This window comes from Natator depressus, chromosome 27, assembly GCF_965152275.1.
Source record: "Natator depressus isolate rNatDep1 chromosome 27, rNatDep2.hap1, whole genome shotgun sequence".
Classification (NCBI taxonomy): Eukaryota; Metazoa; Chordata; order Testudines; family Cheloniidae; genus Natator; species Natator depressus.
The window spans coordinates 11,555,116-11,828,531 of NC_134260.1; the positions used below are offsets into that span (position 1 = coordinate 11,555,116).

The 273,416-nt window shown below is 53.6% G+C and overlaps 2 protein-coding genes across 17 annotated transcripts; both read right to left on the reverse strand.

Moving 5' to 3' along the window:
- Positions 1–4,133: 4,133 nt before the first annotated feature.
- Positions 4,134–184,636, reverse strand: SRCIN1 (SRC kinase signaling inhibitor 1). Of its 16 annotated transcripts, none has more exons than XM_074940899.1 (23): positions 184,356–184,636; positions 160,012–160,074; positions 97,908–98,191; positions 67,456–67,479; positions 41,218–41,410; positions 39,789–39,987; positions 39,289–39,382; positions 36,925–37,754; positions 35,218–35,310; positions 34,065–34,108; positions 32,993–33,171; positions 30,893–31,068; positions 30,335–30,456; positions 27,490–27,637; positions 26,218–26,518; positions 24,576–24,819; positions 22,805–22,959; positions 22,560–22,712; positions 21,268–21,396; positions 18,653–18,712; positions 16,371–17,732; positions 10,688–10,825; positions 4,134–5,902 (listed from the first exon to the last, which is right to left on the reverse strand). In XM_074940899.1, the coding sequence occupies exons 1-23, from the start codon at positions 184,375–184,377 to the stop codon at positions 5,744–5,746; spliced, it is 5,172 nt and encodes a 1,723-aa protein (XP_074797000.1). In that variant the 5' UTR covers positions 184,378–184,636; the 3' UTR covers positions 4,134–5,743. The 16 variants fall into 16 exon arrangements, with proteins under 16 accessions (XP_074797000.1, XP_074797006.1, XP_074797007.1 ...); XM_074940905.1 differs by having other exon boundaries at positions 184,315–184,636; XM_074940906.1 differs by lacking the exon at positions 160,012–160,074 and adding an exon at positions 183,598–183,656 and having other exon boundaries at positions 184,315–184,636.
- A 56,492-nt stretch (positions 184,637–241,128) lies between these two features.
- On the reverse strand, positions 241,129–243,607 carry EPOP (elongin BC and polycomb repressive complex 2 associated protein). Its single transcript, XM_074940739.1, has one exon. The coding sequence runs from the start codon at positions 243,244–243,246 to the stop codon at positions 241,129–241,131; it is 2,118 nt and encodes a 705-aa protein (XP_074796840.1). The 5' UTR covers positions 243,247–243,607.
- Positions 243,608–273,416: the final 29,809 nt, after the last annotated feature.

A 273,416-nucleotide genomic window follows, 5' to 3' on the forward strand; every position in this document is an offset into this window, starting at 1 on the left:
CGTCTGCACTGCCCCACTGGGCTCTCGTTTGTACCCGTGTTCTCACGTGACCAGAGTAAATCCCCCACAGGGCGAACAGCTGGAGGGACTGGCTGAGTGGTAACTCAGGCCCTGTCTACACGAGGGGCGCCGCACCACGGGCATGGAGATGCTTCTTAAAGCGATGGCTGGGTCCCTGCCCCTGTGCCCCCCACGTTGCTGTAGCAACGCCACCTCCCCAAGCGATGGTAGCTAGGGCAACAGGCATGTGTCTGAGCGGGGGTGAGGCCAGCACAGCTATGGGGCTCGGGTGGGGGGTGATTTGTCACACAGTGATCAAGTTTAGATGTAGATGAGCCCACAGGCTGCTGCATCCCCAGCACGGGCTTCGCCCCTGCCCAATACCAGCCGTGCCAGCCCGTTCGTGATCCGGGGCCGCACCCGCTGCTCACAGCACAGGGCCTACCTAAGCCTCTGCCCGTGAAACCTCCAAGGCAGGGACTGAAGCCTGAGCCCCAGATGGGGGTGGGGCAAAGCCGAAGCCCAAGGGCTTCAGTCCGAGGCAGGGGCCTGTCATCTGAGTCCCGACGTCCAGGGCTAAAGCCCTCGGGCTTCAGCTTCGGCCCCAGCCAGTCTAAGCCAGCCCTGACGCCCCCCCGCCCAGTTTGACAACCGCTGCACCAAGGCCCCTTATGGCGCCAGACCTGACGTCGCCACAGCTCCCGCCGCTCCTTGCGATGGTTTTGCTCCGTCGCCGGGCGTGTCGGCAGAGAGCGGCTCCGCGGCTGTCAGGAGACCTGGCCTACGGCGGGGACCCCGGCCTCGCCCTCCGCTCGCGGAAAACGACAGCCCGACCTGCTCGCCCGCGCGTCACAGTGATCAACCCATCGCGTCAAGCGTCCTGCTGGGCCAACTCGCTTCACTTTAAAGCCCAGGGTAACTGGGGCTAGCGGGCTGTGTGCATGTGACCGGGAATCGGGGCAACACGCCAGTGCGACCGAGCGCGAAGACTGCAGCCCCCTGAGGGAGGCTTTCCGCAGCCCGGTGAGGATTCGGTGGTGGTTGGTTAAGAGGCAGTAACAAAAGACAAAGCCTAAAGGGAAGAAGGGCTATAGAGAAAAAAAAAAGTGTTTTATTAAAGCCAGACACTCTGATAAAAAAGAAAATAAGAAAGGAAAGGCAAAAGAAAAAGCAACCCTTTGTCATTTGGAATTTTTCAAGTTACAATGATCACATTTCTCACAGAACGATCCATGGCATCCATATAGTTTATACATAGACCTACGCTACAGACAGAAGCCAGAAAAAGATTTTCAAAAACATACAGACTCCAGACCTGTCCTTTACAACCAGCTTTGTTTTGTTTTGTTTCTCAAAACAGTTCACAATAAAATTCATGCGAGAGAGAGAGAGAGAGAGACACACACGACGTTGTAGAAACCCTGAAAACAGCATCTAAAGTTTTCTTTTTTTGTCCTTTCAAAATCCCCCCCCCAACATACAGCCTCAGACGACAAAAGCAAGGGGTGGCATGCAGCAGCGACTCCAGCGAGGCATGCGTAACTCGGGTGGTGCCTTTTGAGTTTTTTTTTTAACTTTTTCTTTTTTTAATTTAAAAGTCAAACTAAAGTGGGTTTATTGTTAAATCAACACACTGTGATTGTTGGTCTCACACACAAGTGGAGTGATGCCATGAAGATGACACACACACACACACACACACACACACACACGCAGAAGACTAGTCTGCTTAACCGTGGCAGGGCTGGGGCAGGAAACGAAGCTAATCGACATTAAGTCAGGCCCTCCAAAGCCACAGCCTAGCGTGGGTAGTTAACGGGGGCAACCACGACAGTATTGGCCGTGGCCCCCGTGCGAGGGGAGCCTTTGCAGCACACAGGAGGCTGCAGCAGGTCACCTCACACAGCTGTAAACATTTAAACACGTACATCTTTGGGGCAGCTGTTCAAAGGCGCCCAAGTCCCCTTAAAAGCCAATGGGAGTTAGGCACCTGGGCCTACGTGCCCCTTGATTTTTTTTCTTTTCTTCCCTATCGCCCAAGACACTGAGGCCCAGAACTTGAAATGTGCTTCGCTGCTGAATGCCCACTGAAGCCAATGGGCGTTAGGTGCAAAAGTGCCATGGAGGCGCTGGGCCTTAGGTGCTTTTGACCATGTTCCCCCCGCCCCCCCCCACCTTGTGCCTTAGGGGGGAAAAAAATCTGCCACCAGATGCAACATTTGTTGCTCATGTAATGACAGCTGCCTGGGCCCGTGAGCCAGTTCTCGCTGGAGCGAGGCCAGGATGCACGTGAGTCACGCACGCCCAGGTGAGGCCGGAAGGGGGGGGGGGCTGTGGTTTACCTGACTGGGTTTTAAAAGCACCTCGTCCCCTCCAGTGGGGAAGGGGCTGTGCTGGGGGGGGGGGGGGCTAGCCCTTAGCTACGGGGTGGGGGCTATGCCAGCATTTTGATTTTAAGCCTCCCCACCCTTGCGACTCACACGTCGGCAGGAGCAGTCAAGTGCGGCACTGGCCCCCAGCAGCATCGAGCTGGTCCAGCCCCCTACCTTGAGGCACAATGGGAGGTGTGCCCCCCCCCCATGGGAGCTGGAAGGCCTTCACCAGGGTATCTGGCCCTCCTTAATACTGGGGGCTCTGCCCTCAGGGTTCCCCCCATCCTGGCAAGGCCTGGTTGGTGGGCACCCGTCCGTCATTAGCGACGGGCTCCGTGGCCACGAGACAAGCCATGACACTACCTCCTCTTGGCCTTTGCAGTGAGGGTTTTTTGGCCTGGCCCTAGGCAGGCTGTGGCAGGGGGTTCAGTGAGCCAGCGGGATGGTGACTGGGGGGAGGAAGTGGGGGGGGCTGGTGGAGGGGGGTGGCTGGGGGTGGGGGCGAGCCAGGAGCGCGCTCAGTTTTGCTACAATGTTTTGCTTTGGTAATGAAAAATAAAATTAATGCTTCAACTTCTGGCTACTGCTGCGAGGAAGGAGCCTGGATCCGGCTCATCCCGCGTCCCGAAAGGCCATGCCCGAGCATGTGAGGCCGAGCCGAGCCGTGCGGCGCTGAGCCAGCCCCCCTGGAGCAGTCGGGTGCCCGGTGCATGGCAGGGGCACAGGTGCAGAGAGGGGGGTAGGACTTCGTGGGGCTGACGCTGGCCCGGCCGTGGGAGGAGCTGGCCCTGGGGTGGGGAAGGGCTTGGACAATGCCGGGCAAGGGGGAAATACTCGCGATGTAAAACCAGCCCCTTCTTTAAGAGCTGGGACGGCTCCTTCCCCTCCCTGCCCAGTGGGTGGCGCTAAGTCCCCCCCTAAACTCCGCCTCTTGCTGTTCCTTTTATCTTCTCCTCCCAGGGGGAAAAAACGACCCACCAGCCCAGTGTGTGCCTGACTCTGCCTACAGCGTGTGGCCCCCACCTCTTAAAAATTGCTACAAGGGAGCTGGGGCAAGTGTAACCGGCTGGGTGCTCCATTCTAGCCCCCCCTTTCCCCACTGGTGGCCAGGCCACAGCGGGTAAGAAGCCCGCTTGAGCCCCAAGACTTGGGCTTTAAAGGTCATACTTTACAATCCAGAGGTCGCAGGTTCAATCCCTGCCACCGACACCCTGTCCCACTGCTTGGTGTCACACAGGCACCAGGGGCTTGCTCCAGATGCATACCAGCCTCTCCCACCGTGCACACAAAATGTAAGTGGGGGGAGGGGGGAAGTGACAGGCAACAGGGAGAGGTCTAGGAAAAACAGGATGGTAAGCTGAGCGTTAGGGTTAAAGCTGCGTTTCTAAAGCAACAATTTCACCAGGGAAGAAGATCCACCCCCCTCATATACCAGACGTGAAGAGAGTTCTTTTATTTCTTCTTCGTTTAAATATTTATATATATATATTTATATTACGTATATTTTATATATATATAATATGTAAATATATTTTTAAAACAATATAAAATGTTAAGACACTTCACTTAAATGTAAAGAGTTGCTTTTTGCAATCCAAAGAAATTGCATTACGGTTCTTTTTTTTTTTTTTTCTTTTCTCTTTGTTATTCAAAAAAAGGCCCGTTCTCTTTGTACAAAAATGATCGCCATACAAAAAAGAAAGAAAGAAAGAAAAGAGAGAAGGAACTGAAAACCGACGATGAACTAGCCAACGAAAGAAGTGATTCGATTCCGTACTCTGGTTGCACATGGTCCGCACTCTACACGACAGCATTTGGGATATTCACACGCACACACAGCTCGCATAGATTCCCCTAGGTATAATCTGTGCTTACATTTTGTTTGTCCAGTGACTGGCCATCCCCCCCACCCCCACCCCATACACGCACACATATGTATTGTACTTTAACAAACCTCTCCCATACCTATTTGAGTCCATGGCATGTGACCCTCTTTTGTGCCCGTTCTCCGTGGCTCCAGACTGAGCCCAGAGACCCAGCGTTGGCCGCTGGACCTGCGGCTCTTCTCATCTCGCTCCCCATCTCCCTCCCTCGGGTTCCTCTAACGAGCCCCAGCCCCTTCGCCGTGCTATACAGTGCATTTGTTACAGCCACGGTGCCAGGGCCACTCCTCGCCTATTGTACTTTGCATTCTTTCCCCTCGCTCGCCTCCTGGGCATTACAGCCCCCAGGAGCTGCTGCTGGTGAAAACCACCTACTAGCCCCTGGCATGTTCCATGCAGCCCTGCCTGACCAGAGCTGATTGCTCTAGATTTCAGAGGGCCCGGTGGGGGACTGTCACCCCCCCTCAGCCCAAGGCGAGGCCCCATCATGCCCAACCCCCACTTACCCATGAGTCCATGCAGAGGCCAGGAGGTGGACCAGGAGCATTAAACTCCAGCAGCATTCTCAGCCTCCACATTTACACCCCCATCTGGGCACACAGTATATTGCTTAGTACAGTGGCACTCGCCCTTTGCCATGCAGACTAATATGGAAGGGCAGGGCGGTTACAACCCATGATCCTTGCTGGGGTCACGCCCCTTCTCCCCCAGTTGAGATCTAGGGCTTCCAACCTCGCCCCTCCCACCTGGGCTACTCTGTCTTTCCCCATCCCACCCCACTCGCTGAATTCAGCTCTCCTCCAACGTCCCTCAGTCCAACATCATCAATGCCTGGCAGTATCAGCCCCTTCCATGCCACTCAGCCCCTGGCCTCGCCGTTCAGCATCACCCCTCTGCTCCACGCAGTCCTGGGCTGCCCCCGCCAGTTTCTCTCTCTCTCACTACAGGAAGGAACTGACCAAACCTTTAAAGTGCTACATTATGAAACTAAGATGACGGGAAACCTGACTCCTTCAGGAACCATCCCCGTCTCATTCCAATTTCTCTACCCGTTTCAGCCACGTCTCTTGGAGTAACATTCCGCCTCCCTGCCACCGACATGCCCCGACCTTTGGTCTTTCCAGTTGCGAAGCACCAGGCAATCTCACAGACTAAACCCTCTTAGGTGTTTCCCTTGGAAACCCTTGGAAGAAAGAGACAGCGAAGCTAACGCAAACACTGACCCACTGGCTTCTTGCAAGATGAGCCCTGGCGGCCTTCAGTACAGCGGTGACCTTTCAGCAAGTCAACAATCAAAAGCCCAACGGAAAAGCTGCACACACAGGCTCCAAAGTCAAAACACCACTGACCCATGAAGCCTTAGCTAGAGGACTGCAGCACAGTCTCCTACAGGATTAATCACAGTTACAGCTGTTTAAAAACTTTAAGGAAAGAAAAATGGAGTGGCAGCAGCATTAACAGTCAGATCGGCGGGTTTCTGAGACATCTTCAGAAGCCACTTCCCCCCCAACACCCCTCCCTTCCCCTGTCAACAGCCTTCTGCTTTTGTTCTGGTCCCCCTTGAACAAGGCGTGGCAGGTTCTGGCGCCGCGCACCGTCGTCGTTGCTTGAAGCTCGTGAAACGGGCGGAGTGAAGTTCTTAGCGCTCTTAAATAAACAAAAAACGCCAGGGTGGAAAAAGGAGGTGTCGAGAGGGGAGAAAAAATAAAAAAACCACCAACAAAAAGAACAACAACAACAATTAAAAAAAAAAGAGGAAGAAACAGAAAGTGGCAGGTCGGCCATATTGGAGCAGGAAGTGAGACAGAAGGTCGGCCACAGTGGAGCAGGATGCGAGACCAAAGGTCGGCCATAGTGGATCAGGACAATTAAAATAAAAAGCTAGAGGGACATCTGGTGACCTTTGAAGTTGCCTCAAGAAGACAGTCCAAGGGAGGAGTGTAAGGAAGAGAGAAGCCAGGCCCCAGTAAGGAGGAGAACAGTTGAATGAGAAGTTGGCAAGGAGCGTTAGAATGAAATGGATGAGTTCCTTGCCCCAAAGGAAGTCAATACAGGATGGATGTTCTGCCAGGAGTAGTTTTTTCTGAGACTGGACTGGAAGTCTCACTCAGCCCACTAGCCTCTTTAGATGATCTAGCGGCCTAGAAAGAAAAGCAAGATTCAAGGAGGAGGAGGAGGAGGAAGGGGGTGGGGGGAATCAAACAGTTTTTTGTTTTGTTTTTAAGGAATTTGTTCAGAAGCAGCATTGATTTAGGCTGAGGTCGAGCAGCTGGGAAAAGGTCCACACCACAAACAGAGCACGAGATGATCTGGTTCCACGGGTTACTGGATGAGGGAAGGAGCATCACCAAGAGGAGAAGGCGAGCGAGAGACAGAGAGAGACAGACAGACAGACGGACGGACACACACGCACACAGAGAGGCAGGCAGGCAGAGGGAGACAGGAGAGAAAGGTCGGGGTAGGGGGGGAACAAGAATTGAAATGTTAGACTGGGCATGCACGGCATGTTAGAACAACGACTATATTCAAGTTAGCTGCGTCACAGCTGCGTGGGGGAAGGCAGGATTTCCAGGGGGGTGAGGAGCAGGGAGGTGGCTGCAGAGGTGCTGTTTATCAGAGCTTTTCCACAGGGGCAAACGAAAGGGACGGTCGTGCACAGACGCTTGTGAACCCCGGGGAGCATCGCTTGGCTGGGGAGGGTGTTCAGTGACCTGTGTTGGGATCCAGCAGCTTCAGAAGCCACGGGTGGTGGGGGATAGGGGTAGGTCCTCCAAAAACGTGACTCTGCCCCCCCGACCCCCACCAAGCTGGGTTAGCCTAAGCGTGGGGAACGAGGACAGCACCCCAAAACTTTATGAAGCATTGACATAGAGTAGTCCATGTTGCCCAAGCGAAGCGCCCGGTGAGGGACACCGGTGACTGACAGAGCCGACGCAAAGGGTCTCGGCAGCTCTATGTAACCTGCTAGGAAGAGGCAAACCCACAGGTTCTCTTGCAAGACCTTCCTCCTCCCGCCCTGTCTGTAGATGGAAGGGGAGAGAGGTCTGCTGTGTCGCTGGCCCCTACATGCAGAGAGGAGCCGGTATGACCAAGGCATGAGGAATGCTTAAAGGTGTGATCCTGAAGGCAATGGAAAGCTTCCCTTTGACCACAGCAGGCTTTGGGGCAGGCTCTGGCCGAGCAGTAACTGCACAGCGGGGCCCACAGTGGGGCTTCACAAAGCTTGTGACTCTCGAGGCGGTGGGGGAAAGGACTTGGGGAGCCACTGAGCTTCTGGCTGAGAGAGATGGTGGGGGGAAATCAGAATAGGGCAAGGTCAGGCTGGGTCTCTGCAAAGACGCCCCCATGGTGCGATGCGTTGGGTGCGGCCTCTGGACGGCACCCTGGACATTTTCCAAGCCGCCTAAATGACCTGGGTGCCAAACTCCCATTAATTTGTGGTGCCCTATAATGGGATTTTTCCCAAAGTCAAAGGGACTTGTGCGCCTAGCTCATTTAGACGCCCTACTCCAAACCCCTTTGGGCGAGCGTTTCTTCAGCTTAACAGCCCCTTTATACTAAATCAACAATTTTTGCAACTAAAAGAGTTAAAAAAAAACAACCCTATATCAATGCTAATGGTGCGGCCGTTATTTGCGTGTGCGTAGCGAGAGGTTGCCAGAGAACACACGGCCCGCGAGCGTGGCGTGAGCGAGCGAGATTTTCTTTGCTCTAGACTGTAATAAAACGAGCAATGTCTTATGACACCCCCGCTCCCTCTCGTGCTTTTTTGTGATTCCCCAGGAGGCTCCTGACCCACCGGTGGAGAAACACTGCCTTAGACAGTTGCCTTAATCACAGCCTTGAAACCCTGGACTGGCCAAGGCATGAGGAAATGTACGTGAGGGCACAATCCTGCACCGGCAGGCAAATGGAAGAGAGGGTCTAGGAGGTCTTAGGTGTCTGTGGCCCTAGGTATATTCTAGCATCTAGAGAGGACAGAAGAAAGTAACAGTGGCCACACTCGATCAGACCGATAGCCCAGCACCCTGTCATCCGACGGTGGCCAGAGGCATGGTGCCAGGGCATGATGGTTTCCCTGCCAGCTACGCTGGTCTGCAGTGGGGTGATGGGGTGGGTCTAGGGTAACTGCCTCAGCGGTGTTACCTGTCTGTTCTCCATACCTAGGGAGGATATCTCCCCTCCCCTCCGTGCCCAACTGCAGCTCCCAACTGGTCCTTCTGAGTCCTGTGTGCCCAGCAAAATTCCCCAGGCCAGGCGCAAAGGAGTCAGGCGCCCATGGACCGGCAAAGGGACTCGGGCTCCTCACGTGGATCTGTGCCTTGGAAATCAGCCTCCAAATCGTCGTCATGAGAACAGAACATACTAAGGGATTTGGTATCTGTGTGGGGGACACCCCTGCTTGTCATGGGCCAGTGTAACGCTGCACGCTGGAATGGGGGGGTGGAGTGCAGGGAGTCTGGCCATGCACAGACATCCCCACCCTGCGGAAAGAGCTCAACAGCACCACGGCGGGCCGGGGGCTGCCTCTCGGCGGGGAGCCGGCTCTCCGGGAACTGACAAACAGCACCTGTGCTGGGCTCTAGGAGTGCGGACCCCGGTTAGCACTGCAGGAAGTGTGGGTGGGGAACGTGCAAAGGAAGCAGCTCAGATCCTTTTGGGGACGGGTCCATTTTGCTCACGAGACGTGGCTCAAAACCCAGCGCGGCCACGGCAGCCAGGCCAGGGGAGTGGGGGAACCTGCCCTTGTACCCACTGGGTTTTGTTACACCCGAACAAGCAAAATTTGGGATTTTTCAGGAGGATTGGGGGAGGGGTTGAAACACAGACTGCAGGGGTGGGGGGAGGGCGGGACATCAGACAAGCCATCCCCAGGGTGCTGTCGCTCAGCAGGGACAGGGACTGGGGGCCAGGAGGCTAGGGCTGGCCACTGGTGCTGGGGGCAATCGGGCAAAAAAGGGGTGAGGAGCGGGGTGTCAGTCAGGGAGGGGAAGGAGGGGAAGATCGGGGGCGGGGGAAGGTTGAAGGGCTAGAAACTGGCTTTTGTTACCTTGCCTTGTGGCTTCAGAAAGCTGGACAGCCACTGTGAGCGCTGTTAGCATCGGCAAGAACAACAGAAGCAAGTGAACCCAGCTGCACGCTCAGTGGCTACCGCAGACAAGCCCGCGTGGAACGGGGAGTGGGGAGGCGCCCAGAGGGTGGGGGGGGGGGGTCCTACTCCAAATCTTCATCCAACTGCCCTACAGTCTCCCGGTGCCCCAACCCCTTTGCCCACTGTCTCGCGTGTCCCCCTCGGAAAGAACGCGGTCCCAGAACTGCTGCGGAGGTTGGAGCCGCGAAACCCCCAAAGCCCACTGCAGAGCCGTGAATGGGCCCAGCTCTGGGGCTGTGTGTACTGGGGGAGCCTGCAGTGTGCTGGGCGAAGATGGGTGGGGAGCAGGATATGTGGAGGGGGCCGGAGAAGGGAGAGAGACAGTCTCCCCACACCTTTAGGAAGCATCCATTGGGGTCTTGCTAATGGAGAGCACTGGGCGTGGCTAATGTTTGTGGGCGGAGTCTGGAGTGGGCGTCAACCGGCTACCGATTCCTTGCCGAGCTCAACGGCAAAGTGCTCTGAGGTCGGACTCTGAAAACAGCCGAGCCACCAAACACCTCGTTCCACAGGAGGGTCTCCCAGCTTGACCGTCAGCTCCCCACCCCACTGCCCCCGGCCATAAATCCCCACTCCTCTCCCCAGGAGGCCTGTAAAGAACCGCACGCACCAGGAGACACCAGAGGAGAGCGCCTCCTGTGGACAAAGACTGGTCCCACCCGGCATGGCTTTGTGGATCCAACAGCAGATTCAGGGACCCACAAGATCACTTTGTGGGGAGCACTGGGGGTGGGGTGGGGGGTTACCCATTGCCATCATGAGCATGATGGGCTCTGAAGGGGCTTCAAGCCTGTCTAGGATCTAAGGTCAAAGTGATCCGTGTCTCTCCTTCTTAGAAAAGGGTGACTGATAGACATGGCCCTCCCGAACCGATGGGAGGAGGGTGGAAATGAAGCTGGGGCAAGGAGCTCGGGGGAAGATGCGAATCCTACTTCAACCCTCACACCACGCGAGACATGAGTTTGCTGGTCTCAGCTCAGTGCCCAGTTTAATGCTGCGGAAGCCGTCGTGGTGGGGGTCAGCAGAGCTGATTGCACATCTCACCTCCCCTGAGTCAGCTGCCTCCCCCAGGTACACAGATACCTCCCCCCTCACCTGTGGCAGGCTCCAGGAGAGCAAAAAGCAGCAACAGAAAATTTGTGCTGTCAGATCGCACAGGCTCTCGGGCAAGTTTCTCCCACCCTCCCCTGCAGAGGTACAGAGACAAGCAGGGCTCCTAACCAGTCTTTGTGTCCCCCTGCGGCTAACAGAGAGGAGCGGCTGCTCTAGAGATAAACTACCTGCTGTGGTCCCTGGATTCGCATGTATTCCATTCTCTGCTTTATGTGTTTGCTTTTGTCCGGGCTCGCCTGCTGGCTCTGCTTCAGCCGGGAGGCCGGATTCACCATCTTCATGGCTGGTATGGAAACGCCGCCACTCTGTTGAAACACACGGGGTTGGGGGGTTAAATCCGACGCACGGATGAGCCAACCTAACGCTCGCTCCGGTTCCGGGTGTGGGAGGCAGCTGGCTGGGGCCGGCCAGCAGCATTCCCGGCCTTGCTTCCCGGGGGAAGATCTTGCAGTGGTTTGTGAATGAGATCCAGAGGCCCCCTGCGATGCCCACAGGGGTGAGATTTTCATTAGCGCTCCGCACCGACCTACCCCGCATTGAAATCGATCCCTCAGTGGGAGCAGACTTAGGCCAACTTTACGGCCTAGATCCTCAAAGATATTTAGGGTCCTAACTGCTATTAATTAGGGGCCTAAACCCCTTTGAGGATCCGGCCCCAAGTGCTTTAGAAAAGCTCACCCCTAAGTGGACTGAGTGGTAAGCGCAGCCCCTCTGGGAAGGGGGCCAGCACCCACTTTAAGGCTCCTCGAGAACAGTGCAATGGGCCCGCCAGCATATCTGTGCCTGGGTTTGCTGCTTTTCACTAGTAGGATCCTCCCCCCACACCCCCAAGCCATGGGCTTCATTTTCGGCACAGCAAGACTCTCTCCAGGAGAACCTTGCTTTGATCCAGCCCGGCTGTGCCAACCCATGGCTCCTGGCCCGGAGCACTCTTGGCAGCTCCAGCCTCGCCAGCTCTTGCCATTTCAAAGTCACGTGAGCTTTGGTGTTTTGATCAGCGCCCTGGCTCCGAGCGTCACAGCATGAGGAGAGGATCTGGGCTTTCAGTCTGAAACAACGGGAGGCAGGCAGACTGACGTTTGAAATCATGACCCCCTCCCAGCGGGAGTCTAAAGGCTCAAAAGCCACAAGGCAAAGACAAAGAACCACAAATGTAACATTAAAAAAAAATCCAACAATTTTGCTGGGCCTGACTCATGATTTTTGAACCTTGGGGAGGCCCGTGCTGGCACTGAGGCCCATCACCACAGCCTCAGACCCAGGCAGCATGGAAAGTGTGGGAATTTCTGGTCGGGAGCCAAGCTTTGCTCATGGCCCCAGGTCTGTAACATGGAGCGAAACCAAAACCCTGGCTCTCCACACCCCCAAACTTTGGGGCAGAATGTGCCTTGGGGAGAGGGGTCACCCTAAACAGGAGGCGAAGGACAGAGATGTCCAAAAGGCAGCACACTTATGCAGTTACCACATCCTTACTCTCCATCAGAGAGACAGAAAACAAGTGAGTCTTAAGGGCCTTCTGGTGTTTTGGGGGTTAAATTTCTCTTGGGGGCGGGTGAGCCCCATGAGATTCTCTGGCATTGGAAAAGCATCCCCTCAGTACTGCCCCACGCTGGAAACAGGCCACCAGAGCCTCTGCCATGCAGCGCCCGGCCTTCCAAATGACTTCACTGCACTTCCCAGTGAGTGGGGGGGCTTGTTTCCCAGCAGGCTGCAGGGGCACCACCACCACCATGTATGGCGCCTTCTGCTCAGATCCACCCGTGATGTGTGACATCCACACCCTCGCAGCATCCCTAAGCACCTTGGGATACAAATTAACCAAGGACCTGACGCTCTTGTCTTCTGGGAGCGTGGACGGCAAATGTCCAAGTGCCGAGATTGGGGGAAGAACATGCCTGGGATTTCAGAGGAGGAGAGGACCTGACATCGGAGTGGAGATGCAGCCCCTTGTGCACCCAATTGGAGGGAGTGAGTCCAGATTTACTCCAGAATCTGGCCTGGAATCTTTCCTCTCAAGTGTGTGTGCACCACCAGCAGCCCCATGAAGAAAGCACAAGGATAAAAGCCAGTGTGCTCACACGGGATTGCCTGGAGAGGGCACATGAATGCTGAGCACCCACAGCTCCAGCTGAGGATATTGGAAACTGCAGGTGCTCAGCACCTCTGAAATCAGGCCCTCGATTTAGGTGCCTAACTGTGGAATTGGGTGCCTAATTTTAGGCATCCGGGTTAGAAATTGTTGGCCAAAAATCCGTGCTTGAGATGGGCCCAAACCTACTCACAGGAGCCAAATACCCTTTGTACTGCTGGGGAGGTTTGAAATCCAAGCCTGGATCCAGCCCCCACATTTTGCAAACAGCTCCAAGCCCAATTAGATGTCGGAGCCAAAAACCAGGTTCCAAAAGTCCCTCGACTTTAGGGTTTTTTTCCCAAACCTGGATGTTGACGCTGCAGCCAGATCCCATCTTCGATCGATAAACTTGACTCCCCCCTGTTCCTTTCCACACCAAGATCACCCTAATCCCCCTCCCCTGGAGGGGTCCCAATTATCACACGGTTTGATATGTTCCAAAATGAACGGGAAAACTTCTCAGCACAGAAGCGTTTGCATTGTTGGTCCCAGGATAGGAGAGAGATTTGATTGGAACAAGCTCTGTTGGTGAACGAGACAAGGTTTTGAGCATGCACAGCGCTCTTCTTCGGGACTGGGAAATGCAGGACAAGCTCTGTGAACGCTTGTCTCTTTCTCCAACAGAGGTTGGTCCAATAAAAGATATTACCTCGCCCACCTGGCCTGTCAGCACATTCTCATCAGGTAATTCCGCAATGCAAACAGCAGGGACTAGGGAAAAACCACTGAAGCAATGGAAAACCGAAAGCAGAGGGAATGCATCCCAGCTCGATGAGAGGATGCATGTGAAAGCGAAAGAAAGAGAGCTGCTTTGAGACAGAGGCAGAGTTCCAGGTGGGAATCATGACGGTGGGAATAAAGCAGTTTTTATTAGCTATCCACATACAGTTTGAGATACAGAAGCTGGTGAGAAGGACAGCACAAAGAAAAGATTAATCTGTAAGCAGACAGAGGTCCTGTAACTTGGGTGGATATCAAGGCTGCGCCCAAGGAATAGCTAGTAACCGATCACTGCAATCGTTTGCCCCATGTAGCTCATTATTGTTTCCTGGAGTGTGTGCTAGCATTCTAGCCATGTGCACACAGACTGACTTTCTGGTGCCTCTTCCAACTCTTCCATCCTGCAACCTGTGCTCCTCTCTCCAAGTTCCATGCAGGTTGCTACAGTTATTATGGAAAAAACGAGCAGATCTGGGACCAGCTACAATGGATGGCACAAACAGGGCTTTGTAAAGGAATGCTGAGCAGGATGTGCGCTGAGCTGAAATTTAGGCCAGTCCCGAGCATCCTTAACCCAGGAGCTGTAAATGGATGAACCATCATTTCAATGACACAAAAATCAGGCCCATGACACTAGATTCAGCAGAGTAGTAAAGGAGTGAGTCTAGATGGGCTGTACAAGAGAAGTGCAGTGAGCACCAATGGGTGTCAGCCAGCCAGCCTAGAGTAAGGTGAGGTGAGTTGAGCCGCGTTGTTCTAGGGAGCAGCCTGCTTTCTTTCTCTCTGGTTTTTGGGCTCTTGTGGGTTACCATTCTGAATTCTAAGATATAAAGTCGTGCTACACTGCAACCTTCCAGCAGGCGTATTTCTGTTTGTGGCTAAGTTCTCTGTGTGCATGCTGTGAGCATATAACATTTCCCAGCTATGTTCTGGTGTGGTACACTGCCCATTGCAGTGATTACAGACAGGGGTGAGCTGTTATGATTTGGATCTGGGTCTCAAACAGCCCAGAAATTTAGGGTGATCGGGGGGTGAATTTTCATCTGATTAGTGACCGATTCAGCCAAACCCTGGCTAAGTGGCCTCCTGTTTCAAGACCTTTGTTTTGTGATGCATCCAGAGGTCCTGCTACTGTAGCGATAAATAAAACTTGCTGGCTTACTTCTCATTTACACTCAGGATTTGTCTACACGGCCATCAGAGATGCGACCGTCGCTCGGGTACCAATACAGTGACGCCGTGGCAGCATTCAAGGGACCCTGGGTAGCTAGCTGGTGCTGCAGCAGTTTCACTGTTATTCGTACCTAAGCTAGCTGAATTAAAGCTAGCCCGCATACGTCTATACGAGCTGCAATCGCCCGACTGCAGTGTACACAGACCCTATGGTCCCTTTAACACCACTCCGTCTGTGTAACCGGAACGGAAGTGGCAGCAAACGACAGCGACATCCATTTTAAGTTCCCGTTTACGCAGGCGCAGCGACGTCAAGGGGCCTTAATGTAAACAGGAACCAGGCCCAGTATAATTGCTACAAAGGGAAAAGGGATTCATTCATAAAAGCGGAGGGTTAACAAAGGAATAAGCTGAGTTCTGACTGGCAGAGCTCTCCCGCCCCCTTCTCTCATCAGCTATTCAGCAAGAAGCCTGGTCCTTGCAGATTCCATTTGCAACCAATTTGGGACAGCTTCAGGAGCTCAGCTCTGTGATTTAATTAGGAGAACCATCTGCCACTTAGCAAGGCCACTTAAAGTGCAGTTAGTTAGAAAAGTGAGAGACACAAAACTCTCCATCCTTTTACTTACAATGGAGGGGATCTAATGTGGTGTCCCTGAGGGTACGTCTACATGGCAAAGAAAATCCGTGGCACTGAGTCTCAGGGCCCAGGTCAACTGACTTAGGATCGCTGAGCTAGAAGGAGCCATGTAAACGTTCGAGCTCGGAATGGGGCCAGGGCTCCGAGACCCTTCGCGCTTGCCGGATTTCAGAGCCCGGGCTCCAGTGTGAGCAGGAACATCTTCCCTGCTACTTTTTGCCCCGAAGGCTGAGCCAGGCTCTGAGATTCAGTGTTGCAGGTTTTTCTTTGCAGCGCTGACATACTCTGATTAACACAATGCAGAGCAGGGGCCCTTTAAACAGGACCTGATCCTGCCCTCGATCCCACGGGCATGAAACTGGAATAACTGCACAAAAATTAATATGGTTACTCCAGATGGACACAGGTTAAGGTGTAAATTTCAGCAGAACTTGGCCCTTAGCGCTCAACATTTGGGGCTGACTCCTATGCTAAAATGACCCCCCAAACCTGCTGCTAAGGCCCTGTGTGGAATGTCTCCCTTGTCATCTGCCTTCTCTTCCTGGATCTCTCGGGTCCCCCCATTCTTATCTGGATCTGATTTTATTGCCTTGGGGTTAATCAGCAAACTTGACATCCAGCCATCCAGCTACAGTTTGAATTTGCACTCAGCAGCCAGCACTCAATTTCCAAAGCAGAGGGGTGGCCAGGGTCTCGGTGGCTAACTGGGGCCCGACACACTCTGTTCGGTACTTGTTTCCAGGTCTGTGCCAGGCCATTAAGCCAGTCACCCCTCCCCTATTGGATGGCATCAGAATGCGGGTGCAATGGATGAAGACTGCTGACCTCGGTCTAATTCAGCGCTAACACCCAGCGGGGGAGAGGGGGAGGGAGGTGTAAAAAACCCGCCACAAGGCTCACGAGAGAAACACAGAGAGAGATGCCAGGCGGGCCAGTTCACTTGCAAAGGGCCTGCTGCCTTTCCAGTTCACGTGCCACCAGTCTCCGTTATTTCTCCGCCCCGTTTGCCGTTATTGCAGGGTCTGTCCGAATGCCGGGGGAAGAGGAGGGGAAGTTTTTTACACCTCGGCTCTAGGGGAAGCTGGATTCTCAGGAAGGGGGTGGGGCCGGGTGGAGGCAGAGGAAGAGAAGGCATCAGATGGAATCTGAGCGTAGAGCACAACAAGAGGAATAACAGAAAATAAACCTTAGGACTGTCGAGCGGAAGCTGCGGCTTGGGTAGCAGAGGTGGCTTGGTCCCGCTCAGAGATGACCTTCTGGGAGCATCAGCCTCACCCTGTTCTGAATCCGTGGTCCTGGCACGCCAGCAACTGTGTTCAAGATCCCCCAAGCCCTCCTTTAGCCCACTGTCATCCTGAGACCCCAACTGTCCTAGCAGCTCTCTCCGAAATATAAATTCAGCTGATGGGTGGATATTGATTTCATTAATGGTCATCTCCAGCTCACGGATCGTTTCTTCAAGGCTGTCCAGTCTTTGGTATGTGCATTCGCAAATCTCGTGGCTGCTTAGGCTTGCAAAGCCGAGAGGAGACATTTCCTCTTTGGTTTGGCCTTCTAGGTCCAGGTCGTGCTCTTTCTCTGCTGGGGACCCTCCGGTATTCGAGGCTGCCTTAGTCTCCTCTCCATCTGCAAATCGGTCTAAGGTTCTCTGTCCAGAGGTGGCGCTATGCTCACTGGATCTTGATGAAGCACTGAAGTGCTCCTCAGGAGGCTGTATCGTGAGTTGTTCAGACACCTGGTGGTTTGGATCTTTGCCTGGGAAAGATCTTGGTCTTGGCGTTGGACACTTTGAGGCTGGACAGCTAGTGAGGTCTTCCCTTTGCGCCTGCTTGCTAGTCCCACTGGGGTCTTCTGAAGTGGGGGGCATCCTCTCTGAGCTTGGATTGGTTCTCCTGGCTTTGGGTTCTGTAACATCGCCATGAAATCCCACGGCCGCTTTAGACCCTTCACCTTTGTCAGTGACGGAGACCTTCTCGGAACCCACTTCAGGGTCCGCGGCTTCTTTCAAGAGATCGATGAGGGGTTTGTCCTCCACACAGACATAGGCCATAGTCTTGCAGCTGCCTTCCTCTCCGGCGTCCAACGTCCCAAGCTCTTCTCCTCCCTCCTCAGCCAGGGGGTTCCCTCCATCCTTTGACAAAGCCTGAGTTGGGGTGTTTGTCACTAAGAATGCTATCATTTCTCCTTCTGGAGAGCCTCCAGGCTGGACAGGTGAGGCTTGGCTGCTTCCAGGCACTGACAGAGCCTGCTTTAAGAAACCAGATGGCACCGGGATGAGAGAGGTTTCCTCCCTTTCAGCCTGGTTCTCAGGGCTGCTTGGCAAGAGCCCCAGTCCCTCCAAGTTTTTCTCTGTTTCCGCCATGGCCTGTGTAGGCTCCACATGTGGAGATCCTTCCATTCCCACCTCTCTGTCGCTGGAAGTGCACTGACAGCTGCCTGTTTCTGCAGCCACCTCCAGGTCTGCTTCCGGCGAAGGCAGGTCAGGCACCCACTCGGTGAGCACAATCTGAGGGAGGGGGATAGCTGGGCTGGCTGGAGAGGCCGATTCCTGTGGAGAAAATTCAGACCAGTTAACAGCAGGTGGGAAGTGGGAGAAGTTTACCATGCAAATGAAGAAAGCTGAGTGCTTTTTAGAGGGTATTCCTGCCTAGCCAGGGCTGCCAACCTCACAATCCACCCACTGGGTCTATAATCCCAGACTATCCAGCCACTTCTGCAGTCACCTGAGCGCTGGGCCACGCCTGACGCAGAATAACTCAAGAGGGAGGGCTTGGTTTCAGTAACCCCTTTGGGCAATGGTGACTTAGGCACCTCTCGATGCCTGGACTGTACAGTGCACCTGGGCAGGTGAGAGGAGCCAGTGGGTGTTAGGCACCTAACCAGCATAGGTGCTGCCCTGGGGAACACGTAGCCAATGTGCTGTTTAAAGAGCCTGCCGACAGAGGTGAAATCAGGATTAAAGACGCACTACAAAGGAGATGCAGTGGGTCGCGGGTCCCCACAACGAAGAAATCCGCAGAGAAGGAGTTGAGTCGGCCTCTATCCTGCCTGATACTATTACATTAGAACATCAGAAGGGCCATGCGGGGTCAGACCAATGGTCCGGCTAGCCCATGGTCCTGTCTTCCGAAAGCGGCCACTGCCAGATGCTTCAGAGGGAATGAACAGAACAGGGCAATTATCCAGTGGTCCATCCCCTGTCGTCCAGTCCCAGCTTCTGGCAGTCAGAGGCTAGGGACACCCAAGGGGTGTGTCTCTGACCCTCTTGGCTAATACATTCTGGAGGCAGAGGGGCTTGGGGACCCCCTCGGCCCCCCCCCCCGAGCTGTGCACTGCAGAGAGGCAGGTGAGAGAGAAGGTGTTAGTGATTTAACAGCTAGGGGATTCTGTGCTAGCATGACTTCCTTTGTCTGGAGCTGGGAGCTATCAGGGGCTCCGCCCAGGCCCCCCACCCCCCGTAGCGCTTACCTGGACTGACGGCTGGCGGCTGGAGTCTGTTCCAGCATCGGGCTGGCTGGCCGCTGCAGCCTAGTGGCAGAACAGGGCAGCAAGACGGGTTATTCTGCTCCTCCCACCAGGCCTGGCTGGGGCTGCCCCATTTCCTGGGATTCGTGGCGTGGGAGCGGCCCCACGTGGGGTGCCCCAATGCAGCAGGTCTGATTCTATCACCACCCTCCGGGGTTCTAGGATCCAGCAGAGGCAAGTGGGGGAAGGAGGGGAAAACGACAAGGCCAGGCACTGACATCCAGGACCAGAGCTGGGTCTGAGCCAACCCCGCCCCAGGATCTAAACACCCCTCCCAGCACCGGGGCAGCAGACAGAGGCAGGGGCTGGCGGCAGAGACCCACTGGGGAGCAGCTTCCAGACCGCCCCCACCCAGCAGCTGGAGAGTCAGCTCCCCCCATTCCCCACTTGATTTGACGCAGCGCCCGCTGGGCAGAAAACGCAGCACAGAGCCGCCAATCTGGCGCAGAAGGGGAGCGCGGCTGCTGGGGTGAGGGAGAGGGACGCACCGAGAGACAGGATTGCAGAGAGGGAAAGAGAGCGACGCAGACAGAGAGGGGCAGCGGGAGAGCCGGGGATAGCAAAGTGTCTCCTTTTGGTGCAGCGGAGCTCCTCGGCCACCGTGCTCTGAGCCGTGGGCCTTGCCAACGTCTCCGGTCAATAAAGGGTGAGGTGGCAGATGGGCCCGGGGCGCGTTTTGGGATGCTGCACCTCCCAGCACGGAGCCAGGGGTGGAGGGGGAGTCACAGGGTTGGTTTGATCTGACCCTTGTTCGGAGGGGGTTAGTGGAGGAGTTGATCAGCCGTGGGGAGGAAGAGCAGATGCCCGAGGGCTCAGCTGACCCAGCTGTTTGGGTTGCAGGCAGGACTGGCTTCTCGGACTGGAATCCGCCGGGAACCGTCTCCTTCACAGCTCCAAAGGGAAGGCCCGGAGGAGAGTTACTCCCTACAGCAGCCTCCCTGCAGCCTGGAGGGGCCCAGCTCTCTTGCTGGCTGGCTGGATCCCCAGGGCGTGACGGCCCTTGGGCCTGGAAGGATCGTGGCCAGGGTTCTTGGCAGATTCCCACCCTGTAGATTTCTACCCCGGTCCCTTCCCTCCGTCTCTTCCCCACTCCCGGGCTCATTGGTCCAGCTCCCCCAGGCCCATCTTCTCCCCTCTCTGACTGGCAGCTGTACCCTCTGCCCCCCACTCTGTGTCACGCCCTCTTTGGCTTTATCTCCTTCCAGCCTCCTGCTTTCTGTGCTCTCGGCTGCCATCCAGCCCTCATAAGAACATAAGAATGGCCCTTCTGGGTCAGACCAAAGGTCCATCTAGCCCAGTGTCCTGTCTTCTGACAGTGGCCAATGCCTGGTGGCAAACAGAGGCTAGGGACACTATCCCTGCCCATCCTGGCTAATAGCCATTGATGGACCTATCCTCCATGAACTAATCTAGTTCTTTTTTGAATCCTGTTAAGGTCTTGGCCTTCACAACATTCTCTGGCAAGGAGTTCATAGACTCATAGAGTTTAAGGTCAGAAAGGACCATTATGATCATCTAGTCTGACCTCCTGCACAATGCAGGCCACAGAATCTCACCCACCCACTCCTGTAACAAATCCCTGACCTGTGTCTGAGCTATTGAAGTCCTCAAGTCTAAAGACTTCAAGGGGCAGAGAATCCTCCAGCAAATGACCTGTGCCCTAGGCTGCAGAGGAAGGCGAAAAACCCCCAGGGCCTCTGCCAATTTGCCCTGGAGGAAAATTCCTTCCCGACCCCAAATATGGTGATCAGCTAAACCCTGAGCATGTGGGCAAGACTCACCAGCCAGACACTCAGGAAAGAATTCCCTGTAGTAACTCAGATCCCACCCTATCCCTATCTTGTATCCCATCTAGAGTTCCACCGATTGACGGAGTTGTGTGAAGAAATACTTCCTTTTGTCTGTTTTAAACCTGCTGCCTGTTAATTTCATTCGGTGACCTTGGTTCTTGTGTTATAAGAAGTAGTAAACACTTCCTCATCTACTTTCTCTACACCCTCGGTCTTCTTCTCCCATCCACACCCTACCCAGCAGGGCCATCGCAGGTCCAAACCCCAGGCGAGGCGAGTGCAGGATGCCCCCAGACCCTGTCCAATGGAGAACCCCAGGTGTCTCCTGCCACTGGCCACCTGGCTAAGCCCCTGCACAGCTCGGACCAGATCATGCGCCGGGCGTGGCCATTGTCCCCAGTGCACGGCATGCATCGCCACCCAGAGCCCTTGTTCCAGTGAGGCATCCCGCGTGCAGTGATGAGCCCTTCCATCCCTCGCCAGTGACCCCCCGCACACACACCCGTCCCCCGCCCACGTGGGTGCAGAGCCTGGCCCCTAGGGGCAGCGCCAGGGTCCGTTGCTCTGGTGGTTAGTGCCCAGTACCGTGCTGTGTCAGTATAGTCCGCGCCAGCGTCGGGGAGTGATGCGGGGGCTGTGATGAGCCATTAGTTTGTTAATCCAGAGAGCGCGTGAAAGGGGGGAGCAGACAGGAGAGGCGGCTGGGCAGAGGGGCAGCGGCAGCCAGCCGGGTGGAAGAGGGAGTTGCGATCGGGCACAAGCTGTTACCTTCCATCCTTCGGCTGCAAGGGCGGCCCCATTGGGCCACAAGTCTGCGGGAGCGGGGGAGACGGCGGCCGCGAGCCGGTCGCAGCGGAACTTGGGGATAAATGGGGAGCCAGAGCTTCTCTGAAACACCTGGGGAGTCAGAACACGGTGGGTTGTGCAGTGGAACTAAAACGGGGGGTTCGGAGAGGGAGCCCTGGGCCTGCTGTTCCCTAGCCCGGCCTCAGCCTAGATGCGCTGACGCCAGCTCGCAGTGGGCGAGACAACGGCTCTTCTCAGCTGTGTGCTGGTGCCAGGGGGTGTTAAAGTGACAGCTGGAAACCCGGCCACAGAGACGGGAGTGCGGCTGCCTGCTCCTCCCCTGGAGCAACGCGTGCCCTGCGATATCCGGCCTGTCCCCTGGGGATGGAGAACCCTGGCCCGGCCTGGCCCGGGACGGGGCCCAAGGGGAAGGCAGCGTCCCTTGTTGCTCTGATTCTGGGACAGGGAGCTAGTTTCTCCTGCCTGCCGCTCACATCATGGCCTGGCTCACGCACTCCCCTGGCACTCGGTCCGATGGGGGTGTCTGCAAACGGGTTTCGGGCGGGGCTGGAAGCCAAGCTAGAGACTCGGTGGGGTTTGGACCAGGGAACCCCAGTGCTAGCCAGCCATAGGGGAACTCAGTAGGACCCAAGAAGCATCCTGGATATCTAGCCCTCAGCTCCACCCGACAAGTGGAAATGGCGCCAGCTTTTGGGGGAGATTTCCAGTCCCCTCCAGGACACAGTGTCTGAACAGATTGTTTCAGGGTACCTGAACTTCAGGGTTTCCGTCCCGGGAGCGGGGAACCCAACTTACCCCTCTCTTAACCTGGTAGAGCTTCAGACCACCCCGCCAGGTGGGCCTACACTCCAAAACAGGATGGAAGCCCGGAGCGAGAGGGACGAAGTCGCTCTGCCAAAGCCTGGCGCCCCTGCCCACCCTGACCCTGCCGGGCCCCCGCAGGTTCGAACCCACTGACTGCCGGTGAGCCCAGCTATCCCTCCGCGGAGCCATGAGCGGAGACGCTAGGACCTGACCACTACCCTCGTTACAGAGTGAACTGATTGACTGCCCTTCCCCAGTGCCTCCCCCAGGGGGCAGTGCTTCCTTGCATGTGTGCCAGGGGCCCGATCCTGCTTCTGGCAATGCTGCTACTCCTGAGCGAGTGCAGGATCGGGCCCAGGGCGACTGGAGGGGGGGGTGTTGTTCTGGGCAGGGCTCCCGTCATGTGTGTCCCTCCCCGCCCCCACCCTCCCGCCCCCTTCGGCACCTACCTCCAGCTCGGCGATGATCCGGTCCTCCTCGTCGTCGTCCTTGATGGCCGAGGCAATGATGGGTGGGGTGGACGCGGGCCTGGTGACCTCCGACACCGTCCGCCTCAGCTTCACCTGGGGCTTCTGGGGCTCCAGCTCCTCCGACTCCGCCTTCTGCAAGGGCGAGAGGGGGTGGGGGGATCATCCCTGGGTGCCTGGGGCCGGCCAAAGCCCCTGCTCCCCGCCCTGGGGAGCCCGCCCCATACCTTCATGAAGCTGGAGTCCTTCTTGCTGGTGACAATCACCTCACCGGTGCGGGTGGTGGTCAGCCCGTGGGAGGAGGGGAAGCTCCGTCGAGGAGGGGGGGGAGGCGGCGATTTCGAGGGCTTCTCAGTCCGATACCTGGGGACTGTCAGCTCATCTGGGGAAAGAACGGGGCTGTTAGGAGCAAGGCCCCACTCTTCCCCGATCCACCCCTCTGGCCCAAGCCAGGGACTCTTCTACGGTCAAGTGGGGCGCAGCAGAATCTCCAGGGATCCACAGTTCAGGCATGGGGCAGCCCAGCTTTGGTGTTTCCCCCACCTATGAATGTGCTGGTGCAATCAAGAAGGACGTGTGCTCTTCGGGGCGTAAGCGTGATGGGAAACTCCCAGTGGCTTTTGCAACAGGGCAGCAGCTTGTGTAGGACATGCCAATTGCCTCCGTCTCTGAGAGCTTGGATGCTGACCCATTTGGGTCGGGTTACACAGCCCCGGGGACCTCACCCGTAGGCCCCAGCGCACGGTTGGCCACACAACTGGCTCCACGGAGCCCGATAGGCAGGCATGCTGCTCGGGAGAGGCCTAGGGCTGGGCTAGCAGGGGGTCAGAGATCACGGGACCAATCCTGTGAGGTGCCAAGCGCTCTCAACAACCTTGGAGGGTGCTCAGGTCCTTGCACGAATGGGGCCCTGGGTGCATTAGTAGATCTGGGGGGACTGTGAGCTCTAAAATTCAATCCACATTACAGGCAGGGAACAGAAACATAACAATTCCCATACCCGGTGCAAAGCCCTTACAATAAGGACCCGTTGGTTAAGGCAGCAGGTAAACCCTCCGAAGCTGCATTCAACCCCCCTGCTGCCAACCCAGCTGAGTTTCTAGGTTCACACGTTTTTCCTGCACGGAGCACGGTTCTCCACCGGGGAGCAGCGCGGCGCTCAGAGCAGGGTCCTGCTTGCAGCTTGGAAGAGCTGCCAGGCGCTGGTCTGAACTGGGGATGGTCCTAGCAGGAGATGGGGTTCCCAACGCCCGCTGACAACGTTGGGAGGGAGAGTCTCTTGCACTGCCCAGGCTGGCCAAGAGGGGGCACTGCAGCCTCAGCCATCCCGAAGGTCACTCTTATAGCTCTGCTACTGCCGTGTGTGTGTGTGTGTGTGTGTGTGTGTGTGTGTGTGTGTGTGTGTGTGTGTGTGTGTGTGTGTGTGCGCGCGCGCGTGCGTGCGTGCGTGTGCGTGCGAGCGCGCTGCTCAAACTTTTCCATGCCAGGGGCCTCCTGGGCAACTTGCCGGGAGCCCGCAGACTGCAATTGATTTGCGCCAGTTTTTAACACCAGCCCTGCAGGGCTACAACCTGCCCATGCTCATGACCCCCTGGATCCCTTTGTGGCCGAATTCACCAGCTGGGAGTGAGCAGAATCACTTAGACCACACGGCCCTCCCAGGGCTGATGATAGAACCCAGGCGTCCTGACCCCCAGAGCCACACCCTCCTCTAACCAACTACACCCCACTCCCCTCCTAGAGCCAGGGACAGAACCCAGGAGTCCTGGCTCCCTGCCCCCCACCCCACGCTCTAACCCCACTTGACCCCACACCCCCGCCCAGAGCCTGACAGAGAACCCAGGAGTCCTGACTCAGTGGGGGTAGCAGAGAGGCTGAAGAGGGGTGCGGTCAGGGGGTGCGACTTGAGAGGGCACCTTCAGAGCTGACGCAGGGAAGCATTACAAAGGGCACCCTGGTTTCTGACCACCCCATCCCCTGCTCCTCCCTGCCCCCTACCTGAGCCCCTGCGGCCATTGGGGTCGATTTTGGCGGTGGCTTTCTGTGCGTGCTGCGGCTTGGAGGGCTTGTGCTCAGGCGTGGAGGCGGCGCTGCCGGCGGCCTGCTTGTGCTTGGCGGCAAACTCCAGGTCGGGGATGGCCTTCATGAGCTCGGCCTGGGTCTCCTCCAGGAGACGGTTAATGTCCTTGGCGCTGTACTGGGTCAGCGCCGCCCTCTTCTCCTCCCAGTCCCGCTCGGCGGCCTGCCGGCAGAAAGCACCACTCGCTGAGCTCACATGGGGGGACGGGCCGGGGGAGCCTTCCCCGTCCGTGGGAACATGTGGCACTGTGGGAGGATCTGGGGCGCTCGGCTCCATCCCCAGCTGCACAGAATCCCGGGGTACAGGCTGGGGGGCTCTGGGAGGAACCCCAGGAATGGTTGTTCCAAAGGGCCTGAGTCACTAGAGGGTTTCATACAGTCTGCGGCCAGAAGGGATCATCTAAGCCAGTGGTTCTCAAACTGTGGGTCGGGACCCCAAATTGGGTCGTGACCCCATTTTAATGGGGTCACCAGGGCTGGCTTAGATTTGCTGGAGCCTGGGGCCAAACCCAAACTCCAAGGCCGCGGGCTTCATCCCTGGGTGGCGGAGCTCAGGTTACAGGCCCCCTGCCTGGGGCTGAAGCCCTTGGGCTTTGCCCCCGCCCCACCCTGGGGCAGTGGGGCTCGGGCATGTTCATGCTTCGGTCCCCCTCCTGGGGTCCTGTAGTAATTTTTGTTGGGGGTCGCAGTGCAATGAAGTTTGAGAACCCCTGATCTAGGCTAACCCCCTGTATAGCATGGGCCAGAAAACTTCTCCCACACGTCCCTGTATTAAGCCCAAAGCCTAGTTAGACTGAAGCATTTCAGATCTCAGGAGTCTGTGAGCCGCAGGCAGGGAACGGAAGAGAGTGAGGGGCCACCCATGCCCCAGGCCTCGGCGCCAGCTGGGAATCAGGGAGATCCATCCCGATGATCCCAGCAGGTGACCCAGCCTGCAGAGGTAGGGTCCCTGCCACCTGGACCATCCTTACAGCCAGTGGCAGAGGTGGGGATGGAACCTCGGAGTCCTGACTCCTTGTCCACTTTGCTCTGATCACGCTCCCCTCCTCTAGCTGGGAATAGAACTCAGGAGTCCTGACTCTCTGGCCTCCTCCTGCTCTAACCTCTAGGCTATGCTTCCCCGCTTATAAATAGATTCCAGGACTAAAGGTTTAACCCAGCACATCAGGAGGCTCCAATCAATACTCCAGGGCAGATTCTCTCCCAGAGGATTCCCTTTCGACTCACACCGAGTCGCCACATGTCAGAGCAGCCCCCAGGCTGCTCTATCCTGAGCAGGCAGCCGGTGCGGGAGCTACTGAGCAGCAGAGAAGGAACAGCAGCTGCTCCAGTGGGGAGTGTTGGGAGGTAGGTGGGGAAGTGGCGCCCCCTACAGCACACACCCCAGAGTGACAGGGCTGATTCAAACCCTGCAGTGTAAAAATCGCCGAGCACTTAATTCTCAGCTCCTAACAGCCTTGGCCTGCAGGCCTGGGAACCCTGGCTTGAACCTCTCCTGGGTGTGCGACAGGCCAGACAACACAGCAGAAGTGCCAGGCTCCCCCCCAACCCCGGCTCTCACCTCTACAGACACGGCCTTGTCCACGCTCCTCCTGCCGGGAGTCTCGGGGCCTGTCTGGGTCTTGGCCGGCACCATCTCCGGAGCTCGGGAGGGGTTATTGCTCTTAGTGAGTTGCGGGGGACCATGCCCAAAGCCCGGTGTGCCCAGGGTATCTGTGGAGGCGGTCAGGTCATGGAGGTTCATCGGGGGGCTGGTGGGGACCTCGAAATCCAGACCCTTGCTGAAATCGGTCTCTGGCGCCACCTTCTTCGGGGACTGGCTCAGGTTGTTGGACTGAGCCCACATGCTCTCATCCACTTGCCTGCCAATGGAACAGAGAGTTCAGAGGTCCCTGTGGGGGGCTGGGGAGGTGGCGGGTTAGGGGGGGCAGCTGCGCAGCCAGGAAGTGGTGTAAGCTATTGCCAAACACATTTTCAACCACTTCGAACAGTTCAGTGTTGGTCGATAAGTTTATCAACCACCACCAAATAATGGAACATTTTCAGTTTTCAAAACAAAATTTTAACCCGAAAAAGGTTTTTCAACCCCCTCCCCCCACCTGTTGGGTTTGGGGTTTTTTTTGTTTTTGTTTTTGTCAAACGTACCCAAAAAATTTCACACTTGCAAACTCAATTGAAATTTCCCACCAGGACTAAATCATCCTTTCCCAGGCAGCACTAATGATAATTGTTTGTATTCCATTAATTACTGGCGCACCTAGAGGCTGTAATGAGCACCCATTGTGTTAGGTGCTGTACAAACCCAGAACAAAAAGGCAGCCCTTGCCCCAAGGAGCTTTCACTCGAAGACGAAAGACAACGGGCGGATAGAGACAGACGGGCAGCTCAAGGGACCTGTGAGATTATTCTGATTGGTGCATGGAGAGACTCCAGGTGTTGAGGTGCCCAAATCCCTTGGAGGGTCTGAGCCCAGCTGCCCAAGCACCGTCAGGTGCAGGCCTCAGGGCAGAGGACGACAAGCGGCTGTGGGCATGATTACAGGGAGCACCTCCCATGCCTGAGAGAGCAGGAAGCGGCTGGCTGGGAAATTTGACAAAGGGGTGACTAAGAATGGGATCATTGATGGAGCGGAGAAAGGAACCAGACCTCTCCCTCTGCCCCAGCAGGGATCAGGGCCCAGGGAGCCAGGACCCACCCTGGGGTGTGATGGAAGGGACTCCCCTGTGGATCCGGGCTGGGAGCGCACACCAGGATCTGGGCCCAGGGAGCTGGGACCTACCCTGGGGGTGGGATAGCAGGATACCCCTGGGGATCCGGGCTGGAAGGGGCTCACCTGCGGATCTGGGTGAGGGTGTCTGTCACCGTCTTGCAGCGCTTCAGCAGGCCGTCCAGCCGGTGCGGCTCCTCCTTGAGGAACTTCACGGCCTCCACCTCCACCCGGAGCACCACCCGCATCTTGCTCTGCAGGCTGGGGAAGTGAGCTGGGGCGGGGGAGGCGCAGGGTCAGAGCAGGCCCAGGGAGGGCTGGGCAAGACCCTCCTCTCCCGGCTGCACAGGAATGCAAAGCCCTGCACCCAGAGACACACCCGGCTCTGCCGTGCCCATGTCTGCCTGGCACAGCTGGGAGGAGGTGGCTGGGAGAACTTAGGGGAAAAACCTCCTCCACTTCCGTCCTAGGAGAAAAGCCCCCGTGATTGCAGAGGGGCAACTCATGGGCACTCCCCGTGCAGGCAGACCCAGCCACAGCCCCTAACACAGGCACACCCGGCCAAAGCACCACACCACGCACTCGCAGGGCCAGAGAACCGTGCCACGCACTCGCAGGGCCGGAGCACCCTCTGCCTACTCACACAGGGTTTCTGTAATTCCGGGTTTCCCTGAACACGACCTCTTTTTTGGCCCTCCAATCTCCGTCCGGGCAGATTTTTGACATAGGGACAAAGGTCCGTGATTTTTCCTCACTCGTTCTTTTCCCTCGCCATCAGAGCTGGGCAGCTGGAGAGCAGCAGCTACTGGCTGGGCGCCCAGCTCTGAAGGCCGCCCCGCCGCCTTGCAGCAACGCAGAAGTAAGGGGGGCCTGGTATGGTATTGCCATAGAAACTGTACCCCCCGCCTGCCCGTGGCAGTGTCCTCTCTTTGGGACCTTGAAATATGGTAACCTAGAGAGGTGAAAATACCAGTGCTTCTGGGTCTAGTGCTTCCTTGCTGCTTTCTCTCTCTGCTGCCCTGATCTTTCTCCTGCTTCCCACCCCCACACCCAGACCCAGCCAAACCCCCACCAGCCACACAGTTCAGATACTTGGGCAGCCTCCCACGGGCCTTTGTTATGGGTGGAGGCTCCTGTTTGTTACGTTCACCCTGAGCACAGGGCGGCTGTTACACCCCCTCTGCTCACTGCGCTGTTTGTACACTCTCTTTCTCGCTGTTCCGGCCGGGCTGTTCAGAGCTGTCACTGCTTTCAGGGTGATGGGTGGAGCTAGTGTTAGAGGCTGGGTCAAACCTGGTTGAAAGTGGGCAGCCGTAACTTGTTATCTGCACTTGAGGGAGGGGGGCACCCGCCACGGGCACGGGGAGCCTTGACCAAGGATGTGCAGCAAGTCGGTGGCAGGGCCAGGATTAGAACTCAGGGGGCTCCTGGCTCCCTGGCTTGTGCTCCCCGCATTCGCTCTGGCTGCTGGCCACGTTCAGCAACCGCGTGACAGGCGGGGGTGATGGGGAAGGGGCGCTCTCCCTGATTGATCTAAAGGCCAGGCCAAGCCCAGCCCCGTGTCTGCTGTCTGTCCACATGTACCTCCTCTGACTCCATCACCCCCATGCCCTCTGCAGCTCTTCACGCACCTATACGGAGCATCTGGCTTGGCTCCCAGAAGCACAAACTCTGCCATGTTCTATGCTAAATGGGGGGAGGGGGACTCCAGCCCAGAGATTGGACATGGCAGCGGGTGTGGAAGGCTGAGCGCAGCCCCCTGGAGGTGGGGGTGGCCAAGGCAGGGCCCCAAGCACCATGAGCTGTCAGATCCACTCAGGCAGCATCTCCGGCACTCACTCTCTGACAGCTAGCAGAGCAAACAGGGACTCCGCCACGCAGGCAGTCATGTGGGAGAGCCGCAAACACACCGGCAGGCATGCATCCACGCAAATGCACAGCAACACACAATCCAGACACGTGCAACCAGCCCACAGCCCAAATACATGCAAACATGCAACCCAGAGATGTGCAAACACGCAGGTAGCACATCACCCAAACATGCAGGCAACACGCCACCCAAACACAGGCTGGCAACATGCAACCTGAATACATACAAACACTTGCAAGAATGCAGGAAACTGCAACCTGCAAACTTGCAAGCATATGCAAACACACATGCATGCACACACACACACGCTCACGCAACCCAAATACATACAAACATATGATACAAGCACCTGAACACACCAACGCAGGGAGACACACACAAACCCAGACATGCAGATACACCTACAACCCAGACACATACAACTCCCAAATCCATGACTCACACAGCCAAAAACTTACACACCTGGTAAACATCTGGTTCACACATGGGACATATGCAAACTTCCACATGTGTGCAATTACAGGGTCACGTCTGCCAGCTCCAAACCACAAGCCAACCCCACAATAAAATCAAAGGTCCCAACGCCTCAAGGGTGAAGCTTTGAAAGCTGCCTTAGGGGGTTGGATGGACGGTTCTCATAGATTCCACTGGGGATGCAAATTTCACCCTAAAAGCACACCGAGTACATGTGGACACAGAAACACCTGTAACTGTCGGCACATATGCCCCTGGGCACACGCACGCGCTCACAGTAAAGCAGACCTAGCGTCCCATATAAACTCAAACAACAAGTGTGCATGCAAACATATACACAAACCATCCTGAATACTGATCCCGGGCACACACAGGTCTCCAGGGCTGCCCCGCACCCACCTCCACACAATCACAGAAATGGAGGGCGGGAAGCCACCCAGCCCCCCGACACTGAGGCAGGACCAAGCAAACCTAGGCCATCCCCTGACGGGTGCAATTGAGTGCGCTTGGATAGCATTCAGGGGTGCAAGGTAATCCCTCCCACGATCCTACCAGCCCCCCAGACCTACGCACTCCTGGAGCCTCCCCCCCCGCTACCGCCCTCTCCTCTCGCCAGCCCCCTCTCACCCTTCAGTTCTGTCAGCGTCTCCCCCAGCTGTTTCAGCACCACGGCCTTCTCCTCCAGCTCCTGCACAGGGACGAGCCGGTGATTGTCCTTCTGAATCTTCTCCACCGACTTCTCCAGGTCGCTGTAAGCACACCGTGCGAATGTCACTCCCCCGTCCTCCGGGAAGGGTCCCAATGCTGGAGGGCAGGGGAGCAGCTGGGCTGGATCGGTGAGTGCGGGCAGGGCCCCCAGGGCACGCACGCAAGCCTAGCAGCTCAGGCCCTGGGCAGTTTTCCCCTTGGGCCGTTAGCAGCTCTGGTACCTATTCAGGATCATGCACCGGCACGAAGGCCAACCAGGGGCCTCTCCAAACTGGCCCATTGGTGCTATGGCCAATTTATACCAGCTGTGGGGAGCTGGCCCAACAGACTTTAATTCCCAGAGCTATCCCCAGGCCCTCTTGGAGAAGGCAGAGAGCCACAGACAGAGCCAGGGACGGGCACTGGGCGCCCCGCCCCACCAGCGACGGGCACTGGGCGCCCTGCCCCACCAGCGACGGACTGCAATCCCGCCCTCACTTTAACTGCTGGGTGATTAGCTCTTCCTCATTCAGGTAGCGGAGCCGCTCCTCCTCCACCAGGCTGCGCTGGCGCTGCAGGGGGTCCTCCTGCTTGCGCATGGTGTCCGTCACCCGCACGCTGATCTCCGTCTCCGTCCGCCGCAGCATCGTCTTCACTGTCTCCTGGTTCTGCAGCTGTGAGGCCAGAGAGGCGGCGGGGAGGGGGGGACAGAGACGGGAGGGGAAGGCGTGAACTGGGGATACATCAGGGAGCAAGAGGAAACAGAAAAGCCGACCGATTCTGTCCCCCTCCCCTACACAGATCCAAACACCCAGAAAGGCAATGCAGGGCAGGGGGAGCCAGGACTCCTGGGTTCTATTCCCACTTCTAGCCGGGAGTGTGATCTAGTGGTTAGAGCAAGGGACTGGGAGCCAGGACCCCTAGGTTCTACTCCCAGTCTTTCCTAGTAGAACAGGAGACAGGGAGCGCCCATTTGCACATAGGAGGGTGAAGGGTCAGGGGGGATTCAAGGCTGCCTGGGAACCTGGGGGTCTGCCACCCAGCTGCCAAGTGCCCTGCCAGCACAAGCTGGGGATGAGGGGGGATTCCCCGGGGCCATGTGTGTGAGGTGCTGACCCCAGCTCTGGGGATAACATGAGGCTGTCGCTCCCTGGCTGAGAATGTGGTGGTGGCACTGAGGGGCACAAGTCGATTACACATTACCCCTCAGCATGACAGGTGGGTGCAGACATGGTGGGGGGCTCACCAGGGATCCCCTTTTCCTCTGTCCCACTGGAGAGCAACCAACCACCCTTCGTCACGACTACCAGGCTGGCTCCTGTGTCCACCCATGGGTCAGCTTAAAAATCAAAAAGCTGACAAAGATGGTTCCCCAACCCCACCACTCTGCGTGCTTTCCCCGGGCAAAGCTGCCAGGCTCAGCCCCTCTGGTTCGCCTGGCAATCCTGGCTGTGGCAGGGTCTGCCAAGGAGGGTCAGGGCGAGACAGACGCAGGGGCGGGTGTATGTGGCACAGGCTGGACTTGGAGCTCTGACATACATCCCCAGGAATCTGGCCGATTGATGGAAGGAGCCGGGCCTTGGGAGGGCGTCAGCCATTCCCAGTCCACCTGTCTGAACCGCTTCCCCCTCCCCCATCTCCGCAGCGCCAGCCGGAACCGCCCCTCCCCCCAAATCTGTCACTGGTAATTAGCTTTGGAGCTAGACAAGGCCAAGAAAAGCTGAACCTGGCCACCGAGATCCCTGGCTCCTGATGGGGAGTTGCCATCTGCCTGGCCGTGCAGTGCCAGGGCAAGCACCGCTCAGCAGGAAGGGTGGGATTCTGGTGCAAGCTGCGGGAGGGGGTACGAGCTAGCAGGGGCAGAGGAGGGGAACGGGGTGCAGGGGGGGCCCGGCTGTGGATGTCGGGGAACGCTGCTCTGCTACCCCAGATCTTAACTGTACATGTAACAGCCAATCCACCCTTTGCCAACCAACCAACGCGCCTTTGCTCTGCTCCAGGCCAAGAAGCGGGGCTGAGTCCAAACCCTGACTGGCGAACGGGCTGCAGAGCCTTCTGCCCCCGCAGCTCCAGTTCTCATCCCGCCCAGCCCCACCGGGGCTATTGCCACGGGACGGCTCTTTGGTGGCCTACGGGCGTGGGCGGGTCTCAGGCTGGTTCCCATATCACCAGCACCACGGGCGTAGAAGGTGGTTTCGGACAAGAGGCTGAGGATACAAGGGGACGTGGAGGCCAAGCTGCCCCCTTAGGGTCTGTCTGCACTGTGACAAAGGGGTGCTCTTACCTCGGGTTCAAAGAGCAGAGAAGACACCGCAGCGTGAATGAGGGGGAGCCTGGGGTTAAAGCCAAGTGGCCGGATCTTCACTGCTATTTGAACCCGAGTTAAGACCACACCTTGTTTTGCAGCGTAGGCCTGACTTGGGGGGTCCGTTAGCCGACTGGGCCTTTCCTGCCTGCGGGTGACCTTCCCCACACCCTGCCACCCAGCCAGTGGGGCCAGGAGCTCTGTGCTAGGAGGCAAGGCAGGACTCTGATGGCCCTGAGCCGCACATGCCCCGATGAGAGCCGGCGGGCTCGCTCCCGGATGGCTCCCCTCACCTGCAGCTTCTTCAGCTGCTGCAGCTGGTTGCGGAGGTCGCTGGCGTTCTGCTGCAGGTCGTGGAGGTGGAGCTGCATGTGCAGGCGGGTGATGGCCGTCGGCTGCCCGGCCGGGGTGCTGGTGGCGGAGGGGTGCGAGGGGGCAGGGATCGGCGTCCCCGAGCAGCTCCGACTGGCGGCTGAGAGCAAGAACAGAGCAGGACAGCCAATGAAGTGCTAAGTCCAGGGAAGGCTCCCATCCCTTCTCCCTCATTCTCTGCCCCCCTCTCCTCCCCAGCCTAGACATGCACGGTGCTTTTGATCCAGAGGGGAGGCCCTACAGAAATATAAGTCACCCCACCTTGATCTCCCTTCCAGAGCCCAGATCCCAGTGTGAGCTCATTCCCACCGGTCCCCTCCGGCAAGAGACACCCCAAGCCGTGGCTGGGTCTGCAAACCTGGTTCTCCCACCTTCCACAGAACCCGCTTCCCCCTCCTGGCCCTCCGGCTAAACCCAGCCCCGTTGCTGCCTAAAGGCGGGTGGGTTTGGTGCTCAGAATTGTACCCTGAGACCAGGCAGCAGGAAGCCAACTGCCAAGGAGCCCCTAGAAACAGAATCACCCAAACACTCACCTGGGCGCTCCCAGTGCGGGCAAGGGGGTGATTGTCGAGCACCGAGCGAGGAAAGCACTGCTGTGCGTGGGGCCGGGATGGTGGGGGAGGAGCTGCTGTGCGTGGGGCCAGGCCGGTGCGGGAGGAGCTGCTATGTGGGGGTGGGGCCAGGCTGGTGGGGCGGGGATGGGCCAAGCTTCCTGGGTCTTTCTGTGGAGCTGCTCAGTGGCTCCCTCAGAAACCACTTTCCTCACTGCAGTGAGGGGCAGAGGGCAGAGACCCATCCTCGAGGGCTGACGCCACCTGCCCAGGAGGGGGAGCCCTGGAGGCCCCTCCTGCATGCTCCTGGAGCCCAAAGTCCCACGCCAGCTACCCCAATGGCGGCTCCATGGCCCCGGGAGTGGGAGGACCCAGTGCACCAGCACCTCCTGCAGGCGGAGCTTGGGGCTGCGGCTCCCGTCGCTCCCACCCAATCACTTACGTGCTGACGGAGGTGTCCCTCCGTTGGTGGCGTCCGTCTTCTCACTGCATGGAGGGGAGGGCGGCGGGTGAGAGCGGGTTAAACAGTCCCAGCCCCAGCCCAGAAGAGCCGGCAAAGCGGGGAGGCCACCGAGCTAAGCCACGAGCAGGGGAGGAGGTGCCCGGAGAAGGACGTTAACTGAGACGCGTTGGGGTCATGCTGCCCCCTCCCAATCTCCCCCCTCGAACAGCCCCAAAGAGAGACCTCGCCTCTCCCTTCCCAAGCTGAGTATGCTGGGGTTCCCCTGGGCCGTGAGGCCTTGAGTGGGGGGAGCCAGTGAGATTTGCAGCTGCTCCGAGGCCCCTTTGCACTGTTAGAACTTCCTGCACCAGTCCAAATGTCCATGAGCACCGGGCCCGCTGGGCACCACGAGCCGGTGGAACTCACTGCCACAAGATAGCGGCCCAGAGCTTAGCAAGGACTGAGCGAGTCCAGGGAGAACAAGACTCTCCAGAGTTGGAGAAATACACAGTGAAAGGACAGGACCCCAAGAGCTTTGGAAGGGCTGTCGATGCTCCTGGCTCAGAGCGGGAGCCAGCCTCCACCAAACGGGGTGGTAGGAAGAGGCTGGCTGGGCCAAAGTTGCTCTGTAGGGGGAATCTGGAACCTTGCTCGGCAGTAGCTGGTGCTGGGCCACATAGACCACGGGCGTGGTCCTTACTGCCATTCCTAAGAGCCTATCACAGGCCTGGTCCCCGGGCCCTGCTCTGCTGTCAGCACTGGCGAGCCCAGTGGGTGCGATCGGCAGCGATGGGGCTGCCCAGGGGAGCAGGGATCAGGGCCTCGTTTGCAGACAGTCCATGTGTCTGGGGCGCTATCCCCACTGCCCTGGAGAATTTGTTGGGGCCCGCCGGGGATGAGAGCGATGCTCCGCGCCCTTGGGTTTCCTCTCTGCAGCCGCATCACGGGGCGGGGCTTAAAGCCTCCAATCCCCACGTGCTTCCATTGAATGACACTGCGTTCCCGTAAAATAGCCCCCGGCGCCCCCTACAGGACGTTGCGGGATGTAGCTCGGGGCCACTGGTGAGATCGCCAGGAAAGCCCGGGTCATGGCCAACCTGCCACCTGTCCCACGCTGGGGCAAGATCAGGGGCTTCCTGCCCCCCTTCCTTACCTGGGGGTCTCGCCCTCGGAGCCCCGGAGCAGCGCGCTCTGCACCAGCCCTGTCAGGCTGGCAATCTGCTTCTCCATGGCTTCCATCCGTTCCCTTTGGGGGGCAGGGAGGGAAAAGAGCTGTATTAGATCCAGGCTCCAGCAGACGGGACCCTCCAGGGCCTGGTATCTGCAGGGGAGGCCAAGGGCCTATGGACTCCAGGGTCCTGGCCTTGCCAGGAGGACGCCCCATCTGGATCCATACCCCCCTCAGCGTTTGAACCCTGTTGGGAGTCTCAGGGCCAGACCCTCGTCTGGTGTAGATCAGTGGAGCTCCCTTGAGGTCAATTCCCTCCTCGTGCCCATGCGCGCCGGCCAGGGATCCGATCCTCCATCTCTCTCTCTCTGCTCCAGCCTCCCACCACCGTCCCTGGCAGTAGAGACCGGGCAATATTTAAAGAGGGATCTCACCCCTCAGGCTGTCCCTGAGGGCCTTTTCTTTCTTTGAGCCTCTTTCTCCCCTGTCAGGGCCCTGGGTGGCCTGTGAATAATGAGTCCATTTGAGGCCCACAGCCGCTTGCCGGTACAGCAGCCCGTGACGGGACAGCACTGCTAATTCCATCGACCTTTGCTGTCTGCCTACATCCTCCCCCTCTCATTTCCTCCCACGTCTTTCTCCCCCTGGACAGCTCCCTAATGACTCCCCCCACCCTCCCCTGACAGCCCAGCTCACGGCCCTGGAAACAACAAATGAGACCATCATTGCTTGGGAGATGAAGAGACAGGCACAGAGATGAAAGGCAAGATAATGGGTTATTTCCATACCAGCTACCTGCCCTGTATGCAGCTTTCTCTGCTGCACCGGCAGGGTTACAATGGGGGCTCTGGCTTTTTGTACACGGGCTGGGGAAGACAGAATCTCTCCCTCTTTTACGGGGCCCCTAGCCTCACAGTGCTTGATGAGCTGGGATAGGGACACGTTGCCAGGGAAACCGAGGCACAGAGTGATAAGGGGCCAGGATTCCAAGGGGGTACATATACACAGCCGTGGGAGCAGCCTCCGTCCCATCCTGGTACACAGACGCATGCCAGCGTGCTGCAAAGAGCAGTGTGGACAACCCGGCGGAACTGCCTGGCTTGTTCCCACCTCAGGCCCTGACTACGCAGCTCCGTGGGTGCTGAGCTGTCTTGCAGACGTGGCCATCAGCATCACAATGGGAGCTGAGGGGTAGCAAAGCTCCAGCTCAGAGTGACACAGGGTGCCCGTGAAAAGCCAGGCACTGGACTCAGGTCTCCTGAATCCCAGCCCAGTGCCTTATCCACAAGACCATCCTCCCTCCTCGTCATCCCACTGAAGTTTTTCTCTACAAAGTGGCACCAAGAGGTGACCCAGATTCCCCCACCTCCATAACCTGCCTGATGCATTAGCCAAGGTCCAACAGCAGGAAAGACTCAAGAAAAAGAACCCAGGAGTCCTGAGGCCCAGTCCCCAGCTCAAACATCTCTATCACTGGATCATACTCTAGTGCTGAGAGCCAATTACTGCATCTCAGGACTCCTGGGTTCTAATTCCCGTCTCTGCCACTGCTGTGTGACTGTCACCTCTCTGTGACTCAGTTTCCCCACCTGGAAGAGGGGGATCCCAACCTGACCGACATGGCAAACCCAGGAGTCAGTCTACTCGTCCCATCGTTCCTGGGAAGCTGCCGATCCAAGCCCAGCTCCTTACCTTGTTTCCGTATCCTTGGCGGGCACAGGAGGGCTGAACCCTGACAGGGGTCGATCCCCAGGGCCTGGGAAGAGTTCGGGGGGGCCCGAGGAGCTGGGGTTCCGGGGCTTGCTGACGGGGCTCTCCATGAAGACTGAGGAGCAGGAGTCTTTGCGGAAGGACTGGCGGACGGGCGAGGACCTGCTGGATGGCCCCGAGTAGGGGCTGTGAGGGCTCTGCCCCTGCTGGACGTCCACCAGCCGGCCGTCGGCCATCTTCTGCGGCGAGGACGGGGGCATGCGGAAGCCGAGGCTGGGCCCGTAGGTGTCACTGTAGATCTGGGCGTTGGGCTTGTACAGGCTGTCCTCCAGCTCCGTCTGCAGGGCAGCCGCCGAGTAGGTGCTGAGGGAGCGGACCGAGCCCCGTTTGTAGAGCCCCCCGGCGTAGGCAAAGGGGTCACCCATGCCGGCCAGGGACTGCGTGGAGGTGATGCTGAGCCGGCCCTCGTGCACCATGCCGTAGGGGTCAGCGTACAGCCCCTCGTTCTTCACCAGCACCATGTTCTTGCTGGCCAGGTCTTCGTCCGGCTTGACGTCCCGGCGCTCCAGGATGGCGCTGGGGCTGGGCGACACGCCCGGGGCGGGCGGCAGGTTGGAGAGGCGCTCGCCGTGGTGCACGGGGCTGCCGGCGTAGGAGGGCGGGCGCCCGCCACTGTAGGACATGCGGGAGCGGGACGGGGAGGAAGACTGGAGCACTGGCGGAGGGGAGCCGGAGGTGAGGTGGGAAGCTGGGGACATGGTGTTCAGCCGGCGGGTGGGGGATGACTCCCTGGAGGTATAAACCATCTCCCGCTGCAGGGAAGAGAGAAGTGCCACCGAGGCTGTAAGCACTCACCCCTCTTGCGGGGCAAGCCCCAGGCCCACCATCTGGGGCAGCCTTGCCGGGGAGGAACCCTTCCAGAGCGGGGCCTGGAGACTCCCAAAAAGGGGTTGTTCGTCGGATTGCCGAGACCAGCTGCCTTTGGGTGTGTGTTGCACATGCATGTGACAATACCTCTCTCCTCCCTGCAGGGGGAGCACCTCTGCTGTACCCCCATTCTCCCTGGTGACCCCCCTAGATGTGCTGGTGGTTCATATTTCATACACTGAGCTGCGGCAGGTGATGGTCACTTGCACTTGGGGTGGTTTAGAAGGCAGATGGGACTGGGCAGACACAGGACAGGAGGGCGGGGATACCAACACTGCCTAGCTCCCTCCTCTCCACCGCAGCCCATAGCACGGGGCCAAGTGCCAGTAGCACAGAAAGGGCCCGATCCTCTGTTGCCAGCCGCAGGATGGCCATGTCTTGCCCCCCCTTTGCACTAGTGTAAAGGGCTGTGCAGGGGGCAGGGCAATGGAGAACCAGGCCTAGAGTCTGTAGTATGGGGGTGATCTTGCGTGTGCGCGTGCACACACACACACAGAGACTCTCACACACATTGCTGCTTCTTGCATAAGCAACTGGGATTGGAGGGTGGGGGTTAACGGAGGGGAGCCCTACGGGGCGTGAGCTGCTTTTTTGTAAACATCGATGCTTTCAAACACACACACACACACACACGGAGGCGCGTGCTGTCAGCAGAGCCAAATAATCACCCCCCACACACACACACACACCCCATTACACACACACACCCATACACACATGCACTGTGAAATCAGAAGACACTGCCACAGGGACTTAGAGCCCAGGGAAGATCACACAAAGTGGGGAGGGTCAGTAGAGGCAGCAGTGGCCAGAAGGCAGATCCTGGAGTAAACCCAGAACCCCTCACCCACTCCTGGCAAGACCAGAACGCCAGATCCCAGTGCAAGCCCAGCCTTCCCTCCCCACTCCTAGGATGAGACTGGAATGCCGGATCCCGGGGCAAACCCAACCCCTGAAGAACCAGCCCCCCTCTTGGCCCTCACCCTGATGCACCCCAGAAATGAAGATCAGCAGCATCCCACACGCCCGGGCAAATTGCAGCTCCCTCGCTCTCTCTCCAGGAGCACAACAATTTGCTGATTAATACCCTAATCAGCATCTTTATGACTCCACTGCCAGGGCTCAGACCATCCAATCTCCTAAAGCAACCCATAACAGCGCTGCAGCTGGGGCTGACAAATGGGAGCCCATAACTCCTTCCACAAATATACCCAGGCACCAGTGTCCCCCTAGCTCCCCCCCCTCCCCCCCCCGCCCCCGCTCTCACACAAGCAAGGTTTGTCTGTGTGTGCGCGTGTGCATTTGCTGACACCATTCTTCCCTGGCCCCATGGAAATGGGGTACTTCTTCCCCCTCCCAGATGGAAAAGTTGCGACAGCCTCTCCCTGGGACAGCCCCCTTCATCTGCCCTCTCCTTACCCTCAGGTCCCCATTGGTGATGTGCGAGGCTGGGAAGGAGGCGTAGAGGGGCTCTTTGCGGTAGATTTTGATGATGCTTCTGTCCTGGATGTCCCTGAAAGAGAAGGCAAAGCAGTGAGCTGGGCACCCCAATGGCAGTGCGGATTGCTAGCCCCTGGATAGCTCCAGCCCCTGGACCACCGGCAGCAGCCCTCTCGCTCCGTGCTAAAATGAGAGTAAACAAATCTCACACATCAGAACGTCCGTCTGCTGCGGGGTCAGGGAGGGATGGGCCACACTGGACGATCAGCCAGGGCATGTGCACAAAAAAGAGGAGTTCCCCTTGCATCTGGGAATTGGCCGAGGCTGATTCATCCTGCCAAACACACTGGCGCTGTCACCATGCAGGGAGCAAACCTGAGTCGGAATTCTGAGCCCACCTGGAAGAGAATCTCTGTCTACCCCCCCACCTCGGCCCCACTGAGGGCGCCTGCTGCCCCCACACCCCCGGGGGCCCTCACCTGACGTCCTCCAGCTCGTAGAAGACATTGCGCGACTCGTCCTTGATCAGGATGGCGGTGTTGGACGATTTCAGCATCCCCATGGTGAGCTTCTGGGGGAACATGTGGACGATGAGGGCGTGCAGTGTGTCCATGCTGCTGATCTCGTGGGTGATGTGGACACGCCTTGTCTCGTCCCCGAACTGCAGGAAAAGGACCCCTGGAAATGGAGACGGGAGAGAAGGGGAGAAAGGGGGGAAAACACAGCTCTGAGCAGGCACTGACTGACAGCACTGCAGCCCAATGTCAGGCATGGGGCTAGGAATCAGGAGACCTGGGTGCTATTCCTGGCTCTGTGCCTCAGTTTCCCCATCTCCTTGGGGGTCTATAGACCCCATATTATTGTTATTACTCTATATTCATGCCCAGCCCAGTGCCAGTAGAACCCTGCTCAAGCCAGGGAAGAGTGACATAAATTAAAGCCCAGTATCTCACCTAAAAACAAAGTGCTAGTGACCTGGGCTTAGCCGCAAACTTCCTACCCGGATCCACAGTTAAACCTTCACAAACCAGGGGGATCTTTGGCTCCAGGGCTGTGGCTGTACTTGACACCATTGGAAAGCTGATTTCTAGCCCCGGCCAGTCCACAGGGACCATTCTGATCATCATCTTCCTTCCCGCTCCCCCGCCCCACCCACTCTGCATCTCAACACTTCCCCAGCCACTCCCGAAAAGTAACAATGACCTCCAGCGCTTGTCATCTGGGATATTCCAGCTGCTGCCACCCCAGGGGAAGGAACACTCATCTCACCCGCTCCGATAACTCGCTCCTTACAGCCGCAGGAGTTCTCGGGAGGCTTAAAGGGGGAGCGGCTTGCATTTCTGGGCCCCAGCGGCCGGGGTTTGCCCCACTAGAGCCTTGTGCTGTTGGTGGGTATGCGGTGGAGCTGATGGGCCAGGGAACAATAAGTGACCAGCGTTTGCAGATCAGAAAAGTCAATGTCTGGCCTGACGAGCACCTGGCTAATGGGGGGCTTTAGGAAGAGGTTTCTGCTCCTACCGACAAAGTAACCCATACATGCCTTCAACAGGGTTTCTTGCACAATACTGACAACGGGCCCCTGGTCTGATCCAATCCAGTGTGGTCATTCCTAGGTACCCTACCATTGATCCCTGCCCCCCCGACACATACTAATGCCATGGGTCAAAGGCACAACCCCCTAGTGCTGGTGCGAAAGGGGTAACTCCCTCAGCTGTCAGTAAGTAGCAGGCTGTTGTAGTCCTTTAGAGGCAGCCACTAGAGGGAGACAGGAGCACACACAGTCAGCCCAGCCCCCACCCTCCCCCTCACTGATGGACTCTGCCAGCCCCAGCTCCCATGGCCCGTGTAGGTGGGGCGAAGGGTTAAAACGCCCCCAAGGGAGACCCAGTGGGGGCTGGCCTGCGGTACCTGGTGACCGGAGCTTGGTTTGGCTGGTGGAGCGGGACAAAGGCAAGCTTTGCCGGAACCGGTTCATCCTGTTGAATCCAATGGGCAGCTCGGCTTCAGACATGGTTTCCAGGGACTCCGCTGAGGCGAAGGAGAGTTTGGCTTGATCGGCCAGGGCGGGCTGGGAGCCCTGGGAGTGCCGCGAACTTCTTGTCTGGAACGGAAGAGATGAGCCGTCAGAGAGCGCACCCCGCCCCTGGACTACCTAGAGCTCACAGAGCGATGGGGTGCCTGGGGCAGCGTGTTCCATGCTACACCCCATGGGGCAAGAGCAGAGCGCCTCCCCCGACTCCCCAGGCAGCACTGGTGAGCCGCGGGCTCGGTCTGACCCAAGGAGGCAATGTCAGGGGCGTGTTTTGCTCTGCACCCCATGCTGAACCAGTCCAGGGCCGTGCTCCAGACTCTACACTTCAGTGCAAGGCCACCCTGATCTCTTGTTTGAAGCAGGTACGAGATTGACCATCTCGGCTCTCTCTCCGCTCTGTGCGAGTGGGCAGTCTGCATTCTCAAGCCTCCGTAGCAGCTCCTTTGTTTTGCATGTGTGTTTCAGGGTGACACTGTTACCAGGGGTCTTGAAAATCACCCAGTTACGTGTTATGTAATTTACAGACAGTCCCTTTGCACTCCAAGCTCCTCTGAGTCCTTCTATCTCCCCGGTTACAATCAAGACGGGAACGGAACTGGGAGGCTTTGGAATAACTTTAGCCATTAAAGGAGGGTCGCCAAAGGAACTAGCTCCCAGGAAGCTTCAATGCCCAGGTTATTCTGGAAGCAAAGCACCGGCAAGATTTATGGCTGCATGAGCGGGGCTGAAGTAATGGGACTGGGTTTACAGCAGTAAAAGTTTAATACGCCAGGAGTCCAATTTCACACAGCCAAACACATACCCCCAGTCGAAAGGCTCAGCCTGCGGGCGGGGGCTTTCTGCACAAACATCGGTAAACCCTGCATGCGGTGTGCATATATACTTAATAGGAACAGAGCGTACCAGGTACATGCATCGTATAAGTCAATGCGTTTTGCACCCCACACTATCCCCAGGGAAAGAAATATACCCATACTGGGAATAAGCTGATCCCATCGGCATGAGGATCTGTATCGGAGCTGCTCTGCAGATGCATTGAGCACCCACAGCTGTAGCTGAAGTCCTAGCGGGCTGCAGGTGCAGACCACCTCTGGTTAATCAGCCCTGGGGTGAATACAGTGGAAGCTTTTCCGCAAATGTCCATACAGATTTTGGAATGAATTCCCATTGCTAATGGGTTCCCTTTCTATGGGCATTATAGGCTTTGAATTACGGTAGTGCCGATAGACCCCAGCTGAGACCAGGGCCCCAGTGTGCCAGGTGCTGTATAGACCCTAACTGAGATCAGGGCCCTGTTACGCCAGGTGTTGTACATGCTCAGAGTCAGAGACAGTCCTCGCCCCAGAGAGTTTATAAGCAGGTGTCTCAAATTGGACATCAAAAATAAGTGAGCATGTGACATGCCCTGATGAGGAGTTGGTGTCAAAGCCGGGATTGGAACCCAGGAGTCCTGCTCCCATCGTCCCTGAAGACAGACACACGACATGCTGCCGAATCCTGCTGTGGCTTGCACCCACAGAAATGCCGGGATCTTGCCATGTGGCTATGACTCAGTATGGAAACTGGCTGGCTGTTGATCTCCAGGAATGCAAAGCTTGGTTTTAAACAGCAGACTCATCAAACACAGAGAACAAACACCCCCTGAGGTGCAGGAAAGGGGACATAGAAGGGGCAACATCTCTATTTTAAGACCAACCCCTCCCCCCAATATGAAATGATAACAGCCATAATCGTCATTTAAATTAGGCATTAATTGGAAACTTTAATTAATCCTGGGGCATGAGCATGTTTTATGGGTTGAAAACATTCTCTCTGTAAATAACTGCCAGAAAATTGGATGAAGAAAAGGAGGACTTGTGGCACCTTAGAGACTAACCAATTTATTTGAGCATGAGCTTTCGTGAGCTACAGCTCACTTCATCGGAAATTGGATGTAATTTACACTGAGACAAAGCAATCGGCAAAACGGGCCTTTAAACTGCAAACGGCAAGAAAACGGTTTCTCACTTTGAAGGGCCTGATCCTGCTGGCTGGGAGCAGGATCGGAGCCAATGGGCCGGATCCAAAGCCTGGGAGGCAAATGGGAGTCTCTCATCTGGGCTTTGGTCCTGGCCCCAAGAGAGGTACACCGGGGAGAGGGACAGGAGCTGGCTGCCGCGCAGGGCACGCTGGGATGGATTGTGTCTGTGCTGCCCTGTGGCGTTTAGCGTGAGAGAGACATTTGGTACCCAGTGGGCAGCCATATCCGGGCCAGGCTGGCTGCTGGGGCCACGCTGCACCTTTCAGCACAGCCGAGGGCTTACTGCGCCGTGTTTGTTATCTGCTCACGAGCACACGTACACAGGATGAGATTCAATCTGTGACCGGGGTGGGAGGCACGGGGCGACGGCCGGGACTGAGATTCCCATTGATCTTCACGAGCGAGAGGGTGAATAACGCTCAAGAGGCCAAGTCAGGAACAAGTTGTTGGCCTGTTCCTCCCGCCCCAAGACAAATATCACTCGGGCCACAGTCAGAACTGAGCCTGCACAGGCCCGTGCCCCATCTGCTCCCGCGGCAGGTGGGCCACCCTGGCTCAGCTGGAGGGCTTACAAGCGTCTCTCGTCATTTCTCTCCAAACCAGATGAATCCACAATCATAGAATATCAGGGTTGGCAGGGACCTCAGGAGGTCATCTAGTCCAACCCCCTGCTCAAAGCAGGACCGATCCCCAATTAAATCTTCCCAGCCAGGGCTTTTAGACCTTAAAAACTTCTAAGGAAGGAGATTCCACCACCTCCCTAGGTAATGCATTTCAGTGTTTCACCACCCTCCTAGTGAAAAAGTTTTTCCTAATATCCAACCGATATCTCCCCCACTGCAACTTGAGACCATTACTCCTTGTTCTGCCATCTGCTATCACTGAGAATAGTCTAGAGCCATCCTCTTTGGAACCCCCTTTCAGGTAGTTGAAAGCAGCTATCAAATCCCCCCTCATTCTTCTCTTCCGCAGACTAAACAAGACTTCCCCCCGCCCTTTTCTCCCGCCCCACCCCTGGTGACTGGGGAGTGCAACTGGCATGGTAAAAGGGGAGTGCAACCGGCATGGTAAATTGCCACCGCTCTCATTGAGTAGCATTTCACGCCCATGTCACGCCAGGGTACGTGATGCCACAAGACATAAGGCTGTGAAGAATCAGGCCTGGCTTTTTTCTGTTTGAAGGCCAATTCCATTTCAGAAGCAAGCCAACTAGCCCGCTTTTCTAGCTCAGCTGTAAATACCACCACTACTAAAGGGCTATGGAGGGTGTTCCAGTTATTAAGGCATGGACTGAGGAGATGGGTCTCAGTCCCTGGCTCTGCCACCAACTTCCTGTGTCTCCTTGGGCACTTCGAGCCAGGTCCTCAAAAGTAATTCAGCTCCTAACTCCCACTGGTTTCAACAGGAATTAGGCCCCTAAATACCTTTGGGGATCCAGACCTTAATCTTGGGATGTCTCTGTTTCCCATCTCTAAACTGGAGATAATTATGCTCCTTTTCTGCCTTCCCTATTGAAATTTTAAGCTCTCTAAGCTAGTGGCTCTCAGCCTTTCCAGAGTACTGGCCCCCTTTCAGGAGTCTGATTTGTCTTGCCTACCCCCAAGTTTCACCTCACTTAAAAACTACTTGCTTACAAAACAGATGTGTCACAGCCTACTTGTACTGAAAAGTTGCTGACTTTCCCATTTTTACCATATAATTACAAAATAAATCAATTGGAATATAAATATTGTACTTACAGTTTGATGTGTAGTATATAGAGCAGTGGAAACAAGTCACTGTCTGCATGAAATTTTAGTTTGCACTGACTTCGCTAGGGCTTTTTATGTAGCCTGCTGTAAAACTAGGCAAATATCTAGACGAGCTGACGTACCCCCGGAAGACCTCTGCGTACCCCCAGTGGGTACGTGGACCCTGGGGTTGAGAACCACTGCTCTAGCGCAGAGACTGTCTCTCTCGGTATTGTACAGCGCCTGGCACAATGGGGCCCTGATCTCAGCTGGGGTCTCCAGACACCATTATAAAATACCAAGCACTTGTTGATTCTCCTCCCTAGATCTCAAGATGGTTCACGAAGGTAGGTGAGTTAGACTAGGGAGGAGGAAGGCTCTGCCCAGCTTGGGGAAGCAGTTCTCCCACAGTGAAGGTACACACCCACACAATCTTAACTCTGCCCCCTGGAGTGGGCAACAGTAACGGGGAATGAAGTGCCTAAGCTCCAGCTACACTGACTGTGCTCAGTGTCGCTGTATTGATGGTCGTTTTCCAGCAGCACGTCCCTTTCTTTCTCTCTACCCCTTGGCCCCCCACTTGCCCAGCAGTTGCTTTCCACCCCGAGCCCCTCTCCGCTCCTTCCCTGCCCCTCGGTGCTCCCAGACTCCCCTAAAGCGAACCCAAGCCCGGGCCGAACTGTCAAACCGACAAGGCTCTGGAAGGCTTTGAAGGGAGGGATGACGGGTTTGCACGCGTCCAAGCGAACTTCCCTCCCCGCCCACTTATTTTGTCTGGAGAAGAAAATAAAAATAGATTGAACCAAGGGGGGAAAATATGTCTCTGGCGCTCTATCTGCATGACAATACAGGCCTCGTTAGCAGAGTGATTGCTGTTGCTATGCTAGCATCTTTGTTGCTAAGGGTTTTAGTGTGGGAGCCGCTCAGGGTGTCTGGTGAGCTCCAACATGCTTTGACAATTGGTCCAGATAGTTCTGTGGGGAGGCATTAGTTGATTTGGGGGGGGGGGGGGGGGTTCACAAGCAGGGCGTGGTACATCCAGCTGTTCCGGGGGAGTTGATTTCCCACAGTTGCCCATGTTTCAATTGACCCGGAGTAATTAACACCATCCAAAGAGGCTAATTACAGCATCCGTTTTAAAAAAAACACAGGAGCTTGGAAATTAATTGATTTCCAGGCCAGAAGGGGCAATTTTCATCATCGAGTCTGACCTCCTGCCTAGCACAGGCCAGGGGATTTCACTTAGCCCCACCTCGGACCCAGTGACATCATGCTGGGGCTATGACATCACAGCTAGATGATGGAACGCGAGGCTCCCAACCTCTCTCAGGTCAGGTCACCTCTACAGCTGCATTTACTCCACTTGTACCTTATCCGCACAGCTGGGCGACTGATGCGAGCCCAACGCCGCCACCAGGAACGGGCCCTTGTGGGGAAGGTACCGAGATGGGCCTGGGGCAGCCCGGCTGTGGCTCCTTGCTTTGACACCTAAGCACTTTGCCAATGTGAACGAACACAGCCGCGTGGAACCCCTGTGCAGGGTTATTACTGTCACTTGGGGCGGGGAGGGGACAACAAGGTGCAAAGACGAAGTGACTTGCCTTGGGTCACACAAGGAGCCAGGCTTGAGCCCCGATCTCCTGGATCCCAACCTGGTGCCTTAACCACAGCCCAGTGGCGGAGCCAGATTTTGCAGCCAGCCGGGTGATGGGTCACTGGTGGTGCCCCCCTATTCAATGAGTGCACCCTGCCTCCTCCTCGCCCCACCCAGGGGACACCAACCACCTGCAGTAGCACCCTCCACCCTGGCACCACAGCCCTAAACCCAGCCCGGTGTGAAGGGGAGGAGAGTGGGCCTGGCTGCGCAGGGCAGGAGCCGCCCCAGTGGGTGAGTGCGGCATGAGCTCACTATCCAACCCTGTATGAAAGGTGCCATGCACACACCTAACGATTGCCAGTGGGGGGGCAGTCACACCCCCCCGGACCCCTATTAGCCCTACCTCTCGCCCATCCTTCCTGTCTGGCAGCCGCTTTAGCTTTCCACCCCCAACAAGGTCCTTTGCTTAGCTCAGGCTGGACAGGGGACGGGGTGTCATCAATTCACGCCCTGCACTGCACCCACAGCACTTCCCCATGGGCAGGGCCAGCAGCCAGCTAGGCTGCACCGCCCAGGGCGGGTGCAGGAGGACCCTGCTGGGAGCTCCTCTTTCCAAGAGGGGGACACGCCGCGGCGACCCCCACGCGAGAGTGAGGGCAGGAGCCAAGCTGCCTGCAGGAACCAGGCGTGGATCCCACACCTGGGATATACAGAGAGGAGGCCGGCAGAGAGAAGCTGCGGCCGACTTTACAGAGTGATGCAGCTCCGTCCTTGACCTCCCATTCACTCAGAGGGAACGGCTGTTTATTATTCTGCCTTGCTAACGACCGACCCTGCCATGAGAATCTATTAAAGGACAGCCCCCCACCCACTCTGGCTTCCACCCCTGCCACCAGCTGATGCGAAGATTCCGAAGCAGCCCCGGAGACCCCGTGATCTCCCCCACCCCCTGGGGTACAACCCTGTCATATCTTCTTGGGTCACAGGCCCTAGCTGCCTTCCCGAGCCCTGGGCCCATCCAGGCTTTCAGGGTGATTCTGCCCCGGCTGGAGTCAATGGCTGTTATACAGACGGCTGGGTGCAGGATTTGGGGGCTTGCTGTGACTTGATCCCCTGAGGCAGCTACAGACATCGTGTGGATAGGGCCTAAAACACATGCTGCCAGGGTCTGCTGCTGCCTACCCGCCCCCTCCCCAATTTGTCAGAGACCTTGGCCCCTGTGGAAATGAGCTGTCTGCTCCCAGATGCCACCGCCCCTCGCTCCCGCTCCTCAGCGTGGTGGTTTGGCACTGCGGTTAAGCTGCCGTCTAAAGAGATGCAGCCACGTTATTATTGGGGGCCTGATCGTGCCCCTAGTGAAATGAACAGCAAAGCTCCTGTCTACGTGGCCGGAGGCCGGATCACGGGGGAGCAGCTCGCTCTGTAAACAGCCGACTTCCGCCGGCGTGCCAGCCCTCCGGAGCAGTGGGGGAGATGGGTCCCAGTCATTCGGGGCAGCATGCAAAGCTCCCTCGGGGACCTGTGCTGGTGCCCCTGCTCACAGCACCCAGCAGAACCCCTTGCCCTCAGCAGGACAGCGCTGACTCGCTTGCTCTGCTTCCAACTTGGCAGAGCCGGTGCTGGGGGCAGGAAGAGGGAACAAGTCACAACATCCCCAGAGAATGGGGCCATTCCGGGCACTATTCTGCAGGGCTGATCTACCTCGGGGGATCAGGCTTCAGCTATCGTGCAGGGGGGGCGATATATACTTGGGAGCAGAAGCTTTCACGTTGGAAACACACTGCAGTAGAGGCACTGTGGCCTAGTGGATCGAACACTGGACTGGAACTCCAGGGCTTTATTCCCAGCTCTGCCGGGCGACTTTAGGCAAATCACTGAACCATCCGGTGCCTCAGTTTCCCCACCTGCAAAGTGCTTTGAGATCTATCACCGGTGAGCCCAGAAGGGGCCATTATGCCCATTTGGTCTGACGCAGGCCAGAGGCCCTCCCTTGGCAAGTCCTGCTTCAAGCCCATGCCTGACGAAGAGCTCCACATAAAAGCTGGACATGATTATTACAGTGCTTCTATATCACGTGTGATCCCAGAGTGGTGAGACAGGAAAGGGTCGCCTGTCAAGTGCTGAACATGGCATAATCATCATCTTCCCCTTCTTTTTATTGAGCGCCTTTCATCCCAAAGGCGAGGGAAAAGCTTATCTACCTGCCTAGCACATTTCAAAGCTGCCTCTGGCCTTGCTACCAGAGCGGTGCGGTTATTTATCCTTACGTGCATGCTCTCACATAGGAGTGCACACAGCCAGTCACTTCGTTGGCTGCTGCAGAGTGAACTGCAGGGGGTAGGGTGGGGGGGAATGTCGGCTGAGAGAATTCAATTCCCTGAGCGGAAATCAGGGCACTAGGTACACCAAAAAGTGCCGTGGGAGTTTGGGATGAAATTCACCCCCACGCACAAGGCTGGGGCGTCACTTACCTCCCGCTTCAGATATAAAGAATTAAGTAGGATCATGCTAATTTACACCCGGGGGGCAGGTTTTCAGGGGCTCAGCACCCACAGCCAGGCCAGATTTTCCAAAGGACTCAGGGCCAGATTTGTAAAGCAACTGAAATCAATGGGAGTCAGGAACCGAAACACCTGTAAACACCCTGGCCTCCCTGCAGCTCCCCCCATGACATTTTCAGCATCCGATGGGCCGAGTCCTTCGGAGAGTCCAGCCTCACTTGTGGGTGCTGATCCCGTCTGCGAGCCAGCCCCTGTGACCACCAGCGCTTCAGTACCCCTTGGCTTTCTTGTGCCAGCGACCTGCTGGGAGATGACCTGTTTATTGCTGAGCATGCATTCCACCCCAGGGCTACTAGGTCCCACTGCGCCCCCCCGGGGAAGGGGTGGCGGGCGCGGCTCTGCTTTTGTGCTGAGGGTGCGTTCTGCCCCAGCGATGATGTACCGTGGAGCTACACACTGCGGGGATGGCGGGGGCTGCGGTAGAGATTTTAACTCCAGAGCACTATACGGAAAGTAAAGGAGGTAGCATCTTGCCTTTCATTTGCCGCACAGCCCAGAGACAGGGCTTTAGCTGGGCTTAGAGCTGCCTGCCAAACTGTTACCTCACGGGAATGGGAACAGCCATCTGATTAACCCTGTGCAAACCAGGGCTCTCCAGGGTGCTGGCATTGCCTTGCGCCCCACCACCACCACAGAGATGGCATGTTCTTGTGCATTTGAGAAGCATCGAGCTAGAGCGGACAAGGAAGGGCAGGGCACGGAATCGTCTCTAAGCAAAACCATGGCCTGCTTGGTCAAGGCCACCTGTCAGCTGCTGCTGGGGAGGGTCTGACGCCAGCGGGCTGCACTGAGCGGAAACCCAAGCAGCGCTTAGCCTTCCAGAGGGCAGCGCTGCCGGGCAGGGGATCTCTGGCGGAGGCACCAAGGTCAGGGAGATTATTGCCTGTGACGGCGGAGAAAACACACACACGCCAGCTCCTCAGTCCTCCCCCAGCAAGGAGTCAGGACTGACCCAGTGTCCGCCGGGCCCCTGGGGGTGCAGGGCGGGTGCGGAAAGGCAGGCGGGAACGAGAGAGAGAGGAAGGAAGTGCCAGGGAGGCTGGGAAGGGGAACAAGAGGAGCAGGGAGGAAAGACTTCCTGAAGCCAGGAAGGCAGCAAGGGCAGCAGGATGAATCCGCCCCTGTGAGCGGAGTGTGGGAACCCGGAGAAGAGAGGCCAAGGCAGGGCACGAAAAGGGGAGCTGTGGCCCACCAGGGCTGACCCCTGCTGTGCTGTCTGGGAGAGGCAATTGCGGAGCCAGCCCAGCGCCTTCCCCCCTGCAGTCTGACCCCCAAAAGGGAGGAATGGCCATTTAGCAGCCTGCTCCTCCTTGGCCAGCAGATCTCACAGCTGCTCCAGACAGGCCGGATTTCCCTGGAGTGTGACAGCCCCAGAGGGAGGCTGACAAACAGGCAGACGGATGAGCTGAGAAGTGCAGGGCCAAGGAGCGGCACGTTGTGCCAGGCCCTGGTGTCCCCCGCGTGTCCCTGGCTTGGATTTTCCCCTTGGGGTGGTAGGGAGTCGGTCACTGCACAAAGATCTGCCAGGCGCTGAGTGGACAGACGGACAGGAGTCCCGCCCCACAGCCTGCAGCTGCTGGGAGAGGCTGCCGGTGGGGACTGGTGACCTTGCTTTGCTGTTCATTGGAGGAGCAGGAGTGAGGCCCACACACACAACTGCCCTGGCACTTGGAGCCCAGCTTGCCCATTGCCACTCTGCCTCGTGCCGTCAGCTGCAGCACTGTCCCACTGTAACGTACCAGGCTGAAGGGCGACTCCCAGGCACCCTCGCTCCCATCTCTAACCCCACGCTGGACACCTGAAGCTGCAAGGCTGGGATAATGGATGGGAAGCAAAATACAACTCTTTCCTCTACCGTCACCCCTGGCCCAGACCCCTGGTCCCTCTCTTTCCAGCCTCCAGGCTGTCAGAGAGGGGAGAAGGGGATCTAAGAGCTGCCCTCTGCCCAAGGATCTCAAAGCACTCTGTAATTAAATAGGTGTGCTCCCCATTTTACAGAAAGGGAAACTGAGGCATACGGCAAGCTGAAGTAACCCTGTCTCCCAAAGCAGGCAGAACCAGCTACTTCAGAGGAACGGGTAAGAACCCCACAGTGGGCAGAGGTGGGATAATCTGCCCCTTACACAGGCCTCCTTCTGATCCCTAACAGAGATTGGCTTGAGCCACGAAGCAGGATGTTTAACATTTTCTTTCTGCATTAACTATCGTAACTCCGCATATGCTGGTTATCCATGCCCTCTTGGAACCTTGCTACATTCTTGGTCTCAACTGCATCCTGTGGCGGTGAGTTCCGCAGTCTAACCACACAGGACAATTCTCTCAGAAGTTAGCATTAGAGGGCGGACATCAGGAAACGGGGGGCCCCATGCTACTCCTTGTAGACAAGGGTGTGCGATCTGTACAGAGAATGCACAAGCTCTATCTGGGTTAGGTACACACTATCTGAGCACATTCACTACACCCCTGTGAGGAACAGAGATATCATCATCTTCATCTTCCAGGTGGGGAACTGAGGCTCAGAGAGACTAAATCACTCACCCAAGGCTGTACAGGAAGTCCGTGGCAGAGTATGGCCTTGCTCCTGGGTCTTCAAAGTTCCCAGGGGTCACTAACCACTGGACCCACCTTCTTCTCCAGGTTCAGCTCACTTACTGGGGGCCGGGGGTAGCAGAGCAGCAGGAGGGCTTGTCTACACTTGGAAATTTACCAGAATAAAATAATTATTCTAGAAATAGCTAGTTCGGGAAATTTCCAAGGGTAGAGAAGTCCTTGGCTGTTATTCTCCTAGGGAATTGAGTTAACAAAGGGCCTGTGTAATTCACCGGCAATGCTCCCCCCTACACACCTGGCCCGTGGGGGGTGGGGAGAGAGAGACAGAATTCTCCCACCCTGGTCTCCTGCAGCCCCACTGGCTTCACTGCTGTTTAAGCCTCTAATGCAAAGGGAGAGGGGGCCGCTTTTATCTTTTTTTTTCCTTCCCAGAGTTAAAAAAAAAAAAAAGAAAGAAAGAAAAAAAGATACAATTAAGCAATTCTCTTAGTTTCCAAAACCTCCAACAATTCCTTGGCTGTCTGCTAAGAAACAACTTCATTCTATCTGCCTGGCTAGATAAGGATGCCTCTCTCCTCCTGCGTCCCCCCAGCCCCTTCCCTCCTTTTCCTACCCCCAGCCCTGCTCCCCTCTGCGCCATGGCGGATACAGCCTTTGCCAGCTTTGTGGTGTTAAACAGGCCATGCTGGAGGAACGGAGACAGGCCCCCAAACGGGTGGAGGAGACTTGTGGGGGGAGGCTGTGAATTAGGTGCAACTGGGGGGGATAAATGGGGATAGGTGGGGCATGGGATTGTCCCACCAGCTCAAGCGATGGGGAGGGGGGGCATAGAGGGACACAGATCATCAGGCTTGTCAGCCACACCGCTTCGGTATTGTCTCCTCGCCCATTTTTGATACCCCGGAAGTAGCCCAGATCCAGGGCACTGGGAAGCACACGTGGCCCCAAACCCAGCCAAGCCAAAGTCCAGGCCCCGAAGAGCTTTACGCTCCCCGGTGAGTCAGAGAAACAGGGGACTTGGGGCGACAGATGAAGGGAGGAACGGGGGGCTTTGTCACCTAGACGGCTGCAGAAGGGTTTGGAGGGAAGCTGCTCTGTGCATAAGGGGCAGCATCGGGCTAGGGATTGGGGGAAGGTGCGGGCAGGGCTGGGGCGGGAAGCAGTGATGAGGTTTAGAGGTTGATGGGGAGGACAATGGAGCCAGAGGCTGATGCGGGCTGGAGTTGGGGATGGGGAGGGACAGGTGGAGCAGAGCTAGAAGGCTCTGAGCTCCCTCCAAGCCAGGCACAAGAGGCTGGTGTGTCCCAGCCCGACTGTCACGCCCGGGTCCCACCCTCACTGCCACGCCCACACCAAGACCCTTTCCCCAAGGCTTAGCCAGCCCAGTCCTCCCACCCCCAGCACTGCACATGCTGCAATCCCGGCTCCCAGGAACAGCACTGGGGGGGATCTGCAAGAACCCCACCGCAACCCCGCTGGCTGCCAGCTCCCATTCGCTCCGCCGGGTTTGCTTTCCCTTTCGGTTACAAGAGGCCTGCTCAGTTACTACACTCTAGCCAATCTCGCTCCAGCCTGGTCCTGCAGGGTGAATGGGAGGGGCACGCGCCCGGGGGGCAGATGCCCAGACTGCAAAGCAATGCGGGACTGCCCGTCGGCACACACCCTGGGTAGGGGCATTCCCCGCTCCTCCCCTCCGCCCCCCATCCAGGCTGTCCCAATTGGCAATTGCTGTGCCTGCCCAACCAGGACCAACCCAGGGCTCAGGAGCAGCGGGCACGTGCCCATACTGCATAGCGGCACCTCTCCGAGCTGCCACCTTGTCCTCCAGAACCTGAATTTTCATTTACCCCCGAACGTCAGTCTCTAGCTGGCACGGTTGCAAAGGAAACGCTCAGCAATGAGACCCGAGCGGGACTGCCACAGAGCCTGCCGAGAGCCTGGGCCAAGAGCTCGGAGTGGGGCTGGCACCCTGTTCATCCCAGCGAGGGGCTAACTGGGCTGCCCCGGGATCATACGATCAATACCAACAGTGAGAACGACTGCCTCCCCGAGGTAGGACAGGAGACAGCCGGTCACAGAGCAGCACAAGCTGCTGGTTGGGATGGTACCATTTCGGTGCCAGGAGGTCCCATTGCTTTGGTGTTTCCATGCACGTCCCAATGGCAGGCAGCAAGGCCAGTGCTCCGAACAGAGCCAGAGAGCAAAAGGATCGGCCCAGGTGATAGTGACACCTGCACTCCAGTCCTCGCTTCTGATGAGCCAGTCCTAATCCCCGGCTCTCCCGGTGCAGGTGCTAAGGACAGTTTTGGGGGCACCCGGTAGCTATGGAGCCCGACTCTACTGGAGAACCAGTTTTTGCTGGATCTTGGGGGGGGATCCCCCACAGATTCTGCCCCCCCACATGTATCTCAGAGCTGTTGAGAATTAAATTAGCAATAAAAGGAAAACTAAACAGTACGCAAAAACCTCCTTTTACACACACACACACACACACACACACACACACACACACACACGTTGGTTCCCAATCTCAGCCCGTCTTCCCCCAGCCCAGCCAGTCACAGCAGAGTCGCTGGGATCCCAGCCCCTAGCAGCAGCCCCCCCATGGCTAGCCCCAAGAGTTCCCCACACCTGAAGCAGTGAGGGGCGACTCAGACCTGACTCTGATCCGGAACAGACGAGCCCTTTTCATGCGGATGCTGCTGTACCAGGGCTGCTCGGGTCTCACCCCTGAAGACCCCAGGCGTCAGGCAAAGCCCCCAAGTCGGATCCAGTGGCTAGGCCTGGGCCAAGCCACAGTGAGATGAGAAAGCAGCTGCTGCGGAGGGCTGGGGATGGCAGTCCTGGAGCAGCCCGTCCCCAAACTCCCCTTTGCATGCTCCATTCGGTCACATTTTGCAGAGATAATGGCCTGGAATGCGTTCAAGACAGCTGGGCTGGCAATAAATCGCCCCTGCGTGGATGGATGGAGCCCTTTAAAGAGCCCAGCCAGCCACTCTGCTCCATCAGCCGCTGCCCAGCGAACGTATCTAGCTTTCAGAGTAACAGCCGTGTTAGTCTGTATTCGCAAAAAGAAAAGGAGGACTTGTGGCACCTTAGAGACTAACCAATTTATTTGAGCATAAGCTTTCGTGAGCTACAGCTCGATGAAGTGAGCTGTAGCTCACGAAAGCTTATGCTCAAATAAATTGGTTAGTCTCTAAGGTGCCACAAGTCCTCCTTTTCTTTTTGTATCTAGCTTTGGCACTCTTTGTGTCTCCACTGCCGGGGTCCGGACACAGGCAGCAGCCCACGAGAATGAGCTCTGCTTTGTCCATGCTTTGCAAGCAGACAGCACGGAGCTGCCAGGCCCAGCCAGGCCCCACGGCGCAACCAGTTATTTCCCGAGTAGATAAAAACACTTTCCGGCCCCAGCTCGGACGCTGAGTGGGATTAACTCCCCATAATCCCCTTCCCGTCAGCAAAGCCAGCATCTGACTATGTCTCCCACCCATCTGGTGGGACTCTGAGTGTCCTCAGCCCTGCAAGGAGACCCAGGAGCTCAGCCTCCCTGGAGCACTGGGCCCTTCTAGAGATGACAAGAACAGACCTGTCTCCGGCTCTGCTCCTCTCTTCATGGCCTCCGAGAAGAGATCTGTCTGGAAGCTCAGTACGTGGCTAAACCTCAAGGGATGGGTCTGTGGCCTCGCACCTAGCCTCCCAGAAGCCACCGATCCAGGCATATTACTCAGAGAGGGGTTTTGGGGGGCACTGTGGTCCAGTGACTAGGGCACAGGAATGGGACACAGGAGACCTGCCTTCTGCTCCGAGCTCTGCCTCTTACCTGGCCAAGTTTGTGCTGCTGTTGCCTCTCCGACGGCAAGCTCTTGGGAGAGGGTCTGTGTCTGTACAGCACCTTGCGCCACAGAGCCCTAGTCTTGGTTGGGATCAGGTGCCACTGGACCACTAATAACATTTACAGCCTGGTCTCGCGCTCAGCATGTCAGAGGTAGGAGTTAAAACGAAGGCGCAGATGCTGTCCCAAATCCATCTTTGCTCTCTTCCAGCCAGATCACCTGCCCCACTTCGATCGGGTAATCGAATGTCCCCTGGCTCTCCCTCCTTTGGTCCCCGTTTGCTTTTGAAATCCCTTGCTCCGCTCTTCCAGTGGCCTGGCCCATGGGAGTTTTCCTCTCTTGCGGCTGGAAGCAGGTCAGGCAGCATTCTGCTCACGCCATGAGGTGCCCAAGGAGCAAAATGATTCTGCTAACCACAGGAAAGGAGCCAGAGCGGGAGGGGAAGGATGGCCCGAGGGCCAGGGCACCCACCTGGCTCTCAGGAGATTCTGGGTTCAGTTCCCTGTTGTGCCCCAGACTTGGTGGGTAAATGTGGGCTAAGGCCTGGTCTACACTTAAAGTTTAGACTGACGTAGCTACATCCCCCAGAGGGGTGAATAATCCACATCTCTGACCGGCACAGCTAAGCCGACCTAACCCCCAGTGTAGACACGGCTTGGTCGATGGACAAACGCGTCTGTCAACCTAGCTACCGCTGCCCAGGGAAGTGGAGTTCCTACAGCAAAGAAAAACCCCCTTCTGCTGCTGCCCGCTGCATCTACGCTGCGGGGTTATTGCCACTGAGTCCCTGTAGTGTAGGCAAGCCCGTAGCCTCGCTGTACCTCAATTCCCCCCGTCCAATGGGGACACAGCCCAGCCCTGCCTCCCAGGGAGGTTGTGAGGGCAAATAATATATCAGCGATTGTGAGGGGCTCCATATAAGTACCTTAGCTAGACAGCCACGTTCCAGTCATCTGAGCACAGTTCCAAACCCTGGGTCTCCAATTCCCCATTGGTAACACAAGGATGGTAATGCTGCAACAACCCCGTGTGGCCGCCGGGAACTTCACGGAGAGCACTCGAACCCTCCTGCGCTCAAAGCGCAGACCCTCGACCTGCTTGAGCTGGAGGAGACTCTCCAGTAGCAGCTTGGAGACTATGACACAAAGCTGTGCAGTTCCGACACCATTCTGCTGAGGTGGCACTTACGCACCAGCGGGTTTAGGGCATGCACACGGGAACTGGCAGGATTAGTGGGTCAATATTTGCAAACCATTGTAAGGAGGGAAAAGAGCGGAATGTTAATATCCACGCATCCACGGCCAGGTTTTTTATTTCCTCCCAGCCTGTATATTTTCCCCTAGTTAAGTGGCATTTTGAGCAGGGTTTCAGAGCACAAAAGGGATGGAAAAAACAGCTGCTGGGCACCCCGCCCCTAGACACCTGGAAAAGCCATTACACTGACACCCCAGCTGTGAATCCCCTGCTGCTCCTGCCTGGATTGCCCCAGCCAACCCAGGCCAGAGGCTATTCGGTTTCATGCATTTGAAAAGAAGATATTGACATGGTGTGAAATCTCACTCCCAGAGACATCCTCTCCCTGGGTGTCGGGGATGGTTTGCTTTGAAGGCACGGCCACTCAGCATGCGGAGAATGCAAAGGGATGGGAGTGACGGGGAGCTGGAAGATCTCGGCACAGCTGGGACACAGCCTGAACAAGCCTGGTTTCAGAGTAGCAGCCGTCTTAGTCTGTATTCGCAAAAAGAAAAGGAGCACTAGTGGCACCTTAGAGACTAACCAATTTATTTGAGCATAAGCTTTCGTGAGCTACAGCTCACTTCATCGGATGCATTCCTCATCGAAAGGTCACTGGAAACCTCCCGCCCCGTCCAAGGTGCTGCTGTCTGTTTGGGTAACTGTGTGAAATGACTTGGGCGCCCAGGTCTTGGCAAAGTGGTATCCGTATCCCAGACACGGCCATGAAGGGCTAGGTTTTCACGGCCCACCCCCCGCTTGCATTTCGCATTTGCTATGGAGCTACCGATGCTGCTCACCTCCAATGGGCTCATGATCCCCGCCTCCATCCCCCACTTGACCCGTTTTCAAACAAGCACCTTTGTGCTCTCCCCCCTGCAGCCCCTCAGGCTTGGGGGTCACTCCCCCTAAACAGCTGCAAAGCCACCTCGTGGGCCTCCTTCAAATCCCTCCTCAAAACTCTCCTTTGCTGCTACACCGACCAAAACACTATAGCCCAAGGCTGGAGTCAAACGTCTCATTCTTTGTCTCTCTCCTGGTCTTTCTCCTTTCTCTCATTTGAAGGCAGCTCCTAAGGGAATACAGTTCCCCTGCTTTTGCCCAGCTTTCCAAACCAAACCTCCCTCCTAGACACCAGCGGATGCCTGTGACCAGGGTGGCAATGTCACCCCGTATGCACACCCCCTCCTTTGGGCTGGGATCAGCAGCTTGCGTTTTTTGTCCTGGAAATGCCACCTCCAGAAGGAAAGCCAAGGACCAGAGGCTTAAGCACCAGATGTGCCATCTTATTACTCAGCTCCCAGCCTCTGCTCAAACACTGACATCAGGACACATCTGGAGAGGGGACATCCGAGCTCTCTAGCCATTTACTGCAGGTGCGACCCTCCTCCCGCATGTCCCAGAGCTGGTGAGCCGGCCTCTCCCGGGGGACGACAATTGAGAAGTGAACCTGGTGGTCTAAACCTCTCTGCACCTTTATGCAGTGTGCTTTGTGCCAGCTACTCCCACACCAGAGGTGGCCGCATTTCAGTGGGGGTACACACAGTGTCATGAATGAACCAGTATTTAGGCTCTTAACTTTGGAAGTTGGGAGCGTAAATACCTTTGAGATCGGGGTTGGTATATACACACACCACTGCCCTGTAGTGGCTGGAATCTGAACCTCTCCATTGTGGGTCATGGACCCTATACTGCTAACAGAAATTCTCCTTTAGCTCAAGTGCTGGGGTGGGGGTTGGGCATTTGGAGCAGCAGGACCTGAGTTCTACCCCTAGTGCCTGCATGGAATATTGAGGGGCTAGATTCTGCAGTGCAGCAAATACCTCTATGGCCACAGCTCGGTAACTGGAGACCCCTTGGGGAGGAGATGCCGTAGAAAACATTCACGGAGGGGTCAGCAGCAATTTTGCCATCACACCCAACCTCAGTTGCCACCAAAATCAAATGTTCTCTTCGCTCCCGTGACAACGGCTGGGGCTTTTCCGTGCGGAGAGGCCTGGGTTTGATCTCAGTGGACCATGCGTGATGGCTTCACTGCCACACTGCGTAATAAGTGAGAACATCGTTACTTCCTGCCCTGGATGGGACCGGGACGCGCCCAAGAGGAATGGGAAAGAGAAATAGTCAGGAGGCAGAGTTTCCCCCACAACATCTCCAGATGGGCCCCAGGCTGCAGCCCAGGGGAGTCCAAAGAGCCCTGCAGTTCAGGGGTGTTCTGATCAGGGCCCATTCTAGTTTGGGGGCAGAGGCTGATCCCTAGGAGATGTCCCCCCTTGGGTGGTTTCTAAAGCTCTCAGTTTGGCTTCAACATTCCCCCTTCTCACACCTTCCAGATCACAGCCTCACCCACCTCCTATCCCCCAGCTGGGTCTCGCTGCCGAATTAATAATTCATCCAACGTCTAATGCTCAACATTTTGTCAGGATTATCCTGATTAACCCAGAATTAATCCTGATCTCAATGTTAACTGGATTAATGCTAAAATCGGCTTAGTGGTTAAACCGGACCCCTTGACTAACTCATTGGGCCTCGGCAAACAGATGTGTGTGGGCTGCCACTGGGAGCCAGATGTGAGAGGGAGCTAGGCAGGGACTTACCAGCCTTGGAGAGGCCCCACCAGGTATTTATTGAAGAGGTTACCCCTGAAACAAGGGTTCTGATAGCACTGAAGTCCACGCTAATCTCTGCCAACGCACAGGCAAAGTGCTCAGCTCTCCAACAGAGGAGAGGGAGGGAGGGAAGGACAGGAACAGGACAGAAAAGAGGGAGAAAAGAGAAGGAAAGAGGGAAATAGAAAATGAACAAGAGGGAAAGAGAAAATAATGAGATAAAAAGAGAAACAAGAAAAACAGTGAAAAAAGAACAAAAGCAAGAGAGAAAATGAAATAAAAACAAACCCGAGAAAGAAAGAGAAAGAGAGAGAGAGAGAGAGAGAGAGAGAGACACAGAGCGAGAGCAGGAGAGATATAAAGAATGAGAAGCTTCACTCCAGCCTTGGGATTCCCAGTCTCCCTGCTCCCACCGGAGCCCTTTAAGTCCTCTCGGTAGGTAGCACAGGGGGCTGCTAGCTCCTCTCTGTGTACCAAGCCCCTGCCTGGCGGGTACCTGCAGCCCTTCACTCCTCTGCCTACCTGCTGAATATTTAAAAGCCTTGATTCTCTGCAGCCTCATGAATATTGACAGCAGTTGGTTTCCTGCCACCTTAGTGTGTATCGGTGATGGGACCTTCACAGCCGCGGGCGGGTGGCCCAGGGCTGGCCAGCAGCTCCATCCCCACGGATCGCGACCCGCCTGCTCGGGGGGGGTTGTTCTGCAGGCCGCTGCCTGCTCTCCCCAGCAGTGGCTTGGCACTTTGGAGGGTGAGGGCACCGCGATCGAATCCTGCAGCACTGCGGTCCCCTGCCTCCCAGGCTGCCATCTTTGCACCTGCCCTGCCCAGGGGAGGATGCTTTGGGATTCCCCTTCAGAAGCCCATCAGTGCTGCTCTCAACATGCCCTGGAGGGGTTGCTGTTGAGCCGGTCCAGCCTCATCAGAAGGCAAAACATCAGGCCTGTGAATCAGCCAGGCCTCGGTCTTGACGGGTGCATGGCAGCCCAGAGCTCGCTGCCCTAGCATTCCCCAGCCCAGAGCCAGACTACAGGGGCCTCTCTAGTCAGGGAGCAGCAAGGGGGGCCCCCACACCAAGATCGACATGGGCCCCCAAGCAGGCCCGGCCTCAGACACTAGGCAACCGCTTGACAAACTAACTCAGGTCCGATGCCCATCTCCCGGTCCCGCAGCAGGACCAGAGAGGGCAGCAACATCCTCACGCAGCCTCTCCAGCTAAAGGACTCGAAGGGGGAGCCACTGGTGCTTGCCGCCCCCGATTGCAAGGCTGTCCCCAAAAAGGGTTCTCGGGGCAGAGCGGTCTCTCCTGACGCTACCGCAGTCCAGATCCGGCGGGTGGGAAGCAGTGCCAAGCACAGGGAGAAGGAGGGAGATGAGAGGAGTTGGCCTGGCCCTGCCATGGCCCCTCTGATCACAGTGATAATTGCCAAACCAACAGCTCCCCGCTCCTCCTGACTCACTCCCTCTCCTGGAGTCCAGGGGCACATGTCCCCGCTGGGAGCCCCACAGCCTCTGCCCCAGAAGAGCTTTTTATTGGGGTGCCCTCCCCTTCTCTCCTGACACATTTCTCAGCTCGCTCCCCATGAGCCCAGCAAGTGCCCTCAGCGGGGAACGAGCAGAGAGGGGAGATGCCCCGGCCTGGACTCATGACCCCTGGGGATGAGCCAGATCAGAGGGAATGGGGTCCCCAAGGGAGCAGAGCCTGGCTTGGTGACTCCTCCAGGGTGCTCAGGGAGACGGCCTCGTGGGGGACATGCAGCAGAAGGGAGACACCCTGGCCCCCCCAGGGTGGGGTGGGGGGGAAATCACAGACCCAGATTCCCATCCAGTGGGAGTAGATACAAACAGACCCCTAACCCGTCCTGGGGACAAAGTCCTGGCACTAGCGATGTGCATGTTGGTGCGTGTGGAGATACCCCAGACCTGGGCTCCTATCCCACGGCACAACATACCAGCCCCACACACCAATCCCTGGGGAAGGGAGGGAGGGGACGGAGCTTTCGGGCATCACTGATTCTTCTGTAAAGATGATAGCTGCGAGAGAATCCCCCATCCCCAGGCTGTTCATCCTGCAAGGCTGGGGCAGGCAGGGTGCCACCCCATGGCATTGCTTCCCGGCCCGGCGGGATTGCCCAGTGCACTTGGCCAGGCCGGTCACATCCGCAGCCAGCACCAGGCGTGCTAGAAGACCGCGGCTCACTCTAAGGCTTCTAATCCATTACAGCCTCGGCTGCCACTGTCTCCGCAGTCGACATTTACCCTGGCAGGTTCCTACATCAGCTGGGTTAAGCCGAGGCCTCATTAAAGCTCTCTGCTCTCCAGGGAGGCTGCCTCGCACAGCTTCAGCCCCCCAAAACAACAAATTGCTGCAGCCTACCGGGGGATGCCCAGAAATCAGACAAAAAGTCGGGAGGGGGGCGGGCAGCCCCTGACTTGGGCTGGCGAGCACACTCAGACCCACTCCTGGGGCATGGCTGGGGGTTTGGCCCCCACAGGACACTGAGGATCTAGCCCCCTCAATTATATATACTGTCCCCTCCTCTGGGCTTCCTCTGTTCTGGTGCTAGGTTGGGCCCTGGGCAGGAGACCCATAGCACCAACCTTGCTGCCCTATTTGGTGGGGATTCCTCCCCACCCACCCCAGGAAAGCCCCAAATTGCCATGAGCCCCTCCCCCTCAGAGAGGCTGGCAAGTGCTGGGGGAAAACTTCTCCCGCCCCCACCTCTGCTCCCCCAAGCATCCATGGGCAGTGCGCTGTGGCCCACTGCGGGGCGCCCCTCAGGTCAGCTGGGGTGTGAGTCACGTGGCTGCACCCAAACAGCCTCACCTTTTTAGAATAATCCCCCACATATCCTGCAATAAAAGCCTGTCTCCCCAACAGCCTGAGCAGCACAGCAGAGACAAAAGGCCAGCAGGAGGGCATGGGAATGAACATTTATTGCATTCAGGAGCAGGAGTGGCAGGATTACAGGAGTTAAACCTGCTTGGTATTTGCCTGTCTCCTATGAGTAAATAGCACTGCTGTGTATAGGATTGGTTAGGCAAACGCCTCGAGTCCCCAGTCCACCAGCGGAATGAGAAACGCTCCCAGGAGTCCCACACCCACGCCAGACATGAACAAATCTCTGCCCACACAGAACTTCCTAGCTGATGTTATGCTGCAGGTGGTGGGCATTTGGGACAGAACTCAGCTTGCTCCAGCAAGCACAGGGCCCTGCCATTTAAGCTATGGGAGAATCTCCATTTGCTGTTAGCAGTATGGTGCTCATGACACTGAGCAGAGACATTCCAGTTTCACTCGGCAGAGGGCAGCAATGCACACTTTCCTCCTCACTCCAGCTCATTACAATAGGATGTTTCAGTAACTTTTATTCTGCTTCATCTGAAGTTTCCAAGAGTTCTGGGGCTCAACAGGAGTTTTCCTGGAAGGACTAAAAATACCTGCGCTGAGCCCTTTCTTTTCTCTCTGTTCAGGCCACAAGTGACATGAGTTTTAGGAGGTCTCATCCCTCTCCTTAGTAGGTATTTGTCCACATCGCAAACACAATTTGGCTTTAAGAGCAGTCTCTGCACAGGATCGTTCCAGGAGAAAGCTAAAGGGGCAAGGGGTGGTATTGTCTGTGGAGAGCAACGAACACCGGGTGCTGTGGATCAGGATTGATGGGCATCGGCAGAGCTGTGCGTGAGATGCTCGGGACTGGAAGAGCATGGGGGTGGGATGGAGGTGCATTGGTAGATCTGCCCCAGCCAAGACTGTACAGAGGCTGCCTGCATCCTGCTTAGCTCTAAACTTGCATTAGCCAGCTCTGACTTTCACACGGGCCAAGTTCTCCCCTACATTCTACATGTAAGAGACACCCCATGCCTCCGGCAGCCCGGGACATGGATGGAGGAGGGTAGGGGCTTTCCCAGGCTCATGCCCTGTCCTCCAAGGGTGGGATCTCCTCCCAGTCTGGAGATCTACCCTCATTCACACTAGCCATGTTCTCAATCCTGGGATGAGCGCTCAACTCCCACTGACTGCCTTACTGCCAGTTATGCCCCGGCGGGGCAGAATGATGGAGCAGGCCCTTACCGAGTGACTTCGGCTGAGAGATGGGAAAGTTCATCAAGAGGATCAAACTCCCCAAACTATTTGACAATTACGGGAGCTAAGGGCCCTGGCAGATGTCTCTGCTCGCCCCATCCCCGTTGCCTGGGCTGCGGTTGCTAGGTAACCGAAAGGTCGCTGGTTGCCAGGCTGGCTGGATGAGGGACTCTGAAATATGCAGTGGGGCAAGGAGACCAGAAGCTCCGTGACAACAGCTGTGGAGAGAGGTTGGATTGATGGGCAGCCTGACTGATAGGATACGTCATGCGTGTGATGAGCTGGGGCTGGCTCAACCCTACAGGGCCTGGTGTTAGGATGGGGCAGGGAGCGGACAGGTGCTTGGCACAGACCCCATGCTGGGCAGGAGAGGGCATGGTCAGCAGAAGGGCCTCCTTGTCTGTCTAGGGACCTATATAGCCCCCATCATGATAGTCCCCCTCCCCACTGCATCCTCCTCCAACAGGCTAGGGACAGAGGGTCTATGGCACGCCAGATCTCGCCTGGCTTGGCCCCATGTAGCCTGATACAGAGGGCAATCTCTCCATTTATGCAAGCTCAGGGGTGCAAAGGGCTCTTGCAGGCCAGGGGAAAAGTAGGCAGCTTGAAAATCCCCAGGATATGCCCCTAACATCTGCTCTTGGAGAGCCTTTCCTAGGCAGGCCGAGTGGCTCCCCCCTGGCTGAGTCCCCGTGGCTTGTGCCCCTCTGAGTGGTGGGGTCAGATAGCTGAGGACCATGCCTTGCATGGCAGAGAGTGATTTAACCCTTCATGCTCTTCCCTATATGGGGTATGGGTCACAGCCTCCCTTAGGAGATCCAGCCAGGGACACTGCTAGGCTGTGCCACCAATCTCTCCTTCCCAGCCAGAACTGTGAGCAAATGTCACCCAGCCCCAAAGACCCAGGCTGTGTCCTCCAGAAAGAGGCACCTCCCACTGCACAGCCCCTGGCGGACCACCCCACACCCGTGCTGAGACAGCGCACCGAGACCTCCCGGCAACGCCGCTGACCTTGACAGGCTGCTGGGGCATTGCTCAGCCAACAGTTCAGTGGGGGAAGGTGGTGGGAGGAAAGACTCTGAAACAGGCCAACTTTGCACTGCACAACAACGGGGCAAAGGCTGGCCCGGGCGCTGCCAGTGAGGAGTGGGAAAGCCGGGGTCCTCGGCCCTGCCAGGAGGGGCCTGTTGGGATGTCGGGTTGCGGTTTAGGGGGTGACTATGCCCAGAGCAATACAATAAATAATAAAAAGACTTTACCCTCAGTCCAAGGATGCCAGAGTCCTTTACAGACAATCACGAGTTAACCCCCTGCGGTAGAGCATGTATCATTAGCCTCATTTTACAGATGAGGAAGCAGACACAGGGAGCTGGAGTGACTCACCCTAAGCCATCTGCTGAGTCTGGAACCAGACCCAGATCTCAGAACTCCCAGTCCCGTGCCCTAGCAGCAACCAGCCCCTTCCTCTCCTGGGGGGTAAGAAGCAGGAGTCATTCCTCAGAGGGGAATATCACAATTTCTGTTGCTCTGTGATTTGAGCAAACAACATTCCTGACCTTGAAATATTCCCGCTGTCTGCTCTAAACGGCCTTAACCAAACCGGCCTTGAGTGACCAGCTGAGAGCTGGAACTCCGGGCTGGTTGGAGACCCAGCAGCTGTGGGTGAAGCCTGGAGGCAGAGACGGTTGATGGGAGGTGGGATCACCTGTCACTGCCTGTTCCTCCGGCTTCCTGCTGCGCCCTTAACGCCGGCGTCAACCGTTACCTTGCCTGGGAGGTTTACAGAGAGGGTTGCAGCACCAGTGCACGCTAAGGCGACTCCATGGTTTTCCCGAGCTCCATTGGGAAGAAGGGTCTGAATGACCTTGAAGAGTTTCCAGCCCACATCACATCCCTGCTGCTGCTCATGTTCCACCTGCCCCCCTGTGCTGCACCAGCCCGTAAGATCCATGGGATGTGGGGGAGCAGCGATGTCGAGAGAGGGAGAAAAGCCTGATCCACCTCAGGCGAAGACCCAGAGCAACCGGCACGGCCCACCCCTAGCCTGGCTCAGAGTCACACTGGCAATACTCCCCCTGCGCCGGTGCTGGGGCCCAGCTACGTTGTAAGGCAATACTCGGACACCGAGCCCCTTCTTCTCCCCGGAGCTCTGGCGAAACGGTGCCAACAAGGACAGCGCGGCTCCCCTGCAGTTCCCTTAGAGGTCACTGTATGAATCACCGCGAGGGGAGGTTTCCGAGAGCTCTGTAGAGCCCCAGCAAGGGATAAGGGCAAGAGACGAGGCAAGAGACGAGGAGCCGGCGGGAAGATGAATAGAATATTATCCGCTCCCTCCTTGCATCTCAGGAACTAAACACCACCAGACCGAGCGTGTACACAGCACCATGGGCAGCTTTACATAGACAGCCCCACCGGGGAGCTCAAGGCACCATGCAGAAGGGAGGCAGGTGTTCTCCCTGCTTTACCGATGGGGAAACGGAGGCATGGAGCAGTGACACAAGCCACACCCAAGCAAGCTAGTTGGTGCCCAGAGTCTTGCTTCAACCACTAGGCCAAGCTGCCTCCCAATGTTCCTTGTTATCTCCGCTAAGGAGACTCAAATTTCATGCTTCAGGGTATTTGTTGTGCTGCCACAAGGGCCAGGAAGGAATCGGTCTCTCCCCTGCGCAGCACCACCCACCTGGTCAGGTGCATTATGATGATGATTATTGCCTTCCTCTGACATATCAGAGACAGGGCACTGCTGGATCCCAGGCTGGTCTGTTCCAATATGCTACATTCGCCATCCCACATTGCTTAGAACTGGTCACATCGGGGCTTTGACACCCACCAGACGAGATCCTAAACCCTAACCCGGATTGCCGGCTTCCCAGCGGACTGACCAGCCTTGCCTATGCTCTGGTGTGGCAGCTCACAACCAGACATCACACAGCTCCTGGCGTGCAAGGCCTCCATGGCACCACACTGCAGCAGAGGGTCCAAAGAGAGACTGTTTTATTGGCTTCAAACTTCAATGTACTTCCGGGCTAGTTTTGTTATTCTTTCCAAGTCTGTTACAAACCGGATGATAGTTGCATATCACCCTCAACAGCTCATTCACGGTATGTCTAAACTGCACTGTAAACCCAGGCTCAGATGTGGGTTTGAGCCCCCACACACAAATGGTTTGGAGGCGGGAGATGGGATTTAAAAACAACATCTGCCTTTCCCCACCCCGCTGGAACCCCAAACACAATAGGCTTGTGCACAAGAAGCAAAAAAGTGAAGCTGATTGGTGCAGCGTAATTGTGCAAGCCCAGTGCAGATTGACACTCTGCACATGGTGGTGGGGAGTGGTGAAAATGGTGACAAGCAGATCACAGGGGAGGGAGGCATTGTATTTGGAACCCTCTGGTCTGTGGATTGACCAGGAAAAGGCCAAGGATCTGAATTATTTCTCTCCCATCTAGGACTTTGACCTAGCACCTGGGTGAAGAATTTGAACTGGATTCCTGAGCCCACCTGGAAAGGCCCAAGCCTCCATCTCCACTCACGGCTCTTCCCCCAGAGTCAAGGAGCCAGGATTCTGCTCTCTGCTACATGGGTGTAAACCCAGAGCAGACACCGATTGCAGTGCTTTGACTGCGGATTTACAGGGATGTAACCGAGAGCCGAAGCGGACTCCGACACGCAAGAGCCCATCCTGCAGAACCTGGCAACAGCAGCTGCATCCTTCTCACGAGCGTCAACCGCTCCTGACTCACACCCCAGAACTAGCTGAACACTGCAAGCCTGATGAGAGACCCCGGACTCCCAACCCCCAGCTGCGCACACAGAGATGGAGAAAGGGTGAAAAAGCGCATGCATTTTCAACAGAAGCGTGGGGGGGGGGAACAATTTCAGAAATACTGACCTTAAAGCTCCAGTAGTTGGGTTGCTAACAAAACAAAACAAAAAACACAAAACAAAACAAAAAAAAATACCATTAAGATGCTGCTTGGAGAACAGTTGACTTTAAACTGGGAGATGAAGCTTGGTTTTGTTTCTGTTTAAAGTCCCCTCCCTCGGGTTTTGTTTAGCATCATGCTGCTATGGCCTCTTGGTGGGTGGGGGCACGGGGGTTGGGGGACCAGGGGAACATGCAGCCAGGCGATAGGGGACAAACACACATGAGGGTTCAATGCAGGTTCGGAGTCAAACGGAAGAATGGAGGGGGCATTATGATGCCAGGCCTGGATAGGAGGATGCCCCAAAAAGTTCATGCCATCATGTTGGATATTTCTAAAGACTGCTGGCGCTGCCCTCCTGGGCCGGCTTCCCTGCTGGGTGGGTCTCTCTCCAGGGAAGTTTTCTTTTAAAGGGATTCTCCCGGCCCATCCTTCTGTCCCCAGCAACTCTTATGGGGCTGATCCTGAGGGAAGGGACCAGAGCGGAAGTAGCTGGTGCTCCTTTAGAGTGTTTGCAAGGCTAGGAGCATTGCTGGCATCTAGCCGACATGCTTTGGAGAGCGACAGGAACTGGGCCTCAATTATAGCACACAAGTTCCTGGATAGACAAGCAAACCAGAGGCCATGGGATCCTTCCCTTAGGGTTATGGCTACACTGGAACTGGAGAGGTAATTTCCAGCGCCAGTGTAGACACATCCTTGTGGGTACGGCCCTACTTGAATCATGGAGTGATCTTCAAATACTTGTGGCTGAGTTGCGGACAAGACATGGAAAATCGTGGAAAAGTAATAATGGACCTTTATTAATAGCAGTAAGTTAGAGAAGGCCGATTTGTTTAAGAAAAATGTGCTGGAAGGATATAAACACACAGGTTTTGTTATGCCTGCAAATTTACTATTATTATTTTTTTAAACAACCAGATATTTTGCTGCAACTACATTAGTCATTAAAAAAAGTGTGACTGGTACACTAAAAAATTCAAAAGACTCAAAAGTCTTAACCCAACTGCTGTAGAAATCGAGTCGGGACATTTTAGCCATTTACCTTTCAAAGGCATGGAGTGTTAGTGCAGTACCAATTGCACGCACAAAAAGTGTGCAAAACTGTGGACCTTGCAAAATAAGCTAATTAAAAATCAAAACTGCAGGGGAAGCCTAATGTTGCGGGAACCACAATATTGCGAATGAAGTGGGGCCTTACTTATAGGAGCATCAGCTGATGACTACAGAGGGGAGAGTAGATGGTTTTAAACCTCCCTTGAATGCCCGTATTGGTTAGCCTGGATTTCTCCCCACAGAGGATCCCTTACCCTTTAAAAATACACACACGCACCCAGTGCCCCCTGAGCTAGCACGAGAAAGGGCAGGGGAGAGGGGCGAAGCAGAGCACCCAAGGCCCCCAGGCTCTGCATTACGGTTTGGCCAAGGCCGCCTTCGTCACGTGGGCCCAGTCTGGCGCAAAGCAGCAGGACAAATCCTCGTCCCCTGCTGTCAGTGCAGTGGGCTGGCAGCAGAAGCAGGACCGGTCGAGTTAAGGATTCCCTGACAGGCTCCAGCATGCCAGCCCCATATCCCACGACCCGAGGGCATGCTTTCCAGCTGCAGCGCCTGGCAGTGATAGGTGCCCAAGGGGAACCTGGTTCCTGATCTTTAACCAAGGAGATTAAGGGACAGGAAGTCCCTCTATGCCCCCAAGGCCCTTGCTAGCAGAGATGCGGTCATGAAAAAAGGCACTGCATGATGCCGATAGCATGGCTTTGCTCTCAGGAAGCAGAGGAGATGATCAGCTCAGCAAACGCATGGTTTGAGCTAGCCCTGTGAGCTAGGTGGGGGGGGTGGGATGAGCAAAGGGGTGGAATCCAGACAAGGGCAGCCCACTGGGACACAAGCAGCCCTGGGGTGCACTTGCTCGCCCAGCCCGCGGCGCAATGACGTACTGGCGTCTGGTGTGGCTCAGATTTGGCATGGCCTGTACAGGGGGTATCCGAGGCCCGTTTGCTCCTACAGGACAAATTGAATCCAGTAGGAAACTAACAAAACCCAGTAACTGAAAATACAGCTAGAGAAAAACATTAGAACACTGTGCTCACCCCCCCCCCCAACCCCTCCACGGAGTGAGTCGACATGCTTGACATAGGCATCAAAAAAGGCTTCCTACAGCCCAGGGCTGTGTCTAGGGGTGGTAACTGGCCAGTGCTATAAGTGTCAGTACAGTCCAGACTGGGGCCATATAAGCTGATTCAGGACTGATCCAGGACTGCCTCCGCGCTAACTCCAGGCAAACAAACCCCCTGCAGAACAAAGGAGTTTCTACATTCCTGGAGCCTGGAAAAGCCACCTCTCCCCTGTGGGAGGGAGGCAGCTCTTGAAGGCTTCTCCAGGTCCCTTCCAGCTCTACATTTCTACGTGCCTAAGATGCTTCCCCTTCTAAAAGGCAGGACCCTTGCTGATATTCCACTGGCCCTTAAGTCCTGGAAATGTTGACAGCTGATTAAACTCTCCCACCGGCAGGATCTAGGGATACAGAGAAAGTAGAACCATGATAACACTTTGTGCCTATTTCGAGAGTGTTTATCCAGAAGTCTCAAAGCCTTCTGCAAACAGAGAGCCTGGGGAGGTTAAGTACCAGGTGTATTGTCCCCATTTTACTGATGTGGAAACTGAGGCTTGGTCTACACACAAACTAGCAACAGCTGTACTAAAGGTGTCTTTGTAAATCAGTTTAGTCAAATTGACCGAAAACCCCGCACAGACTTATTTCAGCTTAAGAGTGGCTTGTAGTGTCAGTCAGCTCCTCCCTGACACAAGCCAGTCTTAACCTAAACAAGATTTTGCACCGGTTGAACTAAATCAGATTTAAGTGAAACAGGTACACCCTTCTCATGCAGATAAGATCTGAGTCAGAGGTCTTTTCCAAGGTAACACTCTGACTCAGAGGCAGAACCAGAAGTAGAACCCAGGAGTCCTGATTACCAGGCACTATTAGCACCGCCAGCAGCAGGAACCAAAGCTACCCTGTGAAGCTTTTCCAGAACACCAAGAGTCTGAAACTTACAAAATGGTTTCTTATCCTCCAAGCCTACTAATTAACACAAAAACATTTTTGTTGGGAATGCTCTGAGAGCAGGAGAGGGGAGAGAACTGGAAAGGTGGAGTGTGGCTGTCTGATTTGAAGGCACCTCCAAGATTCCACAGTGTATGGCCCTGTCTGTCCTGGGGTTCTCTGCAGGGCAGTGTAAGCACTGGTGTAATATGAGGCTTGCACCAGAGTGACTTACCCTGGAACACACTTGTGCATGTATCTATCTTTCCTAGGCTTTTGCACTGGAGGTAGTTATCCCACATCTGCACAGTTGCAACAGTGCTCTGATACTAGTGCAAATCTCCCTCATCTACACTAGCACGAAGAGTATGTCTCCTCCGGACAGGGGCTCAGGATGGTAGCAGGTACCTGATCACAGGAGGGGATCAACAAGCCATTCAAGAATTTTAAACACATTTCAAATTGGGCCACACACAGAAGCGATTTTTAGGACATGCTCGGTCACCCTCGGCAGCCCAGATCTGAATCCCAATGCCGGATACCGCGGTGCCTGTCTTACAGAGTGACGTGTGGCCCAGAGTCCTCCCTTAAAGCCAGTGTCTCCAAAACACCCGAGAGTAACCGCCAACGGACAAGAGCATGATGGCTCTACCTTTTTTGCAAGACCCAAGTCCATTGAGCACGTGATTCGGTTGGTCCCTCAACTGGTTGCTTGATTCAGCTCAGTTTCAAAGCCACAGGCTGGATTCAACACTTAGCCCCAGCAAGGTGGGTGCAGAGGGAGAACAGCCCTTGCCAGCTGGAAGAGGAGGAGATGGGAGCAGAACTCCATTCTGCCCAGTCCTGGTGATGTTGGATGGCCATCCAAGGGACCACACAAGCCCCGCCTCCCATTCCCGCCCATGCTTTGATCAGACACAGTGGGTCTCTACAACATGGTGTCACTGGGATCTCCCAGCCATCGTATCAGAACCCTCTGGAGGCTTAAGTAAGAGGTGGTGGCCTCTCAATTTGTCACCCCAGAGCCGACCATCAGTAAAAGCCCCTAAAATTTTGGGGATAATACCACCAAGCACTTTTCATCCACACATGTCAAAATTCATTGCAGAGGGAGATTGGGACCACTCACTAGCCTGGGTTTTACAGATGGGGAAACTGAGGCACAGACAGGGGCAGTGACTTGCCTAAGGTCACACAGTGAGTCAAGTGGCAAGAACCAAGGTTTCCTAAGCCCCAGTCTTGTGCCCTCTGCATTGCACCTCCATTAGCCCAGCAAACCTCCTATGTGCCTGCTTTCAGGGAGGAGACTGCGACACTGGGTAATGAAATGCCTCTGTGCTCCATGGGCGGCGGGTATCTTAGGCCAGGGGAGGCTAAGCCGCCCCTAACCCAGGCCGTGGCCCCGCCCTCGCTCTGTCCCAAGGCCCCACCCTCCCCTGAAGCCAGCAGGGGCTCCTTTAGCCACGGAGGGGAACAGATTTGGGGCTCTGGCAGGGGGCAGGCCTCCCCAAAGGGGGGTTCACCCACCACCCATACTGTGCTTGGTAATTGGGTGGGGGGTTAAGGGGAAGTCCCTGAGCTGGCTGGAATGTTCAGGCTCTGGGAGAGCCAGCCAGGATCCTGTCTGGAGGGGTCAGGCTGGCAGGAGAGAGGATGGGCGAAGTGCTGATGCAATGGCTTTTTGTCTCCAGCCTTATTATTTTGCGGTGGAAGAGCCTCAGTAATTTCCCTCAGCCCCTGATACTGCTGATCCTATCTCCCCGCCAGGCCTGGGTTTATATTTTATTTATTGTTTTAGCATGAGTGGATAAGCTTATCGCAGGCGAGCTCCATAAATCCCGTCCCCGCCATACACAGTCATTCCACATTAAACCAGCAGCGATCGCGTTGACATCCCAAACAGCAGGAAAGAGCCTGAGTGGAGAACACCTTTGAAATCATTCGATCTAGTTCACATGACAGAGTCCATGCCAATACAGCCTCAAGGTCTTGTCACCCGCTCCTTCTGGAACCCTTTGGGATCTTGGCCAGCTCTCTCTAGGAGGTCCAGGTAAGTGCTTCATTCCTGGAGGGGGAGTTTACCTTGGCACGGCAGGAGCCAAGTCCCAGAAATCTGAGAGCAGTGTGTTGGGATGAGCTGACCTTGGCTGCTGGAAGGAATACCTTGGAGACAACAGATGGAGGCTGGATGGGGAAAGGAGTGTGTACTGGGACACACGGGGGGGGGGGGGGGGGCAGGGGGGGAAGAGAAGAGAGAAATAAACGGAAAGAATGAAAGGATGGCAGGAAAGCAAGGAACCCTGGGCAAATGGAGAGAGTCAAAACCTGTTCAACAAGGGCCTATGGACTCCAAGTCATTGGTTCAAATGCAGCCAAGAGTCCTTGCCAACTGGTGTCCTGTGTGAAATGAGCTTGTTGGGTCTCACTCCAGCGACCCTGGCACAACTGGTCCCTTGGCTGGCAGCAGGATTGGGCTTGGAAACGGAGCTCGACCCTCCAGGTCAGGACCGGAGCAGGTCAATGGGGTGGTTGGGAGGGGCCCAGGCTGCAGCTAGCCTGGGGAGAAATAGAAACCTCCAGGATTGTCAGTCTGGTTCCTTTCACCAAGGCCAAGTGGCCTGAATGAACTGTCACTATTTAAAGGTATTCATTTCAGAGGGCTCCGTCGGTCTCCCTAGGCATTTCTAGGGCACCTGGCACTATGGTTCACACAGCATGATGATCAGAGACAAAAACACCCTATCTCCTTGGGCGAAGGCTTTCCCCAAAGACTGAACAGAGACACTGGATTTATGGCTTATTACAACCATCTGTAACCCACTAACCCCCCCTTTTTGTCCTACAACTGCAAAGCGGTTACTGGGCCACTCTACCTTGGATGGTCCCTTAGAATACGAGCTAACTGATTGAGCTAAACACCTTGCATTTTGCTGCCCCGCTGGGAGTACCTTTCCCAGCCCTGAAGAAGAGCCCTGGGTATGCTCGGCTCGCTCACCCACAGAAGTTGGGCCAATAAACGAGATCCCCTCACGCACCTCGTCTCACAGCACAAGTTAGTTTTTTGCCTGCTCCATTCTGCCATCAGATCGGTTTTCTGTCGCCCTTCTGAGGCACTGGCCAGGTGGCCCTATGGCAGGTATTTATTTGACTGGGCTCTGCTCTTCACTAACATGGGGGGGGGGGGTGGGAGGAGAAGAAGAGTCTTTAGAAAGACCATCAGGGCAAAAAGGTCAACAAAAACGCCCATTGTCCTAGTCCAGGAAAGCAGCCAACTCCGGGTCGAAGAGCTTCCCCTGCACAGCTCCACCGAAGCCATGACTCAGTAACTCTGGCCAGGGAACGCGATAGCACCCAGCCGAACTCTATGAACGCCCCAACCCCCGCCCAGCACTGCTGTTTGCACAGGAGCAAATAACGCTGCAGCTGGCTAGGATGATGGATTTTGCAGAGGGGAGGAGGCAAGGAGGGAGAGGAAAGGTAAAATTAACATCTCTGGCTCTTCAAAAGCATCAAAGGCAGATAATGGTCAGAGAGGATCTGAAAGGACAGCCTTCTTACGGATGAAACAGGCAGCTCACTGCAGACAGAGCGATGCAGAAGGTATGAAATATTACACAGGCAGAAATTATAATTACAATGAAATTCATGTCCACAAGGCCGTGAAATGACAGACTAACTAGGAACTCAGTCCCCCCACCCTGCAATAACCCACCCACCTGAGAAGAGGAGCGGGGTCAGGGGATGTGGATAAAACCATTTGTAGAAAAGGGACACACACACACACACAAATCCAGTCCTAGCAATTGTCCCAGGCTAAAAACGGGAGATAAATGAAATCTGGGTTAGTCAGTGGGCTGACAACAGCAGGCTCCCCGCAGTTTGCAATTTTAATATGATTCTGTTAATGATAAACAGGGCAGGAGAGTGTGTGTCTCGTTCCAGCTAAGACGCACCATGGCACATTTCCCTGAATAGAAGGGACACGGTCAGCTGGTTGGCTTTGATTTTTAAAGTGTAGGAGGCATCCTCCATGCTCATCTTAGAGTGGAATGTTTATGCTCCAGCCAGGACCCTGGAAGGACACTGAACTGAACCAAACCATGATGGGCTATTGAAAAAGATCAACAGGTCTATCATTCCCTACCCTAGACACCCCTCTCCAGCTCTCGCTATCAATCCTACAGCTATCCTTTCAGCAGCTGTCAATTCCTGAGAGAGTTATAGCCAGAAGTGTCCAATAGCACCTAAGTCACTTAGGAGCACAAGTGCCTTGACTCAATGTGGCTTGTGCTCCTGAAACGCAAGATGCTCCTGAAAATCCCATCTGTAGGCTTGAAGCAACTACCCTGGCTTTAGTCAAGCCCTGCTTCCTATGGGCATCATGATAGAAGCAAGTCAACAATTGGATTTGCTTACAAAAAACAGACTCGCCCCCCCGCGGGAAACCACTGCACTGCAAGCTGAGCACATCACAACCTTGGCCGAATAACTGGGGCACTGCACTGCCCCAACTCTGCCGCCCATCCTCAGTCATCTCCTCCGTCCTCGTCTGCTACTCCCACGGGGCTGCAGATGGTGCACTCGTAGGGCAAAGCCCTCTGGGGCAGGGCTTGCGTCCACCTGTTCTATAAATTCCTTGGTGCGCATTTGTGAGGAATAATCACCATAATACACACAGGGCCTGCACCAGAGTCAGTGTTCCAGTGAGTCTTTGGCAAGGAGCTTTGGAAATATTGGACCTGATAGACTGGTCGCCTGGTGCAATTGGGATAACCCTATGCTCCTCAGATGCTTGCGGTGAGGGCCATTAGGCCACGCCATATAAGCCAAGGGTCAGTTGTCCCTGTCACAGCTTATTTTCCCTCCCGACCCAAGAATGTCACCATCTCACCACTCACATGGCTTTAAAACAGACTCACTTCCTCAAGCAGGGGCTCCGTCCAGTTCCAAGGGTGAGGAGGCTCCAAGGGTCTGATTCCTCAATACCCTGCAGGCAGTGGGGGGCGATCAGATACGCCAGCGCGAAGCAGTGTAATCTGGGTAGCCTTCTACGTTCACTTCGCACCCGGACAAACGACTGCATGAGGATCAGTGAATATGATCCTGCAAGAGTAAGGCAGCCCCACCTCTACATCTACAGTGGGTAGGGCAGGTCAGCAGAGCCGCCTCCGGCTGGGCAGGAAAACCAGGAAGTAGCCGGGCTATGACAGTGGAGCTCTGACAACTGCGAAAAGCAGCTAGTTGCACAAAGGGAGACTGACAAGGACAAGGCAGAACTTGGCTGCTTGCAAGAGGCTGCAATGCCTCGTGTGCCTCACTCCACCTGCCCACAAGCCCACGCATGGCAAGGGCCACCCTTGATTTAATGCCCACTTGCTTAAGAGAGAGATTCAGCCTGTTTCTCCCAAGTGCCCTTGGAGGTAAATGACACCCAATGCCCTTTGCCAGGGACACTTACTAGAATGGGGAACGGGGGTAAGAAGCCCAAATCATTTGGGATTTCCTTGCATTGGTGGAAAGTTGGGCTGGCTGTTCTGTTCAGTCTCTCTCACCTCAGATTTATAAAAAGAAAAGGAGTACTTGTGGCACCTTAGAGACGAACCAATTTATTTGAGCATAAGCTTTCGTGAGCTACAGCTCACTTCATCGGATGCATGCTGTGGAAAATACAGAAGATGTTCTTATACATACAAACCATGAAAAAAATGGGTGTTTACCACTACAAAAGGTTTTCTCTCCCCCCACCCCACTCTCCTGCTGGTAATAGCCCATCCAAAGTGATCACTCGCCTTACAATGTGTATGATAATCAAGGTGGGCCATTTCCAGCACAAATCCAGGGTTTAACAAGAACGTTGGGGGGGGGGGCAGGTAGGAAAAAACAAGGGGAAATAGGTCATCTTGCATAATGACTTAGCCACTCCCAGTCTCTATTCAAGCCTAAGTTAATTGTATCCAATTTGCAAATGAATTCTAATTCAACAGTCTCTCGCTGGAGTCTGGTTTTGAAGTTTTTCTGTTGTAATATCGCAACTTTCATGTCTGTAATCGCGTGACCAGAGAGATTGAAGTGTTCTCGGACTGGTTTATGAATGTTATAATTCTTGACATCTGATTTGTGTCCATTTATTCTTTTATGTAGAGACTGTCCAGTTTGCCCAATGTACATGGCAGAGGGGCATTGCTGGCACATGATGGCATATATCACATTGGTGGATGTGCAGGTGAACGAGACTCTGATAGTGTGGCTGATGTTATTAGGCCCTGTGATGGTGTCCCCTGAATAGATATGTGGGCACAGTTGGCAATGGGCTTTGTTGCAAGGATAGGTTCCTGGGTTAGTGGTTCTGTTGTGTGGTATGTGGTTGCTGGTGAGTATTTGCTTCAGGTTGGGGGGCTGTCTGTAGGCAAGGACTGGCCTGTCTCCCAAGATTTGAGAGTGCGTTGGGTCATCCTTCAGGATAGGTTGTAGATCCTTAATAACGCGTTGGAGGGGTTTTAGTTGGGGGCTGAAGGTGACGGCTAGTGGCATTCTGTTATTTTCTTTGTTAGGCCTGTCCTGTAGTAGGTGACTTCTGACATTTATGATTCTAACTACAGCTGTGTTTAAAGACCCTTGCTTATCGCTAGCAGATTTCTCTGAAGGAGGGAAGGGATTATATTGTGCCTGTGACCCAGATATGCTAGAGTCCCACCCTCTTTTTCAGAGTCCCCATACTGTGCTATTAGGACAATAGTTCCTATAGGGGGGAGAAATACTATTCCCACTGATCCGACAAACCATCCTAGCCACAGTCCTGTTTAAACACGCTGGTTGCTAGCACCATTCCTAGAGACTGGCCCCATCTACACTAGGCTCCGTTCAAAGGGGTTTCCAGCTTTGCTAATGATGGAGCTGAACCTGCCAGTGGGAACCTGAGGGTAGATGGGTCACCGGTTGCTGCAGGGAATTTTAACGCTGTATCCCCTAGTCTAACTGCCATTAGAGCACCAGCCAGCAGCCCATTTTGCAAGGGCTCTCAACGGTGCAAATACCTAATGCTGGTAACCCCAGAAATGGAAACTGTGTTAGCAAGGGTTGGAAACTTTCCACATAGACAGAGTCAGAATGTGTGTGTGCACGTACACACACATCCTTGTGTGTGGTAGGTGTTCAGGGCAGGAGCACCAGTGCCACACATGCACACACAAATGCATACAACAACCTCCAGACTTAGAGCTCCGATGGAGTGTGGACATAATCCTTCCGTTAAATCTGTTAACAAATTTTCAAAAGCACCAAGCAAAAGCCGTCCTCACGAATGGCATGCTCTGGCTGTCACTACCAAGAATGCACCAGACGCGTCCTGCCTGTCACTGGAATGAAGTCGGATATCATTCCTAATTGGGATTTGTTCAGCATCTCCCCGCTGGATTAGTCCCACACCCGCTCGGTAATGCCCTCCCCTGGGCTGCAATCAGTTTCACTAATGGAACTGCATTTACTATCCACTTCAAAATCACTTAAAATCGCTCCTCCCATACCCCAACCCCGCACACACAAAATCCAGTGAGAAATGAGGTGACACAGGCTGTAACATGACCCTCAACTCCCAATGACCTCATTCCCATCTGAACTCTGGGTTGTGGCTTTTTTAATCAGCCTGGAATTGCACCCAGTGGGAATGATCAATATAGCCAGATAGGATTGCACTTCCAGGGATCCCAATGCACGCAAGCCCTCCTAAACACACACACACACACCTTCCAGACTACAGCAGTTTGTGATGGCCCATTGTTCCACCTCCAAGGAGCAATAGGATGGAGGCCCCTGGGAAGGGAAATAAAACACATCGATTCTTGTCCCTTTTGTGCTCCTGAAAGTCCCAACAAGCTGGATTTGCTCTGGATTGCTTCTATGGCAGGGCACCATTGCCACTAAACTTGTACAGCCGATAGGGATCATTTGTGACAAAGGGAAACACAGATTTCCAGGAGAAAAGGGGGTGAAGGTTTTCATGTAAAAAAATACAGACACTGTGCCAAGTCTCAGCTTCCCCAGGGTCTCACACTGAGATCCCTAACCGCTCCTCTGAATCAGGTCCGAACCGATCGTGGAAGATACAGTATCGTCAGGGGATGGCAACTATCCCCCAGTCTCCCTTGATTGTACAGAGCAGCTCACAGGCCAGGACATTGCCGGCTTGCGTTTGCAGGGTGCCACAAGATGGATGCCAGTCTCATGCCAATGCTACAGATGGCTTTTTGCATGCCCGGTTCATCCAGGCAGAGCTGCCTGCATTAACGAGGGTCAGAGTTTAGGTTGCCTGTTAACTCGGCAGCTTTTCCAGTCCAGTGAATTCAGAGCGAGAGGACAGAGAGGAGATTGGCTGGCGTCCCCGGGTGCCGTTAAACTGATGGTATCTTAAGAGAAGCTCGGCTCTCCATCTACCTGCTTCCTGCTGGCCAACCCAGAGCTCAGCGTGGGCACAGGCTGTGCACCTTGCAGGGGACCCTCCGCATCCTCATGGCAGGCAGGCCTCCCACCGAAAGTGCCAACAGGCCAGGCGAGTTTGAGGGAGCCCAATCCGCAGGACAGTGACTGCCTGCTCTGGCCTCCCCAAAACTCTGTTCCCCCTCTCCAGCCCCACCAGGAACCTGTTAAACTCTAGCAATCCCAGCTGCCAAAGAAGGAAAGAGCAGAAGGGGGCTGGGGGGCAGACACGCGGAAGAGATGGCCGAACGGAGGCTGGTGGCTTCTGAAGCCAGACCTAGCAGGAGCAGGGAGGCAGAGTTTGGGGGGGAACTCGACACCATGGGCCTTGCAGGGTCTCAGGACACCCCAAATCTCCTGGAGCCTGGTTCTCGCTCTGAAAAGGGATGGGGGGGGAAGGAGACGACAGGTGCCCATCACACGCCAGGGAGCTGCAGCGCAAATTACCACCACGCTCCAATGACACAGGAACGAATCCCCCGCTGCCAGCCCCAGCGCGGACCCCTCGGCCCACCTCGAAGCACCCCATGTGTGCGACAGCCCCTGCTGGGATCTGGACCCCCCCCCCGCCATGTTACCGAGTGGGGAGCTGGGAAGTAGCCCCCCAGGGGAGACTGGTCGTGAGGAGTCCGGGGGGCAAGAAACCCCCTTTCCTTGCCAGCTCCGCAAAGAAGGGCCCAGCCCCCACACAACAAGGCAGAAAGGGGGCGGCGGCCAGCCACCCCCACAGCTTCAGGGGGAAGCGCCGGAGCCACCCGCGCCCCAAGCCCAGCCCCGCCCGGCTCCTCACCTGGCCCCGCTCGGGCGCCGCCGGGCCCCTCCGCAGCCTCCTGCGGCTCCGCAGCCGGCTCCGCACAATGGGATCTGCAGTGTCTATAAATCCACCGTCAGCCGCGGCGGCTCGCTCGGCGGCGGGGCACCCGGGGGGGGAGAGGGGCGGCCCCGGGGCTGCGCTGTCCGCCCCCGCCCCGTGCACGGGCTGGCCCAGCAGCGCCCGGCTCCCTCCGCGCGCCGACCTTTACGCCGCGCGGGAGCCGGGCGGCTTCCCTTATAAGGGCACGGTCGCTATGGCAACCAGGACTCCACCTGTCCTTCCGCAGCCGCGCGGGGCCGGGACGCGCCTCCGCCCCCCGGCCGCAGCCCCCTGCCCGGCGCGCGGCCCCGCGGGCAAAGCTGGGGTGGGGGCAAGGGCAGCGTCTGGCCGGCCCAGCAGGGGGCGCTGCAGGGCATGGGGGGGAGCGCAGGCTTGGGGGGAGCACCTGGCTCTCCCAGCAGGGGGCGCTGCAGGGGATGGGGGGGAGTGCCTGGCTCTCCCAGAGGGGGGCGCTGCAGGGGATGGTGGGGGGAGTGCCTGGTTCTCCCAGAGGGGGGCGCTGCAGGGGATGGTGGGGGGAGTGCCTGGTTCTCCCAGCAGGGGGCGCTGCAGGGGATGGGGGGGAGTGCCTGGCTCTCCCAGCGGGGGGCCCTGCAGGGGATGGTGCAGGCTGGGGAGGGGAGTGCCTGGCTCTCCCAGCAGGGGGTGCTGCAGGGGATGGTGTGGGGAGGAGTGCCTGGCTCTCCCAGCGGGGGGCACTGCAGGGGATGGTGTGGGGAGGAGTGCCTGGCTCTCCCAGCGGGGGGCGCTGCAGGGGATGGTGGGGGGAGTGCCTGGCTCTCCCAGCGGGGGGCGCTGCAGGGGATGGGGGGGAGTGCCTGGCTCTCCCAGCGGGGGGCCCTGCAGGGGATGGTGCAGGCTGGGGAGGGGAGTGCCTGGCTCTCCCAGCAGGGGGTGCTGCAGGGGATGGTGTGGGGAGGAGTGCCTGGCTCTCCCAGCGGGGGGCACTGCAGAGGATGGTGTGGGGGGGAGTGCCTGGCTCTCCCAGCGGGGGGCGCTGCAGGGGATGGTGGGGGGAGTGCCTGGCTCTCCCAGCGGGGGGCGCTGCAGGGGATGGTGGGGGGAGTGCCTGGCTCTCCCAGCAGGGGGCACTGCAGGGGATGGTGCAGGAGCGTGAGGGTTGGGGGGAGCGCCTGGCTCTCCCAGCGGGGGGCGCTGCAGGGGATGGTGTGCGGGGGGAGTGCCTGGCTCTCCCAGCGGGGGGCACTGCAGGGAATGGTGGGGGGAGTGCCTGGCTCTCCCAGCAGGGGGCGCTGCAGGGGATGGTGGGGGGAGTGCCTGGCTCTCCCAGCAGGGGGCGCTGCAGGGGATGGTGCAGGAGCGTGAGGGTTGGGGGGAGCGCCTGGCTCTCCCAGCGGGGGGTGCTGCAGGGGATGGTGTGCGGGGGGAGCGCCTGGCTCTCCCAGCGGGGGGCGCTGCAGAGGATGGTGTGGGGGGGAGTGCCTGGCTCTCCCAGCGGGGGGCGCTGCAGGGGATGGTGCAGGCTGGGGAGGGGAGTGCCTGGCTCTCCCAGCAGGGGGTGCTGCAGGGGATGGTGTGGGGAGGAGTGCCTGGCTCTCCCAGCGGGGGGCACTGCAGAGGATGGTGTGGGGGGGAGTGCCTGGCTCTCCCAGCGGGGGGCGCTGCAGGGGATGGTGGGGGGAGTGCCTGGCTCTCCCAGCGGGGGGCGCTGCAGGGGATGGTGGGGGGAGTGCCTGGCTCTCCCAGCAGGGGGCACTGCAGGGGATGGTGCAGGAGCGTGAGGGTTGGGGGGAGCGCCTGGCTCTCCCAGCGGGGGGCGCTGCAGGGGATGGTGTGCGGGGGGAGTGCCTGGCTCTCCCAGCGGGGGGCACTGCAGGGAATGGTGGGGGGAGTGCCTGGCTCTCCCAGCAGGGGGCGCTGCAGGGGATGGTGGGGGGAGTGCCTGGCTCTCCCAGCAGGGGGCGCTGCAGGGGATGGTGCAGGAGCGTGAGGGTTGGGGGGAGCGCCTGGCTCTCCCAGCGGGGGGTGCTGCAGGGGATGGTGTGCGGGGGGAGCGCCTGGCTCTCCCAGCGGGGGGCGCTGCAGAGGATGGTGTGCGGGGGGAGTGCCTGGCTCTCCCAGCGGGGGGCGCTGCAGGGAATGGTGGGGGGAGTGCCTGGCTCTCCCAGCAGGGGGCGCTGCAGGGGATGGTGGGGGGAGTGCCTGGCTCTCCCAGCAGGGGGCGCTGCAGGGGATGGTGCAGGAGCGTGAGGGTTGGGGGGAGCGCCTGGCTCTCCCAGCGGGGGGTGCTGCAGGGGATGGTGTGCGGGGGGAGCGCCTGGCTCTCCCAGCGGGGGGCGCTGCAGGGGATGGTTGGGGGAGTGCCTGGCTCTCCCAGCAGGGGGCGCTGCAGGGGATGGTGCAGGAGCGCGAGGCTTGGGGGGAGCGCCTGGCTCTCCCAGCATAGGGTGCTGCAGGGCAGGGGTAGGCAATTATTTTTGGTCACGGTCCAGATTTCTTGGGCAAGGTTCAGTCAAGAGCCAGACGCCAGAGAAAATAATTTAAAAATAAACAACAACAATAAGGACAAGTAAATAAAAAGATTTCGGGGTTCGTCCAAAAGCATCTGGCGGGCCAGATTTGGCTCACGGCTCACCTATTGGCTATCCCTGCTGGGGATGGTGCAGGAGAGCTGGCTGGTGCCGGGGGGGTGAGTCCCTGGCTACTGCAGTCCCAGCCTCTCCCAGCAGGAGGCGCTGTAGGGAACGCTAGCTCGTTGCTCCTCCAGGCTCAGCCCCTCCCCCCCAGAAGCGTTGCTGCAGGGCATTAGGTGGGGAAATCGCGGCTACTGCGGCTCTCCCAGCAGGGGACACTGCACAGCTTGGGCTCACCTTGCCTGGGCTGCGACTGCGCTGGGAGGGGCGGTTTTAAAAGACCCCACCCAGAGTCCCAAGCAAGGGTCTGCGCGAAGAACGGGTCATGCCCACACGCACGCAGCAGAACACACACAGGGACGCTGGAGCAGATGGCGGCAGGCGCCGGCACCGTGGTAGCCATGCAAATGAAGGCAAAAATTATGCAGGAGAAACCCAAGTTGGTGCTTTCAAGATCTTAAAAGAGCCTTCAGAGCACAAGCCACAGAGACTAGAGTTAAACGCTTCGGCCCGGCCCCCTGGCACGCGCTGATAATGAAGTGGAGCAGCTTATTAGCCGTCGGGTATTCCATTGCGGGTGGCCGGCCCAGCCTGGCGGGGGCGGAAATCTGCTCTGCCCCTCCCAAAGTCTTCGCTCGTGGTTGGAACTGCCCACCCTGGAGCACAGACAGCTGTGAGCAAGGTGTCTGCCAGCCTCCTCGCTGGGGCTCTGCCTCTTCCCCCTTCCCTCTGCGTGCCGCGTCTCACCTCCCCTGGTAGCCCCTAAGCCCACGCGTCCCTAGGTCCAGCGTCCCGGTGGTACCTGTCCCACCCCCTGGGCATGTGTGTCCCGGGGAGCAAGACCCAGTGCATTGCCGGAGTCCAAGTGGCTGTCTCACACCAGTCCAGTCCCTTCGGAGGGGTACGGAGATGCACAAGTCCCAGGCCAACGGTACCACACTTGTTCCACATAGCAGTGCCCATCTCCACGGCTGTAGCCCACACGACCAGGCCCCCTACACCGAGCTGGATCTGACTCCCGGGGCTGATGCAGCAGGGCCCGTTTCTACGGCTGCCCCCCGCCCTGACAAGGTCTCCCAATGTTGACCGCTAACTTCACAACCAACTCCCTCCACAAACGCCCCCGTTCCCTTCCCGCTGCCACGCTCTTCCCCTCCCCCTGAGCAAGTCCGTCGCTGCTTGAGGTGCACACAGCCCAAGAGATGGCACAAAGGACGAGCCTCGGCCCAGCCCCATGCTGATCAGCCCTCCCACTGCGCGTGGCCATTTTCCTGGCCTCGTCCCATACGCCTAGTCTGAGATACGGCGGCTGCCAAGGTGGGACTGTCCTGGTCCCCTCAGCAGCGCCCTACGCCTCGCCACTGTATCTCCCAAGAGACACCAGCCCGCGCCTGCTGTGATTACACACGGACGGGGGACCCTCCATCTAAACCATGACGTGCGTTCTGAAGGGACGACACGGAGGGGAGACGATGGGCTGTGTGTGTGAGACCCTGGGGGATCCCGGTGTCCCTGTGCCGTGCAGCAGTGCCAGACAGAGACCCTATGTCAGTGCGGCAGGAAAAGAGATTGGGAACAGAGGGAGCTGAGAAGCAGCGAAGGGACCACCCAGGGAAGGGGGTGATGCGTTGGGGGGTGCCCCACAGTGCTGGGAAGTCGGGCGGCAACCCCCTAGTAAGAGCTCAGGAAGGCACACACATGCTGGACAGATGATATAAGGAGTGGGAAAGGGGACGCCCCAGGGGGCGAGAAACTGCAGGGTGGGGTAGGCAGCTGTACCACCCTACCAGGATCTCAGCAGCAATTCCTGCTTTCCAGGCCTCCTCAAAGGGCTGGGCCCTTCCTATGCAGCTAACATTCACTTCCACCATTTAACTGTCCCCGTGCAATGCTTCCCCTCTGAGCACAGGTACCCGGGGAGCAGGCCGTGAAGCCCCTGGGGGTCAAGAGTCGGTAACACCCCAGTGGTGATCAAGGTGAGACCAGCCAGATGGGAAATGGCCGCTCTCTGCACCCGTCCAGCTCTGTGCTCCAGAGGAATCTCCTGGGCTTTACAACCCAGTGGTGCATTTATCTCCACAGCCCACCGGGAGCTCAGTCAGAGCCCAACTCTCGGGATGTTTTCACAAGTCTCGTTCCCTTTCTTAAAGCCCCAGCTACTGGAGTCCCTGGGATTAGGTGAAAACCTCAGCTTGCTTTTCTGGGGTTTTAACAAGCTCGAGAAATGCGTGGAGGTTGAAAATCACTGGTCTAGGCAGATGTCCCTCACCTTTGTAGTACATGAACATCTCATAAACCTCAGGGAATCTGCCCTCACAACCGCCCTGTGAGGGAAGGGAGGAATCATTATCCCCATTCTACAGGTGGGGAAACTGAGGCACAATAACTTGTCCAGGTGAGCTAGCAATCAGACCCAGAGTGTCCGCATGCAAGCCCCCACCTTCGCCACAAGACCACCCTTCCTTTTCCCAGCCAGCAGCTGCCAAGCAAACCCTAAAGCTTTAGCGTGCGGCAGATAAACTCTTTCCCTCACTCCTTCCTCCTCCCCCCTACCAGCGATAACCCTAAAAACTTGGCAGCAAGCAAATCATGCGGAGGGCGAGCTCTGGGTTCCTTCTGCAAGACAGAAAGCCCGGGAGTCAGGAAAGAGCCCTGGATTTTTACATGTATATTTTAGCTTGGCCCTGGTTGCTGATATATATTTATTTATACTAAAATCGGATTTATTCTGGGCAGCTGCAAATCTGCTGTTGTCAGAAAGCCACCAGTACACAAACCCCCCTCCTCAGCCTTTTGTATTCTGCAGCAAAACTGGGCGAGCTTAAATCCCAGGCTTTCGTATACTTTCATTTAGTCTATAAAAAGGCACATTTCTGCTTGAGCCACCCTACTGTATTTATCCCCACGCTGCAGCCTGCAACCCGGAGGGCACCAGAAGAGGGGAAGCTTTAGGGCTGTACAGCTGGCGTGCCTGCACCGAGAGGGTTACGGTCAGGGGAATGTTTGTAACCCTCTGTTTTCTGGGGTTTGTCATTTGTCTGCACAATCGTGCGTTCCCGGCTGGCACGTGCCATGCCAGATCTCAGCTGACAAGCACATTCTAAAAGCAATTCAGATGGCTGGGAGTCACGGGCAGGGGAGAGGGGAAAGGGTCACCCATTGCAATTCATTATTAATTATTATTATTATACACATTTCTAACTTTCCAACCCAGCTCGGATGGAAGCAAGGCCATTTGGCTGATGGGCAGTTCACAGTACAAGGGCGCCACGTGGGAAGTGCCATGTTTCGGAGGGTATTAGCACCAACACATTTTCCAGCTAAGGTGACCAGATGTCCTGATATTCGTGGCTTTGTCTTATCTAGGTGCCTATTTCCCCCCACCCCCATCCCGATTTTTCACACTTGCTAGGTGGTCGCCCTATTTCCAGCTGTCTCGAAGGCACCCCCGTGCAATTCCATGCTGACCGTAGGGATGGACTCAGCTCCTCGCTGCTGCATGAGGCAAAAACAACCTCCTTTTGGAGTTTGAGGGTGGAGATACGCTTCTGCTCCTCTGAGCCCACATCCAGTTAAAGACAGTGCAGATGACATGAGCTAATGGATAGGGCCCACCCTGGCCTGGGAGTCAAGAGACCTGGATTCTAACCCTAGCTCTGTCACTGGGCCTTTTCCCCTTCCACCCTTTATCGGCTCTCCGTAGACGGTAACCTGTTCCGAGCAGGGACCATCCCGATGTGTACAGCAACTAGCGCAAGAGGGCCTTGTTCGCAGCTGGGGGCTTTAGCTGCTGTGGTACCACACACAATAAGTAATAATACTTCCACACTAACCCCTTCTCGGGCTGTATTAAAGGGACACCGCTTGGAAGGAGACTGGTAAATTTCTTTACTGTTTTATATTAATAAATTAAAACAGAATTTTTAAAAAAATCAAAACTTTGTGGTGTTTGCTTACTTCCTGCATTTTCTCCAGCTGGGGACAGCACTTGGTACTGCGGGGGTGGGATCTCAATCCAAAACTCAGACAGACAGGAAGACAGAGCTGCTAATCTGGTGTATTAGTCAGTTTCACTTTCCCTGTCTCCTTCCACTGTTTACTGTTAACCTGCCATTTAAAGCTCTCGCCCATCTGGGTTTTGAATTAGCTCGCTGTAGCCTTGGACTTGGCTGTAGACTTGCTGACGGCCTGTTGGGTGTGTGCACCTGCCTTTTCTGCTCTGTGATATGTATACGTATGATTAAAATTAATATCGCGTTCCCTTTCCAGGTTTCGTGATCAGCACCACAGTGTTCTGCTTTGGGGGCTGCCATGCTGAACGGAACATTGACATTTCCGAAACATTTCTATTCAGATCTGATTTGCTAAACGCTCTTGTATATCATATTTTAAACAACAAGCTAAAATCGGGCTCTAAATTACCTGGCAGCCTCCCCCTGCCAAATGGCTAATATATTAAAAATACAAGCGAGTCTGTAACGTTTCAGAAAGGCTTTGATCATGTTTGTATCTCAATGTCATTTAAAGGTTGGCACCCACTGGTTCCAATCCCTCTATTTTCATTTACTCTCCGTAATTGTTTAACACGTTCAGAGAAGATGAATAATGCTTGTTTTCTTTCCCCAAAAGCAGACGCGACCATTTCTTTGTTTGCTGGTTTCTGCCTCGGATAGGGGGTGGCAGGCAGGACTCTGGGGAGTAATGTTCAGTGGTTATCAGCTTATAGGTATCTACATAGGAAAAAATATTTAATACTGGGCTCTCCAGTCTAACAGAGGAAGCTCTAACATGATCAAATGGCTGGAAGTTGAAGCTAGACAAATTCAGACTGGAAACAAGGCGTAAATGTTTAACAGTGAGAGTAATTAACCATTTGGACAATTTACCAAGGGTTGCGGTGGATTCCTTAACACTTGCAATTTTAAAATCAAGATTGGACGTTGCTCTAGAAGATCGGCTCTAGGAATTGTTTGGGGGCAGTTCTCCGGCCTGTGTCAGACTAGATGATCCCAATGGTCCCTGCAGGTCTTGGAACCTATGAATCTGTGCGTCATCCCAAGGGGGAACACTCTGTCCCCTCTGGAGTGTCACCCCAAAACGGTGGGTTGTATTTATTTTAATATCTCTGGCTGCGCTTCACCCTTGGGCAGTGCACCAGCAGAAGATGTATTACCTAAATCCCACTTCAAACCTGGGCTTTATTGCTACGGAGCGCCTTTTGCGGGCTCTTCCCACAAGGATAAGTTTCACCCTCTGTGACAGAGACCATTAGAATCCAGAAGATCTTTCCACCCGATTATAACAAACCTCAAAAATCATTCAGCTCCTGAGTCCAAGCAGGTGGGGCTTTCTATAAATGCTGGCGGTTCCATTATTGTATTAATAACCGAAACATTTCAAGTTATTTATCAAGAAATCGCTCTCTTTGACTAGCAAGGGGATGCCTGTATCTCCAGCGCGGAACGGAATGGATTTAAAGACTATGCATGACACTCACTGTATAATGTCTAATGAGTGTGAACCCAGCGCAGCCAGAACTGGGGACAGATGATGATAAAACAACAATCAATAATTAACACTGTCTGCACCTCTGAGCAGGCTGGAGACAGTGAGGAAGAGGCTTTGCTTTGCTAGGCCTCTGTGGACAAAATAGCTGCTTTCATCAGGGGTCTGTTTGGCCCCAGAGAACACAGTGGGGAAACAAGGATTTTCTCCTCGTTCGCGTAGGCAGAGAAGGCAAGTTCTAAGAGTGGCTAAGAACACAGATCCAAATCCTCAGCTGGGGTAAATCAATAGAGCGCCCTTGGCTTCAGCAGAGCTACACGGCTATACACCACGCGGTGGATCTGGTCAATGGTTTCTGCCAGGGCTTAGTTTGTAATGAAAGAGGTGCCGGAGCTCCAGCAATTTTTTAACATTCATAACTGATGCAGCAAGCCCAGAGGTGCCGGGGCTCAGCACTGGTCCCTGCATACGGTGGTTTCTGTCCACACAGGTCGGAAGAAGCCGTGTGATAACACAGGTGAACAGCAGTCACAGTCTGTAAACATGCCACGTAGAAGAGGCTTAATCCTAACTTCTCCAGCTAGTAGGTTACTCTGATTTTGATGCACTGGCTTTTATGAGCATGCCCAGAAATCTTCTCCTGCCTGCACAAAACCCTTTCGTAACACCAGACCATTAACGGGGCAGCCAACTCAGAGGGAAGCTGCAACCCAGAACCACTGGCGCCCCCCAGGGGAGAAGATGGGAGAAGCACTGAGTCTTGCCGGTCCAAGCAAGCACCTGCGGGCCGAAGTACGGAAATCAGTTTTAGATTTAGAATTTAGAGTCAAGGGCCCTTCACAGATTATGCAATTTCAAGTCTGGGGAGCATAGACAAAAGCATATCGGCTACTCTCACTCTGCTTGGGGGACAAGAGACAGAAGTCCCACTGGCATTCATGCACCCAGCCTCGTGATTTTATCATAAGTTGGAGTTTAAAGCCCCAGCTCCTGGAGTCACGTGATCGCAGGAGACTCTCAGCTTGCTTTATTTATTTATTTATTTTTGAACAGGAAGTTTCTAGCCCTTATGGTTGCAGAGAAAAGCTTGAATTCATGATGCCCAAAGGCTCACACCCCAGAGGGCAAATAAGAAGAACCCAAAGTGTATCCTTGGGCGGGAGGGGGAAATCCCATGACTTTAAAGATAATCTCATGATTTCAAGAGGCCTGACTCATGAGTTTTGCATGCTCAGAGTTGGCCATGCCACACTCCTTCACTAAGCCATATCTCCACACCAGCCCATCCGCAGCATGGATTCCCCACCGTTCAGAAGCGGAGGAGGGCTGGGAAGGAGGACAGGCTCTGGGTCAGTGCCTTGAATCTGGCCTGGATCAACAGGGACTGTTTGGGTCCTATGTGAAATGAGGAGGGTAGCTCTTCGGTTCAGTCACCTGGGGAAGGCCATAAAGATAATCCCAATGGTTGTTAAATTATGAGGAGTCTCTGTGGAGAGACCATGGAGACTGCACTGCCCTCTCCCCACATGGGGTGTTGTTGCTCCAGGTGCAGGGTGGTGTTGGGGGAGCCCACGCTGCACCAGTTCTGTGGTGAGAGAGATTATTACAGTAGGGCCCAAACGGGCTCAGCGCCCCATTGTGCTGGGTGCTGTATAAACACATAGGAAGCTGCGGCCCCTCCCCCAGAGAGCTGACCATCCCATTCAGCATGATACGACAGGCAGTTGTAACAAACAAGAGGTGGGAATGGGGAGGGTGGAGAGGGAAACGTGGGCACAGGGAGATGGTGGTGGGGCATTCATTGTTTTAAAGGATCAAACATAAACTGAGAGTAATAATCTCTAGCTTTTATCTAGCGCTTGTCACCAGCAGACCTCAAAGCACTTTACAAACAAAGTCAGCCTCGTTATCCTCATGTGACCAATGGGGAAACTGAGGCACAGAGATGGGACGGGACTGACCCCAGGTCACCAAGCAGGCCCATGGCTGAGCCAGGAACAGAAGCCATGTCTCCTGAGTCCTTGTCCTGCGCCCTGTGCACTAGGCCCCCAAGACATCACACAGCCATCGCTTTTTAAGGCCCGGAAGAGCCCGCCTGATCATGTAGTTTGCCCTCCTGCAGAACCCAGGCCAGTGAGTCCTGCACGGCGCCCACTGAAATCAGTAACCCCGACCAGCCTCCTGGAAGTATCGTGGGAGAGTGCTGGCCAATGGCCAGGTCCAGGTTAAAACTGATCTGTTCTCACAACCTAACAGTTATATCCACCGATCCAAACTGATTTCTGGGACCTGGCCCAGCATGGGGGTGGCACACTGGGAAGGAAACCACTTCAACAGAGGGAAGGAAGTTGGTGTCCTACGCACACACCCACATGTGTAGATTAAACCTGGAGGGAGTTAAGACAAACAGAGACTTGGAGGACTTGATGCAGCCAAAAACTATGCCACATCAACCTTGTGACCCAAGCTGCGGCCCAGAAGATTTTGTCCTAAAATGCTCTATTTCTTTCTGCCCACGTTGCTTTCATCCCTCCAGGAGGCACCCGGCTGGAATTTCTCCAGCTCCCGCTGTGCTCACCGCCCTCGGTGCCTTTCCATACCATGCAGTTGTAGCTGTGAATTCAGGGCTGGATTGACAGGGCTGGGGACTGGAGTCCTGTGGCTGATTCCCAGAGCATGTTTAGCAGCAGGGCGAGCATTCCTCAGCCCATCCTTGGGGCAACCCGGAAGGGGGAAAGGACTGGTCGCGCCCAGGAAACTCTGCTGCAGCTTCCAACAAGGTTTCAGAGCAGCAGCCGGGTTAGTCTGTATCCGCAAAAAGAAAAGGAGGACTTGTGGCACCTTAGAGACTAACACATTTATTTGAGCATAAGCTTTCGTGAGCTACAGCTCACTGATGAAGTGAGCTGTAGCTCACGAAAGCTTATGCTCAAAAAAATGTGTTAGTCTCTTCCAACAAGGGTAACCCAATAGTGTCAACTGTGGGGGTGGTTTATGTGGTGGAGACACACTTGTACCCTGGGAACTGGACTGAGGCTACTCAATTCAGATCCCGCAGGCCCACCCAATGAGCCCTGGGCAATGCCAATGGGCTGCACTCAGCTTGAGCACTCTCAGAGATCTCTGCCTGCTCCCAAACCTGCCATCTGCGCACCTGCAGCGTCCCATCAGTGCCCAGGTCTCCCAGCTGTCTGGAGCATGAGAGACCCGGCGGTTTCCCCCTTGAAACTAGCTGGCTTGGGACAAAACAGATGATCCAATTTAAAAGGAACAATGCGTTTGCTTCGGGAAGGAAACTTGGCACAGGCCAAAGGAATCATTGCAGCCAGATCATAAACCACAAGAAAGGCTCTTTAAAGTCCAGGGTGCCATTAATTCCTCAGCATGTCAGTCCGGGGGAGGTAAGTGCAGGAAAGAAAGGGACTTATTGTCGGAAAACAGAGTGAAATATTAGCCAAGCAAAGGCTGCATTAGCACCTACAACAGCTGGCTGGCGGCAGGCTGCTTGTGTTGGCAAGATATGAGACCAGGACGCAAGTGATCTGAGTCCAATCCCCAGCTCTGTCTGCCACAGACCCCCTGGGTGAAACCTCTCACTTAATCGCTCTGTACCTTCACTCCCTCTCCATAACTAGGGATGGTGACGCTTCCTTCGTCTGCCTGGTTTACTTAGACTGTACGCTCTTTGTAGCAGGCTGCCACGGATGTACAGAACCTAGCACAACAGAGTCCAGATCTGATCTTCAGCTTCTGGGCACTACTAGAAATAAACATCATGAATAATAAAGCTGTCAGACAAAATGCCAAAGCACCTGGAATTTCAAAGCTCGTCCTCAGCTTTCCAGGTTCCTGGCAAGGCATCTGGGGTTTGATTTGTCCCCTAGCTGTCACACGTGTCATAGACAGATTTGTATGTTACATGGAAGATGCATAGGGCCGGCATGGCAGAGTAAAGGCTGAATGAGAGGGCAGAGTAAAGGCTGAATGAGATATGGGGGCAGACTAAAGGTGGAATGTTCTATCTTTAGGTGCGTGTGTTTGTTTGAATGATGGTGCCTATAAAATATTTTTTCCCTTTTTGAATTTCCTGATATAGAGTTACAACCTTAATTTCCCCTTCTCTGAGATGCTGCCTGGGAACAGAATGATTGTAATACCTAGCCCTTAGATAACACTTTTCATCAGTAGATCGCAAAGTGCTTCATAAAGGGGATCACTATCATTATCTCCCTTTTCCAGAAAGCCTCTGACATGGGCCCTCACCTCTTGAGCAAAGTAAGGAGCCACGGATCTGAGGGAAAATCCTCTCCTGGATCAGTAACTGGTTAAAAGATAGGAAACAAAGAGTAGGGATAAATGGTCAGGTTTCACAGTGGAGAGAGGTAAATAGTGGGGGTCCTGGGGATCTGTACTGGGAACAGCGCTGTTCAACATATTCCTAAATGATCTGGAAAAAGGGGTAAACAATGAGGTGTCAAAGTTTTCAGATGATACTAAATGACTCAAGATAGTTAAGTCGAAAGCTGACTGCAAAGAGTTACAAGGGGATCTCACAAAACGGGGTGACTGGGCAACAAAATGTCAGATGAAACTCGGTGTTGATAAATGCAAAGGAATGCACACTGGAAAACATCATCCCAACTATACACGCAAAATGATGGGGTCTAAATTAGCTGTTACCAGTCAAGAAAGAGATCTTGCAGTCACTGCGGATATTCACTGAAAACATCTGCTCAGTGCGCAGCGGCAGTCAAAAAAAGCAGGCAGAATGTTAGGAACCATTAGGAAAGGAATAGATACTAAGACAGAAAATATCATGATGTCACTATACAGATCTATGGTATGCCCACACCTTGAGTACTGCGTGCAGCTCTGGCCACCCCATCTCACAAAACATGTATTAGAATTGGAAAAAGTACAAAGGAGGGCAACAAAAACGATGAGAGGGATGGAACAGCTTCCATCTGTGGAGAGATATAAAAGATTGGGACTGTTCAGATTAGAAGAGAGATGACTGAGGGGGGAAATGACAGAGGTCAATAAAATCATGCCTGGTGTGGAGAAGGTGACTAAAGAAGTGTTATTTACCCCCTCACATAACACAAGAACCAGGGGGTCATGCAATGAAATTTAATAAGCAGCAGATTTAAAACAAACATAAGGAAGTACTTCTTCACCCAGTGCACAGTCAACCTGTGGAACTCATTGCCAGGGGATGTTGTGAAGGCCAGAAGTATAACTGGGTTCAAGAAAGAATTAGATAAATACCTAGAGGATAGGTCCATCAATGGCTATTACCCAAGGTGGTCAGGGATGCAACTGCATGCTCCTAAATCTCTGACTACTAGAAGCTGGAATTGGATGGTGGGATGGATCACTCGATAACTGCCCTGTTCAGTTCATTCTCTCTGAAGCATCTGGCACTGGCCACAGTTGGAAGACAGGATTCTGGGCTGGACGGACCATTGGCCTGACCCAGCATGGCCATCCTTATGTTTTTATGTAGATGGGGAACTGAATCACAGAGTGGGGAAGTGACTTTTCCTAAGGTCACCCAACAGGCCAGTGACAGAGCAGGGAATAGAAACCACATCTCCTGAGTCCCAATGCAGTGCTGTGCAAGATTTACAAAGACACATTTATTTTGCCACTCAGTAGATGAAAACTCATTGCAGGTGAAGAGAGGGCCAACAGGTACTATAGGGAGTTTGTATTGACTGGAATAAGCACCAGCTCCCCCCTGAGCCCCACCCTGCTGCCAGTCGCATGGCCAGTCCCACGGCCTCTGGAAGAGGTGAGGCGTGGGTGGGATTTTATGATGCTGAGATACAACAGGGCCTAACAAGACCATGCCACTTTCTAATGGATGCTGCAGTCCATGCGAGAGGCGTGTAGGGTCCAGGTGGAAACCTTAGGAACGAGCCCTGGGAGAGCCCTGGTTGTTTCTCAAGCAAGAATGGGAGGAGTAGGGTGAATAAGGCAGGTAAAAGGTCCGTGCTCTTGGGGAGTGGGCCGGGGACTGTCTTTCAGTCTTTTCATTTTGGAATGAATGATTGCATGGAGCAGGGCATCGCTGATGGTCTGGCTCTGGTAACTGAGTGCGGACAGGTGCTGTGTTCTAATCCCCTCCGCACACGCAGCTCTGCCAATGCACCTCAACCCTGGGCTCCAGCTGCCCCTGACCTTCTCGCCCTGGGCTCCCCACAGTTCTGCTGATGCCCCACACCCGCGGCTGTTCCGGTTCTGGAGCCCAGACAGCTCTGGCGATGCCCCTCACTCCTGGCACCACCTGCTGTTCCGCCCTGCATCTCGCCCTCCACCCCGCCCCCGCTCTGCGAATGCCCCTCCGTCCTGGCCTGCAGCCCCCCTGCTGTGCCAGGACTCCCCCTCGCCCAAGCAGACTTGCTGAGGTGCGGGGAGAGACCAGCAAATTCAGCTCATTGGTGCCCCCAGCGGGGTTCGGGTTCTCATTCATCCTGCCAAGCCCGCAGCCTCTTTCCCAGCCCCTGAGCCTGCTGGAGCAGTGCAGGGGCTGGACGCAATCCAGCCCTGTTACCAAAGGCCTGCTGGCCGAGCGCCAGTCCCAAGGCTGATGGGGGGCATGCCCCGATGTTCAGTCCTGCTGCATTCTGGGAGGACACGAGCTCTCAGCCAATCCGGAAGCAGCAGCTGCCCTCGCCCTCCACCCCCTTTTGGGATGCTGCCCTTTCCAGCTCTGCCCCATTCACCTCCTTCCCCTTCATCTGCTCCTCACCCCATTGCTAGGGCTTCAGCTGCCCTTCCCTCTTACCCACGAGGCCTGCAAAGCCCCCCTCACCTGACTGCAGCAGGGGCTGCTCCAGCTAGCGGCACAGGGCACAGCCTGTGCTCACTGCAGCAGAGAGCAGAGCATGAAACCACCGAGCCCAGCCCTCCCCGGCCTGGTCCAGGTTTAGGCCCCATGCAGGAGCCACCTCTTTTCCTGAGCTGTGATTCCAGAGGCTCCTGCTGACACACGCAGGGTCGCGCCAGATACCCCAAGTCACCAGGTGCGGCTGCCAAATCCCCTGGGGCCCTTTCGGAAGCAGGCTCCATTGTGATTCCTGCTAGCAAGCCGGTTGGCAGCAACCCCCAGGTGAGCCCCACCGAAGCAGGAGGAACCGGGACCGCCGGGGACATGACGGCAGCTCAGTGCCTGGAACGCCGGCGTCCCGAAGGTCCCTCTGCGCCTCTGCTACAGATCTAGGTGCTGTTTTCAAACGGCTTTGCTGAAGTCCCCTGAAGCAGGGAAGCACCTGCGCCGGAAAGGATGGTAACATGCTGGGGAGCTCGCAAAGGGCTCAGCGGGGCCGGGCCCTTGAGGAGTGATTCGTGCCTTGCCATCGCCCGGCACGGCCCAGACATGGACGGACGATTCCTTAGAGCGGGCGGCCGCCTTTGGCTGGAATTCTGTGCTGCGCTCCCCGGAGAAGAGCTCCCGCGGGGTCTGTCTGCGCTGCCATCGGAGGGGCGACTAGCTGGCTCGAGTAAGGAAAGCAGCGAAACCGCGGCCGCCCGGGACCTGGGTACGTGCTCGAGCGGCCGGCTGGCGCTGCTGAGGTGCCACGGCGGTTTTCAGGGGCTACATCCACACGCGCTGCAGCCACACCTCTGACTGCAGTGCAGCCAGACCCAGTCGCAGCTCTGAGTGTGGAGGGGAGGGGGGCTTTGTGCCCTGGGGTTTCTAGGCTGGTCAGGGGCCGAAATAGCTCTAACTTACGGCAGCACCCCCGGCGGGCAGCTCTGCAGCCTGGAACTGCTGCAGCATCCCCGGAGCTCAGCACTAGGGAGATTCCCTGGCCTGTGCCCTGCACCAGAGTTTGTGAGAGGGTCACAAACCAGCCAGCCTCTGTATGCCACCGTGGCAGCACTGAGCGGCTGCGGAAGGGGAGAGCCTCCCTCCTTTCATCGCTAGCCCCGAGCAGAAACGCAGCAAGCACCAGAAGTTCCCTCACTACCGTGCGTCCAGGAGAACATATAACCCCTGTGTGCCGAGCTGGGACTGGGGCAGGAGGGGCAGAGGGCTCAGGGAATGTGCGATGGGATAGACAGCTTGTTGCACCTAGCTCCGTTCCGGCCCAGATCAACTAACCAACATGGGTGGATTTGGGGTCGTGGCCCACTCCTTAGAGGACAGGCATCCATAACACCAGTAAGCTCAGCACAGAAGCCAAGCCCTGAATAGATCATGGCAGCTCATCTCCTGGAGATGGTCAGGGTTGTTATTCTTATTTAGCTCTTTTCATCAAATGATCTCCAAGGGCTTTACAAAGGAAGTCAATGTCAGGGGAAACTGAGGCACGGGGAGGCAAAGCGACTTGCCCAGGGTCATCCAGCAGGCCAGTGGCTGAGCTGGGAACTGAACCCATGACTTCTGAGTCTCAGGCCCGCGCTCTACCCATGGGGTCACACTGCCTCCCCACTGCAGTGCATGGCTCTGGGGGAGCTTGCCCCGTTGCTGCCCATGCTCTGGAGATAAGGGGGAGCTATAACGCATTCCGTACTACGGAGATACCGGCAGATGCGGCACTACTCTCCCCTCCTGCTGGCCTGCACCGGGGACCAGTTGCTAATTACACACGGGGAATTACAGAGCAGGCTGCATCGGCGGGGTGGCCCGGGTCCAGAGCAGCGACGCTCAGCGCCTGCACCGAACCGCTCAAGCTCAGTGAGGAATCCCCGCACCAGACACAGACAGGGTCTTTTCCCCCACTCAGTTCAGGGGCCTCCAAGCCCTCCGACGGCATGAGGCGCTTTGACACGAACGTGATCAATTCTAGACTGCGTGGAGCTAGTGTGCGGGTAGCCGTGCGCCCGCGTCTGGCTGCCACTCTGGGCTTCAAGCCCCAGTTCCTGGGAACAGCCGGTCCAAACAAGGACTCACCCTCAAAACCTGTCTTAGCTCTGTGATCACAAAGCAAGTTGTAGAAACACCTGGGGCTGTGTTCTCTCCCCCAGTCAGAGCCAGAGTTTCCAAAATGCTCAGCACATCGGGTGTCCCTGGGGTGCTGGGTTCTTGGGAGAATCGGGCCCTTATTTAGGTGTATAAACAGCAACTGAGCTTGGAGGGAAGATTTGGGTGCTAAGCCCTTGGCAATCTGGCCTATGATACATGCATATGTATCCACACCCGCAATCACCGCGGCTTGTGCCAGGCTCCCAGCCTCACACTGGGGCTACCCTTTGGCAGGAGGGCTATTGGGGCGGTTAACAAAAACAGGGGGCCAGAAGCGCCTTCCCAAGAGGCAGCCTGGGGCTCGTGGCTGGGGCAGGGGCTGCGGTGAAAGGTTTGGCCGGTGTGATCTATTTCGTGAGGTTCCCCCTGCACCCCAGGGAGGGGAGAAGTGCTCTGGAGGGAGGAAGCCCAGAGGCGAGGAAGCCCCGAGCAGGGTGTTTAGGGCCACCCTTCGCCCGCCCCTACTCACAGCTCCAACCCAAGTGAAGGTTGGAAAGAACTGGGTGGGGGGTCTCCCCTCCTCCCACATATGCCAGCTAGCCCCCTGGAGGACAGATCCATTGGAGTGGGGGGACTCCATGGCCCCCGTTCCTCATAGAGAGGATAAATACACCCCTGCTGCATGCCCATTAGCCCCCACCAGAGATCAAATCTCCCCATACCCCCAGCTCCCCACACAGAGGTAAATCTGCTCCCAATGATTGTCCCCAGCCCACCCCCAAGGTCAGATTCCCACCCCCACGCGCCCCCATAGAGAGAGGCTGTACGTTCACAACCCTGGGAGAGCATGAGGAAAGCCTTCTGCTGCTGGCAAGACCCCAACCGAGCCCGCCAGCCCTTTTATGCCTCTTGTGACTTCACTGCCCGACCCCACTGCCAGGCCTGGGCTAGAGTTCACAGAGCCCCTTGAAAGGCGGAGACGGGGGGAAACGCCTAACCAAAACGGTGCCCCTTACCTGGTCCCGGATCCTCTCCTGCTGGCCTCGGATGGCCAGGGCATGCTGCGGGTACTTGTTCTTCAGGTGGTCCATGAAGGCATCTCGCTTGCGGTCCATCTCGGCCTTCTGGAGCCCAGTCAGGGCCTCCAGGCTCTGGGCAGCGATCACCGTGTGCCGGCGTTCCGAGGTGTGCACCAGCCCGACGTTGGAGAAGCGCCGGGTCCCGTTCCCCAGGGTCCTGTATTCCCGTGGGTACTCCGCATCGTCCGCTGAGATCATGTGTGTGCTAGTCCTCTCGGGATCTACACGGGGTGGGGGAAGGGGAGAGAGCAGAGCTGGGGTCAGGGATCTTTCCGCCAGCGCTCGGCCTGATGCCTCGGTCATTGGGGCGACCGTCGAGAGGGGCCAGGGAATCCAGCAGTTACTGCTCCGTCGTGGAGCTGCTTGGTCAGGGCTGGCAGCCAGGGACTGAAGTGAGGGGCTGAGGGCACAGGCTGGCGGGGGCAGGGTCCACGCTTCAGATCCCCTGAGCAGAGCTTGGGCTGGATGGCTGGCGGCTGTACAATGCCCAGGGGATGGGGGCTAGGGGCCTGGCTCTCCATTACCCTGCACAGTTACGCTGTGACCACCCTGCTGTTTTTAGCATGCTAGCTCGAGAAGAGGGGCAGGGCATGGGCATGGGCAAGGCAGGCCCTGGCTGGCAACCACCAGACTTCATTCATGTGGCAGCCTCGTTCTCCAGAGGTGAAAGGCCGATGCCTGAAGCCCGAGTCCCACCTTGCTTAACACGCCCAGCTGGCCCTGGCTCACGGCAGAGCGACCCCACCGCAGCGCCTGACTAGAGGTGGAGGGGCACTGCGGGCAAATGCTCTGCACAGGCTGCTCCCCCCTGGGTGCTTGGCCATGCAATGCACCCCGGTTTATGGTACCACCTCGGTTTGGTGGCCAGGAGACAGAGCAATCCACTAGTTGGCTTCTCCGATGGGTCAGGTTTAAAGGGGCGCTGTCCAGTGGTCGAGACCAGGGGGAGGGTCACACCTGAGGAGGAAGCATTGGCCGCTTGGTAAATCTCTTGAGATGGGTTGGATCCATTCGCTGCTCTGCTGCCAGGCAGCAAATGACATCAACAAAATACAGAGAGGCCCCAGCGAGACGCCCAGCAGGCGGGGAATTCGACTCCCTCCTTCCATCTCTGCACAGGCCAGGGAATTAGGGCTCACCCCCTGCAACCGGGGTCTGATTTCCAAAGAGCCCAGCACCCACGGTGGGAGGAGGGGGCAAAGGTGTGTGTGTGGGGGAACAAGCGAATCAGGAAGGAGATGATCTAAGCTTCTAAGGGGGGGCTGTTGCAAGCCAGCAATGCAGGTGAGTTCTAAACCTGTGGCTAAAGCATCTGACAGCGTCTCTTTAAATCGCCTCTCAGATAGAAGCCACATGAAAAGTCCTGGGCTTGTCCGCGGTGACCAGATGCCAGCAACAGCCCCTGTGCCCCCAAGGCATTGCCACTTTCCTACCTACGCTCCCTCCCTCTCTGCTACTCAGTCGGCCCCCAAAGGAGGGCTTGGCGTCTGAGGTGCAAACAGAGGGTGAGTGGATTTCAGGCTCTGGAGAAGGGGGCAGGGTCGTGGGGGCGGATTCTGGCCTGGGGAGGAGGAAGGAGGGTCAGGGGCTGCAATCAGGGTTTTGTCCTGGGACAGATTGCAGCAGAGGGGAGGGGAGGGGGAGGCTGAAGGCTGCAGGGCCGCCGGCCCGGGACAGCGACAGACATGGACAGAGGGGGACAGGACAGGGGAACCACAGAGACCACAACGTTCAAAAGAAAAGGCTAACAATTGACTTGAAACCAAAAACAGTCAGAGACCCAGGACGGACGAGGGCCTGTACGCTGCTCCGGAGCAGAGACACACAGAAGGACACAGACAAACGGACATACCAAAAAGAAAATGAAATGCAGGGCAGTGCATGGGGGGAGGGGGACTCTTTCGGACTGCCGGCGCCGCTCTGAGGCTAAGGTCCAGTTGGCAAAAGCAATGCGCTCCCCACCCGGCGACAGGCATCTCTTCTCACTTCCCCAGGCAGGCGTGGGGACACGCTTCCTGCAGAGAGACGCAGCCAGCACACCTAGGCCCAGGGAGACCCCTTCCTCAGCCAGCTCCCTGCTCCGGCTTCACCCCCTTCCCGAGGTCCCTCATGCCCCAGATCTCTCTGTAGGCTCGTCCCCAGCGTTCACCTTGCCCCTTGCCTGCTGCTGGCTCTTTGTCTCTAGCAGATCCTGCATCTCCCCGGCTGGCCCTGTGCTGACAGAGCTCTACAGAGCTAGTGCCAGAACTGGTCACCACTGGGAGTCCCCCCCAACACACACACACGCCAGCGGCAGATTCTCAGCATTCAGATTAGGAAAGCCCCCTCAAACCAGAGCAAAATGCCCCTGTCTTGGAAGCATCTAGACCGCCTAGCGCCTCTCCATGCACAGCGGGGACCTGCCCGCATCACCTCTAAGACCGGCCTCGGCAGGGAGAGCTGGGAAAGCATCCCCCTCCGAGATCCCCTGGAGCGCTCAGCCCCCACAAACACGAGACCCTGAGAACGCAGCTCCAATGGGCAGCCTAGCTCTCACAGACGGAGCCCAGCCCCACGGTGCCATGAGTGACCAAGGCGGATAGCGATGGATTATTACAGGTGCCTTGGGATTAAAAAAAACACTTTAAAACAAGATGACTGTAGCCCGGGATAAAATAACAGACAAGGGAGAGGAAGGATAGTCCTGTGCTTAAGGCTCTTGGCTGAGACAGCTGGATAGAGGGCTGAAGGAGAATCTCCACCAGCTGTTAACAGAATAGAGCCTATGACACATAGGCAAGCAGTGATTCTCACCACGAGGGGGCAGTGTTTGCATTACAATAAGTGCATGGGTCTTGGGTATTTATATGGCCCCCATTACTGTAGTATGTGAGCCTCTCACAATCTATAGCGTATTTATCCTGTGAGGTAGGGCAGTGCTGTTAGCTCCATTTTAGGGATGGCAAACTGAGGCACACAGCTGTTAAGTGACTTGCCCAATGTCACACAGGGAATTGAACCCAGAGTCTCCAGCTAGTGCCTTAACCATCAGCCCAGCCTTCCTTCATCTTTGGCTCATATGTTGATATTTCTATAGCCATTTCTACCCAGAGAGCTCCAAACATCAAAGCGCTTCATGACACCCCAGTAAGGGAGGGAAGGATAAATTAACTCTGTTTTCATAAATGGGGAAACCGAGGCACAGGACGCAAAGTAACTGGCCCAAGGTCCCCCAGGCAGAGAGCAGGAAACCGAATTCAGCTTTCCTGGTCCTGTGTTTGGGACCCCTGGACCACACGTCATTTCTGTGTCAATCGCCCCGTCAGTCAATGGTCATTTGCAGAGTGCTGTTTGTCCCTCTTTTTGCAAAGGAGGAGGATATCACGGGGGTGGGGGCCAGCAATCACACAGAAAGTAAGGGGGTGGGGGGAAGCTTGCCGGTTTGCAGCCACGGGTAATTCATTGGCTGCACTTCGTGATTTTAATTTCCAGTGAAGTTGTGCCGAGCCTGCGAGTGGTAATTAATGACTGGGACTCCCTGCACGTGGAGATCGCCTGGAGCTTTCCTGGGGCTTGAAAGGGGAGGGCAGCTTAGGGTCTGTCTCCCCTCAGCAAATTCCAGAATGCCTGTTAAATCCCCCACCCCCACAACCCCGCGAAGGTGATTCCGACATCTCCTTCCTTGTCCTTCCCCCAGGACCCGTCCCCCCACCTGCTGAGCTGCCCACCCCCTCCACAGCAGCCCCTCCTGGCCCCTGACCCCTCTCTCCCCTACTGTCCCCAGGACACTGCTCACTGCAAGATGCCGTGCTCTCCGCCCCCTACTGCAACTCACCACGTCCCACACCCTGCCCTCCCCTGCTCAATCCCACCCACCCCAGCTTGCCCTGGCCTAACATGGGTTCGTGCACACGCTCCGAGGAAAGTAGCCCCAGAGGACACGTCCAGGCAGCAAGTCTGGGCTGCAGCCGGGACCCTCTGACAGGCTCTCACCCCGGCCTCCTTGCGGCTCGCTCAACTGGGCTGCTGGGAAATGGTGAGGGAAACGGCTTTCTCAGGAGTTCTCTGTGCCAGGCTGGGGCTGGGACCGACACGCGGCTGCTCAGGAGAGAGATTCAGAAAAGCCAGCCCAGCTTCCCGGAGAGCCTGGCCTTGAAAAGCCAAGGGTCACCTGGCAGGCTGGTGCCTGATCTAACAGGCGGTGACAGCACCTCCGAGCCAAGGCAGCTGGGGGAAGCTTTGGCCTACGACATGCTCCAGATGGAAAGTCCAGCGGGGACTCCAGCCCCTGGGAGAATCTGCCTTGATAGCCACGTCTCCTGCGTGGAACCAGGCGGGGAATGGAGTTACCGGGCTGGGATCCGGCCAGGTCAGGGCCCCGACTCCCAGCTGCGAGACCAAGTGCCCCAGGTTCTTCCTGCATGGCAGATTTTCAAGCATGGGCAGTCTTGCCCAAGAGAACCATGGGATCTTTCGTGAACCTCGTGTCAAAGCCTTGCTTAACCGCTTCCAGTGAAGGATACACCCCCCTCACACACTGTACAGCCATGCCGGGCATTGGCTCTGTACTGATGCAGAGGGAACCGGCTGGCAATGCCAATGCTCATGAGCTCCCCTGTGTTGTTCCACCACCCGCTCCTACAGGGACCATGTCACCTTGCCATTCCGTGATGTAACCCACGGGAGGCGCCAGCCAACCAGCATCCCCTGGATGGGGCCGCCGTACCCAGCTGGGCCAGAGACAGCCCTGGGAGGACGAGCCGGGATGTCAGGGCATCCCCAACGCTGTCCGCCCCACGGGCAGCCAGCCTTTGGGGCGTGTCTCACTGATGCAGGGGGCAATGCAGTGAGTGGGGGTCTCTGTCCTGGTACGAAGCTGGTTGCTGCTCCCCGTTCATTAGACACAAACGTCGCGTTCTGAGCAACAGGGTCCAGCCCGGAGCGCTCACCACACCGGCCCCTCTTCTGTGCCTGGGATCTCAAAGGGCTTTGCAGACAACAGCTCTAAGCTCACAACACCCCTGGGGCGCGGGTACCTATTCTCAGCCCATCCCGGGTGGGGAAACAGGCAAGGAAAAGCGAGATGGCTTCCCTAAGGCCACAGAGCAAATAGCAGCAGGGCCGGAAGCAGAACCCAGGAGTCCGGACTCCCCGTTATTAACCTGTATTGTAGAAGTGAGAGAGAGAGGAGGCCTATTAAGATGCCCGGTCCCGCACTGGACTAGGCCCTACAATAAACAATCAAAGCCCGTGTCAGAGAAATGCAGAGCCTGGATCCCGGAGTGTGGGGAGGTGCTCGTGCTGCAAAAGAGTGCACAGCGAGCAGGGAGCAGCTGACGACAGCCTCCTGGGGAGATGCCAGGGAAAGGTGGCCAACCTCACAGGATAATCACTTCTCAGTCACAGCAGGCATTTCCACTACAAACTCCGCTCTAAACCCGACCGAATTCATCCCCACACCATCCCATGGCCGGGGGAGGTTCTCCCTCTGTCTCACAGATAGGGAAACTGAGGCACATAGAGGGGCAGCGACTTGCCCAAGGCTGCACAGCAAGTCACTGGCATCATCGGAACGAGAACCCGGATGTCCTAGACTTCCTCTCCAGCCACTTCAGCACGCAGCCTCCTGGCCGAGACCCGCTTGCATGGCTGAAGCAGGAGTGTGCGAGAGCGCACGATCGTGCATGAACAGTCAAGCCACTGCAGAGACAACACTGCCATTTCTGCCAAGAAACTCTCTCCTCTTCCTTGGGCAGTTGGGGGGGCATGGGGGGGGAGACAGAATTGCAATGGAGGCGGGGTGGAACTGCAATGGACGGGAGGCAATGGGATTGCAATGGAGCTGCAGCCTGCCCTGCGCTTGCCTCCCTTGGCCAGCGACAGGGCAAGCTCGTGCTGCAGTCCCGGACGCCTCTCCCTGCTTGGGAGTTCAGCAGCAGCCGTAGGGAACGGCACCGTGCCAAGCTCCCGCCCACCGATCGCCAGCGCATCAGCATGCAGCTCCTGGCTCCCTAATTACACGCTCTGCTGGTGGAACGCGCCAGCTCCCTGGCTCTCTCTCCATTGCTAAAAAGAGTTATTTAAAAAGCCCTGCACGATCCGCAGGCAGGTCAGAGCCATGCTGCTTAGGGCTGGGGGGCCCACTGCTTGGCAGGCCTTCCGCCACCCTGGCTCCCTGCAGAACCCCCCATGCACAAAGGCTCTCGCTAGGGGGTCCAGCCGGAACCGAAAGGAAAGATCTGTCGGTGCAATTAACCCCAGGAGCCACACGCTGGAACCCACCAGTGCAGCAATTAGAGGAGCAGCCCCAGCGAACACTCCTGGCAGGTAATCCCAAGGAGGGCCCCTCTCCCCGCTCCGGATCCCAGCGCCCCTCATCTCCAAAGACAGAGGATGATGAGCAAGTGGAGGGGGCAGTACCCCTGCAGGCATTAGATCGTGGGCTCCATCTCCAGGCCAGGCTTTGCCAAGCCCCCCATATTATTCCTACTCCCCATCTTTTTCCCCATGGCCAAAGCTGCTTGTGGAGGCCTGTGGCCGATGGCTTTTTGCTGGGAGCCTTGCAGCTCTCCCAGACTAAACAAGGTCAGGCTGAGTTTGTATGTAGATGGGAGACCACCGGGCCTGGCTGTGAGAAAGGAGTGAAACCACATGTGGTCTTTCATGATCCCATAAGAACAAGGGTGTTATCCAAGTTTCCTGGCCAAAGTGAACCTGGGGTAATTACATTGCACTGACCTAAATCCTCCCGGCCCAATAGAATTTCTCTTTCTTTCCTTTCAAGCTGATGCCGCCTATGGTCGCGAGATGTTCCAAACAGCTGCCATGCTCCAGCCTAGAGGTGGCTGCAAGTCAGAGAGTGGGGAAAGCGATTTGTTTGTCAGGTGCTTCCTGAAGCTGACCCTAAGTTAGGTCCTGGGGGTGGCATAAGTGGGAGCATAGCAGCGAAGGGGGGTGCTGCAGCTAATGGGTGCGCCACAAGGTCGGCCCAGTTGATGGTTGTATAAGCCTGAATGGGGAGAATGGTACCTCCAGCTTCTGAAACCGCCCCTGCTGCTCAGCCATTGGACCCATCCTCTCCCACCCAGAAGCCAACACCTCTCAACTGCCTGCCGAGCCCTTTGGGTGATGGTGCCCTGCCTAGACCTGGATCGTGCTGGCTGTAGGGACAACTTGAGACAGCTCATCCTGCCACCCTGAGAATAATTAAGCAAAAAAGTTTCAGGAGAGAACGTTTCTCCTGGGCTCAGCCAGCCCCGGGTTCCAGCGCATGGGCATCCCCCTGCAGCGCCAGGAAGAAGCATGGGTTGCAGCGGGCAGGGAATCCAGGCGTCCCATACAGCCTCAGCCTGCTGCGGCAGCCACACCGACATCCCAGTGACTCCGGAAGGCTGAGCCACCGAATAAGAATCACACGTGCACATTGCAAGCTGAGCGAGGCGGGGGCTGCCTTTGCCACCTCTCTGTACAGCGCCTAGCGCAGCGGGGCCCTGCTCAGCGTTCCTCTGGGCTTCCCGACCAGCTGTGATAAATCGTGCATGATGACAAGGAGGGGGAGGAAAAATCGAGAGAAAAAGGTCAGGCTTCCCAGGGTAGGGAGGTTCTTGGGGGCCCGGGACTGGGGTGATATTTTCCTTCCTTCCAGCAAAGAAAACAGGAGAAAGAAGCTAGGCCAGGAAGGGGCCCTCGCAGCAGTGATTTCAGCCCTGCGAGGCGGGTGGCAGCCCAGGCGTGGAGCCTCAGGGCTGGGGACACCATCCACGCTGGCATCTGCTGGGACACAGCCATTGAGCTGGTCCCCGTCTCCAGCCCAGCCCTGGCTGCGGGTCACCCGTGCAGTAGCTCCACAGACTTGGTTAGTGAGTCCTGACCGGGCCCCCAAAGCCGGGAGCGACCGTCGTGCCTGGGGGAAGAGGCTCAGGGCTGGCCGTGAGCGTGAGAAACCCTCCGGAGCCACAGCGCCAGGTGCCCTGTGTGGTGGCCTCGCACCTCGCCTCTGGCTTGATCGGCCCTGTGACGATGTGATGCAGCAGGGAGGGGGGAGTGTTGACCTGGGAATGTGCCCTGGGGACGGGAGACCTGAGAGCCTGTAACCTGAGCCAGGAGGGGGAGGGGGAGGTGACACCTCTGCCCAGGAATGTGGACGGAGGCTGCAGCAGGGAACCTGCTCGGTGGGTTTAGTGTCAGTTTGGGGCTGGGTGGAGGAACACAGGGAACCCCAGGGCTGGGGTCTAAGCTCCCTGCTCCCCCAGAAGGACTTCACTGAGGGGTCCTGGGTGTACCCACAAGCTCTGTTTTGGACTGTGTTCCTGCTGTCCAATAAACCTTCTGTTTTACTGGCTGGCTGAGAGTCTCAGTGAATCCCAGGAAGAGGGGTGCAGGGCCTGGACTCCCCCACACTCCGTGACAACTGGTGGCAGCGGTGGGATCTACTGCACCCCGTGAACGGCGCTTCCTGCAGTAAGTGACTGGGGAACAGTAAAACGAAGGGGGATTGACGGGGACCAGGCGTGCTGAAGATTCAGAGAGAGACGGTTTCAGGGGGCGGTTAACCCCTGGGAGTGTGTGACCAGAGAGAAGGACTTTTGCAGTAACAGGGTCCCCCGGGGGATTGCAGCGAGCGGTCCCAGGGGCGGAGGAGTCTGCAGCTCGACCCTGGCAAAGAGGTGGTGACCTCAAGAAGGACTGGCACACTAGGGGCTTTTCCTGGAAACCGTGGACAGCTGCCCGGCCTGCGAGTGGCCAGCCGGGAGATGTACGCTAAACGCCTTAAGAGCGACCTGGTGGAGCTGTGCAGGCAGAGGGGGCTGCGCGTCGGGAGGTCCACCAAGGAACAGCTGATTGCCCAGCTGGAGGAGAGGGATCGCTTGGAGGACCCGATCCCTGTCCCTGAGGGAAGCCGCCCGGCGGACGCAGCGTGGGCCCTGGGGCCTGACCAGGCTGGGAGGGGTCAGACTGCTGCCCAGGACACCCCGAGACCCTTCCTACCTATGCCTGGGGGAGGGGTTGCGGGAAGCCCAGCGAATACCGAGGGCCCCCTGACCCCAGCAGCCAGCAGGGGATCCTCCCAGCGGAGCTCCCCATCCCTGGAGCGGATGCGGCTGGAATGGGAGAGGGAGAGGAAAATGAGGGAGCTGGAGGATCATGAAAAACAACGTCAACATGAGGAGAAACAACGTCAACATGAGCAGGAGGAGAAGGAGAAACAACGTCAACATGAGCAGGAGGAGAAGGAGAGGGAGCGTCAGGAGAAGGAGAGGGAGCGTCAGGAGAAGGAGAGGGAACGTCAGGAGAAGGAGAGGGAACGTCAACATGAGCAGCAGGAGAAGGAGAAACAAAGACAGCATGAACTGGAGCTGGCCAGGCTGAGGAGCAGTGGGGCCCCGGCTGCGGTGAGTGAGGGGGGACCCAAGACTGCAAGGAGCTTTGATAAGTGCTTCCTGGCCCAGCGGAAGGAGGGGGAGGACATAGATAGCTTCCTGACGGCCTTTGAGAATGCCTGCGAGCTGCACAGGGTGGACCCTGCAGACAGGCTCCAGTTCCTCACCCCCTTACTGGACCCCAAAGCCGTGGAGGTCTACAGCCGGATGACAGGGGCAGAGGCAGGGGACTATGAACTGTTCAAACAGGCCCTGCTCCGTGAGTTTGGGCTGACCCCCGAGATGTACCGGAGAAGGTTCCGGAGTCAGCGTAAAACGCCTGAGGTCACCTACCTACAACTGGTCAACAGGATGCAGGGATATGCCCGCAAGTGGACAGCGGGGGCCCAAACTAAAGAGGACCTGCTTGACCTGTTTGTACTGGAGCACCTGTATGAACAGTGCCCTTCCGACCTGAGGCTGTGGCTGGTGGACAAAAAGCTCGCGAACCCCCAGCATGCAGGGCAGCTGGCCGACGAGTTTGTGAACAGTCGGTCAGGGGGTAGCCGGGAGGAGTCCCAAAAGAACAGGCCCCCCCCGATGCAGAGAGAGAGTCACCATGGGGCCTCCCAGCGGGGAAATAGGGAGAACCCCCTCCAAAGGGGAACGCCTGGTGTCGGGCCCCTCCGACCCGTTCGAGGGGACCAACGTGACCTGAGCTGCTATCACTGTGGCCAGAGAGGCCACGTACGGGCCCAGTGCCCCGGGCTCCGGGACAAACTGAGCAGACCCAACCTACCCAGGGTTAACTGGGTAGGGACTCAGCTGGACGAGGGGCAGGCGACCCAGGAAAGGGGGGCTACCAGTTTGCCACCTGCTCAGGAGGGAAGAGTACCCCCAGCCAGCCCCGCCAGAGGGCTGGAGGCTCTGGACTCAGGGTGCTCGGTTTACAGGGTGGGTGCGGGGCTGTCCCTCCGGAGAGAGTGCCTTGTTCCCCTGGAGGTGGATGGGAGGAAGGTCAATGGATACTGGGATACGGGCGCGGAGGGGACGCTGGCCCGGCCCGAGGTGGTGGCCCCAGATCGGGTGGTGCCCAACACCTACCTGACCCTGACGGGGGTGGGCGGGACCCCATTTAAGGTGCCCGTGGCAAGGGTACACCTGAAATGGGGGACCAAGGAGGGCCCCAAGGATGTGGGGGTACACCACCATTTGCCCACTGAAGTTTTGATGGGGGGAGACCTAGAGGACTGGCCAAGCGACCCCCAGACCGCCCTGGTTGTGACCCGTAGCCAGAGCCGGCGAGGGGCACTGCGACCTGACCCTGGGGAGGGTACCACACTGGAGGCGCGAGACCCTACTCGGGTGGGGAGGGAGCGCCGAGGGGCACGGCTCAGAGAGGCTGCGGCCTCAGACCTGGCCACGGAGGGGGAACCGGGCCCCATCCCTTCCCCAGCCGCTGAGTTCCAGGCCGAGTTGAGGAAAGATCCCTCCTTGCAGAAGCTCAGGGACCTGGCCGACCTCAGTGAGGGACGGACCATGAGGAGAGGCTGCCAGGAGAGGTTCCTGTGGGAGAAGGGGTTCCTGTACCGAGAATGGGCTCCCCCAGGGGAAGGGGAGTCCTGTGGGGTCAGGAGGCAGCTGGTGGTCCCCCAGAAGTACCGCCGCAAGCTCCTGTCCCTGGCCCATGACATCCCCCTCGCAGGGCACCAGGGAATCCGGCGCACCCGGCAGAGGTTGCTACAGAACTTTTACTGGCCCGGGGTCTTTACCACCGTCCGGCAGTATTGCCGATCCTGTGACCCCTGTCAGAGGGTGGGGAAGGCCCGGGACAAGGGGAAAGCGGCGTTGAGACCTTTGCCCATCATAGAGGAGCCTTTCCAGAAGGTGGCCATGGACATCGTGGGGCCTCTCAGCAAGACGACCCGGTCGGGGAAGAAATACATTCTGGTGGTGGTAGATTTCGCCACCCGCTACCCCGAGGCAGTGCCCTTAGCTTCCATTGAAGCAGACACCGTGGCAGATGCGCTCCTGACCATTTTCAGCCGAGTGGGGTTCCCCAGGGAAGTCTTGACAGACCAAGGGTCCAACTTCATGTCGGCCCTGCTCCGGTGCTTGTGGGAGAAATGTGGGGTCCGGCATGACTGGGCCTCAGCGTATCACCCCCAGTCCAATGGGCTGGTGGAGAGGTTTAACGGGACGCTAAAGATGATGCTGAAAACCTTTATGAACCAGCACCCGCAGGATTGGGACAAGTACTTACCTCACCTGCTGTTCGCGTACAGGGAGGTGCCCCAGGAGTCTACCGGATTTTCGCCTTTCGAACTGTTATATGGAAGGAGGGTGAGGGGCCCCCTGGACCTGATGAGAGATGAGTGGGAGGGGAAGGCCACTCCCGATGGAGAGTCAGTGGTGGAGTATGTCCTGACCTTCCGAGAGAGACTGGCTGAACTCATGGGCCTGGCCAGGGAGAATCTGGCCAGAGCCCAGAGGAAGCAGAAGGTCTGGTATGACCGCACGGCGCGGGCCCGTGCCTACGCCACCGGGGATCAGGTGATGGTTCTCATCCCCGTGAGAAAGAACAAACTACAGGCCGCCTGGGAGGGCCCGTTCAAGGTCGTCAAGCAGCTCAATGAGGTAAACTGTGTGGTGGAGCTGTCGAACCGGGCCCACCACCGCCGGGTGTACCATGTGAATATGATGAAGCCATATTATGCCAGGGGGAATGTGGTGTTAGCTGTGTGTGGTCAGTGGGAGGAGCAGGGAGATGACCCTTTAGTAGATCTATTCCCTGGGACCAGAGCTGGTTCCCCCCTGGAAACAATCCCCCTCTCGGATCAGCTCACCCCTGCCCAGCAAGCTGAGGTCAGGGGGGTGCTGCATCCGTACTGACAGCTGTTTTCCAACCAGCCTGGACGCACTAATCTGACTGTCCACCGGGTGCAGACAGGGTCGCACCCGCCGATAAGATGCTCCCCCTTCCGAGTCACAGGGAAAACTGCTCAGGACCTGGAAAGAGAGGTCCGGGACATGCTGGCTTTGGGGGTGATCCAGCCATCGGCCAGCCCTTGGGCCTCGCCGGTGGTGCTGGTCCCCAAAAAGGATGGGTCAGTCCGGTTCTGTGTGGACTATCGGAAGCTCAATGCCATCACTGTATCGGATGCCTACCCCATGCCCAGGCCGGACGAGCTCCTAGACAAGCTGGGAGGAGCTCGGTACCTTACCACCATGGACCTTACAAAGGGCTACTGGCAAGTGCCGCTGGATGCAGATGCCCGGCTGAAATCGGCCTTTATCACCCCTCTGGGGCTCTATGAGTTTCTGACCCTGCCTTTCGGCCTCAAGGGAGCGCCGGCCACCTTCCAGCGCCTGGTGGACCAGCTCCTGAGGGGGATGGAGAGTTTTGCCGTGGCGTATATTGACGACATCTGTGTCTTTAGCCAGACCTGGGAGGACCACGTGTCCCAGGTTAGACAAGTGCTGGACCGACTCCAGGGGGCTGGGCTGACTGTCAAAGCGGAGAAGTGCAAGGTGGGGATGGCTGAAGTATCTTACCTGGGCCATCGGGTGGGGAGCGGCCGCCTAAAGCCGGAACCGGCCAAGGTGGAGGTGATCAGAGACTGGCCCGCTCCCCACACCAAAAAGCAGGTCCAAGCCTTTATTGGGATGGCAGGATACTACCGAAGATTTGTGCCCCACTTTAGCGCCATAGCCACCCCCATCACTGAGCTATGCAAGAAGGGAAAGCCAGACAAGGTGGTCTGGACCGAGCAGTGCCAGGAGGCTTTCCGGGCGCTGAAGGAGGCTCTGGTCAGTGGCCCAGTTCTAGCAAACCCAGACTTTGACAAGCCCTTTGTGGTGTTCACCGACGCCTCCGACACGGGACTGGGGGCGGTGTTAATGCAGGAGGATGAAAAGGGGGAGAGACACCCCATCGTGTACCTGAGCAAGAAGTTGCTACCCCGGGAGCAACACTACGCGGCCATCGAGAAGGAGTGCCTGGCCATGGTGTGGGCCCTCAAGAAACTAGAGCCCTATCTCTTTGGGCGACACTTCACCGTCTACACCGACCACTCTCCCCTGACCTGGCTGCACCAGATGAAAGGAGCCAACGCCAAGCTCCTGAGGTGGAGCCTGCTCCTGCAGGATTACGACATGGACGTGGTCCATGTGAAGGGAAGTGCCAACCTGATAGCGGATGCGCTGTCCCGGAGAGGGGGCCCCGAACTTCCCCAGGTCACTGGTCACAGTGACCCCGCTCAGTTCAGTCTCGAAGGGGGGAGAGATGTGACGATGTGATGCAGCAGGGAGGGGGGAGTGTTGACCTGGGAATGTGCCCTGGGGACGGGAGACCTGAGAGCCTGTAACCTGAGCCAGGAGGGGGAGGGGGAGGTGACACCTCTGCCCAGGAATGTGGACGGAGGCTGCAGCAGGGAACCTGCTCGGTGGGTTTAGTGTCAGTTTGGGGCTGGGTGGAGGAACACAGGGAACCCCAGGGCTGGGGTCTAAGCTCCCTGCTCCCCCAGAAGGACTTCACTGAGGGGTCCTGGGTGTACCCACAAGCTCTGTTTTGGACTGTGTTCCTGCTGTCCAATAAACCTTCTGTTTTACTGGCTGGCTGAGAGTCTCAGTGAATCCCAGGAAGAGGGGTGCAGGGCCTGGACTCCCCCACACTCCGTGACAGGCCCTCGCTGGGGGACGCACGGTCCCCCGCCCAGGTCCTAGCCCCCGTGGAGAGGGCTGGTCTCTGCTGGTGTGGTCGGCATCACCTGGCCCCAGGGGCCCGCCCCCAGGGCTCTGCCGACCCTTTCCCGGCGAGAAATGTAACAAACCCCACACGAGATGGCTCCAGCCACTGGCTCGGCTCTGTCACGCCTGGCCACGCAACTGGGGTAGGGCCTTTGCCTCCAACCCCCAGCTCCACCCATGGCTCCCTTCCCCGACACAGGCTCCCAATGGCCTTCCTGCTCCCCAGCACAGACTCCCCACAGCTGCGTGGCTGGTCCAGGCTCTCGCTGCTTGGCCCACACCCAGAGTGGGGGACGATCGCCGAGGAGGTGATGCTGCGGCCAGTCTGTGCAGTGGAGCTGCCTGGCTGACAGCACCAGAACGGCCCTGCTGCGTTACGGCCAAGGGGCTCCGAACCAGCCTCCCGGAGCGGGGCAGCGAAGGGAGACAGGACGGAGGTACCCGCCCCGCGATTCCGCTCAGGGGTTGGCGCCCCTTCTCTTAGAGACTTGCCCTCGGGGGTCCCACCAGCATTCAGCCCTCTCTGCTTCAAGCCTCCTCCAAAAGACTCCAGCTCCCCTAGTCAGGCGGGCCTGATGCCCCCGCCCTGACTCACAGCACTCCTGCTGCACGGCCAACCTCCCACCTTGCAGTGTTTGTGCTTAGGCTAGGGGGTGCCTCCCAGCCACGCCCTGACCCAGCTCAGCCGGGGCAGCCCAGCCAAGCTTCCCTGGCAATCCCTCGTCTCCTGCCCCGCCAGTGCTATCTCCAGCCACGGGGAAACCGGAGTGGCTCCCCCTCTGCTGCTGGAAACGCCTGCAGCTCTCCCCACTCGGGCCTGGAGTTCCCAGGAGAAATCAGCCAGGCACCCAGGGAAGGCGGGGTGCTGTTGTGTGCATTGGGGGGTGGTTAACTGGTGGGTAACAGCTCCCTACTCCAGCTCTCTCTCCCGGGACATGCCCAGGAATAAGCAGGTCCCACCACGTCCTGGCAGCGCTCGCTTACCTGTTGGCTAACACAGGATGAGCGCCGAGCTGGCTTCGGGGTGGTGCCGCTGTGAAGGACGGATGGCTTCCAGGTCACAACGCCCACCTTCCTGGGGGTGGTGGGCAGGGGAACCCCGGCCCCACACACACACCCCCTCCCTCGGCAGGATGGAAAGAGGCTCCTTTGCAAGCAGCAGAATCCCCACGACGACAATAGCAATCCCAGGGAGAGTCCTGGTGTCTGGGGCGAGGCCCTGCTCCCCGGCAGATGGTGGGTTAAGGAAGCTCTGGAATTCTCCTCTGATTCATCCATCCATGGCCTTACCTGCCGACCAAGGTGTCTCCCTGGCCGCTGCAGGGAAGCCACGCCCCAGGGTCCTATGGGACATGTGCTGGGGACACAGCCATGCCCCCCTTCCCCTGTGAGATCTTCCTGAATGCCAGGCAACAGCACCAGCCCTGCTCCTCGCAAGCCTCAGAGAGACACTGACTCCTGGGGAACTGTGAGCACAGCCCCAGCTATCGCTCTCCTTTTACATCTCCCACCCCCTCGAAAGGACACGGCTGAGGATCCCACCAAAAAGCCACCTAGCCCCAGAGCGCCAGCGCCCCACGAGATGTGCCAGGGAGGGACGGCACAGAGGGTCCCTGGCGGGATGTCATCAGGGGCCGCTCCGTGGGGATGACCAGCGAGAGGATCCTTCCAACACAGTTTATTACTGCAGCTTCATAAATCTTCATGAGGCAGCGAGGCTCACGCGGGCCATGAAAGCAGCGGCCGTTAGCAGAACATGAAAAATCGTCCGAGGGAGGGAAAAGATGGAAAAGGGGAAGGACGCGGCATTTGGAGAGATCAAAACCCCTTGGAGCTACAAGATTCCTCCCTGCCCAGCCATTAGGGAAGCAAGAGAGAGAAAGCAATGCACTCGTATCCCTCGGAACCACTGCAGCTGTGGAGACGCAGGGCCAGCGGGCTTTCACTGGCTGGCTGGAGTTCCCGGCTCTGGAGATAACCCCTTCCATGCCGCGCTGCCTGCAGACCCGCAGCTGGTTCCCACCCCCACCCCAGCTCCCTCTCCTCTCCTGCCACCTGCACCGCCGTCTCCTCCAAAGCCTGGGAAGCCCTTTCTCTTTCTCGGCGCAACTTGGCTGCTGCAGGGTCAGGCAGGCGCCTGTGCCGGCTGTCCTGTGCCGGGATCCTTCGCGCCGTCGAGGTCCGTATGGTTAAACGTGAGAGGAGGGAACCTGGTCGGAGTGAGGGAGCGATGGGAGAGGGCAGATCCCCGACTTGGAGCGTTTTGACAGGCCGCACTCAACCGCGTCTATGCCAGATGGCTCACCCGGTGCCTTTCCCTCGGCGCGGGGTCTGCCCGACGGAACCGAGCCGCTCCCGACGGAACGAGCACGGCAGAACCGGCTCAAGCAGCCCTGCGCTCGGAAAGCCGCCTAACCGGCGCAGCTAACCCAACGGTCTGGCGGTTCAAGCCGAAGGGCAGAGCCAGCTTTGGGGAGGGCTGGGATGGCCTGGCTTGTTTTTCCGGCTGGAGGGCCCCAGAGCAACCCAGCTCAGTGAGCCCACCCCAGCTCGGCTGAGACACGCTCTGCCTTGCTGAGGTTTCACCCTGTCTCCATGCTGGAGTGGTTCAGAGCCCGTCCCATGGCTCCCACGAGCAGTGCATTGTGGGAAGATGGCGAAAGGCCGTCTGTGCCCTACAGGAGGAACTGCTTGTACTATTACCCCGTCCGGGTTGGCATCAAGCAGGATGGCAGTGTAGAGCTGGGGAAAGCAATCAGACCCCATCAGGATTTGGCCCCCGCGTGCACTGCTTGCGATAAATGTGAGCGTGTGGGTGCCAGGGGCGTGCAAGGCTCTTGGAACGGTACGTGTCACAGTGTCGAGTGTGTCACAGCCTCCTGGGGAAAGATGCTTCCACCAGGGGCAGCCTCAGCCCGTGGGGAATGACACAGGGACTTGGCTTACCGTGCTGCCCTAGGGAAGTGAGTGAACCGCCCCCCCACCGGGCCTATGGGCACTAGGGGGATCTGTCCTCTCCTGCCCAGGCTCCTTCACACTCAGGGCTGGAGAGCTGGCCAACGGGGACCTGCTAGCCCCACTCACTGCTACCAGAGGAGGCAGCAGCCCTCAGGGCCAGAGCCAGCTGCTAGGGGCCCTGCCCTCCTACCAGCCAACCTCTGCCTGCGAGACTAGACAAGGGCAGGGTAGGGATGGGGCCCCTCCATGCAAGTGGCCCAGGTTTTCTCCGATCTACCATGGGCAGCATCAGTGGCAGGATCGTTCACGACCATTAAACGACGGTGGCACAGGCTGGATCTCACCCAGACGAGCTGGAAGGCTGATGATCCTGGGGAACGCCAGTCAAAGCTCTGCTGGCAAGATGGCACCCATTAGGAGCTGGCACTGAGACAAGGGGCAGAGATGCTGCCGGAAAGGGCAGTCGATTCACAGTCCAGCTGGCAGGAGATTTGCTGTGGGAGACGTGATAACATCTCCTTTAATTAGCAACCTGCGTGGGCACTGGGGCAAAATAATACCTTGGCCTTCCCTTTATGGTTAAAAAACTTGGATCTGTGAATCACTGGGCAGGGGGCAGAAGTTACTTCAGGCACCCCCCTTCTGAACCTGCCCTCCTCAAAATGCAGCCCCAGAAACACCCTGCAGCTGCCCCCTACACAGGGCGGCCCAGAGCAGCATCTTCCTGCAATGCCCTCTTCTAAACCCACCTTGCACTATTTCCCCTTGTATTTGAAGCCTTGCCCGGAGCGCTGTCTGCCCCTCCTGGTGCCCCCCCAGAGGAGTTGATTGTTTTGTTACCCAGCCCCTCGCTGCTCGCTGCGATTCCTGGAAAGGAGGAAGTATTTTTATTATCGCCATTAACAAGCGTTCTGGGACGGCAGCTCAGGCAACAAGCCCAGCAGGAGAGATATCCATAGTAACCCTCGTCCCGCTTCTGGGAGCCATCCACAGCCAGTTACCGAGCGTCTGCCTCAGCCTGCCCTGAACGCAGGACCCTGCAGATGGCTAGCCGGACTCACTCACACTGGGCAGGGCCACGGAAGTCAACAGGCCCTGCCCCTTGTGCCACCGCTTACACAAGCACTATCGGATCCTCCTCCCACTGTGCAAATGGCTACCCGAGGTGCCCGGCAATGGTGAACTGGGCCCGTTCCCAGAACAAGGCGCTACGCCGGGGAAGGGCGCCAGCATCTTAACGAACACGTTCCCTTCTTCACCTCAGCTAGCCACAGCCGCCTCTTCTAGAGGGCAACGTCCAGACTGGGCGCGTTGCCCCTGTACTATACCACCCCAGAGTGCTCGCCCTCAGCACTGCCCGGCACCCTGGGGTTAGCCCCAGTCAGGCCCTGGGCTCTGCCTCCCTTAGCCCCTTGGCTGTGTGCAGGAGGGAGCTGGGGTGGAAACCTGTTCACACCCAGCTCCTGCTGCACCGTCTTCTCCAGGGGCTTGGATGATGGCCAGAACAGTATCCAACAGGGGCTGAGACTAGACCTCAACCTTGCAGCTAGAATGGGTCTAACTGTCCGTGGAGTCCACCAGATGCCGCCCTACTCCAGGGTAGGAAGGCTGGGCTGGAGGGGCAGGGCACCCGACTGGGAGTCAGGCTACGTGGGTTGAACTCTTTGGGCAAGTCACTAATCTACCCTATTCCTCATTCCCTCATCTGTAAAAGGGGGACAACGCGTCCCTCCATCACAGGAACGTGATGAGCAGAGCTCCATGGACGGCTGCGCGATCCTGCAGCAATGGGGACACACCCACTCGTCTCTCCTTGCCTGGGCAGGAGTGGTCCCCGCTGGACATTGACAAGTGCTTTGTCCACTCTGCTGCTGAATGACCAGCTGATCAGAAAATGCTCCAGCTAGAGCAATGCTCGGACCCTGGCTTAGCCGGCGCGGCTGCGAGAGGCCACACTGAGCCTGCTCCACGCCGCGCTGCCCGATTATCAGCTGCCATATAGCTTCATCTGGGTCTCACCAACGAGCTTCCCCCCCCCAGTCAAAAAACATATTGAAGAGCAAATCAGAATGCAAATGAACCAGATGAGGAATGCAAGCTCCCATTATCCCATCGCCCTGCCACGCGCTGAACGGCGCTGATTAGTGCCAACGGTTTTCAACAGCCGGAGCTGTTTATTTAAAGTCAATCTGCAAAGAAACGTGGCCTGGCATTGGGTTCGGCTGCGGCAGTCTCCTTTCTGCTGGAAACCTGACATAAAAGCCTCCGATTTGTCCCTCGAGCTGGGAGGGGGTCTCAGCCTGGGGGCCGGGGGCCCCAGCAGGTCAGGGGCAGGTGTCGGGGATGGAAACCACCCTGCCCTGCCTTTAATACTAAACGTGAGGGGGTCCGGGCTAGATCCCAGCGAGCTGGGAGGGATTCCAGGAGGGAAAGTGAGGCCTGGGCATGGCGGAAGTGGAGAAGCACTGGCTTGTGATATATCTGGCCATTGAGAACCAGACAATTTTACCCTCTGTCCACACAGATCTTGGTATCCAGTGGGACAGAGGAACTGTCAGGTAACTATTACTAAGGCTCTGTTGCAAACATTCAGGTTGTTACCCTCCTAACATTAACCCATTGCTCTGGCGTAGGGAAACAGCAGCATCTTCACAGAGCGGGGATTGAGGCCCAGACTCACCCAAGGTCACACAGGGAATCTGTGGCGGAGCCCAGAGACCCCGAGTGCCTTCACCACAAGACGCCACCTATCTCCCGGCGCCTGGACAGTCTCAGGCTGAGCTGAGTGCTTGTGTAGCCTGACTCCAGTGTGCCTGCTGAATATCACACCCCATCACCAGCACACCACCACCCAGACGGTGCCTCACACAACGGGGCCCTGCTTGCTGGGCACTAGGGCAACACCGAAAACCCCGGAAGAATAATGCTTATTATGAAGTCAGGGAGGGAAGTGCACCCAAGCACCTGCGACGGCAGTAAAGTTTGTTGCCCAGCTGAAATCTGAAGCGCTTCGATCCCCCGGGACCGGCTTATCTGGATCCTTATCTCCGAGCCCCAGGAGTCAATCCCCCACGCAGCAGAGATCCAGCCAACCGGGCTGCACCCAGGTCTATCTCTGAAGCGCCAGCCCTGGGGACTGATCTAAAGGCCAGGGCTCCGGAGATGGGAGAGCCACAGCCACCTCCACTGGAGGAGAATTGTCAGCAAACGCATCCCTCTGCCTGGCAGAGATAAGCACAAGGAGGAAATTAAACAAACAAAACCACCAACCCGACCCGTCATACAAACCCAGCCATGCACAAACAATCGCCGCCAAGCCAGCAGCCTCCCAGCCTGCCATGTAAGGCAGCCTCCCAGCCTGCCACACCGCGCCCTTTGCTCGAGGACTGCAGGGGGTGCCCCAGGCCACAGCGGGCATCCTGGGGGAGGTGAACGGGTGTCTGCAGGGGGTTGGAATAGTGAGGGGCATTTGGTTGCACTTCCACAGTGAACTCACTGTGCTCTGAGTGTGAGCCTGAGCAGAGGCCGCACACGTAGGCCTGTGTAGGCATATTTTGCCTGCTCGAATGGGTCTGTCCCAGCACATGAGCATCAAGAGAGAGTTTGTGTCCTTAAAACAAACACAACCCTCCCCTCACCCTCTGAGCCCCAGGGCTGCCTTATTTGAGGAGGGAAGAGCAATATGAAGAATGAAAGCTCACAGTCGTCTTGCACGATCCATTTGCTCCTGGAGCAACGGAGATCTGGGGCAGCATCTCCTGGAACAACACAGGTATTGCCAGATCAAACCGGGGGCTGGATCCTGTCTCCAGCTAGGGCCAGTGCCAGACGCTGCAGGGGATGGTGCAAGAATCCCCCTAGAGGACAACTGTGGAATAACATGGCCACTGGGGAACTTCCTTCCTGATCCCCAGCAGTTAGTGGAGGCCTTAGACCCTGAAGCATGAGGGTTTACAGCCCTTGGACACACTTTTGTTAGCCTCTTTATGGTAACCGAGGATGCTCTCATTGTCTTTATAAATATCTCCTCCTTTTTTTAATCCTACTAAGCTTTTGGCCTCACTATCTTGTGGCAGTGAGTTCTACAGGCTAATTTTGCATTAGAAATTAATAGAGGAGGGACGGGTAACCACGGCTCAATGTGTGTTTCATCTCCTTCTCTCTCCCAGAGGATGTGAACCTACTACAGGTGCCGGCGGGGGGATTTACTGCTTCAGCTCAAGCTGCAGCGGCTCACGCTCTGAGCTCTGGAAGTCCTGAGTTCTATTGCTACGGGACGCTGGCGGCACAGCATCAGAATAAAGGACCAGAGAGGCCGATGGAAAGGAGGAAATGCTGAATAACATAAACACAAGCAGGGCCTGCTCCTCTCCCTCCCACGCTGCCGTGATAATGACAGGCAGTGCAGCCTGACAACTAGGAGGAAACCAACGCGGCTGCCCTCCCACCCCTCGGATGCACTTATTGCTCTGGAGTGGTGGCTGCAAACCTGGGACTCTCCTCTTCACCCAGTGGGCCAACTGTCTCTCTCCACGGGCGGGACTAGCAACGGGGATGAAGAACAGACTAGGAGGCTAGCTAAGCAGGGGAAACTGAGGCACAGAAATGGAGGAAGTGACTAGCCCAAGGCCAATGGCAGTGTCAGGAGCCAAACCGAGGAGTCCTGACTCCCAGGCTCCATCTTCCCCTGCACCCAACACCAGGTGATGGCCCTGAATCACTGCCTCTCTCCCACTGCACGTGTGTGCACAGACCCATGTCATAGAATCATAGAATAGAATCATAGAATATCAGGGTTGGAAGGGACCTCAGGAGGTCATCTAGTCCAACCCCCTGCTCAAAGCAGGACCAATCCCCAATTAAATCATCCCAGCCAGGGCTTTGTCAAGCCTGACCTTAAAAACTTCTAAGGAAGGAGATTCCACCACCTCCCTAGGTAACGCATTCCAGTGTTTCACCACCCTCCTAGTGAAAAAGTTTTTCCTAATATCCAACCTAAACCTCCCCCACTGGCAACCTAAACCTCCCCCACTGATGTCCTCTTCGGCCATCGCTGCTAGGGGGCTCCTTGCCTGGCTGCTGGCAAAGCCTTTCAAAAGTGTGCAGATCGGTGTAGGTGCTACAGCACTGGTGATGGGCCGGCGAGTGTCTGTTCACCACTGCCCTCCACTGGGCAGAATAGATCAGACTTGCTTCCGCGTCCCCTCTGCTGCTGTCAGGAGCCAGCCGGAGCTGGTGCTGGTGCTTCATGAGGAGAAGCGGGGGTGGGGGGTTGATAAGGGAGGCCGGATTAGCAGGAGATGCTGCAGGTGGGGATGGCACAGGCCTTGGCAGAGCGGGGAGGCTGGAACGTCAGGGGGGCTGCAGGTCGGGAGTGAGGGGCCTGGCAGAGTGTGCGCACGGTGCCTTCCTGGGCCGTGCCCTAACCAGAACAACGCTCAACGCCCACCAGGCTATCGGGCTTTTAATTTCCATGGTGCGTCACGGTGCGGCTCAGCCCCGTACCTGACTCACATGACCCCTGCGAGAGAGGCAAGGATTAGCTCCATTTTACCCTGGGGGAAAGTGGGGCACCTGAGATCGCCCAGAGGCAGAGCCAGGATTACCCAGAGCTCCCCGTCCTAGAACCACCAACCCAGAGAAGATTTTAAAAACCACCAAACCCTAGAGCTCCTTGCAGAGTGGCTTGGTCCAGGGCAGGGAGGGATTGTCTCCCCGCCATGCAATGCTGAGTGCCCAGGCAGCTCTCCGAACACCCAGGAAGCCAGTGTCCATAGGCCCCCGTGGCTCTGCCAGCCAACCCGGCTGCACTGGGAAGCCATTTTCCGCGGCAGATCAGAGGGGCCAGAGCCACTCTCCGGCTGCTGGAGAGATTTTTAGGACCACTAAGCACTGAAATGAAGGCTGCTTTGCATGGCCTGCTGCCTCCTCCCCTGCCATCCCCTGCAGAGCTGGGCTGCAGTTAGGATTAAAACCAGCCCTGACTCCTTCGAGGCGAGCGACTGAGGCAAATTACCCTGGAAATTGATTCCAAATGATCAGGCATGAGGAAAGCAATAACCGCCCCCCATGCAGCGCCGAATCAATGTGTCCTGTTACATGGTGGGAGCAGGACTGGGAGGACAACCCAGGGAGGCAGCGCGGAGAGCAACGGAGAGCAGGAGCGACAGGGCAGGTGGACTTGAACTTGGCTAGAAGCATCGTCCTTCCCACAGGAGCCCCCCCACACCCTCCACCTGCCTTTGGATTAGCCTGGTGGGGTGGCTGACGGGGGGGGGCGGCCTGCAGCAGCATGAGCACTGGGGAACAGCTCTAGCTACAGGTCATTAGGGTGACCAGATGTCCCGATTTTATAGGGAGAGTCCCGATTTTTGGGTCTTTTTCTTAGATAGGCTCCTATTACCCCCCACCCCATCCCGATTTTTCACACTTGCTGTCTGGTCACCCTACGGGTCGTGGAGAAGGGGCTGAGAAGAGGGAATACAGTGCCGTGAGCCACAGCACCAGGGCGGGGATGGGGACACTGGGCATAGGTGCGGGGAGGGCGTCATGGCGTCAAACCGAAGGCACCCGTCACAGTGGTAGCGAAGGCACTGAGCTCCTCTTGGCCCATTCCATTCCGTCACTCAGAGACACCACGCACACAGGGCATGGCCACACTGCAGCTTAGCCCGGGCTGTGACTTGGGTGTGAGCCCAAGCACGCCTTCTGTCCACACACAAATCGGTCTGACCCGGGGCAGCGAGCACTCGGGACACGGGTCTTAGGATGCTGCCAGAGGGGTGGGCCAGAGCCTGAGTCCGGCTGTGACTCAGGTCCAAGCCCTGTCATTTTGTCGTGTGGCCGCAGGTCAAGCCACAGACCTGAGTCACGAGGTCTGCGCACTGCAGTATGGACCTGTTAGCGCGGCGGTGAGACCCGGGCCCAGCGATGGCAAGCCCACGTTTACACTGCAGTGCGGACGCTCAAGCACGGCTTGGAAATTCTGAGTCCACAAGCCCGGGTCCCACAGGCTGGGGTCTACAATGCCAGCTGGTCTAGCAGAGAGCTGTGATTGAAATGCCCTGGGGAGGAGGTGATGGCCGAGCCGTCTAACCAGAGGACTGCGTTATAGACGCCGCAGCAGGACAGCAAGTGCCTCACCCGCTCCTCTCTAGCCGCGCCAGCCTTTGCCCCCCCCACCTGCGCTTCCACGTGGGCTTCCCCACCCAGGCAGAAGACGGGTTAAAGCAGCCTTGGGGAGGCGGTGCAGAACCCAGCCAACTAAAAGAGGGCTTATTGAGCCAGCCAATAGGGAGAAGGCTTAGTGGGACAGCCAATCAGGGCCAGGCTGGCCCATATAAGAAGGGCTGTTGAGCAGGACAGGGGCAGACTCTCCCTAGGGGTCAAGGGAGGAGGACTGGCTGCCCTGTAGGAGGGGGCCAGGGGTCACCTGATAGCTGCCAGTCTCAGGCCCCGATACAAGGGCGGAGAAGGTGCTGGGGCTGCGGGGAAGTGGCCTGGGGGAAACAGGTGGTGGAGTAGGAGGAGGGGCAGTACATGGCTGCTGGCTATCGGGTCCCTGGGCTGGGACCCGGAGGAGCAAGCGGGCCCAGGTCCTGTCCCTGTCTTTGCCCCCCCCCCCCCACTTGCCCCCGAGGGGAGTGGCCGGACTGAGGACTGTCGGGTCCCCCGGCAGGGGGGAGAGAACCGAGTGGGGCACAGTCAGAGGGCTGTGTCCAGAAGAGGATGCTGCGGTCCAGGGAGCGAGGTGGGGGCGAGACGCCACTAGACGAGGGTGCTCTGGCGAAACGAGAGCTAATTCCCAGGACGGCCAGCAGGAGGCGTTGCGGTGGTGAGGCCAGCCCTGTTACAGACCCTCTGACAAAGTCCTTTTGCAGCTAACTTTACACATCGGAGCATTTTAGGGCCGGACGCCTGGCCCCACCGAGGTCAGAGGAAGCTTTGCTATCCGTTGCGGATAGACAGGGTCCCTCCAGTGATACGCAAGTCCCATAAAGCGTTCCCTATGGAACTCCATCGCTCCCCCCATTCCCACGGTTTGGATCTGGTCCATGCCTTCTCTACCGACACCTGGGCTGGATCCAGCTAGGGTTCAAGCTTCCTTTCAGAAGCCAGGCAGGCAGAGACTGCTGGTGGCCCCTCTAACCCACCTGTAAAATGGTTGGACGCTAAACCACAGAGTTGAAAGGCCTGATTCACCCCTAATCAGTCCCCTGGGGAAGTTCTATCTGTCTGGTTATTATCCGTTTTTGATCAGATCATCTATAAAACACAGGCTTTTCGGGGGAGGGGCAATGCAGGGGCACTGCCAACATTAGGGGGTTGGTGACCTGGAGTAATCGGTGCTTCTACAGTGCCCTTCATCTCATGATCTCTAAGAGACTTACTAGAGTCTATAAATGAGGTCAGTATTATCCCCTTCCTAGCAGTGGGGAAACTGAGGCACGGAGCGGTTAAGTGACTTGGCTGAAGTCGCAGAGCAAGTCAGTGGCAGAGGTGAGAACAGAATACCAGTTTCCTGGTTCCCATTCTCTGCTCTAGCTGCTAGCAGCCCTGCCTCTCCCATGGCCGATCTGGAATTGAGTGGAGCTGCTTTTTTTAAAATTTTTTTTAATGAAGGGAAATTTACTGAGTTCCTGTCGTGGGAACAAGGAGTCCAGAACGGCCACACTAACCTCCACCAGGGCTACTGATGGCAAGCAAATCCAGACTGGCTATGGCTGAGTGGGGACTGAGGCATCCAGATTGCTGCTCAGCCGGCTCAGCCCCCTCGAACAGCTGACAGGATGCGCGGTATCTCGCCACGGCAGGGCAGGGCTTTGCACTGCTGTGCATCCAGGGCCCTGGCTAGCAGAGGCTGCCGGGTGGGCGAGAAAAAGACACAAGGGATAAAAAGAGCAGAGATGACAGAGCAGGAGAGGGAGGAGGCAGGAGGGCTGGAGAGACCGCACACAGAGATCGAAAATCAATTTCCATCGGGGCCATTCCTTCCCCTAAGGACACTCTGACTGAGCAGAGTCACTAACCGGAGCCAGGCCCCTGTCCCTGTTCCAGTGCAAAGAAAAAGGGGAACAAACGGGCTGGCTGCCTCTGCCCCAGATGCCAGCGGTGCCGGGACACGCCACAGGCTCACAAGCACCTCTCGCCAACCTCCAGCTGGCCACAGGGGAGTGGGGACTGCTTGTTATTTCTGCTGTGGTGGCAACCAGGAGCCAGGCCCCATTGTGTCTGCGTGCACAAAGGCACCCCTGCCCCAGAGAGCTCAGAGTCGAAGATGGGGACACAATGCAACAGGGGAATAAACAGGCAAAGCGGGGAGGGGTCAGCGGTCACCAGCCTCCTCAGGAGCGAAGGGAAGGTGTCACAGCGGAGCTTTAGGGAAGCCTTTACACTAGCTAAGACCTTTGAAATCCCTCTTTCCTAGGAGGACCTCACGAGCATTCCTGAAGTTTAGCCTCATAGGGTTGCTGGCAGGTATTATGCCCATTTCACAGTGGGAGAACAGAGGCCCAGTTGAAGTGATTTGCCCAAGGTCACAGGGAGAGGCAGTGAATTGATCCCAAGTTCCTGGCCAGGGCCCTACCCCTATGACCATCCTCTGCCCCTGCTGGCATGATCTTCCCAAGCACGAATGGGAGGCGTGGGAGAAGCAGACAAGCGAGTGATGGAGGCCAGCAGACAAGCGAGGGCGTGGGGCGGCCATCGCATGGCAAGAAATTAAATGCGAAGGGCAGGGTGAGGTGGAGAAGGAGCTTAACGTAAAGACAGGCAGCCAGCGCTCGCAGGGAACAGGTGCCTGGAGACGTCTCCTCCACGGCATGGCGTGCTTCCCCCCACCTCCAATGGGGAAGGTGGCTTTCCACACCAGGTTAGGAGCGCTTCTTTTTCGTCCAAATGCACTTGGTGCAAATATTTCCGGCAAGCTAATCACTTCCCCTAATCCGCAGCCGTCAGCGCAGTCACGCTAACTGCTCGCTCGCTGACAGCCGCCTGGCAGCAGCTTGACGAGGGGATTCTGACTGCACTGCTGCAGTTCATCAAAAGCAAATGCATCTGCAAGCAAGCCGCACAAGGCCCAACAAATATACATACCCAGAGAGAGCTTAGGGCCAACAGAGCCAGCTTCTGTATTCCACTAGCCAGCCCTCCGGGTCTCAAGCCAGGCAAGAGGAGAAAGGGGGGACATGTGGTAAGGCCCCGAAGGGGGACATAGGAGATTTGGGTTCAGTTTCGTGGCTCTTCCAGACACTTCCCTTATGACCTTGGGCAAGTGACATTGGGGGAGGTTTGCAAGAGATCTCAGCTCCCAGGGAAGCGCCAAAATAAGGAGGCAGGTTTCCAAGAGCTCCGCACGTCAGGAGCGGAGGAGCCCCTCTGACAATCTGTCCAGCAGCGTCACGGCGGGAGGCGCTGGGTGCGGAGCTCTTACGAAAAACCTGGCCCTGATTTAGGTGCCTAGATGGGAGTCAAGCTCTTCTGAATATCTGGGCTCAATTGTGGGTCCTGCTGTCTGAGCACTTGGAAATGCAGAGCCGGCAGGTTGGGGTGGCTCTGCTACCTGCTTGCTGTCATACAGCCTGCCTCTGGCAACTGATAATGAAATACTTGGTGGGTGGGTTCGACGGGAAAGACGTGGTCTGATCTATCTTATACCCCATCTCAGATACGGGGGCATTGCATCGTGTGTTTCAGAATTGTCTTGGGGAAGGGCCCACTCCTGTCCCCCCCCCATCTGTAAGGGGCACTTTTACATCAGGACACGTTCTCCACCCCACGACATCCCTCTGCCCCTGCTGGCATGATCATCCCAAGCGCGAATGGGAGGTGTGGGAGAAGCAGACAAGCGGGTGATGGAGGCCAGCGATCGCACAGCAAGAAATTTAAATGTGAAAGGCAGGGCACGGCGAGGTGGAGAAGGGGCTTAACAGCAAGACAGGAAGCCAGCGCTTGCAGGGAGGCAAGTCTAAATGGTGGTGGCGATAGTGCTGGGAAACCATGGAGATGATGGTCTCCCCCTACCCTCCCGATATACCCCCGCTTCAGGAACGCCCGGCAGACATGCTTCTCCCCCTCATGTCCCTGTGGTGCAACCCCGGTGCCAGATGCCCCAACGCCGCCTTGCCATGCAACTCCATGACCCATTGCAACGCCCACCAAAATTGGTGACTCCCTGGTCCAGTCTGACCCCCTTCACCAGGAGCGATCCATGATGGAATCAGTGGGAATTGTCCGACGGGTGCGGACATGGCTTGCTATCCATTACGCACACCAGCCGGCTGTCTAGAGCAGCCAGCAAGTCTGAAGAACTGCTCTGAGGTCAAGGCACTCTCTCTCAGATGCTAGCGAAAAGCCTGTCCCCGTGGCATGTAGCCCTTGAGATCGCAAAGGGCTCCTATGAATAACACTTCTACCAAAAGCAGATCTTGTCCCTCCTTATTTCTGCCATCCTTGATGAGCAGCTCTTAACGAGAGGGGACAGTGGCTCCTTCCGGCCTTTAATAACCGTTGCTGCAGGGGACAGCAGAGGGGAAGGTGCATGATTAAAAGCTAAAGCCAAACCGAATCCTCCTGGCTGGATCCATGTCCTTCCCCCCAGCTGCAATGAGAAGCTGTCCAGCCAGCTAGGTTTATCCAAGCAAAAGAAGGACAAAGGCAACTGTACCTGCCTCCCCCTTACTCTCCTAGCAGCGTGACCTTCAGCCGTAGACGCCCCAGGACAGAGCCAACCCTGTTTGGAAACACACGTGGTACAATCTTTGTCTGCTGCTATCTGCGGGCTCTGAGCTCACCTTGAGCTGTCAGTTTCACCTGGGTGCTTCCAGAAGCCCCCCTCCCCCAGAGCTGACCCTTCCCTAGAACTTCCTCTGTGCGCCCCCCCGCCCCCCGAAATGCAACTTTGCTGCAGTCCAGGTTAAAAACCGGGCTGCGTTTAGTCTTGAGACAAGACGACGGCAGGGGGCCGTGATACCATCCTGCTGCCGTGTCAAGGGCTGGGACAAAGAGGACTGCGCTCAGTTGTTCTCCATGTCCACTACACAAACCTCAGCGATGCTTCGGAGGAAGCGCCGTGGGGATGCGAACCACGGTTGCGTGGGGCTGAAGAGGAACCAGGAGACGGCTCCCAGGCAAGACTCCAAACTCTGTGTGACACACACGCGTTTTGTCGCATATGTTTAAACCAAATTAAAGATGGTTTTACTGATCGCCTGGCATTTAAATCAACACGCCATCTCTGTCAAGTTAAATCTAAGGAGACATCTCGAGGTCCATTAGCTGTTTATGTTAATTAACGACAGAGGCAGTTCATTATTAAGCATGTATTCATGGGAAGCGACCAGCTAGGTGGGTTGTTACAAACCTGATTACATGGGCACTGACCTCGATCCAGTGCGTGCCCGGGAATCGGTCGGCGTTTAACTGCCCGGCGATTGTCACGTTCAATTGACATCCGGATCCTCAGCCTTGGAGAAAGTCGGGTGGGAGGGTGCAAGCTGGCCTTCCTCGCCGGTCAATGCAGGAGGTAGCCAGTCCAGAACCCACCTTTCCAGGCTCCAGCCAGACTCCAGTCCCCTTTCCCGTCGCTGGGCTAGAGAGGGGGGATCTGCCAGGCTGGCACGGGTGTCTGCGAGGTTGTCTCCATGGCTGCCGGTTGCTGCCCCACTTTCCCTGCCAGAGTCCATGGCATCCTTCCGGCTCCCGGCCAGCCCTTCTGCTCACATCCTCTCCCTGCCCAGGAACTTTTCCCCTCTGCCCCGTTCGATTCCCCTGCTGTGTGTCTTTCTCCCGGTCGTTTCAAAGCTCCCTCTGTTTCTCTGGGTATTTTTTTTTCCTTTTCAAATGTCAGTGTGTTCCGTCCAACGAGTCACGCAGGCCGAGTGCCAGGCATCGGTGCACACCCATGCCCTTGCCGCCCGCTGCCTGCGTGCCCACAGCCTCGCCACCCCCTTGCCACGAGCGGGGAGCTGTGTGTGCTAGGGACGGGAGCTTGGCTACCCATGCGGAGCTGATTGCATTCAAGGCAGGCTCTGTGCTCTTAAAGACACAGTCCCCGCAGGCCTGTAGGACCCTGCTCTCCGGCTGAGCTCCAGCTTGGCCCCTCGGAGGCACCCGTGTGAGGAGGGGCAGGACAGCGCCCTAGCGTGACAGCTGGGTGAGGTGGCACAGAGCAGAGAAAGGCCTGGGGAGGGGCATGTAGGGCTGGGGGGATAAGTGCCCTGTTCTCCCGCTCTGTCCCAGCCGTGCAAAGCTCCTCTCTCTCCCTCACAAGCTTGGCACGGGCAGGCCCAGCCTGAAACCCCTGCTCCAAACACCCCTGGCCTTTGGGCCAGGGCAGATCCAGGCCTGACCTTCGTGGCATGACCCTCTCCCAGGCTGAGCGTGGCCAAGGAAACAATTCACTGCAGAGATCAGGGCCAAGATGCTGCATGTGAGCCTTGGGGGGCTTAGTCTCAAGAGGCTGCCGTGCAGGAGGGAGCTCCCAGTGCTGTCCATGATGCTGCAGTTGCACGCGCTGTCACGGGCTGAGTCTTGCCACTGCGTGTGCTGGAGGTAGCAGAAAGGATAATCCTACCCCCAGGCTCACGGCAACACAATGGGCTTCCTCTACAGCCTGCCCCCGGCCCCCACCAACCCCCCGAGGGAAGCAAAGGACAATCCTTTGCATGCAACAGATCCCAGCTGAAATCTCAAAGCGCTTCCCAAATATTAATCCTCGGGTCACTCCTGGGAGGGGAGGATTATCCCCATTGTCCAGAGGGGAAAACTGAGGCATAGAGAAAGTGATTTGGCCAAGGTCACACAGTAGGTCAGTGGCAGAGCAGGAACTAGAGACCCTAGAGTCCTGCCTTTTAGTCAGTGCTGTACTCACTCGAACTCGCTGCCTCCCCTGTACAAACTAACTAACCTGTCCCACTGAGTCAATTCACATCCTACCACACCAGGATTTTTATCTCTATTGACATTACAGGGATATCGAGAGGCGTGAGCTGTGCTCAGTGTCCCATTGTGCTGGGTGCTGTACAAACACACAAGAAACAGTCCCTGTCCCACAGACCTTACAGTCTAAACAGACACAACCACAGGGTGAGAGAAAGGCAGTATCATTATGCCCATTTTACAGTTGGAGAAACCGAGGCACAGAGAATCAGTGACTCACCCTGGGGGCAAAGGCAGGCATTGAACCTCCATTTCCAAAGGACCAGTCCAGCCCCATAACCACAGGACCATTTTCCCCCTCGAGAGCCCTTTTCCCCCAAAGCGAGCCAGGTCCAATTCTCTTACACCACGGCTCTGTCCTGTGCAGGAGAACCAGACTTGCCCTTCACAACAAGGCTCCAGCCCCACACCATGCCACTTCCCCGCTACACCCCTCCACAAACCAGTTTCCCTCTTCTCCCCATCCCCAAACAAACAGGGCTACTTTTCCCAGGGCCACCATCTCTCCCCAGGGCCCAGGGGCCTTTCCAGACAGGCCTGTTAAGTGACAAGTGGCCCCTTTCCGCAGGTGCCTCTGTGTTTGCTCATGCATTTCCTGCTGTATCTGTTGGGTGGCAGCTGGAGAATGCTGAGCCCCCCCAGGGGCGTTGCAGGTGCCCAGCCCCTGTCATCACAGACTATTAAGTCCCCAAACTGCGGTTGCAACCCTTTGTGGCCACCGCAGGTCCCCGACGCTTTTTGGGACAGCCAGCCTGGCCGAACCCCAGCTCAGATCCTTGCGTTCTGCCTCGCTAATCCTCTCCCTCCCCATAGTTTCAGCTCAGTGCCGTATCTTCCTTCATTTCCTGCCCTGAAGTGCGTCCCCCTGGGGCGTTAAACAGCTGCTGTGCTCCACACCCGAGGCGGCTGCGTGTCAGCGGCAGGCGAACGAGGCCAGGCACTACAAGATGGAAGACTTAGGAGCTGGGACTCCCGGGTTCTGTTCCCAGCTCTGCTCCTCACTTGCCTTCAGCACGTGACTTGAAGGCCTCTCGGGGCATTTCCCCGGTCTGCGCACCGGGGGTAACGCTCGGAGGCCCGTTGCGGGACTCGGTGAATTCATCTTTGTGATGTGCTCCTTGGAGGACCGAGCCCCTGTGGTCTACACTCAGTCCTCCCCCCAAGCAGGCCTGTGACGAAGTGGGACTGTTCTTAGTGTTTCCTCCGAATATTGTGGGGGTGCCTCAGTTTCCCCTATGCAGTTCTTAAGTATCTAGGTGGTGGGGTAAGGGTGTATGATCACTGCAGAGCCCTAGAGGGCAGGTGTGTGCAGGGGTCTGGACACAGAGAATGGCCGACACCCTGTCTCCTGGCAACTGATGGCCTGGCCCTTCCCCCCTGCAAGGTGGGAGCTAAAGGGTTGGAGAACAAAGGAATCAGGTGACCTCCTGGCCCGGGAAAGGAACAAAGCCCAGAGGAGGAGGGGCTGGAGGGAGTTTCAGTTTGGGGCTGGCTAGGACATGGAGTGAAGTGCAGACGTGGTTGTCTGGCTCACTGCCCTCCAGAATGGACCCAGCTGAGGGGTCCTGTTCTCTGCACCTGCAAGCTCTGTTTTAGACCATGTTCCTGTCGTCTAATAAACCTCTGTTTTACTGGCTGGCTGAGAGTCCCGTCTGACTGCGAAGTTGGGGTGCAGGACCCTCTGGCTTCCCCAGGAGCCCCGCCTGAGCGGTCTCGCTGTGGGAAGCACACGGAGGGGCAGAGGATGCTGAATGCTCCGAGGTCAGACCCAGGAAGGTGGAAGCCGTGTGAGCTGTTTGCCCTGCGGACAGGCTGCTCACCGGAAGGCGACTGCCCCAGAGTCCTGACTGGCTTCATGGGGAGCAGTTCCAGAGCATCGCCCGGGCACTCCGTGACAAGGCCCAACTCCCAGGGCTGAAACTGGTCCGATATGTTATCAGAGTCCCAAGGCCCTTATTAGGTACGTCTACACGGCAAGCAGCAGCGGCGTGGCGCTAACAGTCGCTACGCAGAGGGGCGGGCTGGGGCTCTGTAGCTGCGGGAGCAGGGTGGGCTTCACAGCCCAAGCTCCAGCCCCAGACGCAACATCTACACGGCTTTTCTTTGCATCGTAGTGCAGGCCCCTGAGCCCAGGGCCGTGCACCCGACTCCGAGACCAGCTGCTGCAGGCTGTAGACCAATCCCCAGGGAGGAGCAAAGGCAGCAGGATCTGCTCTCTGACCGCTAGAGCACCCTGGGATCCTTCGGGGAGCGAAAGGGGGGGGCGCATTATCAAGCTGTTCTCACGTGTCATTCTGTGGGCTCTGCAGAAGCAACAGGGGGACACCAAGCACGCGGGTGGGGACGGAGTGACAGGCAGGCAATGCCACCTGCTTGCTGGCTCTGCCGTCCGTCCAGCAGATGCCTCGGTGCCAAGGACAGATGGTGGAGGGCACAGCCCTTCATCCGCGTGCCAACAGGCCCAGGGCTCTGCTGGGTGCTTCTTGTTCTGGAGTGGGCCCAGCTCACAAATGAGTGGAGCGCGGCCACCAGGGTTATATCCAGGGCCAGCGACCCCCGGGCTGCTGTGTCCATCCTTTTCTGAGCCACTGCCCCTGTGCAAACACCCCCCCCGCCCCCGCTGCCCTTCCCCTGGGGGCACCAGCGTGTGACGCGCCCTCACCTGTGTGTGCCCGACACCGAGGGGGAGAGAAGCCAAGTCAGGAGCCGTCCAGGGCATGGCTCAGACTGAACCTTTTAAAGGCTGATGCCCCAGCCTCCACCTCCCCACACCCAGAGTCGGTGTCTCCATCTGAGCTCTCTCTCTAGGGCAGGAAGGAAGGAACTGGTGCTCCTGGGGCCAATAGGACCCTTTCTGAGCTAGGGTCTCTCCCAGGCTCCTGGACTGGGAGGGGTCCCAGGAACCAGGGTAGTCAGCTGGACAGGTCTTGTCCTGAGTCCGGTGACCCATCCTGGCTCACCCAGGAGAAGCACATTCAATCTCTCCAGACCAGGTCGGCCGGACATGGGGGGCTTCTGAGGTTAGTGCGGGGGAGAGAACCAAGGGAATGAGGATCCTGGAGGAGCCAAAACAATCTGCTGGTTCCCCAGGCCCCTGTTGCCCAACCCAGGCTAATCACCCCTTTTCCTGCCACCCCACAAATGCCCTCCAGCCGCAGACACATTGAAGCAGAGCGCACAGGTCCGGGTGGCGCTGTACTGAGGATTGGGGCTGGCCAGGGCAGGGCAGACTGCTGCCCAGAGCCAGTGACAATTCCCTTTGCCAAGCCGGGCAATGGGGCCGGAGAGAAGGGGGCTGAGCCGCCAGATCATGCCCGACACATCTGGAAACAGAGGCGGTGCAGCAGGCCTGGGAGAGCTGTGAGTACCAGGCAGCAATGCCAGGGTAGCCTCCCATTGGCACTGCCAAGCTCCTCCACATATTGAGGGCATCCCCTGCCCCTAGGGAAGGGGGAAGGGAATGACTCCCATGCGCCCTTGTGAATCCTGTGAACTCCACGACTTGCCTGCTCCTCCTCCCTGACCTTGCCATGCTCTGCCCCTACCATGTGCCCCTTCCTCCCCCAACTGAGGGTGTCCCACCCCCGCCCCCAGTCAGGCCTCCCCGCCTCCCCCCACATACTCACAACCCTGCCACTGAGGGTCTCTCGCAATTCAATCGGGATAAAACAGACTCCAAACAAAGCCCCGGATCTGAACATCCACAAGCTTTGGGAGTACATTGGAATCGGATCAGAACTTAGCAGCCTGGCCCCATCTCTGCCTGGATTGGGGAGGGCATCCAGGCCATCCAACTCCACCCTCCACTGCCCGTCTCAAGCCCCTGTGCTTCCGGCCATCCTACTTATTGGCACAGGACCCCTTGCCTGGGAGAGGGAACCATGCCCGGGGAGCAGAGCTGGCTGGGGAGCTTCTGGGAGAAGTAGATCTCTAGGGCTGGGGGGCTGGGGGGAGCACGGGCAGGACCGTAGCTGCTCCCAGGGGGCAAGACGTTCGTTTGACTAACCCCCATCTCTCATTCAGGCCTGTCAGCGCCCAGGGTCCCAGAGCGCTTTGCAAACCGGGCACAGAAGCATCTCGTCACCTGCCACAGCAGCGCAGTCAAGGGGCAGCACGCGGCTGGTGTCTAACAGGGCCCGGCAATGCCAGACAACGCTCTAGGCCAGCGAGTGCAGGACGCAGCATAAGCTCCAGATGGCAAGTGAATCCCAAGCAGGCAGAGCACGAGGGACCTGCTGGAATTCACCCAGGAGGCCAGGGCTGAAGCTGTTCCTGCAGGATGTCTGAATGGCTAGCGGCGGTCCGGACCTTGGTATTGCAGTGCAGCTGCCCTCCCCAGTGCTGAGCGCCCAACAAGGGGGGAAAGTGTCACTAAATCACCAGCCCCACTCCTGGCAGCAGCCCAGGGTTGTGGCAGGCCTGACCTTGTGTAGTCCGTGGGGTCTAACGAGATCACAGCAGGAGGATCTTTCTACACCAGTTTCTCCTCCCCCGCCCGCCCCTTCTCCCTGGGAAATCTCCACACCCCCTCTAGCAGCGGGGGGAGCTGCGCAGCAATGTTAATTGAATTAAAATAACAATAAGAATTAATAAAATCCAGCCCAAGACCCGAGCAGCAGCAGCGACTCCAGCAGAGTGCAGAAGCCACATGCCCGCGCTCACACACACGCTCATGCGGGTGAAGGACCAGGCGAGAGTTGAATTACTACCTGCTGAAAGGATCAAATCGCCGGATGAAAACAAAGCGGCCTCAGCAGCTCGCTAAAAACCAGTTTGCGCAGATTTAAAACCCACCCAAAGGCCCTTCGCTGAGCAGTTCTAGACGGAAGCTGATTAAGCAGCCTTTGTTCAGACAGTGCTCACCTCGTTGGAGGTGGCTTTTTCCCTGGACTGCTGCCTGAAGAACATGGTTTGGTTCTGCTTCCCTTTACCATGTTCGCCTCCCATTTCCCTGCACGGGCCTTTCCCGGGGAGGAAAAGGGGAGGCTGCCAGTTCAGTGGCGAGCGTGGCATGGTTTGCACACTCCCTGGGTGCACCCGACCGCATGGCGTGCACCGAAAGACATCCACGGCAGAGAAATCCACAGATAACGGGCTTACAATTCAGCGGCCACTCCTCCTGCCTCTCTCTGTAGCCTTCCACCTCCGGCTCACTCTCCCTGGTGGGCTCTTAGCCTTCTCGCCCGCCCCCCCAACCCAATCCGATAACCTCTGTCTCCTCTTTTCCACCCCTTCCCCTCTTCCCTCTGTGTCTGCACATAGCAGGCGATGGAAGCAGAGAGGCATGGGGCTGAGGCTGGAAATCTATCCCTGTGTTTCTAGGACTGGGCAGAGGTCTGGCAAACCAACCACTTTCCCCTACCTCCCCCCGCCCCCCCCCAGCTTTCTGACTAAAGCCAAAGCCTGGGACAATCGGCAGCGTTAAAACAATCTCCAAAAGAAGCCTGGCTCTCTTTGCACGCGGGGTGCGTGCTGCCAAGCAGTGTCTGCTGAGTGAGATACGTGTGCTGTTTACAGAACCTGCTCTGTCAGGATCAGGCACGCCAATCGCCGTGGAAAAGCAAGGCCACGTTGGTAGAACTTAGACTCTGGCCCCGTATCCTGAATCCCATCCTACAGCTCTGCTCTTAGCCTAGATTGTCACCGAGATAACCCAGTGCTGAAATGAGTGAGTTGCACTTTATAGCAGCATGCCTTTCCGCCAGAGATCTCAAGGTGATCTGCAGCTTAGGTGGGGAAAACGAGGCTCAAAGAGGAGAAGCCATTTGCCCGAGACCAGCCTGCGTCTCAGTGGGAGTAGAACCCAGGAGTCCTGACTCCAAGCCCCCACCTTCTCTCATTGCTAGAACATGCTGAACTCAGCGGCATTTGAAATCAGTGACCCTCATGCATGTGGAAGGTGTACCGTGGCCAGCTGCAGTGCTAGCTGAACACTTAGACTGGAAGCTCTCTGGGGCAGGAATGTCTCATTCTCTGTACAGCGCCTAGCACAAGCGGGCCCTGTTCTCCGCTGGTCCCTAGGCAATACGCAATGACCAGGATTAATAGCAATAAGAGAGCGTCTGCATCATGCCTGCCATACAATTACTCCACATACGGTCCTCACACAACCACTCCTGCTTCCATCCAGACAATGCCCTGAGCCATGCTGCCGGGCAGGAGAATATTAAACTCTGTAAGCAGTGGGGACTCGTGCTGAGTGAGGGGGGAAGGAAAAGGGAAGGGGGAATCCCCGCCATCTAGAGGTGAACGGTGCCAGGTGTAGAACTGACCAGCTCTAAACCTTTGAACTTGAATTATGGTTTCACTGCCAGGGGACTCAAATCACCCCAGGGATGAGTCATTGTTGGCACAGACAATGGCAGCTTTTCTTATATCCGCTGACCCCAATTTCAGTGCAGGTTCTTGCTTAGCCGAGGATTCCACGGGACACGGGCGGTTTCCCCTTCTCCTTGGTGAGGCAGTATGATCATATGGCTAGGGTGCTGGGCTGGGAATCAAGACTGTTGGGTTCTCTTCCCAGCTTGCCCTATTATGTGTATTGAGCAAGTCGTTTTCCCTCCCACCCTTTGTCTCTCTCGTCTCTTAAAGGGCCAGGGCTGTCTCCTGCAACGCATTTGTACAGTGACTATTATGGGCTGTATTTCGGAAGTGCCCAGAGGCCCCCCTAGAGATCAGGGCCTCAGTACGAACGCATAGGAAGAGGCAGTCCCAGCCCTGATGAGCTTACAGATGAGACAGTCAAAGGGTGGGAGGGGAAAGAGAAGCACAGAGGGGGGACGGGAACTTGCCCAAGGTCACCCAGCTGTGCCCATGTCTGGGGCCTAGAACCCCAGAGTCCCACCTTCCAGCCCACTAGACTAATGGGGGGGGATCCGTCAGGGCATCACACTGCAGAGCTGAGGCTCCGTCACTGAGACTCCACACCGCAGCTGGCGTTCCTAGGTGCTACGGTAAAGGATCTGTAGAAGCAGATGTTGGCCGTTACCAGCCCTGCTGGGCCGGTGTCTATTGCAGGACAGCAAATCTCAGGCTCTTCTCCACCTCCAACATGGGCTGGCACATGGCCTAGAGCTTAGAGCCTGGGGGATGGGAGCTGGGGGCATCCACTTGCGTCTTCGAAACCCACCTGGCTCATAATACAACCTCCAGCGACTCGCTCAACCTCCATGTGCCCTAGTCTCACCCTAGCTAGAAACCTGGGGCAGACCCGCAGCGTAGGCACCTCACTGGAAACCAAATGCAGCCTCCGAGCTAGGGAAGGGAGTGCGGGAGGCTGCCTGTGGGGTGGGGCTCACCCTAGTGCAGCTCCTCCTCTCACCATTGCTTTTTGGCTGAGTTTCAAATTCCTCCTGTCCGGTTGCTTCCTCCGCCTCATTGGCTTCATCATCCTTCCCACTCCATCGACTGCCAGCAGGCACGGGGATTACCTGGAAGCTTCTCTGGGCCCACGGCTTCCCCTGGAGTCTTGCTCCCTTCCCCCGGAACACGCTTCTGGAGCCGGACCCCTCCCAGAGACTAGCATCTTCTGGGTCACTTACAAGGTGCCACGCCGCTAAATCCTCTGCTTATTGATTTCTCTGAGCAGTGACCTGCTTTCCTCTCCGCAGATACGGGGGTGGGGTGGATAAAGACACTGGAAGTGAAGCTGATGGTTGCTAGGGGGGCGGGGGAGGATGATGAAGGGAAGGGAATTTCATGGCGGAGGGAGGATACAGGGGTAGAGACAAGGGGTCGTGTGAGGACGTGAGGGATACAGGGGTAGAGACAAGGCCCTTTGCAATTGGTCTCTCCTCTGTTCCGTGGCCCCGGGAGCCAGTGTAGCTCCTGGAGCAGTTTACACCTGTCCTGCAGCCCCTTTGCACTGGCCTAGCTGGTGTATAGGCGCGGCCAGGCAACAGCAGGCTTAACTTTAACTATAACATCCGTAAAGAGAACAATCAATGCGCTGTGCTCCTTACGCATATGTGGCTGTCTCCACCCTGCGACCTGCCCGGCTGGACACTCTTGGGGGCCAGGGTCTGCAACTTCCTGCGTTTGGAGAGCACTTGCCACTCCTGGAGGATTATCTCTCATGGCTGCCGGAGGTCTCTACTGAACTCAGCTGTCTCTCAGCAGTCCTGGCTGCCACTCTGTGGTACATGAAGAGGGATTCTACAGCTAGCTGGCTGGCTGGGTGTCCATCAAAGGGAGCTACTCCCCCCACCCCCCTTCATGTATCACACACTCCATTCAGGATAGAGGCCAGGTTACTCATCCCACTAACAATTGTATTTCGAGAGCATCATCCAAGTTGCTGTCATGTATCACGTTAGTATCTGAGCACCTCTGATGGGAGGCAAGGAGGTGCTGTTATCCCCATTCTATACATGGGAAACTGAGGCATGGAGAGACTAAGTGACTTGCTCAAGGCCACATGTGAAGTCTGCAGCAGAGCCAGGAACTGAATGCAGGTCTCCCAAGATCCCACCCTGGCCCCCTAACCACTGGACTAACCTTTTGGCCTGACTGGCAGCTCTGAAAATCAGTTATCCACAGAGCAGGTACAAACCAGGCAGCAGCAGGGCTGGCTTCCCCTGCCAACATGCCTCCATGCTTAGGTGGTGAGAAGTCATTTCAGCCTCAGTCAGTCCATGCCCTCTCCAGGGACGCTGCCAGCCAGAGTGGGTGACAAACTGCCCTGAGAACTTCCAACTTGCGGGGTGGAAAGAGGCGAGAAACAACCCATCTTCCGTGCACACGACAAGCCTGTTCTTAAGGCGACATTTTGCCCTAGCCGGGGACTTGGTCAGTCTGGGAGATAAGCCATGTGCAAACAAGGTGGTCTCCTGGGAGAGGCCGATAAAAAGCAACAAAGCCATCAGGGTTTCCTCTCTGCATTTGCTCTTGCATTACCAGACACGGCTTTGCTCTCAGCCTCAATCCAAAGGGCTTGTTCCAGATGGCGGTGAAATCTAAACACCCTGCATATCTGGGGCGCAAGGGAGAACAGTGTACAATACCTTTCGCTTTGCTTGTCGGAGAAGGGGAACCATTACTGGTAACTGGATGGTGTTAGCGGGTAGGGATCAGCTGGTCCGGGGCTTCCTTTGGGAGAAGAGACGGTGCTGCAGAAACAAGTCCACCCCCACTCAGCTGAACTCTACGGCTTGGGCCCCCTCTCGCAGTGTTGGCAGGTAGGAGTAACACTACCTTTCCTGGCAGTGTAGGCTAGAGGATGGGGCTCCCGCCTGGGGGACTCAGGACCCCTGGCTTGCTGCCTGACCTTGGGAAAGTCACTTTGTCTCTCTCTGTTTCCTTTCCCTGGGAGCCCTTCAGCACAAGGGCTGGTTCTCACCATATGTGGGCACAGGCCCGAGGCTGCAATCTGACTTGGGCCTCTGAGTACCACTGCAATATAAAGGCCATCTCCTTATATTTCCTCAGCATCTCTTGTCCCGACATCGTACGCTCTTCAAGGCAGAAGACGTGCCTTCGTTTGTGATCACACAGTGCCCAGAGGTGCAGGTGCCCCGCACCACTCAGGATACACAGCAGATAGGCTGATGTATGTTGGTGTGTATGAGGCACCAAGACACCCTGGTGAGGCGTGCCCTGCATGTTACCGAAACCAGAGTCAGGGACCCTCTTCCCCCACAATGAAGTGCAGCTACCTCTGGGGTAGAACACAGCTGCCATTCAGCAGTGCACAGCAACGATGGGCTAATAGCTCCAGAAGCGGAGAATAACCACCAGATCCCATTGAAACTGCCAAGGAAGTTTAGGGAGGCAGAAAAGAATTAGCCAAGAGTGCTGGAGTCAACCCCCTCACTCTTGGGAAACGAACCCAAGGAGGTTCAATGTCTGCCCTGTCACAGGTCATCTGAAAGCCGTGCTAAGGACTGGGCTCTTGTATCGAATGCAGAACGCTCAGGAGAGCTGATTCTCCACATCCCTGGAAGGGAAAGGGGTGGGCTGGAATCCAATTCCCTGGTGCTCAAAACATCAGTGCCCTGGCAACCACAAGACACCAACAGGTGGCCTTTCGTGTCTCACACCTGTGCAGCTGAGCCACCAAATGGCCTGAGAAAGGCTTTTCCTTCATCAGCGTCCCCTGGGGAGCGGCAAGATGAGACAGCCACTAACCAGGACAGCCAGGAGCAGATGGGAAATGAGACAGGTGATATCTCATCAGGAAAGGCGCTTTCTCTTTGCTGTGGTTTAAATCCCCCTCCTGGTGCTCAGGCTTGAGTGAAGCTCAAAAACCCCTTAATATCAATTACTGGCCCATGCAAGGCAATGTCTTCATATGAGTTCTGCCTCCAGACTGAGCAGGACATTCCCCTGCGGACCCAAAGGGGCTGTGATTGCTCCGGTTTGTCTTGAACAAGCACAAAGAAATTCAAGGTAGAGCCTGGCTGGCCAAATGAGGGGACTCCAGGAGAGGTAACAGGTCTGCCTGTGCGAAGAGCACCTATTCCCCGAGGAAATGGGTGTGCCTAGAGCACAGATTTCAGCCCCAATTCTGGGCTGGGGTGCAGCCCCTGTATACCTATTGCCAAGACCCAGCTCAGCCCCCGCATCTAGGAATTTTCCCACTGCTGGCACAATGGCCGTACACCATCTCTTCCCCAGCAGCCGGTGGGGTGGGGTTGTGCCAGGGGAGGCGTGTCTGGACTACACTCTGCTTTGGCTGCTCTGGTGCTAGCTTTGTAAGGAGATGATGTAGGAAACCTAAGTTGGAGCAGTTCCCAAGGCACCTGTGCCTCTTCCCCCCGGGCTGTGCTGCTCAAGAGGTAGAACTCAGCATCAGGGCTTTCAATTCTGGGCATCCCCAAGGCAGGTTGACTGGAGTGACTTCACTAAAGCAAAACAGGTATTTATGGGGCTGAGGGGACTGAATTATGGAGGAAAGACTCAAACAGGTGAAATTCTGGCCCCATTGATTTCAGTGGGGCTCGGATTTCCCACTGAGGACCCAGTGGTTACCAGTATGTCTTGATTCAATGGCAACGAGGAAGGCAGACATGATGCCTCAAGGGTGTAAAACAGCAAGAAGGGACAGCAGATTTTGGTGGGACAGGGGGGTAAATATTTAGAACCTGGGGAACCCAGGCTGATCAACTTGCTAATGGTGAGATCAGTCCGACTAGGGAACAGCGTAGGGTCAGTGGAAGATGACCCATCGCTTGGGATACATGGAAGTAGACTGGCCTGAACAGGAATACTCCTGCATCGGTTGCAAGACGGACTAACTGATCTATGGATAATAAGGCCTTTTCCATCTCAGAGGGCGACAATACTCTGGAACCAGGAGGATTAGCTCCTCTTGGAAACAGTGAGGAAGTGAGACTGAGCCCAATAAAGCCAAGAAGCCCCTTTCAATGTTGTATGGCCAAATGACTCTCCATCTATAGATAGGGGTCTATGTAATTTCATATTATACCGAGATGGCTGAAGGCTGATCGTGCACTTTTGAATAATGAAGACTCCTTAAGGCTCAGCAGTGCCGTGGAGACGCAATGCCCGCCCTAGAGGTGGCTCGGTTTCTTTGGCAGAGGAAAGGGATCTGTGGGAGAGAGAAATCAAGGCTACGTTGCCGCTCCAAATGAGTAGGATGAAGGCAACATCTGCCAAGGCTAGCATTGGCAGGGAGAGCTGGCAGGGCCTGCTGTTGTATCTGAATTGACAGTCATCAATTGGAGCTGGGACCTGCCAACTGGATGCTGGTGGTGGGTGGGGCTGAGCTCATGGAACGATCCAGAGCATATGCTCCAGCTCCCCTCCCAGACAGACTGAGAGCAAATACGCTCGCCATCCCCTGCTGCCCCAAAAACCTCCTGTAGAAAGAAAGGATCCAGCATCTAAAGATGCCCGGTTACCGGTAAGGCTTGTATCTGCACTCAGAAGTCAGCGAGTGGCCAGGCAGCTCCCAGAGCCTTGGTCACGCACCCTCTCGGGTTCAAACAGACAGCAGGGAATCCTAAACCAGCCTGGGGATGTAACCTGGGGGAGTTCTCTCCTCAGCAACACAATTCAGGCTGCGCTTGGAGCTGCATCCCGGCCCTGAGCTGCAGAAACCTGCCCTGAGGGCCTGATCTGCCTCTCACTGAAGTCCATGCAACATTCCCATGACTTCAGTGGTACAAGATTAAGCCTTCTATGACCACTGTCTATTATGCTGACCAACATTGTCCCATTGTTACTCCCCCATTAGACGGTCTTGTCTCTTGACTTAGACTTAGATTGTAGAGAGACAAGGCGGGTGAGGTGAGATCTTTTATTGGACCAACTTCTGTTGGTGAGAGAGACACGCTTTTGAGTGCCACAGAGCTCTTCTTCAGGTCTGGGAAAGGTTCTCTCTTGCAGCACATGTTAACTCCTTATGCTTAACAATCATTTCCATCCTATGTTTAGCTGTGACACTCTGGTACCCTTCCCAGACCAGAAGAAGAGCTCTGTGTGGCTCGAAAGCTCGTCTCTCTCACCAACAGAAGTTGGTCCAATAAAAGGTATGACCTCCCCCACCTTGTCTCTCTCATGCCCTGGGACCAACACAGCTACAGCACCACTTAGATTGTAAACACTTTGGGGTGGGGAGGGGACTGTCTTTCTGTTCTGTAGTTGTACAGCACCTAGCGCAATGGGGTTCTGGTTCATCACTGCAGCTCCCAAGAGTGACAATACAAATAATCATTAATAATAGGTGGCTCACAGTCTGTAGAAGTTATGCCACTGATATCAGTGGGTTTAGACTCTGATCCCTCCCTCCCCCCCAGACACACACACCTGTTCACACACTCCCAAGCTGTACCACTCGGAAAGGAAGGAAGGAAACATCATGAAGGAAACACCATCTTTTGTGTGTGGGTGTGGGGGGAGAATCTGGTCTCAGTCTTCATTCAGTCCTGGGTTTCTTCCCCTGCATGCACCCCCAGGGATTCTCAACTGCATCCAGGAGGAACTGCTGACTGGGGCAATAAATCATGAGCATTCTGGGTTAATTCAATACGGGGACTCCCCCTTCTTGCTCCATCACCAGGAAAGGAAAGGTCTCTGCTGGAGTCTTGTAGTTAAGGCACTGGACTGGAACCCAGGAGATCTGGGCTCGATTCCCATGTCTGCCAGTGACTCCCAGCGTGACCTTGGCCAAGTTACTTAATCTCTCTGTGCACATCTGTGAAATGGGGATATTAATCCTTCCTTTCTCCCCACCCTTTGGCTGCCCGGCCTATTGAGCCTGTAAGAGACGCTCCCTGCTGGATAAACCACCATGGGGTTCGGATCTCGACTGGAACCTGTAAGGCACTAGCCATATCCCCTTTGTGTTTCTCAGGCTACGTTGTCCACACTAGGAGCTAGATGGGGGGACTCACAGCCCTCGCTTGTAGTGCAGACAGTGCCTTAGGCAAAGACAATGTGAAAATGGCAGCGCCAGGATCAAATCAAGAGGGTCCCCAGCACATCTGTACCCCACTCCAGGGCTCTGTCTTTGTGCAGTGCCCCCTCTGCAGCCTCATCTCCGCTCCTGCTCAGGTACTAGACAATGGGAATCAAAACACACCTGCCCGGCGTCGATTTTTGTCACAACACAAGACAGACGGCGAGGCTAACTGCACCGAAAACCAGATTCCGTTACACATCAGGAGCGGCTAGATAAATAACAACAACGCATTGTTTAAACCCGGGAGCTGATAACCTGCAAACTCACTGGCTTGAAGGCTGCCATTGTGTGTAGTGACAGCAGGACGAGGGGAATATGATAATGAACATGACATGGCGGGTTTCAAACGCACCCGGCATAGTAAGGCAGAGCCTTATCGGCGCGGCGGGGAGAGAGGGTGCGTTTGTCCACAAGAGAAAGGGGGCATGGTGTGGCCAGCTGATCAACAGAGAGAAAGAGACCTGCCAGAGCTCAGACTGAGAGAAGGAAGCACTTTATCATGAGAAGGTGAGGGCCAGCAGGTATCGATCTCGGCTGGAGGGGAACCCTCCTGTTCGTCTAACATTCTGACAGGAAACTGGGAGTAGCCTTGTTCACCTTCTGCCTTCAAAAATCATGAATCACCCCCCTAAAAAATAATCATGAGGTTGGCTTGAAAATCTTGAGACTTAAAAGAAATTCTTGTTTCTTTTTATTTCCAGCGATGCTTAAGGGGCAGTGTTGCCCAGTGAACTGAGCAATGGACTGGGAGCCAGGAGACCAGGATCCTAATCCTATCTCTACCACTGGCCCTGGTGTGGACAAGTCATTTCTTTTCTCTGGGCCTCAGTTGCCCCGTCCATAAGACCGAAATCATAATACTGACCTGCTTGGAGATCTGGGCAGGGAAAGTGCTGGATAAGAGAGAGGTGTTACATGTAAGAGCTAGTGTGAACTGTCTCCAGAAGCAGTAGATGGAAGGGACTTTGGGCCACATCTTAGGGAAGGTTTCAGAGTAGAAGCCGGGTTAGTCTGTATCCGCAAAAAGAACAGGAGTACTTGTGGCACCTTAGAGACTAACAAATTTATTTGAGCATAAGCTTTCATGAGCTCAGGCGGGCATCCGCTAAAGTGAGCTGTAGCTCACGAAAGCTTATGCTCAAATAAATTTGTTAGTCTCTAAGGTGCCACAAGTCCTCCTTTTCTTTTATCTTAGGGAAGTTATACCAGAGCACAGAGGTGCCTTCCCTATCCCACGCTGACACATGCCGCCATGCGTGAGTATGCTAGCCCCAGCAATAATCCCCCCTCTGCCCAGAAGACAGCAGGCTGTGCTCTAGGACTATTCTGAAGGATGAAGTTAATGGGAGAGGCTAGTGCTCAGCCCATCTCAGGATCTGGCCCTGTGTTTGCAACATGGGGGAAATGGGATTTATGCACACTGCCTGCCTGCTGCACTGTTTGATCTTATAGATCATCTTCACCTGGCAAGGTGTGGACTGAAATGCCAGGAGGCAGTAACCAAGCCCTGCCTCTAGAAACTGCTCCCCATATCGCTCCCACAGAAGAGGCCATGAATAGACAGGAGGCCCCAGAGAGAAGGCATCAGCACTTCACCATTCATGCTACTGCTCCAGAAAGGCAGGTGTGTACCCTGTATCACATTGCTGAACAGAAACCAGGATCTGCACCGAGCATCACCTCGAACCCACCTTGTGCAGGTCCCATGGTGAAGATGCAAGGCTGAAAATCTGGCTTCAGTTCCCAGAGCTCTGCTACAGACATACTGCATGACCTTGGGCAAGTCACTGCATATCTGCCTCTGCTCCCTTATCTGTAAAATGAGGAAGATCCTTATCCGCGTGTGAGGCTTAATTCATTATTCTTTCTGACGTACTTTGAGCTGTTCAGATTGGAGGGAATGATTCATCGTTTTATGGCAGGCTCCAGTAGAGGTTTGGGATAGGATCTGGTGGCGTATTGTGTAACCCACAATAGATTCCCATACATAAGAACATAAGAGCGGCCACACTGAGTCAGACCAAAGGTCCATCTAGCCCAGTGTCCTGTCTTCCAATAGTGGCCAATGCCAGGTGCCCCAGAGGGAATGAATAGAACGGTAATCATCCAGTGATCAGGAAACAGGAAGTATGTACCGACTTAGAACACACAACCATTCTAGACAATACTGGAAGAAAGTGCATGATCAAGACCATGCATGCTGAGAAGTGCACCTCTGCCCAATCATCCTGGAACTGGTGTAGGATTAATTATGGGCTGCAGATCCTACAGCAGCATAGGGTTTAAATGCTAATCTGTGAAGGATATAATTAGCCTATATAGAATCTCTTAACACTGCTTTGAGACTGGATTTTCGCCAATCATCTGGTGTGTTAATGTGTTTCAAGTGGATCATCTATTTAATTCAAACTGTAATGTCCTAGGGACAAAGACCATGCCTTCCTCGGTGTTCGCACAGCACCAAGGAACCTGATGATGCTAAAATAAACAGACCCAACCTAGAGAAGGAAGTGTTGAAAGCGTTTTGTCGTAAATCAACTGATCACCTCTGTGCCTGCAGAAATCAAACAAGGGATGCTGGCTCTATCGAAGGAATGACAGGCATGTGTCTGGAGCCGTGATCGCTGCAGCAATGGAGGGGGATGCAAACGATACCAGGAAGACAGCAAGGCTGTATCTGGGCAGGCTGATGGCAGGCTGGGCCCGCCTTTCAGGATGAGCTGTGTGTAAAGCGGGGAGAGCGGCCAGATGGATCGGGCCTTGGAAACGAGACCGGTGTCTAACAAGCTGACCTGCCCACCCCTGGACTGAAATACTGGTAGTCCTAGTCCTCTGCAAGCTGGTGGCAAGAAGCCTGGCGGAGAGACTCAGCCCTCTGCATTCAAACTTTGTTCTTGAAGGACATGGAAGGGAAAAATCTATCCTTCCCAGGCACCCAGGCTTGGCTTGGCTTCATGGAGAGGGCGGGGATAAGAAATCTCCCCACCCTTCACCCCACCAGCCTGACTGCAACCAGACTGGGAAGCTTGAAAAGCACAGCTAGGACTGAAAGCATCTTCCCGCTACCAGCAGACATGCAGCAAGTGCGTGCAGGGCTGGCGCTCAGGGGGCCAAATCAGGCAGAATGGGTTATGCACACTCTACTCTCCTCTTCAGCCAAGACAGCCGACGGGGTAGATTTTCAAAGAGCCGTGGAGGAGTTTTTAGACAGAAGATCCCCGACAGCTTTAACAGGGAGCCCTGCTGCATGTCGCACTTTGAACATGCAAGGACAGATCCTTAACGGGAATAAATTAGCGCCACCCCATCGCTGTCGGCAGGGCTGCGCTGATCCACGCCAGCTGAGGATCTGGCTCGCAATCATTAAGAGTCAACCTGACCAGCCAGACCATTATAGAACAGATGGGAGGGAGGAGGGGGGTGACGCGAAACAGGTGCACTTGTTGGAACACAATAGCTCTGGAGGTAAAAGAGAGACAGTTTATTATAGTCACTTCCTGGGACACAGACAAAAGAGGCACTTAACCACCGTGCGAGGTGACCTCCCAACGCTCTGGGAAGCAAGCATACACCGTGGAGTTATTTCCCCAGTGGTAAATGACCATGATTTCCACGAGGCAGCTAGTCAAGACTTCAGTGTTTTGGCCTCTGTTAAATAAACTGACACAAATCACCAGCTCTTGGAAATGAAACGTGGGCTGGGTCACTGGTTCCCATGGCAGGGACCATCCTGATCAGGGGCGTCTCTGGTAAGGGGGAAAACCTGTGTCAGTACAACATAGAAGCATCGATACACTCTGTGCCTGGCTCTGGAGCGTGGCCTGGAGGCAGGCATCTGTCTTCTCTGTCTCTCTGTTTTCTCCTGCCAGCCTTTGGGGCAAGGACTGTCTCTCACTACCTCTGTACAGCGCCTAGCACAACGGGGGACCTGTTCTCAGCTCAGCTAATCTTTACCCTGGATTTACTGACAAAGAATGCCTAGGCCCGGGAGCTCTTTCAATGTGGGGACCGTTTAGCTCCTTAACCGGCAGGGAACTCTCCACCCTTGTGGGTTTCATGCTCTCGGAGTCACTTAGGGCCTGATTTGTCCCAAGTGCTGAGTACCTCAGAGCTCCATCAGCTTCAGCTGGAGCTGGGAGCGCTCGGCGCCTCTGAGTCTTCTGAGGGATGCGGAGCTGTCCCCATCTTCCCCTGACGGCCCCCTCCAGGCGTTTCACCTCTCGCCAGGCTCTGCTCCTGTGCTGATCTTTCTTCAAAAAAAGCCCTGGCTTACTCTGCTTTAAATCAAAGCTCTGTTAGCTACAGTATTATTACCACTGCCGAAAACGGTAACTAAATGCCATTTCCCCACTGCTCCATTGATATTTCTGCACTCTTTGCCCATTTGTAAGCCACGGGAGGGAGTAATTTAAGGCATCTGGGCGAGATGCTTAAATTAACAATTTACAAATAGCTTAATTGAGGTCCCGGATGCTCTCTTCCTGCTAAATGATTGCAAATTGTTCCCATGTATTGGTTTTTGTGATGTGAATTACAGGACCTGGACCACGATAAGGGCTTCAGTTCCTAATCACAGGGTGGCGCAGCCCTCACTTAAGTCAAGACTGGCTGGCAACAGAAGGCTTGTGTGTGCAGAGGAGAATGGCGGAGGACACAAGACAGCAGGGTTACAGCCGGGGGTGGCTGATAAATCCCCCCTGTGCAGATTGACTGGTGACCACGCACAGATCTGAAGCCACTGGCCAAAGGGAGCTTTTTTTATACGACTCCTCAGTAAGGGGAGTGTGGCAGCCAAGGGCCAAATTTTCAGCTGGTGGAAATCATTTGTGCCTGGAGCTACACTGATTTACATCCTTTGAGAACCCAGCTGTGCGCACGTGGAGGGTAGTGCAGGGTGCAGGGACTCAGGACTCCTGGGTTCTATTCCCAGCTGCCTTGTTACGAGACCTTGGGCACTTCCCCACTCCGGCAGGATTTCCAGCCCTGGGCTCGCACTGCTCCGTCCCGGGCCATTGGCATCAGTGGGAGCAGAGTTTGCCTCTGCTGAGTGCTTCTTAAATCCTCTCCCTTGTGTCTGTTTTTCCCCCACGTGCAAAATCAGGATGACCGGGCTTAATTCCTGAGATGTTGGTAAAACAGCTTCAGACCTGTCATCAGCATTATTATTAACTGTAGCTTCCCCACCTCCTCACGGGGTGCTGGGATCCACAGCTCCAAGGACGGGGGAAAAGACAAGCAACACCTACGGGGAATTTCAACGATTTACCCAGGAGAGGCTGGTCACCTAGACCCACCAGCTGTCAACTAAGAACAGGGATGAGCCACCCAGAAGCCTGAGAGTGAGGGAGATGCAGAGACTGGTCTGCCATTTCAGACAAAGCCTAGCGACAGTTCAGTGCATCTATTGCACATCCCCGGGCAAGGGGACTAGTTAAATATAGCATCCCATTTGCCACCTGTGAGCCCCCCGACATAGGGTTTATCTCTATTGCAGTGGTGGAGCCGCTCCCCATGGGGGTGACTTTCATGTGCCCTTCCCTTAATGGGTGGGTGGGTGGGGGGATGTCAGCCACCTGGGGGTTCCATTCCATGCACAGTGTCACTGCGGCTAAACCTGACCCTGGCACTCAAGGGCACCAGTGTCTGCATCAAGCTACTCAGCTCTCCGTCTAATTCCGGCGCATCAGACAGTAATTATAGATACATCAACGGCACTGACAGATTTGAAGCTCATCAGCCCTGCACCTGTCAATGTACAATTGCAGACACTTCTGAATATGGAACGGAGGGGGAGGGGGCTCCTCTCTGATCCTCCCCACCCTCCCTTTCCGCAGTCCTATGTTTTGCAACTGCTCTCTCTGCTGCTCTGATCCCAGGCTCTGGTGTAACCCAGGGTGCTGGTCTCTGCTCCCTGCCAAAGACAAAAGGAATCATAGAATCATAGAATATCAGGGTTGGAAGGGACCTCAGGAGGTCATCTAGTCCAACCCCCTGCTCAAAGCAGGACCGATCCCCGACTAAATCATCCCAGCCAGGGCTTTGTCAAGCCTGACCTTAAATGCAGCCCCCCCTGCTGCGGGTTACCCCAGCACTCAGAGCAGCCCACATTTAGGGATGCATTTCCCAACCCTAATGTCTGGTTTTAATTTTTTTACCCCGGTCTTGTCCACGCATGCTGGACTGCACCAGCCCATGCAAGCGCACCGGATCAGGCAGCTGGGCACCCGCATGTGCAAAATGGGTGCGTTCCCCAGGTCTGTGGGCTTGATTGGGACCTGCAGACAGCTGATGCTGAGGCTGAAAGTTTGAACCTCTGATCTCTGCCAGATTTTAGACGCTGCCTCTCTTCGCGGGCTGTGCGCAACGCTCCACGGCAGGGAAATACCTGCTGGATGTGGTGAGAGTTTTAGCGACAATGAGAAGAAGCATGGCCTTGTGGTCAAAGCACTGTCCTGGGGCTCAGGAAAATGGAGTTCCATTTCCCAGCTGTGCCACGGACTTCCCCTGTGACCTGGTGCAAGTCCCTCTTTGTGCCTTACTTCCCCATCTGTAAGGTGAGAGTAAGGATACTTCCCTACCTCACGAGGGGTGTGAGCAGCTCAGATAATCCAGGGCTGGGGGACCATGTGCACTAGCAAATTCCTAGATAGGTCCATGTGGCAAGGAGTCCCAGATGCCAGCACATCCAGGGTGAAACCCCTAAAACCAGCACATAGAACTGAAGGAAGCAGGGCTGCTTTCTACGCCCAAATGAAAACTCAAATTTCTCCAAAGACAGCATCCTTTCCTTCTCCCTGAGAGTCTGGTCTCTCTTTTAATAAACAACATCCCAGGACCCTGGACTCTCCTTGCATCACCTCTCAGTGCCTGCGATGCCCACGGTCTGACCGGCATGTCAGAGGCCCTGTGTGATGTCAGCAACCAGGAGAGCAGAACGACCTCGAGTGGGCGAGTGCTGTCTCAACCTCGGGATGCATTTGGATGCAAGAACGCTCCGCTGCCTTGTCACGTAGAAGACACAGGTGGGACACGTGCAGTGCTCCCGGCCCGTGCTCCTTCCTTGGCAGAGAGGGGGGAAAGGAAAAGCACTGTCCATTTCGATCTCTGCCCAGGGTGTGCAAACGCCGGGCCTGCTGCCCCAGCCAAGACGCTGCTCAGCCTTCCTGGAATGCAACCCCCATCCGGCTGGTTCGCTTTCACTCCCCTTCACCTTAGTGGGAAGTGCCCTACATAGCTGTCATTAGAGGAAACAGACACTGGACGTGGTCTGAAGCTGCCTGGACAAGGTGCCAGCAGGATGAGTAGCACACAGAGCACAGGTCGCCAGGCATCAGCCGATGAACAGCTGAGCTGTCCAGCTGAAAGAGCAAACAGCAGTCTATGGAAGTGGGGCCACTAAGCAGGCTTGGGGAGTTGGAGAGGGGGAAGAGATCCTTTCAATCCAGCCTACCGTCAGCTCTACTGCTACAGACCGGGGGTCTGGGAGTAGGCAGTGTGCCCCAAGTCCATAGGTGTCACTTGACTTCTGAATTGGGGGGGCAGCTCCAGTCAAGCCAATGGGGTTGCGCATCGGGGGGCAAATTCCACACCCGCCCGAGGCTTGCAGTTGGGGGTAATGCCCCCCCCATCCCCCTTCTGGCCGTGGTGAAAGATACACTGTACGTGAAGTGGGAAAAGCCCCTGGGAATCTGAACACCACCACGGCGGGCCTGATTCCCCATTGTCCTGCACCTCGTGTAACCACGGACACCAGTGCAAAGCAGGTGTGAAGCACGAGCAGGTCAGAAGGGGAGCATCTTACAGCCACTCGCAGTTCTTTGTTCTAATCCCTCATCGAGCCCCCACCTGCACCGTTCCTGTCACCACTCCATGCGCAGCTGGCTTTGAGTAAGGGTTCTGGTCACACCGAGCTTCGTAACCGGCTGCCTTGGCTTTTCCCCTCATGTTAATAAACTGTCCGGCCATAGGAATCTGGAACCCTCCCCAGCCCCAGATTCTGGGTGTGATTCAGCAACACCGTCTCTCCCTCCTCTCTGGCTTGGAGAGGCGCTGATAAGGAAAGAGACCCTCCCCAAGGTTGCCAGAAAGGTGACAGTCACAGTGAGCTCACCACTCTTCTGATCTGCCAGTGGTCCAGTGTCAACGCAAGTCCTCTGGCTGCTGGTTGCGTGGCCACACCTCCGCTGACCCCAGTTCAGCCACTTCATTCAACTGCTAGCTTCTACTCGGCGGGTCCCAGGGCTAACCTCACCCATTCCCGGCCTCCACAAGCTCTCATCCTCTTCCTCCACCTAAAAGAGGCACATGGCCCCAGGTACCCCCAGGCCTGGGACACACTCCCTGAACTCCCCAGGGGACAATCCGGGATGGCGGGAGCTCGTGTTATGCTTAGAGTCACAGCCAAGGCTCTAGAGAAGCCAATTAAAAATAACAACTGAGTTTACTGACGGAGATGAATTCAAGGGGGCGTCAGCGGGAGAGAGGGAGCTAGAATTCACCCTCTGAAATTGGGAAGCAGAAAAGAGGATGTTACTAAGAAGAACCCACTCTACAATGTGGGGGAGGCGGGGAGGCTTGAGTCAAGATTTCGACAGTACTTTGGACTGGCTGCCCTGTATCCCATGGTGCCCCTCCTCTGACCAGCTTGGCTTTCTATTGCAATTTACCACCGGAAATCCATTCTTCCCCAGTCAGACAGTTCTGCCCTCAGATAAGCACACACACGCCTCGGGTGGAGTCCGAGGGACACCTCACTCACACAAACAGCAGAGCAGAATTTACCTCCAATTCTTCCTTTAAAAAGACGTGGCTTTATTTGACTGCATTACACACAGACAAATGAACATACGGGTCACAGAGGGCTGCGAAAAACAGGATCCTGAAACCCCTATTATCCCAAACAATTTCTGGCCCATCCCCCTGCCTAAGGCTGAACGTTATTATCTCCATTACGCAGATAGGGAAGTAATGCACAGCGAGGCTAAGTGACTTGCCCAAGGTCACCCAAGACATCTGGGGCAAACCAGGAACTTGAAGCCAGGTCCACTCGAGCTCTAGGCTAGTGCTCCAACCACTGGGCCGTCCTAGTTTAAATTGATGCTGGCCATCACAGTCCAACCACTGCTGTACGTAACACGCTGGAGCTGGGTGTGAATAACCATCTCACCACTAATTTACACCAGCTGGGGATCTGGCCCAATGCACCTACAGTCACTGCAGTTCTTTTAATAACACAGACTGGAGCCGAGAGGCGAGGCCTGCCTGGCTGCCCGCATGCAATGCTGCCCCTCTGCAATGAGGGAAGGGGCAACAGACGACAGGAGTGGGTCCCAGCGGGACGCTGCAGTTAGAAGGCTTAGACCACATCAGACAGGAGAGGAGGAGGGAGGCTAGGCTGGCTTGTTGTTGGTTTGTTGATTTTTTTTTTCTTTGTTGGGAAAATGGTAATTTTAATTAAAAGGCAAACGAGCGCTCTGGAAATTGACTTGAAGCACAGAGTTATTAAGAAGCTGTTGATGCTGTGAATTATTCCTCCCTGGGTCGCCCGCCAGGGGAGGGCGATTAGATGGGATCAGCTGCATTAATGTCCCATTTCTGTGAGCGCAGGGAAAGGAAAGGGCTGGGGCAGAATCCCTGAGCAGTTCAGGCCGGAGGACGGGCCCCACACATGTTCACAGCGCCTTGGGGAAGAGGGGATCTCCTTTCCCATGGCCTCAGTGTCATTACTTGGCCCAGCCCCAGCCATGCCAGGGGCCTCCAAACACTTTGCCAGCGGGACTCAGCAAAGCTTTCCACTGCCTGCTGGGAAGCTGAGACCCATCCGGCAGCTGGCTACTTTGGGTCAAACAGCAAGTTAGGGACCAGAACCTAGCTCCTAAGACCAGCCGGCCTGAAGGCGCCACTGTGATCACAGAGCCTGACCTCCTGTGCAACACAGACCAGAGGACTGCCCTGAATTCATTCCGGTTCGAACCAGAGCATCTCCCTTCAAATGGTTCTTCATTTACAAATGGCCAGTGATGGAGAACCCACCCCACTGGAAGAAGTCTTTCCAATGTCCAGTGCCTCTTGTTTCCAGTCTGAATTTGTCTAGCTTCAACTTCCAGCCATTGGCTCGCGTCAGACCTTTGCCTGCGAGATTGAAGAGCCCACAGTACGTATTTGTTTCCCATGTAGGCGCTTCACCCTGTAACCTTCCTTTGTTAGGCTAAACAGATTGGGGTCCTGGAGTCTATCACTATAAGGCCTGCTCTCCGAGCCTTTAATCACTGGCTTCCAGCATGCGGCTATAACCCTTCCAGTGCCGATCCTCAGCAGTCTCCGAAGGCTGTCCAAATGATCTCATCACTCTCCCCTGCTCTTTCATGTTCTGCAGACCAGATGAAGGTGCCCAGCGATGGAGCTGCCCAAGGGGCTGGCTGGGTCAACCTCAGCCTGACCCTCTCAGGTCAGCATCCCAATGAGGCAGCGGTTTAAGGGTACACAGCCATGCTGCACAATGGCAGAGGGCAGGGAAATAAAGAAACTGCACTGGGAATCTGAAGTCCTTAATGGGAACATTCCCAGAGTTAAAACTTGGTTAATGCCCCGGCCCTTAGGAAAGCAATAGGAGGGGTAAACGTTTCAGAAACCTCTCAGTCAAGCACCCCTGGGAAAATGAGAAAGTCGGCGCCTGTGACTTCTGGCCTTAAAGTCTGTGACTCTATTCATCAATCATTTGTCCTGCAGTGGCGCCTAGAAGCTCCAATCCTGGACCAGGGCTCCCCCGCGCTTGGTGCTGTATAAACACAGAATAAAAAGACAGCCCCTTCCTATGGCGCTTACAGTCAGTATACAACAAGAGATGGATACACACAGACAGGGGAGTGGAAGGAAACAAGGAGACAATACTAGTCAGCAGGATAGGCCATGATCTCCATACACCAGCGGCCTAACCACTGTCCAGGGTTAGTAGCCATCACAGGAAAGGAGGGACTGATGCTGATGCTATTTGTGAAATGTGAGCGCCCACACGTTCAGAGGGAGATTGAAGCTCCATTATGTTGGGCACTGTACTGAGAGAGGCCAAACAGATGAAGGAAGGATTATTATCATCTGTGCTGTACAGATGGGAAAACTGAGGCGCAGAGCAATTAAGTGATTCACCCAACGTCACACAGAGTGTCAGTGGCAGAGCTGGGAAGTGACCCAAGGTCTCTTAAGATGCTTTCACCACACGGTCACCCTAGCCATTCACACAGATCTCACTGTTCTCCACAAGCACAACCAGCCAAGTGGGGTCAGAGTAAGACCTCGTCTCATACACCATTGCTCACGTTAGCCCCCACTGAAGGACTGGACTACCTAGCAAGCACCACAGGCTGCCAGAGGCATCAGCTATCCTGCTGCGAAGCTGCCAGAGGCCTTCGCCCGGTGCCCGGATTGGGATTTGAGCTTGCTGGTAATAAGGTGCAATTGGCTCTTGATGGCCTTCCCTCATTTCTAGACAATTACTCATCCCGGCCAAAAGGAGGATCTGCGGTGGACGAGAACAACATGAGCGCCGTAAAAAAAAACCAGCGAATTTAGCCAAGAGGGCTGCCTCCTAAATGGGAGACAAAGCCACACAAATCAGGTGGCGGTTAATTATTGAAATCATTAACGAGCTGCTGGGATGAAGAGGAGCAAGCAGTGGAATTGTTCCCACCCAGCTTCCCTTTCCACTGCACTTCCTACCCATGACCAGCCCAGGGCAGTCTCAGCTTGCCAGCCCCTCCTGCCTGCCAGATCTAGGCATCTGCTCCGCCAGCGGGCCAGGGCCAGGTAGGCAGCTGATGAGCTGATGGGAAGAGGCAGATGCATGCCCTGCGGCAGGGCTGTTAGAAAAACGTAGCAGGTCTTTCCCCCCGTCTCTTTGAAGTTCAGGCCGACGGGGCTTATTAGAAAGGGTGCTGTGAGCACATGGCTTGGTTGGAAAGCGACTTGTTTTCCACTGCGCATTTGGCGGGTGGGTTTTTCATTTGGCTTCTCAGGTGGTTGGAGAAAGTGGGGTGGGTTTGTTTAGCCTCCTCGCATCCACAACGCAGGCGGGGGGCACACAGGGTTGGCCCAGCCTCTGGGCAGGATGCTGCATTACAGCACGGGGACGTGTCACGCCCAAGGTCGCCGTTGCCAGGCCCGGGCCTGGCTGGCACATCAGCATCAAAGAATTTGGTGCAAGGTGTAAGGACTATTCATCTCCCGCTGTGGAGTAGGGTGTGGGCGTTCAGATAGAATACTCTGGGAAGAGTCTCCTTTCGACACTGGGCCAATGCATCAATTGGATTATTAGTATTAGGTGTATTACGGTAACATGCAAGGTGTGTCCACACTGCATTATAAACCCAGGTCTAGGGGACCTGGGCTTGTGGACTCGGTGTTTCTAAAGCCTGTAAACCCAGTTTACAATTGCTGGACCTGGGTCTCACAGCCATACTGATGTGTTCATGCTGCACTGCGTGGAACGTCTGACTCAGGTCTGCGGCTAGAGCTGCGTCCACACTGCAAAATGACAGGGTTCGGACCCGAGTCTCAGCAGGGCTTGGGTTTGACCCTCCCCCTAGCAGGGTCCGAGGACCCGTGTCCTAAGTGCTCGCTGATCTGAGTCAGCCTGATTTGTGTGTGGATGGAAACGGGACTTGGGCTCAAACCTGAATTGCAGCCCAGGCTTCGTGTGCAGGTAGCTAGCCCCCTAGGATATGTCTACACTGGAGAAAAAAAATAACTCAGCAGGGAGTCTCAGAGCCTGGGTCAACTGACTCCAGCTTGCGTTATGGGGCTACAAATAGCTACACAGACGTTCCTGCTTGGGCTGCAGCCTGGACTTTGAGACCCGCTCCCCTTGCTGAGTTTCACAGCCCGGGCTCCAGCCTGCATGGGAACCTCTACACGGCTACTTTTAGCCCCATAGCATGAGCTCCATGAGCCTGAGCCAGTTGACCCGGCTCTGAGACTCGCTGCCGCGGGGAGGGGTTGGCAGTGCAGCCACACCCCTGGAGACCCCAACTGAGCTCAGGGCCTCGTTGCGCTGGGCGCTGCACAGACACAGAGAGCGTGATCCATGCCCCAGAGAGCTCAGAGTATAAATAGACAAGAGAGGCACAAACAGGGCTGGTGACTGGTTTCAGGGAAGGGAAATCAACTCTACACCTAAATCCTCTTAAGGGCCTTTCTTTGGGGCATTGCTTATTGTCCCGCTGCTCACAATCCTCAGAGGCCTCCCTGCCTCAACCTGGGCCAAAGGACACATTCTTCCCCCGTATGCCTGATACCCCCGCTCCTTATATATCCATGTGATAGGCAGTGGTTGCTTCTTAACCCTTTCCAGGCTGCTGCTTTGACCTCGTCACCGGTGGGAGAAAGGAAGGATGATTATCCTCATTTAGTGGTGGGAACTGAAGCCCAGAGACATGTGGGAGGGCATGTTTCAAAAGACCCATAATCAGCTCCAGCTATTTGAATACTGGCCCAAAGTGTCACAGTAGGAACCTGCTACGGGCTGCTGAAAATCCAGCCCTCATGGCCTTGCCCAAGGTGTGTGTGACCCAAGGACCCCGGACACCAACTGGCGGAGGGTGCAGGGGTACAGGGATCCCATGGGTTCACCAAAAGGGATCATGAATGGTGTGTACCGAAAGCCTGCGCCACACGAGACGTATGGACGGAAAATATGGGAGGAGTTACAGACACGTACTAAAAAGCACGTTCTCTAGGTCTGTAGCTAACATCAGGTCACTCAAAGGTAGCTCATCTTGAGACAAACTGCTCCAGGCAGGGGCTGGGAGATGCTTCTCTCCCTGGAGGACCATTGTGTATTGTGCATCAGACAATAGGTGTCTGGGAGCATTCTGAGCCACGAGCTGGTGCAGCCTTCCGAAGGGAGTGAACAGGCCGAGGGAAACATCCATGGAGGTGAACATCAGAGGTCTGTTATGGTATGTTTGGGGGTGCAGCACCCTTCCACACATGCAGACAAGTTGCCAGCGGGCTTGGTCTTAGGGAAGGGAGATCTCAGCCAACCTGGCTGAGAATGCTGGGAAAGGGACTTGGGATAAGTGGTCTTGCAGGAGGAGGGGGGATGCCTTGTGAGGTAGAAAGCACGTTATGATTTTTGTCTCTGGAGCTATTTGTTTCCAATATTCTTAGCGTCTATCGCCTGAACGACAGGATAAACATATTCCTGGCATCACTGGGTAGATACCTCCGAGTGCTGGGTGCTAAGCGGGGTGGAGATTCCGAGCTCCACCTTGCAAGCTGGGGTGAACGATGCCTTTGGGAGCAGGGAGTCTGAGAGCTCTGGGCGGGCACAGTGGAACAGGGGCTGGGAGCTCCAGAGGGGTGGTTGGAGGACTCGGAGGTGGGCGTGTGCCTATCACTGACCGGTACAGGGTGAGGAAGGCCTGTGGAGGCCTGGCAGGCAGTGCTTGGGGTGGCAAAGGCTGGTGGAGTCGGGAAGCTGGTACACAGCCAGCACAGACAAGACTTCCCCACGACAAGGGCAGGTGCCTCCTGACTCTAGGTACTCCCGGGAAGAGTGACAGCTGGGAACTGAAGCTGGACCTCCTGGGTCCCAGTCCAATGTCCTAACCTCTAGATCACCCTTCCTTTTGGCTCTCACTGGACTGTTTTTTACATACCCTAAGTACTGACCAGCACATCTTAAAACTCAAAACCCCACACCCCATCACCACAACTGCTATGTTTTCAGGGCACATGGAGCATTTTGACAACACGATGACATTTGGTGGCTGTGGGTGGCAATTCTGGGACCTGGAACCAACGCAGAAGCACTGGGATGAGTGGCAGACCTACACTGGACCTGCTTTAATGCCTGGACATGCACGGGACAAGCCCCTCCAAATTGGGATTGACTCTTGCAAGAAAACCACAGGCTCCCACCGCCAGGTGCACTGGTTCCAAGATTCACTTCATGTGCAGCCCCAAGGAAACAAGCTTGCAACCTGCTTGCCAGCTGAGCATCAAGGACGCAAACCTTTCTGAGACAGGAGTTTAACTTCATGTACAATTCTGGGACCACAAGCAAGACAAAGCAAAGTTCACAGCCCCCAGTCAGATTCCTACTTGGACACAGGGGATTAGCCATTCGCTGCTCTCCTAGCTGGCTAGCCCCACTCAGGTGTCAGGATAACGGGTTATGGTACAGGTCAACAAGCCGTCTGCACGGACGACACTAAAAAGTATCCCGCTGTCCCGTTGTCTTGGATGTTCCATCCAGAGGGCAGAGCTGTGGACTAGGGGCCAGTATTGCTTCTGCAGCCACACACTTGGTCCTTCCCTTCTTTCTTCAGTGGCACAGCGAAGCAAAAGCTGACCCCTGTTCTCAGTGCCCACACAGACCCAGGGCAAGCCTAGGTAGAGCAACATTTCAAACAGGCCCCCAAACAACGAGCCCCAGCACAGTGGCTAGGTCACATTCACCCCATCTTACCGATGGGGGAATTGAGACGAGAAATTGCCTGAAAAGGTCACATGCTAAGTATGACGCAAAGCCAATGCCTGCCCTAGACACTGGGCCTAGATTCAGTGGCTCACAGGCCATGCCCCCTGTCACGGAGTGTGGGGGAGTCCAGGCCCTGCACCCCTCTTCCTGGGATTCACTGAGACTCTCAGCCAGCCAGTAAAACAGAAGGTTTATCGGACAACAGGAACACAGTCCAAAACAGAGCTTGTGGGTACAACCAGGACCCCTCAGTCAAGTCCTTCTGGGGGAGCAGGGAGCTTAGACCCCAGCCCTGGGGTTCCCTGCGTTCCTCCACCCAGCACCAAACTGACACTAAACTCCCCCAGCAGGTTCCTTTCTGCAGCCTCTGTTCACATTCCTGGGCAGAGGTGTTACCTCCCCCTCCCCCTCCTGGCTCAGGTGACAGGCTCTCAGGTCTCCCATCCCCAGGGCACATTCCCAGGTCAACACTCCCCACTCCCTGCTGCGTCACATCCTCACACCCCTGACCAAGGACTCAGAACAGGGTAAGATCCCAACCCACAGCCTCCTCTCCAACCTCTCTCCAAGGGTTGGACTCTCCTCCCACTATCTTCATGCACGGAGGCCTGGCTCCCCCAGCATTTTGCTGGCTTTGATTGTTGCATCTCCAGTCCTTCCCCACCAGCCACAATCGGGTTTAAAGCCTTGCTTACACTGGGAATGCAGCCGCCAGTGCAAACCCGGCGGACAGACAGACATACCAGCGCACGCACCCACGCAACTTACCCTCCTTCACACTAGCATGTGCACCACGAGCGTAGAAACTACGAGTCTGTCCTCACCGCAGCCAGCGGTGCGACTGCAGCACGTGTAGACGGACCTGAAATAGCTTTGAGCTGTCCAAGCCCGCCCGGGACCCTGGGTATGAACTCGAGTGGCTAGCGTCTGCTGCCGCCGCTTCACTGTTATTCGAGCTAGCTACATCCAAGCGAGCTCAGGTCTGTCGACGCTTGCTGCATCTCTGACTGCGGTGTAGACAGACCCAGTATTGACACTAGTACAGCTAGAGAAGCGGCTCAAACCCCTGAGGGAGCAAGGTGTGAAGTCCCTGGCCCCACCGAAGTCGACAGCAAAACTCCCAGGGGGACTTCAATAGGGCCAGGATTTTAGCCAAGGCTTTAGTTAAGATAAATACAACAAACGATGACTGCGTGACGATAGCTGGTGTGTGTCATTTCTGGATCTACCCTTGAAGAGAAATGAGGCAAAGGACAAGAAGCCGCGTGAGGAGGGCTGTAGATCCTACCTCCCCCCCTTGCAGATATTCAGAGGGTGAGATCACAGAGATCCTCCCGGTAGAGAGCGTTATCAGGAAGGGGGTGCAGAAAGCGCAGGAGCACCGCGGCATCGAGGCCTGTCTTTTGCCGGCAGACACAGCAGCACGACGTGATGGATTTGGAGACATTATTATTATTTAAAATCCTAGCCCCTGCTCCTGATTGACAAGAGTCTAATGCAGTTTTCACTTAAAAAAAACCCAAAACCCCGTTTAAACTTTTGCTGTAGCTGTCTCTCCGCAAAGGAAAACACCCAGAACATTGGAGGCCAACAGATGCCATAGAAATATAATCTATTATTTTGACAGACCCAGCAGGGGTTGCTGCTGAACAGACTCGGGTGAATTTCACTTGCTTCTGAGTTTTGTTTTAAACGCTCCCTGCACTGCACCTTGCCACAACTGCTTGGCTAAGGGTTCTGCCTCTTCACATGACGCCAACTGGATCGAGAGGTTTCTCTCTCTGTATCCGCCCCTGCCATCGACTTGCCCCCTCCACCCGGGAGGGAGAACGTGGTGGCTTTAGTGGTACAGAAATCAAGGCCCATCCCTATAGGATCCCACATTCCAGGCTCTTCCCCCCCACATCAACAAGGAACAGGTGCTGGCTTCACATGGCCTTAATATCTGACAATACTGTTCTGGGGCACTGGCCCTCAGGCTTCCCACGGAGTGTAGCCAAGAGCAGCGGGGAAGGGTTTAGTGCTGAGTGATTCTGCAATAGTCAGCTGAGAGTTTGGGGGTGGGGAGAGGGAGGTGGAGGTGAAACATTAAACATTCAACAAGAGGGGCGGGGGGGACACACACTGCCAGCCCTCCTCCCCCCGACATTTACTAACCTGGTGACTTTAAACAAAGGGAACAGAGTCCTGGCTTCTTTCCACCTGCAACTCGATGGAGCCCTGGTTAAGGACAGGAAAGGAGGAAATTCATGAATGAACACGACCCAGAAGGCAAAGTTTGCCAGGGATGGAGGGGTGGAGAGAATAAATGAATAAATCAGGCTAAATGGAGAGAAAACACAAGCGCAGCAGGAGAAAGGATCCGATACGTAAATAAAATCAGTGAATGACGGGAAGGAGAGAACGGCTGGAATTTTACAGCCTTGTGGTCTCAGCTCACCACCGGCTCCATGTAACGAGCAGGCAAGGAGCATGGCAAGCATATGCACATAGACACAGTACCTACGTGGTACCATTCGCATGCCCAAGCATGGATGGAGAGATCCATTTACCACTAGTCACGCAGACATGACTCGCACGCCTGCCAGCTCCCTCCTGTCCACACACAGAGAGCACTGCTCCCTCACATACTAAAACACACACACACACACACAGACACACACACACACACGTACAAACAGAAGACGAGGGTTCAGAAGGTCTGCTGGTACATTTACAACCAGAGAGTCAGTGGCCTGCTTTGATCTCTTTACACAGCCAGGCCCTTGGAGGAAAGCCAGGACACTATAAATGCGGCTGTCTGGTAGTCAGAAGGGAGAGGTGCCTGACTGGAGACAGAGCTCCCTATACAGTTACCAGAGGGTTGGATCCAGATGACTTCTCTTGGAGTTCCTGCGTTTCAATAACCCCCAGTCACACTGTGCCTTTTCTTCAAAACCTGGAGGATTCGAAGAGAAAATAAACCCAGAACACCGGCTTACAGAAAACCTTTGTTGCTGGACCAGATGGCCCACTCCACCTGTGTGTGTGTGTGTGTGTGTGTGTGCGCTTGCACACAAGCGTTTTTGGGTGTGGGTGTGCATACACACATATATATTGGGGGAGCAGGGTTAGGAAAACACAGAACTCTCCATAGATAAAGAATAAACACCTTTAAAAACTAGGGGCCAGACCCTCACCTGGCACAGCTGGTATGGCTCCACACTGAAATCAACAAGGCTACGCTGATTTACACCAGCGGAGGATCTGGCCTCAGGCCTTTTTTTTTTTTTTTTTTTTGGCATCATTTGGGAATCATTGAACCCCCAACTCTGTGGTTATGGCCACCCGCCCTGCCTTACAGAGAGGCACCAGGGGCCAAGTGGATTCAGATCCGTTATTTACCCCAGAGCACAGTGGTGAGCAAAAGGAGAACCGGACTGAGAGAAAAACTCCCGGCTATGAGCACGGTCCTACGCCCTGACTGCCACATCCCCGGAGGGGAGTCTACAAATAAGCCACTGTCATAACACATACCAGACAATCCCCCTCTCCCTCAAGGCCTGGACAAGCTCTGTAATAAATCCTCCAGCTTCCTCTCCCTTGGCTTCCTGATCAGCCCAAGGCTGGACAGGTCTCTTTCGAAGGTCCTTCTCCAGCGGAGAACTCGCAGTACAGTGATGCTCTGAGAATCCCCTCAGCGGTGACCCAGAACGCACGGACCATGATGATGCCCGAGTTGGAGCTGGGACACGGCTGAGCCTGAATTAGCCGCCATAAACTGTTGCTCACAGAAGGCTGAGTCTGCCTTCCCCACCATGGAGTTAGCTGTCTGCCATGGTGCGCGTAGGGGGGATGATGCGCATTTCAGGGCAGGTGGCGATAAACCCGCCGAGTTCGTACGCCTCCATCCTGCCACATGCAGACGCCCGGGTCCTGCCACATGCCGAGCCAGGCATCGTTATCGTTACGGCAGATCCCACGGCATCGCCACCATCGGGAGCCGTCATGCCACAGGCCCCACCCTGCCGGACAAACTCTGCCTGTGGCTCCCGGCAACCACTCAGCAATCGCGGCCTTCGGGTTGGTTTTCTGATCCTCGTATTGTTCCGAGCTGGGCTATCCCTGACGTGATTGTTACGAGCAAATGAAACCCCAGCACCAAGCAGGCTCTTCTTTAAACTCTGGGTGGCTGTATTTAGCGGTGGGCGCACACACCCCCTCTCCACCTGAGCTGGAAACATTGCACGGGAGGGTTAAAGGTCTCGCCCCCCAGCTTCCTGATGGGCCTACGGACTAAAAAGCCTTTTGAACGGGATGCTTCTGAGTACAAGCTGTGCCAGGCGCATGGGACACATGGCCCCAGACCTCCCTTTGATCCTTTGTGTTTAGGGACTGGGGCTGTTGTTTTCTTCTCCCTTCTGCGTGCTTCAAGGCTGTGTGGCTTGGGGGCAGGGGCGGGGGGAGGCCTCGGCTCTCACAAGAGCCTCATTCTTTAAGGGCTGGCAGCGGCATTGGGGGGGGAGGGAGCTGCACCCAGCTCCAGCTCTGCTCTCCTCATGCATCTCTGCTGTTGCTGCTTGACATTCTCTTCTCTCCGCCCCTCCACGGCCCCCCCTTTGATCCCCGCTGTCCTCGCAGGGGCATCAGTCTTTCCATCACTGCCTTTCTGGGTCATGGCCCTGTGGGTTCACACAAGTGGCAAAGCAGGCCAGGGCCTTCTCCAGGAGTCCCCTCCCTCCCACCAGGGATGGTGTAACTAGGCCAATGAATACAGCCTGGGGAATGTGATAAACCCCCTTTACCGGGACAACATAAATCAATTGATCCGTGGCACCGAGTGAGACCCGATCTACACCGCAACCAGAACCAAGCTGGTGACCATAATGGCATATGTTACAGTGGCAGCATGGCCCAGTCGGCAGGAGTTGGAGTGGGACTAGCTAGGCGCTAATCCCCCCTCTGCCACTGACCTGCTGCATGACCTTGGGCAAGTCACTTCCACTCTCCATGCCCCCATTTCTCCTCCCATCCTTCATGGCGCTTGTCCATTGGGGCATTGCACAGCACCTAGCAAAATGCCCTGGTCTCAGCTGGGACCTCGAGGTGTTAATGTAACACACATAACCAGAAAGGTGCTAGTGTAGAGTTCAGATTGCTCTAGTGCGACCGGGCTAATGCCTCGGCAGACCGGGAGTGCCAAGGCTCGGACCAGGTTCTAAGGCCAAAACATTCCAACTTGGGTCCCTGCTGGTCGGTACCTAAATAAAAGCAGCCGGATTTTTCTGAAAGGTGCCAAGTGCCTGGGGATTTCAGCTGAAGTTGTGGGCACTCATTACCCCTGCAAAAATTGAAGCCGTTTTGGTCAATAACAGCCAGAGTTTCCTCACTCTTCCTCCCTGGGCCAGAGGCGAGTGGCAAGGAGGGCAGGATGGGACTCTGGCTCCAAATCAGCAACTAATAAGTCCATCCTGATTCAGCAAGGTACTTCAGCCCATGCTTCACTTTAAGCATGCACAAGTCCCATTATGGGGTGTCCATGCTAGGAAAAGGGGTATGTTCTTAGCATGTGCTAGTTAACACATGGGAACCAACATGAGGTAAAATCTTAGTGAAAACAAGGCAGCTTGTAGTTTTAACCCGTAGGTTAAAACTGGTCCAGGTACACTCTAGGCTCTCCCGTAGCCTTTACTTTGACCTGTGTGAAAGCTACAAACTGCCTTGTCCTCACTAAGGTTTGACTTCAGGTTAGTTACCAGCTGTTAGATAAAACAAAGTAAGAAGACAAGGCCATGGATTTCAATAGGACTTAAGCAGGTGGATGAGGAAAGATTGAAAAATCCACATCACTTTCTTTAATTTCCCTTCTCCCATGCAGATCCAGTGGAAAGGAAACAGAGAGAACATGCGAGTGAGAGAAAGGAGGAGGCATGGGGGGGAGACATTGCTAGCTTTCTTCACCCCGTGGAGACCTTGGGAACCATTAAAAACCTCTCTGAGACAAGCATGTGCTTAAGTGCTTTGCTGAAGCAGGCAAGGCAGTGTTGAAGCTAAATTGTGTTAGCTGCGGGTTGTTGCTGGAATTTTCATTCTTGGGGTGAGGGCGATGGGGTTAATTCGTTCTTGTAATTTTTCGAGCACAATGTCAAGGACGGTCAGACCTTGGCCGATCACTGGTAAGTAGAGGGTAGTAACTGGAACAGATAAGCATGGAGATGCCTAATTTTCACGCAGCCAAGTTTCAAACCGCAGGTCTTTTCTACCCTACAGCTTTTTCACCATTTGTTTAACTGGGTCCTGCCCAGATGAGGCTGTGGCCCCAGCATAGGTGAGACCTCGCTGAGTCACACTAGGAATTGGGAGAATCCGGGCTCACGAATGGATTTTGCAAAGTAGCGTGTAAACAAACAAAACACAATGGGGGGAAAACCCCAGCCAGACGACGGGATGCCTCCCGGAGCGTGCCCTGCTCACGTCTGTAGTTTGGGTTTAATTATTTACGGGATAATGTGCTAGGAGAACAGTTGTCGTTGTCATAGTTACTACGATAGCACTTGGGCCCAGATCCTCAAAGGTCTTTACTTTAATGCCCACCACTGAGATCAGGGCCCTGTTGCACTGCGGGATGCACGTGCACAAAGAGACACACCCTGCCCCAAAGAGCTTGCAGTCCAAACACACTCGACCGACAAAGGGTGGGAGGAAAGAACAATCATTACCCCCATTTCACAGATGGGAAACTGAGGCACCAAGAGATGAAGGGACTTGCTCGAGGTCACACATGGAGTGGGTGGCAGAGTGGGAAATTGGACTCAGCGCTCCTAAGCCCGTCCTGTGCCCTAACCACAAAACCGTCCTTTCTCTCCCTGACCTTGCCGCAGGAATGGAGTAATCCAGCCCTGCCTCTGCTAATAAACTGTTACGGATCTGTGCTGGCATGGGGACTCACCATTGTGTGCAGGTTCTACGAGTGTGTGTGTTGTGGGGGGATGGGGGATGAGTTCTTTCTGGTTCAGAAGGGGAGTGAAGAATGTCAAAGAGACTCCTTCCCATGACCTGCGGTCTCCTACTCACTTCTTAGGCTTTGCTTGGCTGGGGAGGGGAAAGGAGAGACGGGTCCAGGAATTTCCAGTTTGCAGTAATGCCATCGTTCCCTGCTATTGTATCTTTCAGCCAAGGGTCTCAAAGAGCAGTGCGGTCAAAAAGGTACCAAACTGGAGTCAGAACTCCTGGGTTCCAGGCTCAGCTCTGCCACTGAGCGACTAGGTGCAAGTCACTTCCCTGCCCTGTGCCTTGGTTTCCCCACCGGTGACATGGAAATAATGTTGATTCCCCTTCTCAAAGGGCTTGGACCCAAAAGGAAGAGGGCTAATTATTGTGAATGAAGTGTCACATCCCTCCCTGAGTTATCCCTGCTTGAGAAACGGACGCACGAAGAGGCCGAGTGACTCGCCCACGGTCATTCAGCGATACAATGGCAGCAACGAACTCAGGAGTCCTGGCTCCCAGCCCTCCTCCTACGGGCCCTGATTCAGCAAAGCACTTAAGCACACGTTTGCCTTTAAGCAGGGGTGCAATCCCATGGAAGGGCTCTGCTGGATCACGGCCCCAGTTGCTGGGCTGGGTTTCTGCCGGAAGGAATCACCATTCTGCAAAACTCCCCTCCACCATGACTGCCACGGGGTTGCGGCCCCGAGCCAAGGCAGCTGGGCTATGCTTTGCCTTCAGGCCTCACCATCAACCCCACCCCAAGGTGCAGGAGAAGGGGAATTTGCCCACAGACAATCACAAAGCAAATGTCAGGAATTTCTATTTACCCAAATACACACCAGAAGGCTTAGCTGAGCTCTAGACTGCACCCAGCCCCACTGAGCCACAAAGCAAGGTCTGGGTCTGACCGGGGTGTGGCAGGAGGGAAATGGAAACAACACAAGGAGCCACGGGGCCTAGGCAAGCTCCCCATTTTCATGGCCCCTGCAATCCAGTGCTCACCTTAGGGAGAGGTGAGCCCCCAGTAGCAAACAGCACACAGTCCTGGACCTGCAAGGGCTAATGCCAGGGAGAAGGGGCACGTGAGACATGGGGGCTGGGGGGAGTACGTCTAGTGGGGCAGCATCTGGGAGTTGCTCTTCTTCATTCCTCCAGAGAAAGGAGAGATGTGAGAGGAGTGGGGGGTACTCTCCTTCGCAGTGTCCTTGAGTGTCCTTTAGAGGCTTTGCTTTTCACGCAGTGCAGCGGATGAAGAAAGATTGAAAAATCCCAAATTGTTCTCTTCTTTGATTTCCCCACCCCCAACCCCAAACAGATCCAGTGGAAAGGGAATGGAGAGAAAGCGCAAGCGAGCAGAAGGAGGGGGGCGTGCGGGGGGAGCAATCGCTAGCTGTCTTCACCCTGTGGAGACCTCGGGAACCATTAAAAGCCTCTTGGAAGGAAATCAGCACCGCGGCAGCAAGGCACCAGGAGAGAAACACTCTGACTCTGAACGCGCCACCAGCGCTCCTGAGACGGCTGCTGCAGGGGCTTCGTGGCTGCACCGGGAAGGGGGCATGGAGAGCCAACTGCCCCCCACCCCCCAGAAGGGCTCCGGTCAGGGAACATCGCATGGGCCCCCTCACGCCCTTGTGCAACAAGAGCAGGGATTGCAGGCCCAGGGCTAGAGCCCTGCCAAATCCATGTTGGTCAATTTCATGGTCATAGGATTTTTAAAATAATAAGTTTCATGATTTCAGCTATTTAAATGTGAAATTTCACAGTGTTGTAATTGATGGGGTCCTGACCCAAAGAGGAATTGTGGGGAGGGAGGGGGGCGTAAGGTTATTGTAGGGGGGGTTGCGATACTGCTACCCTTACTTCTGCGCCGCGGCTGACAGGACGCTGCCTTCCCCGTGAAATCTGTATCGTATAGGGTAAAAGCACACAAAAGACCAGATTTCATGGTCCGTGATGCTTTTTTCATGGCCGCGAATTTGGTAGGGCCCTACCCATGGCGTTATCCCTGCCTGTGTCACAGGGACCTAGGGCTGCCCCCACAGCCCTTCCCCTACCCCAATGCACGCATGGAAATTGAATGACTCACCACAGAAGAGACAGCATCACGATTCAAGGGGCGGTGAAAGGGGGTTCTAGGTACAAATGCGGGGGGACAACCAGGGGTGCAGTGGCTGTGCCTCTCTGGCTACCACCCCTGCCAGGTGGGCAGGGCACTGGCCTTTGATCTCAAGTGGCTTCTCTTCCCCTAAAGGGCATGTTCTTTGTGATGTCGTCATGCAGAATGACGCTGGGGGACGCAACAGCCCCCCCTTCCCCCTTTCCAGCTTTAACCCCCAGTTCAGCCCCATTCCCATCCCCACTCCCTGCAGCCATTCTGGCAGCAAGCCAGGAACCATAGCCGGCTAGGGAGGGAAACCAGCCCCCTGCCGGAGCCCTTTACATTCCCCAAGTGGTGAAAACCAGGGGGCACGGGCTGCCCTTGTGGGGATGCTGCCAGGATCATCTGTGGGCAGAGAGCACCCAAACCCCACCATCCCGCCCCTGTTTAGCGGGTAGTGGTGGATGCCCCTGCCTGGCACAAGGAGGCAGGGCTGGGAAGCAGGCTGACAGGCCCAGGAGCCGGCAGACGCTCTGTTTGGTCTGGGCAATGTGGTTTTAATGAGCCATATAATGCTTTTCAAATTATGCTGGAATCATTAATTTCCCCGAAATGAGACAGATTCCCTCAGTCCTGAGGCACTGCCGGTGTCGCCTCCTGCGCGCACGAGCTCTCCGAGCATGGGTCTCTCTCTCGGCTCCTCGGCTCCAAGACCGTGGCAGGGCTATTTCGCACGGCTCAGCGCTCCGAGTGGCCTTTGCACAAGCGGGCGCGCATCCCCTACCCCCCGTTCTTTAAATCAAAGGGCAGCTGGGAAGCAGCACCAGAGCCATAAAGCAAAGCGTGCTTCACATTAGAGGGTCAGCAGCAGCGACAGCAGGATTCACGTGGCTACGCTGGGCTAGGGGATGGAGCTGAATATAAACGACCGGGAGCGCCCAAGGCCGAGAGCAAGGGAGAGAGATTGCAGCGGGAGAACTGGGCACCGGCGGGACTGGGAACTTGCACTGCCCCAGTTTGGTAACTAGCTCTAGGATTGCGGGGGTGGGGGAGCTTTCTAAAGTCTCTGTGACCCCTCCCCTAAGGTCCATCAATGGCTATTAGCCAGGATGGGCAGGGATAGTATGTCCCTAGCCTCTGTTTGCCAGAGGCTGGGAATGGGCGACAGGGGATGGATCACTGGATGATTCCCTGGTCTGTTCATTCCCTCTAGGGCACCTGGCACTGGCCACTGTCGGCAGACAGGATACTGGGCTGGATGGACCTTTGGCCTGACCCAGTGGGGCCGTTCTTATGTTCACACCGCCCTATAGAATCTTTCCTAGGTATGATACTAAGCGGGGCTATGTCACAGCAGCATGAGCTATGTATATCCCCTCTCATGCCCAGTGTACCCCCACGTCGGGATGGCAAGGGGAGGGCAGCGTAAGGCTATTTAGGGCAGGCGCTCTAGGAGAACTCTCCCCCAGCTCCCACCTGGCCTCTATTCTGTCTGCCTGGATGCTGGGAGCCAGGCTTGTGCATGCGAAGCTCGAACCGGGGCGCTAAAAATCAGCGTGTGGACGTTGCGGCTGGGACGGGGGCGGGCTAATCACCCGAGCTCAACCCTAGGGGCTCAGTGGCTTCCTTGGCGAGAGAAGTAAGCTCCTGGGGCCATCGAAAACCCAGACTGTGGCTGTGCCCTGCACCACCCTGGTGTGTCAGCCCCACTCCCAGCGTTCTCCATGGGACTAGAGAATGGGGGTGTTGGGGAGGGGGGGAATCTGCATGTGAACAATCAGCCTCTACAAACTCCAGGTATTATTTAAAGCATTTACAGCCCTTGGTTTGAACAGGGACAACCCCAGCAGCGTCTGGTGGGCAGCGCGGCCCTGCAGGTCTCATGGGGATGGCTCAGCCCAAATTCCAGGTGAAGCTTCACTGATCCCCCCGCTCGCACGCGCGCACACACACACACCGCCCCGCTCTCACTGCACAGTAGCCGTTAATTCCTCCCCCTCTCTCCAAAAAAAGGCCGGCTGCAGATCGGGCTCCTAGCAGAGCCCCGACCTCCGCCTTTACTCGGGAACCTGAACAGCCCTTGCTGATCCCAGCCCTTGGGGGACAGGAGTCAAGCTGCAGATGCAGACCTGAGTCAGGAGGTGTGTGGAGTGCAGTAGGGATGCGTCAGCACGGCTGAGACACCCAGGTCCAGCCGCTGTACCCTCCGGTTCATCCTGCAGTGGGGACGCTCCACCATGGGCTTGGAAACACCGAGTCTGCGAGCCCGGGTCCCGCAGACCTGGGTTTACAATGCAACATCGACGCACCCACGAGCACTCACTGCGACGCGTAACTCCCCTCGCACCTGCCTCCCCTCGTGGTTGCAGTGTAACGCAGCCACTTCGCACCATGGGGCAGGACCAAGGTCTCAGTGCAGCCGTCACTCAGCTGCGTCTGCTAGCCGTGGGAGGGGGGTTGACCAATAAGTGCAGGGAGACGGACACCACAACCCACTAGCTCTCTCTTCCTGCTCTGACTGCAGTCCTGCTCCATTTCCTGCTCCTTGCTGACCCCCTCTCTGCATTGCTGACTCATCCAAGCTGCTTCTGCCTCACCGGAGGCTCTTCCCCCCTGGCCTGCCCTCCCCTCCCCTGAACACACCACCGGCCTTGTGGCCTGAGGTTGCCTGCACTGCACACACTCTCCATCCCTGCTGCGATGCCACAAACAGGAGGTCGCCAGGTGCTGGGGATGCTCAGCAGGGGAGATGTCTGAACTGAAGGCGAAGATGAAAACAGACAGGGAATGCCAGAAAGCAAAACGGTCCTAATCGCCCCAGCGGTGCCTTGGAAAGGGTCCTGCCGTCTGAAACCCTCTTGCGGACACTGCTGCAGGCGACTGGCACATGCAGGGGACAAGAGGAGACGAGCCTGCCGGGTGGATGGCCAAGAACCAGCGTTTGCTGTTCAGTGACACAGTAGTGGGGTGGGGGTGGGGGGTAGAATCTGATCTTCCAATACGCTTCTTCCCAGTACTGCGTGGGGGGATGAAGAGGAGCAAAATCAGACCCGTCTCTGTCCCACCGCAGAGCAGAATCAGCAGGAGAATCAAGGTTCTTTAGACATGACGCCAAAGCAAGACAGGCAACTTATTCATTTATATATAATACAATAGCACCCACTAAGACCCATCTACACTAGGATTTTACATCGGTATAGCTACACCTCTCAGGGGTGTGAAGAACCCACACTCCTGACAGACCTAAGACCCAATGTACACAGCGCCAGGTCAAAGGGGAGGTCAATTACCTATGCCGACAGGAGAACTCCTCCCGTTGGAGTAGGTAGCGTCCACACTGAAGTGCTGCAGCATTTTAAGTGTAGAGAAACCCTAAGATCAGGACCTCATTGTGTGGGGGACTGCACGTACAGAGTGAGAGACAGTCCCCACCCTGAAGAGTTTCAAGTCTAAGAGGACCAAGCAGGGGGCGGGGCTCGTGGACTCGGTGTTTCATGCCTGTGTTTGAGCATCCACACTGGACTATAAACCTGGGTTTACAAGTGCTGGACCCGGGTCTCCAGCTGTGCTAACACGTCCACACTACTCTACTCATGCATGGTAGGGAGGAGGCCTTTAGAAAGGAGGAAGCTGCCGCCAACGGCAGGGGAGGACATCCAGAGCCAGAAGCGGCTGGACCGGCTCCTGAAACAGCAGGAGGAGCTCCCATGCCTGAAACCCCCCACCCCCAGCCCTACAAGGAGTGCAGCAAACTCCCAGGGAGAGCCGGATTTGGCGACCCGGCCAGAAGGACTCCTGTAAATCTGCTGCGTAGGCCCCTCCTGAATTCAGGGGGTATCGCTGGCCCTTTTTCCCTTTGGAGCCGGCCCCGGGAAGAGTTTATTCTCAGTCGCATTGGAACGTTGGTTTCCTTTTTGGTTCTCCCCTTGTAAAGAAATAGAAGAAGGCCTAGAAAGGACAGCGTTCACCTGCAAGGATGAGAGATGGGGCCCTGAGGGGGTTCCACCCAGTGTTTATAACTGGGCATGTCCAGGGGCTCCCACCAGGTCGGCAAAACACCCAAGGGAGACCCGTTTACATCCCCACTACACAAATGAGAAAAATCAAGGCACAGAAGGATTAAGTGACTGGCCCAAGGTCACAGAGAGAGATCTTCCAGGCTCTAGTATGGTGCCTTCATGACAAGACCAGCCTGGCTCTCTCCCTCGATCCGCCCCACTCCCACAGCACTTCCTAGGACATAGTTTCACAGTGTCAGAGTTTAAGGCTAGAAGGGAGCAGTAGCTCTCGTCTGACCTGTACATCACAGGCCATTACATTTCACCCAGATCCCCCCCATCTGAAACCCAATGACTTTGACTAAAACATTCCAGCTCTCCGGAGACTAAACTGTTCTGTGCCGCAGGCAGAGAACAGGGAAGACCAAGGCTACGTCTACACTGCAGCCGGATTCCCAGTGTGGCCAGACAGACTCGCACTAGCTCTGCGCAGACATGGTGGTCCCGGCAGCAGCTCAGGTTAGCTGCCAGAGTCCAAGCCTGCCCGAGCCCCTGGGTCCGAGCTCGGGTCGCTAGCCCGAACCATGGCCAGCGCTGCACTGTCCACGCTGCTAGTTCTACTCTCGGCCTCCCTGTGCTGAAAATCACGCCTCCCCGCTGCATTCTCGATGTGCCACCAACATGTGAGGCCACTGCAGTGGCAGGGAGTTGATTAGGCAAGAGATGCCCAAATGATCCCAGCTTGTCCTTTTCTCCTAACAGGCCGGGCAGCCTGAAGAACCATCTCCGTGCTGTGGAAACCAGACTCAGACCAAAGGAAAACACTGGCGCAATCGCCGTGTCCGGCACTTACAATGCTGGGCCATCCTCGCAGCATTAACCAGCACCGCCCCGTGGGAGCTCTTGGCTAAATTCCTAATCCCAGCGCCTCATTCTCTGGGCCAGCAGGCTGTGGTCGTGCCCTGGAGAGCTCTGCTTCCTGAGCAAAGGAAATGCTGAACGCAGAACAGGAGCAGCGATCCCTAAGGGTGACGGGTGGGGTGGAGAACCCCTCTTGGTTCTCCTGGACCAGGATATCGGCTGCACGGTGTGGGGTTGGGGATGGCAAAGGTCTCCCAGAAGGTCAATGGGGAGTTTTGCCTGCATAAGGGCAGAATCGAAACTAGCCATCCCCTCTTCTGCCAGCCAGTGAACTTCCCCACAGCAACCAGCATGGACGGTTTTCCTTGGAGAAGTCGGCATTCCCCAGCCACCTGCCTCTCTTGCCGAGAAGAGACACTGATCGCAAGGGAAGCAAAGCTTCGCACGCAGTCAGCTGGTTTCTCTCCTTCCCGGAAAACAACCATTAAAGACTTAACAGGAAACATTCAAAGGCCGAGCACGGTGCTTAGCAATGGCCACTGGGGCCTGTTGGGTTGCCACTGAGAGGGGATTTCCTCCGAGCTTCACCTCGCTGGTCGTGCATCCACCCTCCCATTTCATGAGAACACCGTGCTTTAAGCTTCCACAGGGGCCTTTTATTTTAGGATCTCCAAGTGCTTTATAAACTCACGCACATACCCCGCTGGGAGTTAGACGCCATCCTCCCTGTTTTACAGATGGGTAAACTGAGGCACAGAAAGATTAAGCGACTTGCCTAAAAGTCAGTGTCAGGAAGAGAATCTAGGTCTAACCTAGCCCAGCCCTCTAGGTCTAACCTAGCCCAGCCCTCTATGGTCGCCTCCAACACACTCAGCCCGCCATGTGGCTGTACTGAAGGGCCAGACTTCAATGGTCACTTCCAAACCTTGGCTTTCCATGTGGGTGGCTTTCAGCGCCTGGTGCTGCAGAGATCCCGGCATCACACCGTGGGCCCAGACAAACACACAGTGCCTGCCGGCCTTCTCCATTGGGGTCGGATGCTTCATCCGAGCCCTCGTGTCTCACCCTCCCACCCCTCCCCGGAGATTGGACTCTAATAATAGCAGGAGGAAAGTGCTGGATTTTCCATGCATGAAAATCTAAAATGACTTTTATTTTGAGCGCGAGTCTGGTTCCTTAACATAAAGCCACCCGGGCAAATGAAAAGCCCCGAGTGCCATGACAGCGCTGCTCCAAATAACAGGGGACGGGACGGTTGATTCATCTCCCATTCTGCCCTTGCCAAACATAATGGCAGCCATGGAAAGAAAGTCAACTGACAGGTGGTTGTTTCGCCCCCTATTACTGTGTCACTCAGCCCAGGCCTTGCTGCTGCCTTTTCTCTGACAAATGGATGGTATTTCCGCCCTGCTTAGAGCCTGCGGAGACAGCGGGGAATGGGGGGACTGCTCCTGCCTTTTTGCAAGGTTCGGAAATGGCTGCTGGGCCCAGCTCTCCACCAGGCGAGAGCAGGGGACCCGAACTTGTTTCTCTCAAAGCCGTGCCTAGAGGTCCTGACTAAGGCTATGTCTACGCTTCGGGCAGCGTGTGGAGAACAGGCACTGGACATGTACCAACACGCTGCAGTGAAAGGCCTTTGTCTGCTGCCGGAGCCTCCCCCCCCCACACACTTCCTCCCTCCCTGCCGGAGCCTTTCCCCCACCGACTTCCTCCCTCCCTGCCGGAGCCTTTCCCCCGCCGACTCCCTCCCGCCCTGCCGGAGCCTTTCCCTGTGGTGGGGAGAGGTTCCGGCACCGGGGACGCTACATGGCTAAAAACAGCAGCACAAACATAGGAGGTGCTGCTTGGGTGTGTCGAGAGCCAGGTAGGAGATATACCCTGGGGGTTCAGTAGCGTAGAGCACTCTATTCTGCCCGTACATGCCGCCATAAGTGTAGATGTACTTTAAGATCAAGACCTGACCGTGCTAGGCGCTGTACGTACACAGCGAGAGATAGACCCTGCCCTGAAGAGCACACAATCTGAGGACAGAAGACATACCAAAGAGGTATTATTAGCCCCATTTTATGGAGAGATCACAAGTAACATTTTCAAAAGTGCCTAAATCCCACTGGAAGCCCAGGGGACTGATGCTCCTAAATCACTTTGGCGCTATTGAAAATATGGCCCCGAGTGACTCATGCAGGGTCACACAGGAGATCTGTGGCAGGGCTGGGAATTGAGCCTCTCCCACATCCCACTCTGGTTCCCAGCTCTGCCTCTGAATTACCCTGTGACCGTGGACTGGGGCTTTAATGTCCCCCCCCACCTTCTCCCCCAGTGAATAGGTCATTAAATCAGAACAATAGCAAGAGCACCTGGGATGAGATTTTGATGCCTGTAATCACAGGGCAGTCGTGAGGAAAGCACCCCATATTCTGGGGTACGGAGAGGATGCAAAGTTGGAAGCTAAAAGCCATTGGCCCGTCTCACCAGCATCGCTTTCCCTGGCAGGGACAGTGGACAATGCCACAGTAGAGGAGCAGCGAGTTGTCAGTGTGCCCAGTTCAATGGCTCAGACAAAGGCGGAGACTCATACGTAGCAGATTACCCCTCCACCGCCTGCCTTAGCTAGTGCTTAGGCACCTGACGCATGGGCAGATGGGAATCGCAGAAGCTAGAGCAGCCCCAAGGTAGGGTCAGTGACTAATGGCTGAGCAGCATCCCTTTGAACGTTGCACAGGACGGTCACAGACTGAGATTGTAACGAGTGGCCTGGAGGGAAATATCCTTATGAGATTTCACGGGCATCCAGGCCAGGATTCTACCCTAGGGCACTTTGTCCGCTCTGGTTTAAAATAAGTTAGGTGATGGAGAGGCCATGTTTGATACGACAGTAGCGAGAGGGGACAGTGGCTTTAGAGGGTACAAGTCCCAGGTCAGATCTGGAGTAGGATACAGATGCCACACCCCATGGAAGGGATGTGAAAACTCAAAGGAAAAGAAAGGTGGATCCTGGACCTGAGCAAATAGACAAGTGGTAAGGCGGAAGCCTATAAATCTAGGGAGCCAATTAAAACAGGGAGGCTTTCAATGGGATGTAATTGAAATATATAAACTTGGGGACGGTGGAGATCTGATGATGTCAGCCAAAGTGACTGTCTGCAGGCTCAGCCAGATAAGAGGTCGAAGAGGGCGTCCGTAGCAAGGTAAAAAAAACTATTCCACAGGTTACACACGAGGTAGCTTCTGCCACCCAGCTGTGCTGAGCCATCCTCATTCACGCTGGCAAACTCGCTTCCGCCCTGCTCCTTCTCCTGACCCCCACCAAAGCCATTCTGGCTACCTAGAAACCCCCCCACCCCACTCCTCTGCCCTCTCCAGGAGAGGCAACTCACGAACAAATGTAGCAGCTGCGTTTGTGGGGTTATGAAGACCGGAGACATCACACCACACCTGCGGCTGGGCTGGGCTGACTGCTGACACTCTGAGCTAGTGCACCAGGCTAAGGGGAGCTGGATTATTTTCACAGCGGCCTCTTGCCAGGGCTCTCCTCCCGGCTCAGGGTTCCCCTGTCACTATGCCAATCCACCTCCCACCCACGGGAAAGTAGGAGAAAGAGCTCCAGACCGCAGACCCCGTTAGACTGGCTCAGGCCTAGGGGTGACCAGATGTCCCGATTTTATAGGAACAGTCCCGATTTTGGGGTCTTTTTCTTACATAGGCTCCTATTACCCCCTACTCCCTGTCCCGATTTTTCACACTTGCTGCCTGGTCACCCTACTCAGGCCTGGTTTTACAACTGAAACTTAGCTCCACCCAGCTATGTCGCTCGGGGTGCAGAACATTCATGTCGTTAAGCCCCAATGTAGACACCACCAGGTGGATGGAAGAATGTCAGCCACGCACTGCCCCTCGCCGGGGGGGGGGGGGGGGGCAGCACGGGGCCGGCGGACAGAAAACCCCTCTGTGGCTACATTTCAGTGGCGTAGATGCCCTGGTCAGTTCAGCCCCTCACATAAGCTTCAGCAGCGCTGAGGGCTGCCCTAACTTGTGTCCAAGCTGCCAAGGCCCCCGGGGCTCTTCCGGCAGCTGGGAACAGCTAGGGTGTAGGAATGTCCTTGCCATGACCCCTTCCTGCCCCAGATATACCTCGAGGGCTGGCGGCTCCTGCTGGGGCATAGAGCCAGCTCTGCAAGGTGGGGAGGACCCTAACTCCAGGAATAGGCCCCGCAACATAGGGGTCAATTCCCTCCAGAGAAGACAGGAATTCACGTTACATGGCTGGATCATATCCTAGGCCTGGGAGGATGGCCCACTGGTTAGCCTTGGACTTGGGCTCAGTTCCCTGCCCTAGCACAGAATCCCTGTGGGCCCTTGTACAAGTCACTTAGTATCTCAGTGCCTCAGCTCCTGAGCTGTACAATGAGGATAACCCCACAGGGGCATTATAGGAATAAATATATTCGAGGCGCTGAGCTCCTGAGGCAACAGGGGGCAGAAGCACCATGATAGCTAGGCTAGGGGATTTTCTAGGGGGTCAGGGGGGCTTTGCTCTTCTCACTGGGTGCTCTAAGGACCCCTAGAATAAAACCACAAGGAGGAAACTTTAAGTGAGCAAGACTCAGGCCCAGCCCTCTGCGGCTCCATCCCTCCAGCTTAGATGGTGCAGATCTACCAGCCATCACTACAGTGATGTTTGAGAACAGGAAAGGAACCATCGTTGAGCCTACGAATTCCCCTTGGAATCAGGGTGGAATCGGGGTGTTAAGGGCCATGGGGTATTCATCAGAGCCTGTTTTACCGTTTCTCTGCGAGCCCAGTGACCTCCCCTAGCTCCCTGCTGGGGCGTTCGGCTCAGGACTGACTGCAGAGCGAATGGATGGCCCAGTGGGAGGGATAGGAGCCTGGCACTTGGCACCGCATTCAGCTCCCCGTTCTGCCGCAGACTTCCTGCATAGCCTTGGGCATGTCCCTGAGCGTACATCTCTGCTGCAAGCCGTGGTGTGGGTGTGGCTAAGCCAGACCTAGCCACACTCGCTTTAACCCAGCTAATGTGACTAAAAATAGCAGAGAAGACCTGGCAGTGGGGGCTGGGAACGCACGTATGGGCCCAGGGTTCCAGACAGGCCACGCCACTGCTTCTTCACCGCTACTTTTACCTGTGCTAACTAAATTGAAGCCAGCGCAGGTAGGTCTAGCCTGAGTAGCTGTGCCTCAGTTCCCCATCTGTAAAATGGGGGAGTAGCACAGAAATACACTACAGACCATGACGGGCTCTGACACGACAGTGATGGGGGGGCCAGAGAAGTACTTTAGCTAGATAGGGGGCCATGACTCTCATGGGTTTTCCAAGAAGGTCTCCTAGAGAAGACCTGACCGTGAGATTACGCTCCTTGACAGCGGGAGCATAAGGGTCACGGGATCAGAGCGGAGCCATGACAGAAATGAAGGAAGGATTTTTTTTTCCCCCTTTCATGCCCAGTTGCTCTGCGACACTCACCCTTGGTTGGGTGGCAGCTACTGGATTGTCAGGGCTGGAGCGATGAGATGCCGTGGAAGTCATTTGCATCATCTCCTTTGCCACCCTCCCCCATGTCATCAGACCATTACTGCATGGAAAAACACAAAAAAACAAAAGCCACCAAAAACACACAAGTTGGTTTTTTCCACTCCCTCCTCTTCCACCCTACCCCCTCCCCAGCCTCTCCAGCAGCCCGTCTGTTTGAAACGAAATTAAGAAACCCTTCATCTTGCATGTGTTTGCAGAGTGGAACTTGTGCAGCAGGAGGGGGAAAAAAATAAAATAAAAACAGCTGACAGCAAAATTTCATTATCCTCCCCCCCCCCCCCCATGGAAGCAAATGAGTAATTTTTTTTTAACGAGCATTTAAGCTCCTTTGCTGAGCGTCTCATTGAGCATCATTGCACCTGCAGCCCCAGCCCTGCCAGTAGGCGAGTGGCTGGGGGAGGGTTTTAATGAGGACCTTGGCTGGGTAGCAAGCACAGTTGATAGGGAAAAGCAAGCCACACACACACACACACGAACCGCCTTCCAGCCCCCTGTGTCTTTACCACTGGTGGGAGAAGGTGTCCTCTTGGGATATGCAGGGTGTAGGGTGACCATACGTCCCGTTTGGGCCAGGACAGTCCCTTTTTTTAAGTCCTGTCCTGACTTTTTGGGGGGGGAGGGGGGGAGCATGCAAAAGTGGGCATTTGTCCCGGTTTTGATCAGTTGGCTTGAGCAAATGGGACAAATGCTCACTTTTATCAAAAAGCGGTGGAACATGTTGGGGGGGAGCAGAGATGCCAGCCCCACACGGGGTGGGGCAGGGCTGGGCGGGGAGGACAGCAGTCCAGCATGCAGGGACCAGCAGGGTGGCAGCGACCAGTGACTGTCTCATGCGGGGGCACGCAGAGATCTAACGGCCAGCAACAGCCTCGGGGAGGGGGGGCCTTGGGCAAGCAGCTGGGGATGTCCTGTTTTCCCTTTGGGAAATATGGTCCTCTTAGCAGGGTGGCATGAGGAATCAGAGTTAGCAGGCTACATAGATGGGGACAGCGGCTACTCCAGATCTGGGTACAATATGAACTATATGGGGGAGCATATCCCAGCTCAGCATTGGGCTCAGGCTGAACAAGGGGAGCTCTAAGGCGACTGGCTTTTCCTCACCGAGATTCCTCCCCCAGCCGGCAGCATGGAAAGGCAGGAGGACCATAGCCCCTAGCCCAGTGGCCTGGGCTTTTGGAGGGGGTGGGTAGGAGGCGAAAAAGCCCACATGTTCCCCTCTCCCTAGCAGAGGTGGGCAGTTCTGTGAGAGGAGACCTGAGCTTCCCCCTTGGGAGAGCCCATGCTTTAGATCACTGGAGTAAACCCCAGCAGCCTTGGAAGCTGGTACAGTGCCACACCCACATCCCCACTCCAAACCAGACAGAGCGCTGGAAAAAACCTCACCCTGTTCCCATGCGTGGTCTCTCCCCATCGTGCTAGCACCTTCAGGACAGGACAGGAAGCTGTAAGATGTCCTCCTACCCCTGCCAACACATCACCTGCCCTGAGGAAGCTTTCAAAAGTGCAGTCCAGCTGCACAAGCAAAGCTCCCCTGCAGTACCAGGTCACAGCACAGGGTTGGCTGTGGGTGGGTGTCTCTCTCCTTGTAGAACCGGAGTCAAACCAGGTTCAGGAACCATGCTCTGCCTCGTTTCTTCGGCCCCACACACAACATGGCTTGACCCAGGCTATCAACATGCCCAGAGCTCTCAACGGGGTGAGGCCAGGCCCACACTCTGCCACTTCCCCAAAAGGGCTGTTGTAAGCAGGGAAGAAAGGAGAAAGAACCAACCCCATCTGTGACGTGCTAGTCACGTTGCTTAACATGGTCAGAGACCAAGGTGATGGGAGCAATACAAGAACCTGAATGTAATGAAGTAGACTGTCATGGGGAGAGGCAAACCTTACAGACCGCAGGGAGTTACGGCCCTCTCCAATGGGCTTGCAAAGTTCGTTTATATCAGCCTTTACCCTCCAGCTCCCTGCACTTGGAAATGGCGTTTTCCACCTCCCCCAGCCCCAGGGTGATTTGATGGCTTTGATGGTCAAACAGGTTTCCAGCTGAAGTGCAAACCTTGCCACACAGCAGGGATAAAGGGACTCGGCTGGCACAAACAGAAGCAGTCTACAGCCCACCTGGGGGGCATTTCCCTCCCAACACATTTCGGCTCCTTCCCTCTGCTGCGCCCCTCCCCAGCCTCTCCTAAACGGAGTAAGGGCCCAAGGAGGATCAAGCTGAACTTCCCAACCCACAATGAGACTAGGAAACTCAGTTCCAGTTCCAGCCACAGTTCCAACACCCGAGGCTCCAGAGAGCCCCCCTTCGCCTCCCCGATCCAAACCCCCAGGGGGATGAGCCTCGGCTCTCCTCAGACTGCTTTGATTACAGTCCAACATCTCAGCTACATCCCATTTAAGAGCATTGGGGACCGGTGGGGTGAGAGTCCTTCAAAAATCAGGGAAGAGATCGGCTTTGTGAAGTAGCAGGGAACAGGCCCGGCCTATCGAAGGGAGACATCAAGCCAACAAGGCTGTCCTCCCATCCCTGAGAGATTAGAGAGACAGCCAGGCAGAAGGGCCTGTAGTGAGGGCCTGCCCACTCACCCGAGCCCTGTGATCCTGCCAGAGAAGAGCCCTGCAGGACAGGCCCATCTCACGGTCACAGCGAGTGCCTGGGGGCGACTGGCAGGGTGTGCAGGCAGCGGCTGCAAAGGGGTCAGCGGTGGGGACATCAGGATGTGCGAGAGAGGCAATTTCTGCTTTTGAGAGTCAGAGGAGACTGTCAAAAACTAGCGAGGGGAGGACACGTTATCTTGGATGGATGCTGCTTGGTGGGGCCCGGGTGAGGGACGCTGTTCACGGGTCTGTCAGTGCAACACGGAACGGGAACAGGACAGAGGGGAGGGTTATGCAGCGCACAGCCCTATCTGCTACAGTGCACATACCTATGCAGCCTGGCCACTCTGCAGCACTCCCCGCCCCAAACATCCTCCCCTTCCTTGTTCCCCATCATCCCAGACACACCACACTTTCTACTCTCCAGTACGGCCACCTTTCACACACACGCACTGAAGCTTATCTATGCATTCAGCACTCTGGGGACGCCTATTTCCATCTCCCACCTGCCACCTCCTCTGAGCCTAAAAGGAAATCCTGTTCCCCCCACCCCACCCTACCCTCCCAACTCCCCCAGCTGCTCAGGAGGTCGGCCCTCTTCCCTCCCCATCCTTGACGGCAATTGGCAGCACAAAGGCGAGCGTGTGTGCACGGGGAGGTCGTTTCACTGGGGGGAGGGTGGGAAGCAGCTGTGCACTCTCTGACAGCGACTGCACAGGACAGATCAATGTACAGCAAAGAAGAATCGGTTTCTATAATTAAATCCTGGGTTGCTGGGGTTTTATACCCCCCACCCCCACAGAAGGCAGAGGGAGCTGTCCGCATTCCCCACACTAGCTGGGTTACAATGGGGCTCTTTGATACAGGTGGATTCACTCAGCTGCCTGGTACCAAGGCTAGCTCCAAAGGGTCTTCTAAACGTCTGATGCTAATAAGCTACCTCGGCGGCTGTGGCTCCAGCGCGTGGCATCCCTCGAGGTTCTGTGCCTCAGGACAAGATGGACCGTTACGGGAGAGGAGTGACCACGGGAAAGGGAATGGACCTTTCACTCCAGGAGCGGGTGGACCCTCCCACGGCTGGGGCTTTGCTAGTGGAACGCAGTCAGGTAAACCCAGGACTGAAGGGACAAAAAGCCAAACTACACCTCTCACTGCACCGAAGGCTATTGACTCCAGGACCCCTTGCAACACTAGGAAACCGACAGGAGCCGTCAGCAATGAGTCCATGAACCGGCACGGAGAAAATGCAAGCACTAGTGCAGATGGTGCAAATTACTACCCCTGTTCTTTGTATCAGAGTCACTCCAGAGGCCTCCAACCACGATCGATGCCCCACATGCGCCTCACAAGAGACAGCCCCTGCTCCAAAGAGCTGGTACTCTAACTAGACAGACCGGGTGAGAAAGGAAGGATTATTATCCCCCATTTTACAGATGGGGAAAGTGAGGCAGAGAGAGATTAAGTGACTTTCCCAGGTCACACAGGGAGTCAGTGACAGAGCTGGGGATTAAACCCTGATCTTGTCGCCCAGTCCAGTGCCTTAACCGCATGACCATCCTGCCTCTCAAAACCACAGCCGCAGAGTTACACAACTGGCCTCAGCCACACCAGCTCAGGGGCGCCTATTGCTGACAGTGGCTCTGTGAACTAGGGTAAAAGCAGACTTTTAAAGGCCCCAGGATGGAGCTGCAGTAGGGGGCACCCAGGACTGAATAAACAGACATGATCCCCTCCCAATCCTAGAGCAGGGGGGAGGAGTCTAACTCCTGGCTGGACAGTGAATAAGACCCCCCCCCTGCACAAAGCCGTTAGCCAGCACTTATAGCCACCAGCCCCCTTCTCCTCCCCATAGGTGGGTACCATAGGCTGGGGGCACTAGCCTGGGGCGGGGGCCGGCAGCTGCGGTGGTGGGGGCTCTGGGCTGGGGAGGCACGGAAGGGGCAGGGCCTCAGGCAGAAGGGGCGGGACTGGGGGCTCGCCTCCCCCACCAGGCAGTTCATGTGCCACCCATGCAGGTTGCAGTCCACAAGCTAGTCGCCCGGGGAATCCAGGGCTTGTCAGGAAGCAAGTCTGGATACATTTCCAAAGGTCTTTGAAGGCTGGGTGCTCCAGGGACAGTTTTGAGGCAATAACTAGGACAGCAATCATTGAGGAGGACGAAAGAACACAGGCTGGGGCTGCAATAACCACCCGGGGCCGGCCAGCCATGGCACTGGGGTAACCCACACACCTCCCGGGTGTGGTGTTGTGGCACCGAGACCACTTAAAGGTTAACGAGTCTGCTACAGCCTTGGCTAAGAGCCCCGTGGCTTTTAGCTCAAGCAGTAGAGACTCGGGCAGTGAGCTCCAGAAGTCCCAGGTTCGATCCCGCCCACCGCCGACTGGGGTCGGTCGGTGTTACACTGGCACTTCCACGTCCTCCAGGCAAGGTGGGCCTGCTGTGGGATGACATGACGGGCTTCAGCCTCCCAGGGTACTGTGCTCTCGGTCCTATGTGAACCCAGCAGGGTTGGGAGAGCAGGGCACACGAGAGCACCTACAATCTGCATGCCTGGTTTAAACACACCTCGGCAATGTGCTGCTTTCCTGAAAGGGCAGCACCAGCCGGGTTAGACGGCACAGATGTCAGGAGCCAGTGCCAGCGTCTCGAGGGAGCAGCCGGGAATGGGGAGCCTTGGGCTGAGCCAGCACCAGGTATGGGGCAGAGGGACAATCACAAGTGGAGGGGGAATATTCTCCCAGCTCTGACACCAAACAATGCCCCTGTAAGTGGTCTTACTCGGGGGCGGGGGGTCCTGCAGTTGCTGCTTCCAGTGACCCTCATTCCCCCCGCCCCTTTTTTTTTTTTTTTTTTTTTTTAAATAGGGAATCTCATGTACCCTGCCCCTCCTCAGACTATGGCAGCCTGTTTTCTGAGGGGAGGAGGGCAGTGCCTCCCTTCCTGCACCCCACCACTGAGGGGTTGCTTGCTGGCGGAGCGAGCCGTGGGGCCAGAGAGGCAGACGTCCGGTCTGACAGAACTTCCATCAGAGATCGAGCCCGTCCCCAGGGCCCTGCAGGCAGCACCACGAAAGCACTGGTGCACAGCCAGGGGGGAAAGAGCAGGGAACAAAAGAGAAAACGCTGCCTGTCTGGGAACCTGCCCAGAGAGAGAGCGATAGAGACACGCCAGAGCTAAAGCCCAAGCAGAGAAAAAAAAAAAAAGAAAGAAAGGGGGCCCTAGCAACCAGCATGTCCCTCACCTCTTCCCACCTTGAAATCCATCTCTTCTCCTCCTCCTGGCTCCTGCTTCCCCTGCCAGCACCGGGGAGGAGAGCCGGGGGTGCCAACCAAACCCACACACATCCGGCAGGCCCAACTGCATGAATTTGGGGCTGGTGTGGCAACACCCTGGGAACCTGCTGGTGAAGTTTGCGCGCGCGCACACACACACACACCCCCCTTTGTGAAGAATACCCCTGCCTCGGCACCACACCAACTCGCACACAACCCAATACCGGGAACAATGTGCCTTTTCCTATTCTGCACACGCGCCAGGAGCAAAGCGACCGCAAGTCACGGCGGCGAAGGGGGCGAGTGGTTTGAGTTATTTTAAGTTTCCCTCCTCCCCCCCAAAGCCTGTGATGTGCCATATTTTTCCACCTCCTTTAAGGACACTTAAAATAACTCACCCGGGCGACCTGCAGCCGGATTGCCTGCTCCGCACACTGCCTTTGATCACCACCACCCCCTTGGAAAAAGCCAAAAAACAGGCATTAACCAGCCAACCAGCCCCCACCCTCCCGCACCCCATCTGTCTCGGTTATTTAATGAAGCAGACGGCATCACCACCAGCCCAGGGAAAGAAAGGGAAATTCAGAACCCAGCTCAACCAGCAAACAGCGCAGCACTTAAACCACGTTGCTGTAAGGCAAGAGAGAAAAGCACACCCCTTGGTCGATCTTCCTCCCCCCCACCAAAAAAAATACAACTCGTTCTGGCAACGTTTCTAGGACAGCAGGCTCTATAGATACTTTATCCCCTTGGAGCCAGGCAGCCCTGACAACAGCACAACACTGAAAACCAGCGGTGGCCACAAGCACCAGATTAGCACCCCCTGCTGCCTTCATCTGACAGCCAGCATCCCCTGGTAGCCCAGTCCCCCCCACATCTGCAGCCATTCCCCCCAGGTGAGGGGGTAGCCGGAGAGTCCTGTCTTGTCACTACATGGAGGGGGCTTAATTCCCCCCACCCTTTTAAAAGCAAGATCCCCCAGCTGATCTTCCTCTGTTCAGCTTCAAAGCAAACCACTCTGGCATCAGCAGCACCAATTCCCCACAGCATCACCACACCGTACGGGCAGTTGGAGGGGGGGGAGAAAACAAAAACACACAAATAAAAAAAAATACCTGCTACTTAAGAATGGGTGCACATAGTGAGAGTGACATGCCTTGAGAGGGTGTATTTCCCATTATCGCCCGGGCTTTCCTCGCTCGCTTTCTTGGCTTTTTCTTTTTCTTTCTTTCTTTCTCCGAGGGGCTCAGGCCCAGCTAACCATGGGAGACCGCAGGCTGGAGTGCAAGAGAGGGAGCGTGTGAGAGTGGGAGCGCGTGCGTGTGTGCGCGCTCGGCTCGGCGATGTACAAAGGATCAAATGGGAGACACATTAGCTCATGACAGATTAATGTGCAGGGAGATCTGTCCCTCTCGCTTAAAGGCCCCTACATTTTATTCCGAGATAGGTGTCTAGTCTAAATGCCAGGAGGATATTATGATAATAAGGGCAGCGTGTAATTACCGCTGGTTCCGGCAGAGGCAGCAGGACCCAGGAGGCAAGGCCATGTCGGATACGTTGATAAATATCCCACCGCCCGGCTCTCCCACACTGCAGGAGTTGCAAACTGTTAAGAATGGGCCACTTTCTTCTTAGCCAGCATAGGATCTCCTCTACACACATGGGTTCCTGACACAGCCTTCACATTTCCACTGCACACCTGTGGGGTACAACGAAATCTAATTTGTTCTCCATGGGGGGGCATTTGGTCAGAGTCCCCCACCAGCCAGTCATAGGAACAGCTACTGATTTAGCTCTAAAGGTCAATCAGGAACAATCTCAGCAAAAGATGGGGGGGAAACCACATCAGCAGAGCTCCTTTTGTTGATCGCTTCCCCGGATAGTATTGACAGCTGTCAGTTATGTCTCGGAGATGGCCTGTCCATCATCTGGCCATTGCACACTGCCTGCATGAGCCACCATGAATGCCCCCCTGCCCCGGGGGGCAGATGGGAACTGATATACATAATAATTATTCAGAACATTACAGTCACACCTAGAACCCCCAAATGAGATTGGGGCAGCGTGGTGGCAGGTGTTGGGCCTAGCCAGGCACACCCCGGCCCTAAAAAGCCTACGATCGAAAGAGAGGAGATAGGCAGTGTTTAATTTGGGCCAGGGTGGAGCTCTGGCACCGCTAGACTTGCTGCATCAGTTATGAAGGTAAAAACACACAAAAATGCTTGAGCCCTAGCACCACTTTCCTTACAAATTAAGCACCGGAGACAGATAAAGAGGCGGGCAGGGGAACCAATGAAATGACTTGCCCCAGAGCCCGGAAAGAACCCAGCTCTGCCGATTCCACTCCAGCGCCCTACCCACTAGGTCGCATTGCCTCTCCAAAAGAAATCAATGAAAGACCACCTCTGAGAGCACAAGAGCATTCAATAATCACTCCTGTGACCCTGCTAGACAGCCCTCCACGCCAGGGCGGGCTGGGGTAGCCGAGATTGTCTCCCCATGCCACCATCCTCCAGAGGTGACCCCTGCTGAGCTGGGAGCTCCCCAACAGCCGGTGCTGCTGGACGGATGCCGCTGGGATTGCTGGAGCCAGAGGCTCCCCCCAGCCCACACTTGTCACAAGGGAGAGCAAGGAGGGGGGAAGCTGTCTGAGTACCAACACCCTTACCTGTGTAAACCAGAGCAGCTTTCCTCGTGCCAGCTAGCGCTGCGGATGGGCTCCCAGCTGCGGACCAGCTCCCGTGCATGCCTGGGAGGAGCCCCTGCGCTCCCCCGGTTGGAGGAATCTTCCCGCGATGGGGATGTATTAGCCGCTCAGTCAGGAGAGCGAGTGCCCAGCGGGCACAGAGAGAGTGAAATCTCTGGCTCCATTAGGAGAACCTCTGAGGGGCTGAAGCCTTTTCCAGCTCCACTGAAGTGCATCTTGATTGAGCTGATGTGCGAGTCCTGACAGAGAAATGCCCCACTGCAGAGTGCTGTGGGGCTTGGCTGTCGGGAAGGGTGAGCGGGGGGGGGTGGGGGGGGTTTAGCATAGACAGCTCAGGCTTGGGCACCTGTTATCTTAATGGGACAATGGCCCTATAGCTACGGGCGCTCGTTTCCTACCCAGCCATGGCTGGGAGGCTCTCTCCTTTGCTCCCATGCCAGCTTCATTAACCTGCAATTGCTCCCTGCCCCCATGAGACCGGCTCTTACAAGGCAGCAGGGGACGCAGAGTTTCAGCACCACAGGGCAGAGGGGTGTTTGCGGCTGAGGGGGGTGGGGGAGAGAATGAAAAAAGGAAGAGGTGGAAAAACAGGTGGGGAGAGAGAATGAGAAAGGGGAAGGAAAGACAGACCCGAGTTGCTGCTGAAATTGAAGAACAACCCCCAGATTTGGAATATACGTGAACGGGCTCAATCCTGGCATCAGCGGGTAAGATTCTCTGGCCTGTGCTGTACAGTAGGTCAGACTAGATGAATTAATGGTCCCTTCCTGCCTTAAAAATCTATCATTTAATTGCAAGTTCTGACCCCTCCAACCCACCCCCCAAAAAAGAAAACTTCGCAAGGTCTGCGATTCCCCAAATCCCACAGAGGCTGCCTGGGATGAGAGGGGCCAGGGTGGCATATACTGAACCCTAAGCAAAGCCTCCAACTGCAGACGCCTCTCTCGCCAATGTTGCATGATCCTGGCCAAGAAGCTCACGCCGTCGGCCACTGAATCCCCACGCCAGGATTCTCTGAGAGGCTTGAAATGCCATTTGGCCGCCCCCGTGCCGAATGTGCAGGAGGCGGCCATGGTCTGGTGTTAGCTGGCTGCGCTAGGGGCTGAGTCTGAGTGGGTGTCTCTGAATGTCTGTGGGGCAGGGAGCGTCCTTTGGGGCAGACTCCCACCCTCTGGGGGCATGGGGAGAGGGGTCCCATGGGATGCATCATACCCGGATGGAACACAAAGCAAACATGCAGCAAGCCCGGCCTGTGGCCAACTTTCCCAGGGAGGTTTGCATTTCACAGACAATCAGGGAGAAATTTACAAGCCTGGCCAAAAACTACTCCCTCATCAGCAACTCAAAACCCAGCTCCGTTTACGAGGGTTTAGAGGCATTTTGGCATGGTCGGGGCATCCATAAAATCAAGCAGCTGGAAATGCTGCTGAGAGTTGGGGGGTAAGTCTGGCGGGTGTTGTAATAATTCCCATACATAGCTGAGCTGATGCTTCTTAGTCCCAACACAGCCCCTCCCAGCTCCCAGTCCCAAACACAGACTTCCAACCGTGTCAAAACTTTGTTAAGATATATAGTGGGTCAGCTTACAGACAAATCTCTTGATGAATAAACTGACTCTGCTCCACTCATGTCATCGGTGATATTAATCAGGGTCGCATGGGAGAGTAATGTAGGTACCTTAAGACTAAATGCTCATACAGAAACACTCAGAACTGTTACAGTCACATTGTGTCACCAAGAAACTAAAGAATATTATTCACTGAACCTTCTGTAATACCCCTGTGCCCAGACAACAAACACCACCACCACCCCTAGCTCTTCTACAGCATTGTTTTCCATCAGTAGATCGCAAATTACTTCACAAAAGGACGTCAGTACCATTATCCCCATTTTACAGATGGGAAGACTGAGGGACAGAGAGGGGATGCGAGTTGCCCACAGTCACACAACAGGCAGTGGCAGGGCCAGAAATAGAAACCAGGTCTCCTGAGTCATAGTCCATTGAATCATAGGACTGGAAGGGACCTCGAGAGGTCATCCAGTCCAGTCCCCTGCACTCATGGCAGGACTAAGTATTATCTAGACCATCCCTGACAGGTGTTTGTCTAACCTGCTCTTAAAAATCTCCAATGATGGAGATGCCACAACCTCCCTGGGCAATTTATTCCAGTGCTGAACCACCCTGACAGGTAGGAAGTTTTTCCTAATGTCCAACCTAAACCTTCCTTGCTGCAATTTAAGCCCATTGCTTCTTGTCCTGTCCTCAGAGGTTAAGAAGAACAATTCTTCTCGCTCCCCCTTGTAACAACCTTTCATTGCTCCGTTCACACTGCCTCATGACAGCCGGCACCATCCAGGGTTCTTGGAGGTGGCGGACATGGCTTCTCTTAGAGTCTGCATACGAGAACCCAGCATAGTTACTGGTGGCTTCCACCAAAAAAACCCTCAGCCCTGAGCCCTTGGAGATGTGATGGGGCCACCCTCCACGGTGGAGAGGAGAAAGACCAGCTGAAAGTTCCAAGACTCTTCAGCATCAAAAAAGACAGGCGATTTAATTGTAGCAATCCAAGAGAAGCGGCGAAGGTATCTAAATGAACTCCACATTGGGACTGAAATGCAGTCCAATCTGCATGCTTATTTTATAACAAGTTCCATATTCCTTTCTGAGCTCAAGTCATTTCAAACACGCATTAAGGAGAAATATTTGAAAGCTAAAGTGTATTAAACAAGCACTTTATCCTCATCAGCAGAGAGGTTATGGACCTACGCTGGTCTCCTTCTAATAACCCTATGCACAGATACCACGAGGCACTCTTTTCTTTTCAAAAAGCCATTAAAAGCATGTTTGAGTGAAGTGACTGCTGATGAAAACACTGGACTGACTTGATGCACCGATTGGTACGGAACGGACCAGCCACAGCACAAGGGCCTTGATATCATGACTTTTCTGGCAGGCACAGCTAGGAATTACAAGGGGAGTTCCCATTTTCCAAGCCAGTCTTGGGCCTCTGTGCAGATACTGCCAACCTAGCTGCGATGGCTGAGGTGCAGTATTGCCACCCCTAAAGGCTCAAAAAATAGGAGTCAGGCCCCAATTGCAAGATTTAAAAAAAAAAAAAAAAAAAAAAACACTCATGGTTTTTAAAGGCAATTAAATAACACATTTTTATCTGCCTCATTTCTGAGCCTTCAGGTGTCACATTGCCAAGCTTTTCCTGCTGCTATGATGGGTAGAAACATTCTTTTAAAAAAAAAAATAATAAAAATTAAAGCTGAGATTCTCACATAGCCACATGACTCCTGGAGCTGGGGCTTTAAGAAAGCAAATACGGTGCTAAAATTCTATGGCATGGCAACACTCCAGAGGATGGAAAAGCCTCTGCTGCCGGCAGAAAGGGAAGTACCCAGAAAAGTACCCTTTGCGCGTCGGGTTTGGAAGCCTGTCTCACAGGAGAGGAGAGGAAGGAGAGATGAACCGAGGGAGGAGAAAATGGAGAAACCTTTCCCAGTTCAGGCAACTAAATGGGCTTTCCCCCTTCCCCGCAAGAGCCCCACCCAGACAGCTTTTTCATTTTAAATCAAACGGTGGGACCAAAAGGTGGGCCGCCATCACCCCTGTTGGGGAGAGCTGGGACCAGCTTCCCTTCAAACAAACAGAGGAGAAAAACGGACTCCAAACTTTTCCCATTTTTCTTAGGGAGTCCCCCAGACACCTATCCTCATGCTCCCCCCACCCACAGCCTGCCCATAACACAGGTACCCCTGGCTTCACCTTCCAGCCAACACAGGTACGGCTGGTTTCACCTTTCCATCTCCCACAACCCACCAGGTACCACCAACTTCACCTTCCAGCCAACATAGGGACCCCCCAGCCATTCTTGGCTGCCTGCATTCATCTCAACACCTCCCCTTCCCACCCCCCTTTGTTCTGAACCAGGCCCTAATAAGCAAGCGATTTACTCACCAGCTGAAAGGTCGAGGACTGACCCAGTTCTAGGCTGCTCCCAGGATTGGTGGCAGGGCCGAAGGAGGAACTGTGGTCTCAGCATCTAGCACCTGTAATTTTAGGAGCCAGGGTAAGCTGGGTGCAGACGGTGTTTGCTATTCTGAACAGGGTGGAGCTACTACACGTATCAGGTAACAGCCCTGGGAAAACGGGAGAGCACGCAAATGAAAGAGGAGCTGCCCGACTCGGGAGGGTGGGGAGCGGGGTGGGTGGCTCATGTGCGAGAACGCAAAGGAGGGGGCAGGGTGCTGCAAAAGCACATTTTAGGACAAGTCAAACCACAGAGGAAACAAGGGATCAATAATTGGAGAGAGGGTGAGGGCTCAGCTTTCACGGCACGGTTGTCTGGAGCTCTAGGTTGCCAGGGCCAGAGAGGGATTGCTGCCAGGGCACGTGCCCACTTTTACAGCCACCAACCCTCTCGAATACAGAATTTTGTAGTCACCATGGGGACAGACTCCAGATCCTCCTGCTTGAAAAGCACAAGCCCCAGACACCTAAGCTAAAGGCGACTCGCCCTCGGCTGTATAGGGCATGTGGCACACAGCTGAGCAATTCCAATTGCATCCAACAGAGGATGGCGGTGAGACATGTACCCACCAGTTCATTGTAAAACTTGGCTCTTTTTATGGTGCCTTTAATCTGAGGTTCTCAAAGTACTTTTCGGTCATTAATTACGCCTCACAACAAACCCCGCAAAAGAGATTACTCCCACTGAAATGCAGCCACCTCTGGGGCAGAGCATAACTGAGAGAGCAACAAGAGATCTATGGATGAGTTACTAATTATTTCTACTGTGGCAGCACTTGAGGCCCCCCATTGCACTAGGCACTCACAGGCCCTGCCCCGACTATCTCACAACCTAGAACAATTTCACACCAGAGGCCCCCCCACCCTCCCACCCAGAAAGGGCCCTCCTGCCATGGGCAACGTGGGAAGGGCAGGTTGGTTTCAACCTGCAGGTAGCTGGGTGGGGGCACCTAGGGAGAAGGCTAGGGGGAGGGGGAGCTGGGGGGAGCGGTGGTCCTAGAGTGTGCCAGAGGCCGAGTGTCCCCGGAAGGTAAAGCAGCACACATCTGGGAGGCCCATCTGTTCTAGCTAATCCAGAGCCAGCCGTGCAAGCCTCCCTCCCAGCACCCTCCGCCCTGTCCCAGAGCGGCCTCCTCCATGGCCAAGAAGTGAGCTGAGCCAGGGTGCATTCAGTCCAGAACCTCTCCCCGCTCAGACTGCTGACCCAGGGCACCAGCAGCAAGGGTGGCACCGTGTAATGGGCTGCTGCCCAGGAACATCTGGTTAGAAACCCATCAGCTCTTCTCAGCTGCCGGGTGCACGGACTCTTCCCATCTGGGCTGGAGTCAAACCAGAAGTAAAAAGCTTCATTATTCCACCACTCATTCCTTGAGCCAGCCAGTTCCCACCTGCTGATAGGAACACAGGAATTGCCTAACTGGATCAGAGCCAAGGTCCCCTCCTGCTAGCTCAGTATCCTGTCCCTGACAGCGGTCAGCACCAGCTGCTTCAGAAGAAGATGTAAGAACCCTGCAGTAGCAGCTGTGGGATAATCTGTCTCCTATATTAGGTCTCATCCTGATCTCCTGTAGTTAGAGATTTGCTTAACCCCTGAACCATGAGGTTTAATGTCCCTTCCAAAATGTATGTAGCAACAATTCTGGGTAGCCTTGTTATCCTTCTAAATGCCCGATCCCGTCTTATATCTTGGCACATTATCGGCCACCAGGACTTCCCGGGGCAGTGAGTTCTGCCGTTTATGCACATATGAAAAAAAAGGATTTCCTCTGACCAGCTTTGATTGTGCCACCTAGGGACACGTTCTTGTTTCACTGAGGGATGCTCGTGTTCCCTTAACATAGCGGGGCTGGGGTGTGTAAAAGCCATACCAGGGAATCAGCATGCAATCCCTTCCCTACCACCAACATCCTGTTCTCTGGGTTAAAGGGCACGGAGGCTCAAACTCTCAAAAAGGTATTGAGGTGTTTAAATCAATGGGAGTTCAGCACCTAAACATCGTCAAGGATCTGGCTTACGTTCCTACTTGTCTGTGCCCCTTGCTGAAATGCTGCCACCTTTTAAAGGTAAAAAAAATATATATATAAGAAAATATTTCAAAAGGCATAAATACGTGTGAGAAGTCACAGAGTATTAGCTAGCAGCAAGGGGGCGGGGTGGCAGAGTGGGCCAGTTGCTTACGTCCTCGCCCATAGTATTACCCTCCCTTATGCTTTGTATTACAGTAGATCTGGCAGCCCACCTGTAACTGCGACCCAGGCCCTACATGTACACACAGGGAGAACCCCACGCACAGGAGAGCTGAGAACCTAATTAGACCAGGCAGACAGTGGGAGGAGAACTAGGCACAGAGAAGAAGGGAGTCATCCAAGGACACCACACAGGTCTGTGGCCGCTGAGGGAACAGAACCAGGTGTCCTGATGCCCTGCCCACTAGACCTTGCCCTTATATGATAAGCTGTTTGGGGGAGAAGGACTCTTTTTGTTAGGAGCACAGTACCTAGAGCAATGGGGCCCTGATCCCCCACTGGGGCCTGAAGGCGCTACTGAAATACACATTATTTACATGTGTATGGCCTCTCACCTTGGCAGGAGTACGTCACAAGTGAAATGGCCTCCCTTGACCTACTAGTCTTTCTCCACAAGCCAGAACCGCTCAATTCCCCCCACCCCCTCCCCATTTTGGCTTCGCAGTCACCTCCTCTCAAACTTTCTTGCTGAAAGATCTCTGAGTTTCTGAAGCACCCGAGTCTGCTTTGCTCATGTTTTTATATATAGTTTCACATACACACACACACACACATCCCACACACATCTGCCCCCCTGTGAACAAGCGCTTACCCACGAGCACAGCCCCATCCCCCCCAATCTCCCTGTACGCACATACACACTTCCAGTTACACAATGCACCCAATTCCCCCCCCCCCCAACATTCACACATACACCCAGCCACATATACACCCCATACACTCCCCAAGGAGATTTGCACATTTGTCCACTCAGCATGCACACACTCCTGAAATCCACCTGGTTCTTTACTTCAGGAAGTTCATCATCTTACCCTCCCCCATCCTCCAAGAAGGGAGAATTCGCAGTCTGAAAGACCTAAGGCAGTGGTTCTCAACCAGGGATACGCATCCCCCTAGGGGTACACAGAGGTCTTCCGGGGGTACATCAACTCATCTAGATATTTGCCTAGTTTTACAACAGACTACATAAAAAGCCCTAGAGAAGTCTGTACAAACTAAAATTTCACACACAGTGACTTGTTTATACTGCTCTGTATACCCTACACTGAATGCAAGTACAATATTTATAGTCCAATTGGTTTATTTTATAATTATATGGTAAAAATGAGAAAGTCAGCAATTTTTCAGTATTAGTGTGGCTGTGACACAAAATCAGACCTAAAAATACAGACTTAAGCCAGTAGTTTTTAAGTGAGGTGGTACGCAAGACAAATCAGACTCCTGAAAGGGGTACAGTACTCTGGAAAGGTTGAGAGCCACTGACCTAAGAGAGGTCCTTTCATTGCCAACATCCAGGGCAAAGCACCATACGCTGACTGCAGTTCTAATCACACAGGGCCAGATTCTTCCCCACTTACTCAGGCTGAGTGGATCCATACCGTGCAAGCAGTCCCCCTGACAAAAGAGGCAGGATCTGGCCTAGAAGCGTTGGCTTTTCAATAGCTCCTCCTATCAGACAGGATCTCAACAGGTTTCAGCTAGTTTAGCCTCAACTCCTGAGGGGTGACGTTCTGATTCGCCCCCCCAGGCTACTTGGGGAAACTGAAGCACAGAGCAGGGGACGGAGGACAAGATCACAGACTCAGTGGCAAAGACAGGAATGGCACCCAGGACTCCAAATCATCGGCTTTAACCTCAAGAAAGCCCTTCCTCCTGCACAAAGTGCTGGGGGGAGGTAAACGGACATCACTGCTATAGAAACTGAGCTGGATGTACAGACTAGAAAATGGAAAACGTTGCAAACCCTGAACAGATTATGCCGCCAGCTCCATACAGGGTTGAGCATGGGAGGACACCACAGTGTATTTTCCTCAGCAACTGGGGAAGGCGTAATAACGGTTAAATAATACATGTATTGGCAGATGTTGATAGCCAGGGCTATCGCATTCAGATAGATTGTATTGTCTCACAAAGGGACCGACTGCCTTCTTGCTGTCCCTCCCCATCTGGAATGCTCAGGGAAGCCGACAGTCCACCTCCAAGCCTGTCCACATGTCTGATTTCCACTGGGAGCAGCAGAGCTGGAGCGGCTCACATGTACACAGCAAGCTTGGAAAGAACATTACTCGCCCCCACCCCACATCCCAGCTCTCTGCGAGGCCTGTAGGCAAAATGAATTGAATTGTACAGAGGAGAGAGAATGAGAGAGGCAGAGAGAGCTCCCTCAGCAATCGGAGCTGGTGGAAGTACTGCAAACCCAGACCCTTAGCTCGGAGAGAGGCAGCAGCAGGAGACACAACACGAGTACAACGATCGAGGCCATTACAGCCCTGTCCTCTTCAAAAAAAAAAAAATCACTGACCTGTGCCGTACATCAAACTCCAGATTAGCACGCAGACTTCCATCCCTACTGAGGTTTTACCCTGGTGCACGGAGCGAGCAAAGGTATCCAGGGCACCAGGCAGCACAAGTGGGTCACGGCAGGACAAGGAACCTGAGAGCGGCTAGGAAGCGCTCAGTGTTGGGTTGGGGCTGGGGGAGGGACATAGGGGCATTAGGAACCAGGACTGGCTCAGAGGAGGGGCAGGACTGGTTTTGCATCTCAAAGCGTCTAAGTCTGCAGCCTTCACTTGGCACGTTCATATCATTTCTCTCCGGTATTAACACGCAGCAAGAGAAGGGCTGAAACGGCAAAAATGCCGACCCTAATATGGAAAAGCCCTACATTTATGGGACTTTAGATCGCCAGTTCATTATCTAGATATGGAGAAAATTCATATCCTACCCCAGATTTCCAAACACACCCAAAGTTCTGGACTTTCAAGCCAGGGGTTTTGTCAGGCCCCTTATCTAACAACAATCATACTTAGGGCTTCTCTAGACAGGGAAATTAACCAGCATTACTCACACCACTATAGTTATACTGCTATAATTTCCCATGTGGACACTTATTTCAGAACATGAGGGACTTTTTCTGGTTTAGTTTGTCACTCTGGAAGTAGCATACGCTAAACGAGAAGAGGAGTAATATTGGTATAATTATACCTATATAGTCATGCCAGTACATTTCTCTGACCTTAGACCATGCTGCATGGTTTACCAGTTAGAGCAAGGAAGCTGGGAGCCAGGACTCCTGGGTTCTCTTCCCATCTTTGTCGGTGAATCAGTGTCTGGCCTTGGATTAATCGCCGCACCTCTATGCTTCAGCTTTACCATCCATAGGAGAATAACACAGATCTTAAGGGAAAGGTTGAGAGGCTCACGTACAGCCTGTAAAGTGCTTTCAAATCCTTGGATGCTTTATATATGCATCTTTTTGTTTTGTGTTTGTACAGCTCCTGGCACCATGGGGTCCTGGTCCATGGCTTGGTGCCATGGTAATGCAAATAAACTATTATGGGAGCATCTTCCCAGCATAGATCAGCCCTGCCTCCCTTGTACTAGACACATTTCCTATTCCAAAGGGTTTACACTCTCTCTTCCCATCTGAATACACCAAGGGGATGTATTTTTATCCCCATTTTACAGATAAGGCAAAGTGACTTGACCAAGGTCACCCAGCAGAGCTGGGATTTGAACCTGTGTCTCCCAAGTCCTCATCCTGCCTATCCCCAGCATCTGGGGCACTAATGCTCTGCACTTGCCCTAGCTCACTGACATTGGCATGCTGTTACTCTCTTAGCTATGCACTGCCTTTCGTTTCTTTGGGGGCAGGGGGCAACAGACAGGCTCAGGGGAGAAGGGGTGGGATGTGTTGTAAATATCTCGGCTTCACGTGGGCCGTGGGTTAGAAAGGCAGCATTATCTTTCATCACCCAGTAGCCAGGTTTCACTCTGTGGGGGCTACGAATCATTAATGCAGAACGTATGGACATTGGAACAGAAGGGAGAGTGAGACGGATGGATGGAGAGAGAGAGACAGACAGACAGAAGCAGAGGGAGAAAAGAAAGAAGGAGGAGGTTGGAAGGGGATTGTTTAGGGTTCCTGAGCATAATTATTTTTCCCCCTCCCTTTTTAAGCCACTAAAAATCAGAAAGACAAAGGGGTTGCTTGGAAAAGTCCCCTTCAAAAGAGCATGGAAACACGGGCATGCAGAATTTGGGAGGCAGTTACAAATGTTAGTCATGTGGCTTAATGTGTTTGCTCACGATGGTGATGAGCACAGTCCAAGAGCCCAGGGAGAACAGAACAGACATGGCTGGAGAGCCGCTTCAAGTTCTTCCCAGAAATCTCCCTGCCGTGTGTATCGAGAGGCACCTCTCAGCCCCAACAGCACCCCCCAAGTGCCAGCTCGGAGGCAGTGGATTGGAAGGTCATAGTGAAGGCTAGGGGTGCCAGCTCCTAGCCCTCCTCTTAAGGAACATGCCCTGTGTTCTCGAACAGCCATGCCAAAGGGACAGGACTTTGGTTGTGAAGGTCTCACACAGCACAGACAGCTGCATGGTGCCTAACCTCCCTCCTTCTCTCCCCTTGGAAGGGCTGAGCCAGCCCTGCCAGGATTGGAAGCAGGGGCACTAGGGATCCGGGTACATCAAAATTCAGAGCCACTAGGCCCTCCCAAGCACACTGAGGGGGTTTAATGGGGTTCACCTTCAGACTAGCACCGATACCACGGTTTCCTTGGCCACCATGGGGAAACTGTGCAACAAGACCCACAGTGCTACCAGACACCATCTTGTGGGTCTGATTAGAGGAGCTGCTGAGGGCTCACAGCTACCCCTGAAGCCAGTGGGAGTTTGCATGCTCTGTGTCTTGGAGATGGGGGGAGGGGGACCACCATGTACCCGCTGCTCTGATTCATAGGTGTAGCCTTCCGTGCTAACATGGAGGAGGATGGGCCAGTGCTAAGGGCACTAGGTTAAGACCCGAGTTCATTTCCTTGCTCTGCCACGAACTTCCCTCTGCAACCCTGGGCAAATCCCTTAGTCTCTCAGTGCCTCAGTTCCCCAATCAGTACAATGGAGCTGGTAGCACTGCCTGGCCTCGCTGCGGTGAGATGAGGCATTCAGATGCTATCGTGATGGGGTAATGCAAGTACCACCGACCAATGGGGCACTGGCCTAGGGCTCAGATCTCGATTCTGCCATGCCTCTGCAGGAGGGTGGCCTTTATGCAAGTCACTGCCTCTGTTTCCCCATCAGTAAAATGGGAATAAGATGCTTTGAGGACTTGGTGGATTCCTGGATTCTGGTCCCAGCTCAGGAGTGTCCCTCTCCCAAAGCATGGGGGCTGGAAAAGCAAGTGCCCTGAGGAGAACTCAGGGGGTCCACCCCAGGATCCCTGCTCCCCACCCACTCTGTAAGCGGTCGAGGAGAGGAATCCCAGCCTATGCAGCTCACACTGGTGGCTCGATTTACTATTCATGCCAATGCTTCCAGATCATACTCAGTCCACACCGCACTGCTCCTTCCACGGTGCCGGGAGGATGGGTCATCCCAATAATGCAGACGCCAAGGCCTCATCCGTCTCTGCAAATCCTTCCTTATGTAAGGGGGCGGTGGGGTGTCAAACTCTCACCCACTCTCCAGAAACTGGGGCTCTCCCAGCTGTCCCCTGGCTGGGACCATTGGGCACAGCTAGAATTGCTCACAAGGCAGATGCGGTCTGGAGGAGTAGTGCGAGCTGGGTGATTGCAAGCTGGACTCCTAGGCTCTCCCCATTTCTCCTGCTGGCTCCTTGCATGTGATCCTGGGCAAGGGAATGAACTCCCTTTCCACATCAGCGCAGCGTGGGGATCATTTCCTGCAGCCCAGGGCACGCTGTGGAACATCCTGCATCGAGCACGCTGCCCTCCTTACATGAAAGCTGCTCCAATTCAGCTAGCGACAGCCGTTGTTCTTCCAGCCACTCGGCCAGCCAGGTCGCCATGCCAAGTCCACCCCTCCCAGAGTCACAGTCAGCCAAACTAAGAGTCCCGAACAAAATCAAAATCTTTCCACGCTCTCTGGGGCCCTTCCCCAGCCTGTCTTAGGAGCTCAGACTACAGCCCCCTTGCTGAGCTCAATAACCCTTGCCATGGGCTTGTACACCCCCATCCCTGGGGCTGGTAGGGGAACCCAGTCCCACTCTCTAGCCTGGGTTCCAGCCCAGAGCCCTGTACTGCACAGCTAGGCCTGCTCCTTCACCTGGGCTGTGGTTTTCCCTGGGCTGTTTCCTACCTCAAGCCTTCTTATGTCCCCCCCCCGGTTCTCCTAGTCCCTTCCCTGCTTAGGCAAGGTCTTTTCCCAGCTGGCTGGCCAAGCTTTCCTTCCTACGCCCTACCTAACTCCCCCTCCAGCTCTTCCCCAGGTGGGCTTTATCGCCACGTCAGCCTGGCCCCTCCCTCTTCCCCATGGACACTTTCTGCTCCTTAGGGAGGGTGCCTGATTGCCCCAGGTAGGGCTCATTCTGTACTCCGGTTGGCTTAGCCCCAAGCTCTCCTGCCCAGCCACAGGGCAAACCCACATTCCCTAGGAGCACATCACCCACGTTCGCTGGGGGCCAGCCTCCAGGCCTCCACAGGCCCTCCCTAGTCATATACTCCAGCCCCAGCCCCCTCTGTTGAACGCGGGCTCCCTGTGATCCTTTGCTCAGCCCGGCGAGAGCCAAACTCCCACTGAAGTCAAAGGGGCAGGCTCAGGCCTCCTGGCCTTTGCTTGGCTTGCTTCAGCTCCACAGATGGTGCTGAGCAGGTACAAAATGAAGCCAACTGCCAGCCCTGGTCTGCACTCTCCTGGCATGGGCAAGACGGAGGCAGCTTGAATCATCTGGAAAATACAAGCCATCCTAGTAGGGTAGGGTCTGCCCAATTAGTTTCCCCCCTGCCCCCAGTCCCTGGCTGGACTCAGCCTAGTCCCTGCTCCATGATAAAAGCTCCCCTCCCTGCCACAGGACATCAGCATCAGGGCCATACCCCAGTGGCTGAGTTCCCTCTGCTCAAGACCTTCATGGCCACCTGACACCAGCTTCCCCCTGCCAGGGATCAGACTGGCCCGGCCCCAAGGCATTGAGAGTCCAGGCATGATTCCTGAAGCCCTTGATGGTTTTGCCTGTCTCCAGCCCTTCTCCAGTCCCCGCCGGCCCTTTTGGCTCTCTCTCGCCCCGCCCGCTCCCTGAACGGGGCCTTCTCCACTCCCTCTCCAGTTCCCTCCATGCCATTAGCAGAATCAGGGCATTTCAGTTCTGCTTCCACCTTGTTCCCAGGCTCCCCCTTTCCAACTGAGCTGTCCCAGCGGCTGTCCTACGCACAGCAAAGAAACCCAGCTGCTTAACAAGGTTGTCTTTCTTCCTGCAGTTTTAAGAGGATTTTCTTGTTAGAACGAGTGCCTTTGCTGATTGCAGAGATGGGTGAAATCTCCCCTCGCCTGGCAGCAAATCCTTCCCTGACCGCCCAGCCAGGGCTGGCCACTGGTGAGCAGGGCATCTTAGGAATGCACAAAGCACTGTTAAGTCAGCTGATCTGCCCTATATTTTACCACTACCCATAACCTCAGCTCTGTCAAAACTCGCCCTCCCTCTAAAGCATCCCCTTGCAAACTCAGAGCTCACCCAACTCCGGCAGCTGCTCCCCCTTTCAGAAACAAAGAGATGGAAAGCACGGGGAGCAGCTCCCTTTTGTCCAGCCAGGATTATTTGAAGCCTCCTGTAACAGGCTAGTCAGATACCTTAAGGGTATGTCCACACTGCAATGAAAAACCCACAGCTGGCCCGTGCCAGCCAACTCGGGCTGCAGCGGGGCTGTTTAACTGCAGTGTAGATGTTTGGCCTTGGGCTGGAGCCTGGGCTCTAGGACCCTGCGAGGTGGAAGGGTCCCAGAGGTCCAGCCGCACTGCAACCCTAACAGCCCCTGAGCCCTGCAAGCCTGAGTCACTTGGCACAGGCCAGCCGTGGGCACCTCATACCAGTGCAGACATCCCGTACACTGGGCTTTTGATGGGTTGTTTTCTTCTCCCTCTTCCCTCAGAGTTTATTTTATGGGTTTGGGGGATTATAGCTCAAGTATGTACACACACACACACACACACGCACACACACACACGAGCCAGGTATTGTTAGCAAGGGCCACTAATGACAGCAGCAGATTAGCCCATTGTGGCAACATGAGATTATATGAATGGGATAGAGGAAGGAACAGAGCGTTAGTAAGGGGACAGCCAGTGGGTGCTGCTTGGGACTTGGCTAGTCCAATCGCTAATGCTGACACCCCTGCGACGTGCTGTGGTCGGGGAAAGACAGAATCAATAAACGATATTTAGTCTTCCCCAGCCTGAGTGGCGCATTTGCGTGCTAAAGTAATCTCTTCCTTTATTATTATTCGTATTCCCGTAGCCCCAGTCCTGGACCTGCCCTGCATTGTGCCAGGCGCTGCACAAACAAAGAACGAAGAGAGGATCCCTGCCCCTCGGAGCTTTCAATCAAAGTATCAGGCAAGAGACCGATGGGCAATGGTCTCAGCTCACCAGTGGCCTAGCCGGTTTTTGCTGGCATCACGGCAAAAGGGATATTTGAGGAGGGATTTGAAGGAGGAGAAAGAGGAGGCTTTGCAGATGAATATGGGGAACACCTCCCAAGCGTGAGGGGCAGATGGGGAGAAAGCACAAAGGGGCTTGTAGGGTGGTTTACCAAGTGGAGGTCAGCAGCGGCAGCAGGGGCCAGTCGGAGGCAGGAGCCGACAGCTCCATAGTGAATGAGAGATGGTCGGTCGGGTGGGAAGAGGCAGCGAAGGGCCTTGACAGTGAAGACAAGCGGTTTATATTTGATGAGCTAGAGACGGGGGAGCCAGCGGAGGGATGCAAAGAAGGGGGCCGGGGACATGGTCAAAGCAAGGGGCTAGGAGAATGAGCTCCGCAGAGAGGAGCGCTGCAAGGTTTTGTTTGTCAAGGCCAGAGAACGGGATGTTGCACTAATTGAGATGCAAGATGGCGAGTGGCTAGACAGGAGCTTTAGCGGTGTGCAGGGGTGGGGAAGGCCGCATCTTACAGATGTTATGCAGAAAGAATCAGCAATCGTTTAGACGTTGCCTGGATGGGAGGACCGAGAGAGAAGTCCGAGCACAGGTGCCAGCTTTCCAATATGCCAGGAGGTGCTCGACCCCCCAGCTCTGCCCCATACCCTGCCCCCACTCCACCCCTTCCCCCAAGGCCCCACCCCCACCCCGCCTCTTCCTGTTCTTTGCCCCAAGCGCGCCCCATCCTTGCTCCTCCCCCCTCCCTCCCAGCCTCCTGCGCGCTGCAAAACAGCTGATTGCGGTGGGTGGGAGGAGGGAAGTGCTGATCCGTGGGGCTTGCTGGTGGGGGGAGGGGAGAGCTGATGGAGGGCTACAGCACCCACCCTTTTTCCCCCCCATGCTCCAGCCCTGGAGCACCCATGAAGTCCACACCTATGAGTCTGAGTCAAAGATGATGTCCAGTTTACAGGCAGGATGGCTGTACTGTCCACAGGGATTAAGAAAGGAGGTAGAGGGAGGGGGGAAGGTTAGCTTTGTTTTAGCCACATTGAGCTTGAGTGATGGCTAGACACCCGCCAGGAGATACCAGAGAGGCAGGCTGAGATTTTAGTCTGGGCGGAAGGAGGCAGGTCTGGAGCAGAGAAATAGATCTGTGAGTCATCAGCATAGACATGGGGGTTGAATTTGTGTTTGCCAATGAGATTACCCAGAGAAAAGGTGCAGAGGGGGAAGAGAAGGAAGGAGAGGAAGGGACGGAGCTCTGCAGAGGCCCCATGGAAAGCTGGCGGGGGGGATGGGGAGGGTCCTCCGAAGGACATGCTGAGGGAGCGATTCGAGAGCTAGGAGGAGAACCAGGAGAGGGCAGAATCACAAACATGTCAAGAAATGGGTGATGGGATGGGGTCAGAGGTGGCGGATGGCTTCTGAGACTTCGGTGAGAAGAGGTCACTGGAGACCTTGGCAAGGGCAGCTTCAGTGGAGCGCAAGGAGCAGAAAGGGGATGGATGGGGGGGGGGGACTAGGATGGAACTGGAGGAGAGGAACTCCAGCCAGCAATTGTGGAGAGTGCGTTCAAATTCTGGCTACAGCCAGTGAGGGCTGCACTAGCCCAGAGCTCTTTCCCCCAGGGCTTAGCAAGCGCTCTCCATCCTGTGAGCCAGTTTGGGGCGCCGGGCCGGTCTTGTGGTTAAGGCACTAGGCTGGGGCTTGGAAGATCCCAGTTCTGCCAGATCCCCCTTGGGCAAACCACCTAACCGCTCTGTGCCAGCGTTCCCCCACTACCACTGGGATAATGGTTCTCCCACCTTTCCTCTGTCTCGTCTGCTTAGACTGTAAACTCTTTGGGGCAGGGCCTGTCTCTCACAAGGGGTCTGTGCAGCGCCCAGCACGATGGTGCCTCTCGGTGCTACCATAACAGTTACTTAGATTGCAAGCTCTTTTGTTCTGTGTTTGTACAGCCCCTAGCACGTTGGAGCCCTGGTCCATGACAGGGGTGCCTAGGCACTAAGCCACACAAATAGAGAGATTCAAGACTTCCCTGCCTTATCCCTATACACTGAAGTAAGGGCACGTTTTGGGTAGGCAGAGGAAGTCACATCAGGCACTAGCAGAAAGCATCAGCCCCTGTGTTTTCCCAGGTACGAACACACCCTTCGGACACGTCTCTGGCTCAGGCCGCAGGGGTGCCTGCTCAGCTGCTCATCATGACATCCTGCACGGCCTCTAGTTCCTATGGGGGAGTTTGGCCGGCTGGGGAGCAGGGGAGTGGGGAGAATCACATGTACCAAATAGCGGCTCCATTGGGAAATATTTTGAAGCTGGAAAGTTCTCAAAGGGGAAGGTTCTGAGGCTACTTCCACAGCTGAAGGAACTGGAAATCTGGGTCAGAGAGGATGCAGAATATGCCACCTTCACAGGCATCTTATACCAGCGGGGCACAGCTCCCCATATTCAGGGGGATGTCCCTGGATCAAAGAGGTATTCCTGGGCCCACCGGAGAATTTGGATCAGAGTTCAGATTTCCAGTCACCGCTGGGTTCTGGGAACGTTTGGAAACAGAGGGCTGGCCCTGCCTCTAACAACACTTCAAACTAGGATGACCAGATGTCCCATTTTATAGGGACAATCCTGTTTTTTGGGACTTTTTCTTATATATTCACCTAATACCCCCCCCACCCCCTGTCCTGTTTTTTCACAGTTGCTATCTGGTCGCCCTACTTCAAACTTCCAAAGCGCTTTCACAGACCTGAATTAAGGACACTGCTTCCTGTAGGAGACTGGTATTATTCGCCTTTTGCATATGGGGAAACCGAGACATAGAGAGGTGCAGCGACTTTGCCCAAGGTCACGACGAGTCAATAGCGAAGCAGGACTAGAACCCAGAAGCCCTTGATTCCTCGTTAACGTTAGGCAGCACTGCCTTCCCACCAGAGAAACAACATGGAGATATTGTAGTGGAGTTAAATGATCCCCTTTCACTCTCTGCTAGGGGGCAGCTCCCTCCTATGCTCCTGGTACTTCCCCTGCGTCCTTCAGTGAACAAAGCTTTCCAGCTTCCTTGCACTGGCCTCGCTCCCCTGGGACGGGAGAGGCACACTGGTGGGATTTTAAGAGGACAGATGGGCGGGGGAGGCCAGTTGGACGTAAATGAGTCCTTTTGTGGGGGAATTTGCAAGGCCCCTGTGAGCATGGAGGGGGCTGGTTGAGCAGCACTCTCTCCCACTGCACTTTCTCGAGCTGCTGCAGCCTCTCAGGAAATGGCTAGAAAATTACACCTTGAAAGCAGAAGCAGGTTGCGCTCCAGCCCATTAGCCGGATTTCTGAGCCTCTGCAGTGCCGTATTAGGGGGCCAGAGCTGCTGCAGCCGGTGGGAATTAGCTGACAAGGGTTTACAGACCCCAGGCCATAGAAGCTGGGCTGGTCAGCGCAGAGGCTGTGAACACAACCTTCAATGCAATGTATGTCACTAACAAGACCAGCCCCCACTCTGATCGAATGCTGGTCATCAGGAGATCGCAAAGCATTTTACAGCGGAGGTCTGGCTCGTTATCCTTATTTTACAGTGGGGAAAGGGACTTGCCCAAGGTCATTGTTCGAGCTGGGAATAGAACCTACGTCTGCTGAGGCAGAGTCCAATGCTCAGTCAAGGGGGAACTAAAGCAGAGCACTTGGGGCATGCCAACCCCCAGAGCCAGAAGGGGCATTACATGGCACCAGTGCCAGGAGATGAAATGCTTGGGTGACCAAGAGCAGCCCAAATAGATGGGGCCAGTGGATCATGCTTGGGATTTGGAAAGTGTGTGGTGAAAAGCTTGCACCCTAAAGGGAGGGAGGGGGGGAAGGCAGAAGTTTAGGGTGCAAGGCTGGGGTTGTGGGGAGCAAGCAGGCTTAAGGGAAGTGCAGGATTTGATGGTCCCAATCTAGAGTGGACTCGAGAGCTATTGTATCTGTGAAAGTCACTTCACAGTCAGAGTGATTCACAGGCTCTGCTCAAGGAAGGCCTGAAGATGGACTAGCAGGAAGTGCTGCAGGTCAGGATTGAGGTGCATTGTTAACAGACTGGCCAAGTGGGTCATACCACCCTCTAGTGACTGGTCCATATAGAGGATAAGAGCCTACGGCTGCTACCAACTAAGGGAGTTGCTCCTTTCCCACAACTGAATGAGGCCTGGGCTTTTGGTACTGAAGATACCAGGTTCAGTCCCTGCCTGGGCAGACACAGAGGCCTGGACGAGGTTGGGAGCTGCAGGCTAATTGTGCATCGCACGGACACTGCTCCAGGACTGGCACAACAGGGGGTGCTGTGGGTCAAAACTGGAGGTGCACTGGCTGCAAGGGGAAAGCAGGTACACTATGTGCCTCCATCCGGCACTCACTGCGTCACTTCCTAGAGCATCGGTCACATACAAATACAGCTCTTCAGAAACAAAGGACGAGTGAAGAAACCCTGCAGCAGGGCTCCGCGCTGGCATAAGGACACCGCTGACCCTGAACTGCATTCCCTGCACATCTCCCAGATGCACAGGCCTCCCTGATAAGACGCCATTAGGATAGAAATGCCAATCACCTTCCTCTTGAATGTGATCGTATCAGGATCTGGCTTGCCAGCCACAACTAATTAAATGCTGGCTGCGGTCGCTGCTTAAAATGAAAGTTTGTTTCCTCTAATAACTGAAGCAAGGAAGGAGGCGGCCCGGGCGTTCTTATATCTAGCAACAACATCTGCCATTGCAACCTATGCTAGAACATGGAGACAGCGATAGACCCTACTTATACAAAAGAAAAGCCAACGTAACTCAAGCAGGGTTTGCAAAAGGGGAGGCAGGTCTTATGCAGGAGGCAGGCAGGTTGGAGCCTTCTTCATTACTTCGTTTGGAAGCTCTCTGGGCAGGGACCCTCTGTTCGGTGTGCGTACAGCACCTAGCGCAATCGAGTCCATGGGTAGGGCTCACGGGTACTGTTGCAACACAATCAGTCAAATAGCATCAGAGCCAGTAGAGGGAGCTCTTGGAAGGACAACTGCTTTGCATTAAAGCCCTGCAACCCGACCCGACCCCAACAGGGCATGACTACAAGCATCGGGTTCAGGGTGGGTCAGAAAACAATCCAGCTGTCTCAGAGTCGCCCCTCCTCCTCCCGGCAATGGGGTCGCTGCGGTGGGGGCTGTGTGACCCGTTCCTGCCGGCTGCCACCACCTCGCTGGTGCGGCGCTGTGTGTGCAGCGATGGAGAGGGCCAGCGTCCCTTCCTGCGTGGCACACACGCGGCGTGGCGCGGGGGGCCTGTCAAAAGCAGGACATACAACCCCGTGGCCAGGAGGCAGCGGCGGCCCTGACTCAGGTTCAGGGGCAGGTCTGGGATCAGTTTGGAAAATGACTCGACCCACTCAGGTTGGGTTGGGTGGGCTTGGGTCTGGTTCGAGTCTGGGTTGGGCTTAAAGATTAGACCAGAGCATCATGGATTTCAAGTTTTTTATTATTTATGTTGCAGTAGCACCAACGAGCCCAGGCATGGATCAGGTCCCCAGTGCACTAGGCGCTGTACAAGCCCAGAACAAAGGGACAGTTCTCACCCCAGAGAGCTGACAGCCTAGAGACGCACAATGCCTGCGAGTCCGCACACAGGTCCCCACGCTACCTTGAGGACTGAGCAGATTGCATTTGCGTTCCGATTAGGGACACAGGGCAGACCCCCAGCACTGAAACCTTCCCCACCATAGAAACCTTTTGAGTGACAGCTTCCAGCGAACGACTGTAAAGGGGAGGGGGGGGAATAGACTAATCGACTTCACAGGGTTAATAATGAGCTATCAGGCTTTTCAGGTGCAAATCAAGGGGCCCAACCCAGCCCAGCTCAGGCTAGAAGGCAGAGCTATCCAAAGGCTGTGGGGCAGCCTGTGTGAAGTGAGTTTGTTGGGTCTCAGTGCACTCCCTAGCAGAGAAGCGCCAATTGGCTGAGAGGCCCATGACCGAATGGGACAAAGAACCTGAGCTCCATGCGGTGCATCCCCCCAGGGGAGCTCTCACTGCTGTTGCCAGCTGCAGGGCTAAACCAGGGACTCAATCCCCAGTACCACCAGGCTGTCACCTTTCAGCAGCAGGAGATTAACGAAGAAAAAAAAATTAAGTTACAAGGAATAAAAAGAACCTGCTGAAATCTACACCGTCACCAGCCCAAACGAGACAACTCTCTGTTCCACTGGGCTCTGGCACATGGTTCTCGAGACCTGCCGTCGATGGCTCACTCTGCACCGAGGACCAGGGCTATACAGTATTGTTGCTCCCCAGGCTCCAGGCAACGCTCTGACCCGGTTTCCATGACCTGCGAGTCATCTGACAAAATCGTCGGGACTGCCGTAACGAGCACTTTCTTTGGAGATCTTTGCCACAGGAGAGGAATTGAATAAAACACCGTTTGCTATTTTAAATCCACCCAGGTGCCTGGGCCACATTAAGGTTCCCTGCTTCGGATTCTTCCAGCCAGTCTCCTCCATTCCTGGCATGGTGCCACGCCACGAGTGTAAGGACACTTCGGAAGGGATGATGGTTTTTAAATGTAGGGGAAAGATCACTAATCTACCCTCCACGTTGCTCAGTCCTCAGGTCCCTAAGGGCCTGCACTCAGAGGTATAAGCCCAACATTCAAGTAGATGCCCTTGGTCCTGGGAATCGCCCAGTGCTTTAACAGGCAGAGCTGCGAGCCTTGTCTCCAAAGTCCTAGTACAGCGCCTGAATGACATAGGGGGCATTCTCGGCTCTGCTACACATTCCCTGCGTGACTTTGGAAAGGTCACTTCAGCTTCTCTCCGCTTCATCTGTAAGGGAATGAAATGTGTGAGCTGGGTGAGGTGGTCTGTCCCACACAGGTGGGGGCTGGGTCGCATGGAGGTGGATGAGCCTGCTTCAGGAGTAACTAGGAGAGCTGGATCTTTCAGTTCAAGCAGCAGAGGCTCACAGCTTCAGATCAAGAAATCTTGGGCTCGATCCCCTCTTCTGACAGCCTGCCCAAGGGCCTGGTGTTTCGAGCAGCAGCCCGTACCAACTGGCCTTGGCCAAATGGCTTGTAGTCTGTGCACTTGTTCCTAGGAATGTGTGGGTCCTACTGGAGATTGGGGAATAACTACTCCCCCGTGGTAAAGCCTCTTAATTAGATCATGCAGGGTTACTCCTCTCCCCACCCCCCCACCCCCGCAAAAGACAGGAAGCCTCTTAGGAAGTCCCCTGACACAGTGTGTTACCACATGTTGGAACCCTTTGGTGATCAGCGGGGATGGACACTGGACAAGCCACTGAAGATTCATGCAGAGCGGTTTGCTTCTCCGGCCAGCACCAAGCCTCACCTCCTGCACACGGCTGTCAGTCTCGATAGGCTGGAGCTGTGACCTGCCCGGAACACTGCAGAAGGATTTCGAGCTGTAGCCTTCCCCAGCAGAGGGCTGCCAGACTCGGAGGTAGGATGTCCTGCACATAGGTTGGGGTTCCTTGCACTCAAGAGGGGGCTGCCAGCTAGCTAAGTTTCAGGACTAGCTCTGTGGGGCGAGATTCCAAGTCAGAACAGATGAGTACCCACTACCTTATGTATTTACCACTGCAAATCTGGATGCAACAGGCCCAAAGTGGCCGTCTGCTTTAGTAGGCTTGTCTTTAGCCTGAAGTCCTGTCATGGGTGTGCAAACACCGGAGCAGACGCACCATCAAGCAGACAACCTCCTGAACTGGACTGAGGTCTCCGCCCCTGAAGTCAGGGCCATGCTCCGGGTTGTGGAGCTGGAGGGGCGGCCCGCAGCGACCAGCATCAGGCACGTGGCTGAAGGCACTCCCAGAAGCGGCACTTCATGGGTACGTTGGCGTCGCTAGTTCGCACATAACTTCTCTACCCCGGCTGACGGGGTCTGACATTCAGGCTGCTCAGAGACGGGCAGCATAGCAGCAGGGGGAAGCACCTGCTTCAGCAGTGGAATCCATGCATGCTGATGGGTCTTTTCTGATCCGAGCGTGGGGAGAGTTCATAACAAGGAACGAACTATCCTACTGGCCCACCGCTTGCAAACCTGGGACCTCAGGATTTCACTGCATGAGCTAAAAGACACACCTCTACTACCCAACTCTGTAACTGCTCATCCGCCTCGAGGTAGCGTAACCAGCAACAGAGGGGGGGCAGAGCACCACATCAAGCAGGTTACAGATGCTTGGCTGCCTCGCTGGCTTGTAGGTGGCTGGGACGCTCGCGTTCCTGAGCTGTTGTGCTTTGCCAGTCTTTGTATCTAACCTCCCTGGGGTAGTCAAGAGTCAAACCAGTCAGGTGTGCGTGTTGGGCGGAAGGAAGAACCCAGCCCTCCTGGATATGAAAAACACTGCTGAAAAAAATACCGAGGCCCCGCCACAGAACTGCGGTGCGTGCAGAAGACTGCATTTCCTCCCTAAAATTATCAGCAAACAGCCTCCTGCGAAGCCGACATTCACAAACAAAACAATCATTAGGTTACAAACTGCTGAAGAGAGAAACCTGTCGGGTTGATCTGCAATTAAATATTAACTGTGCAAATCAGAGGCGCAGTCTAACGAGCTGCAAACTGAGTGATCAGAGCCTGGGAACTGAAGGCAGGCAGGAGACAGACAGACAGACAGCTACAGGAAACAGACTGTACCTGCTTCTCCAAGGCAGCTGTAATGGGACGAGACAGGGGAACACATCTGTACGTAGTGCAGCCCTGAGGGGAAGGGGTCACCCAAATCCAGATGATGTGATAGGCAAAGAGAAAAGAATGGACTAAGAAAAGTGGGGATGGCCTCGTGGATAGAGCAGTTGCCTGTGACTCATGAGATCTGGGTTCCTGGCTCTGAAGTCTCTGTCACTCTCGGTGCCTCGGTTTCCCCCTCTGTAAAATGGGGATAATGGTACTAACCTCCTTTGGAAACACTTTCAGATGTACGGCTAAAAAGTGCTAGCTGAGGGTTACTGTTAAAGAGAGAGGGGGGTTGATGGGAAAGGATTAACGACAAATAAAGGAGGCAGAGAACAAGGGCAGCGTTTTCTCTCCATCTCTCTATGCTAACATCAAGTCAGCCTGGCTCGGGTACTTAGCCAAGAGGTCACTTCAATGCACACCGCACTCAGCGGTGACCTTTTATCCAGGACGTGGCAGCTTTGAGTGGCTGCTTTTGTAGTGGAGGTGAAAGGCTCCCAGCTGCAGACGCTCAAGACTGCAGTGTTTGGAGGCAGTGGAAGATGCTATGACCTTCAGCAGAGTTCAGAGAAGAGGCAGCTTTGCAGGGGGACCAGGGACAAGGCTCTTATCCTTTTCCTTCAGTGGCGGATTTCTTTTCCTGGCAATCCGTAGGCTGCCCTGTGAAAGCTGCCAGGGCTCTGATCCTGGCTGGGAGGAAAGACCTCGCAGCTGCTGAGACGAGGGAGTGGGAGACAGGTGGGAAATAAAGACCTGGCAAACTGCACTTCTTGTTTAGACGCTCTCTAATGCGCTACTAGCAGACACAAGGCTCACGGCTGCTGGGCTTCGGGTACCCTGTGGGGTCCAGCTAACTGATCCCTCTAGCCATCACCCCAAAGGGGCTCCATGGCAGACTTGCACCATTGGATCAAGTGACACCAGCTTCTACTGTTGGAGAGACAAGCAGGAATATTTCCCATAAGCCTAGAGAGACAAGGCGGGTGAGGGAATACTTGTTTGCCAGAAGTCGGGAATGGCTCACTTGATGATTACCGGTTCTCTTCATTCCCTCTGGGGCGCCGGGCATTGGCCACTGTCAGAAGACAGGATACTGGGCTAGATGGACCTTTGGTTTGACCCAGTCTGGCCGTTCTTATTAGACCAAATTTTCTGGTGTGAACCAGGTCTCAGCGTTACATGCCAGTTGTGTCCACATAGAGGGATTCACAGCTACATGGAGCAACTGTCCCCCTAAGGAATGGGCTCTTCCATCAGCCGAAGGGGGCTGCCATGGGGAGAGTTTAGCAAAGCTTCTAGGTATGTTACAGTAGCATCTAGAGGCCACAACTGTGGGTATGCGTCCACTGCGCCGCAAAGCACGTTCTTAGCTCAGGTTATCTAGCGGCAGACACATGGCAACTCAGCTTTTAACTCACGTGAGCGGCTCAAGTCAAGCTGCTAAACTGAGTGGTCACATCTCGCTGCTATTTTAACACAAGTTAGTGAACACTGGGGGAGGCTAACCCTAGTTACGAACATACTTCCCCCCTCCCCGTGTAGGCATCCTGAGACCAGCATCCCGTTGGGCTAGGGACCATGAGTACACATCGAGAGAGAGTCTGTAAGACCCTGGGGCTGGCTCACCACTCAATGTGTTAAATAACACATCCACCAGCAGCAGGATTTCAGTCTCTTTTCTGCCAGGGTGAGCTTTGTTTCTCCAGCTCAAAGCAGTTCAGCAGCAAATCACAGGAATAAACTGGACACTACTTCCTCCAGGAACCCACCTGCTCTCTGCCAGTCTCACTCCCAGTTGAGCTGCTTGTCTGTCCTTGAACTAACAGTCTGCAGGCTGTCACTGCTCCCCAGCCTCAGACCTAGCACCTGGAAGGCAGCTAATTAGACTCTGGTGGGGACTAAGCCCAATTAGTCCCTTAAAGGGCCAGCCCGAGCTGGGCCAGCTGTGGAGGGGCACTGGCAGTAGCTGGGCAGGGTCTGTGCGATCTGCCGTGGTCCTCTCTGCCTTCCAGAATAGTTTCTGTGTGTTTTGCGCCTGGTCTGTAAACACCTAGGGCGGCTGGGCCTTTCCCTCCTGACCAAATGTATTGAACCTTGCGCAGGCTGCCATTGCCTTGCTTGCAATGTAATGGTTGTGAGCACCAAGAAAAGAAATCAGACCGATCCCCACACAGAGATAACTCCACAAAAGAGCCAGTCTATCCTGTGAGTGACACAGCCCCTGCGCTAAACATTCAAGAGACAGAAAGGGTGGGAGGGGAAACTGAGGCAGAGAGAGGGGAAGTGGCTTGCCCAAGGTCACCCAGCCAAGCCCAGGGGGAGCCCAGGGCTCCTGACCTGCAGGCCCACTGGCTCTGACTTTGCGGCTGCCTGTAAAGCAGCCAGGGGCCTGTCTGCTACTGGAGAACTGGGATGCAGAATCAGTGCAGGGTGAAGTGTCTCTGGAAAGAAAGCCTTGTCCCAGGGTGTGGCCTCCTCCGTTCACCCCTGCCTAGGACTGCCATAGTCCAAGGCCATCCCAGCCCAAAGATGGTAGCGGCCACTAAGCTAGCCAGGCACTAAGCCAGCTGTGAAAGATCCCCAGGGGGCACAGCCTGTGCACACATTTGCACGTGCCGGCCCATTAAGTATGCAAGAGAGACACACGGGTGTGTTGTGTGAACGTGGGGGAGCACTGCTACAGCTCAGCGTGCAGTCCCTGCCCCCTCCCCAGATGCATGTGCATCCCCGGCCCTCCACCCTGCCCTTCCACCTGACCTGCTTGGAGTGCATGTGGAGAGCTATTTATAGCCCCACCGCCTCTGGAGAACAACGTGGTGAATTAGAATCAGGTGCAAGGCAGGGCCGTGGGGGAAGGCAGGTACCAGGTTGCTATAGAAACCAGCTGCTGGAGGATGGAGATGAGATGGGAGGGGGATGGATGCCCCCTGTCAAGTGCCAGGTTGCTGCTTGCCTGCTACCCTGGGACGGCAATGGAGGTGGAGGGTGGCAGCAAACGGAACCCGCTCTCCTTGGCCGGTGGAGCCAGGGCAGATGGCACACCCCAGCTGTGCCTTCCTGGAAGGATGGCATGGACTCCCCCAGCTCCCCCAGTGTTTGCACATGCTCTCTCTGGCTGGCTAAAGATGCTGGCTGGACACGTCATCCGTGCCCATGGCACCAGAAGGGGAGGTGGGGCAGGCTCTGCTAGCTCCCTGGGTGAACTGAATTCCTGGCACTGGCATGTGGCTTGTGCGGCACTCCCAGGTGGGGGCGGGGTTGGCATCCTGTTTCGAGCCCACTAGCGGGCAGGACCCCAGAGGCTGGGACCCCGCCTGGCTGACCCAGCGCTGGCGTGTGGATCCCAAGGCACTCAGGTAACCGGTACAGACACAGCCCAGTTCCACTTTTCTCCCGGAGAAGAGGACCCCACCGTGGCACCAGCAAGAACCCCAACTTACTCCTCACGGGACCAGCAGGGCAGGGGGAAGGGGCACAGGGGGATGACAGGCTGCCAGTAGATGATAAGGCAAGACTCTGCAATCGCCATCTCCTGGGGAAATGTCTTTGGGGCCGGAGTTTGGCCATTAGCCAGAGAGCCAGGTTCAATTCCCCACCTTGCATGACTTTGGGCAAGTTGCTTCGTCTGTCTGTGCCCCAGTTCCCCATCTGGGGAGAATAGCCCTGCCCCCCAGGGATGCTTAAGGATAACCCCAGTAACGATTGTGCGATGCTCAGAGCCGATGGTGTCGGCAGCCAGGTAAGTATCTTAGGCCACGTCCACACTGCCTCTGGAGGTAGAATATCCAGGTCAGGCAGGTGGGTGTGCACTTGTTTTGCTCGGGGGGCAGTCAGCCTGGTGCTGCCGTGGTATTTTTAGTGCGCTATCCCAATCCAAACGAGCTTGCACACGTCTCCAACACTGGAACGTACAGCTCCAGCTGCCGTGCAGACGTACCCTGGGCTAGTTAAATGCCTGAGGCCATATAACTGGTGCATGATGCACCAGCCCTGGCTTCTACTCCTGGATTTTTCAAGCCAGAATTGAGTCCCCAGAGGGTACGGCCTGGCTTGGAATGCTGCCAGGTTGGAGGAGAGTGTTTTGGGGACACAATGAATACAGCCCCCTTTCATCCCAGGGTCACAGGGCACATTCATTAGCAAAGCCAGGGCCAACTTAGTATCATTAACTCCATTTTATGTACATGTACCATGAGGCACCAGAAAAGGCAGGTGGGGGATGGGAACCCAGATCTCCTGACTCACCGGGCAAGCCCATCCTCCTTCCCCCCAGGTACCATCCAGTCCCTTGCATTACAGCCCCTAGCTATGCAATGGTCACGTGACCAACAAATTAGCTTTGCGCCCCATTTCACAGAGAGCACAGTCTGAACACTGTAGCCTCCAGCAACACTTGGAATTAAGGCTGCCAATTAACATTCCACTTGGGACTAATTAAGTTTTATTTGACGTAGCACTTTTCCCCTCCCATAAATGTTTTGGCAGCTCTAGGCAGGTTCACTGCAATGCAGCCATCTCTGGGGTGGAGGGGAAAGGCTGCGTAAGTGCAGGTAATCTGCTCTAGTAATCAGGAAGACCCACACAAGGCCACATCAAATCTCTCTGCTCAACAACCTGCAGACCCCACCCTAGATTGTACCTTGGAAAGATAAAGGGCCAACTTGATCTTGGCAGGATTTGAACCCATAGCTCCCAGAAGTTGAGGGTGTTTGATGCAGCCGTGCACACCAGCCGCAGCAGCACTAGCATGGAGGGCTTGGAACTCACTCCAGGGCAGAAATGGCAGGCCAGGCCTAGGATAACCTGAATGGCATGTGGAGACTCTTAGGGCTGGTGGATGCCAACTTCTCACCTGTCCAGATCGGAGGCGACCAGGCCTAGGTCCTTGCCAAGGTGGGAGGCCATATGCTAGGCCAGCCACCCCTATTGATTGATTTGCCCTTCCCACAAAATCTCTCCCTTGGCTGACCTGGGTTCAGCCTCTCTGGAAGGCAGAGGACATGCATGGGGCGCAGGGAAGCGAGGAGCCTTCGGGGGAATCACCCTGTATCAGCTACACTGGGTTAGCCATTCTCTCATACCAGCCTCCAAGGCGGGAGGCCCAGACTTGGAAAGTTAGCAAGAGAAACAGAGACCCGCAGACTGGTGACAGTGCAGCTCGGGAGCTGGGCTTTATGTGACGATCCCCCCCGCCCCCCAGCCCCAAAACTCACCTGGTTAACACACCCAACAATCCTGCCAGCTCCTGTAGGGAATAGGCTATGTTACCCGAGTCCAGCGTATTGCAGGAAGCCAGGACCGACTCCCCAGCCCAACCACCTTCACATGTACAGCAGGGTAATGGGTCCCTCTGACCGCAGGACTCAGTGGGGACGTTGCCTAACACCCCTTGCGGAGGTCTCCTGTTGAGAGTCACTGGAGAGGCTGCTTCAGGCTCTGGACCTCCTGGTTCGTTAGGGCAGCAAGCCAAAAACAGACAGGGCTGGGGTGAGGCGTTGCCACAACAGGCCTGTGTCTAGGGCCCCAGCTCCTCGAGTCACGTGATTATACCAGAGTCCCAGCTTCCATTGAATTAAAAAGAAAATTGAGCTTTGTTTGTTCCCAGCCCCTGGGGACGCAAAGAAAAAACTTGGAAACATGAACCAAGTGTAACGGATGCCTGCCTGAGTCTGCAGACAGCCTGAAATGGCAGCTCCCAGAGGTGTGAGCTGCCCTAGGTAGCATAACTCTGAAACCTGCTGCCACCCCAAAAAGAGGCGGAGCCATGGTGCAGGGGTGGAGCTCCCGGGGGCACGCCTACAGCTGCAGATTCCTTTCATTCAGCCCTCCTGGGCACTAATGAGACATATTGGCTGAGGGTAGAATGTGTGTGTGTGTGTGTGTGTGTGCGTGGGCATTTATGTGTGTGAGGGTAGAATGTGTGTGTGTGTATGCATGTGCGTGGGCATTTATGTGTGTGAGGGTAGAATGTGTGTGTGTGTATGCATGTGCGTGTGTAGAATGTGTGTGTGTGTGTGTAGAATGTGTGTGTGTGTGTGTGTGTGTGTGTGTGTGAAAGAGAGAGAGGGTAGAATGTGTGCGTGTCTCTCTTTGCAGATGAACAAAGGGCCCAGTCCCCAGAGCTGTGCTAAAATCACTGAACAAAATTTCAAAAGAGGAGAAAAACAAATGGACCTGAAAAAGAGAGAAGAGGCAAAAGAAAGACAGATGAGAAGGTGCCTCGCCCCGTACCACCGGCCTCTAGGCCCCAGGAGAGCGCCAGCTTCTCCTCTCGTTTCCATAGTGATGGAATTTGGCGCTCTCGAGAAGAGCTGACTTTCCCTCTTCCCCCTAGTTAATTTTATTCTGGGTTTCAACTTGGCTTTTATTTCAGAAGCCTCATGGTGGGGGTGGGGGTGGGATAATCAGGGAATTTGCCCAGGTCCAATAAGAGGGGATGAACAGAACCCCTCCCACGCCATCAGTAAACCTGGGGACACGGCATTTGCCAGGCTGCCTGCGGCCTCGTGATTAGAACCCAGTGGGGTAATGTCATCCTCACTGAAGCTCTGTGGAGAGGAAGGGCGGCTTTGCCGGTTACGGCTGGGATGCAGGAAGCCTGCATTCAATTCCACTGCCGCTGACTCCCAGCGTGGCCTTGGGCAAGTCTCTCTGTGCCTCAGTTGCCCACCTGTAAAATGGAGATAATCATCCTTCCTTTGCCTGCCTTCTTTCACTCCCCAGGCTCTGTCTCGCACCATGGGTATGCAGCAGCACCCAGCACAATGAGGCTCTGATCTTGGCTGAGACCTCTACGTGCTACACATGATCATGGAATCCCACAAATTCAACCTGTTGGTTTGTGGCTGCGGGACCTTCTCCTCCTGAAGAGGGCAGAGCATGGTGGGTAAGTCACAAGTGACACTGGATGCAATTGCACCAGCAATGTCTCACGGACACACATGGAGACTCAAACCTGGCTCCTACAAACCCCTGAGCTCCCCCTGGAGAGCTCCTCTAGCAGAACCCAGAGAGAGGATAAAGGACCTGCCACCAGCAGGCATTCACTCGCTCATCCAAAGCCACAGCATTGCAGGTGGGCGGTCAACATGCAGCGTGAATGTGGGGAGCAGGGCAAAGGGCAGCTTGCACGGGGCCCCCTATTTGAGTGGGCCCTGAAACCAAGTGTCATTGTGATGGGGATGCCGGATTGTAGCGTCACTCAGATTTGGCCCAGCCTCCCCTCCGTCACAGCCGGGCCAAACCTGAATGGCCCTGCCACCCCATGCACCCGGTTGCAATTTTTGGAGCAGTGGCAGTGAGAGTCTAATAAACCTGGACTGATTGTCAAACATGTGGGTGAGCAGCTGACAACAGAGCTGGTTGGGAAGTTGTCTAGGAAACATTTTTTGGTCTGAAAATGCCAATTCGTCAAAACCCAAACTGCCCCTGGGACTGGGTCGATTTGATCGATTTCCCATTTGGAACATTTTTGGGGTGGAAAAAAAGGGCAACATTTGTCCAAACACCCTGTTTTGACCTATTCTAACTGCAAAATTCCAGGTGGTGGTTTGAAATCATTTTTTTGTTTTGCAATCCAAGTTCCTGTATAGTAGACAGATTTTAAAGAGTCAAAACCAAAATGTTTAAAAGTGATCGGAACAAAAACGTGGCCACTGACCCAATCCGGATTTAGGGGGGAGGATTCTTGGTTCACAACAATCGTCGAGATTAAGACTTGTCATCCTGACTCAGGAAGGGGGAAAAGTTTGTTTTCTCAAAAATTCTCACGCGGCTGGGAAAACCATTTCCCTCCCAGCTCTCGCTAACAGCTGTAAAGACAAGACTCAGTTGGACCAGCTTTCTGGGGAGTTCCTCAGCCTGGGTAGATGGCTCTAAATAATTCATCTCTTCTAAACTTTGCAATAACTGGCACATTAGGCCCTAATTCAGTGAGTAGTTGAGACGTTTAATTTGCACCATTAGATTCCTGAGGATTTTGCTTGGTCAGGCGCCCACTTCCTCCAAGCCCAGAGGCTGAATTAAGAACAGGGTATGGACTTTGGTATGTCGCGGTGTAGCTGCTGTGGTGGCGACTGGCATCCTATGAAATGCCGAAGGCACTGGGGACTTGCCCTGGTTGCTACCTTCGCCGCCTGGCCACCTACACAGCAGCACTCGTGCAAAGTCCTAGTGCAGACAGGCACAGCGACTCTGTGCACTAGTGCAGCCTACCCGCAGGGTGAAAACAGAGCCGTGCGAAAAGTGACTCCGCTGTTGACACTTGTGCAGCTATAGCCACAGCTGGGCACCGATGGCTGAAAGCTCCAGTGCCAGTGAGCCCTGAGAGGTAGATTTCTCTGATGCAATGGAGCTAGACAGTAGCAAGAAAGATGGCGGGGGTGGGGGGGGGATAAATGAGGTGGCAGAAAGGAAGAGGGGTCACCCAATGAAATTAAGAGGCAGCAGGTTTAAAACAAGTGAAAGGAAGTACTTCTTCATCCAATGCACTGTCGATCTGTGGAACTCGTTGCCAGGGGACATTTTTGTGAAGGCCAGAAGACTAATTGGGTTCAAAAAAGAATTAAATGAGTTCCTGGGGGATAGATCCATCGATGGCTCTTAACCAAGATGGTCAGGGACGCAACCCCATGCTCTGGGTGTCCCTAAACCTCCAACTGCCAGAAGCTGGGATTGGATGACAGTAGTTGCCCTGTTCTGTTCATTCCCTCTGAAGCATCTGGCCTTGGCTACAGTCAGAAGACAGGATCCTGGACCATTAGTCTGACGCATTACGACCATTATGTTCTAGAAATGGAGAAGGAAAGAGACAGGGCCAGCCTGAGGCTCTGCCAGGCCCACAGGTGGGCTGTGTGTGGACTCGGGCCAGTGGTTGCCTCCCTGCCCAGGACGGGAGGTCATATGGCTGACATCGACCAGCAGAGGCTACCCTGAAGTTTGGACGGTGGGTCCCTGAGATTTGCCCGTGCGTGAAACCTGCCCTGGAGGATTCCCCGCCTTGTCGCTCAGCTCGGCGATACTAGGAAACACGCTCAGTCCAGCCTCCCCTATTGCAGCAGGTTGGAAAATGGGCAGCGACTGGAGCTGCTCCTGGCGGGAGACGCCACCATCCCAGGCTTCGCGGAGGAACAGGCCCTGAGCGCCCGCTTCGGAGGCCCCCCCGCCACCAGCACCACGGCTTCGCTCATTACCAGGAAAGGGCTCTTCCCCTCTGGGCCCCAAGCTTTCCCTGTAGCACCAGCAGCCACTTTGTGCCCCTGCGGGAGGGAAGCTGAGACAGAGGGTGGGGCTGCTCTGGTCTCCCAGCTCCAGCTGGGAGAGGAAGCCAATTAAGACACATCTCACCCGCCACCCCGCGGCTGTTTGCAGCGTCTAGATGCTCAACCTGCTTCAGCCCTTGTCACCACCCACGGAGCGGGAACCACTCACTCTGTGGCATTGGCTCTTTGCAGCACACTGCGCGATGCAGCTTAGAAGCAAGAGGAAGGGGGTAGATCTGGGGGGAAGAGGGGAGCAGTCGGGTATCTCCACCTCTCACCACCTATTCTCCTCCCCTCCATCAGCTCTTGCTGCCAGACCCCATTTCAATTATACGTTTTAACTAGAGGTAAAGTAAATGGTTGGAGAAGAAAGTTCCTGATTCCTCCAGTTTCAGTCTCTCCCAGCCGGGGCGCTGGTTGTGGGGGGGGGGGGGAGGCGGGGAGTGAGCAGCTACTCCAGTTCTAGTCTGTCCCAGCAGGTAGTGCTGTGGGGTTCTGGTGTGGGAACACTGGCTGTTGGGGAGCAGGAGTCGCTCCCAGGTAGATCTCAGCCTGTCCAGCCATTCCCAGCCTGTCCACCAGCAGGAGTCACTGCCAGGAGTGATGGAGGAGTGGCACAAATGAAGGGTCACGCTGGAACAGACCAAAGGTCCTGCTCGTCTAGGCTCCTGCCTCCAGATGTGGCCTGATGGAGAAGTTTCCCAGAGAGACACCCATGCACCTAATGCACCTGGCCAATCGTGCAGTACTGAACCATGGGAATAGCCAGAGGGGGCTGGAATTTCCTCCCAAGAGCAGCTGGGGATTGGCTTATGCCTGGGACCTTTGCAGGGGAAGCACCCACCTCCCAGCTACCATCTAATCGGTATCTCCCACACCGGCCGTCCTTTGTGTTACACACAGCCCTTACGGCTGTAACATGACCACTTTGCTGAGTGAACGGGACGAGGCAGAGACATTTCCACTGCTGAGCGAATAAAAACTGAATGTACGAGCGATGCCACCCTGAGCAAAAGAGCCGGCCCTCAAGTCCATGGCCAACCCGCACCCAGCTCCATCCTTTCCCCAGGAGTCTCTCCCACAAGCCATGCAGAGGGTGCCACCTTGTGGCCATGGCTGCTGCCACCAGCTGCTGCATTTAATTGAAAAAGATCTCCCTTCTTATCAATGATTTTTTGTATTACTGTCGAGCTGCAGAAATGGACCAGGACTATATTGTGCCGGGCGCTGTACAGACCCCAGCTGAGATCAGGGCCCCGGTGTGCCGGGCGCTGTACAGACCCCAGCTGAGATCAGGGCCCCGGTGTGCCGGGCGCTGTACAGACCCCAGCTGAGATCAGGGCCCTGGTGTGCCAGCTGCTGTACAGACCCCAGCTGAGATCAGGGCCCCGGTATGCCGGGCGCTGTACAGACCCCAGCTGAGATCAGGGCCCCGGTGTGCCGGGCGCTGTACAGACCCCAGCTGAGATCCGGGCCCTGGTGTGCTGGGCACTGTACATACAGAGACAGTCCCTGCCCACAAGCATTCACATTCTAAACAGTAAAGCTGGACAAGTCCTGGGATGGGAAATGGAGGGAGAGGGGGTGAAGCAGTCACACAGCAGAGCTGGAAATAGAACCCAGGTCCTCTTACCCACCGTCCAGTACTCCCATCTAATAGACCAGTTTCAGAGTCGCAGCCGTGTTAGTCTGTATCTGCAAAAAGAGGAGTTCTTGTGGCACCTTAGAGACTAACAAATTTATTTGAGCATAAGCTTTCCTGAGCTACAGCTCACTTCATCGGCTGCATGCAGTGGAAAATACAGTGGGGAGTTTTCATATACAGGTGGTTCTCAACCTTTTTGATACCAGGGACCAGCTTGCTGCCTAACTAAACCGTGTCAGGGAAAGCTCAGGGACCGGCGCCGGTCCACAGACTGTTCCTTGAGAAACACTGTAATAGACCACACTGCCTCCCCCAAACTCCACTCTCACATACCCCTAGCTTAAGTGCTCACCCTATTATTTAATAGATCTATTGGCCTAGCGCCGAGAGGTCTCCTTGTGCTTGGAGCTGTACATGCCTAGAACAGAAAGCCAGTCTCTGCCCCAAAGAGCTTGCACGCCTCTAATGACAAAGAGTAAATTGCTAAAGGTAAGTGTGTGGCTTTTCAATATGATACGAGAGTGGTTGTCCTTCGGAAAGGTAGGCTATAGGTGCTGGGCTCGGTGCAGGGTGAAATTCTGCGCCCTGAACTATACATGCAGGCCGTCTAGTGGGGAAGGAAGCCTGAACCAGTGGTCAGACTTCTGGGAGTCCCATGGTTAGTTCCCTGTTCTGCCATGGGCCCACGTGCCCCTCTGTACAGTGGGGATGACAGCACTGTCCTACCTCCACAGGGCTGTTGTGAGGATAATACATCAAAGGCTGTATGGTGCCCAGATCCCCCGTAATGGGGGCCCTACAAATAGTGTCATCGATAAATTATCCTAATTGTCCCTTCAAACCTAGGGGAAAGAATAATTCACAATCAAAGAAGAAGCTGCCACTGGACAGCTGGATTATGCAGAGTAGAATTCAGCTCATGTGAGCTAAAATATATATCGATCTTACGAAGGCCCCAGGTTTGTGACAGGAACTGCATGGAATGGGAGGACTTTCTCCCTGGATGGTGTCCTGCTGCAAGGGCGTGCCCATGTCAATCTGATTGCAGGATTGGGGTCTTAAGGTTTATAAATAATAATATCAACTGACCCTGGGCCTGAACTCCCTTTACAGGGGTTGGGTGGAAAGGCCAGCCTGGAGCCATGGAGGAGTTACGAGTCCCTTCCACTCACCTGGCCACGGCTAAGCAGCGTGGAAGCGAAAAGGGTGCAGGAGCCAGGACAACATTCTGGGATGAGACTCCTGGCTGCAGAAAAGGAGAAAGCCAGGAAATGATATTGGGGGAACCGGGGAATATCACTTCCATCCTCACAAAACCTCACAAAACTTTATAATAACATCAAGTGAGCACGGCACACTTTGCATTCTGTGTTGTAATTGAAATCAGTATATTTGAAAATGTAGAAAACCATCCAAAAATGTTTACAATCCATTGAAACGGGTGCTCTGTTATTGTGTAACGGTGCGATGAAACCTGCCATGTATTGCGACTTTTTTTTAAAATCTATTTATTTTGCTTTGTGTTAATCACTTGCATTAACGGCGCTTAATTGACAGCCCTAATTTTTATATATTATTGTGATGTGGGAGTGCCTAGCAGCCCCACTCATGGACCAGGGCGCAGGGTGCTAGGCGCTGCACAAACATGCAACAAACAGATGGCTCCTGCCTCAAAGAACTTACAGTCCAAGTATCCATTCTTTCTCCCATCACCCGTCCCTTCCATACAACAGCTCCCTATCATGCCCTCCAGCCTGGGTTGGCTCTGCTCTCAGTCTTCCCCCCCCCCCCCCCCGCCCAACACACATACACCTTCTCCAGCCTGGAGGGCCCCCTGAGCTAAGGGGAATTGGAATCCACTATTTCTTCTGCCAGACCCATGCTGGGCTTATGGTGCTGGCTGCTGGGCACCCAATGCTTGGGGGAGGGGGTGGTCTAAAGGAGATGGGGAGGAGCCAAGAAAGATGGGGAGCTGTGGGGTGAGGGAGGGTTATGGAGGGAGTGGAGGAGGGGAGCCAGAATGCAAAGTATACCCAGGGATATGTTTGCACCCCAATGTGATAGGCGTTATCGCTTGGGTAACCTGCCCCGGCAGCAATCACAGCCTCACAGAGGTAGGCGATCTCAATGAGGCATGGAGATGGTTTTGCAAAACAACCAAGGGAGAGGCACCCAGAGCCAGAGGTACTGGAACTAGGGGTGCTGGGGGCTGCCACACCCCCTGGCTTGAAATGGGTTCCATCACAGGGGGGGTTGCAGTTTGGTTCAATGGCACTCAGCACCCCACTACACACATTGTTCCAGCCCCCCTGCACAGAGCTGGGGGTCAGGGGGTTGCCATTTTCCAAAGCCTGTAGATTTTTTTTTACACGGGGCTTGCACTCTTCTGGGAGGTGGAGAAGGGACAGTCCGAGCTCTCTACTTACCGAGCGGGGATGGGGTGCCAAAAATAACCAAAGCTCTTATTTAAATGACACACCGTCCCCCAGTGGAATTGAATGGAGCCTGAAATTAAACCTGCAGTGTCCACCCGCGGTCACTAGAGGGGGCTAAAACACATACTAAACCAGGCCTCTCCAGATGCGTTGGAAACTTTTCTCATTCCACCTCTTAATTCCCAGGAAAAGTCTGTCCAAGTTCTGAGTGGGATGGAGCTGTTTAATTAGGACGCTTTAGCCCGGCAGGAGGGGCAGTCACCTGGCTGGACTCTCCTTGCCTGTAGGTAGGAAATCCAGGCTGCCAGGTGATCTTGGACCTGTTTTCCCTCCCCCAGACATTAAATGAAATGCAGGGAGGAAAAAAACTTTTCAGACATCCGGAACAAGAAGACCCTCTCCAATACATGGCAAAGGCGCTCCCAGGCAAAGGCACCCAACCCCAGCCCTGAGCAGGATCACATGGAAGAATAGTAAAACTCATGCAGTAGATATTTCAGTTCCCCGCCCTTTCATTCCAGAGCAATTAAATTCACTTTCTTCCCCTGCACCATCAGAATATTCCTTGGGCAAGGGAGCTGCGGCATCAAAACCTTAGACGTTACATGGGAGTGTTTAATACTTAAATTAATGTGTTTAATACTTAAGTTAATACTTACCTGGGCTTGGCAGTGGGGTGCTATGTCTTGGCTTCTTCTCCTAGAAGGTTAAAACTTGTAAGTATGAATTGCCTGAAGAATGGGTGGTTTTTTTCCTGGTGGGCTGGAGACATATGGGGGGAAATCCTTTTGTCCTGCAAATGGGAACATTAGAAATGACAAGGGCATTCGATCGGATTCATGGGGCACAACATTCAGAATATTTCCCCACCCCCAACAAAACGTTTTGTGAGTATTTTTTTTACAAGTCAAGTAGAAAGCTGCTTTTAAACGTTCTCCCGCAGCCCAGACTGTTGCATTCCCTATTCTTGCAGGAGACCCTTCCAAAACTGACCAGAAGCAGAAATGTGAAACTGACTAACCAGTCTGAGAGGGAGAAATGACAAAGACAGCAAGAAACAAATATGACTTAAAAAAAAATCTCTTTCGCTTTAATAATTTCGGATGTCTATAGTAAGAGGGGAATTGTGTTTTAGCCTTACAGTGTCTCTTTAAAAAAACAACAACCCAAACAAATACTAGGGCCCCCAACTTCTCATTGTGGAGGATAATTCCCAGCATTTGGTTAAATTCTGTAGCTCCAGAGGTGTCTGATTGGGGTGAAATCTTGGCAAAACTCCAACTGATTTCCTGGGGCCATGATTTCATCGCTGGAGGGGAGGAGGCAGTGGTTGGGAGGTTGAAAAGAACAGAGCAGGGGAGTAGGTAGGCTGGAGACGGTTCTCTGTTGACCTGGGATCAGAGCCTCAAAGGAATTTTAGGACCCAACCTTCCAATGAAACCTTTGAGGGTCTGTCTCTAGAGTTAATATCCTACCAGGGGGGGTTCTCAGGTCCTGAGGTACCATGTGAGTCTTTTTCCTTCCCTCACAATGAAACGGCTTAAAGGTGTGTTGGGTTGTTTCTGTCAGGTTATTTGCACGACTAGACGCAGATAGGGTAGGATTATTTTTGGAGGCCATTCAGCATCAGAGAAATCGCTAGGAGCGAGATCCTCACCTGGGTTAAGGGAGGGGCAGATTTAGGGTGGAATCAAGCCCTATAGCCCATCCATGCTCTCCCAAATCGCATCCCTCTCCAGGAGCTACCCTCGGTCCGGGGAGAGGGGCTGGTGTTTTTGCCAACAAAGCAGAACCCTGCTAGTACCCACAGACACACCCCTCTATGGGCACTCATCACTCCCCCCACGCCCGCCCCGCCAGGCATCTCCGGTTGTTTTTTCAAGCAGACCCCCCCCCCAAAAAAATTGGAGAAAGCAGCTTGTCACATCCCGTGTCCGGCACCTTGGTGCGTTCCTATGAACTATTTCATCCCTGGGCCTCAGTTTCAAACCCTTCCTCACTGGACCGTGTGAGCTGCAGGGTTTTTTGACTCCCTGATCAGCCGTTGCGATTTGAAGGGGTCATTAAACACAACCGCCCAAAGGCTCAAGTGTGTGAACGGGCGTCAAGCTCAGTCCACTGGGGCAACAACCCCGCGTCTGCCCTGTTGGAGAAAATCCGGGATCTGGAATGAGAGGCGCGTTTTGATTCCGTTTCCCTCTGTTCTCTGGGCTAGCAGGGGTCATTTCACCTTCCAAAAAAAAAAAAAAAGAAAGTCTCACGTTTTAGAGACTGATCACCAGGAAAATAACCCCAAAGCAGGCCACATGGGGAATTATTTTTTTGAGCAGCCCCCCTCTCCGCCTCCCCTTTGTTATTAACACTGACCCCAGCTGAACATCTGCAGCTGAAAGGAGGGGGGATGTATAAAAACGTGTAGGGGGGTGGATGATTAAATGCTTCATAAATTCAGGTGTTTGGGAACCTTGTAAAAGGGGGGTTGAGACATTCCCTGACACCATCTGTGTTTTGTTAACTCCTACTGGCTGAAATCAGTGGATGAGTTAGGCCAATCCTGGGGTATTAAACAGGAACCTTTGTGTTGCAGAGTCCAGAGAGGGTCTTTTTTCCCCCTCCCCTCTCCTTGTAAAGGAGTCTTCGGAGAGAGACATGAGTTTGAAATGGGGAGAGGGGCTAGGGAAAGAGCGAGAGGAGCAGGGGAAAGATTTGGGATTTGAACAATAGAGGGTGGGAAGAAGCAGGGAGGGGGAAAATGGCGACTGGCAGTTGGGGACAGACTGAGGTGTTTTGCAGCCAGTGACAGAGCTGTAACTCGGTCGTGGGGGAGGGAGGCTGATTTGCAGGACAGACCCCACCTGAGGGAGGTGGATTCTGGGGTGCCAGGAATCCCAGTAGCATTGCAGTCTCCTAGTTCCCAGCCCACCTCCCCACATGAGCCTCTGACTGTTGTACGGTCACTATAAAGTGTGTGTGTGTGTTAGCCAAATTGTCAAGGGAAACAACAATCAGAGAAGCAGGAAGAGGCCTGTCTGAAGATAAGGGCTTCTTTCAGGATAGTACAGGAGGCATCTGCAGTGGCTCTTTCAAAAAAAAAACAAACTATTAAGTGATCAAACTTTGTCTCCACACAAAAAGTGCCCCTAACTAGCCCAGAACAGTTAAAGTGGCACAATACCCCAGATGTGGAGGTAGTTACATCAGTGTAGATTACTGCGGTAAGGGGAATAAGGCATTCCTGTGCAAGGTAGAACTACTGATTCAACTGGTTTAATAGAAACCACACTCCTAACCAAAGTAGCTAAATCAGTACAAAACCTGCGTACAGACCAGGCCTCAAAACAGCAGTAACTTCCCTGGTGTGGGTATACTGGAAAGGCAAAGTATCCACTCTGCCGCTAAATCAATTTGAATCCTAAGGACAGGCACAAACCTCTCCTCCTTCTGCTGCAAGTGCTGGTTGCACTTCTGTGACTTCCCCTTCTCTAACAGAGCAACGTGTATTTTTAAAAAAACAACAACTAACCCCCTCAAACCCAACCAAAACACGGCACTCCACTGCACACGCTTCTCCCCCTGGAGAGAGGATGACAGAACAAACAACATGTGACAGATGTTAGTCCCATCGCTTAATGCACTGCTGGAAGGGACTCAGAAGCTACAGAGAGCCATCGATAGTTTCCAAATGAAACAGGCCTTGTCTGGACAAAGATTTAAAGGTGCACCACTTTAACTATACCACAGCTGCCATTTTCCTGTGTAGACAAGGCCTTACTAGTCAAGAAGTTTAGTTATTTTGATTTAGGTGGAGAGATATATCAATATAAAACAATTTGTGTGTAGACCCAAAGGCCCAGATCCTCCAAGGTAGTAAGTAGCTCCTATGGGAGTTAGCTCTTAATTGCCTTTGAACATCTGGGCCAGAGTAGCTTCTGAGGGAGTAAAGGAAGGAATAGTGATGCAAGCTCTCATGTAAAAACAAGCCTTATGCAGTAATTTTGCAATAAATATAGATGGTAGCTTCTTCCTGAAACCATGATCTAAACCAGTGTAAGGGCTGGTTTACACACAGTTCTTGCACCAGTTGGACTAAATTGGGATATAAACTGGGTCAGTTAAATTGATGAAATCCCTTAGTGTGGAAGCAGGTATATCAGTCTAAAAGTGTTGACATTGTCATAGCAAATTCAAACACTTACATAAACACCTAATATAAACACTTTCATATCGATATACTTGCATCCACGCTAGAGAGTTATTAAATCATTGTAACTCAATGTAGTTAAATTGGTGCAAGAACTGGGTGTAGAAGGATTCGTTGGCACACAACCTTGCACAGAAATAATTAAATCAGTTTTAGTTTACACCTTTCGTTCCATGAATTAAAGCCAATTTAGTTCTTTGGTGCAAGTTTGTGGCCTGATGCACTAAACACATCTCTCAGATGAGCCTCATTTTGAAGCACAACTCATTTTAGCCCCAGGGTCTCATTCTCCCTTACCCCTACACCTGGTGCAGTCATTTATGCCATGCTACCATTCAGGCTTCAGCCTTCCATCCAGATTCTGTACCCCATACAGTTTTATTATTGAAAATTATTTGCATCAGAAATAAAGAATCACAAAACTGAGGTCATAGATCTGGGGATTTTTAGGTACTTATATGGTTCCCATCACCATTACACCTCCCAGTATTTACTCTGAAACCACCTGTGACGCATGACAGTGCTATTTACCACTTTGTAGAAATGGGAAACTGAGGCACAGCGAGGCTAAGTGATTTCCCCAAGGTTACACAGACAGTCTAGAGATTTGACCTCAAGTCCTAGGTTAACACCCTAGCCACCGAACCATTCTTCCCCTAGAAAAAGTTACACCAAAGGAAGGGATCTGATAGCATTTAAGTTTCCCACTTGCACAATTTGTGTGTGTGTCCCTCATTTGGACTTTGGCAGGCTAAAATATGTTTTAAAGCTAATGGCAAAATTCCCCTGTTCATCTCATGGGAGCAGGTCAGGGCCCTATTGTATTGCACAGAGCTCCTGTAAGATGCATACTCTCTCTGTTCATGTTTATTAAGTAAAAACTTCAAACCCCAAACCAAAAATTACACTTGCAATTGGGACAAATCACAGATAGGAAAAGAAAACAGCCCAACCCTCCCTACCCAGAACTCTTTGTCCTGAAAACTGAAAAGTCAGTTTGATAATCTGGACTCCCATACCCACTGCCATTTTGCCAAACTCATCTGTTCTCTCTCAGCCATTGCTCACAACTGAACAACTGCACAAACAGTGTGAACCAGAGTTTCAGGTGAGTCTTTCTGCTCTCTCTGTATGGTGCTTCTGGGTGGAAATCTACACACTCCAGTGCTCTTCACCAGCATGCTGGGCCAGATCCTGCCATGGTTGTTCCTGCCCTGCATTTTTCTCCAGGGAAGGCAAGGTTTGCTATGCAGGGTAGGGGCCCGGAATCGGAAATCATTGATAAAAAAACCCCATTCAGAATTAGAATGCACTGATTTTTGTCCACAGTAAGCCTGTGCATTTGTTGACAGATACAGCCTCATAGCACACAACACACATCTGCTCCTCTCAAACATCCGCACACATACAATCCCCCCAGACCCTTTTACATTGTTAATTTAGAAAGAAAAAGCAACATCTTTCCCTTCCTATTTGGGATTCCCCCCCCCCCCCCCAAGCATTTATAAAGATCTCTTTGTTTGAAGGAAAAATGGGATCTCCTTTCCTTTTACCTTCCAGGGCAACCCTAACCCCTCTCCCCTCCTGCGAAAACACACAGGAAAGGGTTTTCTTTCTCAGCTTGATTAGATTCAAAGGGATCTTTGTCTGGGGATAGGTCCAGCAAAGCCCTCCCCCACCTCCCTTTTGACCCCCCAAGACTCTGCCTGGTTTTGTTTTAAACTAGGAGAGACAGATCTGTCCCCTTGGGATGTTTTATTTTTTGGAGGAGAGGCTCCCCTTTGATTTTCCTAGATGGCAGTTATATTTTTTTGCATTGACACATGTTTCTCTTTCCTTAGCTCACCTATAAATGCAGAGGGATTTCCTCCCATCCCAGTTTCCTTGAGAGATTGTATTTAAAAGTGCAAAAAGGGTCTTGAAGGGCACAAACCATCAATAGAGTCAGTCAGGTTGGATCATCCTCTAGGCAGGGCTGTTATTTAATTGGGGAACTCACCGCTTATTTCCAAATAGCATCAGACACCAGCTTGTTTCTGGGACCTAACAGAATACCTTGCCACCCTCTTCTCCTAGCCCTGGAGTAACAGGGGATGAGTTTCTCACAAGAGCTCTGTAAATACAAATATATACAAAGTGGAGAAAGAAGCCAGGAGTCCACTTAGCTCTGCAATAGAGGTTGTGCTTATAACACCATAGGACATTTAGTGGAGAGATTTACCATGTGCTACACATGTACTTAAAATATATTGAAGATCTACACCTCTAGATTGCTGTATATATATACATACATACATATATACACATATACATATATGTGTGTGTACGTATATATGTCTATGTATGTATGTGTGTATAAATCTATATGTGTGTATGCATCGTGTATATGTGTCTATGTATATCTGTTAGCCAATACATATATCTTAGGTGTAGTATACACCACATTAATGAATATTTTGAGCTGAGCATGATATTAATATAATATATATTAGATAGAGAGATAGATGCAAAGGAGAGGGAGAAGAGTAAAGGATAGATAGATAGATAGATAGATAGATAGATGGATGGATGTTAGGAAGTTATGTTAACTGAATGTATTAGGCTCTTCCCACAATTCTGTTCACCCATGTCAAGTATGCCCCAGCACTTTGCAGAGCTGAAATCAGCTCTGGCATTAGAAAATAGGAACTCTGTCACAGCCAGGACACATGAATGGTGTGTCCTAGCACAGGTTGGGGGGTATCTCTACCACCAGCTGCAGTATCCAAAACCGAGATAAGTGAAGGCCAGAACAAAGCAACAAGTTAAGGGACTGTTTCCAGTTGCTGGGTTGGATTTTCGAGATGAGTAAAGAGTTCTGTAACTTGTAAAATCATACCGTACCATAAATCATACTATAAACACTACTAGCTGAAATGCATATCTTTGAGGCACACCCTGTGTCTAAGACGAACATGCAGGGAAAGAAGAATGGCTTCCTGGAAGAAGGGTCTGCATGTCTCCTTTTCATACTGTGCTGCTTTGGACCATACATTTGGCTGAGTTGGCTTCTTGACCGTTTTTAAGAACCAAAGGGCTATACCTTTTAGCCAATAATATCTGTATCTATTTCTATGCGTGTGTACAAATATGGGCGTATAAACATCCCTAGATAAACATCTAAAAGGCATGAGTGCATGTATACACGTGTTTCTTTGTTTTATATATACCCACGTTATTGTGTCTTAAAACCTGTTTAAAACATTGTCCCTCTTATTTATACTCTGGGCTAAGGGAGGGGGGTCAACTCTGACAGAGTTCGAATTGAATTTTCATCTTTCTCAATATTCAAAGAGGGAGAAGGTTGAGCTGAATTGTTTCAGCTCCCAAAGAAATGAGGAGCTGGGACGATTTACACCAGAGGGTGATCTGTCACCAAGGGCTATTAGCTGAACTGACCTTTTTCTCCCCCAAAAAGAGGTTTCACCCGCACGTGCGGAGGCTTCTCTTGAAATAATCCAGGTGGCAGAGTTGGTTTCATGGACTGGCAGTTAAAAACCAGCAATCAAGGAAAAAACCAAAGTCCAAACCAAAACCCCAGCAGCCAAAACTCTCTGCTGCAAGGGAGGATGTATTCAAAAGACAAATAAAAAGGAAAATATATTTCAAAGGGAGGCAGGCGGCACAAGGAACCCTACTCTGCTCGGAAGTCTCTCTGGCCCTCCTTAGCATCCCTTGACACACAGAGCAGGGCAGAGTCTCAGCAACCCTGGAGTGGGGGGGGAGAGCTCAGTGGTTTCAGCATTGGCCTGCTAAACCCGGGGTTGTGAGTTCAATCCTTGGGGGGGCATTTAGGGATCTGGAGCAAAAATTGGGGATTTGTCCCGCTTTGAGATGACCTCCTGAGGTCCCTTCCAACCCTGATATTCTATGGACCCAGCTCATCTTGCGAGCGGTTGCACCAAAAATAAATGAATGCAAGAAAATCACAACGAAAAGAAAGGGCCCCACCCTGACTTATTGAGCCGGGAGCCTTGAACCGGCGAGCCTCGGTTTGTTTATTTATTAATCCCGAGCTTGTAAACGAGCCCAGAAGCTTTGCAGGCCGTATTGCTGCAGAGTAACTGGCTTCTGAGCGTGGGCTAGGCAGAGAGACAGATGACTATTTGGCTTCTGCGATTATAGGGTGATAAATTTGATGGGAAGCCCCCAGAGAGCATTGTTAATCGGTCTATTACCAAATGAAAAGGGTTTATTCCTCCTCCCTTCCCTCCCGCTCCCTACATTCCCTCCCCCTCCCTTCCCCCCGCACCGCCCCCATCCACCCAAAAAGCACAGCTGGATATTTAAACGTTGGGGGGGGGGGGAGGGTGCCATTCTCCCCGAGCCCAGCTGTTCTCATGCCGAGAGTTCACAAAGTTCAAACTGCAAAGATTGGAGGGGAAGATAGAGAGAAAACTGACACCCCCGGTTTGCCCTATCGCTAGAATAAACAACTGGACTTTCCAATCCTGCCACCTCCTTATAAAACGCAGGCAACCCCCATGGAAGAAAATGCAAGACCCTGTGTAAAAGGCAGCTGTAATCTCGCCCAGACCCAGCTCGCTCTACAGGACCAGATTCTCAGCTCCCAGCCAGGCACCTAAACAAGGGGGCAGATTTCCCCCAGGGCGCCCTGTGCCCCTTACAAGCAGGGATGAAATCCTGGCTCCATGGAGGTCAATAGCAAAATTCCCACCGACTTCCCTAGAGCCCGGATTTTACCCCAGGTTTCAAAAGAGCTCATTTTGGAGGGCTGGGAGGGGTGAGGAGAGATTATTGGCACAGTGTCCCACAGAGCCCATGTAACTCCTTGCTTCCTGGAAACCTTTAAAACGGGAGAGGGGGGTGTGAAGAAGTGGTCGGGTTTTCTCCCACTGCCCCAATTCAAACTAAGGAATACTTGCAATGCTCTTCCACTTCTCTTATTCATCAGCGGTGAAGCTCTCCCCGTCTAGCCCTGACCCTACAGCCATTTCTCCAGCTAAATGCCCCTTGAGGTCAATGGGAATTCTGGCTAAAACTACAAGAGCCTGGCTCTCAACCTGCCTTAACCCGAGTAAAATAATTATAATACAAAAATCACATCCCAAATTTTGGGTGGGTCCCCAGTTCCTCCCCGCCAGGATTCTGCCTACATACCTAACCCCTTGCCCTGGCCTCAGGTGCTAGGCTGGGCTCAGAGTGGAGACATGCTTTAGCCAGATATTTCCAGGAATGGGGTCAGATTTTCCAAAGACCCCCGCACACAAACCGCTGCACTCGTGTTTAAACCTGGCCCTGAGCTCTTATGGAGAAAGCTGAGCCCAGGCGTCTAAGGTATACACTGATGTGCCCGTCCATAAAATAGCCATTTAACTCCCCAAAGAGGCCAGGGGCCAATTACATTTTCATCCATGAAATCTCTCCCAAGGCCCCTTTGGAGTGTAAAAAGCGCAGGGATTTAAATACCTGACAAGGGATTTAAATACATTCTTGAGGCCCGGCAGATTTTTCTTCTCTTGTCCTCTGTAGTTCCTGTGATTTCCCCTAATGTTATGTAGTGAAAACAGCTTCCCTCGTGCAAAGTCTGGGGAGGGGTTTGATCCTGGTGCCATTCAAATCAACAAGGGCGGTGGTTTGATTGGGTTTGATTTAATTTTATTCTGGGGAAGTTTGTGGGCTGTTGTGTGTGTGTGTGTGCCTGTGGAGAAAACCCTGGCCTCGCTTGAAAACGATGGCAAAGCTCCCACTGATTTCAATGAAGCCAGGATTTCGCCCACAGTGTGTTTATTGTGTGTGCCTCGAGGAGGTGTATTTCCGAAAGCCATCACAATGGCCTCTTCTTATCTTCATCTTTCGTTTCCCCCCTTTGGCCACGGCAACTCTCAAAGCAGGGAGCAGGGGATTAGATAGAGCAGGATTTCCAGGGACCTATGATCTCCCACCTATTAGGAGACCTTCGTGGCTGTTAAAGATATTCGCCTATCAGTGCCTGTGTGAACAATAGAAAGGGGCTTGCACGTTCCAGGCCAGGGGTTCAGGTGGAGCTAAATAACCAATTTAAGACAGAAGGGAGTTTGCTTTTAAAAAACAAACAAGGTTCTTTCTGGACTTGTACAGACGCAAGAATCGAGTCGGTTTTAAACAAGACACCTCGGTTTCAAAACGGGGAGCAAAATGGAGCTGTGTGTAGCTGATCAAATTAAACTACCCACCTCCCCCTCCAACCTCCCCCCCCCAAAACAAACAACAACAAAAAACCTCGCTCTTTTCTTTGCTGTAACCTGATGCACGAATGCCTATTTGTCTCTGCTGCACCTCGTGTCTCCCAGGGCTTTTGTCACTATCAACCTTAAGGGCTTTAATTTTTTTTCTCTCCCTCTTTGCACCTGCAAAAAGCTTTCGCCGGGAGAGCAAGTTTAACCCTTCACCCACCAGGGAAGCCAGCAGCTGGGAGAAGGGACATGATCCGAAGGGTTAGTCTCAAAAGCAACAGAAAGAGACCAAATTAAAACTCAAGTCTGAGAGCTGCAGCAACCCAGAAGAAACACCCCTAGATAAGAACGAGGCGTCAAGCTACATCTCTGCTCTTATTACCTTCATATTAGGGAAGGACAACCCCTAATCCATGTTTGGATGTCTGTCTGTCTAGCCTTCCCTCTGGAGTCACTCTCTATTTTTGGAGTCTAATCTAACCTATTATAAATGTGTGTTGTCCTCTCCTAAGAGGGCCATTTTTGTAGATCTAGTATTTATTATTGATATTTACTTTCTGTTCAGCCCTGGATTGATAACCTGTTTCCAGCATGGTTAGGCTTTGTTTTTGTTTGAGTTCACCTCCACGTGTAAGTAGCCACGGATCAGAACATCCAAATTCTTGTGGGTTCTTTTATTTCCCTCTAAGTGATTTTTAATGGGAAGTTAAAGAATAATTTAAAAAAAACCATGTCGCATGAGGGCTAAAAGCAGCAGTCCTTAACTGATGCCAAATGGGAGGTTTTGCCATATTCTGGATTATGGACTGCAAAAATATGGCCCACAACGTTACATATTTCTCTGTAATTTACCACTGAAATTGCACCGATTTCCTGCCAGGGTCTGATGTTATTTCTTTTTATGGCGTGCCATTTCAGTGCAAGATGCCAAGTATCCTAAGCAATGTATTGTTAATCACTGTAATGAATGAATTACTTGAAATATTAAGGAGATTTCTTATGGATTAAAAAGTCTTAACGATCCCCTGGAAAGGGTCGAAATAAACATAAAATCCGCGAGCGCTTGAGCTGTTCAGTGCACAGAAGGGGCTCGACTTATGTTTGTAAAAAATAGATCAGAGAAGGCATTTATTTGCAATATTCCTGCGGCCAGGGGGAGAAGATTTTTGTTGTTTGCTTGTGTGGAGAATTTTGCTTTTCAATTCCTCGATCAGGGAGCAGATCAAAGGGCAATGGCGAAATAAATAATAATCAAAAACCAAAAAAGGCGCAAGAAAGCGTGGTGAGGGCTTTCAGTACAACGTGGAAGGAACAGCCACACCCCAAGAGGTAGGACATGGGCATCATTTGTCCTTAGCGGTAACAAATTATAGTCAAGTCCCCTGCGAGGCTTCTCGGTCTAAACAAGCACAGAGTACAAATCGGTTTGCACACAGGAGTAACAAGCTACAGCCAGTTTCCTTCCATCTTTGTGCTCTAGTTAGTTCTCCCCTAACTCCGCCAAACACCGTTCTTAAGGTTACTCAGAGTTTTAAAAAACGATTCTGAATTAATTTCTGCTTTATATATATATATATTCCTTATATATATATAGCTTGCCCAGTTCGGACTGAGGAATGTTCCGTTTTGGAGGAGCTCAGCTCTGAGGACAGCGGGGTTATTGTAAGTGTTAAGCCAGAGGCCAGGCTTTGGGGTTTGCAGCGTTTTGTTGTTGGGAGTTTAAAAAGTTCCTGGCCCGTCTTTGCAAACCCGATTCCAGCTACAGAATGAGGACAGACCTTCACCGCCCCGTGCCCCTTTTTCATTTCATTTTGCTGGGTGTATGTTTTCCCATATGGCCTCATTTAGGCTGATTTCTCTCAATTGCTAAAAGCATCCACTCTACCTCTTGATATGTAACAGCTGAGAGAGCCTCAAAAGTGTAATTGTTGGGTTGGTTTGTTTTTCCTACCTCCAGGAAAAGTTTTCAGATACCGTAACAAAAAACTATTTTATTTTTTAAAAATAAGACCATATAGGAGTTAGAAAGACCCTCATAACTCACCATAAACCCTTGTTCAGTCTCTTCTGTTGACTACATGTAAACATGGTAAATTGAAGGCCTTTATAGTGACATCTAATCCCTCAAACCCCCTCCTAGCTTTATCCTCTCTCCCTCCCCCTCGCCCCCCCCCCCCACAACAGATCCTAGATGGGGTGGTTTAGTCTGTTTCTCACAGCTTGCTGTTTTCCAGAGCCCCTCCCTGAGCTATCTAATTTATCATTAACAACCTGACACTAAACTAAATAAATGAAACTGCCCCCTACAATTTACCTCCCTTCCTTGCCCCTAGCCCATATATTTCCCCAGGAGCCTTTGACTTGAAATATCTGAAAATATTTCCTGAGGGCTGGAGGTGCATTCTCTCCTCCTCCCCCAGCCCTCCTCCCTTTCCCTTGGGAAGTTGTGTGCAGATCATTAACATCCTTATTAAATGACCCCCTTAAAAACAAAAAAAGATAACAACAGTCCTGGGGTAATGCCGCTTGGATGAGATCTGAGGCGAGCCTGCCACTCGGAGTCAGCAGCGTTCCCGGCCCTTTGCCCGGGTTGGGAAACCTATCCGGATCCCTGGATGTTCCCGAGCTTTGCCTTTAGATGTGAAGAGGCTTTAAACCGGGGAGGGGGAGGAATAACTTTGACATTGACTCCTTCGCTCCGCGCAAGGGAGAAGGAAAGTTGAAAGGCAGTTTTAAAGGAGGAAGGGGCCCGGGGGAATCTTTGCTGGCATTTATTTAGACTGTGGGGTTCACCTTTTTTCTTTTTTAAGGAGCAGTGTGAGGATCTAGCCGACCAGAGGGCATAGGATGATGGCGTTGTATCCCAGTAAATGCATAACCCTGTCAAGATTTGTGGGATCCCTGTCCCCCGATTGCCTGATTCCAGAGCCCCCTTTCTACTGAGAAACAAAAGAATTGGGTGGACGTTTTCCAGGTCAGAATCTGAGGTTCAGAGTTTGTATTGGCAATATTATTTGAAGCCCTTGCCAGTATAAAAGCGCTGTGTTTTCTTTGGTTCTTAGCTTTATTGTTTATTATATTTATTATGACGGGGGGGGGTGTTTTTGTTTGTTTGCTTGCTTACATTTGTCGCTGCTAGTCTCGGGAGCCGAGATCTTTCGCTCTTTGGTGGGTTTTCCTGGGGAAAAGATTTCACTCATTCCAGACGAGGCAGCAAGTCCCCTGGCCCTCGAAGAGAAATTCCTGGATGGGGAGCAGATTGCATGAGTATTCGTGGCTGGCCTACAAATCAGGCGGAAGTGGCTACCGATTTGCGATGGCATGTTTAGGGGAAATGTTTCATTCAGGCGAGAGAAACCCTTCCATAAACGGCCACGCACTCACGCACACAATCCATCAGACCCATGCAAGCCAGACAAACACACACACACACACACACAAACTAATCAAATGGACCCCCACGCTCCCATAAAACCATTCTCCCTCTCACGCATCCACATGCGACAGGCAAGCACAGATGCACATCCGTCTCACAGTCATATGCGCACGTAGACACCACACGGACAAACACAACGGAAACACCAGCAATGGAAGGGCTGGCTCATGCAGAAAACACACACAAACCGCTCTTTGTACACACACCACACACCCAAATATGCGTGCACACACAAACAAAGCAAAAACCCAGAAATATATCCACACACCTTCTGCCTACTCACAAACCAGCGAATCACACTGTCCATCCCTCCCCTTCCCCCTTCCCTAACATACACAAATCCGGGCCATATACAATTTAGCTCTGTAAAAAGATATTTATTCCTCAGCCTAGATTCCATATTGCACGCAGGGAGTAACACTCTGTCATAGTCACATACTTACAACAACTTTAAATAAATAAAGTTACAGTAAACCTTAAGAAAAAGTCCAATATACGGTTGGGGGGGAGATATATTTTTAAACATGTGTTTCAAGCTGAAGGGCGGGGGGAAAGCAATCAGAGGAAATGCAGTTTTCTGAAGTTGGATAAAAGTTCATCACAGCAGGGGGGGGCAGTTTCAGACGTGGCCAGTTCTCTGCCTGATTCTTGTAAGAATTCACGAGAGGTAAACGCCTAGATTATAATTTCCCTTCAATCCTTCTGGGGATAAAGTATAAATAAAGAGAAACTTTATCTATGGAACCAATGTCCGGGCGATAAACTTTCCCACCTCTGAAATGACACCGATTCTCTAATTCATTGGACTGGGGGACAGTGTGTTATTACTGACAAGTTGTTGGTGGGTTGTTGTTTTTTCCCCTTTGCCAGGAAAAAGGGACAGCTGTGCCTTTAAATCCTGTGTGCAGAACTCCCCCCCCTCCCCTTTTTGGATTGATCAGCAAAGCAGGTCAAGTCTAATTTAACCCACCTCCATTCCTGCGGAGTTCAAGTGATTTAAATGAAAACCGAGAGCTTGCTCTGTGCTCTGCTCCCAAACTGCATATCCAATTATGCAGAGGTAGAGCAAAGGGCCCAACCTTTGAAAACCCAGTAAGCCCCCATCCTCCCCAAAATAAACCCTTAAATCACACAGCATCCCCCCACATCCACGCTGAAATTTTCCTGAGTCTAAAACTAACTGCGTTTTGGTAAAAAAGCAGCCAGCGTTTATAAAAGTTTTGTAAACAAAAGGTATTGTTTTGGATTGCCCCCTCTCTCGTCCAGCGCTTTTAGGAAAACAAAATGGCATAACAAAAAATCGGTTCTTCCCCCTTTTGCACCCACTTTGGAAACAAAGCGAGGTTACAAAATTTATTATCAAGGAGTCTTGTTTAGCTTCAAGGACTCCAGGGTTGCAAACTGATTATTTGTTGTTCCAAAATACAAATATCCTCTCCAGCATGCCAGTCCTCCCATGCCTTTTGCGCTCGTGACTTCTATCCGGGAGGTTTTGCTTGTTTTCCATAAAGCACCATTTAATCTTTTTATTATTATTAAATTATTTATGTGTTTGTGTGTTTATTTATTTTGAAACCATACGATATCAAATAAGGGCTGGGTTTTCCTTTCTATTTTTTGTATTGCATTGCAACAAGGATTTTTTTTTAAAAAAAACCCTTTTGGGAAGGAAATGGAGAATTGCTATGAAGCTTATTCCACGTTCCTGGCTGGGATCCATTTCTTTGCAACATGTAAACAAAGAGTCGGGGGAAAGGTATTTCTTTAGCACAGAGCAGGGGGTCTCTGTGGCTTAAGTATACAAGGTGTGCGTGTTGTGGGGAAGAGAGGAAGTTTTGAGGTATATTATATTATATTCACAGCCTCCATCACATTATACAATGTGTGTGTATGTGTGCATAGACAGTAGCGCGTGTATGCAATCTGTGTGTTTCATATGCACACAGACACAAACACACACATATATACCCACGCACTTTTTGAGGTGATTACATCCCAGAGAATATTCCTGAGTTATTTGTGTTACTGATGCTTGCTGCTTTAGCAACATTGATAGCTAAAGTGTCTCTTTTCTGCTCAGTTTATCCAGTCTAAAAAACAAAAATTCTCTCTCCTTTTCACTTCACTGGGAGCTTTGCATGCCCAAGGGTTTCAGGACCAGGCATATAATTAAAGGAAAACTAGCGAACACGTTAGGATTGGAGCCTGGCATTCCCAGCAGCCATGCACCCCTCTTGCAGACTTTTTGAATATTTCAAACCGGTCTCTCTCTCTTTGTGTGTGCGTCTTTGTTGACGTTATCCCAAGCTCTTGCATAAACAACAGTGGTTTGCAATTAACAAAAGCCACAAATCTGTTTGCAAATTCCTCCCCCTTCCTTCCCCCTCCCTCCAAAACAAACAAACAAACAAACAAACAAACCCTGGAAAACACATTTTAAACAATCTGCTTTGGACCTGGCAGCTACTAGTCCAGAAGCAAAATGTGCAGATTAGAGCAGGCGCTGGAGAACCGCGTTCCCCTTAAGACATTAAAAGGAAAACAACCAAGATTATTTCTCTCTGTGTGTGTGCGCGCCTCTTTCCCTCTCTCCTGGGCTTTGCTTTTCACATCCCCTGTTCGGGCAGCCAGGACGCCCAGCGCAGTCTATGTATGCGAAGAATAAAAGACTCCATTTTTGTGCGCCTGTGTCCATTGGAGACAAGGACTCCGTCTGCTAGAAAGAGGTTTAAAAGCAAACTGCACAAGGGAAGAAGACTTCCACGGAATAGGTATTTCTCTCTCGCACACAGACAGCAGATTTTTATAACCTTCCACAGTTATTGCACAGGCATAGGAGGAATCCCACCCATTTTGTTAAAACGGAGACAAAAACCCAAACAATGAAAAATGCAAAACAAAGAAAAAATGTTTTTTAGCATCAAAATAACTCAATATGCCTAAGAGAAACCAATAAATTATTCGAGAGAAAATATTTTTGGCCTGTAATGGATATTTTGTTCCCACCAACGATGGAATGACATTAAAACTCTAAATCACCAGTGGCCAGGTTTGAATATTTGCTTTGATTATAATTCTATAATGAGCCACTACTTTACTTTTCTTTCTTTCTTTCTTTCTTTCTTTCTTTCTTTCTTTCTTTCTTTCTTTCTTTCTTTCTTTCTTTCTTTTTATTGGAAGTAAAACCCCATGTATACGATGTGGGCTGGAGTCAATTATAACAGTACGGGGGGGGGGAATTAAAACATTCACACCAATGTGTTGAAAGTGAGGGAATCGCAGGGTCTCAGACGGTGTCAGATCCGCGTTTTGTTGAAAATATTTTATGCTGGAAAAGAGTGGGAGAAAAACAAAACAAAAAACAAACAAACAAAAAAAGCCCTCACAGTCGCTTTGATTTGTCTAACATTTCCAAAACTGAACAGACTTCAGAGACAGTTGAATTTTGATGTCAGAGAGGGGTGAAATCAAATCAGAAACAGTCGAAAGGGCCAGTTAGGAGACACTGGTTTGTAAGCAGAGTTAGACTGAGATATGATTTCCTTTACAGACAAGAGAAACTTTCTCCCAACATTCTTCTCCGCATTCCACTTTGGAGCTTAACAGAGATCAAATTGTCCATCTGTACTTTATTCCTAATGCTCCTGGCTCCTATTTCTTGCGCCCATAAAGCTTTTACAGGCCCGCTACCTTTAGGCTATCCGACTTAGGGTATCCAGCAAACAACTCTTTTTTCTTTTTCATTTACATGCAGAAGTTTCCAATAACTTCCTCTGAAACCCGCCTGTTTTCTTTTTGCAGACAAAACTCCCTATTCTTTTTAGTGTGTGTGGGAGGGGTTATGGTTTTTTTCTCTTTGGTAGATAAAGCAGATTATTCAGTTTAAATAGCTGCTTGCAATTTTTCGTATGAGATTGATTAATGCAAAAGAGGGGGTATTTCTTCTATAAGAGAGATCATTCTTTCTCTCTGCATGTGATTATTATTTTAATCCAATGCATGTATCAAGGAAAGGAGGAATTAGATCCATTCTTTTCTTTCTTCGTCTTTTTTTTTTTAAGAGAAAGCTTTGATGAGATCAGTTTAATGTGTGTTGGGATGACAGCATTAAATTCTCCCACAAACGCAGAGGAAGTGGGAAGGGACAATATACATTTAACTTGGGGTGAATGGGAAGGGAGGGACAGTTCTCGTTTAACTTGGAGAGGGGAAGGAGGGCAGGACCACTTGAACACTTCCCAGTCAATATGCACATTTTAGTCCAAATCACCCTGGTTGGAATAAACCACTGAATGTAAAGGGGGTGAGGTATTCCTCCAGCTGACCTGTTTGGGGGGCGGGTGTTTTACTTTCGCACAGAACCCCCGAAAGATGGACCCCCGAAAAAGAAATCGTGCCACAACCAGAGTTGAAATCCCTTTCCTCCCCCTCTCCAAATTCCCAGCAGTAGATATATGTGGCCAAGGTTTCCTAATGTGATTTGGGGGGTACATTTGATTGGGGGGGTCAGTCACCTTAAAGGGCGCTGGGGGTGGGTTAGAAGCTGGGGTGCTCAGCCCTTCCTGAAAATCAAGACGTCTCCAGTTGGGCACTTGAGATCCCTAGGGTCTTTGGGATTAATCCGGTTCCCATCTCCCTCGCCCCCTCCCTCAACTGTTGCATGTAAACCTGGCTGGCGAACATTCATCCGGCCTCGTTTAGAAACCCTCCAGGCCACAGCCCCGGAATTTGAGGCTGGGGGGCACAGGGAGGGCGCTGCCGCCCACCTGCCAGCTCCACAGCGGGTGCGTTTTGGAGAGCGCGCAGGTGTTCTTTACGCACAGGGAGGCGGCGGGACGCAGATCCCCATCCTCCCCCACTACCAGGGAAGGGGTGCAGGGGAAGTTGCCCATGAGGCTGAAGGAATTCCTGCCTGGGGCTGGCCCGGCGCTGGCCAGGCGTTTGCAATGGGCCTTTCCCTTTTGGGCATTCCTCCTCGGAGTCTTTTGTGGCCTCCCCTTACTGGAGTTTTGTTGCCGTTCTGCCTCAACGCCTCTGGCAAGGCGTCTGCGCTTGGAATTCCTTTCCGAGCCATTGCCTTTCAAAGCTTTGTTTGACAAGGGGCTGGGGCTCGGTGCGCTTTTGGAGCCGGGACATTGGAGCTCGGCCGCTTTGCACGGCTCCGTCTTCCCTCCGGGCCGCAAACTTTTCCCGTCCGCGTTGAACCCTTTTGCATAACACCACAGCTTGGATTGCCTGATGAGCCTGTCGAAATGCTCCCTCCTGGGCTCCCCTAAGGCCCTCTGGGGAGCCGGGTTGAGGCTCCCTGCGAATTCCTGAGCTGAGGGCGGAGGAGCTGAGCCCAGGGCTGGCTCTTGGGAAGCAGATCGCCCGGCTAACGCAGCGAGCTGCCTCTCTGCTTGGTCACTGGGGCCTAACGAGGCTGCATTGTTCGAGGCATCTTTGTGCAAATCCTCCCCTTTGGCGCAGGGCTCTGTCGCCCCACGGCCTCCCGCCTTTTGTTGTGGGTCCCCCACAGGGTAGCTGCAGCTCGGGGAGGGACGGGAGGAGGGGGCCTCCGGCTTTGCGCACACTAGCTCTGGCTGCGGCTGCGGAGCCCCGGCTCCCAGGGCTGGAAGCGGCCTCAAACTTTCCAAAGTTGACGCTCGCAGAGTCCTGGCCCAGAGCTGCTGGGAGAGGAGCAGGAGGTTGGGGTCGGGACGCAGGGCTGCTTTGTGGGGCTCCGGGAGCCTCTCGTCTCCGCTGGGCTCTCTGGGGGGGTGGGCCAGCTGCTGGAACCTGGGCAGAGCCGCCTGCCTGTAGCGGGTGCTCTGCACCGAGTCCCCGCTGCACAGCGAGCTGCTCTCCGACTCCGAGGAGCTGCCTTCCTCGCTGCTGCACGACGTGTCCCCCTCCTCTTCCTCTTCCTCCTCCTCCTCCGACGAGTCGCTGGTGGTGGCCGGGCTGGAGCCCCCGAAGTCCAGGCTGGAATCCGAGTCGCTGGAGTAGCCGGCCGAGGTGCCCTGCCTCTTGCAGCCCGGGAAGAGGCGGCCTTTCCTGGCCGCCCCCGGGCCCTTCTCCTCGGGGAAGAGCCCTTTGGAGCAGCAGGAGCCCCGCTTGGGCCGGCCGGGCTCCGGCTGGGGAGACGCCTGCCCGGCTCCGTGCGCCCGGGCTGCCGAGTGGAGCAGCTGGAGGTCCCGGGGGTAGGCGCTCAACACGCCGGAGAAGAGCCCCGCGCGTCCTCCCAGGCCGTAGCCCTTCCTGCCCCGGGTGGCTTTGTCGTAGTTTTGGAAGAGCCCGGCCGGGGCGGGATGGGGTGCGGGGGCCAGCTCGCTGCAGATCCCCGGCTCCTGGGTGCAGTAGGGGCCGGCTCCGCATGGGGACCGCAGCGGCTGCCGGGGGCAGTCGAACAGATCCGCGGGGCCCGGCCGCAGCAGCTGCTCTCTCCTCTTCCTCTTCCTCCTCCGGGGGCTGAGGCTCTTGCAGGAGGTGCAGAGCGCCTCCAGGTCTGCCTTGGAGATGAGCGAGCATTTCACCGCTCGGGTGGGCACGGAGTTGATGGCTTTGAGGGTCCGGAGCTCCCTGAGATCGCAGCGGCGGCTCTTGATCTTTAAGGTCTCCATCTTCTTGCTGATGGTGGTCCGGGGGATATCCTTAAACAGGTCGCTGAGGACCTGGGCCAAAGCAAACATCTGTGTGCCATTGATCTGTAAGTATCCCAGGTTTATCCCTTCGATTTCTTGGTAGCCAGTCTGGAATTCCCCTGGCCTGGCTTCCCCGTTGTAATCCATGGTGGCTGGCACCATTCCGAAGGTCCCTTCGCAGGTCAGGAACATGTTGCAAGGAGAATTTACTCTGTCTCTTCCCCAGGGGTCATTGGAAAGAAGGGCATCTGAGTTCCCACTCCTTGATCACAAACTCCAACCCACAAAAAAAGGGGAGAAGAGGGGTCTGTGTGTGTGTGTCTGTTGGGGGGAAGCTGCAAAGCCGTCGATTTCCCTTTCAAACGCTCCAGTCAATGATTCTCAACATCTTCCAAATACCCAGTTCCTCCTCCGGCGCTGGGGCTAGATTTCTCCCCTTCCCCCTCCCCAACCAAAAAAGGCAGCGAGAGAGAAAGAAAAGTAAAGAAGCCAAACATCTTGCCGCCTTCCAAGACTCCCCCCGCTCCCCCCACCACCACCACCTTCCGCTTCAAAAATAACCTCCCTCCGAAAAGAAACCAGCCAGCAGGTCCCCCTTTTGCTGGGCGATGCCAGCGAGATGCTAAGCAAACAAAGCGGTGGAGGTGGTGGGCTAAAAATGGTACCGCGTGGAATCCTGCGGGGGAGTCCCCACCTTTGGCTGGGTTTGCTTTCTTAAAGACAAGCTCCCGGCGTACAGTATATGGCAGGAAACACCCCACCAAATAATTTCTCAAATCTGGAAGCTGATTGGGCACTTTAGCCATGTGATGTCATAAAACCCCAACATTTCACACACACACACACACACACACCCCGATGTAAAACACTCATAAAAAAAAAAACCCTTTCATTTAACAGCCACGCTGCTGCCAGGCAGACAAACATCGAGCGGTACACGAGCGTGTGGCAGGATTAGATAGGTAGAGGCAGGTTTGACTCTGCGCCTAGATCTACACTTTATGCAGATGTAATGTGTATGTGTAATGTCCGTGTATACGCACACAGCCCTGACAGACAGATGTGCGTATCTATATAGATGTGCATGCTAACGGTAACACACACACACACACACACCCATTTATAGATACACTATTTTAAACCGTGTTTGCTCCTTTTTCGAGGTAATTTTAATGCTACCTTCCTCGTTAAGAAATCACCTTTTTAGCAGCCGGGGGTGTAGCTGTGTGCAGGTTTATATGGTATTTATTTTAGCCTCTTTATGCGGAATTGTTTTACGAGATTTTACCGTTTTCTTTTAAGTGCCATTTTCCTAGGTTTTCAGCCAAACCTGTTTTAAAAAAATTTGAAATGTTACGGCTCTGAGTTCAGAGGGGCTGGCTCTGTGACCATTCATCATTTGAACGGAAGTAGAATGCTTGTTAATTGCCAATTACGATATTTATTGTTGTGAATGATGAGAGCCTTGGTAATAATCATAATTAATCATAACAAGCGAAGACGGGTTTCTTTTATATTTTTTTTGTTTGTTTTTTTTTACTCACCCATCTTCTTTTCTTCATTTCTCATCTTTTTCTTCCAAACGTCTGGATTGGATTGGATTTATTTACTTACGTTTAAAGAATTAATGATTCTGGAACGTGGCTTAACTTCTCATGGCAAACGTAAAATCCCAAGGTTTCTTTGGCATGTGATGGCCTGGCTCCTAGTGACCCTGACCCATCCATGCTTCCCCAAAAGGAGCATTTCTGTCGCCAAGAGAAAACCCCTGGGTTTCTATTGTCCGATCAGAACCCACTTCTTTCTAACCCTGAAAGCTGCTCGAGCTATTTGCCTGACGCCATGGAGGTTAGGAAGGGAGCTGGACCTCTCTGTCATAGGCCACTTATTTGGGGGGGTTAGTTACCTTGGAAAATTTTGAGAGAAGGGAAGTCACAGCTTTACAGCCGCCTTTAAATGAAAAGTTTTGTTTATTCGTTCCCTGCTTTTTGTTCAGTGTTCACTGTGAGTCATTTAAGAATAATCAAATAAATTATTATGAATATTTATTAAGTTGAAGCTGCATGTGTGATCGACCACAAATTATCTTCATTTAAAAGCAACCCCCCCCCCCCACCGGAGGAGGTGACACATTCCTGAGTATCTATGTTGTGAGGGGGGGAATGAAAATAAACCCAACGTAGTTTTTAATTTGGGACTGATCTCATCTGATTTAAATGTACTTTGCGGATCCGTTACTTAAAACGGTACAAACCCCCACATCCTAAGCAAAGACCTTGTATTTTTTAAACAGAAATCACTTATGCGGGGGGGGGGGTTGCCTTTAATAACACACACACACTCAACCAAACGAATGGCCCTGCTAGAAAAAGAAAATGTCACATTCTTCACGTCCCCTTGTGTTAAAACACCACATTTCAGCCCCGGTTTCTACATGCAGCGAGTTTCCTGTGAGTGTAGATCCGCCATCCAACACAAACACAACATTCTTCTTTGTTTGGCCAAGCGGGGGAGAGAGAGTTAAGATCGTAGAGGACAGAAAGGGACCAGTGCGTGGATACTGCAGCTTGTTGCTGCAATTTGGTGTGTGTGTGTGGAGGGGGGCGGGGGGGGGGTGGGAATGGGGGACGGTCACAAAAAGACCCGTTTGCATGAAACAGGTCAGTCAGACCCGCTCTGACTCAGACGGGAGTTTCCCTTCGCACATAAGTAGGGAGATCTCTGGTATTTTTGTGTCCACGGAAATCTAGAGCCGTTCTCCCCATATGTTAAGCAGGGCTCTGTCCCAGGCGGGCAGGAGATGAGAGGGGTGTGTGGATGGGAAGCTGGTATATAATGCCCTGCCCAACTGGCTAATTCACCGTTTCATGGCCTTCGAGGGAGGGGTCCAGCTATGAAAAGGCAAGTTCCAACACACAACAAACTTCCCCTGGCGACAAAGGGGGTTTGAGATCTTCGATCGAAAATCAGAAAAAGAGCTAAGGGGCAGGCATAAGAGGCCAGCTGATGCCATACAACATAGAGATATATTACATATAACACTAGATCTAGGGCGAGATAAGCAGGCAGGTCTTGAGCAGACCTATACCATATTTTAGCTGTAGATCAAGTTGCATATATATTGACAAATAGTGTGTGTGTTTATATGTGTAGTAATTGACCCTTGGCAATATAGACGGACCAGCTTAAAGCGTACTCAGACAATAGTTCAGAGGCTGATAACATGTTATATATGGGTAGGTACCCACCAGCACACCGTGGTGTCTGTATATATTGTATGGACACAATCTCTATACTCACATATTGTGTGTGTGTACACACACCGAATGTATAAATGTATATGTGTGTGTACACATCAAAACACAGTGTGTGTGTGTGTGTGTGTGTGTACATTTTAACATACATTTAACACACGTACATTTTAACCTCCTCTAAAAGATTTGAGGTTTATATTTGAAGCCTAGCTGGGTGTATTGCCACCGATCAATGATTATACACATCATCCTGTGCCCTTTACTCCCCGCTAGGTCATTCTGAGCGCTGAATTACGAATGGATAGCCGGATTTGGCCATTACTAGGTGGGATCAGGGCTTTTCTATGTTATTGATGTTTAGTGTTAGGGTCAGGCGAGCACTGATGTCGAAATGGGCGCACGCACAAAATGGATTGCGGGCTGGCTTTCTCTCTTCCTCGTGCAACAGTTATTTGGGTGGTGGGTCATTTCCAGCCAAGAAGATGAAATAATTGCACGTGATTGTGATTTGCAAGATGGGCAGAGAACTCCCCAGAACCTTCCTCCCTTGTGTCGATAGCTCTAAATTCCGGGGTAGGAAGGAAAGTGTGTGGGGGGGAGAGGAAATAAATTATCCAATCTCTGCCCCCTTCACCCCACTCCCTTGCATGTGAATGGAAAGGACAATGGGCCAGGGTGATCTCAAGCGGTCATCTTGATTCATAAAGCAGAGCTGGGAGATTTCTCCCTTAGACCTGGTAGGTCTGTCTGTTTCCGCAGGAAGCAATACAAGTGATCAGGTTTTGGGGAGATTCACATTTGCAAGGGACACTAGAGACTGCTGGATTCTATAGAGGCAAACCCCCACCCCCACCCCCCGCCTCCTCTCTGTCCCTGTTGAGAGAGAGGGGCTGGGGAAGAAGGAAATTTACAGCTGCAGTTGATTGACAAAATAAAGGAAAAATTTTGCTTCACTTTGGTTCCCCTTTTTAGGATCCAGTTTGTGCTGATAAATTTTATACGTGTGCAATCAAGCCGGTGCTAAAGAGGAGAGAGCTGATAAGCTGGAGGAAGGTTGAGTTTTAAATCATGCACAAATGTTGGTGACACGGGAGTGCAAAAAAAAAAGAAGTGTGCCCGCAGAGGTGCTCTGTACGGGTTGCATTATAAACACACACACACACACGGAGAGAGAGAGAGAGCGAGCTGCATATTTATAACACACACATGCACACACTTACACACACACACATACAGAAACACAAACACACACGTCTCTACTTCCCTTCCCCCTCCCATTCAGTCCCAGCCACCAGTTAATGAAGTGAACTTCAAGGCAGCTACTAAAATGGGTCTATAGACAGAACAACTCGTCCAAAAAAACCAAAAAATCCAAAAAATCTCCGAAGGATGCCAATTACGGAGGGAGCCCATCCAGCGGGACTCCGCTCTGTAAATCTCTCCTCAGATATGGGCATGCTGTCAGCCAGGGCTACATCCCTGTGCGGCACTTTTTCAGAATAAAACAGGATCGCTTTAGTCGTGCAAAAGAAGACTGTGGAGATCCTAGCGCCAAATCATTGGCGTGCAAAAGAACACACGTCCAAGGGTTGGGGCTGTAGGTGGGTGGGGGACCGAAGGAATTTAAGCAGGGAACTCGGCAAGCTTGGCAGCGACGGGAAACGTTGCTCCCCCCCAAAATGGCATCAGCATTGCAAACAGAGTTGTAAATGGTATCAGCGTTAAAAAGTTGCGCTGGGATTTGCTTCTCGATCATCGCAGAAGAGGAGGAAATGAACTTTGGGGCAGGCTTTCCCCTCTTTTCTTGCTTAATTTTCAATCTGACAGGGCACAATAGACCTGGCTTGAATCAAAGTTATAAAAAAGCAAGACATGTCTGATATGATCGTTTTGAAGACACTCGCAGATCAAAACTGGAATTTCTCTTGGTGTTGTTTATACTGGAACTGCCCCCCCCGCCCCCCACACACACACCCGCCTCCTTTTGGTTATTTAAACTGGATGTGGGCGAGAAAATAAAAACAAGTTGTTTCTCGTTTTGTTGTGTTGTGTTCGAACAGCTGAAAACTCAGGTCAGAGATCTCAAGTTCAACACCCTTTGGAGTTAAACAAACCAATCAACCGAGGAGATGTGTTAAAAACAACAACAACAACAAAAAAAACAGGTGCAAGCAAGAACAGAGTTGGAGGAGAGTGTACGCGCATGTATCACATACGGTGAATAATTTACAAAGAGAGCCAGTGCTCGGTAAAAAGTTCAGGGACCCAAGGGGGGAAAAGCGAAAACAAACCGTGGTTAAAAACTAAGGATGAAATCCTGGCTCCATTGAATTCAATGGAAAAATTCCCATTGACTTCTGTGGGGCCAGGATTTCACCCTAAATGTGGAGATTTGTCTTCCTTTTTTCATCTGAAAGTAATCTTGTAAACCAGCTTAAATTGTGTAGTGCCAAGACCAGTCCACTAAGAGCCCCATAAAACAGGGAAAACGTGACCGTATTCCTTTCCAGCAGAGATTCCCGAGGCTAGGTTTTCATACAACAGTTCCCATGTAGGCACCTACATGAAGTGGGTGGATTCAGGCCTACAGCAGGGGAACAGTCCAGGAGACAGGAAAATAACCCTCTGCTTAAATATGAAGGTCCAGGAAAATATTGTAACCGTGATTTTTGATTTAAGATTTTTTTTTTAAAACGTGTGAATTGATCTACAGCATTTATGCAGGTAACCCTAAAAGCTAAACATGGTCTAAGAATATAGGACACGATTTAAGACAGGTAATAGTCGGAGCTGGGGCAATTATTACTGACAGGTACATAAGCTGTCTTGGATGAAAATGTTTCTACAAATCACCTCATACCCTGGCTATTTTTTTAAAAAAGTTTCTGTTACATTTTACAAATGGAAGAATTTGTGAGTGAAGAGAAACCATTCAAACCCGCACATCCCTGCCAGTTCTGTGGATTGCTTGGGTGAACTTTTCCGAACGCTATCCGGTGGGTTTGAAAGGTTTCCTTACATAAAAGTGTCCCACACATTTGAACGGCAGGTAACTTTTTAAATACCTTCCCTTTCGCAGGCTGTCACCTTTTTGCTACCAGCTGCGCATCCACTCTGTTAAAATGTTGTCTAGTCTTATTCAGCAGTAACGATGCCCTTTATGTTACACACAAAAAACATAATTATTCCCAGGCTCTGTCTATTTTACTCAGAAAGTTTCTTCCCGGAGGACAGTTTGAGGTCCATTTAACAATTTAATCAGGACAAGCTGCAAAATGCCCATCTTCCTTGTTTTGAACCTTTAAGCGCATTAAGTCAGCATTTAATAAGAGTGCAATCAATCCCATTAACCGCACCGAGCTTCTAAAGTTACCTTATACTTAGAAAGTATTTCTGATTATCTCCATCGTAGTAATCTATGCGTGGAAGCAACGGAAGTTGAGTAGTTTAGCGACTCTTACTGCTCCTAGTTTGTTGTGTGTTTGTGTGTCAGGGTGCTTGTGTCATTTCATTTGAGTTGTGCTACTCATGACCATTACTGGAAGAGCATTTTTCTTCTTGGAGAGACGCGGTGGGTGAGGTACTTATCTTTTATCTGAGCTCCGTGGAGCCAGCTGGAAAACGTGTCTCTTTCACCAACAGAAGTTGGGTCAATAAAAGATATCATCTTAACCACCTCATCTCTCTCATATCCTGGATCTATGGGGGTGGAGGGGGAGCCAGCACAACATTTTTGTCTTAGGTATTAATGTGTAGACAACACTCCCTTCCTCCACCACCTCCTCCTCTTCTTCTTCTTCTTGGCGACTCATAAAGATGCAAAGTCTGCTTGGGTTTTTGTTGTTTATGTATATCAGAGGGGAAAGGATAATTACTGTGTAAAATGGCTCTCTTCACATGCTCAGACTTTGTGGAGGTCACATTATTTATTAAAAAAAGAACAGGAGGACTCGTGGCACCTTAGAGACTAACAAATTTATTTGAGCATAAGCTTTCGTGAGCTACATCACATGCATCCCACGAAGTGAGCTGTAGCTCAGGAAAGCTTATGCTCAAATAAATTTGTTAGTCTCTAAGGTGCCACAAGTCCTCCTTTTCTTTTTGCAGATACAGACTAACACGGCTGCTACTCTGAAACCTGACATTATTTATTATTATCTATCCCCTAATCTTTGCTTGGAGAACAGTGTTTCAAGACAAGGGGGGAAATATAGAGATTAGGTAATAGAATCAAAACTGCTGGATTGAAAGGACAGGAGAAGGCCTAGCCAGGGAAACAGATTGCCTCAGACCAAATGGTGCCATTCTAAACCCATTAAAAACCTTGCTTGGAGTAAAAACCAAGACCTAAGACATAAACAGCAACAAATAACAGAACCATAGCTGTGTTTCACTAGACAGGTCCTGTTCTTGTTTAGATTTGGTATGTTCAAACCTATTAGCGAAGGGGTTAATCAATACAGTTCATGGTTTAGAATATGCAATGATATCCTTACCAGAAAGGTATCTTTTGAGTTTTATTTGTCTTCATAGTTCATTGGCATGTTTTAGTGATTTGAGGGAGAGGGAAGCTCTGTGAATTAAAAAATGCATCACCCATGGAAGTAAATTAATACAACCCAGTCTGCCCTTTAATACCTTCTGCTTTATCTCATTTTTTAATCGATAGCCATTCACCATATTTTTTAAAGAAACCCCATTTCCTAGAGAACAGCTGAAGGGAATTATACAGTAATAAACACTAGCACTTAAAAAAAAGTTTGTTTGTTTTCCTAACCAGATCAAACCTAATAGTGTCAACAAAGATCCTTCTTCCTGAAAGAAAACCTTTGTTTGTTTTTTAGAAACATGGTGGAAATGCTTGTTAATTTCTGCTCGTTTGGAACAGGCAATGAGAATTTCGAAGGGGGAACTTTCAATTTCCCCTTCATTTTTAACTCCTGTTTTTCCCCCAAAGCCTTTGAATATTATTCTTGATGCCAGTGGAGAGAACTGTATTTTTTCAAAGAATAGAAACCTCTAAAATAGAGAGACAAGAAAAATGAGTTTGTAGATTCCCAAGAAGATTTCATGCATCAATCTTCAAGCCAGAAGAGAATTTGCATCATTTTTCTATCTGCCTTTGAGGTTTTCCATATTCCACTGTGATTTAATTGTTTCTCTTCTTGTTTTTTAAATTCATGCCTCTGCACCTTTTAGACAGAAACATTCATTATATAAAAAAGTTTGCGGGTTATTAAATGATAAAAACAGACCTTTCTCTCTCTAACAAACCTCATCTGGAGAAATCCTAGTTTGTGTTTCTTCAATCTGGTCCACAAAGATCAGAAGGGTAAAGTCTCACAAAAGTCTCTTATTTCCTTTAAATCCATTGACTTGATGCTAGTATTTTATTTTGCTCATTAATTTATGATTAAAAGAATGTTGGACAGCTACATTTTTGCTCCTAGTGCAAGATTGTACTCCAAACTATTGCTTGCAATTAAAATTGTACTACAAAATCAAAACAAAATAAAGGTCAGTATATGTAAAACTAAAAGGGCATGCTAAGGCATAAAGCACATATTTAATTATTTTTAATAAATACATATTTTTGCAAAGGAAAGTTTGGCCATATTGCCTTCTCCCCTCTAAGAATATTTTCTCTATCGATACTTGTTTTCTTGTACTTGTGGCACCTTAGAGACTAACAAATTTATTTGAGCATAAGCTTTCGTGAGCTACAGCTCCCTTCATCGGATGCATTCAGTGGAAAAGTGAGCTGTAGCTCATGAAAGCTTATGCTCAAATAAATGTGTTAGTCTCTAAGGTGCCACAAGTCCTCCTTTTCTTTTTGCAGATACAGACTAGCTGCTGCTCTGAAACCTGTTTTCTTGTGTAAATCACACGGAAAAATCATCTCTCCAATTATTTTCCCCTTTATGCCTAATCTTTTTTCTTTTTTTAATCTATTTTTTTGGGGGGGAATCTATTATAGCAGCAAAAATAGGCAGTTGGGGAGCATTTTTAAACCTGTGCAAAGTTTAATGTTGTCAAACTTTGAAAAGGAATTTTTTTTTTTTTTTTTTTACCTTTTACAAAGTATTTCTCAGGCCTGCTATTGATTGACAAGGTTATTATTATTATGAATGGATTCTCCCATTTCCCAGTCCTCTTCAAGGCCTGATGTGGATTGAGAGCCTGACCAGTTGCTTATTGACCCATGATGGCTATACAATGACCCTGCTGCCCCCAGAGTGACCCTTTGACCTCAGGAGAACCCAGCGCAACAGAACAGGGCTCAGATATGCAAAGAAGGGGCTTTATGGAGTTTGGGGAAGGGAGGGGGTGGAAATTGCAAGTGGGCAAGCGTTTCATTAGCAAAAATGTGTTTATTGCAAATAAAAAGGCAAAGGGATTGTTTAAAGGAACATGGCCCAAAGAACCACAGCTATCTGCTGCAGGGGAAATGCCAGAGACAGGGTGTCTTCTTTAAAGAAAGTTTATCAACACGTGCCAAACTGGCTACAAATTTTAAAATAGTGAGACTGGAACACTACCTGATACATGTCCTGGATGCCTGATTGTTATTCCACGGCTATTGATTGATTTTAAGAAGTCATTGAGTTTGTTCAAATGATAAACCCCAACCTTCTCTCAGGAGGGAAATAAGGAGAGAAAACAGAAAACACCCAGCCCCCCTAAATTCAAGAGATTTGATAAAATTATGCATTATTTTATCAGCTAAATGTGTCTGGGTCTTTTCTATTTTCTCTCACTGTTTCCCTCCTGAGGAAAGGCTGGGGTTTATAACTTGAACAAACTCATTCACTCACTCACTCACTCACTCACTCACACACACACACACACACACTTTTATAGGAAATGAGGCCATATCCCTCTCTTTACTGATTTATCAATATCTAGACATATCAGCAGTGAGAGGGATATAGCCTTATTTCCTATAAAAGTGGGATAATTAAATTTTGTGGAAAATAAGGCTGTATTAATTATTATTATTGTTGTTGTTATTAAGGGAATGATTTGTGGGTAAAATAAAATGTAAGGGTGAATATAATATAATATAATATAATATAATATAATATAATATAATATAATATAATATAATATAGATTCCATCTTTGTGTGAATATGTTTATATATGACACTGAAACTACCCTTCACCCAATTCTTGGAACAGAAGAACTCAATCTTTTCAGAGATCAAGAAGCTCTGCCTTCCGCTCCCACTTCCCCCCATATCATGGAGATGCAGTTGTTTAAATAATTTCCTCCTTCCCAAAACAAATGCGGGAGGATGAGAGCTCATTTTTTATCCTAATGGATAGATCACCGAAGACACCCCTTTGAAGAAAAAGGCTGTCAACAGTGGAAAATCCTCGGAGCATCTGGGTTAGATAGGTATGAACCAAAGAGCAACCTGCATTCTTTGGAAGGCTAGTTGCTGTCAGAATAGAAAGCACTGAGATATAGCGTTTGATTTCGTCATAAACACCACAGCAACAGCAAATTGTCCTGACTCTCCTCCAAAACATCTGTAGTGTAAAGTTTTCTAGTCCTTGGGAGCAGCAAAGAATCTCTCGGAATAAGGCAAAATCCTTCAGACTTTCAATGACTTCATTAGGAGTTCAGGATTTGTTCAGGACTTTTTTTTTTCCTGCAGGAAAGAAATTGGTGTGATGTAGACGTGTGCACACCCACACTACATACTGGATCCAGATGGATAAGGAACAGATCTGGAAGATGGGGACACAGACAAAATCTTGTATCTAGGGGTATATAGGTACAGATAGAAAAGGAGTACTAGTGGCATCTTGGAGACTAACCAATTTATTTGAGCTTTCCTGAGCTACAGCTCACTTCATCGGATGCATGTACAGATGTGGCCTGGGTAACACATATACATCCTATGAAAGGAGCTGTAGCTCACGAAGGCTTATGCTCAAATAAATTGGTTAGTCTCTAAGGTGCCACAAGTCCTCCTTTTCTTTTTGCGAATACAGACTAACACAGCTGTTACTCTGAAAATACACAAGAAATCCTGGATCTAGGTGTATAACACACAGCTGTGTGTGTGTCCAGACAGGGATATAGACCATAGCATATCACAGGGTTGGAAGGGACCTCAGGAGGTCATCTAGTCTAACCCCCTTGCTCAAAGCAGGACCAAGCCCCAATTTTTGCCCCACATCCCTAAATGGCTCCCTCAGGGATTGAACTCACAACCCTAGGTTTAGCAGGCCAATGCTCAAACCACTGAGCCATCCCTTCCCCCAAATTAAAGAAAGGAAGACGTTGAAGTTCAGATATTTATATATGTATATACACATACAGGGGAGAGGGATGAAAGATAAAACATGCCCCCTCCAGGACTCCAGCCCGGAAACTTTAAAAAAGAAAAAAACATTATCCTAAATGTGTCTCTCTCCACAGCTTGAGGAAATCTGCGGGATGGGGGCTGTTATATCTGTTATTGGTCTGGGGCTAAAACTGGGAAATCTGGTCATAAAAAGTTATTGGAAGGCTTGTTCTAAATCACTTCCCCCCCAAATCACTCCAGTCTGTTGTACTTCTGCGTGCTTGTCTTTATTATTAATTTTTTTTTCACACAAAAACTCCCTCACAGCTGCCAAGCGGCTCTCCGTTTAGCAGGTCCCGGAATGGAAAGGAAAATGAAAGCGTCGCTTTAGGAAGCCAGGAAGAGGGGGAAATGTTTTCATTTCACTCCAAAGTGTGATTTAAACGTTCGCTCCATTTTCAAAGAATCGATCTCGCTGCGGGTGGGGGAAGAGGTTAGGGTGCCATACTGGCAACCCCCGCCCACACCCGGGGTAAACTTTTTGCTTGGCTTGGTCTCGCCGAAAGATACAAATGAAAGCGCGGAGCAAACGACGTGCTAAGAACACGGCGAGCCACAATGGGAAGCTCAGAGGTCCCATGGCCGCTACCAGGCAATATCCGAGCCAGCGGTCGCTAACCGCAGTCTTTGATCCGCAGCCCCCAGGTCTGAATAACAAACACAGAAAGGGAAGGGGACCGGAGACAGCCACGGGAATACTGTCAAGAGAGAGTGGCGAGACAGAGGGTGACCAGAGGCCTCTCGGCACGAAATAGCTTCCCTAGCAAACTATGCAGAGCAGGGCGCTCTGGGCGCTGTGGCTACTAACACGTGTGTGTGTGTGTGTGGGCGGGAGGGTGTCTGCGCCCCGCGGACTATGCGCTGGGTGCTGGAATTATTGGCCGGGCGGCAGCTCAGTCTCCTCCTGCGGACAGAAGGGCGGCTGGGCATTGGGTCTGTCAGTCCCGCCCCATCACAACCGCCCCCCCCGCCCCTCTATTCCAGCATCCCCATCCCAAAGCTTCCCCCCCCGATTCCCAGGCCAGCACCTCCTATTAAAACCCTCCTGTCCCACCCCCCTCAGTTCAACACACACACCCCTTATGCCCAGCAGTGCTGCTGGAACAATTTGCACAGTGGGGGGGCTGAAAGCTATTGAACCAAACCATAGGATGGGGATCCCTTCAAGCCCGGGGCTGAGCCGTCGCCTCCCTGTCCCCAGACGGGTGCTTTGTCCCTGCTGAGTGGTTTTTTAGCCACCCCATTCCTTGCCTGCCCCCATTTCTCCTGCTCAGCAGAAGTTGAAATTTCTCGCAGCCCCCTCGCCCGAGCCCGTTCGCAGGAGCTCTGGACTTTCGGATCGCAGCCGCGTTCAGATCCCAGGGAGCCAGGCGCGGCATCCCAGTGATTCCTGCTACACCGGGGGGGGGGGGGGGTCGGACCTCTTTTCTGGCTGCCTCCCAGAAAGGACTGGGCGGGGGGGGCGGGGGGAAGCTCATCCGCCGGTGGCATCAAAAGCCCGGCACTTTCCGGGGGAGTCTCACCCCGCGGCTGCCGCCTGCCTTTGTTTATAATGAAACCCAAACCTCCGACCTCGCTTTTATGTCAAACACAGACACACTTCCAGGGGCAGAGAGACGTCTTTTTAACTTTAACCCCCTTTTCCACTGCAAAGGAGAGACATGTGGTGGGGGCAGCTCTCAGAGCGAGCGCAGAGTAAAGGATGGAGAGGGAGCAGAGTAAAGGATAGATAGATAGATAGATAGATAGATAGATAGATAGATAGATAGATAGATAGATAGGGTGTATGGGGATAGATAGATAGATGGGGTGTATGGGGATAGATAGATAGATAGATAGATAGATAGATAGATAGATAGATAGATAGATAGATAGATAGATAGGGTGTATGGGGATAGATAGATGGGGTGTATGGGGATAGATATATAGATAGATAGATAGATAGATAGATAGATAGATAGATAGATAGATGGGGTGTATGGGGATAGATAGATAGATAGATAGATAGATAGATAGATAGATAGATAGGGTGTATGGGGATAGATAGATAAATGGGGTGTATGGGGATAGATAGATAGATAGATAGATAGATAGATAGATAGATAGGGTATATGGAGATAGATAGATAGATAGATAGATAGATAGATAGATAGATAGATAGATAGATGGGGTGTATGGGGATAGATAGATAGATAGATAGATAGATAGATAGATAGGGTGTATGGGGATAGATAGATGGGGTGTATGGGGATAGATAGATAGATAGATAGATAGATAGATAGATAGATAGATAGATAGATAGATAGATAGATGGGGTGTATGGGGATAGATAGATAGATAGATAGATAGATAGATAGATAGATAGATAGATAGGGTGTATGGGGATAGATAGATAAATGGGGTGTATGGGGATAGATAGATAGATAGATAGATAGATAGATAGATAGATAGATAGGGTATATGGAGATAGATAGATAGATAGATAGATAGATAGATAGATAGATAGATAGATAGATAGATAGATAGGCGATGCAAAGGAGAGGGAGCAGTGGAAAGGACATATAATTAGATAGATAGATGTAAAAGAGAGAGCAGGGTACAGGATGGACACATAGATAGCAGATTAAAGAAAATCTATCTCATTTCCCGCATACTCAGCATTCAGTCTCCTTTCAGACCATCAGCATCTGTTATTTACATTTCTGGAAGAGTTCATATCACTTAATAAACTGCTCCCCCACCCCACCCCTCCACGCCCACCTAAGCTGCGGGTTTCCCCCCCTCCTCACTGCCCGCATGGGACACATGATCCATGTCAGGGAACCCCCCACCCCAGTTCAGGCTCCGTCCCCCATGACGCGCAGGGAGAGGTGAGAGCAGCGGATCACTCCTACACTCCCACGAGCGTTTCCTTGGGCGCAGGCAGGAGGTGCCCACGGGCAAAGCGCACTCTGGGGTTCCTGGGGTGGACGGGGAAAGACCCCAGAGGGTTCAAACTACAGGGGCCACCCAAAACGGGCCCCTGCAGCGGCTGCTTAGGTCCTGGGGTCGACTTAAGAGCGTCAAGGGGAAGCCCAGCTCTGCAGTGCTCTGGATCCGAAACATCTCCAGCATCCCTCAAGCACTCCGCCTCCAGGGGCTGCCAGCTCCCGCACCTCCAACCCGGGCGGGACCGCCTGCGTTTTGCTCGGGGACATTTGGGGTTTCCCGAATAGCTCATCCCCAGGGCTGCTACACGTGTGATGCGTCTACACCCCCTCCCCACGCCCCCCAGCCTTCCCCCTTCTCGGCCCGGCTGTGGGGTCCCAGTCGCATTCTGCACCTACCAACAGGCGCTCGGAGCCATTAAACATTAGGGGTGAAATCCTGCCCCCCCCCGTTGCAATCAATGGGGAAAGCTCCAACGGGCTTCACTAGGGGCTGCATTTCACCCTGGGTTGCCAGCCCAGAGGCCCCGGCCCGTTGGTGAGCTGTGAATTGCTGAGCAAGCCCTTTACTACCCACCCACTCGCCCCTCTGATAACCCACGGCCACAAGCCCCAGTGGGATGGAGAAGAAATGTGAGATCCTGGCGCCCCCTGCAGGTATCACACCTGGGCGCCTCACGGGAGACGAGAGCATTTCAACCGGACAGGGATTTTCTCAGGGTTGCCCAGCAGAGGTCCTCTTCCCCCATGAAACACACATACAAGATCTTTTATTCATGCAGGGGACTTGCAGTGAGTAATGACACAGAAGGCAGCAACCTCCCCTGGATGCTGCCCTGCTGGCACCTGGCTGGAGAATCCCGAATTATCTCTCTCTCTCTCCCTGTACACACCCTTCCAACCACCTACAAAGTATCCATCCATCCATCCATCCATCCCTGGGCACACAATCTACACATCCCTATGGCAATGCACATCGATTTATCTACCTATATTAATGTCTGTTTGTCTATGAATCTGTCTACCCGAGCCTGAAAACACTGGCACCTCCTTGACTATGTTATAGTCAGAGCCCAAGACTATACCGACGTCTGTATAACTCAAGCTATGAGAGGTACCGATCACTGTTGGGCACACCATCGATTAGTAAGATCAGTCACGTACCTGCAGCTCACTCCTCCACACTGCAAACACCCAAAGACAAAGCGAAAGGGGTACAACATCAAAGCACTTTGAGACCAAGCCAGCTGTGAGATGTTCCAGCAACATCTGTTGGAGAAACTCTCTAGCCTGCCTGACAACAACATTCACATTCAAGAGCACTGGGATGAACTTAAAAACACCATTCACAATGCATGGGCTGAAACCATAGGGTATTCCTTGCATCAGCACCAAGACTGGTTTGACCAAAACAACGAGGAAATCCTAGCATTAATTCAACAGCAAAGAAATGCATTTTGTAACTGGCAAAATGATTCCTCTAACCAAAGAAAACCTGAGGCCTATCACCTGCTGAAAGCCAAGGTCCAAAGCAGGCTATGTGATATCAAAAACAAGTGGTGGCAAGAGAAGGCCTCTGAGATCCAGGGTTTCATAGACAAGGACGACATGAGAAGCTTCTTTCAAGCAACCAAAGCTATATATGGGCCAAGCTCCAAAGGCCCAACCCTCTTACATTCCCAGGATGGCTCCACCCTCCTCAAGCACAATGCAGCCATTTAACAATGCTGGAAGGAGCACTTTCAGAGCCTACTAAACCGTGAAGCCACGGTCTCTGAAGACACCATCGAGTTTATTCCACAATGCTCAGCAATGGAACACCTTGCTGATCCCCCATCTTCTGAGGAAGTCCAGCATGCCATCACTCGGACAAAAAATCACAAGGCTCCAGGCGGCATCCCAGCTGAGGTTTTAAAAGCTGGTGGAACAATGCTCCAGCACAAACTTTGCCAACCCCTCGACAAAATCTGGACCTGTGAAGAAATTCCACCTGACTTTAAGAACGCCAACATTTGTTACTATATTCAAGAAAGGGGACAAGTACATCTTAAAAAGGGAGGCATCAACCCAACAAACTGGGAGGAGTTGGTGCAGAACAGACACAGTGGTACCACACCATACACCAAGCCACAGCTCACTTTGAGGAGCACAGACATGCTCATGAGACAGAGAAGCGACAAAGGAGGAAAGAAAGGGCACAGCACTCCAACCAACAACGATGTCTCCTCCAAGATTACACCTGTGGGAAAATCTGCAGGGCAAGAATTGGGCTCCTCAGCCACTTAAAAACTCACCAAAGAACCCCCTTGGCAGACATCATCCTAGCATCGAGGGATAGCTGAAGAGAGAAGGGTAAGACTATACCGTCTATGGACAACGGTGGTCCGTGCAGAGCTGTCCAATCAAATAATGCGGTTTTCCCCTCCTTGATTCCACCTGCTACATTGCATTAAGTCAGCTGAAAATAGAGGGGAGCACTTTCCTCACATTACCTTTCCACATTACGCAATCCAGGGCTGCTGCAGGCATGTTCAGTGATCACGAATGGGCTGGGAGGAGACAAGCTGTCTATTTAGATGTGGTCCACATGCTGTGAAAATGTCAGACAGTCCCTGCATTAATATATCTTAAATGGTAGGAAGGTGCAGAGGTTTGCCAGGTGCAAAGCTCAGGAATATAGGAACCAATGTGGCGCATACACTTCTAGGCCCAAATCCTGATCCCTGACATGAATGGCAGTTTTGATGTCAATGAAATGGGCAGATGGCCTTTAATAGGCTCTGAGTCTCTGTAACCTTGAACCTTGTGAAGTCATTTGCACCAGTGCAATGTGCGCGGAAAGAGGGTGCAAAACACTACCCAGATCAGAACGGTAGCATATGCACCCCTTTTGCACTGATGTAGACAACTTTACAGAGACTACGGCAATGGGGAATCAGGCCAAGTGGGTCTGATTTTCCTCTCACTCACCCCAGTTTTACACTGTTGTGACTCCAGACTTCAGTGGAGTTACTCCTGATTTACACAGGTGTAACTGGGAGCAAAATCAGACTCAGAGACACCTCCCACAGAAACAACCACAAACGTTAATGCTATTTTCAATCAGGCATGAGCAAGAAGTACTGAATGCCTCCTGCACCCTGAGGTGAAAACGGAAAGAGCCCTGGTTTGTAGTAATGATTAAGAGCTTGCTCCTACTGCTGTTGAAATAAACTGCAAATCTCACAAGAATACGACCCAGGGAATGCGGTATATCATGGGCCCAGACTGTCAGACAGAACATTTGCACCAGGTCTGTGGTTGGTCAAATGTTCTCAGTTTGGTGACTTTCTTTATCTTTTTGTGTCTTAGTTTGCTAATATTTGCCATCCCCAAAGCCACCTTTGGGGCATTCTTGAACTTATCCTTTACTAACTAGAATGGTCTTTCAATTAACCCATGTGAATGTCTTCAAATCAGGAATTACATTAGATCCTAGTGTTATCCTCATCCCCCTATGGGCTGGTCTACACACAAAAAATGTACCACTTATATACCACAGTACAGCTTATTCCTGTACAGGAAGGGGAATAAGCTATACCAGTATAACTGCATCCACATTAGAAGTTGTATTAGTAAAACTATGCCAGTTAAACAATCACACCCCTAAACCGACACATTTACAGTGATACAACAACTGTGCATCTAACGGGGCTAATTTTCAATTCCCAGGCATCTAAGAAGGTTTCCAGACCCAAAGTTAAGTAGTGAAAAACACACTTTGGGCTTGGCTGTATTAGAAAACTTGCACTGGTCTAAGTAAGTGGATTTAGTCACACACCTGGTCCAGCTAGCCCTGCACCTTGAAAGGGAAAATCAATAGGTGTTTGTCTGATTGCCAGGTAAACATTCAAAGGCTAAAAGAAAGTGCATTGTCACAGTTGTAATCCTGACTAACACAACAGGAAACCAGGCTCCATACCAAAGTTTTTAATCAACTTCGGGAACTCATTGCCTGAGGAAATCACTGAGCCAGATCTACAGAGATACTGAAAACAAATCAGATCTTTATTACAGAACACTGTGGTTCTATAGTTAGAGCTGAGTTTTTCACAGAAAGCAGGGACTCAACCTCTTTGTTATGTATGGAAAATACACAGCGTCCTCCCCCAAAATTGCAGAATTTGTTCTTTTGTAGGCAGTGCTGCCCTCCTGGATACAGCATTGAACTGGATCTCAGGAGACCTGGGTTCCATTCCCAGCTCAGTAACTGACCTGCTTGGTGATAATAGACAAATTGATTCCCCTCTCTGTGTCCCCATCTGTAAAATGGGGATGATATTCACATCTTTTGTAAAGTGCTTTGAGATCTACTGATGAAAAAAGCTACATAAGAACTAGGTGTTGTTATTAATTATTAATTATTATTATTATAGTACAGAATACATTTCTTGAGAATTTACAAGTAAACATGTTAATTAATTTAGGAGTTAAATGGGTCATTTTAGAAATTTAGCACTCAATACCAGACTTTTTCTTTTGTCCTTAACTTAATAGGAGAATACTGCAAACTCTTCAGACTTCTTATAATTAAAAATCACTACAATCCTCTACATATGAATAAGAAAACATGTGCAACTTACCTAGGTGAAGAAGTTACAAACGTTATGATTATCTGCCCTCATGTTTCAGGACAAAAACTGATTAGCTACAAAAGCCAGGCAACAATCCCCTTCCTCCACACCATTATATATGATATCAAGCACTTAGTTCAATGCATTAAGAATAATTTTTGCCTTTTTTTGAAGAACTGGGGATAGGCCCCTGATGGGGACAGTGTTAATCTAGAGCATTGGTCCCCAAACTGTGGGGTGTGCAATCCTAGGGGGCATGGAAGAAGATTTGGGGGAGGCATGTGGTGGGGCCCAGGCCAGCCCCCACAGGGGGCAGGGAAGGAGCACCACTCAGCCCTGCTCTGCCCTGCCCCCAACCTAGCTTCAACCCCACCTGCAGCTCCACTCCACACCCTGATCAACCTCCAGGCCACCTCCGGCTCTAGCCCCAGCTCCTCCCTGATCCCCAATTCTGCCCCAGCTCTGCCTTCAGCCCAAGCTCCTCTGCTGAGCCAACTGTACAGTAATGTGGGTGGGACGGGACTGATTCCATTACTGGTAATGGGGGACGTGACAGGAAAAGTTTGGGCACCACTGATCTAGATTAACTGGACAGCTGGGATGCTCCAGTATGGAAATCCCTATGTTTCCCCTTGATAAGGTTTGGTGGCACAATGGGGCACTGATTAGAAGAAAGTGGGAAGAGAACCACATTGTGTTGCTTGGCAATTAGACCACGGAAGTGGAGCCAGGACTCCGGGTTCATAGTTTCATAGATTCTAAGGGCCAGAAGAGACAATAATGGTCATCTAGTCTGCCCTCCTGCATAACACAGGCCATGGAATTTCACCAAGTGAGTCTACATAAAAAGTTATACCCCTTTAAATATACTAGTATAGTTAAATTGTGCAAACTGCCCCTCCACCCTCAAGGCCTTGTCTACGCTAGCTACATAGGCTTTGCTGATACAGCTATACCTTTATAGGTATTCAGTCAGACCTCCCTAGCCTAAACACAGTATATGTTGACAGAAGGAGCAGTTCTACCAGCATAGTAAAGTCACCGAAAAATATTACTTATGCAGACCGAAGCCCTTTCCTCCTGGCATAGTTGTGTCTACACTGGGAGGTTTTCCATCAAAGCTATATTGGGTAGGGTGTGTGGTTTTTTGAGGTTTTTTTTTTACCCCCTTGACTAACATAGTTATGCCAACAAAACTTTCTAGTGTAGACCAGGCCCAGTGTGGATACAGTTATAACAGTATAAAGGTGCTTATATTGGTATTCCATATGGGGAAGGGAATAAATTACGCTGGTATAAATCACCTTCATATGAGTATAACTGTGTCCACTATAGGCATTGTATTGGTATAACTATATTGGTAAAACAAACCCATCTCTAATCAGCATAGTTATATTGGTACAAAAAACTGTGCGTAGACCAGGCCTGACTTACTCTATGACCTCGTGCAAGTCTTTAACCTCTCTGTGCATCGGTATTCCCATCTGTAAAATGGGGATAATGATACTTTACTTCCCAGGGATTCTGCTAAGTTTAATTGTGTAATGTGTGAGAGTTCAGATGAAAGTATACAAAATACCAAGTCTCATTAAAGGTGGTCTTGCAAATTTAAAACAAAACAGTGAACAAATGTCATGTTAATAGATTTATAATGTGTATCCTCTATTCCTTGCATACCCACCAGTCCAAGATATTCAAAAGGGGACAGTGATTTTGGATGTCCAATTTGAGGCACCTTAAAGGAACTGGACTCAGAGGGACTCAGCACTTTCTGAAAATCAGTCCCTTCTTTAAGGTGTCTACAAATTGGGGCACCGAAAATCACTAATTGCTTTTGAAAATCTTGGCAAATTTACTTTAATCAGAGTATTAGATGTCCAGGGAAAGCAGGATCAGGCCCAAAATATTCTGGACTGGAAGGATTCTAACATGCTGACTCAAATTAGACAGCATTTTACTGAACAAGTAGCCCCATTGACTTTACCAAGACTATTTGTGAAATATGCTGCTATTCAAAAAGAGTAACGGTGTCAGAATATGACTGTCTGCCATCCCCTGGGGACAATCTATGATTCACCAGTGACTATAATCTGAGTAACAAGTTACAACCTCAGAATCTGTGATGAGTAACAGGGCATGTAACAATAATATCAAATCCTTTCTTTAACAGCAAACCAAACGGGCACATGGTTTACAGAATAACATTAACAGCAATTTTGATGTGCCAGTGCCCGCGATAAGGTAACAGAGTATCAGTAGAGGAAATAGTTACTTCCTCTGATAAGATAGTTAGCACATTTTTAGTAAACCTACTGAGCATCTGAGAATTGTGCATGCAAATTTCTCAAGATACAACGGAAAAATTTTGTTTTTCTTTGTAGCTCTTATTAAAAAACACAGCCCCATCATCTTTTCTAGCATGCATAAAAAGATGCTTGCAGCTCAAAAAATCTCACAGTGGTCTGCAGGGGATTCCTGATCTTTTCCTTTTATATTTAACTCCATCTCTACAGTTCTCATACACGGGGGGAGTCGAAAATTAATCATAATGACCCAAATTCATTCATGGTGTAACTGCACTGAAATCAGGCATATTGCACGACGCTTGAATTTTACTTTATATTTTCTATTTCGCTTCTTAAAACTATGTTGGTTGCAAGGGGGCAAAGTTGGGAGCATATCTTAACTATCCTAGTTCAGGGCCCATTTTGATTTCCATGGCATGTGAAATGTTTTGAGCTGGTGTATGAATGGTCCTTATATAAAACAAGAGGGTTGTTTTTCTGTTTCTAAGGAGGGTTAGTAACCCTCTGCTGTGTAGGATAGATAGATTAGCATTCTAGGATCTAGGGATGGAGATAGACACAATTAGCCTTTGAAGTACAGTATAGGTGCAGTGAAAAGAGATAGATAGATTTGACTACAGGTTTTGTGGGACTCTGTGAAGCAAAGCATATGGGTTCTCAGGCAGTCCTTGGTACACGGGACATTTGGGACAAGGGGTAGGTTGGGTTTGGAGGTATCTGTCATTTAGGAAGGCCGGTTGATTAGGGTGTTTGTCACTGGGAGGCACCAGTTCCTCTCTCCTGTTCCTCTCTCCTGGTAAGGCCATCCCAGGGCTAGGTTTGTGCTGGGATGGATGCCCAAATATAGAGCTCTGTCTTCTTACATAAGGCATAAATCTCCCACCCACCCCCAAACATCTGCCTCTCTCCCTCATCACTCTCTCTCTCTTTCCCAATCACTCAGCAAAGCAGTCACAGCCCTGCATCCTCCTCCACCCCGCAGCCATACACACTGCCAGGATGTTGTTGCTTGAATCTCAAAGCTAGACGCTGGGAACCCACGTACCAAAAAAACCACCGATCATTTCCTGTCAATATATTCACTGAGGTTTCACACAGGCTGGCCGGATTCTCAGAAACAGCACCCTAGGTGACGCCTTTCTTGCATCCCCTCCCCTTTCTGCCTGATCCTGTCTTGAGGGGGCTTTTTTTCTTTTTTCTTTTCTTTTTTTTTTTTTTTTTGTAAGGGGCTGGGAGCTGATCTCAGGCACAGGGACCGGCAGCTGCAGGTTGAGCAGAAGCGATAACAGCCACAGCCAAGGGGTGGGGGAAGGCGTCAGAGACTGTCGAGTTTCCGCTCAGCCCCACAATCCCCTTGTAGCTGTGGAAGGGAGGAGGTCAGTGAGAGTGAGAGAAAACAATTTTCTGTTTGCCAGATCTGCCCCAGCTCTTCCGAGCGAGCAAAAGTGAAGAGACTCACCTCCCAGTGGCAAGGCAAGGGACAGAGAAACCACAGAGAAAGAGAGACACACACATCAAAGCGTCCCAGGGCCAAAACAGCAGCTCACTAACAGAAAGGAAGGAAAAAAAAAAAAAAGACCCAGGATCAGAGGCAGATCTGCTACTAGGAATAATCCCTTTTTAAAAGGGAGCTGTTCCAGAAGACACACTGATCTAGACAGGGGTGCAATTAGGGAAGCAGATGTGGGGAAATCTGCCACCCAGCACTCATCCTCCCCTCCAAAGAAAGAAAGAAATACATAGGCATGCATGTGTGCAGAACTGCCAAGGTTTGTGCAGCTCCCTGCGTGACATGTTATGTAATGATATGTACTGAGCTGTTTTGCATATTTGCAACTAATTTGCATATGAGTATAAAACTTCAGAGGCGGGGAGGGGGAAAGCTGTGTGGATTTAGTACCTGATGGTTGTCAGTTTGACAGCTCTAGTGGATAAACGATGCAGTTTATCTACTGGTTCCCAAGTAGATTGCCCTGACAGCATGCCTCAGATGTAATGTGTGTGTGATTTTCTGTAAAGATAGCCGGGGGAGTTCAGTCTTCATGGCCCATGCAGTTCTTGGCCTCTCTGCTGTGTCTGCCAAGTTATTATTAATTAATTATATTATTATTATTATTATTATTCAGGCCCTACTTAATTTGCGATATTGCAGAAATAGTGGATCCCACAATATTAGGCTTTTGATTTTAATTAGCTTACTTTGCATAGTCCACAACTTTGCATACATTTGGGCATCTGCAATACACACCTTTCCCCCCATTAGTACAGTAGAACCCCATTTATCCGAGCTGATAGCGTGTAGGGCACAGGCTGTCAGCCCCAGGTGGCTGGGGCTTGGGATGTCAGCCCCACACATGGTGGAACTTCTGCTGTCAGCCCCGTGCATAACATCATACTTGAGTGTTTATATTGTTCCAGCAAATTTTTCTTAAACAAATAGATCTTCTCTGGCTTTTTCAAATTGCTGTAATTAATAAAGGTCCATTATTACTTTTCTGTGATTTTCCCTGTCTTGTCCTCAACTCAGCCACAATTACATCATCCCGCAATTCAAGTAGGGCCTTATTATTTTATATTTTATTATTTTGTATTCCCATAGTGCCTAGGAGCTGCAGTATTGGACCGGGACCCCACTGAGCTGTACAAACACAAACCAAAAAGATGCTGCCCCTAAGAGCTTATAATGTACATACAAGCTTACAATCTGATACAAAGCATGGGGTGGGTGGGTGAGTGGGTGGGTGAGACAGAGGTTTCCAGTACTGCCATCCTCAAAAATCTAATCCATCGATAGCAAAAGCCTTAATCTAGCTTCTTGATATCTATTATTTCTATCCAGTAGCACCAACAATGTGCTAAGTGCACATATACACATACACACATTCATGCACATGCCCTGCTTGGGAAAGATTAGAATATAAGGCCAAGCAACATCCAAATACACGTGTTATTTCCCAGTATAAGTGATGGCCAAGATTTTCTAAAACAGCAAGTGGCTCTGTGTTGCCTCCATTTTTGTTTTTGTTTTGGGGGGCTGGCGGTGGTGTCCATAAAGTAGCCTGATTTTCAGAGGAGGGATAGCCAGCGGAAGTTTTGCTTACATGGTAGCAGGACTGGGGGCTAGGGAACTCTTGAGTGCTCAGAACTTCTGAAAATTAGTCCACTTATTTAGGTACTTAAGTATGGACTTTTCAACATCTTGATCTATAAGATCTCTAGACATAGATCATGTGCTGCATTTTTCTGTTAATGGTCAGGTATCTATATATTTTTCTGTGATTAATATATTATTATAAGTATTATAATTATAATTATTATTGATGTAGGGTCATCCCACTAAGTTTGTAAAACTGGATTTTATATGGGAATGTTCCGTGTTATATAGACTGATTATCCCACATTCCTCCATTGGGGAGGAAGGTGTCACGGAACAAATGAGGAAACAGCAAAACTGTTTTCCAGTATGTGACCTTCAGAAGCCACATGTCCCCTAGTGGAGGAGGCAGGTGGAGAAGAGAAAGAGAGGTAAATTGGTAATGGTCTATAAATGTATGAGAGCGACAGGGTGGGTGAGGTAATATCTTTTACTGAACCATCATCCATTGGTGAAAGAGACAAACTTTCAAGCTCCCCAGGTCTCTTCTTCAGGTCTGGTGAAGCTCTGTGGAGCTCAAAGCTTGTCTCTTTCATCAACAGAAGATGGTCCAACAAAAGATGTTACTTCACCCATCATGTCTCTCGCATATCCTGGGACCAACATGGACAAAACACTTGCAAACATAAATGTATAGGCAGTGTGTTACAAAAATGTGGGAGTCAAGGGTCATGGGGAAAGGAAAATCAGTCTGACTGTAAAAGTCCATTGAAAATACTCTCATCACTAAAAGAGTAATTATATACCACAAGCAAACTTATTACATTCCTGTGTGAGGGTGACGCATGATATTCCTTGACTTTATTGTTTTAAATTAGGCAGAACCAGGAAGACAAAACTGATGTACTACTGATTTGATTCAAGTGGTTAAAGAAAAGTGAAGGCATTAAAGATATTTCAGTTGCTACCTTTTCAGTAATTAATGACATTAGAAGACAAGGTAATATCTTTTATTGGACCAACTTCTGTTGGTAAGAGAGACAAGGTTTCAAACTTACTCAGCGCTCTTCTTCAGGTCAGATATTACCTCATCCACCTTGCTTCTCTCATCTCCTGAGACCAACATGGTGACAGCACAACAACTATCAATGACATTGTTTAATGAATAATAACGTGTACTTACCTAGTGCTTTTTATGCAACTCTCTCAAAGGGTTTTACAAAAGGAAATCAGTGTTTTACAGACTGGGAAAATGAGGCAGTGGGAGATAAAAAGACTTGCCCAAGTCATTAGACCCCCATCTATGGTGATCCATAACTCCAAACGCTAACCACTTGACCATGCTACACGCTTTGTGGGTGGTAGGACTGCAGGATCCAACCTATGTTCTGTCAAGCATGAAAGTAAACCTGCTAATAAGATATAAACACTGGTGCAGAGGTCTGTTTTAGTGTACAGTTGCCTCTTATTTTGCAGATGAAAGGTAGGTGTTCCTGGAAAATCCGGCAGTGCTGGTAACATGTTGCTTGTTTGGGACAGGAGAAGGACAGAGATGTAAGAAATAATTGTTTTTTGGGTGGATGCGGTTTATGAAAAGCAGGGGCAAAGTTCTTGTTTTTCTCCTTTTAACGCACCACACTGCAAAGATAGCAGAAGCTCCTATTCAAACAGAGACTTTGGCTTTGCTGATTGCAGGCTGGGGCCCACCTTCCCCCCCCTACCCCCCGGCAGGATACTCAAAGCTCATGTGGATTTCAGTGGGTTTTCTGTGACCCTACGTGGGGTGGAAGAGGTTAAAACCTACTGCTCATTACAGTGGCACGCTCACCATATTGGAGAATGGGTATCTCCATTTTCCCATTTTGTAGGTCAGGGTGGGATATGACACTCCACCCCTGCCCCTCTGCTAACATTTCTAGCTTGCTTTGGCAGGTGCACGCCATTTATTACCAGGGAACAAAACTGTTTTTTGGCTGAGGGGAAATTACACCTTTTAGAAATCCTACATGTTGTCTAGCAGGTTTCTAAGCATCATTGACTTTAGGGCAGGAAACCAAAAGTTCAGCACTGCCCAGTTGGGATGATTTAAAGGGAGAGAGATTTAAAAAAAAAGAGTGTGTTTTAAAAGTCTCATTGAAACAAAGAGCCAAGTAATGCTTAATTATTATTACAGTACCATAGAGAGGGCCCTTCTGACATCAAGGCCCCACTGCGCTAAGCACCATACACACATGCACCGAGAGATAGCTCCCGCCCATCACACCTACATCGAAACAGACAAGAAAGAAAAGGGGAATGAGGTGACGTGATTTGCCTAAGCTCATACAACAGGTCAGTGTCAGAGCTGGCGACAGAGCTTGGTTCTCCTGATTCCCAATAAAGTGTCATGGTCAGGAGACAACACTGCCTCTTTGCCTAAAAAGGAAGTTCAATAATTCAAAGGAGGTAAACTGGGAAGGTCTGGGAGCTGGCAGTTTGGATCATCTTTCCTGAATGTGGCACATAATGTGACCCACAACAAGGGATCTGAAGGAAATAATCATGTGCAACACTTTAAAGGAAGTCACATTAATGTCTTCATCTTAAATAACACCTATACTCTCTCCTTCATGATAGTAACCATTTACAGTAACAAAAGAGAGGCAGATACCACCAGATCCTGTTGGGAAGGAAGTGACTTTGGGTCCAAAATGAAGACTACCCTTTTGAAGGGCAGGACTGAGAGTGGTGAAGAGACTTCTGGAGCTGCAGAACATCCTCATGGACCACACTGACTAACTGTGTCCTCATGGCCCACACTGTGCCTCTCTCGTAGTGGCTGGTCCAAGCTCAGGATAAGAGCCTCATGCTGCTACCAGCTAATGGAGTTGCCCCTTTATTATTATCAGTAGCACCTAGAAGCCCTAGTTATGGACTAAAACCCCATTGTGCTAGGTACTGTACAATCACAGAACAGATAGATTGCCCCCACCCCAAAAGCCTTTAGCTCACGCTTTGAAGTGGCAGTTCCTGGATTCTGTCATGTCTGGGGATTATTACACTTCAATTTAAAATCCAAGGGCTCCCTTCCATCTGGGGAAGTAGGCAAAATCTCAGACAGAAGGAGCTACTTTGAAAATGCATTTTCTCTAAACGGGGCACAGATTTTCTTTCCCAAGAGTGGGCAAGTCCTGCCCTGTTTGGAATCAGATGCATTATGATACATCCTTATCTTTGGCTCTGAACTCTGAATGGCACTTTCGTGGGCTAGTTTTACCAACCTCCATTCCCCATAGTGGAATGGTGAAGGCAGCAGGTACTAGTGGCAAAGCTGGATATAAGGAAGAGCTTTAGAAGATGAGGTGGAAGAAAAGACTAAGCTGCCATGCAGCTATGTGAGTCTAATCATTACAACTCACTAAATACATGAAGCCCCATACATCCTTGCTCTAACACTTCGCAATGTCACGTAGGCCATTAGCTAAGCTTGACCTAAATTCAAGCATTTTTGTTAATCTAGACATAGCTTTATGTTCTCTTGGAGCATTCAGTATAATTTACAATCATGTATAAGAAACTTTGATTCTTGTGTAAGTTTTTTCCCATTTTTATTTTATTTATTTATATTTTAAAATGAAGTAGCTGCAGTGTGCGCAATCTGAAAAACGATACTAACGTGCAGTTATATTCTGAATAGTGACTCTGAAACTACGGCCTCGTAAGGTGCCATGCTCATTGTATCTTTATGGCTTCCATGATGAAGTCAGTCAGTCTACAAGCAAAATTATTTTCTATGTAACTACTTTCAAACTCTAAGTACATTCTGCAAGTCAAGCTGGGATCATGACCACCAGTACAAATGATTCTGCAATTGGAACTTAGTGAACAATTCCATTCATGATGCCTGAGCCAGAATAGAATCTGGCTTCCTCTTCTGCAGAACTAACAGTTGTAACAATTCATTTTTGTAACTCACGTTAGCAGTTATGACTTAGCTACCCTGCTCTCTTGTGCCTGTATATGCCATTTTTACCTAGCCCCCTTTCTAAGCGCAACCACATTTTAAAAATCATAGGAAATAGAAAATGCACAATATAAATGAAACATTTTCAGGCCTCAGTTTTTATGGCTGCAGTTTTCTCCTGATTTTGCTCAAGACACAGATATGCTGTTTCTTCCCTGGCCTATCCTTTCCCCACCACAGGGATTAGTTATGTAAATTGGAACTTAATCCCTTAAAGGCAAATTTGCAGTTCAAGTCCAAGTGCCTGCTCGCATGGCCAACTGGAACCAAAACCATCAAGAAACTGGGGATGTTTTGCATTTTACCCTATTTCCTTGAACTATAAAGGTCTCCGTCAGGTTATAAAGGCAACCGACCAGATTTTTTCCCTTTTAAACAAATTCATAATACAATAGATAAAAGGAAAGAGGGAAAAAGAACCTTCCTAGAAAAGTGAGCTAAGGCTCAGTGCATTTCCAGCAATGTGGCAAACATATTGTCTGCTCCTGTGACTCTCAAAAGAATGTAATAAAAGGAAGACAGCAGCCCAGCAGGCAACTTCTAGGGGAACTGTCTGCCTTCCAGCCCCTTGATGTAACGCTTGAACAGGTGCAATATAAAGGATGCTAAACTGGTGATTATTAGGGCTGTTGGAAAAGGTTTCCTCTCCGCTGTCTGATGTGAATATTTTTTTAAAGGCACAGTATTAAGGGATATACAGGCCTTTTACAGATCATCTATTCTAAGGGGAATACTATGTTTGCACAGAAAAAGAAAGTTGACCGTTTAAAAGATACTGCTCTTGATTTGTGGCACTGTGTATCAGGAATACTTCTTGTGAAATCAACGGAGTGATACAGGTGTAAGTGAGAGAGATATCAGGATCACTTAGTTGCATTTCATATTGGCTATTTTTCTCAGTAATGTCAGCCGTTCCCTGGACTGACTTCAGAACAATAGCTGACTTCCTAGCCACTCAAGTTTGCATAACAGGCTGCAAAAGTTTTTAGGTGTGTCTATCTTTGTGGGAGTTGAGATGAAGTGTTTTTTTTTTCTTCTCTGAAGTTGCTGACCTTTCAAGATTATCTGTCCTTATGGCTCAGCAACCAACCAAAGACTAAATAACAAGCAAAGATCCCGTGTGGTTCAGTGATTTCCTGGTTAAGCTTCTATCCAAGAGGTAGCATTCTCTTATTCTTTACATGATTTCTTTTAAAAACAAAACAACAAGAACAACAGAGATTTACAGGAAGGGAAGTATGTTTAATGTCAACTACCCAACTTTAAAATCCTCTTTTTATTGAGGTTGCCCTCTTCTGTTCCTCAGCCAACTCTGATCTCTTATGCAACATGTACTATTATTACAGGAATAGAATTGAGCAATTTAAAAGGACACCTACTAGGCCCCTCCTAAACCAGTGCAGGACTGTCCCTACGCTCTACTTTTTTCTATTGCTTAGTCCAGTCTACTTTTTAGGGCTTTACTCTCTGGGACAGACAGTGCGGCCTAGTGCATGGGGCACTGGGTTGGGCATCTTGAGACCTGGTGTATGACTATGGCAAGTTATTCCTGTTGTCAGTTTCTTCCCCACCCTTTGACTATGTAAACTGTAATATTTTATGGGCAGTTGCTGTCTTTCACTGTAGGTTTGTACACAGTGGAGCCCTGCTCTTAATTTGCACCTCCAGGTGCTATTGTAATATACAGTAGAACCTCAGAGTTATGAACCCCCTGGGAACAGAGGTAGTTTGTAACTCTGAAAAGTTCCTAACTCTGAACAAAACATTATGGTTGTTCTTTCAAAAGTTTACAGCTGAACATTGACTT

Bases quoted from the DNA above. Each gene is read 5' to 3' on its own strand.
- SRCIN1 (XM_074940899.1), bottom strand. From the start codon at position 184,377: ATGGGAAATACACCCTCTCAAG. The intron at 24,820-26,217 runs GTGAGAGCCGGG...TTCTGCCGGCAG, and splicing joins ACAAGGCCGTGTCTGTAGAG to GCCGCCGAGCGGGACTGGGA. The intron at 5,903-10,687 runs GTAGTTTATCTC...TGTTTATTTAAG, and splicing joins GAATCCAGGGACCACAGCAG to AGCGCTAAGAACTTCACTCC.
- EPOP (XM_074940739.1), bottom strand. From the start codon at position 243,246: ATGTTCCTGACCTGCGAAGGGACCTTCGGAATGGTGCCAGCCACCATG.